The sequence below is a fragment of the Cotesia glomerata genome, linkage group LG5 (assembly GCF_020080835.1).
Source record: "Cotesia glomerata isolate CgM1 linkage group LG5, MPM_Cglom_v2.3, whole genome shotgun sequence".
NCBI classification, from domain to species: Eukaryota; Metazoa; Arthropoda; class Insecta; order Hymenoptera; family Braconidae; genus Cotesia; species Cotesia glomerata.
In genome coordinates this window covers 8,729,121-9,017,478 of record NC_058162.1, presented here as the reverse complement: position 1 = coordinate 9,017,478, position 288,358 = coordinate 8,729,121, and the positions used below count along the sequence as shown (strand labels likewise).

Sequence of the window (288,358 nt, the reverse complement as noted above, 5' to 3'; positions counted from 1 at the left end):
GTCAGATGTCTGCTAATTTAATTTTCATAACAAATTTCTTGATTTTTTTTCGAAATTCACTTGATAAAAAAAATGTTAATAGATATAATTTAAAATGTTTATATAAGAATAAAAATAATTGATAAAAAAATAACTAAAAAATTTGTTTACAGTACTTCCAAAGAACAAACAGATTAGCAGACGTTAACCGGCGACTAAAATCACAAATATGGAGTTCTGTTGTGACAATTGTTCTCGTCGAAGCCAAAAGTTTATTACCTATGGATATCGACGGCCTTTCGGATCCTTACGTTAAATTTAGGTATTTATCATATAAAATAAACAATTAAAATTATAAATAAGTGCTTATCAATATTTCTACTCCTTCCACCACTTCAAGACAATAAATTTAAAATATTTGATAAACAATTTATCTTGAATAAGAATAAAGAAAAAAAAATTTTCTTCAGATTGGGAACTGAAAAATACAAATCAAAGGTCGTGAACAAGACGGTAAACCCCGTGTGGCTGGAGCAATTTGACCTCCATCTGTACGAGGACCCTTATCTGGGTCAGGAACTGGAGGTTACGGTATGGGACCGAGACAAGGGTCACCAAGACGACTTGATGGGCAGAACGACCATTGACTTAGCGGGATTGGAGCGCGAAACGACCCATAGGATTTGGAAAGAACTGGAAGATGGGGCTGGAAGTATTTTTCTATTACTTACTATCAGCGGTACGACTGCCAGCGAAACTATTAGTGATCTTGCTGCCCATGAAGAAACTCCTCAGGAACGCGGTCGGGTCGAAGATAGATATTCCCTCTGGAATTCGTTGCAAAGACCCCGAGATGTTGGGCATCTTACTGTTAAAGTTAGTACTTTTGCTATTTATTATTTATCTGTCTCCAATTTCTGTAATTTAAAATTGAAAAATTAACTTTCAATTTTATTTTTATAGGTCTCAATGATTGAAAAATATACTTACTCTTTTTAAAAATTTATTTCAAATAAATATCCACGTTCTTAATGAAGAATTTTCTCTTTTAGGTCTATAGAGCACAAGGGCTTGCTGCCGCTGACTTAGGAGGAAAAAGTGATCCTTTTTGTGTCCTGGAATTAGTCAATTCACGGTTACAAACCCAGACTGAGTACAAAACTCTGGCACCTAATTGGCAGAAAATTTTTACTTTGTAAGTTCATTAGTAATTTTTAGGAGTTTACGCACTTAGAAGGTAGCAATTTTTTTTTAATTTTTTCTGAAAAAAATTTTCAATTGATTAGTATGAAAATTTATATACTAATAGTAGTGACTTTGAACTTTAATTATTAGTTCTTTTTTTTTATAAACAATAATTTTTCTACCTATGTAGACGATCTCTGGTCCTCTAAAAGGACCTCTGGGAGGTCCTCTAAAAAAAGATGTCTTGCGGTGAGCATAATATGTTCAGTTTGAATAATCGAAATTTGAAAATTTGCAAAAATTCCGTCAATATAAGATATTATCTAATGATTAATCGAAGGATTTATGAAATATCTATTTTTAACGAAATGGCTTTACAGAAAAAATTATCGATTTTCGATGAAAATTTTAGCCTTAAATTGTTTATAAAAATGTAAAATATTTATCGGAATTATTAGTCCTTGGATCAATTATCGAAAAATATAGTTGAGAAAATTTGAGATTGATCTTATCATTCGTTTTCGATAAATCTTACTCATCGACTTTAAACACAGTTTTGAGAAAAAGGCGCTTAAAGTTTTTATCCTTAAATATATGTACATTGCGAAAATGAATTAAAAAAAATTGAATTTTGAAATTCTAAGTGCGTATAATTCTTATTATTATCAAATAAAAAATCAAACTTTTGTTTATTGGATTAAAATTTAAAAGCATGAAAATTTTAGATCAAAAGATTGACGATTAAAACTTGATTTAAAATGTTAATTCCTGACTGTTCAAAATTGTATATTTTAATAAATTAATTAATAATTTATTACTAAAATGTTTCAGTAACGTCAAAGACATAAATTCAGTATTAGAGGTGACAGTGTACGACGAAGACCGTGATCATAAAGTTGAATTTTTGGGCAAAATAGCAATTCCATTACTGAAAATCTGGAATGGTGAAAAGAGATGGTACGCATTGAAGGATAAAAAATTACGCGGACGTGCTAAGGGGAATTTTCCACAAATTTTACTGGAGCTACGCGTGGTCTGGAATGTCGTGAGAGCATGCATTCGCACTCTGAACCCAAAGGAAAAGAAGTACATGGAGCCTGAGATTAAGTTCAAGCGACAAGTTTTTTTGCGCAATGTACTGAGACTCAAGGCTATTATTATGTATTTCATTGACTTAGGAAAATACATCCAGTAAGTTTATTTGATTACAAAAGGCAAATACGAATATAGAGTTGGTATTCAAATAATAATTGTGCCACTTAACTCTGGTTACGTTGTCAGTTGACTATAATTACTCACCAAGCTGCTATTTACTGTTTTAACTTCACTATTATTATTATTACATTATTTATTCGCTATTTGTTTCACAGGAGCTGCTGGGAATGGGAGAGTAAAACGCGGAGTATTGTTGCACTTGTACTGTTTGTCCTCGGGTGCTATTACTTTGAGCCTTATATGATTCCTGTCGCAGCGCTGCTGATTATGCTTAAATATTGCTGCGTTTCATTGTTAACCAGCACTTCCAGTTCTTCATCTTCATTTCAAGTTCATTCTATCACTCATGATTCGGATTTCAATTCTGATGATGGTCCGCCTACTCCAGGCGATGACGATGATGATGAAGATGATAAAGATAAGGTATTACCTGTAACTTAATGTATATTTTCAATTTTAAAGTAATCAGACAAGTATTTTCAAAAGCATACGCGTAATTGTAAAGCCATCTTGAAGCGTTTTTCTTAAGTGTCTGTTCAAAGCAGAGTTAGACAAAAAAAAAAATTTATTATTATTATTATTATTTAATTTTTCAAAAGAATTAGTAATTAGAAAAAAAAAATGATATTATTATTTTTAAAAAGTTAGCAATAAAAAAAAAAATATAATTTTTCGGAGAAAGTTATTAAAAAGAAATTACTACTAAATTTTCTGAAAAATAAGCAATTAAAGCTAATTATCGAAAATACTATTATTGTCCAACACTATTTCAAAGTCGGTGAGCAAGAATTATCGAAAACGAATTATCATTATCATTAAAGAAAACGAAATATCTTATCAGATCAATCTCAAATTTTCAAACAATTTTCTCAACTATATTTTTCGATAATTTATCCAAGGATTAATAATTCCGATAAATATTTTAGATTTTTTAAACAATTTTAGATTGGAATTTTCATCAAAAACCGATATTTTTTTTGTCCAGCCGCTATTTTGTTAAAAATATATATTTTTATAATTCTTTCGATTGACCACTAGATAATATTTTTTATTTATTTAATGCAATCTGAAAATTACAATAGTTTATATTAATAATAATTAATAATATTAATATCTAGTGCATTAATTTGCTCGATTAAATTTTTATCCAGTATATTTAATATGTTAACATAAAAATTCATCTCTTAAAGTCACTCAACATTTTTATTACTTCTTTTTTAAATGTATTACAGCTACTATTGAAAAAATTTCAATCATTAGCATATTCATTCACTGTAGCGAATATCCTATATCTAGAATCACATATTATAAGTCTGCTTGTGTTCTGTGGTAAATCCAGCAATCTTTTTTCTCTAAAAATCCTCGTAGGCACCAATAGTTTTATTTCGTTCACTATCTCCGGACTATCTATTTTATTGTTAATGAAGTTATGGAAGAAACACAAGTCCGTCACTTGAGATTGACGGAATTTTTGCAAATTTTCAAATTTTGATGGTTCAAACTGAAAATATCGTTCTCATCGCAAGACATCTTTTTTGAAAGGATTATTTGTAAAAAAAAAAAAAAAGAAAATTTTCTTCAGAAAAAATGATCAAAAAATTGCTTTTTTGGCCTTTTAAGTACGTGTAAAAGTATAAATGTAGCAGATATGATTCATGCAATTTCGTTCTTATAATTGAATTTATGTATTGTTTTAATATCTATACGTATGTTCCAAAATATATTATAATTTTGATTTCATCATTGTACTAATAGGAATATTATCACTTCATAATCGTAAGAATGTAGCATTAAAATTAATGTTTTTATTTTTGTTATTATTTCAACGTTTTAAGAATAGTAAATAATAGCAAACAATTCGACAGAATAAATTCAGAATTTAAAATAGTTTCTTACAGAAAGTTTTACGGATTTGCATTAATGTCAAATCTTTATCGCATTTTTACGGCATTGTCAAAATTGTGAGAAAGCGAAAAATGTTTGATGTAATAGCTTATTACATAAAATTGCAGACAGACGTTTAACTTTTATTTTTATTTCGTAATAACACTATCTTTACAAGCTTGTTAAATCGGTGATTTAATGTTATTATACCTTGAAGTACGGTATTAATCTTCTGCTGGCTGATTTACTGAGCAATAATTCATATTTTATGTTAACTAATAACGTTAATTATAATTTTGAGATTGATGAGTGTCATAAGTTTAGATATAAATATTTATAGTTACAGTTAATAATATATAATTGTTTATTAATTTTTGTATTAATCTTACAGGAAGAGAAGAAAAGTCTAAAAGAGCGATTGCAAGCAATTCAAGAAGTTACGCAGACAGTTCAAAACTCAATTGGCTACATCGCGAGTCTTTGTGAACGAGTTAAAAATCTCTTCAACTTCACCGTACCTTACCTGAGTTACCTGGCGATGATCCTAACTGTTCTTGGTAGCATCGTGTTATACTTGGTGCCCATACGTTACTTAATTTTGGCCTGGGGAGTCAATAAGTTCTTCAGGAAACTTTTGAGGCCCCACTCAATTCCGAACAATGAGGTCCTGGATCTTATTTCTCGATTGCCTGATGATGAAGATCTTCTTAGTTACAGGTAAATTTTTAATCACCAGATCTGAAATCAATACAAAAAATACAAAAATTAATATCATTCAATTATATTACGGCTTACGGAAATGAGATTTTTATTGTCCATATTCTTATGATTTCAACACAAATTTTCTTATTTTGAGAAATATTGCTCAGTTAACTGCAGAATTTTAAATTGAACTAGACAAGAAATTTTAAAAACTCCAAGTTTTTATAAAGTTCAGTTTTGAATTCTATTCTGAAAGAAATTTTTTGTTAGGACAATATAAAACAAGTTATGGTTATAAATTATTATGGTAGCATGGTGATAAAAAATCATTAGTTATGATAACAAAACATAAGTTGTGATAACTAATTTAATCTATATGTTATATTAAAAAAACAGTTTTGTTATTGCGGCAGAACCCTTTAGTTAGTTCAACAAAACAATTTAGCTAGATTGACAAATTAGTTTGTTGAATCAACTAAATTCTTTCAAAGGAATAACAAATATTTTTTTTTGATTAACAAAAAATATTTTGTTGCAGTAACATTAATTAGTTAGTTGGTCTTACAAATTTTGTTGTTGAACTAGATAAATTCTTTGTTAAAATAACTAATAGCTACAAAAACAAATTTATTTTTTTAAGACAATGAATAAATTCTGTTATTTTAAGAAAATCAGCTAATTAGTGATAACGAAATAATTCAGTTGTAACAACGAACAGATATTGTTGTTCCAATAAAATGACTGTTGTTAAGACAAAAAATGGATTTAGCGGTATTAAAAACTGATTTTTTTGTTGCAACTTGGCTCACTTTGTTAAAATAACTAATCAATTTATTACCATAAGGAAACTCATTTTTTACTACAACATTTTTTTCTTCAATCTCTATTTTTCTTAGTTTAACAAAATCCTTTTTTTGAATTATGTTAAATTAAGCTATTTTTGAGTTAATTTTAAAAATAAATTTCAGAGAGTTAAAACCAATGCCAACAGCAGATTGTGAAAAAGCGTCAACATCAAGTCCCAGCAGTAATGCAACGTCAAGAAGAGAACAAAGAAAGAGACATAACAAAGCTGCGTAACGAAATGCCCCGCGGCCATCGGATGTCGCGGGAACGCGGACTACAAACATCCTTAGATCAGTTCTAACACGTGGTAATAAATTGTTGTCTTATCAGTATCGTCGTAAAAACTCAACAGATTCAAATGATAAAGACTGATAATTATTGTCGTGAATATTTATGAATTATGGACACGTGATTTATTGATTGGTGTTGACGGAAATTTTTTTTTCTAGTCAATGTTTCAAATAATTATTAGTAAGTAAGAGTGAGATAAAATGCAGAAAGTCTTTAAATCTGTGATGGGACAAGAGGGAGGTGTTGATTGTGCTGTTAGTTAGTTAGTCAGTCAGTTAGTTAGTTATTAGTTATAATATTTTAGAGATACTTATTAAATAGCTAATTTAATTCTCGATCGACGAAAACGGTCGCTTTTATACGGCTAGTTTAATTATTTATTTATTGAGAATTTTTTTTTCTATAGGGTTTATAGGATTGATATATTTAGTAATTGATAAATTGTTGATGTGGATTATTAATATTATTATTGTTCATATGATTATGATTATAATTATTATTATAATGACAGTCGGTTGAGTAACAAATTATTGTACGATATGAAAAGGGTTATAAGTAAATGAATAGTTAATAATTAAGACTGTCAATAATTGCGTCCATCGATGTCATTTAGGATATGCAATTTTTAAACACGCGATGTTTATACCTATGTGATTTTTAATCAATTAATATTGTTAATAATTCTTAAGTCGTACAGAATATGTATTTTGTTTTTCATTTTATTTGTTTGATGAATTTTTGAAAATTAATATTTTTACATTGATTCATTTATAACTGTGACAATTTTTTAAATTTTATAAAAAAAATTAATTTTAATTTGAGAAAGCAGAAAGATTGTTATGAGAAAAGGAATGTTTATTTTTTAGTTTAAGAATTGATTGTAGTTTTGGAAGATACGATTTTAGAATTATTGATAATTATATAATAAATAAATAAATAAATTAAAATAATTGAATAAAAAATATATCGATACCCAGCACTGGGACTGGCTAAGACGCAAAACAAACCGAAATAAATAAATAAAAGTAAAAAATTTTATATGGAAAAATAAAAATATTTATCTCGACGAAATTAGTCGAGCTTCTTCAAACTTCTCTTTATCAAACAGTCTAATTAATAATAAATATTTAAATCAATAAATAAAATAACGAACTATCATAATTTTTTTTATCAACGAACCTATTTAAGTGCTTCATTCATAATTCAGTGTTTTTCAATAAAAACTCATACACTTGACACTTACACGCATTTATTTTCATTTGAGAGTAGTTCATTGAGTATTTAGACTTTTTTTTTGTGAATCAGTTAAAACAGAAATTATATTAATGAGTATTATACATTGATATTATAGTCAGATAATAATAGTCTTTTTTCTATGTATTTTTCTACTCTCTGTTTTGTATTTGTCTACCAATTAGTATTAATTAATTACTTAATTAATTTTAAAAACTACCTAATAAAGTAAATTAAATATTTTAGTGTATACAATTTTTTCTATCTCTTTTAAACTCTCTTCTGACAAATTTTAAAGTCTTCAATAAGTTCTTCCTTAATTGGATCATTACAATTACATTACATAATTTATACATATAAATATATTTAAAATATATCGATTAATAATCACTATATTGACAAAATTAAAGTACACATTAACACATAATCATGCGCGCAAAAAATGATAAAAGAAATGAATCAACTAAGAAAAGTAATTAAATATATTTTTTATTGTGAAATATTAAAGAGTTTTTTTAAATTTAAATTTTGTGGAGACAGAAGAAGAAATTAGACAGAAATAAATAAAATAATAAAATAAATGGTGAATGATAAATTATAACATAAGCGATTAAGTCGGTCCGATTAAAAATCTCGCACTAAAAGCTTTCAAAACTCTTTTATTAAATTAATGAATAATTAAAAAAAATAGCTAAAAATTTTGAAGCAATCTGTGGTTCAAATAGTGACTCTATTTCATTTGTAATCTGTAAATAATAAATTAAAATAAAACGAAGCGCACTTGTTGAAAATAAAAACGTGCACGAATCTTCGTTTGAATATTTCGACTGATAGGAAAAAAATAATTTATAATTATATGTGTTATTGTATAAGTTGGTTACAAGAGAATCGAATTATTGAATTTTAAAATATTGTGGATATTTATAATACTAACGATGTTCTGTTAAAGGTTGCGCTTTATTGTTGGATAAATTTGCGTACTTATTGAAAATAAAAATAAAAATAATAAATTTAATAAATTCAAGAGTCATTGTTATATTCGTGATAAATAAAGATTGATTAAAATCTCATCCTATTGTTTTACTAAATACTTATTTAATACTTCCAACTATCAATGCTTTGAATTCCAAACATTCTTCCCAAATATTTTCCAATGACACCAATTTTCTCATACTTTAATTCATCCATATTGCGGTCACATAGTTTCCTCCTTCTTTTACCTACTAAAACTTTTCACAGCTAAAACTTAAAAAGTTAAAAAACAATGTTTCTTCCCGAAGAAACATGCAGAATAAATTTACAGGTTTTTTACAAAAATAAATAAAAAAATACTTTATAAATAAACATTTACAGTTAACTCATTTTACCACTGTCTCATAACTCAAAAGCATAATTAATTTCCTCGGAAGTCTAAATAAAAAAAAAATAATATACAATTACTAAAATCATTAGCATAAACATATAAATGCCACCGAATCACATTTCCTTAAATTTTTATAGCGGCAAACGGAGAAAGTGAAGAGATACTTTTTTATTATTTTTCGCATGAGATAATTGTTGTAAATGTATAAATTTCTCATACATTTTTTTTTATTATTTTGTCATGTTACGTACGTCAACGTGAGAACTTGTTTTTATTCTCATTCTTATTCTTAATTCAACTTTATTATTATTATTATTATTATTATTATTATTATTATTATTATTATTAACAAAATTAAAAATTATCATCTAAGTAAGAAAACGAGAAAAATTTTCTCGATGATTTATTTTATGGTGAAAATGTTTTTCAAAATTTATTTAAGAAAAAATTCAAATTATTTGTTCTATTAATTAAAAATATAAGAAAATCAATCAAAAAATTTTTTCTAATCATAATTTTTAATTTTCAATAGTCATATAATGACTCCAAATATTAAATTCATTATTATTACTCTTCTTATCGATACTAAATTTTCTACATAGAAAAAAAAACTTCTTGCACCAAGAAAATTTTAAGGAAGACAAAAGTTATTTTGGAGCAAGAAGAAATTTTCTTGGCTTAAGAAACTTTGACTTAATTCAAGAAATTTTCAATCTTCCTTAATATTTTCTTGAGCCAAGAAAATTTACCACTCAAGAATTTTTTTTTTCAGTGTACAATTAAATTTTTGCACCTCATTACTGTCATCTATAATTCTAAAAAAACTAAAAAGCTATAAACAATAAAAATCTATAATAGACGGGCCTTCAATAAAAAAAAAAAAAATACAAAAAAGGTATAAACGGCCTAGACCTTGTTCGACGGTGAAAGTAAAGGCCGTGTCAATCTTTAACTTGTTACTTATATTATCATCATTACATTATATATTTTTTATTTACTTTTAAAGTAAAGACTCTTCTGTTATGTCTAGTCGGACATGAACGTCGCATCGTATCCGACATTGACAGTATTGCCCGATTAGATTGGCCATGACTTAGAACGTCATTTAATAAATATGTCCCCATATACCGAGTAATAATAATCGTTGGATGGGATTACTCGGCGGTAATTGACGGATTTATTTGTTGGTGTTTTTTATTCATAAATAATAAATGAAAAATGTTTCATGTTTATCGTCGAAAGTTTTGTTAAAAGATCCGGTTGATCCAGTTTTCATTTTATTTTCCTTGATAGGCGCTCAATGTCAAGGTACTTTGCATCTTTAATGCAGAGTAGAGATGGAAGATGAAAGCATGCTCATGTTTGTATAATATGAACAAAATTAATATATACATATATATAAATATTGAGGTAAAGTATTTAAGTATTATATGAGAGTTGGATAAAAATGGTGATGTATTAAAATTTCTAAAGCGATTGTAAAAACGTAAGTTGCGTGTGACCTGTTCCGCATTCGTGCTGAGAATTTATTCGGTGGGTGGTAATCAGATTCGGTTGATATAAGTTGCCTAGATTCGGCTACAACGATAACTATAAGTGACTAAAACGCACAATCTAATGGATAAAACACTTATGGTCAGCGACAAGATCTGTAAGCGAAGTTATAAGTTGGTTCGCTGAACGTAAGAACTAATATGAGAATGAGAAGTAAGAAGTAAGGTGTAGTTACAACTTACAATATAAATACATATAATAATGATAATAAAAATAAATAGTAGGTCAACCACACCGTCCGAAGAATGTGGGTCAAGTTTGCGGCTTCGGACATCCGTTGTCAGACCGGTCTTCTTTCTCTTCCTCTTAGTTTTTGAGTTATAGCAATAAGTATCGAGAAATTAATTTCCGCGCTTTATTTTTTGTTACGTGAGTTGTATTGATGAAAAAAAAAAAATTAAATTCATTTAACAGCTTCTTTTGGTTAGGAGGTTTAATTTATTTGTTTATGAAATTAAGAATATGAGTTGTAGAGAAAAGTCGAAATTTTTTAAAAATTTTTGTGACCTTGGTAGATTTTTTACTTTAAATAAATATTCAATGAATTAAGATTGATTTTTTTTTAACTAAAAAAATTTTTTTTTGTATTTAATTGAGAATTTTGAAATTTTAAGTTTGTAATTGAAATTTACGTTTTTAATCATTTTGAATAAATCAAAATTATTATAGTGTAAAATTATTCATAAATTTTTATTGTTGTAAAAATTTTTTATCAACAAAAATAATTTTTTTTCGATTTTATGAAACAATACTCTTACCAAATGTGTTAAAATTGTTAAATGCTATTGTAACTTATAGCTCTTTAGAATTATATGAATTTCTTCAAAGAATTTTTCGAAAAATTTTTTATAGTTGATTTTGTAAAAAATGTCAATAAAAGAAATTTTATTTTTTGCAAAAAAACTTGAGAAGTTTTATTGATAGCTATTTCAGCTCATTTGCGCTCAATTCACCATCGTTCAAAAATACAATCGAAAAATTTTTAGAAAAAAAACATCCTATTGTATATTAAAAGTAATAAAAATAAAAAAAATGGAGCAAAAATCAATCTGTCAATCACGTTTCGATAAATTATAGTAAATTATTCATACTCGAACCACTTGAAAATCTAACCAATCATTTTATTTTGAACTTAAATTCTAAATCCTGTAAATTCTAACATTCATCGAATAAATTCGATTAAAAATTACAAAATGAGTATAGAGAGATTTTGAAATTAAAACAACCTTTTTCCTTAGTTTTATATGACAGATAAATTTTAAATGAAAGAAAAATTGTACCAACATTTTTTTTATTTTCTATAAGCAGAATTTTTTGATTAATTCTCTTTATAGTAATTTATTTGTTAGGAAATCCTAAAAATTGTCATGTAAAAGTTAATTTCAGTAACATGAAAGTAATTAATTTTATTGAATTAAACGTAGTAATGTTTAAAGTGATTTATTATTTTTCACTTTTTACGTTAGGATTTATCAACAAGATTTAAAAATAAAATAATATTTATCACAATTTGGTTCAATTTTCCGAAGTCAAGTTTTTTAAAAATATAATAAAAATTAACAAATCTAAACTTCAGATATTTTTTAAGTATTTGATAATAATTTGGCATATGAAACTTGTTTTAGCCAATAAAAATTTATTTTAGTCTAAAAACTCCATACTCGTATATTTTTCGGATTAAAATTCAAATTAGCTTTGCTCCACAATAAATAAATTTGAAAAATTAATCAAAATTTCTAACAGTTTTCTAAATAATAATCTCAATAAAATAATTTATCTTTTACCAGAAAAAATGAATATTTAATTTAACATCGACATAAATATGAATATCTCGAGATCTATATACATACATACATCTGACATGAATATAAATTTTTTTTTTGTCTGGGTCCACATACCCAAGAAGTGAAAGTAAGATCATACTCTTACCTCTCACCAATAACAACTTAAACTCACTGCGCCTATAAATAAAATTAAACATTATTATATATTACAATATATAGAGACGTTTAAAATTCTCCGAGAACACTTTTCAATTACGATCTCAATCTATCATCCATTAAAAACTAAATAAAGCACTCAGCCCGGTTAAGTATCGCTATAAGTTAAAAGTTAAAAGTTATAATGTTTAATTTAAATTTAAATACCGCCCGATTATTATTATCATTTTCGATGATTTTTCATTGGTGAGATTCAGACCAAGACACATTATCTTTAATGTCGATCACAAAAGTCAACACAATAAACTATTTATAGGGTAATAAGGCAATGAAATGATAAATAATGAATAATAAGTTAAGTAGCGATGAATTAAATTCTAATGAAAACTGGAATCCATAAAGATATTATGGTATAGTTAATACAATAATTTATAATAAAAAATAATAACAGAGAAAATAGTTTCGCATGGTAAGCCACATTCGCGATATAATATATAATATATAATAATAATAATAATAATTGCGGAATTTAAAATATAAATAGCAATAGTGAAGAGTCGTGACCTACTTCCGGTCAAGTTCATTGCTCATCTGTTCGGTGCAGGTTTAACAAGCTTCAAGCTCGTCTTCATATTATTATATTATATTATATTAATAACTAGTCATTTAACCTTTGGTTACTTTGGTGGTATAGGTGGATAAGTAACGCGACTTACTGAGTTAAATCCGTGAAACCTCTAGCTGATTTCCATTCTGCGGTGTAAAGTCACGTTTAAATATTTCTCTTATCTTAAGGTTGTTGAATGCTATACTTAACTTTTATTTTATTTATATTTAATATGACTACTTGTACTTTTGTTTAACTACAGACTGCACCACTAATGGAAGAGTTAAATATTAAGTATCAAGTAGACGCTCAAAAAGCAGTTGGTAATTTAGCATCTTTTTATTTGTTGAGCGCTACATAGATCTGGAGAAATTTGGTGAATAGTCCGTGGAACATTTTTGTAATTATAGTTGGACTATTGTCATTGTTATGGGTGTTGATACTTTCTGATTTACGAATTTCTATTAGAAACTATTAGGTGATTTTTTTATTTTATTTGTTTAAAGAATTTATTAAGAATAAAATTTTTACAATGATTCATTTATAACTGTAACGATTTTTTCAATTTTATAAAAAAAGTTTGATGAAATTAATTGAATATTTTAGTGGATACAATTTTTTCTATCTCTTTTAAACTCTCTTCTGACAAATTTTAAAGTCTTTAATAAGTTTTTCCTTCATTGGATCATTACAATAAATAAAATAACGAGCTATCATACATTTTTTTATCAACGAATCTATTTAAGTGCTTCATTCATAATTCAGTATTTTTCAATAAAAACTCACATACTTGACACTTACACGCATTTAATTTCATTTGAGAGTATTTGATTGAGTTATTACTTTTTTTTTATGAATTAAAACAGAAATTGTATCAGTATCATACATTGATGTTAAAGTCAGAATGATGACTAATAAGGTCCAACTTAAACATAAGATGTAAAGATTTCAGAGGGAATATGGATCAATGAATAGAATATGCTACTGCATCTTAGGCCGCAACGTTACGATATACAAAAAACTTTAAATAAAACGACTCACACCAAATTAAACGTTGCGACCTAAGATGCAGTAGCATATTCTATTCATTGATCCATATTCCCTCGGAAATCTTTACATGATATAGTCAGATGATAGCCTTTTTTCTATGTATTTTTCTACTCTCTGTTTTGTATTTGTCTACCACTTAGTATTAAATAATTACTTAATTAATTTAAAAAACTACCAAATAAAGTAAATTGAATATTTTAGTGTATACAATTTTTTCTATCTCTTTTAAACTCTCTTCCGACAAATTTTAAAGCCTTCAATAAGTTCTTTCTTCATTGGATCATTACAACTACATTACATAATTTATACATATAATTGTATTTAAAATATATCGATGAATAATCACTGCATTGAAAAAATTAAAGTACACATAATCATGCGCGCAAAAATGATAAAAGAAATGAATCAATTAAGAAAAGTAATTAAATATATTTTTTATTGTGAAATATTAAAAAGTTTTTTTAAATTTGAATTTTGTGGAGACAGAAGAAGAAATTAGACAGAAATAAATAAAATAATAAAATAAATGATGAATGATAAATTATAACATAAGCGATTAAGTCGGTCCGATTTAAAATCTCGTACTAAAAGCTTTCAAAACTCTTTTATTAAATTAATGAATAATAAAAAAAAAAAAAAATCTGAAAATTTTGAAGCAATCTGTAGTTCAAATAGTGACTCTATTTCATTTGTATTTAATCTGTAAATAATAAATTAAAATAAAACGAAGCGCAACTCTTGCAAATAAAAACGTCCGATTAAAAATCTCGCACTAAAAGCATGCAACACTCTTTTATTAGATTAAAAAATAATTAAAAAAAAAAAATATGTACATTAGTGATTGAAATATTATAAGCCGTAATTTAGACCTTCTCTTCTGATCGATAATTTTCTCATAGAATACTAATTATTCAGAGTAATAAAATCATTAGATAATCGTTACAGAATGACAAAAATATGAGTCATAGGTCGCCGTGAGAAACATACTCTCTATTCAATGGCGATCATACAAGCGAATTAAAATTGCCATTCACTTTTACTCCTTCGGACAATTTGATTCTATGTAACTAATAAATATTTTCTCAGCATTCAATAGAATTTGAAAAAATAAAAAAAATCTACAAAACAAAACAAGTCGAAAGAGAACAAAACAACAAATTTAATAAACTGTAAAGGCCAAAAAAACAGGATTACATGATAAACCCACATTAAATCCTGTATCAAACTGTACTCTATTGTGTATCAGTGTACAGTCTAGGGAAAAGATATTTATCGTTCGACTTAGAAAAATTCGAAAACCGTGTCACGATTTCTTGCGTCGTGCCGGTTGACTCGCGCCAGTCGATTCACTTTGTAATCAATTCCGTCTTTAGTTTATATATTAAAGAATAACAGCAACAATAGTAACAACAGTAACCGAGTAAGCTTGAAAAAACGCTTAATCATAATATGATAAATTTCCGTATGATTAGAAAATTAATAATAAAAATAAATTACACTAAATTAATAATAAAACTCAAACAAGCTTAACATAATGAAGTCATTGTACTTTTTTTCATGCCAGGCTTCTATTATATTTTTTTACTTAGAGAAAGCGACCCGCCTTCAAAGTAAAATGCATTCCATCATACTAGAAGAAGAATGCACACTTCTTTTTATTGTTCTATTTATTTTTTAATTTGAGTCAATCTGAGATTAAATAATTTGCCGAAAATTTCCGAATTGATTACTTGGAAAATCTGAAAGACGATACATAATGTTCATTGAATTTTTAATGAAAATTAAAATTATATCGCTAATTGATAGAGTATAGTGTAAAAAGATGAAAATTTATAGATAAATATTGATATAATTTAAATTTCAAATATTTCGTGGTATTTTTCTTATTCAACTTAGCTCTAACTGTTAATATAATTCGTAAGCGCAAAAAGAACAAAATTTTTCGTGTATATTTTATGAACAATAAATAATTATGATAAATCAAAATCGAGTTGGATAGTCATATTAGATACCGAAACTTGAAGGGAACAAAACGAGTATATTTAAAAAAAAACTACTTAAATAATGAATTTTTTATTGTTACCGTGTTTCTAAGCTTGCAAATTTTTCTATTGCTTGTCGGGAACAAGTTTTTAGTTTATTATAATGATTTTTTCAATTCTATTATACTAAATAAATTTTAAAAAATTGCAATATTAATTTTCATTGAATTATCTGCTTGATAGTATACAAATTATATTGCTTCCGCGAACTAACAATAATAATAGTAGCAGTAAGGAAAAGCAAAAAATTTTTTGCATTATGAGTCGTGCAAAAATGCATAAGAAAAAATGTTTTTAATTGTATGTAATGTATCACTTGCTTCAAAATTTAATTGATTTCACAGATTACAGTAAAATGGCGTCAGATTATTCTACAAAATGGAGACATGCACGTGTGCAGGCAAATCAAAATTCATGCAAAAATAAATATAAATAACTTTTGAATTTCAGAAATTACCGCAAACATTTTATTGAAAACAAATAAAATTTTATATTTTTTTGTACACGTTAAACTGACTAAGCAAAAATGTGATCTCTAAAAATAGAAAATTTACATATTGATAGGGCAAAAATAGTCTCTAAAAGATATATCGAGTTGAAGAAAGGTCACTGAAACATTCAAGAAGTAATCTGAGTATAAATTGACACGTAAAAGTAAAAACTGTTACCATAAAAGGATGTATAAAACAATGCCGGTTTGTATGAAAGAAAATTATAAGGATAAAGAAACAAAAGTTCTACTTGGTGTTGAAGGAGATGAAAATCTTTTATTTAATCATTATCATGGAATTCTCGAGTTTCTCTTCATCTCTAACGCCCTCTTCATTCATCATTCCAGGCATTTATTCTTTACCTAACCTCTCGTCAAGTTGTAGTTATCTCGCGGTACATAATACAATATAATGCACGTGTTATGTATGCATCCTAGTCATTATTGTACGAGGAACAATGTGCTAAAATGTTATGTATAAGACTGAGATCGATTCGCGAATAGAATGACCGGATATACGGGCCTTGAGGATTGCAAGTATCTCCCTTGCTTGGTTTACTTTTATTCATTTTCAAATCAGAAAATCGTTAAATAAAAATCTACTTGTATCCTCCATATACTTGCATGGTGCTTACATAACATACTGCTGTTATTACTGAATTATTTTGTGAAAGGCGAGTGGGGGTCCGTGTAGGATATCATGTTTATTTTGTTATTAAATATATGTATAATGTGTCATTAATGCATGACGTTTTGCAATGTATATTTAATATCAGTTCAAATGGTCAATGTACCTATTTGCTTGTTCTTTTTTATTATTTATTTTGTAAAGAACTGTCATTTTTTGCGCACTTTCGCTTCTGATTTCGTGTTAGTTGCGGAACATGCACAAATATTTTTTAAAGTTTTTCTATTTTATAATAGAAATAATAATAATTTTATATACAGAAAAAAAAAAACTTCTTGCACCAAGAAAATTTTAAGGAAAACAAAAGATATTTTAGAGCAAGAAGAAATTTTCTTGGCTCAAAAAACTTTGATTTCATTCAAGAAATTTTCAATCTTCCTTAATATTTTTTTGAGCACAACAAAACAAATTCCCGTGTAAAAAAAAAAAAGTTGGGAAAATCCAAAAGTGCACACCTCATAACGCTCATTCATATTTTAAGAAAAAATGAATTGTGTAACTGATAAAAAAAAAAAAAATATAATTAAGTAATTTCTTACCGAGTATTTTTTTTTTTAAATATCAGCGCCTTTTTTTCTTGTTATATGCGCACGCAGTCTAAAAAAATCTAGCTTTATCAAGTGGCGCCATAGTTTTCACGTGACAAATAAGAAAAATTCGTTTGTCTTTGTACGGTTATATCGTAATAAATTTTAATAAAAATTCAATTTAAAAAAAAAATACGTAAACTAGGCTACTGATATGAAATACGTACCCAGTTCATCGCATTCGTAAACTAATAAAAAAGGCCCGGTCTTGAAATATCAATTTGTTCGGGAGTAATCATTGGTATATCCAAAATGGGGTGACATCCGGACGTCCACGTAAAATTTTTTTCAAAACGTTTTTTTTTTCAAAATAGCTACATGAAATGATTTTAGAAAGTAAAAGATGGTTTAATTTAAGTGTTTTCTCCGTGTACATCTACTTATATTATTGTATAAGTGTAATATGGTTGTAATAGAGACATTTAAAGATCACAAAATTGCTTGACCTTGACGAGTCGAGTATAAAGCACAACGTCATGCGCTTCGCGCTATGAGGCGTGCAATTGTCACAAGCATGGGACATCCAAACGTGACACAATGAGGGACATTTTTGGGACATCTTAGAAATAATCATAGCTTTTAAAATAGTGCATTTAAGTAATTTTTCGTCGATCTTAAGTATTTTTTTTAAGATTTTCAGAATACTTCTACAATTTCATGACAATTTTAAACGTTTTTTAAATGATTTTACAAAACATAATTTATTTTTGCACAGATGTAGATTTGTCTAGAAATTGATGGATGAAACATTGATTAAACATTTTTGGGAGAATTTAAGGACACTCCTGGGACAGTTTTAGGACATTTTAGGTTATTTTCGGAGCATTTTTTGGACATTTTCAAAACATTTTTTAAATATTTTTAGGACAATTTTTAACGTTTTACACATGATTTTAAGAAAGAAAATTTTTTTTTGCACGGTTGTAGATTCTTCTTAAAATTAATGGATGAAAAATTTTAGGACATTTTTGGGACAATTTTAGGACATTTTGGGACAACTTTAGGACATTTTTAGAACTATTTCACGATAATTTTGAACAATTTTTGAATGATTTCAATGAAGATAATTTATTTTGCACAGTTGTAGATTTGTCCTAAGATGCATGAATGAAAAATTTTAGGACATTATTGGGACAATTTTAGGACATTTTTGGAACACTTTTGTAATGTTTCTACAACAAACTTTGAACATTTTTAGAACTAAATCACGACAGAATCGAACGATTTTTGAATGATTTTAGAAAAGAGAATTTATTTTTGCACAGCTGTAGATTTTTCTAGAAACTAATAGATGAAACATTTATTGAACTTTTTTGGGACAATTTTAGGACATTTTTGGGACAATTTTGGAACATTTTTTGGATCAATTTTAGGACGAATCTACAGCCGTGCGGAAATGAATTATCGTTCTGAAATCATTTAAAAAATGTTCAAAATTGTAAAATAGTTCTAAAAATGTCTCAAGTTTTTTGTAGAAAAATGACAGAATTGTCCCAAAAAAATCCTAAAACTGTCCCAAAAATGTCCTAAAATTGTTCTAAAATTTTCATCCATTAATCTTACGATGAATCTACAATCGTGCAAAATACAATTGTCTTTCTTGAAATTATTTGAAAAACTTTCAAATTTTTCCTAAGAATATTTAAAAAATGTCTTAAAAATATTTAAAAAATTTGCAAAAAGTGTTCCAAAAATGTCCTGAAAATGTTCCAAAATTATCTCAAAGTTGTCCCAAAATTGTTCTAAAATTTTTCATCCATTAATTTTAGGAAGAATCTACAACCGTGCAAAAAACAATTGTCTTTCTTAAAATCATGTGTAAAACGTTAAAAATTGTCCTAAAAATATTTAAAAAATGTCCTACAAAAATTTACAGATGTCCTAAAAATTTTCCAAAATTGGCCTAAAATTGTCCCAAAAATGTTCCGCAAATGTTTCATTCATTAATTTCTAGACAAATTTACAGCTGTGCAAAAATAAATTGTCGTTCTTAATTAAAAAAATTTCCTGAAAATATTCAAAAAGTGGCCTAAAAATGTTCCAAAATTGTCCTAAAATTGTCCCAAAATTGTCCTAAAAATTTTTATCCATTAATTTTAGGATGGATCTACAACCGTGCAAAAAACAATTGTCTTAAAATCATTTGAAAAACGTTAAAAATTGTCCTAAAAATATATAAAAAATGTCCTGAAAATAGTAATAAATATCCTAAAAATGTCCTGAAATTGTCCTAAAAATTCTCATCCATTAATCTTACGATAAATCTATAACCGTGCAAAAATAAATTGTCTTTCTTAAAATCATTTGAAAAACGTTTAGAATTGTCCTAAAAATATTTAAAAAACGTCCAAAAAATGTTTCGAAAATGTCCCAAAGTTGTCCCAAAAATGTCTGAAAACTGTCCCAGGAATGTCCTTAAATTCTCCCAAAAACGTTTAATCAATGTTTCATCCATCAATTTCTAGACAAATCTACATCTGTGCAAAAATAAATTATGTTTTGTAAAATCATTAAAAAAACGTTTAAAATTGTAGTAAAATTGTCATAAAATTGTAGAAGTATTCTGAAAATCTTAAAAAAAATACTTAAAATAGACGAAAAATTACTTAAGTGCACTATTTTAAAATCTCCGACTATTTCTAAGATGTCCCAAAAATGTCCCTCATTGTGTCACGTTTGGATGTCCTATGCTTGGGACATTTTTGGGACAATTTTTTTTTACACGGGTTTGTTCTGTTACTTTTAGTTATTTTAAAAAAGTTGTTTATAGCTAGTTCAATAAAAAAATTTGTTAGACCAACTAACTAGTTAATGTTACTGTAACAAAACATTTTTTTTTAAACAAAAAAAAATATTTGTTATCCGTTTGAAATAATTTAGTTGGTCCAACAAACCGATTTATCAATTAAGCTAAATTGTTTTGTTCAACTAACTAAAGGGTTCTGCTACAATAACAAAACTGTTTTTATAATATAACATATGATCATTTGCTATCATATCACGTTTTGTTATCATAACTTATGATTTTTTATCACTATGCTACCATAATAATTTCTAACCATAACTTGTCTTATATCGTCAACAAAAAATTTCCTTCAAAATGGAAATCAAAATTGAACTTTATAAAAAATTGGAATTTTTTTGATTTCTTGTCTAGTTCAATTTAAAATTCTGCAGTTAACTGAGCAACATTTCTTAAAATAAGAAAATTTCTATTAAAATCATGAGAGCAGACATTAAAAATCTTATATCCGTAATATAATTTTAAAATGCAGGGTAAGAATAAAAATATAAATAACAAAAATCATTAGAGTTAATGGTAAACTAAACTTATCCAACATCTGTAATCTAAAATTCCGACCCACAAAGATACTTAGCAATAATGTAAGCAATTAAAAAATTAATTATCCAAATTAAAAAAATGATCGGTTACCCATGCCGGGAAACTGCAAGTCATATCAAGAAAGGTAGCGTAGACAAGCCTAATGTAAGTTTATTTATCCATTAGAATTCAGAATTTAGAATTGAGAATCCACCTCACCATTTACTGTAAGTGTTGCTAATTTTTCTGCGGCTCGGAACTAAGTATAAGTGAAAGGGAAGTACAAAAGTTCTCCACCTAGTGTCCAGCTCCAAGAGACCTAGATATCCACACTCTCCTTCAAGATCTATTATTATTATTTTTATTTTTATCTCATATATTTATTTATACACTTATAGTCTTCGTGAGCGGATGAAATTACCAAGTCTTGCGGACAGCGTTAGTGTTTCTCATGGCATTAGATTGTCTATGTATTCAGTTACTTGTTTTTTGCTACTTGTCATTGGCATTATCTATCATCAATTACTCATTACTTATTGTTTTCAACAAACCGATTCCTTATTTGCAGAATTTTGTTCCTACTTTTATTTCTCATTACTTTATCCCATTTCTTCTCGTTTTTAAAAGAGTCATACATAATTTTTATGTAATTTTGTCAACCCTTCAGCAATTTAAAAAAGATTTATCCCATGTGCCAAGTGTATATCTACATTGTAAACTCAAATCATTTTGAATTGTTTCAAATTGTTTTTAATTTTCTTTTCTTAATTAGGAGTGTAGTTTTTTACAAAGATAAAAATTTTTTTTACTGAAGAAAAAATAAATTTTATTTTAGTTTTAATCATTTAATTGAAAAAATATGAGGATTGGACCAAGCCGAAATCTAATCCGGATCTCCCGAATGCATGTCAGGTGTTCTTATTTTTTCTTAAATCAAATTAATTTTGTTATCAGTATGATCATCAATCATGAAATTTAAATTAATGAAAAATTAACTTAATTGAAGAAAATAAAAATTAAACTAAGAGAATATTTTATAAAAAATTTATTTTTCTTGAATCAAGTAGAAAAGTTTTCGAAAACAAATTTCTTTGTTTCAGGTAAATTTCACTGTTCAAGAGTTTTTCTTCTTGATACAAGACGATCAAATTTTTTGTATTGATTCTCTGGGTTCAAAATTTTTTTTCTTCAAGTTAATTTTTTTTTATCAAAATAACAGTAAAATTTGATTTCAATATTTTGAATTTTAAATACAGACTCTCATAATTTACAACATTTAACAATTTGTAGAGTGCGAAAATAGTAATGTAAATTTTATCAAATTTTCTGTAATTTTTTAATAATATTTGCCGTAAAAAATAAAACAGAAATTATAATTTTGTGAAGTATTACGATACTTTTAAGAATAATTTTCAAATAGTTAATTTAAAATAATAATTAAAGTATTTTACCAATTTACTTAACTACATTCATACTTAAAACTGTAAATTTAATCAGAACGTGTTCTTAGTGCAAAAGTTTAGTACTGACGTCAATGCTAAAAGGTGGTGTACACTTATACCATAAATCATAATATACCAGAAAAAGGCATTCCTTAACTTAGATAAAATATTAAATATTCATCCAACAAGACTGAATTTCAAATTTTCAAGATTAATGTGATGGATTGTTAGATAAAAAAAAAATTTTATTAAATTTTCAAAATTTTTCCTACAAAACCCAATGATATTGTCTGCTTTCTCTTAGAAGTTAGTATCCATGAACGGGCCCATACATCGGATCAAAGAGACCAATACACCAAGACACCATACCGATATGCCTTTACTTCTATTAAAGAATAATCTTATTGGAGGGGATCGTTATATAGGTCTTACGCTTACTGAGAACTTGTTTCAGACAATTCACGACTCAGTACTCGAGTACATTTAGGATTTTATTTTTCACGTGCGTTTAAAGTGTTAGTCAATTAATTGTTATCCTTTGTTAATAATTTATTAAACTAATAGCTCCGGAGAGGATGAGTGGTGTTGTGCTGTGTAGTTAATATTTTAAATTAAGGAAAAGTAGTGTAAATTTTAAAAATGGTAAGTACACTCGCTGATTTTATTAGTTTTTACTAGTCAAGTGGATCAAATTTATCTATTTATTTATTTATTATATATTTTATTGTATCGAGAGTTTTTGAATTGGGGTCACAGTGATTTTTCTATTCCTCTTTCTCAGAAATTTCAATATAAATCCATTTTATAGACGACTGACCTGCGGTCATAATTCACCATCAGAGATTGCGGCAAATTAAACGTTTAAGTGATTGATTTAGAATTTAGAGATTTAACTTGTCGGTAAAATTTCTTCCGCGGTCGAATCGTTTTTTTAACGGGCAATGAACTTGTGGGTTTAGAAAATTTTCAGCCATTTATAGAGCTAATTAGCGGAATGCGGAAGTTTTGGTGATGAGAAGCGGCCGGTTTTTCAGCTCTTTTTTTCAAGATTATCCGCGCAAGCTTTTCATACGGAACTAATTCAACTTGCTGTTCAGGAAGTCCGGATTTGTAGAGGAAGATATTTGAGATGGATATAAAGTTTCGATTAAAATTTAATTTAATTTAAATTCAAATTTTTTGTTGTTTGAGTAATCTATTAAAGTGTGTTAATTAATAATTTTCTTGTCAATTAAAATTTTTTATAGAAATATAGACTTGAATTGATTATTGTTATTTTTTTTTATTTATTAAATCAGAAAATATTACAGATAATCAATATATAATATAATATAATAAATGACATATCTGTCCTATAGAGATGCATAACATCTGTTCATAGGACTGGTATAAATTAAAATACAAATCAAGAAAGCTAGTTTACATGTATAATTAATTTATAATAGTAGTTTAGAGAAAAATCATAAGTCACATTGCTTTATCCATCAAATTAGACTTATTTTCAGTAATTTGGTTGTTCCGGCAAAATATTTCAATTCATTCGGTAATAAATTAAAATATTTAAAGGCCGTGTATTTTGCACTTTGACTTGTGATGTTTTTATTAATTTTAGGAAGTGAGATTGACTTATTTCTAGTATTGAAAAAAGTATTTGAAAGTTTGTGCCTGCAATCATTGAAATAGAAGATGAGTGAGTTCACAATGAAAATTTTTTGTATATTTAGAACATTACAATTTTCATCTATAATAATTTTTTGAATCAGTCAATTTTGAGTTGATACTATAGAATTTCTAGTGGTACTATAAGCACCACCCCAGGCAATTAATCCGTAGTTAATAATACTTTCAATCATTGCATAGTAAATTATTTTTAAAGTCCTTCTATTCATAAATAAACTAAGTTTATAGAAAACATATGTAAAAAATTTTAACTTAGTTAATAAATCTTTGGTATGATAGTCCCATTTTAGTCTACTATCAATGATCAATCCCAGATGTTTGTAGGATTTAACTCTTTTTAGCTCCTTATTGACTAGATATAATTTAAATTCAGTTGGGACACTATCAACATAACATCCGAAAGTAATAAACAAGCTTTTATCTATAATTAGAGATAATTGATTGGCACACATCCACAAGTAAATATCATTCAGCCAAGTAGTAATTAAAGACTGAACATCCGAACAACTTTTAGCAGAGCATAAGGCAGCAGTATATTATTAATTATTATTTTTTTTTAAGAATTTGATCATTTTTAAGCGGAAATAAATTCCATTTTTTTTTAATTATTTTAATTGGAAGAAATTGGAAATTTTAGTAATTACCTTTTAATTAAAAGAAATTTATAAAATTTATTTTTAATGATATCAAAATTAAAAATACTTAAGAAGTTATTTTTCAATTAATGAGATTTTTAAAGTGAAACTGAAAAAAAATTTTTTAATTATGAAATTGAGTTCTTTTTGTCATAAAAATTAATTTTAAATAGAAAATTTGAAATTCATTTTTTTAAAATGTTGTAAGCTTTAGTACTCATTTTTTCCAACAAAAAAATTTGATAGATGTCAATAATAAATTAATGTTTGTTATTTTTTTTCACAAAAAAAATAATTTACAAACTTGAAAAATTCTTTAGCTTAATACCGTTTTAATATAAAAAATTCAAAACTCTCATATTGATTTTTTTTTAATTAGAAAATTAATATACTTCGGTATGAACTTCTTAATTAAATAAAGTTTTAAAACTGCTTAATATTTTTTCGGTGAATATCGAGGGTCGTTATTTTTTAATAATTAATAATTAAGTCAATAATACATTTTTGTGAGTCTCAAAAATTTTCAAATTATTAGCCCATAGAAAATAATAACAATAATAAATTGTTTGTATTTATTATAAATATTTTCTTGTAATAAAAATTATAATAATTTAATCCAAGTTTCTATTAACAAAAAAGTCTCCATTCATAAAATAGAAAAATTTTAATCATCTGCCAATTAAAAATAATAACTGACTTTAAGCTGTCATTATTAAGTATATTAGTTAAGTTTAAAAAGTCGGACAATCGAAAGCAACAGAAAATGTTTTGGTGTCGAGCGGCGCTAGCGGGCCTACGAAAATGAGAGCTCGAGAGAGCGAAGGTGACTAAAGAAAGTTCTCCGTATGTACTATAACTACACTATCAACACACTTATTTATTCTCCTTTAATTCAATTCATTTCCGTCCGGTGAGTTTAAATAATATAAAGGGAGATTCTAAGTCATGATTTTATACTGATAATTATCTGAGTAGATGAAGTGCCAACAGTATAGTTTGACAGTTTGTAAGAAAATTATTTGACCCGATTTCAAACTTAGAATTCAATGATTGAATTGAAACGAATAAGTTATGTGAGGAATACAAGTAAAATTTTATACGCTTTTTTAACCCTAAAACCTTTGAGAAAGTAAACTTTTATGTTATTTTCAAGGTTGGAACGTACTTTTTTTTTATCTAAACAGTAAATCAATGTTGGTATATAGAAAAAAATTTTTCTGTTGTATTCAATTGACTTTTGGCTTGTAGGGAAAATTTGAATTTATAAAAGTTAATAAAATTTTTTCATGAACAATAATAATAATAATAATTTATTCAATTTTTGTCTAAAAAAGTTTTTTTTTTGTCAGATTATATCAATCAATAATCTTAAATTTAAATCCATCCACTTGCTCCACTGCCCACATCTTGAATTCCTTTTACAAAAATGAAAACGAAACTGGAACCCTACTTAATCCCTGATTAAAAAAGAAACCCAGAAAAGTATCAAATGAGCCCTCGAGATAAAAAAGCCCACTTTCGGCGATAAGAAAGAGATTACGATTAAAAAAAAAAAGAAATGGAAAAAGAAAAAGATAATTAATTGACCTGGTTTGCATGCATGCTTCGTTATGTTTATTTGATCGATAATTATATTCACTTAGCGATACAAATAATCGTGGATCTATCACAATGAAGAGAAAGTTATTTAACTTAAGTTAGATATGTATGAATGTAAAAATGTCGATTGGGTGGGTACTCTTGTTTCGTTTCATTAAGTCGGTACAAGTACTAATATAAATACTCAGTAAAGCCTTTCGGGTCCGACACAAAGTAAAAGGGGCAGAAGTATACAGAATAAGAATGGAATGCGATCAACACACGTGTCGTGCATAACTATACAACAATTATTGCTGTTAATATTAATGTTATTAAAATTATCGTTGTAATTTAACGTGTGTATATTTAAGATGATGGTGATGATGATTATTATTGTCATTATTATAATATGGCGAGGATGAAAGCTAAAAAAAAAATTAAAGCAAACACGCGAGGCTTCCGCGATTCAAATCCCGCACGTATGCTGTTTAGTTGTAATCATGTCAGTAGTACAGCTGACTATTGCAATGTAAAACATAACGTAAACGTGCTAAATGCAATCCTCAAGTGGATGTTTATGCACGAAAGTATTGTTCAATTGAATAATGAAACGCCTTATTACTGCATTAAATTGTTATTAAATTTCTTTTGTGGCTTTTTTTTAAAATTCCTTTTTCTTTCTCTCAATTACTGAGTAACCAAAGCTAAATTATTCTTCTTTTATTTTATTAATTCTTACATTTTTGATGTCAAAAGGATTTTTTTAGTTTAAAATAAAGTATCCGTTGGAATTTCAATTATTTTTGTTAGGAATTATGTAATTATAAAAGAGCGCGTATTTATGATAATTTAAAATTTTACATTTATCATATACGTAATTTAATAGAAGTGTAATTTTTTTTACCGGAAGGAAATTTGAAATAAATTATTTTTTTTAAGGAGATTTATTTTTCTATTATATAAATTATTTAGAGTTCTAATTAAAATTTAACTTGGAGTTTAAATATGCTAAAATATTTTTAAAAGATCATGTAAAATGTATCAACAAAAATAAATACATACTAGCATTATTACGATAATTCTATGAAAAAAAGCATAACTAGCTCTTGAAAATATAAAAAAAATCCTTTACTAAGATATCAATAAATTTTGATTTTATTTATCTGAGTAAATTTTCATGTAAAGATTAATAAAAATAGTCATTTTTATACAGAAAAAAAATTCACTAAAAACAAAAAAAATTGTAAGGAAAATTAAAGTTATAGTGAAGGAAGAAGAAATTTTCTTGAGATAAAAGAATTTTATCAGCTCAAGAAAATTTTACTTTATTCAAGATAAATCCATTTTTTTCAAATACTTTCTGTAGTCATGTAAACTCTAGAGCCAAGAATTTTTTTTATGTAATAAAAAAAAATATACTAAAAATTTTAGGTATAGTAGATAAATAAGGCCGATGAATTTAGCATACTTACTTAAGTAATTAAATTAAACTTCATAAATTTTTTGTATTTAAGATGAATCATCATGTTAATTATCGAAATGATTCTTTTACTACTGATCTTAAATACTAAAGATGTCTAGACGATTTAATTATACTAAAATAAGTCAAAATTATCCGACTACAGTAAAATAAGAGCTAATTGTAGCAATTTTTTAAAATATTTAATTTGGTAGAAATTACTATTTTTTATTTGTTTTTTATAAATAATGTACTTGGATAATGATTAATACCATGAAAACTTGTTGGTTAACTTGTATAGTTTTTATTTTATCAGAAATGTTCCTCGTAACTACATTAAAAAAAAAAAAAAAAAAAAAACTTGATTCAAAAGATAAATTTTTCAATCAAGAAATTGTCTTTCAAAAAATTGATCGCTTCGAATGAGGAAACAAATTTTTTAAATAAAGAACAATTTCTTTATTCGAATGAATATCTAAAAAATATTTATCGTAATTCAAAACTTTTTTTTAAGCAGAACAGTACTCTAAATTTGAAAAATTATTAATTTAGAAAATAATAAATGTAAATAATCTCATAATAAATGTAAGATGACTTAATTAGAATCTCATCTAGAAATTTCGATGTGTAAAATGAACTGATTATCAATAATTTTTCAAAAATCTAATAACAATAATTAAAAGTTTCTCTCAGTTAATTAAAATGAAGAAATTTCTTGACTTACAAATGATTCATCTTTAAAATAAATGAACAAATACCGAAGATTAAACAATAAAATAATTGGCGGTTAAATTATAAAGTGAATCCATAGATCATAGACAATAATTATTTGCGATTCCGACTCTTTCTTCTCATTCTCAGCTAATAATTTTCTTATTTAGAAATCCTCCGTAGATTTACGATTATTTACAGTTCGTTAGCTCTGTTTCACTCCAAATCCTGCAGTATATTACTATGGTGATATAAATGTATGCCTACATGTGTGTTGTTACGACACGCGAGTTAAACATGTACCTCGGTGACGTTGATAATAACAAAATAGTAGTAATAATAATTTCAATACCTTAACTAACGATAGTGTCGATGCTGGCTCCGATAAATTATCCAACATCCACTTAGCTCACATTTTTAAAGCAAAGCAAGCTAAAAACATTTTTTTACCCAATTAAAAACAATAATTATAATTAATTCCACTTTGCTGTATAACGAAACATTTGTATTCTATTTAAAAATAATTTACACTCGAGGTCGACAACATTCACTTTAAAAATACACTTTTTTCTTCTATAAATATCATTTCGATAAATTTGCTCTAGAAAAGTAGTTGAATTATTTACAGTTAAAATTTTTAATAAAAAATTAATATCGAAAAAGTTTTTAATTGTTTAGTTTCACGGTCATCTTAACAAGAAAAATTAACATCTTTAAAAATTTTCTATAAAATTATTTTTGTTGAATTATATTTTTAATGTCTTAAAGCTTTTAATGTTAACAAAAATTTTATGTCAATCGAACATTGTTAATAAACCTTGAGAAAAAAAAATTAGGAAAACGGTTGACCCTGAAGGCCATCCCTGCAACTTCCCGCCAATTCTATACCTAAACGCTTGAAATTGCACTTATGACGTTTTTGAGCTCTTCGAGCTCATAAATGCAATTTGTGTGTTATTTTGAGCTCTCCGAGCTTAAAGAAATAGCTTTTGTATGCTTTTGAGCTCTTCGAGCTCAAAAGTTTGATAGGAGTTTGATAGAACATTATGTTTTGAATTTTCAAAACCCAATAACTTTTGAATGAATGAACCGATTTTCACGCGGTTGGTGGAATTCGACGCAGTTTTTAAGCTTCATGAAGAATCTTCAATTTTAAATTGATAGAACGAAAAATTTCGGAGAAATTCCGAAAAAACACTTTTTTCGGTTTTCTTTCGTCAACGATAACTCACGAACGAATCAACCGATTTTGACCAGACTGGCGGCATTCGACGTGGTTTTTTGATGTTAAGAGCTGATTATTATTCTGATTATTATTTTTGAAATTGATCGGTAAAGCCGTTTAAAAGTTATTCCAAAACACCTCATTTGAAAAAATTTTTTTTTGTACTTTTCTTACGATTTCTCAAAATCTACCGGTCCGAATCGTTCCAAAGTATATTAAAAATCTAAGTTTAGTCAAGCCCTTTCGAATGGCACCAACCGCGATCAAATCGGTCAAGCCGTTCAAAAGTTATGAGAGGTTTACATAGATCCACACACACACACACACACCATCGCGGGAATAGTCAGGGAAGCTTCCTAGGACCTTGAAACGTCGAGATTCGATGAAAACTCGATTTTCGTAAAACGGGGTGAGAACAATAACTTCCCGATTTTTGAAAATCTTCGATTTTCTTAGCGGGAAGTTAAAAATTTGTGAGTGCTCAAAAAAAATTCGAAATATAAATTTTATGGGTTGCAATATCGTGGATCGTGAAACTAATAAATTAAATTAATATTTGCAATAAAAATCGATTTAATTTATAATCAATTTGTCAATAAAGAATTTTATAACTTTAAAGTTTGAAAAAACAATTTCAATTTTTATTCGTGAGTAGAGAGTTAAGAAATCAATTCAGAGTTTTCAAAATAATTTTCTATTGATAAATTGACATTTTTGAAAAATTTTTTTTCGCTGAACCTTTAAAAAAAAATTTTCAATTTTCTTAGCGGGAAGTTAAAAATGTCACTTATTAAAAAAAATTTTAAACATCATTTTTATTAATTAAAGTATTTGGGAGCGTGAAACTAAACACCCATCAAAATTTCTTATTAATAAATCATTAACCTTCATAATTTATTATAATCTATTACAAATTTCTAATTTAAAAATTCAATTTAATGCACGACTGGCTCAAGTGTATAAAGTGTATCGCTAAAGTAAAATCAAATAAAATAAAGAACCGAAAAAAAAAATGACAAACTACTTTCGTTCCAGCTGTCTATTATGCTTTTTTTCTTTTTATATCGTTACTTATAATATCGCGTAATTGAGTTGGCATTATAATTATTGTTGCGATTGTAATTACCACTGGCAAGAGCAATTATAAAATAGGAAAAGGATTGCCCAACAGTACAGCAGTGTAGAGCGAGATCCTGAATAGAGATTTGACCGGTTAAAAAATTTGTTTTGTTAATCGCAGATCGTCAGGAAGACAATGATGATTCTCTTAATAACCTGGCTGAGTCTGTCAACTCTCGTCTCCGTGGAGAGCAGCGACAGATGGTCACGTCAGACGTCAAACAGCGAGTGGATTCCTTTGGCACGTCCAAGATCGGCACTTCCGCATCAGACACCAGTGGTCAGTAGTCACAGTCAGTCACCCTCTGGCTCCGCTTTATTACATAACCCCAATAATAATATTCAATCGCTGAACCTACCTCCGGCATTGCAGCAAGAGTACCAGCAGCAGTTAATGCAACTTCAAAAAACTCAAGAGAGCATCCAGAAACTTTTGTTATTGCAGCAACAGCTCAGGTCGCAACAGCAATTGCTTCAGGTATTTTTTTTTTTTTTTTTTTTTTTTTTAATTGGTAAAGTATTACCTCCACCCCCATGAAAAAAATTATTAAAAATATGTATAAATAAATTTTTTTTTTAATAGCTGATTTTTGAACGATTTTCTTATATATTTTAATTGTAACTTAAATACATAAAAATATAACTCAGAATATATTAATGAAAATATGAAGGAAAAAAATAAGTTAAAAAATTATATTTCAAACAATAAAAGTAAAATGAAGTCATAAAAATATCTTGAAAATATTATATAGTTTAGAATAAAATTTTACAAGTTTTTTTTTTTATATATTTACATGCGTATTTCTTATATATTTTAATAATAGTTGAAATGTATTAAACATACACGAAATAAATGTATGAAAATATGAAAAAGATAAAAAATACATATATTAATCATCAATAAAAAGATATGGTCATGAAAATATATTAAAAGTATCATATTTAAATAGAGTTATATATAAGTTTTTATATTTTTGTAATACAGATATTTCTCATATATTTTAATTATTGATAAAATATTTAAAATATAGATGAAATTCGGTCAAAAGTAAGCGATAAAAAAAACCTTTTTATTAAGTTTTATCTACTATTCATTTATTCCTGACATATTTTTTATGTAAATTTTTTTCATTAACATACTACTTTTTTGTTATTACAATTTTAATTATCAGTGTAATGATTTAATGAAAATTTTATCGTAGAATCAAGCGTATCTGCCAAATGCTGTCGAAGAAAACAAACAGCCATTCAGACAAAACGCGATTCCGAATCGGCAAGTTGATTATAACTCTGATATGGCACCTCCGCAACTGTCTTCGGATGCTTTGCCGCCTGTTTATTCTTCACAGCAATTCAAGCAATCTCAGGAGGCGGCAATTGAAGGTGGAGTTCCACCTTCTGGACCGGCCAGTGATGGAAAAGGAGAAAATACTGATGAAGAGGTCGGTTTTATAGTTTAATTGTTTTATAGATAAGTCGACGAGTTGTATTTAGACTTTATTAATTCACAAGTAAATTATGCATTGACATAAAAATTAAATTGGAAAAAAACAATTTCGAAACCGAGAAAATCATTTTGAAGAGTTTTTTTTGTCTTGAATCAACACGAAACTATTTTTAATTAGTATAATTTACTTAAACATTTCTTTAGTTCAAGAATTTTCCTGCTTGATTCAAGAAAAGAAAATTCTTTAAAATAATTTTCTTTGTACAATATATTTTCTCTTAAATGAGCTTTTTTATCAGGTTTAATTTATCATACTCACTTAAAAAACTTTATTGTTTCTATTATTTTATATAAATTCATTGACAACGAATTAAAAAATTCAGTTTTTTTTTTTTTTTTTTCATTAATCATAACACCGTTTTTAAAATTAAAATTCAATTCTATAAATACATCTTATTTATTTATTAAAGTATAAAAATTTTCAATATAACTTTCATAGTTAAAAATAATTAGATTAATATTAATTCCGATTAAAAATCAAAACCCAGTTTAAATAATGAATTCTCTATCGAAAGTTCCGCGCTCCGAATAATCACAACCAAACAATTTCTTGCGTGACCAAGTGAGTGAGATAACAAATAAACATTGACGTAGTAAAAAGAAAGCGGGAAGCAATAAAGTCAGTTGATAATTTCATTACAGATTCAGGTGGTATACGTCCCAGCGGAAACACTTGCGCAACGAGGCCAATCCAAGGAGGAAAGAAACCGCGACCACAACCAATTTTCCTTCCCGCGACACGATAATCGTTATCCCCATCCTCAACAAATCGACTCCTCGCCTTCCGTTACCACAGAGGAGCCCTACATCCAAGAATACGTCGAGTTTCCCCGCGGACAGCTAGCGATCGAGCAGTTCTATAAAGAGGCCCGCCAAAAAGAACTTGACCGGCTCAACGAAGAGCGAAAAGAAATAGCTCGTCAAGCTAAAATTGCTGCTACCGCTCGCCAGCGGGAGCAAGAACGCGCCCACCAGCGTGACATGGACAAGAAGCTTAAAGAACTCGCTAAAATTGAAGAACTCGCGAAACAACGCGAACTAGAACGCATTCGTGAAGACCGACTTCGCGAGCGCCAAAGACTCGAAGAACAGGAAAAAGTTAGAATGAAAGAAGAAAAAGCCCGTCAGGCAGAAATTGAACGATTGGCAGCTCTCGAGAGGCAGAAAAATGCCGAAATCGAGCGGTCCATCCTCAGGCAAAAGGAGCTCGAGAAAGCTGCCCTCCAGCAAGAAGAAGTAAGAGCCGAAGAATTGAAGAGTTCTGAAGAACTTCACCATCAACACCACACCGAAAATATCAAGCACAAAGGACCCAGGCATCGCAGCAAGCCGAGAAGACCTCACAAGGATGAGGTCCAAGAAGCCTCCACAATCCCTCCTCCCAACCAGCCGCCCCTCGCCGTGTTTATAGGCCCAGACATCGAAGCTCAAGAAACCCAGCCCCAGTTCCAAGTAATCGACGCCCTGCGATTTTTGCGTGATGCAAAAACGATCCCGGTTCTCGATCATGTTTCATCAACCAACCCCCGAGCCTTCGTAGGACCCGCGAATTTGAATCCTCCTCAAGGGTACTCTAAGTTCGAATTGCCCTATCTTTCTTCTCTGGACATCAATCGCGTTGAAAGACGTGTAGATAAACTTCCTTTCTTCGTTGCGCCTTTAAGCTTCAGTCCACCTGTCGGGTACTACAAGATTCCTTTCCCTCATCCGCACATTGGGTCGGTGATCGTCAACAGCCTAGATGACAATATCGGTCCCTCTGCCAGTCAGGAAAGTTCTAAGACAGTGCCAAATGTCATTGATCACAACTTGCCGGTTTCTGGCCCTGGTCCATGGCAGGCGAGCTATGAACTAGCGAGTCGAGCTCCTTATCCTACCGGGTATCCATCAGCCACTCCGCAGTATCCTTATCCGTCGAGCTCCGGGAACGAGGGGTATTTACGGGGATATGAGCAACAATCTGTGACTCCTTATCCTCAATCTGAAGAGTACGCGACTACTACTGATTACAGAAAGCCGAATATTGTATCTTCGTATTCGTATGACACTGCTCCTACAACCCCTGCGTATCAGGATGGATATGCGCACACTAGGGTCCAGCCGAACAAGGACCAGGAGATAACTTCTCAATTGGCTCAAGTCAACCAGCATGATTACTCTCAGCACAGACACGCTGAGAGTCCTTATCAGCATCCTAGTCAGCAGGCTTCTCATTCCTTGAATCCCCACCATGGGATTTATCACCTGAATCCTAATATCCAGAACTCGTATGAGGAGATTGATGCAAGGCCGGTTGGGCCCAATGGAAATGGGAATAGTAATGCAAATGTGGTTCCTATGACGGGGTACAGTTTGCCGCCGGAACTCCCGCCGATTCACCCCCAACTTCCTGGATTAGTTAATTCGCTGCTCGATCCCAAGGAAAGTGAAGCTGATAAGTTTATTACGACAACTATTTCTACTACTACTGAGCCTACTACTGTTCCGACTACCACCGAGGCAATTACTACCACGCACAGACCACGGGTTAGACAGAGGTAAGTTTGGGGGGATTGGCTCGTCCAGCCAGTATCTAGGTTCTTATTCAAACAACAAAATTTATCTGTGGCGTTAAATTTGTTGCTAATTAGTTACTCTAATTAGAATTTTGTTACTTGGTTAGACTCCGAACATTCATTAATAATGTTGGTCAATGCTAACTTTACATATGTGATAAATTGAGGAGGATTGAAGTTGTTTTTGAAAGAGGGTTCTCTTTAGACGGCTAAAAATCAGATTTTTGATAAGTGGGCTTATAGATGATAAGATAAGCATGCATAGAAAAAAAAATGGATCAAGAAAAATATTCTTGTTTACAGAAAATTTTCAGAAAGGAGGCGAATATTTTGATTTTAGTAAAATATTTTCTTGACATTGAACAATTTGGTTCAAAAGTCTTAAATAATTGAGTAAAGTTAAATTATTTTTCAATCAATATTTTTTCATTTTTCTATTTGAGTATAAAATATTCCGGTCTAGGAAATTACATTTTTCTATGCAAATAGTATATTACACCCCTTGGGAAGGAAAATAAGAAAAGCCTCAGATCACATGTGATCTGAGGTTTTCTTATTTACTTGCTAAGGGCTGTATACTATTTTTTTGTCCGACGACGGCGGAAAGCGGCAAATTTGTTTAGCGCAGCGGCACGAAAGTTGCCCCTTTCTGCCTTCGTCGAGCAAAAAAATAGTATACACTCCACGGGAAGTAAATAAGAAAGCCTTAGATCACATGTTTGTTGACCTCGGCTTCGCCTCGGCCAACAATTACATGGGGTGGACATCAATGACCCATAATCCGATTGCCTAGACCTAGTATTGGACACAATTCTTTTACCCAGAATTCGTTTGCCCAGATTTCTATGATACAGTGCATCTTTTACCCAGAGTTCCAATTATACAGAATTTCTATTACACAGGCATCCGATAACACATGATATCTTTTACTCAGTAATTCATTTACACAGGTTTCTTTTGCCCAAACTCTTCAATTTGATCTCAGTAGTTCTTGCAATAAATAGCGCCAGCATAACTAATTATAATTTGAAAACATTTTTATTATTTCAACAATTGACGAATCAGAGCCGCCTTATTATTTAATATTTCCACGTCGTACATTTAATTTTTTAATGCTCAAAATTATAATACTATGTATCTGCATAACTTTACCTTATTTATAAGTTGCAAAAAACAAAAAAAAAATTTTTTTTGAAATTCAAAATTTCTTATTTTTGAAAAAACAAAAAACAGTGTTCTCAAATTTTCAGAATCTTTTAAGATCAGTACAAGGTATTATACGAAAAAAATGGAACCAAAATTTTAATCTCAATCGTCATTTTTGACGATTTTCAAAAATTCAAAATTTGTTTGGCATTTTTCAAAATTTTTTTCCAAAATATTTTTTTTTTCAATAACACCAAGTGTCCCTTTTTAAACAAACGAAAGGCCATTCCTGTATCTATAATAGCGTTCGAGATATTACAAAAATAAAATTCAAAAGCTGTAAAAATCGCGAAATTTTGAATTTGCATATCTTTTGAAAAATTTTTTTATTTTTTCTTTTGGCAGAACTTTGTTACATGATAAAAGAAAACTTCAGACCAAAATTTGTTCTAATCGAAAGGGGTCGATTCCAACTATTGGTCGATTTGACATGGAATGACCCAGGAGTTTAACAAATGTTACAGAAAAATAAGGCGACTCTGATTTGTTAATTGTTGAAATAAAAAAAATGTTTTCAAATTATAATTAGTTATGCTGGCGCTATTTATTGCAAGAACTACTGAGATCAAATTGAAGAGTCTGGGCAAAAGAAACCTGTGTAAATGGATTACTGAGTAAAAGATATCATGTGTTATCGGATGCCTGTGTAATAGAAATTCTGTATAATTGGAACTCTGGGTAAAAGATGCATTGTATCGTAAAAATCTGGACAAACGAATTCTGGGTAAAAGAATTGTGTCCAATACTAGGTCTGGGCAATCGGATTATGGGTCATTGATGTCCACCCATTACATGTGATCTGAGACATTTCTTACTTTACTTCCCTAGGTGTGTAATATACTATATTTACTCCAAAACGAAAAAATTAAATTCAAAAACGTAATGTTCTAAAAAAATAGCTTTCTACAAGAATTTTTGAAATTTTTAAAATGATTTCCTCCCTTAATAATTGTTTCTTGATGAACATATTTTGAATGTAAGTAAATTTTTGGATTGTGGTTTTCAGAGGAAGAGTTACAGCGCGAACAACAACCCCCTCGCCGACGAGTATCATCCCCACGGGGTCCACGCAGAGAAATTATGAACGGACACGAAGACCATTTAATAGATCTAGATCACGATTTACGACTACTACCACCACCACCGAAGAGTATAAGGACACTTACGAGCCAAGTAGGTCTAAAGTTCCCGAGACTACCATTAGGTACACTACTCAGGAATATCGTCGGCCGGCGAACAAGATACAAAAGTTCAAGAACCGCAATCATGAAGTAGGTTTATTTTATTTATTTATATGAAAATTACTAGCAATTTGACAATAATTTGAGTAGCTTGGCTTCTATAAATGTTTATGTTAAAGCATTTTTAGGTACAAATTTGTCTTGACCTTTGGAATTATATCAAATTTAACCAAAAAAAATTAGTTTATTTATTCAGACATGCTATGAAAATAATTTTCTTTATTCTCTTAATTTCATCCGTGAAACAGTTATTTTTAAAAGCTCAAAGTCCAAATTTTGGATAAAATATCAAAGATACAATAAAATTGAAAGAATACTTTTTTGTGAGGAATTAAATTTTTTAAAGAAAAGGTTTCTTTTAACTTTATTGTATCTTCTATTTTTAAGCCAGAAATTTGAGAATAAGTCAAAAACGAAATCATAAAAATTTTCTTATTTTCTTAATTTTATAAATTATTTCCAAAAACTTAAAATCCAAATTCTGGATAAAATATCGTAGATACGATAAATTGACACCAATACTTTTTTGTAGGAAATAAAACTCTTTATAAATAATTTGCTCTTCAATTTTATCATATCTCCCATTTTTAAGCCAGAAATTTGAATCAAAGTTAAAAATCAAATCATATGAATATTAAAATTTTTTTCTTAATCTTTTAAGTAAAAGTCTTAATTTTTTCAATGATACTAAATTTAACTACAAAAATCAATTTAAATGTAAATAAAAACATTTTAGGCGCTAAATCAAATCCCAAACATTCAAGCCCACGAGACGTTATCTGATGACGGAAGCATCCCTGAAGACCCAACCAACCCACGTCAGTATCAAAACTACAATGTGCCACTCACCACCGTCAGCTCTTTGACGTATAGCGACGAAAGTTTGACAACAGAACGCGATTACTCTAAGAACCCTAATTACCCTCATCTATCTCACGACAGATTCCGCGGGTCCGATAGTGGTTACCAGGCGAACTTACAGGCCCAGGGGTATGATTATGATGCACCAGAAGGAGCTAACATTAATAGTAATAACAATAATGCTCCGTCGACACCGATATCGGTGACACCCGAGTATTATTATGCCGATAAAACTGAAAGTGCTGAAGGCGTAACTGATATACCTTATTCTCAAGTGGAATATCGTCCTAGTATTAATTACAACAATAATAATAATAATAATAATAACAATAATAATAATAATAATAATTATGATAATAATAATAATAATGATGACAGAAGTAGTACAAGTGGTGAAAATAGTCCGGTGTTAAATAATAATCAATACTCTGCGGAAATACAGCCGCGACCTTATGAATCTTTTTCTGAACCCGAAGTAAGTCAACAGTTATTTTTATTTTATTAGTTTGTTTAATTCATTTGTGTTACTAATTTTTAAAAAATTTTTTAAATCAAAATTAAAAGTCGCAATAGCCATTTTATAACTGGTGTAACTAATTTTGATGGTTCTAAATTGATTTTTGAATTTTCTACTGATGAAAAATAATTAAAAATTTGTTTTTTAAAAATCAATTTTGAAAATCAAAATTCAAAGATCAAAAATCAATTTTATATTTGAAATATTAATTTTATTTTAAATTATTATTATAAATATCATAAATTACGCGTCACTAATATTCTTCTAAATTTTTTTCAAAGTAAAAATTTTATTTTAATCTTAAAATTTGATTTTTTTTTGAGAGTAGATTTTTTTGAAACCATGAATTTTAAGTTGTACAATCGAATTGATAAAAATTTATTGGAATAAATAAATTCCTTTTTAAAAATTTTAAACAAAAAGATATTTTTAAATTTTTATTAATCGATTTTTAAATTATATTAATAAAAAATAAAAGAAAAATTTTTTTTATCATCAATTATTCAAATTGAAATAGAAAGATGTAAAATTAGTTATTGATACATTGATTATTTTATTAAAATATCACTTTGATCCAAATCAATAACAATTCTTAAAAAATTTTTATATTATTCAAAATTTTATATAATTAAATTTTTCTTAAAAAAAAATTTTTTTCTTAAGTATAGCCTTAACTTAAAAATTATACAATCAAATTGATGAAGATAATTTGTAGAAAATAGATTTCTTAAAAATTCAAATCAAGAAACTACTTTCATTAAACAACTAATTTTTCAAATAATTCATGTAATTAGCAACACAAATCAAGATCAAACCGGATTATAATCCAATTGATAAATTTTTCATGATTTACTTTGTTAAAACTAGACAACGACAGAAGCACCAACGACAACGGAACCGGCGCCAGTAATAATTCGCCAGCGAGTAAGGGCGCGATTAGGGGGTCGCCCTAGACAGGACTCCCCGATCCAGACGGCGCCGAGGGGCTCGCAGGACGAGTTCGTACACTTTAGCGCAGTGAATCAACCGCGACAACAATCAACAACCGCGAGGACACGCCCAAGAGCGAAAAAGCCCAACTATCTCACCGCGGCTCAGGTCCAGAGCGAAGGAAACGATTACGTGAGAATACAGTCTGCTAATCGTCCGCATCCTAAAACAATTGTGCAAGCAGCTGCTCCGAAAACCACTACAACCACCCTCGCTCCTGCTAGTGAGGAGTCTAGCGAGGAAGAGTATGGATTCTTTCGGAAGCCCAACTTTAATCAGCCCCACAATCTTATCAGCAGCAAATTCCGCGCTCCGGAATCACCAGTTAGTTTTTTTACTTTGTTAATTAATCACCGATAAAAATTATTTTTTTAAACTCATAAAATACGGGGTTACAGAGAAATATGTAGTAGCAACTATTGAGTTCATTATGATAATAAATTGATTAGTTATTTTAACAAAGTGAGCCAAGTTGCAATAACAAATCAGTTTGTAATACCACAACAATCAATTTGTTGTCTTAAGAACGATTATTTTGTTGGAATAACAATATCTGTTTGTTGTTACAACTAAATTATTTCATTACCATTAATTAAGTTATTTTTTTAAAATAACAGAATTAATTTATTGCCTTAAAAACAAAATTTGTTGGCATAATAAATTAAATTTGTTTTTGTTAGTATTAGTTATTTTAACAAAAAATATTGTTAGATCAACTAACTAGTTAATGGTATTGCAACAAAATATTTTTTGTTGAACCAAACAAAATATTTGGCATCGCTTTTAAAGAATTAAGTTGGTTTAACAAACCGATTTGTTAATTCAGCTAAACTGTTTGGTTGAACTAATTAAAGGGTACTGCTACAATAACAAAATTCTTTTAATGGTATATCATATTAACTAAATTAATTATTATAACCTTTGTTTTGTTATCATAATATATGACTTGTTATCTTTATGTTGACATATTAATTTTTTACCACAACTTGTCTTAAGGTAGTTGCCACGGTACAATATTGTCAAAAAATTAGAACTTATACGCGCCGCAAAAGTATATGAGTTTGTAGCTAAGTAACCCATAATTTTTACGCAAGACTGTACCCGTGGAGACGCAACCCATACAATTGTTTCTGTTCGACTCTGTAGATATACTTTTTCATAAACTGTTGAACTTTAATCCGTTATTTATAAATAATTAGACGGTTAAAATTTTTTTTTATTTTTTTTTAAACTCATAACAAATACATTAAAAGACTGCCAGTTTTTTTAAAGTTTCTGACAGTTAGTTTTTTTTTTATAACTAAGAAACTGGTACAGAACTGCAGAGAGCGTATGAAATCAATGTTAAATATCCAATTTTTAATTGAATTCATCTCTAGTTATAGATGGTCAATCGACTTCGAATTTTTAGGGTAATTGTATCATCATGTCTTTAATAAGTGTACAAAAAACTAGAATTTTCTGACGGTATGCCTCAACCACGACAACTACTTTAAGTTTCTTAACAAAAAATTTCTTTCATTGAAGAAGTATATGTTCTTAGGCGAAGAAAGCAATTTTTTAATCATTTTTCATACTAATACAAATTTTTTTTATCAATAGATCCAACTCCAAAATATAGGACCGACTGACGGAACAGCAGCAGATTCAAGTCCTACCCACACACAAGTATCGACTAAAAATCGACAAAAGTATCAATCGCCAAACCGACCACGTCCTGTCATAAAATCATCAACTGCGCCTGTAACAACGACACCTAGTGCTTTGGACACTCAGTCCTTCACGACAAAGCCTCGCGTGAGAGCTGAGGAGCCCAAAAATCGAATACGGACCCGGGTTAGGAGACCTGGTCGTAGGCGTACAACCACTACAAGCACCACCACCGAGGATCCACTCGATGAAATAAATAATTTGCCTCTGGAAGAAAATTACCCAAGACTACCGATCCATCCAAAGGAGCCGAGAGACAGCGCCGAAAGACAGTCGATCTACGACGGTAATTATGAAACTTTGCCAGCTAATTCCGGAGCTAATGGGCCCAGTCGCTCGGATTATGTTTATGAAAATGTAAGATTTATTTTTATTGCTAACTTTTGATTATTTAATTAATTGATCGATCTGAATTAATCAAGTGATTTTTTATTTCAGTATCCCAACCAAGACCGCGAGTTTATGCTGAATTTCGGAGCCTCGGACATCGTGGAAGAGCAACAAGATCAAAGTAGCCTCAAGCTAAGCAAGAACCATCGTGATGAGTCAAGGCTGACGAGACCTTATTCTAGACAGCAGCCCTCGGATATTTACGGATCCGAGAGCCAGTGGTCGACCAAGTTGACCCAATCCTCTTTCCAGCCGGTGAACCAGCTTCCGGAGGAGGATAAAATTCTGAGAGAGCAGAAAGAAATTAGCACCGAAAAAGAGGAAGCCCCGGAAATAATAACCGCGAGGCCTGATGACGGATTTATGACTGTTCTAGTTTCTTCTGACAATCAAACCAGCACCCCCGGGCTGGACATGACGGGAGAAACTACTATGCCGACTGATTTCGGAATGAAAATGTCTGCAGAAGAATCTACTGAAAATTTGCCGCGAAGAAGGGTAAGATTTTGGAATTATTAATAAATTGATTTGTATTGAATATAAAGTGGTTAAGCCTACATTGATGAAAAAATTAACTTGATTAACCCTTCGTTACTCGCGCTATGAGCAAATCGCCGTCTAACAAATACTCAACCTATAGAGACTCACTATAGTGCGAGCGAGAAACTAAAAAAGACGCGAGTAGCGAAGGGTTAATGTGATAAAATCTTGAACCAAGAATATTATTTTTAAGAATTCCATTGTTTTTAATTAAAATGAAAAATTTTTGAATTACAGAATTTTTAGATAAACCGAAAAAAATTTTTTAGGTCAAGCGTTTTTTTTAATTCAAGATTTTTAACTTCCCACTAAGAAAATTGAAAATTTTCAAAAATCGGGAAGTTATTGCTTTTACCCCGTTTTGCGAAAATCGAGTTTTCATCAGATCTCGACGTTTTAAGGTCACAGGAAGCTTCCCTGACTATTCCCGCGATGGTGTCTGTGCGGCCATATGTATGTATGTATGTATGTATGTATGTATGTATGTATGTATGTTTTTTTTTTTTTTTTTTCTCTTTAGGGGGGGGAATCCTTTTTACGGATTCCAGGCGTAGCTGTTTGGCCTGGATATGTGGCGACTCGACGCAGCGTCACACTAAAACTCGACGCTGACGCCCCTACCCACTAAACCCTAAAACCCCTTTCTCTTCTATCCTCTGATCCCCCATGGTACCGCCGTAAGGCATTACTTCGTGAAGGGAGGATCTAGCTGCCGCTCTTCCTTCTGGTGGCTAAGATGTTATTTCTTCCTTCTAGATTCTGCTATTTGCTCTTTTTCTTTCGGTGGAACGCAAGTCTTTAAGGACTTCTGTTGCAAACGTGTTGGTAGCGTTCCAGGCAGCTTCTGATGACAACATTGCTTCTACTAGTGAATCTGGTTGCATTCTCTGGTTCAGGATCCTCTCCAGTTCTTCACGCTGTGGATCGAAACGAGGACATACAAAGAAGACGTGCTCCGCGTCTTCAGCAGCTCCTGGGCAGGACGGGCACTCCGAAGAGTCATCGTGCTTAAAGCGGTGTAGATACTCTCGAAAAGTAATTGACCTCACCGTCGGTTAAGCCAAATGTCGATCCGAGGTATCAGACGGTGCGTCCACCTACCCTTCTCTGCAGCATCCCATTGTAGTTGCCATCGGCCTATGCTCTTCTGCCGTTCTTCAATTCTAAGTTCTTCAAGGATCAGTGCAGTTGACCTTTTTCGTTGGTAAAGAGCTTGTCTTTCCTCTGCTAGAACTCTAAGAGGTAGGGTTCCAGCAATGACGCACACTGCTTCTTCTGATATAGTGCGGAAGGCACTAGCTACTCGTAGGGCACTCAGTCGATATACTGGTCCAGCCCTTCTCTGCAGCATCCCATTGTAGTTGCCATCGGCCTATGCTCTTCTGCCGTTCTTCAATTCTAAGTTCTTCAAGGATCAGTGCAGTTGACCTTTTTCGTTGGTAAAGAGCTCGTCTTTCCTCTGCTAGAACTCTAAGAGGTAGGGTTCCAGCAATGGCGCACACTGCTTCTTCTGATATAGTGCGGAAGGCACTAGCTACTCGTAGGGCACTCAGTCGATATACTGGTCCAGCCTTTCTCCATGATTCTTGCGTCTTTAATGCGTCGGCCCAAATGGATATTCCGTAAGTGAGCACCGATATAACTACTGATGACAATAATAGCCTCCTGCTCTGTTTTGGGCCTCCGACGTTCGGCATCAGTCGTGCGAGACTAGCCCTCACTACTGACGCTTTGGCACTGACATGTTCCACTTGCTGCTTGAAGTTGAGTCGGGCATCAAGCATCACTCCCAAATATCGGATATAAGGTTGTGATGTGATTTCTTGTTCGCCGACTTTCAGCTTAATGGTCTCTACCACTTTTCTGCTGGTAATAAGTACTGCCTCAGTCTTGTGTTGCGCCAGTTGCAGGTTCACTGCGTCCATCCACCGGTTAACGTGCTCAAAAGTGAGATCGAACATATGTTTTATCTCGTCAAGGTGTTTGGCAACGATCACTACGGCTACGTCATCTGCATATGCTACGAGTTTGACGTTTCTCGGCAGAATTAGTCTTAATAGACCGTCATACATAATGTTCCACAGGAGCGGGCCTAGAACTGAACCTTGTGGTACCCCTCCAGTAATATTATACTCCCTCGGACCGTTCTTCGTGTCATACTTCAGGACCCTGTTTTCAAAGTAGCTTGCAAGATCTTAAGCAGGTATTCTGGTACATTCTTCTCTTGGAGGGCCTGCATGATGCATTTCCAATTGGCGGAGTTGAAGGCGTTTCTGATGTCTAGTGTCGCCACCAGGCAATACTTCTTCGTTCCACCTTTCCATCTGGTTCCTGCGATTGCTTCGGTGGTTTCTTCCCTTTAGGTAACAGTACCAATCGTTGCTGTTTCCACTTACGAGGAAAAGTCCCCTCCTTGAGGCATGCATTATAAGCGTCGAGGAATAATGTTGGAGCTGCCTTTATGATGGTTTTCAAGGCTATATTAGGGATTCCGTACAATCCCGGCGCTTTATTATTCCCTACACGGTTACAGGCCTCCAGTAGTTCTTCTTCAGTGACAGGTGGAATGTCGTCCAGTTCGCCTGGCGCCAACTGGTAATCGAAGTTGCGTTGCTGTGGAAACAGTGCAGTGACGATTTTCTGAAGAAGTTGAGGACACGTAGGTGATGGCATTTGTTGTTTTTTCAGGTGGGTCATAACCACCTTATAAGGCCTACCCCACACGTCTTTATCCACCTCGTATATAAGCTCTTTCCAGCATCTTCTTTTGCTCTCTTTGATAACTTTATTCAGTTCACGACGCGCCTTTTTGTACTCTGCGATCAGCTCCACTGAGTTGAGCCGTTGATAGCCGCGCTGGGAGATTCTTCTCTTTCTATGACACTCTTTACAGAGGACGCTGATGTGGTCGTTCCACCAATGCACCGAAGGTCTCGAATTTATGCCACGTTTACGAGGCATACTGGCATCACAAGCATGTGTTACTCTTCTCATCAGGTCCTTAGTATGTTGTTCTGCACATCCAGTGTTGATCGGATCACCATCGAGGGCTATTAGCAATGCTTCTGGGTCAAAAGATTTCACCTTCCAACCAACGATGTTAGACTGCTTGATTGGTCTCTTGAGGTTCTGGTCGTTTGATATTTCCCAGAATATCGCATGATGGTCGCTGGAAGTGTAGATGTCCAACACTTTCCAGTTGTAGTCACCTCTAGCAAGGCTATTACTGACAAAAGTGAGGTCTACAATTGAGCTTGCGTCACCTTTGGTGTAGGTCGGCGTATCACCACTGTTGAGCGAAACTACATCTAGTGTAGTAAAGGCCTCTAGTAGTGCTTTCCCTCGTGCGTTGGTATGTTTGCTGCCCCAGTCAACTGCCCAGGAGTTGAAGTCCCCGGCTATCGCTACTGGATGGTATTGCTTCGCATCTTCAGTTAGTCGATCCAAGAAATCAGTGAAGTCAATACTGGAGAGGATAGGTGGTGCGTAGCAGCTATAGAAGCGGATGCCCTCTACTGATACTGCTACAAAGCCGGCATTGCTGTTGTCAACTGCATTTTGGAAAGGGAGCTTGCCACATGACCAGATGACAGCTTTGGATGTGCTATCAGATTCCCAGGGTTGGGTACTCAGGTGTTTATATGGCTCTGCTATTAGTACCAAGTCAAGCTCTAATTCTCGCACGGATTGCATGAGCAGGTCATGCGCTGCCTCACAATGGTTGAGATTGAGCTGTAGTATCCTCATGGTTGTTTGTTCGTCAACTTCTGGAGCGCCTCCTGAAATACCGGGCACCTGTGGGTGCCGGCATGGTGAGCCACGTCCTTTGCTCCTTGCTGCTCAGCACATATTGCACACTTGGCAGGATTTTTACAGTCAGAGATACGGTGTCCTTCTTGTCCACATCTGATGCAGAGTTTAGACTGGTCTACTTGGCTGTATGTGTGTGTGTGTGTGTGTGTGTGTGTGTGTGTATGTAAACCTCTTATAACTTTTGAACGGCTCGGCCGATCGGATCGAAATAGGTGGCGATCCAAATAGTATCCTTGCCAATAAATTTCGTGAAAATTTAAATCGATTCGGTTGGCTAGATTTTGAGAAATCTCAAAAATAAAATTTTCAAAAAATCGTTTTTTTGGAGTAACTTCTAAACGGCTTCACCGATCAATTCCAAAAACTAATCAGCTCTTAAGCTTGAAAAACCACGTCGATTGCCACCAGTCCCATCAAAATCGGTTGATTCGTTGGAGAGTTATCGAAAACGGAAAATTTCGAAAAAAGTGTTTTTTTCACATAACCGAGATTTCTTTTCGGATCGTTTTTGACGAAATAAAATTATTATTAGAGCTAAAAAAATCACGTAGATCGCCACCAAGAACGTGGAAATTGGTTGATTGGTTCGTGAGATCGTTGTCGAAAAAATTCGGAAAAAGTGAATTTTTCAAATTTCTCTAAGATTTTCAGTTCGATCAGTTTGTGTTCAAAAGTATATCATAGATTCTAAAAAACTGCGTGGAATTATGCCAACCACATGAAAATCGATTCATTCATTTAGAAATTATTGTAGTTTGAAAATTCAAAAAATCCTGTTTTATTAAACTTCTACTCGGAGAAAAATTAATAATAGTATTTACTATACGAAAATATTAACTCCTACTATCTGAAATGGTAATAAAATTAATTAGTCACAAAATAATAGGTGTTATCATTGACAATTGTACTAGTTACTATTAATAATGGTAACGATTACTATCGAAAATGATAATTGTAATTATTAAAAATTATAACTGCTATAATCGAAAATGGTAACTGTAACCATCTCAGATTGTAAAAATTCTGAAAGAAAAAATAATATAAATTTATTTAATTTAATTCTTTATTTGCATCCATATTTTAGTTATGAACATTTTTTCCTTTAAAATATTAAAACAAATAATAACACAATCGTTTAAATCCATATATGATAAAAATTTCCAAATATTAGAGCTGTTATTGATTATTTTGAATGATTGACTATGATTATCAAAATAGCAATCATCCAAGATTTGGGTTACTAAAGAAGTTTTATTATTATCAATTATTAATATTTTTCAACAAGATAAAATAATGAAACATCATTTGATGGTTCCATTATAATTGAATTAATTGTAATCCTATCATCTATATTATTAAGAGAATATCATTAAGAGAAAATACTCTATCTCTAGATTCATAATTAATAAATGACCTTATATCTTGTGAATTATTGACATTTTTACAGATATAAGCTCACTCTGACATTATACTTTTCGAGACCTTTCATTTGAGTACCCACATCAATTTTTCATATATTTATATATTATATATATATGTATATATGAAAAATATATAAAAAGGCATGTCGGTACTCAAATGAAAGCTCGTTATGATTGTAATATCGGGATGAGCTTATATCTTTATAAATGTCAATAGTTAAGAAAGTAAAGTACACTTTAACGAAAATCATTATACAATTAAGCAAAATTTTATTTACTATAGTTCGCAATTCTTGGCAGTCACATAGGGACTGCAGGTTGCTTGTTTTGATAATTTGTGCATTGAATTTCTTCAACAGAATGCATAACTTGAACAGGTCAATGAGTTTATTTCATCTGCTAGCTTTAAGAATATCATTTAATTCAATGCAGAAGAAAAATTACACGTAGTCAAGCTGATTCGGTGCATTTCAAAATACGATACCATCAACTGGAGCAAAGAGTATGCTCTCTTTAATTGCAATTGTTGAAGGGAAAATTTTAATTTAAATAATTAGATAATTATGATTAATAATTAGTTTAAAGCTTCATTGTATTCAAAATTTTTTTTTGAAAATCTTAGATTTTTTGAAAATTATGTTTTTTAAAAATTTTTTGTAAGATTAAAATTTTTTTTTTGAAATTTTAATTTTTTTGAAATTTGAATATTATTGAAAATTTTGATTTCTTTGGAAATTTAATTTTTTTTTTCGAAAAATTTGGCGTTGAAACTTGTTTTAGACAAATAAAAATTTAAATATACATTCAATCCCGATTTTTTGTGTACTACACTGCGCTACAATTGCTTTTAGTTCATTCAGAAATGCATCCACGCTAACGAAAATTTTTAATTTTTTAAATATTTTTTACTAGCTTAGATAGTAGCTATTATTATTACTGATGGTAACTGAAACCATCAGGTTATATTAGGAATTACGATTTTAATAATAGTAGTAACTAGTTAAAATAATAATAGCTATTATTACTGATTACCATCATAATAGTAGTAGTAACCATCAGGATGGTAATTACTACAATTCAGATGGTTTACATAATTATTTAAATAATATTTACTGCTATCGAATTCAGTTAATAAATTTTAGCATAACTAGATAGTAAACTCTACTATAAAATTTTCTCCGTGTATCAGACTTTTGAGCTTGAAGAGCTCAAAAGCATACAAAAGCTATTTCTTTGAGCTCGGAGAGCTCAAAATAACACACAAATAGTATATTTGAGCTCGAAGAGCTCAGAAGCGTCATAAGTGAAATTTCAAGCGTTTAGGTATGGAATTGGCGGGAAGTTGCAGGGATGGCCTTTAGGGTCAACCGTTTTCCAGATTTTTTTCTCTTGAAGCAGTTAATTTTTAACTTCCCGCTAAGAAAATCAAAGATTTTCGAAAAATCGGGAAGTTATTGGTTTCACCCCGTTTTTCCAAAATCGAGTTTTCAACGGATGTTAACGTTTTGAGGTCCTAGGAAGCCTCCCCGAATGTTTCCGCGATGATGTCCGCACGTCTGTGTGTGTGTGTGTGTGTGTGTGTGTGTGTGTGTGTGTGTGTGTGTGTGTGTGTGTGTGTGTGTGTGTGCGGCCGTATGTGAACCTCTCATAACTTTTGAACAGCTTGACCGATTTTATCGCGGTTGGCGCCATTCGAAAGGGCTTGACTAAACTTAGATTTTGACCATAATTTGGACCGATTCGAAAAAGTAGATTTTAAGAAATCTTGAAAAAACTGCAAAAAAAAATTTTTTCAAATGCGGTTTTTTTGGAATAACTTTTAAATGGCTTAACCGATCGATTCCAAAAACTAATCAGCTCTTAACATAAAAAAAAAAACACGTCGATTGCCGCCAGCCCAGTCAAAACCGGTTAATTCGTTCATGAGTTATCGTTAACGAAAAAAATCGAAAAAATCGTTTTTTAAGAATTACTTTGAAATTCCTTGTTCGATCACTTCAAACTTGAAGGTTTTTCATGAGGCTTTAGAAACTGCGTTGAATGCTACCAACCACGTAAAAATCGGTTCATTTATTCAAAAGTTATTAAAAACTGATTAAAAAGTATTGAGACAAAGAAAAAAGTATTGGTTTTCTAGGCAATCCAATACTTTTCAATACTTTTTTCTTTGTCTCAATACTTTTTTTTATTCAGGGATATTTTTGAATTCGAAGAGCTTAAAAACGTAATAAATGCAGTTTTGTGCGCTTAAGTATGAAATGAGCGGGAAGTTGCAGGGATGGCCTTTAGGGTCAACCGTTTTCCTAATTTTTTTTTTTTTTTGTTTGACTAAGGGATATTAATGATAAAATGAAAAATTTCCAATTTAATCAACAAGTTTTTATGTTAATCATTATTAAAGTAGACTTCTTTTAAACATAAATAAAAAAAACTAGTATGTATCATAAACTTTTTCGATATTCTTACAAAATCTTCCTTATTCTAAAATTGAGAGCTCTCAATTGTCTACATAATTTCGAAATTAATAAAATTATTCATCTCAAATATAAAGAATGTATTAAGTACTGTTTCATTAAATTCCTAGGTCTTATTACCCTACCACACTTAAAATGTTTAATTTTATTTTCGTTCATCGTAAAAATGATCATTTTTTTTTATGTTTTCGATAAAATCTTAAATAATGATTAACATCAAAATTTATCAATAATTTTCTTTTTATTACAAATTACTAAATAACTCTTTTTAACTCAACTCATTAAACTCCACAGATACCCGGCAAAAGAAGAAGAGTAAGAATCCGCGTACGTCCATCACCACCGGATGACTTTGTAACCGCTGAGTCCCAGCACTTTAACTCAGCAGTAAACAACCTCGTGCAAGAGCAAGCTAAACCCAACGAAATGTCCTCACAATACAACAGTAATCCAAACTACGAACCACCGAGTTCAGAAGTTTCAACCGAATCAATAACTACCACCCCAACAACCACCAGCGTAACTCCAGATTCAACAACTATTATCACCGAAACTAAAGAGCAGAAACATGAAACACCAGAATCTGCGTCAATTCTACCTATTAATGAAACAACTGAACTAGTAAAAAGCGACAGTGATGATTACAATCCAGGAGTCACCGAAACTACCGAAAGTGCGCAAACAACCAGCTACGAGACCACCACTTTTGTTGAATCTTCCACGGAATCGACTACAGTTCCAATTCCTCCCGAAATCCCTCGCAAATCCTGGGACTCGACAAAAGCCTACACTGACTGGCTCATGCGAAAAATGGAGAAAACCCTCAAGTCTGAGCAGTTCCTCAAGAAGACTTCAGCCAAAGAAGATAAGGAAGCTTATGAAGGAGAAGAAGAATATCCGAAAAATCATCGAAGCGAGTGGAGTGAAGTTCGGTACCCCGACCGCAGTATTTTTGGGTTCGGACGATCTGAAAAACAGGAAGACACCACCACCACCACCACCACCAGCAGCACCACTCAGGTACCGGGGGTTGTTTCCAAGGCTGAAGGTGAATCAAGTGTCGGAGCGATTTCAGATTATGTGCAAGCTATTTTTGATAGCATGAAAACCGCGGATGAGGAACACGCGATCCTTGACAACGCTCCGGATTTGTGGGATGATGAAAGTAAGCCTACCACTCAAAGTCACTCTACTTCTGTTTCTATTTCTGGTTCTGGTTCGACTACTTCAGAGTCTACAACGCCCACAACAACGGCAGCTCCAGAAACTACTGCTGCTACCGATGAGTCGATGATCGATAATCAACATGAAGAGGACAAGGATAAGCTTGACAAGGAGACAAAGACAATGCTCGATGAGCGTAAAGAGTCCACGAGCACTATTAATCCCAGTAATGAGGGTACTGGGAGGGTACCTAGTATTCTAGACATGTTGGTTACTACAACAACCGAGCCCCCGACTTCCAAGAATTCCTCCGCATTGTTGGGCGCGATCCTCAGGACCTCGACCTCCACCAAAGTCTCCCACATGACGGAAATTTGCTATCGAGGTCGCTGTGTTATGACCAAGCCTAACAAGGACTCCCGAAGATGATTCTGATTAAATTTTGTACTTTGTTTTTATTTTTTAGTTATTTATTATTGAATTTTTGGTACATTTTTTGTCTATGGCTTATTTATGATTATTTATTTAACTAACAGAAATTTTTTTATTTTTTAGGGATAGAGAGTTTTAATTTGAAATTGCACGCCTCAAAATGAAAATATAAGTAATTTGTTTTAATGATTAATTTTAATTGTTTCTAAAAATTTATTATTTTTTTACAATAGAAATTTATTTGTGGATTATAAATTGAATTTTTAGGCGTGCAAAAATGAAACTCTGACAAAAATTAATTAACTTTTAATGGAAAATTTTAACCAAAGTTTATTTACCACTAAAAAATGTACCGAAAGTTTATGAATCAATAAATTTAACTCCTAGCGTTAATGGATAAATAAAAAATTTGAATCTAAAAAGCTCTGCTTGGCAAATACTATTCACCAGCCATCAGAATAATTTATTTACGCTCGTTATAATGTCAGCAACGTTCCAAACGCGACATATGTGACACATGACGGACATCATCGTAACACTATATTTTCTTATCACACCAAATTGCTCGCTTAATCGATCCACTTTGTGCAAACACCCCGAGTAGAGTGTTTAACATAAATTATTCATGTCTTCTTATTTTTATCACTAGCATTTTAAAAAATCATAATCATAATCATTAATGTTATTATAATTTATCTTTACTTACAATTTATCTGTAATATATGATAATAATATTAATTGATAATATTAAATAAATAAATTTATGTAAATCGTACAATGTACATTTTTATTATTAAAAGTAATATATAATTTATAATAGTTACTGGCTTGAAATTCAGTATTAAATGTACAAGCCGATGTACTTTAATAAAATAAACAAAATTATACTTATCTGTTTATTTTACTACTTTCATTAACATTATTAATATTTCAGAACACCCATTTTTAATATTTTTTTGTTCATAAGGTTATGGGCCCAGTTGTTAATAATTTGGTAATTTCTTTCAAGTAATTATAAAATAAAAAATTACAAAATTTGAAGAAATGCAACTCAATATCATTAATTATTATTTTCCAAGTAGAGATAATGACATGAAAGTAATTGAATAAAAAATTGAAAAATTAATTTTTAAAGAAACTAATTCACAATTTTTTTTAACATGTTCTATTATTTGGCAAATTAAAAATAAAAACTGGTTTGATTTTTAAAAAATTGAATTTAATGAAAATTTTAGATTCAGAAAATTTTTCAATAAAAATTTAAAAAGTTTTATGAAATTCAATCTTTTCTAAATTGAACTAGTTTTTAACAGTTAAAAAAAATAAAAATATTAATTCTAGGATTCTTTTTGTTGAAGAAATTATTATAAAAAAATTATAACAAAAATTCCATATGCAGAAGGTTTGAAAAACTCATATTAAAAAAAAAATATATTCAACACTCATTTAATTGCTAAAAAAAGTAAAAAAATTGTCAAAAGTTTGCTGATTTTATTAATATTTGAATTTATAAAACTAGTTTTATAATAAAAACCAAAAATTTCATCAAACTAAAAAATAAATCTTAAAAAAGATAAATAATTGTACTGTGTTTGAAAACTGGGTCTCCTGCCTTAAATTCTTTAAAAAGTGATTCATCGAGGCTAAGTAGAAGGATAAGGGTAGTTTTTTACTGTCTTTAGATAAAGATTAAGATAAACTCGGAATGAAAATATAAATAACATAAAGTATGAGTATATAGATCCAACAAACATCTATCTAAATAAAAATGTATATACGGAAACGAATAGAGATAAGTATTTTTAATGAAGGGTTGTTCATCGATTGAGGGCGCATGCTCAGTATATTCCGTCGTATATGGCGCGTACAACCACAAAAATAGTATAATTCTGCGCACCTAGTCGTAGACGAGGGGTGAAAAGCAGACAGAGAGGAAAGTTAAGTTTTAAGGGTGAGGGTTGTAGGGTTGGTTTTGCGACAACGACGCCATGCGGGAATCAGTATAAGCGGTCGGGTTGTAGGTGAAAGGACCTCAATAACGAGTTCCAGCCCAATCCGGGTTGCTAATTATGCCAGGCGGCGAGGGGTCCGACACCCCCTTTAATTTACACCCTTGTGTTAATGCTAATGCTAATGTTAATGTTAATCAAAATGACAACGCTACCGATCACAATGAAGGACGTTTACATACGGACAGTGACTCTGTCAGGAATGATAGCTTGTGCGCGGATGATAATTATGGTGATAACTCGATGACAATTGGTGATGGGGTAAGGAGAAGAAAGGTCATACGGGTTGCCAAAGAAACGCTTGATAAGGGTAAGACTTTGTTTATTTTCAATTTAAACTCCGGTTTTTCTGCTGTTCGATTTTTTTTTTCTAAGACAAATATGGTTGGTTGACATTTACGGGGAGGAATTTTATGGGTCAAGTTGTAAATCGACACGTGGATTGAGATGGTGCAATTTTTACGTTTTTTTGAAGGATAAAGTGATAATGATAACTATACTGTACGGCATTTTATTAGGTAATATTGATGTATGTTTGGGGAGTTTTTTGGCAGAAGCTAAAGTCCTCTCGAATTGGTCGGCCTACTTACGGTGACCGAGTTCGTTCGATAAAAGAGAATGAGGAAAGAAAAAGACACTAGGTCTTAGTTCTTAGTTTGTTTTTTTTTTCTTGTGCTTAGATTAAAAAAGAATGAAAAACTGCTGATACAGTTGTGATATAAAATTTTTGATGTTGAATATTTAGCTGTAATGGTTCATGAAAATTTTACCAAGTTGATAAATTTTTATGGATATAAGATTGGGATCTTTTTTTTATATAATACGGAAATTAATCAGAATCTAATGTATGACAATTTTCAGCATTTTTTTACGGAAATTTTCGGGAAGAAAATTTGGAAAATTTTCTATGTTTTTTGATAGAAAAAATAACTTGATCCAAGGGAAAAAATTTTTGAACATACGAAGATTATTTAAAGACTTTTTGGGTCTTGAATGAAAAAGATTTGAATTAAATGATATTTATTTAAGCAAAGAAAATAAATTTATTCAATAATTTTTTTGCCCGATTCAAGGTAAAAAATTAATTAAAATTATTTTCTTGGTTTAAGATTTTTCCGTTTGGATAACATTTATTTTCTTATTAAAGTAAAAAACTAAAAAAAGAAAAAAAGCTATGATTAACTTTTTTAAAAGATAGTTTCTTGGAATTGATAAATTTTCAAAATAAAATTGAAAAATTGTTTTGATGATTTCAATGTTATTTTTTTATTTAGAAATTTGTAAATAACAAAAATTGGTTACTCATATTTTAAGGGAGATTCATTAAAATTGGTAGCTTTAATTTTTATAATAAAAATTTCATATAAAAAAAGTTTTCTCTTGTTTCTTTAAATTCGTTCACCCGGAATTATGTTCACATTGTAAAAAATCGCGAGTGAATTCAGATTAAAAGATAAAACACCCACGGCGTAAATTTTGAGTTTTTCTTTACACCAAAATGAATTTTTATTGAACTAAAACAAGGTTTATATGCCAAAATGCAAACAAATACCTCAAACAAATTATCTCGAATTTAAATTAATAAAATTGTTTACTTTAATGTTACTAAAAATAACTTTTATATGACAATTATTAAGATTTCTTAGCAAATAAATTATTATTGACAGAATTTTCCAAGAAATGCTGCTTGTAGAAATTAAAAAAAATATTGATGCAATTTTGTTAATATTAAAATTTATTTATTATATCAAACTAAAGAAAAAGGCAATATCAATTTTAGAAATTTCTAATTACGCATTTTATACGTATTTTATTTTGTAATTTTCAAACAAATAATTATTTTTTTATTTTAATCAATAAAAATAAATAAAGAATTCACTTCGCGAAGTTTTTTTTATTAATCCTATAAACAAAATCATTTTCGGAGTAAGTTTCACTCTGGAGAGATTTAATTAGTTAAAATTGTTAAAACTTATTTTACTTACAGCTTCGCGGCTGCTGAGGCGAAAGATACCCTGCACTGGTCATCTGATGACTCCCCGCCGCCTATGGATCCAAAAGGTTCCAACTCAAGTGAGTAACTAGAAAAAATAAAATTATAAAATTATTTTTACAAGTTATTATTGAAATATGACATCATATTATTATTTTCTCGGGTTAGAGCTTTAGCTTTCAAACGCTGAGTCAATAATGCAGCGTTATGAGCGTTTGTTTTAATACTAAAGCTTGTGGTGGTAGTTAGCAAACTTTACTTAGGTTTCTATTATTTATAGAAAAACGGTGTCAGAAAAACGTTAATTTTTTTTTTATTCATCGCTATAACTAGAAAATATTTCGTTCGGAAAAATTCAACTTCAATTTTTTTCGCTCGAATTGACCCGAAGCAAGAAAAGATATATTTTTTTTTTTTTTTTTTTTTTTTTCAACTCTTCACAAGGAATGGTGCAAGAAATTCATTTCCTACAATAGTCAAAAAAAGTAAATTCAAAAAAGAATAAAACCTCCGAGGGTTGAGTTTTTATTTTTTACTTGTAGTCATTTTATCAGTAATGGTTTTTCTAGCAATTGACATCTAGCTTTTTTCTCTTGTCTGTTCTCATTTTTTATTTTTATTGTTACAATAGTTTTTTTTATCCATATAATGTAAAAAATTTTTATTCATATCTATAAGGTTGTATCAAAAAAATTATAATCAATTTTTTTTTAAATGTTTTATAAGTTTTATCGGAAAATGCAAAAATCAAGATCCTGTCAAAATTTAATTTAAACCTTTCCGTAATTAATATTTTAAAATTAAAAATCAAAAATTTCCCTTTTTCTGTTTAAACAATACAGGAAATATTTTGTATACTTTGGAATTTTATCTCGTCACAAAAGAAGGATTCTTATGATTTTTTTCTAAATTGATTTTTCTTAAAGTTTTTCAAGTTTAAGGTTAGACAAATCCTAAATTTTAAAATTCTGTTTCATTTTCAACGATATTATTATAATGCAAAATAAAATTTCTCAGCTATTTTGAAAAATATTATGATCAAAAATTGAAAACAAATAAGGTCGAAAAATAAATATTTATATTTATTTATTTTAATAAATATCAAATAACAATATTGTGAACTGAAAACGTGAATATAATGGGCAGCTATTATTGAGACAGAAATGTTACGGGCATGTAGAATCGATTAAACATCGTATCGGCAATCATATAATGCATATAATGGATGGCTATAACGCTCATGTCAATTATCTGGGATATTACATTAAAATTCTTGTTTAGTATGTGTATCTGGTGCATAAGTGAGTGTCTCTGCTCATAAATTTTTACATAGATGTACTTTTAGTCTAAATTTTATATGTATGTGCATGCACATGAATATGAAGAGCCATTAATGCAAGGATTTTAGGACACGAATATGTACTCAACGTAAGTTCTTATCTAACTGGTCACATGCAAAAGCTGTCGCCCGAAATGAATCGTTTTCGCAGGTCTTTTTATTTCATATATTTTCTGCTTACCCAGCAAAACCACACTGTTCAACTATTTTCATTCGCGACTTCATCCGAGTGAATTCAACCATTTTTACACCCGACTGTTGAATTCGTCATTAATCAAGTAACACATTGCAGTTTTTTTGACACATCAGTCAAAAATAGCAGAAATTTTTTCTTGCATTTATCAAGTTGCTATCTCAAGCTTAATTTCACAATAATTATCTTCTATCATAATGTAGTTAAGAATTATTACATAAACTTTTTTTTCATATAACCTGCATTGAAAATGTGAGTTTCAATGCCTGTTGAGCCAACCGAAACTAGACAATTTCAGACCAATGCGACTGTGCCGGGCAGGTATCAATTATTTCTTCCCGGCGGACAGAAAATGACGATTTTCTGTCTGCAAGGTGAAGTTGCAGCTTTATTTTCAATCCTATCAATTGTTTGTTTATTTTATACCTTTATAATTGTCATTATAACCGTTAAACTGTACTGACATATTATAATTCTGTTATTAAGCATAAATAAGAATGATAAAAGAAAACTTGTCAATTTACGAATAATGTTTGGTAAAAAATAAACTATTACTTTCTATTTTATTATAAGTTTCATAATAAAATGGTATTTTCGCTGTTCGTCTGAAACTATCTAGTTCTGGTTGGCTCCAGACATTGAAACTAGCATTTTTAATGCAACTTATATGAAAAATATAATGTGTGACGCGGAATGAAACACGATTTCAGACCGAGTGATGCCAGCCCTCGCTTCGCTCGGGCAGGCAACTTCACTCTGGTCTGAAATCGTTTTGTTTCATCCCTAGTCACACAACATACTATTTTTCAAGTTGAAAATTTTATTTTGAATTAATTTAAATTCAATTGTCCTTAACGTGCAATTGTTTGAATAAATAATTCTTATAAAAAAAATAAAAATTGAATTAGAAAATTGAGCTCATATTTTGAGGAATAAGAAAGGAGGAAAACATTTTCCAACTATTCTTGATTACGCTTTCCATCTGTTGAGTCAACTAGAATAATTTAACATGAATATGCAGTATTTAATTAGAAACGCGGTTTATGTTATGTTTTCAAGTAGAATAAATAAATAAAATGAATAAAGAAAATTTTTTTTTCAAACTTAAGTTTTTACTTTTCATAAATAAAATAAAAGGAGATATTTATGTATTATAACATTATGATTGACAAAAACTGTAATTCATTTTTAATCAAGTCCAGAATTTTAAATTTTTTGTATTGTACGGAAGGGGTCATTTGATAATAACTTTTTATGTGAATCATTTAACACATGCGAGTGCATAAATCAATATTTACTGGTTGTGCCGTATTTATTCAAGAATTCGTCGAAAGTATTTATTTTTATCCAACACAATAACAGTGAATCTCTTTGATATATCTCTCTTTGGTTCAACTGTAAATTTGTTAAATATATTATTAATGTAATGACCTAATGACACTAATGACATTTATTCAGAATAATTAACGCTAAAATATGTGAGTTTAATGGCGAGAAAAAATTACAATTTAAATTATTGTTTCATTTAAATTCAACCCTGGATGTTGAAAATCCATAAAAAGTTCAAATTTCTGCATAAAATATAACAATTTTTTATGAAACTCCAGTCTCTGCAGTGAAAAAAAATATAAAAAAAAAAAAAAATTAGGAAAACGGTTGACCCTAAAGGCCATCCCTGCAACTTCCCGCTAATTCCGTTAATACCTGGCCGCTTTTTTGAGCTCTTCGAGCTCAAAAGTACAATCTGTGTGTTGTTTTAAGCTCTCCGAGCTCAAAAAGATACCTTTTCTATGCTTTTGAGCTCTTTGAGCTCAAAAGTCTGATAGAAGTTTCATGGAACACTATTTTTTGAATGTTCATACCGCAATAACTTTTGAATGAATGAACCGATTTTTACGCGGTTGGCGGCATTCTACGTAGTTTTTTAAGCCTTATGAATAATTTCTAAGTTTCAATTGGTCAAACTAGAAATTTCGGAGTAACTCTGAAAAAACACTTTTTTCGGTTTTCTTTCGTTCACGATATCTCTCGAACGAATCAACCGATTTTGACCAGCTTGGTGGCAATCGACGTGGTTTTATGATGTTAAGAGCTGATTAGTTTTTGGAATCGATCGGTAGAGCTGTTTGAAAGTTATTCCAAAAAATGTCGAAGTTATGTTGAAAAAATCCTTATTTCCAAATATTTCGTCGAGGATATCTCTCGAACTAATCAACCTATTTCCACGTTTTCGGCGGCAATCGACGCGGTTTTTTAACTTCTGAAATTATTCTCTATCATCATATCGATCCGAGAAGAAATGACGAAGTTATGTGAAAAAAACAGTTTTTTCGGTTTTATTTCGTTCACGCTATCTCTCGAACGAATCAACCGATTTTGACCGGATTAGCGCCGATCGGCGTGGTTTTTTGACGTTAAGAGCTGATTAGTTTTTGAAATTGATCGATCGAGCCGTTTAAAAGATATTCCAAAAAAACCACTTTCAAAAATGATTTTTTTCTAATTTTTTTTGAGATTTTTCAAAATTTCTCAAAATCTATCGGTCCGAATCGGTTTAAATTCTCAATAAATCTAAGTTTGGCGAAGCCCTTTCGAATGGAACCAACCGCGATGAAATCGGTTCAACCGTTCAAAAGTTATAAGTGATTCACATACTTACACACACACACACACACACACACATACATACATACATACAGACATAGTGACAACCTCGCAGGGATAGTCAGGGAAGCTTCCTGTGATCTTCAAACGTCGAGATCTGATGAAAACTCGATTTTTGCAAAACGGGGTGAAAACAATAACTTCCCGATTTTTGAAAATCTGAGATTTTTAGCGGGAAGTTAAAAATAAATTATTGAATTTTTAATTAATACATAGATTTAAATTTTGGTGGAAGAATATTTATCAAAAAGGTAGTGTTGAAAAAAGATCCAACTATTGAGAGTATATTTGCTCTATATGTATGTGTAATATTTTGATTTTATGTTCTTATAATTAATCAATACTTAATTACATAGATTTTTTAATTTGTAAATTTTATTTAGCTCTTTTTATTTTCATTTTTTCTAAATTAATTTTTGATCGGATAATATACATATATTGCTATTTTCTATTGAAATTCTTTTAACGACTACACACACACACACACACACACACACAATCAACCAGTGGATGGATACAGTGAACCTACAACTGGCCAAGCAGAAGACCGAAGCAGTGCTTATTACCAGCCGAAAAGAAGTTGAAACAATTAAGATTAATGTCGGTGACCGAGAAATCACATCACAACCATTTATCCGTTATCTGGGAGTGATGCTGGATGCACGACTCAACTTCAAACAGCAGGTGGAACATGTCAGTGCCAAAGCGTCAGTAGTGAGGGCTAGTCTCGCACGGCTGATGCCTAACATCGGAGGCCCAATGCAGAGCAGGAGGCTACTATTGTCATCAGTAGTCACATCAGTGCTCACTTACGGAATATCCATTTGGGCTGATGCACTGGAAACCCAAGAATCATGGAGAAAAGCTGGACCAATATACCGACAGAGTGCCCTACGAGTAGCTAGTGCCTTCCGCACTCTATCAGAAGAAGCAGTGTGCGTCATTGCTGGAACCCTACCTCTTAGAGTTCTAGCAGAGGAAAGACGGGCCCTTTACCAACGAAAAAGGTCAACTGCACTGAGCCCGGAAGAACTTAGAATTGAAGAACGGCAAAAGAGCATAGGCCGATGGCAACTACAATGGGATGCTGCAGAGAAGGGTAGGTGGACGCACCGTCTCATACCTCGGGTCGACATTTGGCTTAACCGGAATCACGGTGAGGTCAATTACTATCTTACGCAGATGTTGTCGGGACATGGGTGTTTTCGAGAGGATCTACACCGCTTTAAGCACGATGACTCTTCGAAGTGCCCGTCCTGCCCAGGAGCTGCTGAAGACGCGGAGCACGTCTTCTTTGTATGTCCTCGTTTCGATCCACAGCGTGAAGAACTGGAGAGGATCCTGAACCAGAGAATGCAACCAGATTCACTAGTAGAAGCAATGTTGTCATCAGAAGCTGCCTGGAACGCTACCAACACGTTTGCAACAGAAGTCCTTAAAGACTTGCGTTCCACCGAAAGAAAAAGAGCAAATAGCAGAAGATAGAAGGAAGATAGTTAACACCTTAGCCACCAGAAGGAAGAGCAGTAGCTAGATCCTCCCTTCACGAAGTAATGCCTGACGGCGGTTTCCATGAGGGATTAGAGGAAAGAAGGAAAAGGGGTTTAGGGTTTAGTGGGTAGGGGCGTTAGTGTCGAATTAGTATGACGCTGCGTCGAGTCGCCACATATCCAGGCCAAACAGCTATGCCTAGAATCCGTAAAAAGGATTCCCCCCCCTACAAAAAAAAAAAACACACACACACACACACACACACACACACACACACACACACACACACACACATATATATATATATATATATATATATATATATATATATATATATACATATAGACACAGTGACAACATCGCGAGGGTAGTCAGGGAAGCTTCCTATGACCTTAAAACGTCGAGATCTGATGAAAACTCGATTTTTCAAAACAGGGTGAAAACAATAACTTCCTAATTTTTGAAAATCTTCGATTTTGTTAGTGGGAAGTTAAAAATGTCGCAGTGATTTTAAAAAAACACTTGTTTTCAAATCTTTTATTGACGATATCTTTTGAACTAATTAACCGATTTCTACGTTTTTGGCGGCAATCGACGCGGTTTTTTAAGCTCTATAAATTATGCTATGTCATCAAAAGTGATCCGAGAAGAAATGACGAAGTTATGTGAAAAAAACACTTTTTTCGGTTTTTTTCGGTTTTCTTTCGTTCACGCTATCTCTCGAACGAATCAACCGATTTTGATCGGGTTGACGCCGATCGGCGTGGTTTTTCAAGCTTAAGGGCGGATTAGTTTTTGAAGTTGATCGATAGAGCCGTTTAAAAGATATTCCAAAAAAACTACTTTCAAAAATGATTTTTTTCTTATTTTTTTTAAGATTTTTCAAGATTTCTTAAAATCTATCGGTCCGAATCGGTTCAAATTCTCAGGAAATTTAAGTTCAGCGTAGCCCTTTCGAATGGCACCAACCGCGATGAAATCGGTTCAACCGTTCAAAAGTTATAAGCGAGTCACATAGTCACACACACACACACACACACACACACACACACACACACACACACACACACACACACACACACACACACACATACATACATACAGACATAGTGACAACATCGCGGGGGTAGTCAGGGAAGCTTCCTGTGACCTTCAAACGTCGAGATCTGATGAAAACTCGATTTTTGCCAAACGGGGTAAAAACAATAACTTCCCGATTTTTGAAAATCTGAGATTTTTAGCGGGAAGTTAAAAAGTTAAGGTAATTCAAAAGATAAATTCTTTAACCAAGAAATTCAATTTGAAGAATTTCATTGTCTTGATTTAAGTAAAAAATTTTTGAACTGTAAATTTTTCTTGGCTCAAGTAGCATTATTGTCAATTCAGTACCAAAAACTGAATGAATCAATTGGGAATGTGAGTTTTCTTAATAACCAACAAAATTAACTCACAATCTGAACAGTCCAATAAAAATCTCAAACTAAAACCAAATTTTAATAACATGCCCCATTGAGGATAATTTAAATGACTAGTCTCAGTGGATACGCGAGCATTTAGTCACACACGACTTTACCTTAATTGTTATTATATAGAGCTAAACACTAACTTTGTCGTTAGTGTAGCGACAAACATGCATACGTTTACCTACAAAGGACGATGTATTCATTATACAGAAGCATGCTATAAAATCGATTTGTGTCACTGAACCCGCATGTTATATTTAAAACACTAATCCGAAATTTGCATAATTCCGTGACGTAAAAACTATCAATCACACGCTTTCATCTCTATCTTTATCAGAACTTCCATCTGCTTTTCGCCTTTATTATTATTATTATTATTATTATTATTATGTTATTAAATGCTCAGGGGGGTTGTCCCCGGAGTCCGATTCTCCGAGGGCCCAGCCTGAGCTCCATCCATTACTGCTGGACCACTCCGCACAACAAGGCGGTTAGTGATCACAGCAGGCCAAAGTCATTTTCCTAAGTAGACGGAGGGAACCTAGTATGACAGCCTTCTGCATCCTGACCGCCAAGAATTCAGCTTTTGATGAGCAAGCTGGAACTCTGGCAAGTGAGGATACAAAAGACTGTTTCATCCCTCCGAGGACGCCAACAATCAGGACGACGAGCTTGACACGGTAACCTGGGTAAAGTTTGCCAATTTCAAACAGGAGATCCTGATATATTTGTCTTTTGTGCTCTTCTTTGGCTGAGATGTTGTATTCAGCCGGGGCCGAGAACTCAATGACATAAATGTCACGAGTAGCCTTGTCGAAGAGCACAATATCAGGTTTGTTGTGATCTATCCGCCGAGTTGTTGCAAACGGCATGTTCCAATAAATTTTGCAACTGTCATTCTCAACAACCTGGGGAATATCTCCTGGCAGATAAGGCAGCACCGGTGTCACGTCAATACCGTAGCGGTGACGAAGATAGTAGTACAGTACTCTCAGGGCAGCATCGTGACGCTGGATGTATGTACCTCTCGCCAGCACAGGACATGCTGACAAAATGTGCATAAGCGTCTCCGGATGTTGTTTACACGCCCTGCAGGTCGTGTCCGGGAGCTGCACCTGGAGCACCTTGCTACGGTACTCTAGAGTGTTAATGACACCATCTTGGCAAGCAAATATGAACCCTTCAGTCTCGGACATCAGGCCAGCTGACTTTAAGAAGGAAAACGTCAGCTGGGTGGACAAGCCATGATCACGCACGTGTTTGAAGAACACGCTGTGCATAGACTTGTCCATCAGTTTGCCTAGGAGTAGTTTTTCCTCGGCGTTCCTGATGACGCTCTTGAATTCCTCCTTTCGGAGTTCCATAAGAGCGTTTATTTCTCCAAGACCAAGGGTTCTTGCCGCATATATTGCTGCCTTATACAAGAACGACCCCTCATGCGCATTCTCATGTTTATGAACAATTTGCATAAGAAAGTCATCCTCATCTGCAGTGAAATTGACAACTTCGTGTGTTAAACCCAGGACTAAACGATCGTGAAGCCGCTCCAAGCTCTGCAAACCTCTTCCACCGATTGACCGGGAGAGGTATAATCTGGCGACTGATGAATTGGGGTGCATGCTCCGGTTCATGTTGATAGTCTTACGGGTTCTGATGTCGAGATCTCGCAGATCCTTTCGGGCCCATTTTAAGATACCGAAAGAGTATAGTAAGACTGGGACAGCGAGCGTGTTAGTAGCGGAGACTTTATTTTTGCCGGAAAGTTCGGAGGACCAGATTTTCCGGAGTCTCCTAACATACTCGCTACGGAGAGTTGCTTGGACTTCGGAGACCGCATGCATGCGGTGCTCTTCCATTCCTAGATATCTATACAACTCTCCGGCGTCTAATTGTCTTAAAATGCTCCCATCTACCAACTCGACATCATCACCCGTAACAGAGCACTTACCCCTCGCCAGATGTACGACCGCACACTTGTCCAACCCATAAGACATTCCGACATCCCGCGTGTACTCTGCTACGATGTTAAGGGCCGCCTGTAGATGATCTTCATCAGCACTATACAGCTTCAGGTCATCCATATAAAGCAGATGGGTAATCGAGTATTTTCGATCACCCGGAGGCCCCACAGAGTACCCACGAGTTTTACGGAGAGCAACAGATATAGGCAGCAGTGAGATGCAAAACAGCAGAGGGCTCAAGGAATCACCTTGGAAGACCCCTCGTTTGTACTCTACAACTCCGGTTATGTGCAATGCGTTTCCACTTCCAATGTGAAAACGCGTTCGCCAGAGCTGCATTGTACGCCGAATGCATTCCACTATTTCAGGATTGATCCCCAGGCATTTGAGGAGATATAAAATCAACTCATGAGAAGTTGAGTCAAATGCCTTGCGATAGTCGATCCAGGCCATTGACAGGTTGCGTTGATAGTAGATCGCATCTTGTGTGACACATCGATCAACTATCAAGTTCTCTTTGCAACCTGACAGGCCTCTTTTGCTGCCACGCTGTTCATATATCTGTTGCCATACAGGTTCTATCTCCTGCAAAATACGGTTGTTTAAAATTTTTGTAAAAATTTTATAAACCGCATTCAAGCAGGTGATAGGCCTGTAATTCTTTGGGTCAGATAAGTCACCTTTTTTTGGTATCAGTACGGTTCGCCCTTCCACGAGCCAGTCTGGAATCGGTTCGTCAGCTCTAATGTACGATGTAAATATACGGGCCAGATGGAGGTGGGTAGAAGTAAACTTCTTCCACCAAAAGACATTTATGCCATCTGGTCCCGGGGCAGCCCAATTTTTGCTGTCATTTAGAGCTGAACGAACTTCATTCACACTGACTACAGGGCTCTCTTCATCAGCATTCTGTCAACGGTGTTCCCGACAGAATGCTTTAACCCTTTCACGGTTCTGGGCGTTTCTCCCACTCTTTTCCTACTCGCGGGGCAAGGGGACTGCACGCAATCCAGTGAGCGGAACGCAGGGGCGTATAGTAAAGGTTCTTAAAAAATAACTCTCTGACAAGAAAATGTTAAACAAATGTTTTTTTTTTTTATTTATCAACTTTGTTGGTACAGAAATTATAATTTATTTGTTATGAATATTCTTTAATTTTTTTATGTAATAAAACTTTGTACAGTGATAAAAAATTTAACTTGACTCAAGAGCAAGAATCTTAAACCAAGAACACTATTTTGAAGAAAAAGAATTTCTTGAGTCAAGATATAATTCTTGGTTCAAGAAAAATTTCTCGATTTAAGAATTTTTCTTCTTGCTTCGAGAGTTTTATTTTCTTTAAAATGGTGTTCTTGGTTCAAGATTCTTGATCTTGAGTCAAGTTAAATTTTTTATTAGTGTATACGTTAATATTTATACTCACTTTTTATCCTGTGAATGATATTTTGAGAAGCAATTAAATTTGCAAAGAGCTAGATTGCACTGTAAACATTCATATGACGATTGAATGAAATACCCACCTTTAGTTTTCCTTTTTTCATTCAAACATAAAGCACATGAGCGGTGTGGCCCATTAATTTTAGTTAAAATGCGAGAGTTCGAATTTTCACCTTCATAGACTGAACCTACTTTAACAGCAAGTTGCTTCTTTCGACTAGAAAAATTACCAATAAGTTCTTGACTTATTTTTTTATTAAACTCTAACTGTGATACTGGCTTCTCTTTTCCTTCGTTATAAATAATTTGACTATTCACAAGGCAGACGTCGATAAGAAAAAAAAAGTAATATTTCCACCATTTATTTGAAGATCGACTCGTAGAATAATACTTTCTTTTTTGATCAGCTAAATCAACTCCACCCATGTACTCATTATAATTAGCAACAGATTTAGGGCAAGGAAAATCGATGTATTTTTTATCTTTCTTGGAGTACTTTTTTACCACAACGGTATCAGTCGGATCACAATTGGTAGACAAAATCGAAACTGCCCGATTATCTTGCCAGATTGTAGCAGTAATTCTGTTACATTGCATTTGCCGAATGTCACCTCTTTCTAATTTTAAATCTTTGGGATTTTTTAATTCTTTCGGCCATTCTTTACGATTTGTTCTGATCGTGCCACAGGCGTAAATATTATTTTCACTAAGTGCATTAAATAATTTTATTGACGTAAAAAAATTATCACAATATAAATGATGATTTTTTAATCCAAAAAAATCAGATAAATTCAAAACAACTTGTTCACCAAGCAACCATTCTTTATTTTTCTCTTCTTTTTTTCCCAAGTAAGGTTTAGCGTCAAGTACATAGCCGGTTTTAGATTCAGCAATTACCCACATTTTTAAACCCCATGATGTTGGCTTATCCTTCATGTATTGCTTAGCCGAAAAATTACCTTTATATGCTATCATAGCTTCATCAACAGAAAGGTCACGATCAGGACGATAAAAATATTTAAATTTGTCTAAAATATTTAACAAAGGGCGGATTTTGTAAAGCCTATCGTAATCAGGTGATTTTAATGGAGGCATTTTTTTATTATCATTGAAATGAAGATAACGATTTATTGCTTTGAATCTTTTATAACTCATTGCTTTTTTTATCATTGGACATTCAACAAAGTCTGTTCCAAAATACATTTCGATCTGAGGTAATTTCACTATACCCATGTATATAATTACTCCGAGAAATGCTTCCATTTCTTCAATTGTCACAGGTGACCAATCTTTGTCTGAATGACCGTCATCGTTCATTTGTTGGGCATACAAATTAGTTTGTTCTGTTGCTATTTCAAAAAATTCTCTGTCTAAAAATAAGTTTAAATAATTTTTTTCATTGCTTTCTTCAGGCAACATGTGTAGAGATCCAACTAGACTAGTAAATGGTGCAACTTTTGTTTTTTTTATTTCATTAGACCATACACATCCTGTGAAAGCTTGATCTTGATTATTACTTTTATAATCTTCATCTTCGTCACTAAAAGAATAGCCAGAGCTATCACTATCATAATCTACGTTTTGATTTTCCATTGCACTAAATTATTATTAAATTTAAATGAAAACAATAACCTCATTAATAATTTACACGGTAAAGCTATAAAAACAATAAATACGGTCCTGAGTGAGCACGCGGCGGGCACGAAAATCTGGTGGCGGGAGTTAGTCCGCTCACGCGACTGGCTATCCCCACTCCGGGAGAAAAAGTACGACTCAGTCCGAATCGACCGTGAAAGGGTTAAAGTCGTGCAGAGCTGGAATATTGGCGTTCACGTTTGGTTGATCTCCATACAACTCAGTCCAAAAAGCTTCCACCCGCTCAGGTGTTGGATAATTCCCGGTAACATCGGTCTTTGGTGTCAGAAAGCGTGAAGGGCTGGATCGAAACAACGAGTTGTCGACCAACCGCTTCAGCCTTTTCTCTAGTGACTTTTTGGCAGTCACTAGAGCCCGCAATTTATTGAGAGACTCTTCCTTGATGACAAGAAGAGTACTCTTATTCAGTGTGTGATGACGCCACCGAAGTTCAGCAGCAATGCGCCGAATTCGAGGCGTGTATGCTCTTTGAGTTGTTTCAAACTCAATCACACACTGAATGCGGGAGACCTGTTTCCGGGATCTGTCAATTTTGAGTCCAAGTTGTGAGATGCGCTGTCTCAACCTTGCCTCGATCGAGAGACAATGTCTCTCTCTCGGAAAAGCCGAAACTGTTGCACCATACACAACCTGGCTCACAGTGAGCAGGGTGGAATCCTCCAGGATGTTTGCACGGAGATCTTCATTTACCGCTTCTAGCTGTTGTTGGGAGTAAGTTATCTTTTTAGATATACTTACTTGCCGTCCTATAGAGGGATTGTTGTCATCCAAGGAGGAACGGCGTCGCTCTTGGTGTAATTGCGCCGGAAAGGAAAGTCTATTAGACTGCCTTCTATCCGGCACAAGCGATCTTCTATTACGCCGAAGATAAGCGGCATAATTACGCAGGTGTTTAGGCGTAAAATGCTCTAGCTCCGGATGCATATCACTCCAAAGAGTGTGCATCCGGGCCATATAACCGCTCACCCCCGGCTCGCTACGTTGGTAGCACACCAAGAGGTCGACTCGTAGTTCCTCCGTCCACTTAAAGTAAGTCCTTAAAGCGCCAGGGTCGTCATCGTTCATCGGGTCCGGCGTGCTCCTCCCACCTGATGAATGGTCCTCATCCGAAAAGGACCGGTTGTGGGGAGCACTTCTGAGATTACGCCTTGTTGTAACTCAGTATTTCAATGCAGTGGGTAGTTGGCCCACTGCATCGGCTACGTCGTTCGCCTACAGACCTGGTGTTATGGTCTGCGTTTCCCGCGATGCGCCGCTTGGAGGCCACGTAGCAAGCACCGCTTATTATTATTATTATTATTATTATTATTATTATTATTAAAAGATAGATAGTTATTATTCTAAGCCGAATACTCCCGATCCAAATTCTTGAAGAATGACTAATTTTTTATTATTACTTCTTCACCATAATATTTTATCGGTATGAGGTCTCATACCATCAGAGAAAATTTAGGTGAAATTCACAATTAAAATTCGTTTATCGACAATTATTTTTAGAGAAAGATGTAATTTTTTCTACTCAGTGTAACTTTTTCAATAACTGAAAAAGTGTATCTACTTATTTTTACAATTATTAATAATAGAATAACAGCTATTAAAGAAAGACTAGATAGGTTCAGGTTTAATGAATGTTTAATAATTATTGATAAAATATTGGATAGAAATTTTACACCATCTCAAAAAATACATAAAAAATTACATAATTTCATAGAAAATAAAAACAATAACAGTAATATTAGTATAAATAGAAAATGGTTAATAAATAATAGTAATATTAATATACCTATAGAGATTGAAAATATTTTACAATATGGTCCAAAATTCAATTTAAGTACTAATAACCTCAATTTTAAAAACTTTGATATTATTGCTGATTTTGAAAAAAATATATACTTAGTAGATAAAAAAGACCAAGAGGAAGTTAGAGATAAATTTGTAGAGTCACTTACAAGAGTAAAAAGAAATTGTACTAAAGTTTCAGATAAAATAGAAATTCAATTAACGAAATTTATCAAAAACCATCCCAATATACAAATCACTTCTGCAGATAAAGGTAATATTACAGTCATACTCGATAAAATTGAATATAAAAACAAAGTAGATGTTATGTTAAAAGATGAATCGACTTATAAAAAAATAGATAATCCTAAAGATTTTAATAAACAATTACAGGTTAAGGATAATGATTTAGTAAATGAGATATTCAAAAAAAATTATATAGATAAAGATTCCAAAAAATTCTTAACAACATATAATAGTATCCTACCTAGAGCTTATGCCTTACCGAAAATACATAAACCAGGAACTCCATACAGAATTATAATTTCATCAGTAAAAAGTGCATTATATAATCTTAGTAAATATATTGCAAACATTTTAAAACTAAGCCGTAAAAAAAGAAATTGGGATGTTAAAGATACACGGTGAGAAATTTCTGTAGAAATTTACTATGCATACATAATAAGACTGAACCTTAATGACTCAATTCAAAATATTACCATAAAAATTTAAGAATATCATATTGTACCAATCAATATTTACTAGGGACCATAGTAAATTTGACCATGCAACTGTTACATAAACATATATAAAAAATTTTCGTAAACTGACAGAACAAAAACTTTTAGTGTGCTTAAAACTTTTCATTATAGTTCCATAGTAAAATTTCTGTTGCTCAGTCGACAATAAAAATTTATAAAAAAGTTTCACATTTAGTCACGTGTACTCGGTTTAAATTTAAAATTGTGACTATGAAATTTTCAAATGTCCCATAGTAAACGTATGCGCGTCAGTCGCGACGCGCGCTCTTTCATTTTTTCGTGCTGTTTTGTTTTGTCAACATAAGTCTACAGACGCTATCAGTAGTGGTTAACGGTGTTATGAAAATTGCAATAAACATTAAGTTTTAAATAAATATTAGTTTATAAATCCATCAACACATGAATAGTTAATGAAAATTTGTAAGATTCATAAATAATAAAATATTTAATAATTTACCGTGAAAAATTAAAATGAAAACAAACATTTGATGGTTAACCTGCAACCGACACTTCTAATAATAATAAAAAATAATTTAAAAGTTATATATTGTGTTTATAATTATTCATAATAAAATTAACTGCCAAAATAAATCCTACGTTCATTGTTAAAAATGAAAAAAAAAATAAAAAAAACTATATTTTAAAAAAATATTTTTAAAAATTATTGCAAACAAAAAAAATCTTGTTTGGTTTGATATTTTTTTTGATTGCTAAAAACATTTTTTACTCTAAAATTTTTTATTTTTTACAAACGTTTTCTTATTTTTTTTGCTATAGTACATTCGGAAATTTAAATTATTGCATATTTCATTTTACTATGGTACATTTCAATTTCTACCATTTACTATGTCTGATTTCATTTGTTTCGGAAATTACTATGGGCCATTGTAAAATTTTATTCTGAGTCAATAAGGTTCACTAGTAATATGCACCATTGTAATATCTAAAATCCATGCAGAATAAAAAATAATGGAAATTTCTCACCGTGTAGTTTCGATTTAAAAATATTTCTAATTAACCAAAACATCACTCCAGATAATCATGTTTTAATATCAGCAGATGTAATAGCATTATTTACAAATATTCCAACAGAATTAGTAAAAGCCCTAATAAAAAGAAATTGGACAGATATCCAAAATCATACAAAAATTTCAAAAAGTTACTTTTTGATAGCAATAGATTTACTCTTAAATAACAACTACTTTACATTTAACAATAATACATATTTAAAAATTTTCGGTTGTCCAATGGGATCACCATTATCTCCAATAATAGCAGAAATAGTTTTAGACAGATTAATAGAAATTACCTACTCCAAAATTAATTTTGATATACTTTTTATAAAAAAATATGTTGATGACTTTTTGATATGTTTACCAGAAAACAAAATAACTGAAATACAGATCTGAAATACGGATCGAACCGGGGACCTGACGCTTTAAAGACTATCACGCTACCTGTTTACCTACGAGACTTACTGGAAGAGTAAAGTTTGAAATACCTACAACTAATGCAAATCGAATACATAATCGATTTTTATAAGTTAAATTAATTAATACAGTTCCATTATTTCATCCACAAGAAACTATAGTCTAAAAGATTATTAATCATTGGAGTAGCAGACTCTGAGATGAAAACAGAGAATGTTTTATAGTAATCACAAAATGCATATATTATTATATATCGGAGAGTAAAGTACAGTAGAGTATTTCTCTGGCAATCTGATGGGAATATTCTTTAGAATAGTAATATTTTTGTAATCCTCAATAATTAAAGAATGTACCCTTATTTCGAGTATGGTTGTAAAAATAAGTTTAACTAAATTGTTTTATTGCGGTAGGCTTAGACCTAGGTCGACACATGGTTGTCAACGTAGTCGTGGTCACAGGACGATAGGGGTATCATAAATTACCAAGGGAAAAGGAAATATGCAGTTGTCATATTTTTTGAGAATCTTTGAGAAGACAGTCTTATTCTGGAATCGAGATCGTACAGACGTCCTGGTGATCACGAATTCGTTATCCTCCTAAGTCTGAGTGTATTGCAAAGCAATTTAACATCGTATCGTATTTTGTGTATTGTTGTGTTAGTGATAAGTGATAATTAATGATTGTGTTTATTCCTGCTATACGAATCTATTTTACTCATTTTTATTAATTGACATATTGTAACTCCGCATATTAATTTGATTGTAATAACAAAAATGAACGTACACGATAATTCTGATACTCCAACAATTATTCCTGACTTACCGACATATATATGATTCATATATAATTAGATATGATTCATATATAATTAGATATGATTAATATATAATTATATATGATTCATATATAATTATATATGATTTCTGTATAGTTACACTGATATTAATAGAATGATTTGTTTATATTCAATGAGCTTTATTAACTGTTAATAAGTGATTTTTTGACATCATGGGATTTAATATATATTTATTACCAGTTAATAAATTATTTATTAAATACGATTCATTAAATGTTAATAAATATTTGTTAACAGTTAACAAATATTTATTTTAAATCAAAAGCAAAAATAGCAATTTTCTTTTGACATTTTTTATAACCCGACAGCTGGAATACATAACTGTAACACATGATAATAATTCAAATCACTAAATAAATTAACGTTTTTAATATTTAAAAATTTAAAAGATAATTATGAGCTGTAATAGAATCCGGTATGTTACAATAAACGTTATTATAATGTAATATAATTAATGAAAATAATTTATAAAGATGATTTTTGTTTATAAGCAATCTTAATATCATATGACATTGCAAGTGAAACAAATTCACTTAACAAAATATTTATTATATATCATCATTAAAAAATGCTGCATCTAATTATATATTATTATATATTAATAAATGTAAATTTATAATCTACATTTGATTAGATATAGTTATGTACATAGCTTTACGTTTAATTCTATACATGGTCCTATATCAATTAGATCTGATCAGATATAATCATACATATATAGATTTATATATAATCATATATAGCCCTAGATAACTCAGGTCTAATCAGATCTAATTATATATAGATTATATATAATCATATATAGACCTAAATAACTCAGATCTGATCATATATAGACTTATATAAAATATACATACAATATATTAGTCTATATGATTATATATATTTTATATAAAAATTTAGATACAATCATATATAATTCTATATATTCAATATATAATCATATATAAATATATATGATTAGGCAAATTCGTAAACAAATTCACTTAACAAAATATTTATTATATATCATCATTAAAAAATGCTGCATCTAATTAAATATTATTATATATTAATAAATGTAAATTTATAATCTACTTTTGATTAGATATAGTTATGTACATAGCTTTACGTTTAATTCTATACATGGTCCTATATCAATTAGATCTGATCAGATATAATCATACATATATAGATTTATATATAATCATATATAGTCCTAGATAACTCAGGTCTAATCAGATCTAATTATATATAGATTATATATAATCATCTATAGACCTAAATAACTCAGATCTGATCATATATATTAGACTTATATAAAATATACATACAATATATTAGTCTATATATGATTATATATATTTTATATAAAAATTTAGATACAATCATATATAATTCGATATATTCAATATATAATCATATATAAATATATATGATTAGGCAAATTCATTTTTTCCCGGGATTGTAAAAAATATTCATAACAGTGCTTACAATCGTCAATTATTAAATTAATGATAATTCTTTTTTTTTTTGCCAAAAATATCAATATTAAGAATCTTGATCGACAAAATAAAAATTTTAAAAAATAGAAAACGAATTTTTATATCAAGAAAATTTTCTGTAAGAATATCTAATAGTTAATTAATAATCATTTGGGAAATCGCAATCATTAAAAACAAAATCAGTTCTTCTCTATCAACAGTTGCAAAATGACTTGGTTTTTTTTTCTCCCAGCCGCCAGATGTCTCTATCTGGATATTTCACTTGCGCACTGCGTATATTTTTCTTCAAATCTCTTATATTTACCTGCACCACATACATCTCACATGCACACTTATCCCTTATATGTACGTACATTTATTATAACAGTAGTGTCTCGTGTCATTTTCAATTGTCACTTCGAACTGCCAAGTTCAATTTGCCGGATTATTAAAAATAAAACAATCTACACATCGTTGATTAAAAATCACAAGTATTAATTATTTTAAAGTACAAAAATTATTCAGAAATCTAAAAATGAGCTCTGAAATAAATTCAATACCCTACTCCAAAAGTGGAGACAAAGACCAAGATGAGGTTAGTAATTAATAAGATTTTTTTAAACCAATTTAATAAATATTCATTTTATCTTATTCATCTATCTTTCATTATAGAATTTTATCTCCTATGTACGTCATAAATATATCATTATATTGTTTCACATTTCACCTGAAGTCATTTCATTTGTTATTGATTTCTTGGAGTTTTTATTTATTATTAATTTTCAGCTTTTAAAATAAGATAATTCTTCTTTATTTTTGTATTTTTTGTTTTTTTATCGTTTGAAAATATTTTTTTATCAAAAAAAATGTATGTTATCAACAATAAACAATTTACATATTTTTCATGTTTATTAAAAATTAAATATTAAATAAACTTTGGAGAATTTTTTTTAATTTAGAAAACATTTAGCAATTTTATAAATTAGAAAAAAATTTTTTGGTTTTTTTTTTTCAAATTCTTAAAATTATGTTTTCTTCAAATTGTTTAAATCATTAAATTTTCCATTCATGTTTAATTATTTTTTTTATTATTAAATTTTTTGTTTTTTTTTTTTTTACTCAAACTTTCAATAAAAATTTCGTAAATTCTTTAATACTTAATAAAAAAATTTTAATAAAATACAGAAACTATTACAACCATTCACTTATATTCTCCAAGTTCCTGGGAAACAAATCCGAGCAAAATTAGCACATGCCATGAATTGCTGGTTAAAAATTCCAGCGGAAAAATTGCAAGCCGTGGGAGATATTGTGCAAATTCTCCACAACTCAAGTCTTCTGTAAGTAAAACTCAATGAACTTCCTGAATCAAAATTAACATTACTCATTAATACAATTAAAAAAAAAATTTCACTGGCACTAATTAACCCTACATCTATTTTTTAAATTCTCTGGGTCCGTAAGTAATAGACTAAGCACAATAATTTAACTAATTAAGACAATAATAATAGCTTTAACTTGCAGCTTAGATGACATACAAGACAACTCGATTTTACGCCGCGGAATCCCGGTAGCCCATTCAATTTTCGGTGTCCCAAGTACAATTAACGCCGCTAATTATGCAATCTTCATAGCCCTTGAGCGAGTGCTTGCTCTGGATCATCCGGAGGTACGTGATGAATACATGACTGATGATTAATATCTTCGTGGGTAACGGATATATATCTCCGTAAATTACGAAAAATATAAAAAAAAAAAAAGATGTTACCAACGTTTAGTGTAGTTGTGTGTATACAATAATAATTACCCTCAGGCAACAAAAGTTTACACGGAACAACTATTAGAGCTTCATCGAGGACAAGGAATTGAAATTTACTGGCGGGATAATTATATTTGTCCAACAGAGGCTGAGTATCGCCACATGACTATGAGAAGTAAGTTTTTAAAAAATTTTTACGTTTTTCATTTTCACTAGAAAAAAACAAAAAAAAAAATTAGGAAAACGGTTGACCCTAAAGGCCATCTCTGCAACTTCCTGCTACCTCCATACCTAAGTGCTCAACAATTCACTTATTTTTTAAGTTCTTCGAGCTCAAAAATATAATTTGTGTGTAATTTTGAGCTCTCCAAGCTAAAATAAATCGCTGTTCTGTGCTTTTGAGCTCTTTTGAGCTCAAAAGGCTAATGGAAGTTTTATAGAATACTATTTTTTGAATTTTCAAACCGCAATAACTTTTGAATGAATTAACCGATTTTCTCGCGGTTTACGGCATTCAACGCAGTTTTTTGAGTCCTTTAAAAAATCTTTAAACGTAAACTGGTCAGACTGAAACTTTCATAGAAATTCTGAAAAAAACATTTTTTCCAATTTTTTTCGACAACGATATCTCACGAATAAATCAACCGATTTTGACCGGGCTGGTGGCAATCGACGTGGTTTTTTGAGTTTAAGAGCTGATTAGTTTTTGGAATTGATCGGTTTAGCCGTTTAAAAGATATTTCAAAAAAACGAATTTCTGGAAATTTTATTTTTGAGATTTCTCAAAATGAATCGACTTAAATTCTGTAAATTAGTATCAAAATTATAGGGGCAAAAGAATTCTTCAGAACGCCGCTTATTTCGATCGAATCGGATGATCCGTTCAAAAGTTATAAGAGGTTTACATACTTATGTTAACACACACACACACACACACACACACACACACACACACACACACACACACACACACACACACACACACACACACACACACACACACACACACACACACACATATACAGACACAGTGACAACCTCGCGAGAGTAGTCAGGGAAGCTTCCTATGACCTTCAAACGTCGAGATCTGATGAAAACTCGATTTTTGCAAAACGAGGTGAAAACAATAACTTCCCAATTTTCTTAGCGGGAAGTTAAAAAAATACTTTAATTATGAAAATTTTCTTGACATAAACATATATTCTTGATCTATCTAAAATATATTTTTTCATGTGAAGAATTGATTCAGATTACAGTAATTTTTATTAAATAATGAAAGCCGATATTAATATTATTTTGTTGAGAAAGAAATAAATTAAACTCTGAAGCCAAACAATCCTTGTCTAGATAATATTTTTTATCAATCTAATGTCCAGCTTGATTGCTATTATAAGTTTCAAATGTATCTAATATCATGTCACAAGTTATCAGTTGGCTTAAACTTATTTTCTTAATTAATTTTTAATAATAATTTTGTAACTTTTTTTTAATCGACAGAAACTGGAGGATTATTTAACCTAGCTATACGCCTAATGCAATTATTTTCCGAATGCAAGGAAGATTTTTCAATGCTGACGGGAATCCTAGGTCTCTATTTTCAAATAAGAGATGATTACTGCAACCTATCAATGCGAGAAGTAACTTTATTACAATATTGATTAAAGATAGTTTGATTTAATAAATTAATGAACTAATCAATGAAATTTATTTTAGTACTCGGATAACAAAAGTTTTTGTGAAGATTTATCAGAAGGCAAATTTAGTTTTCCAATTATCCATGCTATCCAAACATACCCAGAAGACCGACAAGTACTAAGTATCCTTTTTGAACCAACATGATTGATGATTTAGTGGTTTGTTGGTGAAAAAAAATTATGTATTCCTTAATGACAAATCAAAGATATACTAAGAAAAAGAACAACGGACATTGAAGTAAAGAAGTACTGCGTGACTTTGCTGGAAAAGTTCGGCTCGTTCGCCTACACGAGAACAGTTCTCGAGGACCTGGACAAAAAAGCGAGGGATGAGGTTGAGAGATTGGGTGGTAATCCGTTGTTCATTGAGTTTCTAGATAAATTGAGCAGCTGGCCCAAAAATCCGATGTCTCTTGATGTCGAAATGAATGATCTCAGTGCTTCCGATTAAGTTTTTGCAATTACCAATTCATTAATCAATCTATGTTCTGATGATGAAAAATTATAGATAATTATAATATAATAATATCACTAAAAGTGAAATGTGAGACAATATTAAACGATGGCTTTAATACGCTTTTAACTCTTAACTGAAGTCGAATTTTTTTAGTTAGGGTTTAAACGTTCAAGGGAGATGCTGCGTTATTTACTTGCCTAGATAGTTGTTTTTGGAATCGTGAATTGTTGAACAAGTTCAGTTGTTATTAAATATTAAAGAACATTTTTTGTTAGAATATCACAAGACAAGTTGTGTTAACAAATTATTATGTTAGCATAGGGATAAAAAATCATATGTTATGATAATAGAACATAGGTTGTAATAACTAATTTAATTTATATGTTATATCAACAAAACAGTTTTGTTATTGTAGCAGAACTTTTAAGTTAAATCAACAACACAGTTGAGCTGAATTCACAAATCGGTTTGTTGAACTAACTAAATTATTGCAAGGAGATAACAAATATTTTTCTTGGTTTAACAAAAATTATTTTCTTTCAGTAACATTATTTAGTTAGTTGGCCTAACGAATTTTGTTGTTAAATAAGCTAAATAATTTTCTTAAAATAACTAATTGTAACGAAAACAAATTTATTTTTTTAAGGCAATAAATAAACTTTGTTATTTTAACGAAATCAGCTAACTAATGATAACGAAATAATTTAGTTGTAACACTAAACAGGATAATTTGTTGTTACAACTTGGCTCACTTTGTCAAAATAACTAATCTATTTATTATCATATGTAAATTTATTTGTTACTAAAACATATTTTTCTGTAATTCGGTCTTTTAGTATTTTAATAAAATTATTTTTATGAGTGATTCTTAAAATTTAGAAAATTCAGTTCTTTAACAACAAATATCAATTTTTTTGAATTGTGCCAAAAACAAGTTAATGTCGATTTTTTCTTTAACAATTTTAAATTTTAAAAATTTTTTTAATTTTAAAAATATTTTACAACAAATTCCTAAAATCAAAATTTATAAATTTTTTGAATAAAAAAAAATAAAATCTGCAGCTCTCCTGTTTTCCGAATTATCGTAATTAAAACTCTTTACTCTTATAACTATGATAAAAACTAAAAACGAACTACTTGAAAATGCTCAATTAATAATTATTATATATATCTAGACTTCAGTACCATAGAAACTAAATAACAAATAATTAAACAAACTGGCAATAGCGACTTTAAGTACATACATGAATAAAACACTCCGACGTATATAGTTAAATATATGTTTATTGTTACTCGCTAATACTTGATAATTACTTAATTAAGTTATTTTAGTCTTATAGGCTAACCATCAATATAAAATAGGTCCAATTAAACATTAAAACCTTAAGTAGTTGTAATCTAATTACCAAATCTGTTCTTAAACTCGAGTCATATCTTAAGATACTTTCTTTATTAACTACTTTTACATTTATTAATTACAATTAAATTCATTTTAAATAATTTAATATATAAAATATATAATACTAATAATATTAATAATAAATACAATTATTATAATAGTAATTAAAATTTGATAGCGACTTTACATGAATATTTAAGTATGCGTACAAAAATTGTTACAATAAACAATTTTATAGCTTCACTAAGAAGAAATCTCATTACTTACTCCTCTTTTATTTATTATAAAAATTTATATCATATACATATATATTTTTTTTTGTTTTCAAATGAACTTAGTTCATTAAAATTGCAATTGACAATTTTACACCACTTCACTCTCATTCGTATTCTTTTTCGACAATTATGTGTCGGTATTTAATATAAACATGAGAGTTGATTGAAAAATCAAAAATTGTATTTTTACCATTTCCAAAATATTATCCAATTTAATTTATGTATTATAATTTAAAATTTAACTATTAAAGAAAATTATGAAAATATTCAACACTTTAGAAAATTGAAAGTGTCCTTAATCAACAAATAGTAAAAATTTTTTTTCTTTTATAAGAAGGTTGTACCTCGAGTTCATAAAAAAATCTTCCAATCCACTCTAATGAACATATCTCATTTATATATACATTTAAATTTTTAATTAATGTGATAAATGTAACTAGGACAATGTGGCAATTTGACAAGTCTTTTGTTCAGGCTCGCTGTCCTCGTCAGTTTCACTGGCCCAAGAGGGCTGTCTTTCATGTCATATTTCTCCATCGCTGTCACCTAATCTTCCAGTTGGTCCTCCCACTCCATCGTCCAATACTTCTGTTACCTATTATTACATAAAAATCAATAATTATTGTCATTTGATATTTTTATCTGACCAATAACAATTGGACGTTAAAAGCATGATACTGAAAATAGTCGACATATTGTCCGATTTTTCTGTTTGAATTTTTGAGCAAATAAACTAGAGAAAATTTTAAAAATTCAACCATTGTTTGTAATAATATCCTTAGAAAAAAAAAACGCCAGCTGGCTACTTTCAGAATCATGTCTGGTATTATCCACAAATATTTAAGACAATTATGTATAAATATACAAAATGAGTTGGTTAATATTTAACAGCAACATCGCGGTTGAGTATCTTGAAATTTAATGGATAATTTTCATTGAATTATTAAACTCGTTAGTTTCTTGTACATCGTTCTGATTACCTAAAAAAATTAAAATGACCGCTAAAGCTTGAAATCTTCAAAAGCTTTTTTAATCTTCATAAACGTGTATTACTAACTTGTGATAGTTGACATTATTTTTAGCGATCCTTGAATAGTTTTAATGAATAAAAAATTTTTTTTTATTTGCCAATTTTTTTCCAGCGATTGTCGTAATTTATTCTTTAGATAAAGGACTTTAAATTAATTAAGTAATCTAATTTGAGAAGATTACTTTTTTTGAGTGTTTGAAAGGAGAAATAAATGGAAAATTTTCCAATATTTTGCTCACCTCATAGCGTGAAGGGCGTAAGGTAGTTACTCCCAACTCGTCAAAGTCAAGCAATTTTGTGATCTTTAAATGCCATTATTACAACCATATTGCATTTATTCAATAATATAAGTAGATTAACATAAAGAAAACGCTTAAAGTAAACTATTTCATACTTGTTAAAAATCCTTTTATGTTGCTACTTTGAAAAAAAGTGAGAAAACGGTTGATTCTAAAGGCCATCCCTGAAACTTCCCGCTAATTCCATACCTAAGCGCTCAAAATCGCGCTTACTAAGTTTTTGAAATCTTCGTGTGTGTGTGTGTGTGTGTGTGTGAGTGTGCGTGCGTAAATTTCTTATAACTTTTTAACGGCTTGACCGATTTGATCGTGGTTGGCGCCAATCGAAAGGGCTTCGTCAAACTTAGATTTTTAATACAATTTGGACCGATTCGGACCGGTAGATTATGAATAAAATAGCTAAAAATTGACAAAAAGTCAATGTTATATACGTCAAATTAAAGGCAATTTGATGAGCTATCACATAAATTTTTCAAATATTAGCTATCTCTTTTCAATCAAAAGTTATACATTGATGAAGCGACCGAAAACGTAATTATCACTATTTTGAAAATCTTAAATAGCCGCCATTTCTAAACTAATTGACCGATTTTGCTCATCTGCGAACTCGTTCAAGGTAATTACCCAAAGAATTTGTGTACCAAGTTTCATCAAGATCCTGATGACAAGGTCGGTTATATTACATATATATATATATATATATATATATATATATATATATGGGTAATCCAAGAAAAAACAAAATTTATTTTTTTTTCAAACAAGCTCAAAAGTTTCTTTTGGGTGTAAAAAAATTTCTGTGAAAAGATGAGCCCTTAATATTAATATTAAGATTGTCCTCATCGCATTTTTTTAATTCCCATAAGAATAACATGGAAAAAATTTTTTTGGCTTCTTCTGATTTTTGTACCGTTTAAACGACTGATTGACTTATAATTCGCTGTACTTATCTTTGTAGAGAATTGAACGCTCTACAAAAAAGGTTTGATAAAATTTTTTGATTTGTCCACGCGTTCAAAAGTTATTCAAGATCTAAGTTCAATTTTTCAAAAATTTGATTTAATTATATAAATTACACCGAAAATGTTGGTTTCAGTGTCAAAATAAGGATCAAATTCTTTGTCAAACATAAATTGGACTTCTGATAAATGTTGACCAATGATTTTTTTGTATTCAATCAAATGAATGTGATGCTTTTAAGGAATTTTTTCGCAATAAACCAAAAAATTAACAATTTTCTCATATTATTATGTTCACTTTCAGTTTATTAATGAGTTTTGCTCAAAAAATTGCTTATTTATTTTTATTAAATATTTATCATTGAAGTGATTTTTTATTACAATTCGGAAAACGTTGTCGATGGCCACAAACAACCTGGAATAAATACTGCAACTGTTCATCATTGTTAGTTAGGCAGCAGTTCTATTTTTTAATTAGTGCAATACCCCGTTCAGCAACGTTGTTCGTTAACCTTTAAAGTTTTGAAAAATTCAAGACAAATTTTGAAGCTTCCTTTTTGTGTCCAAATTGGTGTGCCTTCCTTATCGCCATGTATTGGAAATTATTTTACGAGGAGTTCTTGAAGTTTTTTGAAACACTGCATCTGGTCTTAACGTGCCGATTTTTTTTCGTTTCAAAAAAGGATGGGATAACATTGATGAAACTAAATATAAAAGTGGAATAGAGAATGAAACTGTGGTAAGCGCTTTAACTAAAGATAAGATGAAAATTATTAATTTCATTAATGATTGCTTACAGGTAAAAATTGTTCATTATATTTCCTCAATAAAATCAAAACTAATCCTTCCAACTTATGTTTATTAATTTGGTTTTTTAGATGTCTCATCCTCGAGATGATTACCGAGAGCTTTTGTTATTAACTTTAGTTTTTCGTAATAGTTGTTCAACCGATATGTACACTTTCAAGCGTCCTGGAGCTAAATTTAAAATCGTTATTAGATAACGATTTGAGCGACGTTGTTTCAAAAAACTCATTGGAGCTATTTAAAAAATTTGATTTACCCTCTGATTTCATAGAAGAAGATATTTCTACATGGTTCAATGATGACAGCTTCAAAATTTGTCTGGAATTTTTCAAAACGTTAAAAGTAACGAACGACGTTGCTGAACGGGGTATTGCACTAATTAAAAAATATAACTGCTGCCTAATTAAAGATGAAGAACAGTTGCAGTATTTATTACAGGTTTTTCGTGGCCATCGACAACGTTTTCCGAATTGTAATAAAAAATCACTTCAATGATAAATATTTAATATAAATAAATAAGCAATTTTCTGAGCAAAACTTATTAATAAAATGAAAGTGAACATAATAATAGAATAAAATTGTTTATTATTTGTTTTATTGCGAAAAAATTTCTGAAAAGCATCATATTTATTTGATTAAATGAAAAAAAATCATTGGTCAACATTTATCAGAAGTCCAATTACACTGAAACTAACAATTTCGGTGTAATTTATAAAATTCGATCAAATTTTTGAAAAATTGAACTTAGATCTTGAATAACTTTTGAACGCGTGGACATATCAAAAAATTTTATCAGACCCTTTTTGTAGAGCGTTCAATTCTCTACAAAGATAAGAACAGCGAATTATGAGTCAATCAGTCGTTTAAACGGTACAAAAATCAGAAGAAGCCAAAAAAATTTTTCCCATGTTATTCTTATGGGAATTAAAAAAATGCGATGAGGATAATCTTAATATTAATATCAAGGGCTCATCTTTTCACAAAAATTTTTTTACACCCAAAAGAAACTTTTGAGCTTATTTGGAAAAAAAAAATTTTTTTTTAAATATATATATATTAGGGTGGCGCAAAAAAACCGACTATTTTTTTTTTTTGAGTCTCGAGTGAAAAAATGTTAGTTTTTGATGTTTTAAGAGCCCTCACCAAAGGACAGCTTAAAAAAAAATTTTTAAGAGGTCACTCCAAATTTTTTAAAATTTCAAAAACCGTCGAAAATCGAATTTTTTTTTTTTTTATTTTTTTTCTCGTTACGTTATAATTTTATAGACAAAAAAATAAGTTTCTGAAAGTTTCAGTTCAAAATTAAAATTTTGAAAGGTCGCTCATAATTTTTTTTTTTTCTTCAATTAGTCATATCGCCGACTTTAAGTGTTGGGAGTGGTACGTTGGGGTCTTTTTGGTTTGAAAAAATCTTAACCTACGCGGCAAGGTCAAATCTCAACTAAGCTGGTTTCTAAGACCAGCTTTGGATTCGAACCCACGTCTGGCGGTTGATTAAATAAAATTATTAAATTAAAAAAAAATTATATTTTCAATGTTGTGCTTGCTTTTTAGTTCATCTCGTGATGTATTTTTATCGATTATTGTACTAAATAAAAAAAAAAAAAAAATGCATGGAATTTTAATTTGAAAAGTAAAAGGTCGCTCGAAAAAATCTAAACTAATGCACTAATAAATTGAAAAAAATTATGAGCGACCTTTCAAAATTCAAATTTTGAACTGAAATTTTCAGAAACATTTTTTTTTAGTCTATAAAATTATACGGTAACGAGAAAAAATATTAAAAAAAAAAAAATTCGATTTTTGACGATTTTTTAAATTTAAATAAATTTGGAGCGACATCTTAAAATTTTTTTTAAGCTGTCCTTTAAATAGAGCTCTTAAAACATCAAAAACTATCATTTATTCACTCGAGACTTAAAAAAAAAGTCGGTTTTTTTGCACCACCCCAATATATATATCTATATGAATAAAAATAAAATGTCGCATGTATGTCCACGCATCACTTGCGAACGGCTGGACCGATTGAGCTAAATTTTTTTTCGTTATCTTCAGAATTGTAAGGAGAAGGTTTGTATGTAAAAAAATTTTTAAAAAATCTACCCTCAAAGGGGATTGCGGGGGCGTTAACAATGAATTATTCCCGTTTTGAACTATAGCTCCTATAGTTCCCAAATTTGGTAGGAATCTTTTGTAAGAGATATAGAAATAATCTATGAACTAATTTTACGATAGCTCGCTCCACAGGGGGTTGCGGGGGTGCATTTAAATCAAATTGTAGATCCTACAGATGGAAAATTTAGGTGGAGTCTTCCATATGTGATGCGGAAATGATCTACGAGCGGATTTTACAACCCACCCCCAATAAGGATTACGGGGGTGGGTGTTAGAATGTTAAGTTTTTGTTTTCAAACTGTAACTTCTACAGACTCCAAATTTAATAGGAATCTTCGTGTATGATGTTAAGTTCAGCTAAGAGTAGATTTTATCAAATTCTAATCTCAAAAGGGATTGCGGGGGCGTTAGCTATGAAAATTTCTCATTTCCAATCGATAGTTTTTATGGACTCAAAGTTTTGTTGGAATCTTTTATTTACAATGTAGAAATCATCTCGAATAGGATCTTACGAAATTCTTTCCCCGCAAAGGAGTGCGGAAGTGATAATTGTCAAAAAATTCATATTCTTCAAATACAGTTCCTACAGATATAAAATTTAAAGAATCTCAAGAGATACAGGAAATTACAGGGATGGCCTTCAAGGTCAACCGATTTAAATATTTTTCTTAGTCAATGATTAGATTTCAACCAAAAACGAATTTCGTGATAATTCAATTGATATGTAGGTTGTGTCAGAGTGGTGAGTAGAATGTAAAAAATATTTTTGTACATAAACTAGGACTTTTTGAGACATGAAATTAAGGACATATCTATTAAACTTCAATAACATTTAATAAAAACTTCCTTACAACAATCATCTCTTTGACAGGGGGGAAAAAGTCATTGTAAGGTTTTCAAAACTTAACATGACATGTAGTTATTCAGTCATCGGACTAAGAACTTTATACATGTTATTTTTGCTAATCACATAACTAATTAATTGATTTTATCATTGCGGAAATGTAACGGTTGAAAATGAATGCATTTTTCAAACACTTGATTATTAATTTCAAGCCGATTAATAAAATCTATTATCAGTTTGTCAGCGCGTAAGAACTTTTTTATTGTTGTTTCAAAATACCAAGGAGAAGACGACCTGACTAAGGTCATGCCAGTTAATGAGATGTGGGACGAGCTATCTCACGTTCAAACCGCACTGACGATCATAAATAAATCGCCAGGCCAGTCGTTGAAAATTTGCGGAATCAAATCGGAGTTTCCCTGTTTCGTGCATGGGAAATTATACGTCCTGTGTTCGTGAATCGGAAAACCATGATATTTATATATTTACGCACCGCAGAAAAAGATAAAAAATGTAGTCCATCAAAAAGCTTTAAATTGATTAAGTGTATAACTATGTTGCATTGAATGTAAATAAGAATTTTGTATTAAATTTTGACTATACTTTTCACAAATATATGTAGGTGATACGAAGTTCACCGGGTCGTCTAGTATATATATATATATATATTGTAACGTCCACGTTTTCCAAAAACTATAAAAATAAATAATTTATTTTTCCCCGGCTCGAAATTTGCTCGCCGGAGTCCAGGGTCATAAACGGGGATTACATTATCAATAACAAAATAATTAACAAAACACTTCATTTTAAATAAATCAAAGAAAAAAAAGAAAAACCTCTTTATTGGCCTGATCATGTTAATAAACGATATAAACAATATAAACAAATTAAACAATATAAACAATATATTAGAACACTCTTTTCACACATACTCGCGGTTCAAAATCGCGAGCTAACTGTCAAGAGCTGTTTCCCCGCTTCCCCAGGAGACTAGCCGTCACCCCTGGGCCTAAACCTCTACCCCGAGAGCGAATGGAGAGTGTCCTCTTCGCCCCCACCTACACGGCTTATGATCACCTACCGTACCTCTGCTGAAGGCTTCGGCACGGGGAGAAGCACTTTCATCCGGTCGGTTCATGATACTTACCTGGGCCTTGGTCAGACTCCAGGTAGAGTATCATCCTCTGGAATTACTTGGTGAAGAGTATTCGCCCGAGTAATTCTCCCGAGAAAGAACTGCTTGCTTTATCGAGCCAAATTTTGGCGTTTATCATTTTTTGCCTAACTCTCTTGTAACGAAAAGGAAGAATCGTTTTAGACACCTGTCCGGTGTTCTCGAACTAGCATTCAAAAATAATTATTTATTATTTTAATCGCAATTTCCTTCATTTTCTATCCATTCGTCTCGTCAAATTCACAATTCTTTATTATTTTAATCGCAATTTCCTTCATTATATATCCATTCGTTGATTTTTCCATACTAAATTGTCCTCGGGACTTATAAAATTTTCGCTTACCTAAATTATTTCTTACAAAATAATAATCGTCATTTCTTTCATTTTATATCCATTCATCGCTTTCCCATACTAAATCTTGTTCGGAACTTAGAATAATTTTCCCAGTCTTTTAATTTCTTTTACAATTAATTCGTTCGGCTTCGTAATAATTTCTCACACGCTTAATTTCTTAATTTAATCATACCTTCGGTAACAATAATATAAAATTATTAACTAAATAAATACAATAATTAAATAATAATCGCCGCACTAATAACAATAATTGTTTCTATTAATTTTTAAGTAATTAACTAAATTAAACTAAAATACTCAAATACAAAAAATAAAATTTGGGTCATAATATATATATATATATATATATATATATTTTTTAACCAATGGTATTTTTAGAACTTGCTTGACTAATTATGATTTATGATAGCAAAATCAGGTGAAAATTCCACCATGAGGACTAATGCAATAGTTAGATTTCTAATAAAATCTACCTAAAAAATGAAAATAGTCTATTTCTGACAACTCTACTTTCCATCGCGGTTCAGGCTGAATGACGTTTTTTAAATTTTACTGTGAATGAAGGTTTTTCTATACAGTTATAGAAATTATAAGTATTGATTATAGTAAACGACGATCGGGCATTCTACAGAAACAAAGCTGTTCTCCGATTTCAACAGCACTGGTGGTTCAATGGTAGAATGCTCGCCTGCCACGCGGGCGATCCGGGTTCGATTCCCGGCTAGTGCAAACTTTTCATTTTGCGAAATTTGAAAATTTTATATTTTTTTGACTAACTAAAAACAACATACTTTTTAAATTACTTTTTTCCAACATTAAATTATCACAACGAAACTGAGAGGAAGTTTGATGCAAAATTGTGATGCTTCACACTAATTTTTGAAGAGAATTTTAAGTCTATTTTCAGTATTACATCAACATTTTGTGCATTGAAAATCAAAAATCATTTAATTTAATGAAGTTACCTTCTTCAAACATTGAGGGGTTAGGAGTAGTCAGAATTTTCAAAAAATCGATTTATTTTTTGCATTTTTTTTAAGTATAATATCTTAAAAATATTCTCTAAAAATTTGAAATGAATCCGATAAATACTTTTCGAGTTATTCGACAATTAACAAAGGGCTCTCAGGCACTCCAGAACGCTTGAGAGCAAATAGCTAGCAGCAGCTACAAGCAACTGGTTTCTTATGTTCTATTGTCATGAATGAATTACAACTTTGATGTAATACCTGAATCTATAAATACTCTTTTATATATATTTACAATTTTTAGGTAGTAGAAGTGCTGAAAATTATTTGTTTGGCGTCAGTATGTCTGCGGTAATTGCACTGAGCAATCGATAGTTGTGTGTTGAAATAAATTATTTTTTAAGTAATTTTTCATGGGACGTGATTCTAGACAAGTTTCAATTGAACTTCGGAGTTCTCAAAATATTCGTAAGTCGCGTTCAGTGAAAAGAAAAAATGTATTCAATCCGAAAACAGCGGAACGTGATGAAAGTGTTCAGAGTACATCTTCTAAAAAATTGAAAAAATGTACCCGAAAATAGCAGTACTGAATTTCGAATAATAAATTTCATTACGGTATTCACTGCAATTTATACTCTTGTTAAGTGTAAAAAATGTGATGGAAATGTTAAATTCCAAACAGCAACTACATGTGGGCTGAGATTTGAAATTGTAGTTGCATGTGATAATTGTGGAAATGAATGTGTTTCTTCCTGTTATATCGTGAATGAAGGTACGTTCAATGAAGGTACAAATTCATTATTGATCATAACGAATACACTGGGACTTAATTGTGGACCTAATTCTCATCGGTATGCCGAAAAAACGGATGCTGCCCATGTGAAAGTGGCAGATAAGAGTGCTAACGATAACACTTGAGAAGGTAGAATGCTACGTAGGCAACAGCAAATCGATATTTTAGAAGCTTCTACAATTGCTGAACTATTATATGGCCCAGAAATAAATGACTTGTGTAAGTAATTAAATAATTCGTATAATTTTACATTAATCGAGTGTAAAACTTTAAATGCGTTTTTCTCAAAAATATGTTTTTAAAACTGGTGACCACTGTAACTCGAAAACCACTCAGTAAAATTTAATGAAATTTATACAGCTTTTGGAAAACATAAAAAACTAGTGCCTGATCGAAAGATTTTTTTTTATTTTGATTTTTTATAAACAATTCTGTTGGTTTTTTCCCGAAAATCTGGAGAAAAATTTCCTGAGGCTGCCATTTTGTTAATTTAAAAAAAAAGCTTTGATCAGGCACTAGATTATCTATTAATAAAACTAATGTTTTTTGTCCGATTGATTTTAGATGAATCTCCAAGGATTTGTGATGGCCACCACTAGAAACTTCTGTTAGAACTGGATCAACACTAACGGCCATAACTTTTAAAATTATTAGTTTTTTTTTTTTTTTTTTTTTTCAAATTTTCGTGAGGTCAAGTCGAAACATTTTGTAATAATGCCATAATATTACTTTTATAAAATAAAATGATTTACTGGCAAAAAAAAAATTATTGAAAATTCTCATTAGTTGATGTCTCTGACTACCCCTAACCCCTTAATTTATAATAGAAATTGAATCTTGAATTAATAAACTATAACTTTCGGATGAAGAGAATAATTCTATCGAATTTTACTCCAATAAAGCGCAACCAATTCGATTGTATCGACAGAAAACAACACAAATTTTAGATTTAGTCGCATTTGTTATCGATCGGAGGTACAAAGGTCTTAATCTATGAATTTGGGAACCAAGAGAATAAATTATTGAAACAAAACTGTTTTTTTTTTTTTTTTTTCGATTTTAATAAAGTTGATTTATTTATCAGTGTTCAAAAAATTTTGAAGGTAAAAATGACAATAAACAATAAACTTACCAAGACTTCTTCAAATCGATCGTAAATTTCAGGCCGTGCGTTCAAAAGTCTCTCTCCCATTGAATCATTATTTGGCCGATTAAGGATTCGCTGGCTCAGTAAGCTCGAGATGATGTGCAGTAACGATAGAGCAGCTAAGAGCCCAGCTGAAAATGAATAATTTTAAAAACAAGACGATAAAAATAAATAAAATTTTTAATATAACCTCCAGTAAGTTATTTTAGGTATGCTTAAACATAAAAGCCGGAAATTAAAAATATTAACAATATTTATATTTTCTTAAGTTGGTGAGGTTAATGTAGTTAATTTTGATTTAAATAGGAGTTCTATTTTATTATTAAACGTCTATCTCAGCACTAAATCTCATAAAGTGGGAAATGAATGTGTGGGTGAAGATTAAGAACTACCGGGTGTAGAGCTAAAAGTCGGGGTATAGTAGTAGAGGAAACCCTCTAGAAGTATGTATGTGAAGTAGCTACCTGTAGTGGTAGCTAAAGGATGAAGGAGAAGATGAAATAAAACAGGATACGAATAAACAACGACTGAGCTTTTCATTTTCAGTCTTTGGTTACTCTTACCGGCTACAAAAGAGAGCCACAAGTTGTGCGGTTTCCATGCCAAAATACTCGACAGCGGAAGGTAAAACAATGCTCGTCTCCAGCCTTTTGTCATTTTCAAAACGTACGACCAGCAACGTGAGCAGTAAGCTTCATCATTTCTGAAAATTTAATTATCATAATTATTATTTGTTTTGTTATCATTACATTTTCTTATTTTCATCACTACCTACGCATAAGATTTTTCAGATTCTTACTGCGCGACTCATGATGCGAAGCATTAAAGAACGCTTTGCAATCGAAAAATTGTTTCCGTCCTCTTCAAAGATCAAATAAAATGATCTTTACTCTATTAATTAGTGGCATAATATATTTTTTATTAAAAATTAAATGAGCATTATGAGTCGTGCACTTTTAAACTTTCCAAATTTTTTTAACAATACTAATGAAATTCTCGAATTATAAATTTTTGAAGATATAAATATTCATGGAAAGAATTATACTTCATCTTCTTAAGGGTCATAAAATTTTTGAGCATTCCAAGATAATGTGACATGCAATGCACGTACCTAAAACATATCTGTACGAAGAGCGTGATAGCCCAGGTAATCTCGAGGAAGAAAATCATAGCAGACGCCACTCTGAAAATAAATAACCCACGATATGTAAGACAAATCTAGTAAGGCGATTACAGTGCACGATAAAAAATCTGGTAATCTTATTACGTTCTTATGTAAGCATGATATATATCTACAAGTTTAAACTTTGTATAATACAATAATAATAACGGTAATAGATAATAGATTTTAATAATTTAAAATATAATGGTTGTTGGAAATTCGATCCAGTTATATTTATCACCGTTAATAATTAAATTATTGATTAAATGTTTTCAAGAAAAATTTTGAGTGATTGTTAAGTTTCACTTTTTCACAATACTTCAATCTGTAAAAATGATATTTAAAATTTTTTTTGAATTACATATTTTATTTCTTTATATTCATGAAAAAATAAAATTCCTAATAAAATTCGAACTTTTTAAAAAAGATAATCTTTAAAAAATTTAACTGGCAAAAAGAAAAACTCAAAATTCACATTTTTTTTCATTTTCTATTTTATGGATTGTTTAATTTTACACAAAAAAATACGAAAAAAATTATAGAATTAGCAAGACTTATATGGGCAAATTTAATTAACGATTTTTGATCGACATAAAATTTTTACTAACATTAAGAGCTTTGAACTGATTGATAAATTTATTTTTACAAATTTTCATGATTATTATTTAAAATCTGTCTTAAAATAGAACAACTTAAAGAAAATGTTTCACAATATTAGTTTTTCGATTTTTTAAATGAAAAAAAAATCGGATAACCTTAGAATTAAACAATTATCAATTCAAAAACAAAATACTACTTTTATTCAATGAGAATTATCATAAATTTATTAAAAAAAAAATAATTCGTTTCTTTTTAAAAACATCATTTTTACTGAAAAGTCATGTATTATTTTATTTATTTTCCGGTTAATATATTTGACAAACTGGACGTGGATAGTGCTTGAATCGATTTACAAGTGCATGTTGAATTATCCTCACGTAACGTAATAACCCATGATGTGTCGATGATAAGCCACATCTGCGCCAACTCCGCATACAACTGCAAAACAAACAAGTATACAATCAAATGGTATTATTTGCTCATCATATTTAAATTCATTATTATTAATATACATACATATATATAACATTACACATTCAATCAGTATGATAATTTATCGCTTAGTAATAAGTAATCAAATATTCATACAATAATTATGACAATAATTCAACCTCGGCTAAAAATATCTTTGTTTCCGCAAAAAATAATTAAACTTTTTTCAGTCCACGAGAATTTGTTGTTAGTTCAAAAAATTTTATTTTATCAACTGAAGATAACATATTCTTAGATTATGAGTCGCAGTAGTTATAGACCGTAGATACAAAGAATTTACTCCAAGAATTCAAAAATCAAGAGAGTAAGTTATTGAAGTAAAGCCAACGCTTTATTTTTCTAAATGATTTAATGGTTCAAGATTATCTTTCTTAAATAAAATTTTTTTTTCTTCGCTAGTAAACAATAAATAATAAATAAAACAAAAAAAATTGTAAACAAATGAAACAAGTATCAAACCAACAAACGTAAAACATGCTTATCATTGAGATTATTGAAAAATTCTTGGAAAGAATTCTGTGAATAATGTATTAGATATTTTTATTTCTGTTAACATATATATCCATCTTAGCATTAAATCCGAATTGGGTTACTATTCCCCGAGGAAAGATACGTACGTAACAACCTATTTCAAATAAAACAAACCTCGAGATTCTGAGATAAAGTTTATTTTCAATTTATAAGTAAAAACCCGTTTTATTTTTCTTATGAATTTTTATTGAAAAATTACAATTTTTATTAACATCTAAATTAGCTGATCGACTTTTCGATGACATCCAACTTGACAAATCAGTAGTGTTGAAAAAGGTTGACGTATTTCCGTCACCCAATTAAAAGTCCTTTTAGGTAGTGACCGTTCTTTCGGCTACACAGCAATGGACTGGGCAGACTGCCCTGTAATTAATTTTATAAATTATTCAGTGGAAATTAATTGAATTTTTAAATATTTTAAAATTGCTTGTTACTCCGTAAGCGAACTGAATGTCTCTTGCAGCGCAAAACATATTTTTCCCGGATAAATTTAAATGTGAGTCACGACAAAATTTATCTGAAACTATTCCGGTCCGAAATTGGTTGAAGCTTAGGCCACCTAAAAGTTTTTTTGTTAATGTCAATTTTCGAAAAAATTCATTCATAGATATTTAATAAATTTTGAGCATGATAAATTTGCACTTTTTGAAATCCCCTTTAAAGTAAAAAATAACATAATCATCTTGATAAATATCGTTCGAATTCGGCAACTCGATCGGATCTAAATCAAGTGGAGTTTTAAGAATGACAGTCGCGAAATTAAGTCTTCTTTTGTTCTCAGTAAGCGGATGATTTATTACTTTAAAAACATCTCGTCTTTTCAGAGAAGTAAACTCCGTAATATCTGAATATTTATTCCAATCATAAGCCTGTACTTTGATTAAGCTCGCAGGGCTTATCTTGAAATTCGAAATTCAATTGACGAATTTACAAAAAAAAAAAATCCGGAAAACGGTTGACCCTAAAGGCCATCCCTGCAACTTCCCGCCAATTCCATACTTAAACGCTTGAAATTGCACTTATGACGTTTCTGAGCTCTTCGAGATTAAAAATACAATTTGTGTGTTATTTTGAGCTCTTCGAGCTCAAAAAAATAGCTTTCGTATGCTTTTGAGCTCTTCGAGCTCAAAAGTTTGATAGTAGTTTGATAAAACACTATTTTTTGAATTTTCAAATCGCAATGTTTTGAATGAATAAACCGATTTTCACGAGGTTAGTGGTATTCGACGCAGTTTTTTAAGCTTCATAAAGAATCTCAAAGAAATAGCTTTTGTATGCTTTTGAGCTCTTCGAGCTCAAAAGGCTGATAGATGTTTAATAAAACAGTATTTTTTGAATTTTCAAAGTGCAATAATTTCTAAATGAATGAATCGATTTTCACGCGGTTGGCAGTATTCCACGCACTTCAGAAATTATGATATACTTTTCAACACAAACTGATCGAACCGAAAATTTTAGAGAAATTTGAAAAATTCACTTTTTCCGAATTTTTTCGACAACGATAACTCACGAACCAATCAACCAATTTTCACGTTCTTAGTGGCGATCGACGTGATTTTTTGAGCTCTAATAATTATTCCATTGTGTCAAAAATGATCCAAAAAGAAATCTTGAAGTTATGTGAAAAAAACACTTTTTTCGAAATTTTTCGTTTTCGATAACTCTCGAACGAATCAACCGATTTTGATGGGACTGGTGGCAATCGATGTGGTTTTTTAAGATTAAGAGCTGATTAGTTTTTGGAATTGATCGGTAAAGCCGTTTAGAAGTTATTCCAAGAAAACGATTTTTTGAAAATTTTATTTTTGAGATTTCTCAAAATCTAGCGAACCAAATCGATTCAAATTTTTACCAAATTTAATGGCAGTGATACTCTTTGGATCGCCACCTATTTCGATCCGATCGGCCGAGCCGTTCAAAAGTTATAAGAGGTTTACACACACACACACACACACACACATACAGCCGCACGGACACCATCGCGAGAATAGTCAGGGAAGCTTCCTCGGACCTCAAAACGTCGAGATCTGATGAAAACTCGATTTTCGAAAAACGGGGTAAAAACCATAACTTCCCGATTTTTTTTAATTTTCAATTTTCTTAGCGGGAAGTTAAAAATAACAATGCATTGATAAAAAAATTAACTTGATTCAAGAGAGAAATTCTAAAACTAAAATTATTTTCAAAGAGCTTGATCATCTTGAATCAAGTGAAAAAATTCTTGAATTGAATTAAATTTATTTAAACTAAGAAAAATTTTTAGGTCACAGAACTTCTCTATTTCAATCAAGACAATGAAGATCTTCAAAATGATTTTCTTCAGTTAAAGAATTTTTCTCTTGTGTCAATTCGATTTTTAACTTCCCGCTAAGAAATTAAAAATTTTTTTTAATTCGGAGTTATTGGTTTTTTAGCCCGTTTTGCGAAAATCGAGTTTTCATCAGGTCTCGATATTTTGAGGTTCTAGAGATCTTCCCTGACTATTTTTACGGTGGCGTATGTATATGTGTGTGTGTGTGTGTATGTAAACCTGTCATAACTTTTGAACTGCTTATCCGATTCGATCGAAATGAGCGGCGTTCTAAAGAGTTCCATTGCCATTAAATATTCTGAAAATTTGAATCAATTTGGTTCGCTAAATTTTGAGAAATTTCAAAAACAAAATTTTTAAAAAATCGTTTTTTTGGAATAACTTCTTAATGGCTTTATCGATTAATCCCAAAAACTCATCAGTTCTTAACTTTAAAAAATCACGTCGATCGCCGCCAGGCTGGTCAAAATCGGTTGATTAGTTCGAGAGATATCGTTGACGAAAAATTTGGGAACATGTCTTTTTTTAACATAACTCCGACATTTCTTTTCGTATCGTTTTTTAAGTGATTATATAACTATACGAGCTCAAAAAATCAAGTCGATCTTCTCCAAGAACGTTAAAATCGGTTGAGTGGTTTGTGATTTATAGTTCTCCAAAAAATTCGGAAAAAGTGAATTTTTTAAATTTATCCAAAATTTTCAGTCTGATCAATTTGTAAATCAAATTAAATCATAGGATTTGAAAAACTGCGTCGAATGCCAACCACATGAAAATCGGTTTATTCATTCAAAAGTAATTGCAGTTTGAAAATTTTAAGAATAGTGTTTTACTAAACTGTTATCAGGTTTTTGAGTTCCAAGAGCTCAAAAACATAATAAGTGCAATTTTGAGCGCTTAAGTATGAAATTAGCGGGAAGTTGCAGAGATGATCTTTAGGGTCAACCGTTTTCCGAAGTTTTTCTTTAATGTGTTGATATAATAAATGAGCATACAAAGAATATATCAATCAAAATAATCGAGTTCTGCTTATTCACAACTATCAGGCAATTGCGTGGCTCATGCATGTAATCAAATAACGTCACCCTGGTAGAAAATATTTTGAACTTGTCTGTTTATTTCCTAGCTACAATTTACTGGAGCGAGGATATTTGAATTAAATTGTTGATTTTAAACACACAAAAGTAATTTTTACTGTTAACGATTTATTGATAAATACTTCTTAATAATGTAAAATTACATACTTTTTGATATGTTTAAATTAATTACTGATTAATAGAAAATTGATAAGTTGTCGATAGATATATAGATTGTCGATAGATAGTCGATGGATAGATAGATTGTCAATATATAGTCGATGGATAGATAGATGCAATTGTCTTGTGAGTAGATGACTGACTGAAGAATTTTGTTTGAAGTGATACAGTCAGAGGTTACAGTTTGAGGGAATGAGGAAAGGGTCGATAGGTGTGGTGACGTTATTTGTGCAAAATTATTGGTAGTTGAAAATTGTAGGCGTAAAGAAATAATTTGAAGGTAGAGAGAGTAAGTTAGAGAACAGCTGTTATGCACATGGTTGACAGAAAAATTTTCTCACAGATTAGAAAAAATATTCGTCGTCAGATGCAATAAAAAAATAATAAAAAATAAACTCAAGGATACTCAATCCCTAAATTTACGATAGTATTTAAAATTTTAGACTGAAAAGTTTAGCTTTAAATGAGGTACAGCAAATTCTAAAGAGAAAACTATTTAAAAGAATATTCAATAGCTTAAAGAAAAGAAAATAGGCTTATGACCATAAACGGCCTAAAATTATTTTCTAATGCTAAAGTTTTTCTAATAATAAAAGTTTTAGTTAACAAATGTTCTTATAAATAAAATATGTTTAAAAATTAACAAATTATTTTCACTGCTAGACGAAACATTGTCCGGATACTTAAGACGCGTGGTAGTCACTTTAAACGTACATATATTATACTGTATAGCATAAATATACTGCTCATAAGACAGCTATTATACTTTGAGCGATAGTACTGTCTGTTAAGTCCGTCATTATGCTGAAATTTCGGTGTATCTAAACTATTATCTATGATAAGTTAATAATTATTTACCAATGGACACATTGCTATGTTGTCATTATAGTTTTTGACATAATATTTTCCAGAATGTTCTATATCTGACGAAACTTAAGTAAGGTTATATTATCATTAATATTAGCTTATAACACGATGCCATAGTGTGATTTTGATCGCATTTTTATTGTTGAAATACCTTGCGGAGGATGACTGTTGAAATAACAAATAATTGTTAATAAAAAATTCGCTGCTTTTAATAGTTGTTGGTGAGAGAATCCTCTACCAAGGTTAACCCATCAAAACCACTGGCAATCACTATCACTGAGCACAGAATTAGGAAGGTGAAGAACAGGATCTCAAGAGCCATGGAAATCAGGCAGTTTGTGGGAACGAGTCTACCAAGAAGACTTCAAGCCGAGGCGAGAACCATAAAGAACTCGAAAGTAACGATAGCTGAGTACATAACCTCGTGCAGGGATAGGCTGGAGTTACTGGAGAGAAGGTTAAGATCACAGAAGGAGAATGGTGTCGCAATGAAGATCAGAACCAAATTTAGCCACCATCAAAACGCGAGGGTGATTCAGGAACACCAGGAGACTCCAGCGCCGGAAGTAAGAACAACAGAGGAGTTCTTCAGAACTCTCTATAGTGCTCGCGAAACTTCGGGACTACTCCAGGGATGTCGATTATGAGTACCAGATGGAGGACGAAGCAATCGAAGGAGCGGTACTTGAAGCCCTGAAGAGGGCGGCACCGTGGAAAGCTCCAGGAGAAGACGCAATACCAGCAGCACTGTATAAAACCTTGCCAAGTGCAAAGAAGTGGCTCGTTGAGTCGGTAAGGCAGGTACTGAAAGGCACGAGACTCATATCCGAGAAGGATGTGAGAGCGCGGCTGGTCCTGATCCACAAAGGCGGAGAGAGAGAAGATCCAGCAAACTATAGACCGATTTCTGTCCTGAATACCGACTATAAAATTCTCACCGCGGTTTTAACGAACACTATCGCCCAAAATTTGCCGGAGTGGGCGATACCTAGGGAACAGCTGGCAAGAAAAGGGGTATGGGGAACGCTCCATGGACTCCTCATGGACAAATCAGCTACACAGGATGCTGGAGTGTGTAGGAGAGACCATTACACAGCTTGGTACTACTTTACGAAGGCGTACGACTCTCCACACCATTACCAGTTGATTAGACTTGTGGACACGTTGCCAATCCACCAAAACATGAAGAACACACTGAAGAGCGCGATAAGAAAGTGGTCCATGGTCATCCGAGTTGGTAAGACTAAAACTAGACCTGTGTATGTTAGAAGAGGAGTCCTGCAGGGTGACTCCATAAGCCCATTGTTGTTCATAGTCATGACGGCGTTTATCATCTACGCAGTAACGGAGGACAGAGCAGTCAACCAAGTATGCAGAGGAAAGCAGGAGATTGTGGCGTTCATGGACGACTTCAAAGGGCATGCCCCAAACGAACAGGGGATCAGAGAAATCACGAGAGTGATTACTGACACAGCCAATGAAGTTGGCCTAAAAATTAACATCCGTAAGTGTGGAATATATTCCAAGCACGATCGTGATCTCCTAGGTGAAGGTGTTGAAGAGGACCCTGAGAACGAAGAGGCACCGCCAGTTGGTGATGGCGCAGTGTACTTGCCGCGGGTGAGGGAAGCGTACAAGTACCTGGGGCTATGGGAACTCGAAAGAGATCTTCAACTTAATCACCAGACCATCAAGGTGAAAGTCATTGACAAGGCCAACATGATATTTGGATCAATGCTATCAGTTAGCCAAATGGTAACGCTCTACAACACATCGGTAATACCTGCCGCAGTTTATGTCTTGGGGAACTTGTATCCCCAGGAAAGAAGAACAACCACACTGAAGAAATGCCGTGATCTTGACGGGGATGTGAGGAAACTGCTTATCTCTTACAACATGAAAGGAAGAACATCTGCCAGGGTATCCACATATATTCCATCGTCTCGAGGGGGCCTCGGACTGAAGTCGATCGAACATGAGGTGGAAGTCATGTATGTAAGAAAGGCAGCGTACTTGCAATCTCACCAGGACCTCGAGAAGACGCGGGAGAGGTATGACCGGCTGATTGCTGCTGGGTGGAGAAACCCAATGGGGGATGCCAACCATGTCCTCGGCAAATACCAAGTTAACATGCGGGGAAGAAGAGTGGATGAACCAGTGAGAGACTATTGCAGGAGCTTGGCCAGAGAAATCGAACACCAACAGCTAACCTGGCTTATGAATGAATGGAAAGGGTGCAAATATGCAAGAGTTGTCGATGAGAACGCCAACATTATGGCCTGCCCCGCGTTTACATCACCATATATGGAGAGGTGGATGTTCTCATTGATACTCAATGCAGCAGAAGAGCAAGTCGCAGGACTCGGCACATATACCGGTAAAAAATGTCGTATGGGATGTGAAGTGGTGGAAACAGCGTACCACGTTGTATCAGCGTGCCTAGTGCCAGAATATACAACAAGACATGATAATGCGGTTTGCTGGTTCATAAAACATATACTCTACGCAATGAAGGCTCCCAAGTTCCTATCTGACCATATCCATCTGTCAAGGTCATCGCTGGTAGCAGAATTCATGTGGGGAGAGAGGGTAGTTAAAATCAGGGCTGGGGTTCGCATCATGACTGACGTGAAACTCCATCACAACAAGCCGGACATCATGTTCATCCTCTCAAACCCAGACGAAGTCATCGTGCTGGAACTTGCAGTGTCGCACCTGCAAAATATAAGGCTGCAGGAGACAATCAAGAGAACAAGATACGCTAAGAACTCTGTGGTACCAGTCACTGGGGCTAACGTAGATGATGTTGGTCGCGACTACAACGTTGCTAACATCCTAAGAGAGATCCACAGATGCCCTGTTTACCTGGGTGTATATGTCTTCGGAGCACTGGGAGAAATCCTAAATACTGAGGCGCATCAAGGGGCAGGCAATCTTGGGAAAGTTGGGCCTCTCAAGGAGAAGTATTGACCTGTTGATGAGGAGATGCTGCTTCGCCGTAGCCAAGGAGTCAACCAAGATCTTGATGCGGAGGCTGAACTATCGACAATAGCTATTATCCATAGATGTCCATTATTTCAATTAATTGCTTACTTAAATGCTATCCATAGATTCCTAGTATTTCAATTAATTATCATTTGCTTTGCTTTCTCAATAACTACCATAAAATGTTTGCTCTCTTTCTATAATTTCATAGTTTGACATTATTTAATCTATCTTTTACTTGCTTTGTTTACAGATTAACTTCACCTATTTTAAAATGTATTAAAATGTATTTACTTGGCCATATAGAGGTCACTATTGATTATGTATGATTCAAGTTATAAATAAATAAATAATATACTACCGAAGAATACACTACTCGTGACAGCTGAGTTACTAAATGAAGTAGACAAAACATCCCGGAATCGATATGACACATACTATTTAGTTAAAGTCAAGAAATTGGCTTTTTTCCTATTTTTTTAATTAAATTGTTTAATTAATCTAACTTTTTATTAATTACTCCAATTTTTAATTAGTTACTTTTAATTGTACAACTGAACCAATTTTAATTAATTAATGTAATTTTTAATTGATTAGTATAATTTCAATTAGTTAATCCAATTTTTATTATAACATACGGAAAGAAAGGCTGAGGATTAAAAAACCTGTTGGGAAAATCAATCTGAGCCTTGTAGTGTCGATTGATGCCGATCTCCAAAAGACTCTCTCGCAGATTGGGGCAGAAGAATCCACGGAAGCGAGAAGGGAGCGAAGAAAGAGGCCCATCTACTCAGCGGGAGTATTGCTGATGAGAGAATCCTCTACGAAGGTTAGATAAACCATCAAAGCCACTAACAATCGTTATTATTGAAAGAAGAATCAAGAAGATGACCAGGGAAAAGTATGAAAAGCTGGCAGGTAAAGGCTGGAGAAATCCGTTAATCCACGCAGTGGGTGATGGGGAACTTCAGCGTGGAAGGAGTAGAGGTGGAAAGGATGCCAAAGGAGGAATTTAGCGATTTCTGTCGACGACTGGCGAAGTAAGTGGCATCGCAACCGGTGGACTTGCTTCTCCACCTATGGAGATTTTTGCACTACGGGAGACTAGCAGTGCAAGAGGAAGCAGTGATCGAATTCCCGGCATACAACTCATTAAAAATGGAAGATTGGATTGCCAGAAGAATCCTGGATGCTGCAGAGGAGCAGGTCCACAGACTTGGGGCTCTTACGGGTGCTCCATTTCAGTTGGGATGCCAAAACACGAAGACTACATATCACGTCATATCGACATGAAAGGCAGACACACCGAGCCAGGCATGACACGGCGGTAAGCTGGATCATTAAGACCATCTTAGAGGCACCTAAAGCTCCAGAGGATATGAAACGCAGAGTCTGTAAATCTCGAGCCTCGTTCGTCGCCGAATATCAGTGGGAGGAACGTAACATAGAGATCCGCGCGGGTCCAAAAGTCGCCGTCGAAGTTAATCTTCACAATCGTCCGGATATGGTGATCCTGCTCTCTAACCCATCTGAAATCTTCGTGCTAGAGGTAGCAGTATCTCACTGACAAAACATTTGACTCGAGGGTGACGCTATGTCCCGTCAATAGCTGGGTGAGGAAGAAGTCCGTGTCTCCGCTTCGTAAAACAATACTGAGTGGACTGCTTCCAAACAGACTCTTCTCTTTTTGGTTCGTGGTCCCATCGTGATTGCCATGATTCTCGACAGGTCTAATACTGTATTGTTTGCTTTCGTCCATACGTTTTCGAGGTGTTCTCGGAAAGACAGCTTTTCGTCTACCACTACTCCCAAATAACGCAGTGCCCTTTTTGACGTCAATGTTGTCCCGCCCGTATCGACGGCAAAAGTTTTTAGAAGCCATTTTTGTCGAGTCCGGATGACCATCTCTGTTTTATACTTGGCGAGTTTCAGGTGGTGTTTATCAAGCCAAGTTTCGACAGCGTCAATGGTTTCCCGAACCAGTAGTTCGGCTTCTTCTACACTGTCTACTATTATCGTGGCCGCAACGTCGTCCGCAAAACTCGTTAGCTCTACTTGTTTTGGCAACGGGATTTCCAGGAGCTCGTTCTAGTCCGCGTTCCATAGGTCGGGCCCCATTACTGAGCCTTGCGGCACGTCAGCGGTTATGGCATATTCTTGTGGGCCTTCCGTAGTTTCCACTATTAGCTTTCTTTCGTCAAGTTAGTTTTCGACTATTGCCAGATTTTCTGGCTCCGCGTCGAATTTGTCCTCCAGAGCATCTAAAATATCTTCCCAATTTGCGCTGTTAAAGACTTTTTTGACGTCTAGTGTGAGGAGGAGAAGACATACTTTACGAGCTTTGAGGCTACCAGACCATGCTTGTGTTGCTGTCTTTTTGACTTTCTCGATCGCGTCGACTGTCGATCGACCTTTCCGGAAGTCATGTTGGTTGGTGGCAAAGCCTCCAGCACGGTCGATGTGTTGTGAAGTCTTCCTTGTATGAGCTTCTCAAGCAGTTTTCCGGCAATGTCCAACATGCAGAGTGGTCTAAACGACGAAGGTGTTACAGGGGTTCCCTTACTTTTGTCTAAAAGAACCAATCTCTGCCGCTTCTAGACCGCGGGAAACGTGCCAGTTGTCAGGCATGCATTGTAAGCGTTCAGGAGTATGTTCGGGTATTCCAGCGCTACAGTCCTGATCACCGATGCCGGGATACCATCAGGGACAGGTGCCTTTCCTGTTTTGAGAGATTTAGCCGCGTCTTGCAACTCCTTAGTTGTAGAAGGTGTTGATTTACCGTCCTTTCCACAATCTCTTTTCTCCTGCGGCGGGTGGTTAGAAAATAGCTCCGCTACGTTGCTGTTCATTAAGGCAAGAGATTTCGGTGCTTTCAGTGAGGCCTTTCTGAGTCATTTAACGACAATTTGATAAGCTTTACCCCATATGTCCTTGTTTGCGAACCATGTTCTATCTTGGAGGTTTAGATGTTGCTCGCAGACAAAGCAAACGTCGATCTTTTCTTCTAAGACTCGCTGGCGCAGTAAATTTTGTGCCAACGTACATCTATTCAGGTTTACTTGTAGTATGCGCGTCATTTATGTCCTCTCGTAGCTTCGGCAAGTGCAATGCGGAATGCCTTACAAGCCTTGGAGCCAGAAATATGACATAAGCCATCCCGGACATCTTTGTCTAGTGTACAAAGAAAACATTTTGGCTTCTCCACGCAGTCTGCGGACTTGTAGTTTTCTCCGCCACATTTGTAGCAGCACTTGCTTTTGTCTAGTCCCGCACAGTGACGTGTTTGGTGCCCAAAACCAAGGCATCTAAAGCAGCAGGTTACTTTTGCAACTGGGCATATGCAGCAGTGCACGCGCGCGCGCGTGCGTGTGTGTGTGTGTGGATGTATGCGAACCTCTCATAACTTTTAAACCACTTGACTGATTTGATCGCGGTTGGCGCTATTCGAAGGGGGTTGACCAAACAAATTTTGAATCCAATTTGGACCGATTTGAACCGGCAGATTTTGAGAAATCTCTAAAAACCTACGAAAAAAATTTTTTTTTGATATGGTTTTTTGGAATAACTTTGAAATTGCTTTACCAATCAATTCCTCCAACTAATCAGCTCTTAACATAAAAAAAAAACCACGTTGATCGCCACCGGGCCGGTCACAACCAGTTGATTTGTTCGTGAGTAGTCGTTGTCGAAAAATTTGGAAAAAGTGATTTTGAAGTTGCAGGGATAACCTTTAGGGTCAACCGTTTTCCTAATTTTTTTAGCAAGAAAGTTACTGTGAGGAAAATTTTGATTTCTTCAGGTAAGAAATAAAATTGTTTAAAATTTTCAACAAATTAATTTCTTCTCTCAATAATGCCCATTTTTTTCAAAAGTAATTTTTTCTCTCAGAGTAGAATAAAATGACTGTCGAATTTTACTTTGATAAACGAGAGATAATCTTAGAATTATTTTCGGGTGAACGAGAAAACCAAGGCAGCTATAATTGTACGTGCAAGATTTTTAATCGCAGTGTGTAAATATTGTTAATAATCCCGATAAATTAACATTTTCATAAGAGGGCATAATTAATAACTACCTAAAAGTTGTATAAAAATTTAGGTTACTTAATAAATCTCAAACTACATTTTGTGGATTCTCACGTCGACCATTTTCCTGAAAATCTTGGAGACTATAACGAAGAACAAGGAAAACGATTTCATCAAGACATACGTGAAATGAAGTGTAGGGATCGAGTAAATTAGAATGTCGACATGATGTCAGATTTATGTTGGATGCTAACAAGAGAAATACCAGAAGAAAACAAAAAACGTAAAAAGAACCCACTGCGTAGATCATTTGAAAAAAAAAGATTCGATACTAACGAACGACAGTTTGAAATTCAAAAAAATAGTTTCGTACCTTCTCCTTACACGCTACTTTTTTACAGATTTTTAAATTTTGTCAATTTTTCAATTTTAAGATCATATTCTATCCATGAAAATGCACCCAAGTTATTAACAATCGTGTTGAATAGATTTTTTCTCATATTTATAACTGCAATTTTCCCGATTTTTTTGGTTTTTTGAGATTTTTTTTAATTTCAAAACGTGAATGGGACAAGATTTCGAATTCAAATTCAGTGGAACAAAATACATAAAAATCATACTCAATCTTAATGCAAAAAATTTTTTTCATCTCGATAATTTCGATTTTTCATGATTTATTGCAATTTTTTGGGGTTTTTCGCTATTTTTCCGAATTTTGACGGCTCAACGGGCTAATTAACGTTCAGATTCAGATTCAGTAACTTGAAATACATAAAAATTAGGAAAACGGTTGACCCTGAAGGCCACCCCTGCAACTTTCGCTAATTCCATACCTAGACACTTTAAATTGTACTTATGATGTTTTTGAGCTTTTCGTGCTCAAAAAAATAATGTCCATGTCATTTTGAACTTTTCGAACTCAAAAGTATGATAGGAGTTTCATAGAACACTATTTTTTGAATTTTCAAAGCGCAATAACTTTTGAATGAATCAACCGATTTTGACCGGCTTGGCGGCGATCGACGTAGTTTTTTGAGGTTAAAAGCTGATTTTTTTTTAAGTTGATCGGTATAACTGTTTGAAAGTTATTCCAAAAAACCACATTTGAAACAATTTTTTTTCGTGATTTTTTTGAGATTTTTCACAACTACTAGTCCGAATCAGTCCAAATTAATTCAAAATCTAAGTTTGGCCAAACTCTTTCGAATGGCGTCAACCGCGATGAGATCGGTCAAACCGTTCAAAAGTTATAAGCGGTTCACATGCGTTCACACACACACACACACACACACACACACACACACACACACACACACACACACACACACACACACACACACACACACGCACGCACACACAGTGACAACATCGTGGGAATAGTCAGGGAAGTTTCCTGTGACCTTAAAACGTCGAGATCTGATGAAAACTTGACTTTTGCAAAACGGAGTAAAACCAATCACTTCCCGATTTTTGAAAATCTTCGATTTTCTTAGCAGGAAGTTAAAAATCATACTTGATCCGGGTTCACAAAAATTTTTTCATCTCTGTGACTGCAGTTTTTCGCAATTTTTTTCCGTTTTTTTTTTATTTTTTGCAGTTCACTCAAAACTTGAGGGTAAGCGGGCCTAACGGATTTCAAATTCGGATTCAGCGGGTCGAAATACATGTTCGTAGGTGGGTCCGGTTCAAAATACAGACAACTTTTTTTTTTTTATACCGGTGTGATAATTGGAAATTTTAATTTCCGTTGATTATTTTACAAAAATGCCGTGAAAAAAGTTTTTCGTGGATTATTATTATCATTGTTAAAAACAAATATAGATATCAACTGACAGTAAAAAGTTATTAAATTCTTCATATATCAAAAAAATAAAAAAGAACATATGAAGCTTTTGATTTCTCTTAAAAAGAACGACACATGTTCTTGGCAATTTCGTCTACATATACAGTTGTACATGATAAAAAAAATTCAATTTCATGTCTATTGAAAAGCGCTCGACATTTTTTTACTATATACGACAAGTTTATAAATAAAATTCCAATAAAAATTAATTTTAAATTTAGATACATTTTTACAATGAATGATATTTATCACTCAGACGTTTCAAATAGCGGCCATAAAATTTTAATAAATTTATTCGAAAATAATAAAACTTAATAGTTATCGATATCAATTATAGACAAAATGGTCATTTATAATATAATAATAATAATAATGCCATTAAAAGGAAATTTATTACGAAAGGTTGGCAATATTTTGGTATCGCCTAAAGAGCTTCGATGCGATGAATTAAAATTTTAATGATCCACAAAGTTGATTGAAGTTAACCGCGTCAAAATATGCAAAAGCACTTGTTATTTTCGGCTTATAGATTAACTTGTTGGGTTAATTTGCAGAATAAAGTTATGCATGATTAGAACTCGTTTATATACATGTATATATTTACACGTTACCTATCACTAGAAGTTCGGTTCTTCTCCTCAAGTTGTTCTTTATAGTTGAACAAATAAAATCCAGGAAGTTACTCTTTAACAAACTTTTCGTACACGTAATTTTATCTAAACAATGTTATGGCACTCTTTTTTTTTTCAACTCGTGTTCATGTTGCGTCAGAAGTAATATCGTAGAAAATTCAATCTTAGGTTTTTACTTCATATCTGAAAACTTTGAAAATTCAATTTTTTCAGACTGCTCAAATATTTTATGTGACACCTTTCATATGAGAGAATAATTTATCTATATCATGATTTTAAAAAAATTTTTCTTCAATTCGAAACACAGGAAAAGTTCATCACCATTCGATGTTATATCTAAAAATAATAAAACATGTGAAAAATTTTTTTATCGCGGGGTTTGTTTTTATAAAAATTAACGTTTGATACCGTGGGGAAATCATCTAAAAAATTAACGGGACATTCATATTCGCTTGTCTTCTGTTATCTATATCGAAACTGTTAGTCTGTAAAATTTTCAGTTTCATTTATCATATTCGCGGTAAATTCGATAACAGACAAACTCTAAACTGGTGTGCCTTTAAATTCGTCCCTTTATCTTCAATCGAAATATCTTCAGTTAATCCAAGTAACTTTCAATTAAAAAATAAATTTCTATATGAGCTTCCCAAGCTTTTATGTCAGAGTAAAATTTTCCAATGCGATTTAATCTTTGAAGATAATACCTGTTTCATTGAAGCCCTTGCTAAAAAAAAAAAAAAGAGCACGAGCACTCGCTGAGTCAATAAAGCCTTTTTTTATTTACAAGTATCCTTATACATCGCAATATATTTCTTTCACATGAAAAAAAAATTATCTTCGTCGCTATTTCTTCCTTCGGAAATAAAGTTTATTTTTTTTATTAATAAATAATATCAAATTTCCGCTGTTAAATTTACTCAAGAGACATTAATAATTTATAACCTTAATATTTATTCGTCGTAAATATTTCTAACCTATAAAAATTTTTATCCAAGCACAAAGATAAAATAGACAACTGTAATTTGAGTTTACGAACAAAAACAAATATTTAATGGTAGAAATGTAAGAATAAAAGACTAAATTAAACAGTTATATTTCTGCAGTAAGGCGATTTATTGTTTTAAATATAAACTTTTAAATTAAATTAACTCCAGGGGAATAAACTTAACGAGCCGAGAAATATCTCTGGAGACGGGAATGTTTTATGTCGGTCTCTGATCGACTATCAATAAAACGACTATCTTATTTTTAAAATGAAGAAAGAAGAAAAGGAAATATTATTTGCTTCTTTTTAGGTAAATTTTGATTATTATCAATAGTGTAAATAATCTAATGAACCTTAATGGTTAATTAACTTTTATTTTGAAAGACAACAATGCGTGAAAAATTTTCCAGCTTAGTGTACAAATATTGCATTTTCCTAATCAGGTCACGCTAGAAAATAATGTAAGCAAAGATGTACCATAATAAATCCCGGTTTTTTTTCCAAAGTTTGTACAACACTGAGATCATGGTAATAAATAATAATTAGCCGTTGTAGTGGGTCAATAAAGAGAAAGATAAATCAAAGTTTATGAGTATGAAGCTTTGTGTTTTTTTCCCGTTTCTTGGTTAAATAAATATTAGTTAGACTATTATTATCATTGTTCTTGTAATTTGATTCAACAGTGAGAAATATTTTAAGCTTTGGTTAAGCTCCGGAAACAGCGGATAATAAGCTTGGGATTACTTATTTAAGAGGCATTATCTATACTTGTGTATTCATTCTACGTGCTAGTTTAATTGTTTGAGTTGGTCAATTTGACAATTATTTTTAATTGTAATCAAAGTATTTTTAACTTCCCGCTAAGAAAATCGAAGATTTTCAAAAATCGGGAAGTTATTGTTTTCACCCCGTTTTCAAAAATCGAGTTTTCACCAGATCTCGACGTTTTAAGGTCATAGGAAGCTTTCCTGACTACTCTCGCGAGGTTGTCTGTGTGTGTGTGTGTGTGTGTGTGTGTGTGTGTGTGTGTGTGTGTGTGTGTGTGTGTGTGTGTGTGTGCATGCGTGTGTGTGTGCGTGCGTGTGTGTGTGTGCGCGCGCGCGCGTGTGTGTGTGTATGTGTGTGTGTAACTCGCTTATAACTTTTGAACGACTAAACTGATCGGAATCTACTAAACGGCGTTCTAAAGAGTTCCCTCAAACTTAGATTTTCTGTGAATTTGAACCGATTCGGACTGATAGATTTTGAGAAATTTTGAAAAACTTAAAAAAAAATAAGAAAAAAATTTTTTTTGAAAGTGGTTTTTTTGGAATAACTTTTAAACGGTTTTATCGATCAACTTCAAAAACTAATCCGCCCTTGAGCTTGAAAAACTACGCCGATCGTCGCTAATCGGGTCAAAATCGGTTGATTTGTTCGAAAGACATCGTGAACGAAGAAAACCGAAAAAAGTGTTTTTTTTTGACATAACTTTGTCATTTCTTCTCGGATCGTTTTTGATGAAATGGAATAATTTTTAGAGCTTAAAATACCGCGTCGATCGCCGCTAAGAATGTAGAAATCAGTTGATTGGTTCGAGAGATATCTTCGATAAAATATTTGGAAGCAAGTGTTTTTTTAACATAACTCCGACCTTTTTTGGAATAACTTTCAAACGGCTGCACTGATCAATTCCAAAAACTAATCAGCTATTAGCATGAAAAAAGTACGTCGATCGCCGTCAAGCCGGTCAAAATTGGTCAATTCGTTCAAGAGATATCATGAACGAAAGAAAACCGAAAAAAGTATTTTTTTTGGGATTACTCCAAATTTCCTAGTTTTATTAATTCAAACTTGAAGATTCTTCATGAAACTGAAAAAATTGCGTCAAATGCTGCCAACCGCGTGAAAATCGGTTGAATCATTCAAAAGTTAGTGCGGTTTGAAAATTAAAAAAATATTGTTCTATGAAACTTCTATCAGACTTTTGAGCTCGAAGTGCTCAAAAGCGTAAAAAAGCTATCTTTTTAAGCTCGAAGAGCTTAAAATAACACATAAGTTGTATTTTTGAGCTCGGAGAGCTCAAAAACATCATTAGTGCAGTTTTAAGCATCTAGGTATGGAATTAGCGGGAAGTTGCACGGATGGCTTTCAGGGTCTACCGTTTTTCTAATTTTTTTTTTCGCTCTACACGGAAAAAACGAGATTGAACTGGTTTCCATGTTGGACGGAACCTAGTTCCATCTATAGTAAAAAAAATTTACAAATGGTTACTACTTCTATGTAGACTGTAGTAGGTACAGTTTCCATTTATTTCAGTTCAATCCGAGATGGGGCTCAGAGCCATCTGAGATTTATTTGTCTCAGATGGTTGTCAGTACCACGCGCATGCTCGTCAGTCCCATCTTACATAGAAGTGGCGTCCATTTGGAATTTAACTAGAATCTATCTGCAGATAGTACCTATTTTTACATTATCATTTTCAAGTGCATTTTGCAATCAAATATATATGAATAATATGAATGAATAATAAGTATATTATAATGAATAATACACATTATAATTTTATTCCAAATCAAAAAACTAATCCTTAATAAGTTTAAAAAAAAATAAATTTAAAAAAAAAATTTAAATTAAAAATTAAAAAATAAAAAAAAAATTAAAAAATAAAAAAAAAAATTTTTTAATTTAAAATTAAAAAATTAAAAAAAAAAAAAATTTTTAAAATAAGATGTTAATGAATATCAATCTTCATCTTGCTTTAAAAAATAGTACCACACTGAAATTAAAATTTTTTTTTTTTAATTTTTTAATTTTAATTTTAATTTTTTGATTTTAAATTAAAAATTTTTCTTAAATTTATTTTTTTTTTAAACTTATTAAGGATTCGTTTTTTGATTTGGGATAAAATTATAATCTGTATTATTCATTATAATATACTTATTATTCATTCATATTATTCATATATATTTGATTGCAAAATGGACTTGAAAATGATAATGTAAAAATAGGTACTATCTGCAGATAGATTCTAGTTAAATTCCAAATGTACGCCACTTCTATGTAAGATGGGACTGACGAGCATGCGCGCGGTACTGACAACCATCTGAGACAAATAAATCTCAGATGGCTCTAAGCCCCATCTCGGATTGAACTGAAATAAATGGAAACTGTACCTACTACAGTCTACATAGAAGTAGTAACCATTTGTAAATTTTTTTTACTATAGATGGAACTAGGTTCCGTCAAACATGGAAACCAGTTAAATCTCGTTTTTTCCGTGTACGAGCTCGAAAAAATTTTTTTTCTGGCCGCTGCGCTAAACGAAGTTGCCACATTCCGGCTACGTCGAGCAGAAAAATAGTATACACACCTTGACCATCAAAAAGTAAAGCCTCAGACCACATGTTTGTCAACCTCGGCTTCGCCTCAGCCAACAATTACATGTGATCTGAGACTTTTTTTATTTTACTGGCCTAGGTATGTAATATACTATTATCATACCTGGATCGAAAGTTCGTATTTCAATTCTATTTTGAGCGAGGAAAGTGCTACATTGCCTCCCGACTAAATTAATAAATAAATTAGTGCGCATGCTTCAAATTTTCGGCAAATACCTAGATTCACGTTTCTTTTAAATGTCAAAATATACATTATAATGCAGATTAACCTCAAAATGATTTATTTTGCAATAAAATTAATAGTGTAAAGGAGAATTTAATACATTAATTTTCAGCTTCTCGATTGATATGTATATATGAAAAATATATGAAAATGCATGTGGGTATTCAAATGAAAGCTCTTGATGTAACATCGGGATGAGTTTATATCCTGAAAAATGTCAATAGTTAAGAAAATACAGTGCAATTTAACAAAAGTTATCATTTAATAAAGCAAATCTTTATTTATTTATAGTTCATAAGTCACGACAGTCACATAGTGACTGCAAGGTTGCTAGTTTATATAAAATCAGTAATTTAATGCAGTAATTTAAATAATTCAATTAATAGTGAACAATATTAATTATTAATTACTAATGATAAATAAATTTGAATAATTAAATAAATTAGAAACTATATTTAGAATTTAAAAATATTTTTCGATTTGATTTCTCTTCTTGAATTAATTTTTGGAACTGTTTAATTGGTAAAAGTGAAAATAGTTCTTGTGTAGATTGAACGTTGATTTTCTAATAATTCTAGCTGCAAAAACTCAGCAACTATCTTCGGCACTTCAGCGATTTTTCTTTTTCCAATAACTTGGGACTTACATTGGCCCATATTATAAGTCACAAAAAAATGTTGGTCATCAAAGCCTTTTGGCCGCAAAGAAATATACTTGTGAATGATACCGTACTATTCTCGATCGATAGTTGTTCAGTGAACAGGCCCAGCCGCGATGAAGTCGCCCCTGGGGGACTCCCAATTTCACGAGCCGCACTTGTCTACCGCTAATTCCCGCAAAAACTAACCGCATATGAAAGCTTAGCTTGACTGATCACGCCATGTCTCAGTGGCGTGATTGGCTAATCGCTCCGCTGACATGCGCAATCGGCCTTCTTCCCCAAGTCGACGAGGAAGAAGACGCATTATTATTATTTTCTTTCGCTTCCACGCTTTCGTTGCAACAAGTCGCCGCACTAGTGTTACTTTACTTTCGCTTTTTGTTAACAAACCGCATTCCGCTTATTTAATAAGTTAATTTGCTTAAATTAATTGTTATTAACCCGCTTTAGTTTGTTACAGATAAATTGTGTTATTTGTCAAAATAATTCTCCGCTTTTCCAGTGTCGGCAGTGTGCTCAACCACGTGTCAACCGGCTTCGCTTTATTAATCACGCAGTGCTTTATTTATCCGCTTTTATTTAAACAATCCGCTAACATATTGAATAAATATTAAGTGTAATTTGTGTAAATAAATTTATAGTGTTCATTTTAATAAATATTTCCGCGTTTTAATTGAGATATCCAGACCAAAACCTGATCCTCCGCTTTCCCACAATTACATCATTTTACATTGGTCCCTCGAGCCGGATCAGGTTGGTAGTCATTTGTACACTGGTACGCTGAATTTTCCGCTTTATTAAGACTGAAAACTTGACTTCGGGCCTAAAATAACTTCTATATGGAGAACTACGCAAGATAGTTGAAAAATGCAACTTGTGCTTCAACTGTCGTGTTCCGCATCGCGCCGCAGACTGCAAGACCGCTCAAGATTGCCGAAAATGTGGTCAACGTCACCACGCGTTCATCCAGTTTGGATGCACCAACGAAATCAGCTTCGCCACAGCCTACATCTTCCGCACAGGCAACTAATCGTTCCTTTAGACCGTTTACAGCTTGACATTAACCGTTGATTATTTCAGGTTCACTTTCCGCTCAAGTCTTGCTAGCTACCGCTTTAGTCCAGGTCCGTCCGCATCATGGTAATCCCAGTGTGGCCAGATCGTGCGATTTTTTTACCCCCACTTTGTACCGCTTTTCAATGTAGTCAGATGAGAGTGGCCTACAAAGTGGGGGTAAGAAAAGAGCACGTTCTGGCCACACTGGGTAATCCCATCACCGCAAGAGTTTTGATCAATCAAGGCTCAGAGCTCTCATTTATGAGACAGACGCTTTTCATGAAGCTTGGACAACCGCTACAACGCGACATGGTCATGCTCAAGGGCATTGGCAATGTCTCCGCAGAAAGTTCACTAGGTGTGAGCACAATTGAACTTCCGAGAGTCAACTTGGTGACTCTATCAACGCAGCCATGGGGTCACTCCGCAGATTAATAACCTGCTTGTCGCGAGAAAAAGAATATTCTGACATGTACCGTGCGTTCATGGCAGAATACATACAACTAGGGCACATGGTACGAGTTCCAATCAACGACTTGCCCGCAAACGCTTACTTCTTGACTCACCGTGGGGTATTGAAGCTTGATAGCACCACTACGAAGCTCCGCTTAGTGTTCAACGGTTCCTGTGCAACATCTACAGGAATTTCATTGAACGACATTCTACACGCAGGACCCAAAACGCAAATTGACATCTTCGACGTGATGTTGAGAATCCGCTGCAACAGGATTCTATTCGCTACTGACATCACCAAGATGTTCAGACAGATTGAGGTTGATTCGCTTGATTGGCCGCTTCAGTGCATTCTCTGGATAGATGAGAATGACCTAGTCGACGCTTACTGTCTCAAGACAGTCACCTACGGGACCGCTAGTGCACCTTTTGACGCTGTACGTGTGCTCATCCAACTAGTCAAGGATGAAGGACACCGCTTTCCGCTAGCTGTTGCTCCAATGTTGGAAACACGCTACGTAGATGACATCTACGGTGGAGCAGACAACGAACAAGACGCTATAAAGGTTGTAGTGCAAACAAAAGCTCTGTGCGCCGCAGGCTGCTTTCCGCTCACCAAATGGGCTAGTAATAGTCCAAGGCTGCTCGCTGAAGTCGCTCCAGAAAAGCAGCTAGAAACACCGCTTAAAGAAATCAGTGATGCACCAGTAAAGGTTCTGGGCATGTACTGGAATTCACACACTGACGCTCTCCAGTTCAAGTTCACGCTACCGCCAGAGACACCTAAGACAAAAAGAGCTATTTTGTCTGAAATCGCTAAGTTGTATGACCCGCTAGGACTTCTCGCACCAATTGTCGTCAAGGCCAAGATCTTCATGCAAGATCTGTGGCTAGATAGAGTGTCATGGAACGAACAATTGTCACCATCGCTCATTCATAAATGGACTGGATACCGCGAGGACCTTCGAAATATCGAATCCATCCGCATTCCACGCTGGAATAATATTGCACTTGGAGCAACAATAGAATTGCACGGGTTCTTAGATGCTTCGCAAAACGCTATGGCTGCCGCTGTTTATTTGAGAGTCACTGACGCTGATGGGAACACAAAGGTCTCACTTTTGTGTTCAAAAACGCAAGTAGCACCGCTGAAGACCATGACAATTCCACGCTTGGAATTATCTGCTGCATGGTTGCTTACACAACTGATGCTTCATGTCAAGGAAGTTCAGTCGCTAGAAAAAGTCAGGATCAATCTCTGGACTGACTCCGCCGTGACTCTCACATGGATTAAAAGTCCAGCAACCCGCTGGAAGACATTCGTCCGCAATAGAGTGGGAAAAATCCAAGAAACGCTTCGAGATGTCTCCTGGAAATTTATTCCAGGAAAATAAAACCCCGCTGACTGCGCTTCAAGAGGTATACCAACGCTAAAGCTAAAACAACACGCTCTCTGGTGGCATGGACCGAATTTCGAGCTTTAACTTAAACCTTGTTAAGATCAGAATTTATTTTTGTTTATCTTTATTTTTTTTTTTTTTTTAACATATAAACTCATTTTAATTGTTCAAATTAATCAGCAAATTAATATTTAAGACAGCATTTAATTAAAATTAATTAATAAATAACATTAATGACAAATCCTTGAATAAAAAAAAATATTTTGACAAAGAAAAAAGTATTGGATTTATTAAAAAACCAATACTTTTCAATATTTTTTTTTTGTCTCAATACTGTTTCTTAATCAAGGATAGTAATGATAAACAAACTTATCACAGTCAAAAATATTGTGTAAAATCAACACAATTTCTGTGTTAAATACGGTCAACACAAAATTAGTGTTAAAATTCAACGCACTTTGTGTTGTTTTAACACACAAGGGTGTTAAATTTTAACACTTATTTTGTGTTGACCGTATTTAACACAATATTTTTTATACAATATCTATAGATAGTTATAAAAATTAAGGATTATTTATCTTGTCGCAGTTGCATTGATTCTTATAAATCGTCAAGTGTCCAATAGTACAATTTTCGATTTTTACGAATGAAGAATTTACTGTCATGGAGTCTACTTCATCATTTTTTAATTTTTCTGTCACAGATGGTTTTGAGTCAGCCTGAAATTTTTTAAGTTTTTTGAAGCGTTCAGCACAACCTGTTTTGCGAATTTCATTCAACTTTCTTTTCTGAGTTGAATTCACTTTTGGAACTGATTTATGCTCAGATGTATTAATAATTTCTGTAGATTTTGGAACAGGATCATCAGTTTCAGTAATCGCAGATGGATTTAAATTTTTATTACTATCAAAATTATCATCCAAATGAGCTTCAAAAAAAAGATCATCATCGGAATCAGGCTGTAAGAAATTTTATACGGGCATACCATCATCATTCAAGTTTGTTTTTGGATTGTTTTGATTGGCAGTGGAGGTAGATGGAGCTTCGTTGGTACTATTTGAGAATAGTACCAGATGGAACTTGACAATGGAAGTAGAACTAGGTGAAATTTCTTGGTGAGAAGAAATTATTTGTTGGTAGATTTGTCTTCAGTTTGCTAAAGAATGTTCAATATAACCTTCTGCTACGTTCTAACTAATTAACTAACTAGATTAACTAATTAATTAAAAATTAGTTGATTAAAAAAAATATTTCCATGAGCATAGAAAAATAAAATTCTTCGATAAAAAATAACTTCAAATATTTGAATTTACTATTAACTCACAACTTCATTATAATTCGATCTGAACATTCTTTTTACCAATGAGTTCAAAATTGCATACCCTACTACAAAAATTTTATTTTTTATTCCGTAAAATTTTCTACAAATTTTGAAACTCACTAAGTAGTAATTAAGACAAAAATAGAAGTCAAAGTAAAATTTTCAATTAACCGTTCCAAAGTGGCAAACTTACGAAAACTTGAATAAAGATCTTGTTTCGTGTAAACATCTTGGGTTCTTGGGCTTATATTGGAATCACTAAGACAATACAATAAACTAGTACTAGAATGAGGTCTAACTTTACTAACAATCTCTTAGAAGTCTTAAGGTTAAGGAGGATATTATCAAGTTTCAGAAGATTCAAAATCTTGAAACTTGCTTTTATAAGAAACGAGTTTGCCTTTTTTTTATTAGAGATCATTAAAAATTTGTATACTGACCAACTTTTTTGAAATATTTTTTTCAAGTATTTTTAAAATGATAAGGTTATTATTTCCGAAAAAATGAAAAAATTTTCTAAAAACAAATATTTAAAATATGATATAACTCTTTAAATTGGATCTCCCCTCAGCAATATAAATTTTTCTTTCGCCGCGAATTGAACCCCTGCATATGATGTCACTCAAGGGACTCCGACGTAATATAAAATTACAGTAAAAATGGTTACTAATATCATTATTGATTTTATCAGTGAAATATCCGATGAAAAAAATGTAATCGATTTACAGTGTAATGTAAAAAAATTACAAAATCCATTATTTAGTAAATTATAAAAGAATAAGTTTAGAGATAAAATAAAAAAAATGGTAATTCAATGGTCTTATTCCAGACATAAAGGCATTGAAACTGAAGAGTTTAAAATGCATTAAAAGTAGATTGTCAGGTGTAGCGGAGGAGTTGTTTGTAATTTAACGTGAGGATGAGAGTTTGGGAAATGAAATCTTAATTATTCTGGAGGTTAAAATAAAAGAGACGGAGTAGAGGACAATACGGATGGAAGAGAATAGATAAAATAAAAGTTTCATGAATTACTTTCAGGGCAGGGTGTACTTGTGTGCAAATCCTGTTAAAAAGTCGCGTTTGGAGATTCTCCAATTGGAACATTTGAAAGTATCTTTTTCGAAATAGAATAGAACCGAAATAGACTAGACAGCCAGACACCGGATTGAGAACTCAGATAAAAACAAACAAATAATTGTTAAGAAAAATTACGCTGGAAATATCCTAGACAAATTGTCTTTGGTAATAAATATAAGTCTGCACAATTGCTACTGAATTGTGGATTGTATATTTTGGACGGAAATTCTCTGGAGTTTATAAATAGATCAGAAATCGCGCAATACATTTATTTTGAAATTGCAATGCTAAAAAAATGGTTTGATTTAAGAAAAATAAACTTTTAAAAATTTGTATTTTCCAATAAATGGCATAAAGAAAATACAATTCAAAGATGAAGAGAACAAAATTTTTTATTGAAAAATTTTACCTGTTTAATAAAGTACCTACTATTTTCAAATAAAATAATCTATATTTCACGCAGCAATTTTTGTTGTTTTCTATATTATCAAAAATAAGTCTCAAATTTGTGTAAACTTCATTAAAAAATTTTTTGGTATTTTAAATGAAGAAACTTGTTCTTCAACCAAAAATATAAAATCCCTAGAGTAAAACAAAATTATTAATAACTTTGAAAAATTGCGTAACTTTGTAGCTCAAAAATTTGTATTTACGAAAATTAATAATGTAAACATCATAAAAAATAACTAAATGAGTGATTATCAGATATTTGTATTTTCAAGAGTGTGATTATTCTTCCACATAATTAAATAATTAAAAATTTTTAGATGCACTTCAAGTTTTTTTTTTTTTTAATAAATAAAAAAGTACCAAAAATAATCGAAGAGTTAAGTTATTAACTTTTATAATAATTCAAAATAATTTTTTTCTTCAATCAGGAATTTTTTTCTTTAATTGTATAAGTATTTTTTTTTATTAACACTAAATAGTTTAAAAATCTCAAGTATTTAAAATCAATAATTACAATATTTTTTCAAAATTAACATGGTTATTTATCTCAAATACCTTAATTACGTAATTATTAAAGTATATAATTTTTATCAAAATTTACGTAAATCACGACTCTGATAGTTTTGGATTTTCCTTCACAGAGATGAATTCTAACAATATACATAAAAAACTTATGTTTATAAATCATTGATTTTTTTAAGCTTTCTACTCTCTGTCATTTCCGCCTAGTGAAATCAACTTTAATATCCAGTAAAAGAAGTAAGTTTTACTCTTGTTTTATTCGTTATCGACAGTATTACCAGAAAAAAGAAAAAAATAGTTTTAAATTCGCGAAGATGAAATAAAAGAATAGAGAGCAAAAGGAAGAAAAAATGAGTTACTTTTTTTAACCGGAAGGAGGAAAGGAAGTGGATTTACGTGCTGATGAAGCCGAGTAAATTCAGTTTTCATTTGAACCAGTGATTTGTTAAGTCCATCTGCGGCCGCGGAAAAATAAAACTGCGAAAGCAAAGAAAAAAGGGTCAAATTAATGGATAGCTGGCACTTCCTTTGCATTCAGGGGTCTCATATATCTAGCTTTCGTCTAACATTTTAAGAAGCCCATTTTTTAAGTGACAGATGCTCTATGTTAGAACATAAAGTATATTTTCCGCGTACCGGTACAAACTCGCAGAGGAAGTGCCTCCATACTCTCCGCTTTCTTCTCACACAAGCACAAGAGGATCGAAAAATGAGCGAAGAAAAGATGCACTTGGGTTCATTCGAATAGAAGACATAAAAGGCAAAAACTCTGTCAGCATTCACGAAAGCAAGAAAATTTATTCAACTTTTTTTCAGCTTGTCCTTTTTCAGGAACAACAAACAGCATGATACTCTGAGGCATTCACACTATTGAACACGTTTTCTGATAAACAGAGACCAAACATGAAAAAAAGAATAAGAAGAATGTATTCAGTTTTATTTTTACTGGAAAAAAATGGAAATTACTATTTAAATTAAATACATTTTATTACTTTCTTTTTTTTCGTTTCAATATTTTTGTAACTTGTGTAGGTATTAATACAACATTGAAGTTGTTTGCTGAACAAAATAATGAGATTTACAACTGAGAAAGACGTTCAATAATAAAACAAAACTCCTATTCAAATTAAAATTAATTACATATTAATTCAACTAACTTAAGAAAATTTAAATATTATTAATATTTTTAATTTCCGACTTTTATATTTAAGCATACCTTAAAATAACTCACTAGAGGTTATATTAAAAATTTTATTTATTGTTATCGTCGTTGTTTTTAAAATTATTTATTTTCAACAGGGCTCTTAGCTGCTCTGTCGTTACTACACATCATCTTGAGCTTACTGAGCCAGCGAACCCTTAATTGGCCTAATAATAATTCAATGGGAGGTAGACTTTTGAATACATGACCTGAAATTTACGATCGATTTAAAGAAGTCTTGGTAAGTTTTTTGTTTATCACTTTATCACCAGTTTTACCTTTAAAATTTTTTATACACTGATAAAAAAGCCAACTTTATTAAAATTATTAAAAAAAAAAAAAAAAAACAGTTGTCTTGCTTCAATAATTTATTCTTTTGGTTTCTAAATTATTGGATAAAGACCTTTACTTTTTTATGTACCTTTGTTCAATAACTACTGCAACTCAATCCCAAATTGTGTTGTTTTCAGTCGATTCAATCGAATTGGTTGCGTTTTATTGGAGTAAGATTCCATAGAATTATTCTGTTCATCCAAGAGTTAGAGTTTATTGATTCAAGAACTGATTTGTGTGATAAATTAAAGCTTATATAAAGTAATTACATAATTATGTTGTCCTTAACCAGTTAAAAGAATTAAAAATTTTCAAATTTTGTAAAATGACAATTTGCACTAGCTGGGAATCGAAACGGTATCACCAAGCAAAAATGAGCTCAGCAAAATGAAGGGTCAATTATAAAGAAATAGCCATACTAATGGTATATTCTGAGCCTTAATTGAATTAAACGAGAATAACTGACTCGGATAAAAAAGTGTATTAAGATCGAAAAGATAATTTAAATTGAAAGAGGAGTAAACCGAGGTAAGTCTTAAAAATATTGAATGAACCCTATCTAGAATAAGAAGAAGCGACAACTTTAAATTTATACGACACAAAAACTAAACAAAACAAAAGTTATTTATTTATTTGTTCATTGAATCGGCAGATACCGTTCAGCGGCTGAGTTATAATTCCCTGACGAGGTAAAAGCACAGCTTTATTTTTGTTTATGTGAACCTCAGTACAGGATGAGTTTAACAGAAAAGACAAAATAAGTAAGAAAAAACGGAACTGGATGAAATCGTTACAACTACCTCAACCGAAACTGCGAAGGGGTAAGTTGATAGTACCACAAGGGCAGAAGCTTTTACTTACTACCAATAGCAGCTATGGATAGTAGAATCAGGTATAACCCGAATATATACCCACTTTAGACTATAAACCGCAACTGCGACACGATATGGGGATGGTTGGATGCCTCGTTGGACCGACATTAATGTGTATTCATGAGCATTGGTCAGGTTCCAGTTCCGTGACCACAAAATCCATGAGCGCGAGCTGGCTAAACAAGTAGCCCTGATTGTTCCACTAAGTGCCGGCCAACGCGACCCGCACTGCCAACTTACGAGTGCCCATAAACAATAAACTTAAGGCATGATCCCACATTATGGTCTTCACTTTTTCTTTCTGCGTTATGTTGCCAGTTTGCGAACGCTTACGTCGCTCCTTCCTCATTTACTGGTACGGCTCCAGTGAGCTTCTAGCTTCTGTACTAGAAGCAAGCTCTTCTCTGTTCCCTGTTCCTTGCTTCCTGCGAGTTACAAACTACCCACATGAATAATGGCTGCTTTCTACATGCCATTTATCACGCTCCGATTACACTTTATCATCATAATTTCATATGATAATTACTGGCATTACCAAGGCAAAAATCGAAGTTCGAGGTAATGCAGACTGAAAGAAAAAAATACTTGGTTTAAGAAAAATATTTTCTTTGAAATATTGTACTATTGCTTTAAGGGGTTATACAGAGTGTCCCAGAAGTAACGGACACCATTGTAGCATCTGATAAACAAAATAATTCTGAGACGAAAAGTCCTTAGCCATTTTTTAATCAGACGCATAGATAATTAATTATTAATTAAAATAACGTCCTTTTATGCGTTAGAGAGAGAGCACTAGTGTCAAATCAAGTGCGTTCCAACGAAGACGCTTGCACGTGTGAATGTGTAAGTAAATACTTACTTACTTGTGTGACTACGTAGCTATAGAAACTAGTTAGTCATACAGTTAGTTGTGTCTTTGTTTGGCACATACTTTACTGGACACTGGCGCTCTCTCTCTAACAAATAAAGAGACGTTATTTTTAATTAATTGTTAATTATCTATGCGGTTAATTGAAAAATGGCTAAGGACTTTTCGTCTCAGAATTATTTTTTTCATCAGATGCTACAATGGCGTCCGTGACTTTTGGGACACCCTGTATACAGTTAGAAGGCCGAAAAAAAGCGAATTTTCCAGAATTTTTTCTGAGAAAACTTTAAAATTTATTGATCTAAAAATTTGTACACATATTATGGTATCTTTTAACTGTATTTTAAGACTTAGTATTAGTAAAAATATTTATTTGGAAAGGAGCTACAGCTGATCTCTGGGAGCACCTCTCAAAAAAGACGTTTTGCGGTGACTACTATATCTCTGAACTGAATCCTCTGAAATTAAAAAACCGAACAGATTTCGTTAAAGTAATATTAAATCCAGTAATTAATCGAAGGAATAAGCAAAATAAATTTTTTTGACAAAATGGCGGTTTCTAAAAAAAAAAAAAAATTGATTTTTGATCAAAATTTCGGCCTTAAATTGTTTATAAAAAAAAAATATTTATCGGTGAGAAAAAATCTTCGATTAATTACTAAAAAATATATTTAAGAAGCTCGTGTTAAAATTTGAGACTAATCGGTTTAGCCGTTTTCGAGTAATGTTAGTCACCGACTTTGTAAACACCATTTTGAGAAAAACGCGTTTAAAGTTTGAAAAGCACTTTACATAGGATTCAAATTTTTTTTTTATTTGCGTGTAACTTCGAAAATATTCACCGGAACGATATACAATTTTCTGTGTGTATTCTTAAATATATGTACATTAAGAAGATAAAATAAAAAAAAAATCGATTTTTTGAAAACTCTAACTGTATATAACTCCTTAATGTATTAAATTTAGATTTTTTCAAAAAATTTATTCTCTAATAAAGGAATAAAAGTTGAAGATAAGGCAAAAAAATGTTCACAGTTCAACAAATTTTTTTAGCTTCCCGCTACGAAAATTGAAAATTTATTGGAAGTTATTGGAAGTTATTGGTTTTACCCCGTTTTTAAAAAATCGAGTTTTCATCAGATCTTGACGTTTTGAGGTCCTAGGAAATTTCCCTGACTATTCCCGCGGTGGTGTGTGTGTGTGTGTGTGTGTGTGTGGATGTAAACCTCTCATAACTTTTGAACGGCTTGACCGATTTTATCGCGGTTGGTGCCATTCAAAAGGGCTTGACCAAACTTAGATTTTGAATACAAGTTGGACCGATTCGGACCAATACATTTTGGAAATCTCAAAAAAACTAGGAAAAAAAATTTTTTCCAATGTGGTTTTTTTGGAATAATTTTTAAACGGCTTGACCAATCGATTTCAAAAACTAATCAGCTCTTAACATAAAAAAACCATGTCGATCGCCGCCAAGCTGGTAAAAATCGATTGATTTGTTCCTTGAGTTATCATTGACGAACAAAAGTAATTTTTTCGAATTAAACCGGAATTTCCGGTCTAATAAATTTATAAGATAATATACTCTTAATTAAAGATTTTAAATTTCTTATGCTAAAAAGGTGACTTCGAAGATTGAAATTTTTGTCTTCAAAATTTTATTGTTATTTTGAGTTAATTAAAAAAATTCAGTGAAAATAATTGGGATAGCCAAAAAAGTAAATCATAAATCACGAACCGGAGATCGGACCCGGATCTTTTGATTACCTACGCGCCAAAAGCTATGTAACACATTGTCCGAAATTACTATTTAGTCGCAGATGCTCTTCTAAATAATATTTTTTGGATTAAGAATATTTCTTTTGAATCGAGTAGTTCTTTTTCAGCGTAATTGAATTGAATGAAGTGGGATAAATATTGTAATTATTATTTTGTTTCGTCTAGCAGTAAATTATTTGTTAATCTTTAGATATATTTTCAACTTCCCGCTATGAAAATCTCATAGCGGCTCGACTGATTTGAATGAACTTGACGGCATTCATAAGGGCTTCACCAAACTTAGATTTTCTGTTATTTAGACCGAGTTGGACCAGTAGATTCTGAGAAATCTCAAAAATAGATTTTTTCAAAAAAAAATTTCTTTGGAATAACTTTTTAACAGGCGTAACGATCAATTCCATTATTGAATCAGCTCTTAAACTAGAAAAACGACATCACTTGGACCAAGCCGCATTGAAATCGGTTGACGCGTTGAAAAGAAACCGTCAACAAAAAATTTTGAAAAATGTGTTTTTTTCAAACAACTAAGAAATTTCTTCTCAAATTGTTTTTGTTGTAATGAAATATTTTTAAGTGCTTAAGAAACTGCATCGAAAGCCGCCAATCTCGTTAAAATCGGTGAATTCGTTCACAAGATGTCCAGCTTTTAAAAATTCCAAAAAAGTTTTTTTTAACGTAACTTCAAAATTTTACGTCGAATCGTTTGGTAGGTAATAAATAATCTTTTTGCTCTTAAAAATCTGCGTCGATTACTGTAAGTCTTGTCAAAAACGATTAATTCAATCGAAAGATATCGCCATTAAAAATTTTCAAAAAGTATGCTGCCAGCAACTACTAGATTTTCGAGCTCAAAACTCCGGAATAGATAATTTCTCGAGCATTTTGAACTCTTACGTAGCGGGAAGTTCCACGGATGGCCTGCAGGCTCAACCCTTTTTCCAGATATTTTTTATATGTATCTAAGTATATTTGTTAACTAAAACTTTTGTTGTTAAAAAAAACTTTACCATTAGAAAATAATTTTATACTATTTATGTTCATAAGCCTATTTTCTTTTCTTTAAGCTATTGAATATTCTTTCAAATAGTTTTCTCTTCAGAATTTGCTGTCGCTCACTTGAAACTAAACCTTTCAGTCTAAATTTGAAGTTTCTTATTTTATCATCTTATTATTGCATCCTACGACAAATGTTGTTCCCAATCTTTAGTAAAATATTTTCTGTCAAACATGTGCATAACATCCGCTTTCGACTTATTCTCTCTACCTTCAAGTTACTTCTTTACGCCTACAATTTTCGACTACCAATAATTTTGCACAAATAACGTAACCACACCTATTGATCCTTTCCTCATTTCCTCAAAATGTAACTTCTGACTGTATTACCTCAAACAAAAATCATCAGTCACATACCTACTCACAAGACATCTATATCGTCTATCTATCAACTATCTATATATCGACAATCTATCAACTATCTATCAATCAACAATTAGTTTAAAACATTCTTAAAATTATGTAATTTTACAATATTAGTTAGTATTTGTCAAAAAATCATTAAGAGTAAAAATTACTCCTGTGTCTTCAAATTCAACAATTAAATTGAAATATCCTCACTTCAGTAAATTGTAGTTAGCAAAATGTTTTGTATTATCAAAGTATGTTTATTTCCTAACTAAAATTCACTGAAGTAAATTCCTGTCATTTTTTTAATGAAAAAACTCGATACTCCCCAGTCTCTCATTCGTCGAAATGAGTGTTCACATACATGTTCGCGTGGGTGGATAGATACTCGATCGCGTTAATTGAACCGACACCCTCTTATTAAAAGTATATTAAGAAAAAAAAAGGAATATTTCCTGATTCGATCGAGTTCATAGTTCATTCTGCTGATTATTTCCGTTTTTGATAACAAAAGAAAACAAGGACTTTCTCTCTGTAATCGATCGAGCTGAATTGAAATAAACGTGCTATTGACAGCTTTTACTTCGCTCGTTGTTATTTAAAGAACAAGTTGAGCTTTGCCTTCCATCAACGGCCATTATTCTCATCGATTTTGAATCGTTTTAATGATAATAGATTATTAAGATGATCAATTTTCAATATTTCTAACCTTATATTTTAAAAAATTAAAAATTTAAAAAAATTGGGAAGTTATTGATTAGAGTCCAATTGAGAAAATTGAGTTTTAATTACATTTCGACGTTTTGAAGCTCCAGAAAATCATTGTGACTATTTTTGGAAAAACTTTCGTATGTCTGTAACTTTTTTTTTGTCTCGTGATATATCTTAAGAATTGATTAACCGATTAAGAGATGCGACTTTGCGTTCAAATATATCTTTCGAATCTGAAACTTAGATCTGATCGTATTTTTTAGTCAATCAGTTAAGCTATTTCAAAGTTCTATACTAATAAGTAGAGAGCCGGTTTTTTCGTCTGGTTACACTGCGAAAACTACTGAACCGATTGGAATAATATTTATACTATAAGATGCAGCGTGTTTCGGAGAAGGTTTTAGTATATGACATGGTTGTGATAACTTATCCGGAACCTATATTTTTTTTACTTAGAAATGATGAATTTTTATTGTAACTAAATTTATTTTATTTGATTGTCATTTGAATCGTTTATTTGAGAAACCCCATAAGTCATATGAGGTTTCCATATAACTTGTGGGGTTTCTCAAATAAACGGTTCATTTGTTTAAAATAAATTTGTTTTTTTCATATGTATCAATTATTCTTCATTTTTGTAATAAAGACACGGGAATGTTATAATGATTGCACATTGAAAGTTATAATGAATTAGCTAGAATAATTACATGGATAAAAGGTGCATGCCAATTCGATAGAATTGGGAATCTGTGCAAGTCAAAACAATACTCTAATTAAATTTCAAGTCTACATCTAAAAATGCAATTCTATAAAGCGCCTAGCGGAGCAGGCGAGTAATAGCTAGTATAAAAAAAAATCATAGAGTTAACTTTCTAATTTTTCAATCAATCGCATTAAAACCATATATATATATATATATATATATATATATATATATATATATATGGAATCGATTTTTTTAAAGTTGACACAAACAATATAAAAAATCGTTGGAATTTGCATTTCATGTAAACATTTATTTGCACGATTCTATTGCACATTGGAGCGAAGACCAAACGATATTCAGTTGACAGCTGAATAATATCTAAAAGTAACAAAAAGTTCTCGCCCATGAAAGAATATATTTATTAAAACCATGTTGAAAAATGAAAATAACGATATGTGTTTATAACTTTTTTCCTCTGGCGCTACGAAACAATTGCTTTATAATACAAACAATGGAGACGGGTAATGTGTAAAACCCAAAAAACAAAAGGAGAATAAATAAAATTTAGCGCTGCGAATAAAACTTGGACGAACAAATATATAAATATAGACGGAACGCATAGCTGAAGTGCAGCTAGCTTCAATTAAATACATTGTTGCACACCGAATGCACCCTTTGAATTCGAACTATTCTTCTCTATTTCCGTGCTGGCCTTCAACTTTTACAGTTCACTTTTGTATTAAACCAAACTAACCGTTAAATCCGTATGGCGATTCCGATTCGATCCACTTAATGCCTATCGATCTATCGAAGAGCCGCATTGGATTAATATAAATTTAGCACTTTGCAGGGTCTCATTACTTATCAATTAAGAGCTGGGGAGGTTTATAGAGAAGTGCAGCGCGTACTTGCTGTAAATATTTATTACCGCACTCTCGCTGAACTCTATCGAGAAGTTTTAATTTATATTCTAAAGTGTTCGATTGATTTTGCGAGAAAAAAATTTTAAACTAAAATTTTCAATATTCAATGAAATTTATTGAAATTTTGATCTATTTTTGAGATAAAATAAATAGCTTCAATATTTTTTAAGTTCTTTATCATTCACAAAATCTAAACTTTAGAACAGTTGAAAATTTGAACCTTTCAGTTAGATGAATTTGAATAATTAATAGTTTTTTTTTGTTTTCAGTTGAAAAAACATCCGACTAAATTGCAAACAAACGGATCCTCTAAAAAAGCATAAAACGGTTTCAAGCTCATTGGTTTGTCAATAACTCTGTTGCAAGCGCTCAAATCGAAAACGTAAATTGTAGAGAGTTCAATTTTCTGAAGTTATAATTTATAAAAGTTTTATTTTCCACGCTTCCATTTATAAAAATTTCATTTTTTTAATATCATAAAAGTTTATTTTTTAGGGCTTCTATTATTAGCTCGAAAAAGTTCAGTGTGTCAAATGTTAAAGTTTACTTTTCAAACTCATTATTCATAGTAATTGACGTAAAATATAGGACTAATTGCATTACAAAAATCAATGTTCTCAAGTCGTCAGTTACATTTTTAAATTTAATTAGGTCATTGATAGTAAAAAAAAAGTCAAAAGTTATTTAAAAATAAAATTTCAGTCAATTTTCTCAAAAATTTGAATGTTTAACGGAAGATACTTAGAAGTCATTGGAAATATTTTTTGAATTTTGTAAATTATTTTTCGTTCAAAAATTTATTAGATCAAATTCAATGAATTTCCAATCAACTGAAAAATTTTCAAGATTTTTTTTTAATTTTTAAGTTGCGATATCTTTTGAATATGTTTAATTTTAATTTTTTTTTAACCAAAAATAGTTTTTAGATGGTCTTGAATCGATTGGTCGAAGAATTATGAAGTTATATAAAAAAAAACTTGAAAAGACCATATAATCCACAAAAATCAAAACAATGATAAGAAATTGAACGAGTAAAAGAAGTATAAAAATAAAACCCTCAGCATGAGAGTTAAGTAGTAAAGTATAATAAGAATAAGTATAAATTGAAAGACTCGAATATTGCTGAATGAGCTTTCAATAGTCTTAAGATTCATTCTACGATAAATATTTCCTTGTTCCATGCAATAGGTACATATCATAAATTATAACTATAACCCCGACGCTGGAGTCATGTGACGCAGTCCCCGAGGCAAAAAAAGCTATATATTAATAAAGCATCATTGAAAAGCGTCAAAGGGCTTTTTGCTTTATCCGAGTGCACTTTAATGCACCACATGCTACTTACTCCCGTGCACAAATACTCACCTCCTCTTCCATATAGATACATCAAGAAAATGGATGCTAAAACCCAGTCATCAGATCGATGTTGAAAATCAAGGTGCATGTAGAGAGCACAAAAGTTTAAGCTAACTGAGAGTTTTAGCGTCAAGTGCACGTTGTGTCGAGTGTCATCAATTGGTGAACCTGGACAAGTTCTGTCGCTCATTAGCATTTAAATGAGCCGAGTTTCACGGTTACTGCCGTCGATTGGACTCCTATTTTCGTTTATGTACATATATTTATATTTATAAGTATGTTATAACTTTTAGATTATTTCGTACGGATAGTTTTATTATTGGTATTAGAATTATTACAAACTTTTGACGCATTAATATTGCTTTATTAATGCTGAATTTAAATTACATTAATTTACATTAATTTTCTCACTTTTTCATTGAAAACAAAAGACCCATGTCAATATTTTGCACAATATTGTGATTAAACAATGAAAGGTCATATTATAATGTGGAAATGAGACGAATGTTTAATTATGCTATAAAAAATGAATAATTTTTCATTGTTTTATTTTCCCATTCTGTAACTAATTGTTTTCTTTTTATCATAATATTGTGTTACGTTAATTAATTATATGACTTAATATATGAACCCAGTGGATGCGGTTTTCACGCTCGTGTGTTGACGCACACGCTTCGCTCGTTATGCCAACCTTTTCATAGCCTAAAGCTTAAATAATGTACTATTAAATTGGATTGTAAATAATAATTGACATTACATTTATAAAAAAAAGAGTAATTTTTTTTTTATTAATTTCCGAGTTTACACTTTCAGATAATAAATTCAGATTACTTTCCTAGTATCAAATTTATATATAGATAGTATCAAATTAAACTGTAGAAACCCATTTTATAAAATGACCGTCACTTAATTTTCCTTATCCTCTGAATTATATGAATTAATATTTGACATGTACAAAATAAAGTAAATAAATTTTATCTAGCACGAAATTCGAATCTATTTACAACTACTCTAAAAATTTGTAATAACAAATTATCAATCTTTAAAAAACATATGAAACTTTTAAAAACCAAAAATTCAGGTCAAGATCTTTCCAATTATACTAAAATTTTGTAGTCAAGAATCGATTAATTAAAAAGCTATATATAGTTATTTCTGATGTGGAACTGATTAAATTAATTTAATTTAACTTAAATGTATATTTATTAGGGTGTGCCAAAATGTAACTTCCTTGATGGACCTTTTAAAATTGGAATTTTGAGTTCCGCTTTTAACTGGAGTTGTGTTTGGGTATTTCCTGACATATTTTGAGCGTTAAGGATTTATTTGATTTTTATAGAATTTTTTAGCAGGAGTTTTGTTCGGCCAAATTTTGAAATTTTGAAATTCCAGCAAAAATGCCTAAACAAAACTCCTGGTAAAAAATTCTATGAAAATCAAATAAATCCTTAACGCTCAAAATATGTCAGGAAATGCCCAAACACAACTCCTGTTAAAAGCGGAACTCAAAATTTCAATTTTAAGAGGTCCATCAAGGAAGTTACATTTTGGCACACCCTAATATTTATATTAATATTAATATTATGTATTAAACCAATGTAAAAATGTATTTGTTCTTATGCATGGCCACAAGGGATTACGATCTCACGGCCAAATAAATAATATATATATATATATATATATATATTAGGGTGCTTTTTTTTTTTTGTGACTATTTTTTTTTCGCTTCCATCCCGAAATTTTGTTGGAAATACACCCAAAAAAATTCCCTGAAAGTTTGAGCCCTTAATATTAATATTAAGTACTCCTACACAGCGTGTGAAGATTTCCCATTTGAATTATACGAGAACTTTCATTTTTTTTTTTTTAAATTTCTATAGCTCAGTGGCATTTCATAGCATCGCTTTGACCATGGACGGGTTTTTTTCAGAATTAAATGCTCTACAAAAGTGTCCATTGTCGCGAAGTCGTAACACATACTGGCGGGGTAGTACGGACCGCCAAACCGAATTTTTTATAGAATTCTTGTTTTTTCACTCATTATCTCATAAACAACAAGACATACAGAAAAAATGTAAATGATAATTTTGTAGGAAATTAAATTCTCTACAAAAAAGGTCCTCAGCACCAAATCACTAAGATCGATATTTTCTGAGATATTAATCATTGAAGTTTACCTAGCATTGAATTTCCACAAAATGTTGAATCAAATCTTAAAAAATATTGATTTTTTTCTTTTTAGGAGGTACAGGGAGTTCATCCTCAAAATCAGAATATGTTCGTTTCAACCCACTGGAATTTGATGATAGACTACAAAAACTTGCTGGCATCGGTGTTGCGATAATTTCATGCCTAAAACAATTTTTTCAGAATTAAATAAATAAACCCAATCGATTCAAATATTTTTCAAATTTTATATTCAGCTTCTGTTATCCAGAAGCAAAGATATTCTTTGAATTGAGTTTCCGTCAATTTTCCCCAATAAAAATAAGACAAAATGATATATATGTGTTTTAAATTTATTGGTTACAGAGACTTTAATTTTTTAATAGCGTGGGAATTTTCGACTGCAAAAAATCGAAAACAAATTTTTTTATTCAAGTCAAAATTTTTGTCAAAATTCGAATAAATTTTGATTTATCTCACTTATTCAGATTTACTTGATAGAAATTTTACCAAAAATGATAAACTAATAATTAGAAAAAAGTTATGAATCTAGAAACAAATTTTAAAATATTGAAAAATTATATAGAATTCAATTTTCAGAAAATGAGGTTAAGAAAATTAGAATTTTAATGCGAATTAAATTTTACAAGTAAGTAGAAAAAATATGAGTCTAAATTATAAGAAATTGTTTTCGATTATTAAAAAATGATTGATTGTTGAGCTTGATAATTTATAGTTGTATGTGAGAAGAAACTAACCAATTTCGTCTGTATTATTCTCATTATCTTCATTTGTTATCTCCTGTTCAGTGTCAGATTTATTCTGAAAAGTTTCCACCGGCAAGAAATTAGTAACGGGCGAGTGAAGATTGGTTTTCCCCTTTTGACACTCATTCAGAAATTGTTGCTGCTCTTTTGGCAAATTCTTAACCATTGTGGAATTCGAAATATCGAACAATTTATCTAGTTTTTGGTTAAACTTTTCAACATTCTGTTTTTGTGCTTTCGATTTTTTTTCCCTCTTGTGATGTGTCTTCACTTTTATATATTCGGCATAAAATTTTTCCAACTTCGTAAGACTGTGCTGAGGACGTATAGTTGGAATCTTGAAACTAGCCCGAATAGTATTAGTATCGTTAATAACACTAGTAGCACTATTTCGAATAGTTAATTTTAAAGACTGATGTTTATACATAAAAAAATTTATTAAGCCACGATACGAAGGCAGCTTATTATTATTTATTTGGCTTCTTTCAAATCCAATTAAATAATTCCAAGTTTTATTACCAATTTTTTCACTCATTTTAATGATGGTTAAAGTCGACCTAACCTCAAATTTAACAAAGTATACATACAACGGCGTCACACTGATCAATGCCCACTAAGCTTTGTTCTTACTCTCGCGGGATTAGTACGCGAAAACAAAGAAAGCGCTGCAATTAAAGGGGAAATTTGTTGAACGCATTCAAGGTCAAGTGAAAGCTCAGTAGTACTACCAGAGCAAGAAAAATAAACCGCAATTAATCAGTATCACAATACACAGCAACAAAGAAACATCCTATATTATTCGTAATGATCATACACAATATATTTTTATCTAGAATTTCATTGAAATTGAATTATTAAATGATAAATTCAAATATTATGGGGTGATTTAAATGAGAAATTTATTTAAAAATAAAAAACTTCAGAAAAATACAATTAAAAATTTTTACGTTAAATTTGTAACTTAATCAATAAGTAATTACTAATTATAATTATGATACGAATAAAAAAATCATTATTTTTTAAGATTTGATTCAACATTTTGTGGAAATTCAATGCTACGTAAACTTCAATGATTAATATCTCAGAAAATATCGATCTTAGTGATTTGGTGCTGAGGACCTTTTTTGTAGAGAATTGAATTTCCTACAAAATTATCATTTACATTTTTTCTGTATGTCTTGTTGTTTATGAGATAATGAGTGAAAAAACAAGAATTCTATAAAAAATTCGGTTTGGTGGTCCGTACTACCCCGCCAGTATGAGTTACGACTTCGCGACAATGGACACTTTTGTAGAGCATTCAATTCTGAAAAAAACCCGTCCATGGTCAAAGTGATGCTATGAAATGCCACTGAGCTATAGAAATTTAAAAAAAAAAAATGAAAGTTCTCGTATATTTCAAATGGGAAATCTTCACACGCTGTGTAGGAGTACTTAATATTAATATTAAGGGCTCAAACTTTCAGGGAATTTTTTTGGGTGTATTTCCAACAAAATTTCGGGATGGAAGCGAAAAAAAAAAAATAGTCGCAAAAAAGCACCCTAATATATATATATATATATATATATATATATATATATATATATCGAAATTAAACTAAAAAAAAACCCATTTTATCATATAAATACGCCGGATATAAATTTTTTTTTATTCTCTTAATTTTATAGATGATAATTTCACTTAAAAATGGAACATTAACAGCGATTCTCAATTAGAAAAAAACAAAACCACATTATCAACACTATGTACTTAAGTTTTATAAGTAAAAAGTTTGAGTTCATAATAATAATAATAAAAATATTTAGGCGGCGACATTATCAATATAAGTTTCATTGGTTAGCATTTAAAGTGACGTCGACAGTGAAGCCGAGACTGAAAAGGGAAGTAAGTCGGTGGGAATTGGAAGTAACATTTATAGTAGCATAGAAAATAAAAAGTATTTCCTCGTCTTTTCTTCAGCGCTTTTTTTGTCTCCTGCTCCTGCTCCTCCTTCTCATCTTCAGTCTCATTCGTCTAAAGCATAAGCTTTCTCTGACCAGAGCTATAGAGTTTTCTCCCCCGAGTCCAATGCATTTAGGGGGTGCGATTTCGTTTAAAGCCACGCGAACAATGAGTTCGTTATTTCTCGGGCTCTCAGACCAAGACGGAAAACGGGCCAACCCGAATAGAACTCCTTGAAGCTCGGAGCTTCTTTGCTTCATACCTATAATACACTGCCCTCATCTCGGCTGCACCCACTCGATCTCCGACTTGCAGCTTGTTTTTATCTTTCATTTTGCTCTTTACTACCAGCAGCTTACACTTTTTAACCTCACTCCTAACTTTCCTCTTATTTTTCCTAGTTTCTTATTTCCTTAAGAGTTTTTACCAACTATTTTACTCGGAAAATTATCCGGTTATATCATTACAGACAGTTAATTACCTAATTACACCAGATCAAGTAACTTACAGGAAATAGGTGCTTACAAAATCGATATTCCATTTCAATCATATTCAATTCGGCTTTTATTATAATCAATCTATTATTACTACTGTTGATTATATTCTCACTCGTGTTACAATCTTATCAATCACCTGTACTCCTTTAATTTGATAACTATTTTATCTTGAATTTCCAATGACACTTTAAGCTCTGGCATAATTTCATTTTTAGTTACCTAATTTTACTATTATTGTTTTGTTTTTTCTGTTTTAAACATTACACGGAAAAAAAATGACTTAGTTAAAAAAAAAATATTTTTGATTCAAAAACAAAATTATTTTGAAAAGAATTTTGTGTCTCGATTCTAGATTTTCGCGACTTGAAACTCGTTTTTTTCAGTGAAGATAAATTCGAAATTTAAAGATCAAAATGATCTTATCTTCGTAAGATACAATCGAATTCGGTGTCACGACAAAAGATAATTAGTTGTTGAAATATTGATGACCTCAAATTCAACATCGCACTGAAAAAAAAGTTCATTTGAACCGAAAGAAAAAATCTTAAGCCAAGAAATTAATTTTGAAACATGTTGTTATTTTTAACTAAGCATATAAATGTTTGAACTTAGTGAAATTCTCGAACCAAACAAAATTTCTTAATTTAAGAACTTATCTCCTTCTGAATCAAATCAACTCTTCATCAGTACGAAAAAAACTATTTTCGAAAACTAATAACAACTTTCGGTTATGTTTGAAAAATTTATGTAGTTGGTTCAATAGCAAGTTATGAAAACGTTGACATCTGATATAAATTCAATTTCCGATGTTAAAAAAGTATTTTAAATCAAGTGTCGATCTATACTAAAAATTCATTAAAATTTGAACAGTCAATACAAAAAAAAAAATCTAAAAAACGGTTGACCCTAAAGGCCATCCCTGCAACTTTCCGCTAATTCTATATCTAAGCGCTTAAAATTGCACTTATGACGTTTAGTCGTGAACGACACGACTATAGTCAGGAAAGCTTCCTAGGACCTCAAAACGTCGATATCTGATGAGAATTCGATTTTTGCAAAACGGGGTAAAACAAATAACCTCGATTTTTGAAAATTTTCATATTTCTTAGCGGGAAGTTAAAAAATTCAAAATTTACTATCAAATTAATTTGAATTTTATTTATTGACCGTGCATAAAAATGTTAGTCAAGTGACTACAAATGGCACGCCCGGATGAACATCATTTTTACGGCAAACCAATATAGTCTAGTCAACGACTGCCTTTTTGGTCAAATTTTTTCAGCAGTCTCCGAAAATTATGATTGAGGTGTCATTCGATTCGGAATAGCATCTAGATAGTTTTCGAAAAACAATGAAGTACCGCAAGCAAAAATTACAAAAGTTATTAACAATTAACTAAAAAAAAAAAGGGGGGGGGTTTAGTTTTTTGCAAATATCTCATAAACTAATAAAGATGTTTTAAATTTGAAAAAAGATTCAAAAAGAGGAGAAAATTTCCTAAAAAAAGTTCTGACTCCTACAGGACAGATCAAAGTTCTGAGTCCAACAGGGCAGATCAATGAACAATAATCCGTGGTCAAAAAATTTTTATCGCGATTTTTCAATAAGTTATCCATTAATTAATTAAAAATTTTTTGTAGCACGAACATTAACATTGTAAGTGCGATAATTGTTAAACTATTAATCTAAGAATTTTTTCCTTTCGTGGAGCTATTTTTCAAAGATCTTAGAATAGATTCCCGTTGGAAAAATTCAAAAATTGTTAATTTTCATTTTGTTATTAACAATTTACTAAGGTGAAAAATTATAAAGCTTTATTAAACATTGAAAAAATTTTTTTTTTCATAATATTATTATTGATCCGTTTTCTTATGATCAGAAGCTACTTAAAAATGATTTTTAATAATTTTTATCTCCTATTGTTTAAAAAATTGTTATAAACAAATGCGTTGTTTATGAGATAATTTAAAATTTTTTTTTGATAACATAATCTTTGATGATAATTATAATTTTAAAAAAAAAACCGTTTCTCAAAAAAATTTTTTTATTGCTGAAAAACGCATTTGTTGATTAACAATTATTTTCTCCCACTTCTAATTAACATTAAGGAACCATTTTTTTTTTAAATCATTATTTATTTTTCTTTTTAATATAAAAAAAAAAAAATTGTTTTATTTAATTTTTCATTGTTTATGTAATAAAAAATTTGTTATAAACAAATAAATTTTTACCTTTTATTTTTTTTCTTATTTTACTTATTGTCACAAAAACAGACATGATTTTGTTTTTTTTTTAATTTTTAAATATTCGTTGTCCGTAATTTCGTCATTCTTGCCTGGTTTTTCATCCTTAAAATTATTATAATTTATAAACGAATGGAGATATGATGAAAACACTCAAGACTTATTTATTTTTTATTAGTTAAAGAATAAATTCAGCTGAAAAGTTTGTTGTTACTAATTTATTTATTAAATTTATAGCAATTGTTAATGAAAAATACTCTGGAAAAAATTTTTTTTCTTGCTTTAATGCTTAAAAATCTTATCAATTATTAAAAATATGACTACCTCATTCGAGCATCTTGTCATTTATTGTTCATTAGTAAACAATTTTATCTTCTACATTTTAATCTTACTTAATTATACTTCAAATTTTGAATATTACTATGTAAAATAAACATTTTTGCACATTTCATTAGCCTAAGCGTATTAAAGAGGAAGAATGATCTTTACATTGTGTTTTATTTAACAACATTTATTTACAAGTATTTATTAACATATTATAATATTTTTTTTTTCATTCAATTTTACATTATATTTATTTTTTTGAACGTTTCTTTGATGGTGGCTCGTAGTCTTCAGTTCCCATACAAAGTTTGGACATAGGCCCTAGACTGGGCCATTGCTGGGCCAAGAATGTCGATTAATGGCACAGTAATGGCAATTTTCAATGACCAATAAACGGCTTACAGTTGGCATGATAACCACGGCCCATTAATGGCATTAAACTATTGGGTCATTGATGACAACCAGCAATGGGCCAGACATCATTTGAACTATCGGCCCATTAACGGCAAACAGTAATGCGCCAAATATTTTTTCTACTATCGGTCTACTAATTTCAAGCTGTTCTGCGCCAATTATGATTTTAATCGTTTGTCCTTCAATCGCTGATTGCTGTAATAATAGTTATTATTATAATTAATCACTTACACTTTATATTTCACTTTGAAATTATTATTATTATTGCTTCATTATTTTTATAAGGATTATTATGTATTAATAATTTTAATGTTAATTTTAATATTAATTTTATATTAATTATAATTAATAATTATAATTATATTAATATAATTATATTAATATTAATTATTTTAATAATAATGTTATTGTAATGTTATTATATTAAATAGATTATAAAGATAAGGATCTTTGTTTTCGACCCTGCTCTCGATCTCCTTGCCCTGACAACCACCGGCCAACTTCCGGCAAAATTTTTGCAATCTTCACAGTCACCAAGTTTCTCTTTTCCTACATCTGCAATAAAAAAATAAATAAATAATTCGATGCATTAAAAAACACAATTATATAAAAATCATTTTCATACCTTCCATACACTTAAATGTTTCTGTTGCGCTAAAATTAAGTTTTCCCACGCCTTTTATTCTTTTCCCAGTACCAGAATAATTTTTTTGCACGCCTCATAGCGCGAAGCGCGTGAGGTTGTGCTTTATACTTGACTCGTCAAGATCAAGCAATTTTGTGATCTTTAAATGCCTCTGTCACAACCATATTACACTTATTCAATAATATAAGTAGATGTACACCGAAAAACACTTAAATTAAACCATCTTTTACTTTCCAAAATCATTTCATGTTGCTATTTTGAAAAAAAAAAACGTTTTGAAAAAAATTTTACGTGGACGTCCGGATGTCACCCCATTTTGGATGTACCAACGATTACTCCCGAACAAATTGATATTTCAAGACCGGACCTTTTTTAGTAGTTTCAGAATTCGATGAACTGGGTCCGTATTTCATATCAGTGGCCTAGCTTATGGATTTTTTTTTTTAAATTGAATTTTTATTAAAATTCACGCATACAACCGTACAAAGCCAAACGAACTTTTCTTATTTGTCACGTGAAAACTTTGGCGCCACTTGATCAAGCTAGATTTTTTTAGACTGCGTGCGCATATGACAAAAAAAAAGGGCGCCGATATTTAAAAAAAAAAAAAAATAAAAAATACTCTGTAAGAAATTACTTAATTATAATTTTTTTTTTTAATTAATTATACAATTAATTTTTTTCTTAAAAAATGATTGAGCGTTATGAGGCGTGCACTTTTGGATTTTCCAAACTTTTTAACATTTTTGGTCATCAGTGCAGATGCCATTTTACAAATGCATCCTTTCGCTGTTTTTTCGCCAAAAATTTTGATCCGGAAAAATGCAAGCTGGAAATAATTATAATAGTTTATAATAATTTTCTCCCAATATTTAAATCATTTTCACTAGAACAAAAGCTTGAATCAATTTTATAAACTTTTTGTCTTTGTACATTTTTTAAATGATTTTATGTTTTATTTTGTAAAATATTTGCAATTGTTAGGTACCTGTTATTTTTAATATAACTATCAGTATTAAAATTATTTTTTTTAATTTACTTACTTTTTTTACTTTATTAGTTCATTCAATAAACCAAGTTTTACTTTCACACTTAATAATAATGGATATAATAAAGATAATAATTATTATAATAAAAATTATTTATTACATTTATTATAATAGTCAATATTTAAACAAACGAATTTAAATACGTACGAACCGGTCAGTCACGATGTCACAAATAAACTGAAATAAGAAATACACACACACACACACACACACACACACACACACACACACACACACACACACACACACACACACACACACACACACACACACACACACACACACTTACAATACATGATACGCGTGGCGCTGCTTTATTGTTTTCTGTAGCTAGGCATAGTATCCGACTATCGGTCTAATACAGCGACTCACACACATACGTTGACTAAGAAAAACTTGGTGCACGCGGATTTGGTCTTTAACAAAGCTTGTGTCGTTTTTGGTAACTCAGGATGTCCTTCTTCTCTTAGTAGTAATAAAAGTTCAGCAATTACATTTAATTGAAGACTGTTTAAATTTTTTAAGGCCCACTGTCGAAGTTTTTCTTGAAAACTTTTATTTTAACCAGTTTTATCTTCAATGTCATCACTTTCATTATTTTTGTCTTAATTTATTACTTGTATCATTCTCATCATTATCAATATCATTGTCACAACTAATATCAGAATGAATGCAAATGTCATCACTATTCACACTGTTATCATTTACACTATTATTGACACTTAGGTTACTTGAGTTATGTACAGAAATATTTGCATCGCATTGTTCACCGTTATTTACATTTTTTTAATTCTCTAAATTTTTTTTAATCGCTGATATGCTTGTGACATTGTGAAAATAAAATTAATTGGTCAATATAACCTATAACATAAGACATGTAAATGAAATAAATGTGCTCTGAGAACTGAGAAACATATTTTTGGTGCATGCGCAAGGACGTATGGATTTGATTATCGGCCGATGAACGGATGTTGATCCCATGCTATTTTTATTTACGATTGAATGGCTAATGACAGTTTGCCAGATATGGGCCATTAAAAATTGCCAACGCTTGGCCGACCGTTCGTCGCCTAACATCGGCTGATGTATGGCTTTGTCGCCATCAACGGCAACTTTGTATGGGATTTCTTCTTGTATTATGCTTTCACCGTTCTCTTCGTCCCCTAGCAAAGTTTCCACAAGTTGTCCAATAGAGACGTCATAATCAGCACAGGCACTATCGTCTTCATTCTCATTTCGTAAACTGTTTTCTTCATCAACATCATCGAATTCTTCATTATCATCTTCCGTCGCAATCTTTTTGCAATTATCGCAACTCTCTCCTTTGCAATGCTTGCAAAGAGACGAACATGGAAGACCAGCCTTCTTGCATCCGCATTTTTTTGAACAGTTTTTGAGGCAACTACAGTGAACTAATTTTAAGAGTTCATCAGAAGCTAATTTGTCGATTGTTCGAACTGGCAGAAACATTGTTTCTGTCTTTATTCAGCCCCAATTTTTCGGATTGAGATCGTTACCAAGCCAATATTGAACTTGGTAATACACTCGGTATGAATGATAACTCAATGCCGTTGACGTAGGTGGTAGAGTCGCTAAATTGATGGCTTTTTTAGATTTTTTCAAAAGTTCCATAAACTTGGAAACACGGCATTGACTCGCAGTTACGTTGGTTTTAAATTCTCCAAACAAAGACAGCATCAATCTTTCTCCAGCTTCCTTAATTTCTTCAGTGGATGCACGGGGATCATAAAATTTTTCCACGTACTGCTTCATTCCATCGTTTTTTATAATCAAATCTAACAATTTCTTTTTCCCTCTGCCAAAAGTTGAACTCACTGTGTCACAACCCGTAAAAGCATGAACGAATAGTATAATGTCTTTTAGATGTTGATTCTTCGTGCTTTCATAGATTGTATCTAGTTGTTTGGAAGAAGCACGTGGCTTCCACATAACAATATTTGAGTGACTAGGAGTCAATGCAATCATTAATGCGGCTAGATCAATGTCGGTTCCAACCACAACAATTTTCTTATCGGGGTGTTTTTCAGCAAGATCTATTGCCGTTTTAATGATGAGAGTATCGGCATCTTCTCTCGCCTGTTTAATTGATAAGTTAGTTTCCGCTACAAGAGTACTTTTCAATTTGGTTATAAAACGAGACTTGTTTATATTATCATTAAGTGACCATTCATAATTACTCGTAGACATGAGGGTCTATTATAATAAAATGAGATTTTAATGATAATGAATATGAACTCGTATAAAATTTTCTGCTCATTGAAAGATAACTTAAATTTATTAGAGAATACATTGTTTCCATGGTATTAAGAAAAAAAAAACGATTGTCATTAATGAATTATTATAACATTAAAGAAACAGAATCTGAAAATAAAAATGTAGATATTAAAATAGTAAGATTAAAATGTAGAAGATAAAATTGTTTACTAATGAACAATAAATGACAAGATGCTCGAATGAGGTAGTCATATTTTTAATAATTGATAAGATTTTTAAGCATTAAAGCAAGAAAAAAAATTTTTTCCAGAGTATTTTTCATTAACAATTGCTATAAATTTAATAAATAAATTAGTAACAACTAAACTTTTCAGCTGAATTTATTCTTTAACTAATAAAAAATAAATAAGTCTTGAGTGTTTTCATCATATCTCCATTAGTTTATAAATTATAATAATTTTAAGGATGAAAAACCAGGCAAGAATGACGAAATTACGGACAACGAATATTTAAAAATTAAAAAAAAAAACAAAATCATGTCTGTTTTTGTGACAATAAGTAAAATAAGAAAAAAAATAAAAGGTAAAAATTTATTTGTTTATAACAAATTTTTTATTACATAAACAATGAAAAATTAAATAAAACAATTTTTTTTTTTTTATATTAAAAAGAAAAATAAATAATGATTTAAAAAAAAAATGGTTCCTTAATGTTCATTAGAAGTGGGAGAAAATAATTGTTAATCAACAAATGCGTTTTTCAGCAATAAAAAAATTTTTTTAAGAAACGGTTTTTTTTTTTTTAAATCATAATTATCATCAAAGATTATGTTATCAAAAAAAAATTTTAAATTATCTCATAAACAACGCATTTGTTTATAACAATTTTTTAAACAATAGGAGATAAAAATTATTAAAAATCATTTTTAAGTAGCTTCTGATCATAAGAAAACGGATCAATAATAATATTATGAAAAAAAATTTTTTTTCAATATTTAATAAAGCTTTATAATTTTTCACCTTAGTAAATTGTTAATAACAAAATGAAAATTAACAATTTTTGAATTTTTCCAACGGGAATCTATTTTAAGATCTTTGAAAAATAGCTCCACGAAAGGAAAAAATTCTTAGATTAATAGTTTAACAATTATCGCACTTGCAATGTTAATGTTTGTGCTACAAAAAATTGTTAATTAATTAATGGATAACTTATTGAAAAATCGCGATAAAAATTTTTTGACCACAGATTATTGTTCATTGACCTGTCCTGTAGGCACCTAAATTTTTTCAATTTTTAATTTTCATATTTAATAAGTTTAAATAATATTCATTCATTAAAGGTCCGAAGGGGGCGTGGCTTGCGTAAGCTGGAGTACCGGTTTTCGGGTGTATTTTCAACCCTCTGGGAAAATTATAAATATTAGTCCTGCAATTCCGGGAGTCGGAACTTTTTTTTAGCAAATTTCCTCCTCTTTTTGAAACTTTTTTCAAATTTAAAAAATCTTTATTAGTTTATGAGATATTTACAAAAAACTAAACCCCCCCTTTTTTTTTTTTTTTTTTAGTTAATTGTTAATAACTTTTGTAATTTTTGCTTGCGGAACTTCATTGTTTTTTGAAAACTATCTAGATGCCATTCCGAATCGAATGACACCTCAATCATAATTTTCGGAGACTGCTGAAAAAAGTTGACCAAAAAGGCACTTGTTGACTAGACTAAATAAGATCGATCGTGACGAGAAAATAAATCCAGTTATTATTGGGAATAAAAATGATAAAAAAAATACGCACGGCAACATAACATAACATAACAAGATTTTGGAATAACGCGACATAAAAATAAGAAACTATTCTATCAGCGTCAGTCTTGTAAAGTAAATATCGACAATCGTAGATAAATAAATCATCACATCAGTGATTTATATGTTTGCTACTATACGTCTGTATCATATATCTTATCTCGTATCTTATATCTTAAATCCAACATCCAACTTACAAAGTGATGTTTGTAAGAGAATTTATCATTAACGGCCCAAAATTATTGTTGTCAAACTAAGTCAACCGTAGACTGCGCGCTAACGGTTAGTACAGATGTACTACGAGATAAGATATTTGTCGACACTTCTCTGCATAGCAGGAGGTCGTCCAACTTGTACCTAAACCTATATTGTAGATATAATACTGCACCACTGAATTTCTGTGACAGCGTCACAGCCACTATTAATGTATGAGTACTTACTCCGGATATCTACACCTGTGTTTCATGTCTCATATAACCTACGAGTTAGGGAAGAGATAATTGACTTCAGGTGCAGTCTACTTCCATGTTCAACTTAATATCTAATATATAAATAAATATATCTATATCTACTTAACGTCGTGAGTTTCTCATAAAAAATTCTCTTTCGATGGCTTTAGAAAAAGTTTTATAAATTTTTAACTTCTCGCTATAGGAAAATTGAAAATTTTTAAAAATCGGAAAGTTATTGGTTTTTCCCCGTTTTGCGAAAATTGATTTTCATTAGATCTCGACGTTTTAAGGTCACAGGAAGCTTCCCTGACTATTCCCGCGATGGTGTCCGTGCGGCTGTATGTGTATGTGTGTGCGCGCGTGTATGTGTGTGTGTGTGTAAACCTCCTATAGCTTTTAAACGGCTTGGCCGATCGGATCGAAATAGGTGGCGATCCAAAGAGTATCATTGCCATTAAATTCCGTGAAAATTTGAATCGATTCGGTTCGCTAGATTTTGAGAAATCTCAAAAATAAAATTTTCAAAAAATCGTTTTTTTGGAATAACTTGTAAACGGCTTCACCGATCAATTCTAAAAACTAATCAGCTCTTAAGCTTAAAAAACCACGCTGATTACCACTAGTCCCATCAAAATTGGTTGATTCGTTCGAGAGTTATCAAAAACGAAAAAATTTCGAAAAAAGTGTTTTTTTTCACATAACTCAAGATTTCTTTATAGATCGTTTTTGACGAAATAAAATAATTATTAGATCCCAAAAAATCACGTCGATCGCCACCAAGAACGTGGAAATTGGTTGATTGGTTCGTGAGTTATCATAGATTCTGAGAGTATATCATAGATTCTGAAAAACTGCGTGAAACTCTGCCAACCGCGTCAAAATCGATTCATTCATTTAGAAATTATTGCAGTTTGAAAATTCAAAAAATACTGTATTATTAAACTTCTATCAGACTTTTGAGTTCGAAGAGCTCAAAAGCATACAAAAGCTATTTCTTTGAGCTCGGAGAGCTTAAAATAACACACAAATTGTATTTTTGAGCTCGAAAAGCTCAGAAACGTCATAAGTGCAATTTCAAGTGTTTAGGTATGGAATTGGCGGGAAGTTGCAGGGATGGCCTTTAGGGTCAACCGTTTTCCAGATTTTTTAATTAAAATTTTGATCATTGTATAAAAGTGAGACTTTGTTTCAACAGCAAAAAATAAAGAATTTACTTATCTATTAATGATAGAAATAAATTTTATTTCCAAAAAATTCAATCTTCATGAAATTTGAGGTTTTTGAAAATCTAATCAGTTTTGGAGATCAATTCTCATAAAATTAAAAAATAAAAAATTAAGATTTTGATAATTTATTTTTTTTTAATTTTATTTTTATGTGAAATATAAAAATAAATATAACATTATTTAATCACTTTTAAATTCTTGATCAAACGTCAAAATTTCAAAATTTTTCAAAAATATTTAAATTATGAAACTTTTTTTAGTTTGTTCAATTTTTTATATTTTTATAGAAAAAAACTATGAAGTATGATGCTCTATTAAATTTTTTTTTTAAATAATGAAAAACGAGACACTTTTCTTTTTAAAATTTTCACAAAAACAAAAGTATCAAATTCTGTAAATTTTTAAAAAATGATTCTCAAATCCGCTATGAAAAGTAAAATTAAAAAAAAATTCGTGATAACCCACTCTGTATAATAATCGTTTCACCGTCACTTTTTATCAGAAAAATTACTCTAATTTTTTATTCAAATTTTAATAAATACTATTATATAAGCCAACAACAATAAATAATGAACTTAATTCATTAATATGATAATCGAGCGCTGTGATGGATATGTAATAGTCAAGTTGATCAGTTACAAGTTTTAACATGTACTTGAGCAATCCCAAGTTCGATTCCCAAGTGGAATCCTTTAACATTAGTCTTTAGCATTATGAATTAAAGTTAAACTATAATAATAATCATTTCTAATAACTTAAGTTAAAGTTTTGATCAAATAAATAAAAATGAATAACTATTATACTTTTGATACATTTATTAATATTTTTTAAACTGTGCAGTAAAGGATTTGTTGGCGCAAGTAATAAATAAATTGGCTGGATCGAAGTAACTACATCACTCAACTCAGCTCTCGGTATATAAATCAACCCATTATACAGCAGAGTAATATCAAAGTTACAACGCAAAATATCAAAGTTTCTTGATATCTTTATCCCATCTAAAAAGATCCGAGCTTTAAGTCACTTTTAACCAGAAAGCAGTTATTTCGCCAAACCCTCTGAGCCGGAGGATTCGCTCCTACTTATTCTCGCCATCACTTTAAAGAGTTAATTTCTTCCGGGAATTCCTGCCATGTTGAATAATTACCGATTGAGCTCATTTTTAGTGTCCTAGTTAACGTTCTCTTTCCCTCTAGAATTTCGAATTTTGTTTTACGATTTATAGGCTCCCATTTCTGATTCTAATGCTAATGATTAACGATAATAAGTTGTTTCAGTTCAAATGACTCGAGGATTTCCAGTTGAGTGGGTTCTTCCTTATTCGTTGTTATTGTGTGTATGCCGATTCGGGGTGTATTCTAGGGATGTATTGCCAGGAGTAGAAAGAAACGGAGATGTATTTGGAAGACTAACGGGCTTTGTAAAAGCTTTTAATGACTCGTAAAGAGATAAAAAAAAAATCTTTTAAGAAGTGACATCTTTGGTCAAAGTTGAAAGAATTCGTTGTTTATTTTTCAGAGAAATTTTTTTGAAAATATATTTCTGTTGTGAGAAATTTTTACTAAGAAATTATGGCATAAGAAATGATTACAGATAAATAAAAACATAGAACCATTTTTAAGATATTTTTTGACGACCATAGATTTTTAATGTTGATTAGTTAGTTTCATGCTAAGCAGCCTGTCTTACCTTTATAGTTACCATGAGTCATATCACTGTCAGATAATTAGGATAAAAGTTATAAACAATTGAAGTTATTTTTTTAACATCCTGCAAAATGAACAAAAAAAAAATTTTTTTGCCAAAAAATGTTTAATTACATTATACAACAGATGCTTCATATATTTTTTTAGAACTATTTTTCCATAAAAATAATTTTTTAATGTATTTTATATTTAAAAAACTACCCCGCACCTTTCAGCGTTAAAAGCAATTTTCTTAAGCAACTTTAACGGACTTTATCATTCAAACAAATCGACAGATGAAAAAATATTTAAAACAAATTTTGTATACAATAAAAAATTTTTCGTCATTCTGTAGAGTAAAAATTTGTGTGTAGAACATTACACTCTAGTGTGTAGAATTTCACATTCTAGTGTATTAAATCAACACATGAGAATGTTAAATTCTACACACTACACTGATAGAAGGATTTGTTTATAGTTAAAAATATTTGTTAATATTTAACAAATCATTTATTAGAAGCCATTTTTTAATCCTTAATAAATATTTCTTAATATTTAAAAAGATTTAATAAATTAATATCAGATTTATTAAATACAAACAAATCATTTTAAATACTAAGAAATATTTGTTTAATCCTAAAAAGTGGTCTCTAATAAATGATTTGTTAACTATTAACAAGTATTTTTTGGTACAAATAAAACCTTCTATCAGTGTAGAGTGTAATATTCTACACATTAGAGTGTAATATTCTACACACAAATTTTTACACTCTACACAATGACGAAAAATTTTTTACAGTGTAGGAAATTCGATGCTCTAAAATTTTGAATCAATAAAATTTTCTATGATTCTAATAAATTTTGAGTTATTTCGAAAAAACTGAGAAAGCATCGAAATTTAGTGACAGACTCCTTTGACATAAAATTTAAATATTTGTTGTTAATATTTAATTGCAAGAAATGAAAAGAAAAAGAAAAAGGATCAAATGATTGCTTTCCGATTATACAAATCCGTTGTCAGAAGCAAATCCTTGAATTCAGATAGACTAAACGTAGTTTGATTTATTTGAACTCCTAAATCCCGAGCCATGGAGATCGAGTCCGACTGAATTTCCATAGGATTGCTGAATTTCCCTTTGCCGGGCCAGGTAGAAAGGGGAGGAGGCAGAGCGATGAGTAAGCAAGAGCGAAACGAAAGAGAACCGTGGAATTCGGTGGTACAGTTTGTAATAAACCACGCGCAAGCATGCTATGTTCGCAGGCAATTTATCACCACTTACACAAGACTCAGGCAAGCTATTTATACCTTAACCCTGTGTTCTTTTGGCTTCTGAGGTTCAAACCCGGTGGGTTTCAGGCCACCCGATAGAACTACTCTGCAACTACTGTACCGTTGCTACTACTCCAACTCAACTTACTTTTTGTAAACTTGTATTGCATTCAACAACCAACAACTAGACCACCGGTGAGTTTCCAAGCCTTTGATGCAAATTGAATATATTTATTTATTTTTGTAGTGGATGTATTAAGAAGAAATTCAAGAATTCAAAATTAAGAAGAATTTCAAAGTGCTTTAATAGAAAAATTTTATCCGTCTCATCTCATTAAATATTTTTGTTGTTCGAATTAATTCAGAAAGTTCAGGGATTAAATCAAGAAAATAGAACAAAGCGGATGAAGACAAAAAGTTCTTCATTAAAGTATTTTAATTATTCAGCGAAACACTTTACTTTTTTCATACAAGATACGACATATTTCACACTGGAAAAAATCTTTTGTTTTAGAATAATGTAAAAAAAGTTGTAGTAACAAATTATAATGTTAGCCGAAGGATAACAAATCATATGTTATGATAACAAAGCATAGGTTATAAAAACTAATTTAAATTATATGTTATATCAACAAAAGAGTCTTGTTATTGTAGTACCTAGAACCCTTCAGTTAGTTCAATCAAACAGTTTAGCTGAATTAACAAATCGGTTTGTTGACCCAACTAAATTCTTTCAAAGGAATAACAATTATTTTTTTTGGTTTAACAAAAAATAATTCGTTTCAGTATCAATAACTAGTTAGTTGGTCTAACAAATTTTGTTGTTGAACTAGTTAAGCAATTTTTTTGAAATAACTAAAAGTAACAAAATAAAATTTATTTTGTTACGCCAACAAATTTATTTTTTTAAGGGAACAAATAAATTCTGTTATGTTAACTAAATCAGTTATGTAATAGTAACGAAATAATTAAATTGTAAGAACAAATAGATATTGTTATTCCAACAAAATGATTGTTGTCAATAGAACAGTTTGATTTAGCGGCATTATAAACTGATTTGTTATTGCAACTTGGTTCAATTTGTTAAAATAACTAGTCAATTTATAACCATAAGTGTAACGTTCTCATTTAATTTATAATATAAATTTAATTTTTATTTCAAAATTATAAATGCCTCGTTGGTGATGAATAAAATTCATCATTAGCGAAGTAACGAAAATCGTTTTTGATAAAAGAGTCACCGGGCCCCAGTCTAACCATCGTGAGAGCTGGACTCCGACGACTTCTCTATGGTAACTTGGAATGCAACGTTGTCGATTTTATTAATTTTATCATTATTTGTACTCTGGATGCAAATCCAAAGCAGTCAGCCAAAGGTAGTCAGCCGACAAACATCTTCAGCTCCGGACCTATTTTCGAAGATAGACTGACTCCACCCAACTTGTTGAAGTTTTACAAAATATTGTAGATAACGAAATTTTTGTGATTCATTATAACTTAAAAAACCAGTTAAAATCCTTTAAAATTAAGAAGGGGCTGCTCAACGGGCCCACATTGGATCTATCTACATCCTCAGGCTAGCCTGAAGAATAAATAATCAGAAATGATCGACTGGAGAAAAACCGATTTTTCAGAACGTTACATAAGTAAATTCATTTGTAACTACAACATATTTTTCTGTGATTCCGTCTTTTGTTATTTTAATGAAATTATTTTTGTAAATATATAAATACTTATATTATATGAAAATATCAGAAAATTATTTCAAAGATCGTTAATTTTAATAAGTTTTAGAAATCAACAACATAATATATTTTTTGTTAAAAAAAAAATTCTCACTATGAATTCTAGAAGAACTGAATTATTAAAAGAGATTATCTTCTCTCTTTAGATAAATTGTCTAGTGCCAAAATAAAATTACCAATCATGATAATCTCCAAACCCCAAAATCTAAAAACAAAGCAAGTACTTTGGTTAAGTGGGTTGGTAATTATAGTGATGGTCGCGCGATAATATATTCGCATGGTAGTACGGTAGCAAGGGCCACATTTGCCATTCGTATCAGAGAATTCACCCACGGCTAATTTGGCCATGCATCTAACGCGATTACGTCGCAATACACTGCACACAACACACGGTCTAACAGTCCCGCGAATGTGAATGTCATTATATTGTTCATATACATACAACATACAACATACAGCATACAACGAATCAACCCCAATCGAAATAGCACGTGGCCGTCCGAATAATCGAAGTTGTATTCTCTTCTGTTGGGCAATAATGCCGCAACAACGTTGGTACGCTCGACATTTCTCTAAATCTCTGCTCTATCTCTTACTCCACTCGCCACTATCTATTGTGTATTATGTTATAGAATGTTGACTAACGAATAATCATTTACAGCATTACTCGATCCATCAAATTCTACCACTGAGGTAAAACCTCAATCATTTTCATTCGTATCAAATTACTGTCAGAGCTTTCATTGATTCAATTGATCAATTATTGATTATATTTCAACAATTCCTTCAATTATTTATTCAGTTCACCATCTCATTGATTAACTGTTCACATAACAAAATAAATTTATTTAAGCATTGTACAGAAGTAAGAACTACTTTTTACAATTTTTTCATCACAATAATTAATGTTATACTGCATTTTGGTTAGATAAAGGCTTAGGTTGCTAGAACCAAGTGACACTTACTCACTTCAATTAAGACTAGTTATACTATTACACAAAAAAAATTTACTTGAATCAAATAAATAATTTTGAAGGATTTCATCTTTTTGATTTGAGTAGAAAAATTCTTGAATTAAGAAATTTTTAATGATTTTCTTGGTTCAAGAATTTTTCTCATGATTTAAGTTAATTTTTTATTTAGTGTAAGTTTTAAGATTTTAATTTTTAAAGCTTATAGCATTAAATAACAAACATAGAGAATGACTGATCACCTAATTAATTTTCCGTCGATATAATGCATAAGAATTTTATGATGTATAAGAGTTGAAACGTTGCTGAATTGATAACGAGTTTGTTAAATTAATATCTCATATTCACTTTCCCGATAAAGATCATTTCATTATCAATTAGTACGGATTTAAACAACTTCGAAGTAAGAATTATCCATCCAAAATTTAATATGACATTCCAGAAACTGATAAATTATTAAAAACTTTAGCTTAAAGTTGGTTACTTTTATACAGAATTAGCTGTTACCCGCCCGCTCCGCTGGGCGCTTTATAGAATTGTATTTTTAGATCTAGACTTGAAATTTAATTAGAGTATTGTTTTGACTTTCACAGATTTAAAATTCCATCAAATTGGCCTGTACCTTTTATCCATGTCATTATTCTAGCTAAAATTAATTGTAACTTTCAATGTGCAATTACTATAACATTCCTGTGGCTTTTTTCCAAAAATGAATATTAATTGACACGAAGAAAAAAAATCTGGAAAACCCTGGAAGACCCTAAAGGCCATCCCTGCAACTTCCCGCCAATTCCATACCTAAACGTTTGAAATTGCACTTATGACGTTTCTGAGCTCTTCGAGCTCAAAAATACAATTTGTGTGTTATTTTGAGCTCTCCGAGCTCAAAGAAATAGCTTTTGTATGCTTTTGAGCTCTTCGAGCTCAAAAGGCTGATAGAAGTTTAATAAAACAGTATTTTTTGAATTTTCAAACTGCATTAATTTCTAAATGAATGAATCAACTTTCACTTGGTTGGCAGTATTCCACGCACTTTTTCAGAATCGATGATATACTTTTGAACACAAATTGATCGAACCGAAAATCTTGGAGAAATTTAAAAAATTCACTTTTTCCGAATTTTTTCGACCACGATAACTCACGAACCAATCAACCAATTTTCACGTTCTTGGTGGCGATCGTCGTGATTTTTTATGCTCTGATAATTATTTTATTTCGTCAAAAATGATTTAAAAAGAAATTTCGAAGTTATGTGAAAAAAACACTTTTTTCGAAATTTTTCGTTTTCGATAACTCTCGAACGAATCAACCGATTTTGTTGGGACTAGTGGCAATCGATGTGGTTTTTTAAGTTTAAGAGCTGATTAATTTTTGGATTCGATCAGTGGAGCCGTTTAGAAGTTATTCCAAAAAAACGATTTTTTGAAAATTTTATTTTTGAGATTTCTCAAAATCTAGCAAACCGAATCGATTCAAATTTTTACGGAATTTAATGGCAATGATACTCTTTGAATCGCCACCTATTTCGATCCGATCGGCCAAGCCATTCAAAAGTTATAATAGGTTTACACACACACACACACACACACACACACACACACACACACACACACACACACACACACGCACACACACATACATACATACAGCCGCACGGACACCATCGCGGGAATAGTCAAGGAAGCTTCCTGTGACCTTAAAACGTCGAGATCTGATGAAAACTCGATTTTCGCAAAACGGGGTAAAACCAATAACTTCCCGATTTTTGAAAATTTTCAATTTTCTTAGCGGGAAGTTAAAAATTTGAAATGAACATTGATAGTTTTAGTTAAAGTAATTGCAGGTCTCATAAGTGAAGTTGTAATCTGCCTAGCTTAAATTGCGACGAATTTCGCCGTTAGTTAAAATTTTCTCCGCAACATCAATTAAACATAGAAGATTATTTGTACTTGTTTTTTACAAATTTTCTTAAAATAAGTAGCCAAATTTCTTTTCTATATCTCGTGTTTAGAAAATGCAATGCTTTTAATCTGTTACATTTTCGCGATCCCGTAATTAGAACAATTCATCGGTTATGGGATCAGCAAAAATAAAATGTCTGTAAAATTCTTAGTCCGTTAACTGAATAGCTACATGTAATGTTAAATTTTGGAAACGTTACAATGACTTTTTTGCCGCTGCCAAAGAGACGATTGTTGTAAGAAAATATCACTATTAAGAAAGAAAAATATTTAAATCCGTTGACCTTGGAGGCCATTCTGGTATTTGCCTGTTTCTCTTGAGATTCTATCAAATTTTATATGTGTAGGAACTGTATTTAAAGAACATGAACTTTTTGACAATTATCACTCCCGCACTCCTATGTGGGGGAGGAATTTCGTAAGATCCTATTCGAGATGATTTCTACATTATAAATCAAAGATTCCACCAAAACTTTGAGTCCATAAAAACTATCGATTGGAAATGAAAATTTTCATTGTTAACGGCCCCACAATCCCTTTTGGGGTTAGAATTCGAGAAAATCCATTCTCAGCTGAACTTGACATCGTACACGAAGATTCCTACCAAATTTAGAATCTGCAGAAGTTACAGTTTGGAAATCAAAATTTTAGATTTTAATACCCACACGGAAAAAAGAAAACTCGAAAAATTACAGTATATAATACAACGTGGCGCTTCGTGATGAAAAATGGAAAAATTACAGTTTCAAATGTAATTATTACAGATTTTATAAAAATTACATTGTATAATGTAATATTTACATTGAAAGCTCTGAATATTAAATTAAAAAATTGAATTTAGATAAATGTTATTTCAAACTGTAATGTTTCTAGTTTTGATCACGAAGGGACCGATTTTACATTTTATACTGTAATTATTCGAGTTTTCTTTTTTCCGTGCACCCCCGCAATCCCTATCAGAAGTAGAATTTTTTGGAATCTTCTCATGACAAATGAAATATTCCTACCTAATTTCGAGTTTGTAGAAGTTACAGTTTGGAAATGGAAACTTGAAATTCTAACACACACCCCCGTAATCCCTGTCGGAAGTAGAATTCATGAAAATACGTTTTGAAATGATCTCTACATGACAAATAAAAGATTCTTACCAAATTTACAGCTTTCAGAAGCTATATTTTGGAAATTAAGATTTTTTATTGTCAACACCTACCCCCGCAATCCTTATTGGGAATGATTTGTCGTAAAATCCGCTCTTAGATTATTTCTACATCACATATAAAAGATTCTTACCAAATTTGGAGTATATAAGAGCTATATTTTACAAACGGGGAATTTTCATTATTAACGCCCCGCAATCTCTTTTAGGGTTGGAATTTAATAAAATTCATTCTTAGCTGAACTGGACACCATACCCGAAGATTCTCACCGAATTTGGAGTCTGTAGAAGTTACAGTTTGAAAATGAAAATTTTAGATTTTAACACCCTCCTCCGGAATTCCTGTCGAAAGTAGACTTTATTTAAATCCATTTTAAGGTGATCTCTATATGGGAAATAAAAGATTCCTTCCGAATTTAGAGTTTTTAGAAGCTATATTTTAGAAATCAGGATTTTTTATTGTTAACACCCACCCCCACGATCATTATTGGAGTTGATTCGTTGTAAAATCCATTCTTAGATCATTTCTATATCATTAAAAATTTTAATTGTTAACACCCACCCTTGCAAACTTCTGTGAGGTATCTTAAAATTCGTTTGTATATTATTTCTACATCTCTTAGAGAAAATTCCTACCCAATTGGAGTCTGAAGTAGCTAAGTTTATAGGAGCTATAGCTTGAAAATTAAAAATTTTCATTGTTAATACCCACTCCCGCAATTCCTTGTAGGGTGAGATATCGTAAAATTCGTTTATAAATTATTTTTACATCATTTACAGAAAATTCCTTCAAAATTTGGAGTCTGTAGGAGCTATAGCTTGAAACTTAAAAATTTTCATTGTTAGTACCCACCCCCGCAACCCTCTCTGGGGTGAGATATCGTAATACTTGTTTATAGATTATTTCTACATTTCTTACAGAAGATTCCTAACAAATTTGGAGTCGATAGGAGCTATAGTTTAAAAACGGGAATTTTTCATTGTTAACGCCCCCGCAACCCCCCTTGTTGGTGGAATTTCGTAAAATCCATTCTTAGCTGACCTCTACGCAGCAAAAGGAATATTCCTACCAAATTTCAAGTCTCTAGGTCTTATAGTTCCAGAGATATCGTGATGAGTGACTATGTCTATAGAAAGTCTCCTATATATATATATATAGATTAGTTATTATTTAATATTCACATTCATATTCTTTGCTAAAATCAACACAGTAAAAAATGTTGATTTAACAGAACAAATGTTAAATTTACACATAAAATTGTTGAATATTTAGCACAAAAATTTTTAACACCAAGTTTTTTGACGCAATGACAAAATTTTTTACTGTGAAGACAACATTCTCTTGAGAATAATTTCCTTGGATCAAAAATATTTATTTTTATCTACTAGTTTTTCTATTGCAAAGTTAATCAAAAACAAAATTTTGAAAAATCAAAAACTGAGAAAAAAAGCAATTTTTTTTTTTCAATTAAAAAAAATCATACAATCCAAAACTAGTTGAATATTTTATTACCGCCGCAAACATGGTCCGTACACTGTAAAAAAATTTGCGGAGTGAACGCGGAGTGAATGAAGAGTGAATGATTTTTAATTGATTCACTCCCAACGGGAGTGATATTTACTCCGAGAAGGAGTTAATTTTTATTAATAATAAAATTCACTCCGCATTCACTCCCAAAATAAATGAATTTAGAAATAAATAAATTTTTGCAAAGAAAATATTTTTATAAACCCTTTTTATATTTAATTATTAAAAATTTAATTTATTATTTTTAATAATATTTTATTTTAATTATTATTGTAATGTTTTTATTTATTTTTTTTTATAAATGAACTATAATTAAAATTTGTTAAATGTCTCAACAATAAAATTTGAAATTTTTTTTATATTCAATATCTCAAATAGTTAATAAAAATAAATATGTAGATATATATATATATATATATATATATATATATATATATATATATATATATATATATATATACACGGAAAGAAAATTGAAGGAGTTTTTACTATTTTACTATTGTAATTTTTACTAAATAAAATAGTAACGGTGGACTGTACTTCTCATTTAGTAATTTTTACGATCTACGATTGTAAATTTTATCCAACAAATAAGACTAGCAAGAGTCTTAAAAAGTCGAATACTATAGAGCAAATTATACAATATGTGTTTGTGAACTTTACAATTCAACTATTGTAAAAATTCACAGTTGGTTTTTTTAAAAGAAATATTAGGGAGAGAGAGAGATAGAAGGTTGGACTAATTGGTACCTGTTCAGTAATCGAAAAAAGAAACCGACCTTTTCGTGCTATCTGGGAATCGAACCCAGAACTCTGTGTTGGCAGCCAGAGACTCTCCCTCTACGCTATCCGAGGTAAACTAAGGCCCATATCCTTTAACATTTACATAAACTCAGAGTCTAGCGCTGTGCACGGCCATCACTCACACTAATTGAGAAACATTCCAATTCAACTATTGTAAAATTTGCTATAGTTCTATTGGAAAGATACAGAGGCAGCACTGGAAATTTTCATCTCTTACTTTTTACAATAGTAATATCGTATTTTTTCATGAATAAATAGTATTTTTTCTTCTAAAATATTTGACAATTAATAGTAATAAAAGTATAGTCCAGCTTTACAATAGTTGTATCGTAAATTTTCCCAGAAATTTATTCCCGTGTATATATATATATATATATATATATATATATATATACTAGCGGACCCGACAGACGTTGTCATGTACACACGTCTTAAATTTCAAAATTTTAGGAATGAGCTTGTATAGTTAAAAACATCATTAGTTAACAATATGCAATGGGCATTCTTCAACAATTAACATTTTCGTAAATATAAGCCCATTCTGATTTTATACTCATCAAGAGCTTTCATTTGAGTACCCACATGCATTTTTGATATATTTTATATATTTATATATTTCACAAATACCATATATATAAAATATATAAAAAATGTTATGTGGGTACTCAAATGAAAGAACTCGATGAGTGTAACATCGGGATGAGCTTATATCTTTAAAAACTTCAATAATTAAGAAATGACATTGTATCTTGTCAACTAATGATATTTTTAAAGATATAAGCTCATCCCGATTTTCCATATATTTTATATATTTATATATATTATATATATGTATATATGAAAAATATATCAAAAATGCATGTGGGTACTCAAATGAAAGCTCTTGATGAGTGTAACATCGGAATGAGCTAATATCGTTAAAAACATCATTAGTTAACAAAATACATTATCATTCGTTAATTATTAACATTTTTATAAATATAAGTCCATTATGATACTCATCGAGACCTTTCATTTGAATACCCACATGAATTTTTTCATATATCTTATATATATGATATTTATAAAATATATGAAAAGTGCGTGTGGGTAGTCAAGGTCAACAACAATTTATAAATAAAAAATCTATTAAATAAACATTTTCCCGTGGACTGAATTTTGAATCTAAACCATTCTGGAATCCACCGGAAGACACACAAAAAATTTCATTAAAATCGGTCCAGCCGTTTAGGAGGAGTTCAGTGACAAATACACGCACAGAAGAAATATATATATATATAAAGATTAATTTTGAGATTTTTTTTGTAGAACGAAAATTCATCCTTATTTTATTTATTTTAAAAACTCCGAACGCGGATGTTTTTCGGAGTGAAATTCGAAATCACTCCGAAATCACTCCGCAAATAAAAACTCCGGATTCACTCCCTACGCGGAGTGATTAATTACTTCACTCCGGAACTTCGAGTGATGGGAGTGAAATTCACTCCCGATTCACTCCGGATTTCTTACAGTGTACTATCTAACAACTCTTTTAAAGCCCGAGCTTAATCTACTAAATTAATATAATCCTCAAAATTCATCAAAAAATTCCAAAGTCCTTTCAGCCGTCGCTTTGACATAGGAATTAAAGTCTCAAACTTGACCATTAGCACAGTAACGACCGGTCAAAGTAAAATTTTTCCATGCCCTCACGCCCTAAAAATTTTTTAATTTTCACGATCCATAAATCGCTAAAAATTCCATCCAGCGAGAGAATCGAAAAGCGCGGAATTAAAGAAAGTACAAAACAAACAAAATATAAACTAGGAAAGAAAATAGAAACAATATAGAAAAATAAATAACCTAGCAGATAAGAGCAGACGTTGAAAATAGGGGAACAAAATATAAACAAAAATATTTGGCTCGGTATTTCATAAGAGATAAAAGCTTAGCCAGCGATTGCCAGAAATACAATGAAACAAAACTTACCGAGTATTTCCCGTTGTTCTTGTCCTTGTTTTTACTTTTATTTAATATTTGTCTGCAGAATATTCCAATAAATAATAGGAACGTCTGGTGTCGCTCAAGATTCAACTCCTGAGAAAAAATTATACTCTGCAGAATCGCTTTGTTTAATTAAAGTACGAACATAGCAGAATCCTTTTTTTTTTTTCTTTCTTCACTATCAGAGTAACGGGATAATAAAAGCGAAAGGGTGGGACGAGATATGCGAACGGATACATGTCCACTGGCGCAATTTATGCCAAATAAAAGAGCTCTGGCAATTAAATCCGGAGTCTAATTAGAATTAGTTCTCGAGCCAATTCACGTTCGCGAAAAATATTATTATTTAAAATTACGGTTTTAGCAACCTATGCGCCTCATCACAGGCTACCGGAGCTTTTGATTTAAAGGAAAACTGATCAGAGGATTCACCGTCTTTTTCCGTTCATTCATACTCACAGTATGCTATCTGAGTAGAGCGACGTTGCGAATTTGTAAAATCAACTGAGACGAGACTCGAGTTTGCAAGCACAAGAGAATGTATCGTATGTACAAAAACAGTTTTTTTTTAATTTTTACTTTGTTTTGTTTACTTTTTCGGTTGATTAAATTCTAGTAATCATTCGTTCGTGCTCGATAAAATGGGAATTTAAGGTTCATTTATTTCATTAATAATTCTGGTGTTAATTATTAATTATAAATGTTATTTGTGGCGGCGTTTCCCCTGCAGAAGTAAACTAACGAATTATTTAATTGCTGTTGAAGTCAATTATTTTGTTACGCTTGATGTAAATTTAGTTTTTCAGCGAAGTTCACTCAGCGCCAAATACACGAGATGATCTTTTCATACTCTGCATGTTCTTACACGGCGAAATTGAATATTGACTACAGCGAGGTGTATAAATTTTATACTTTATTTAGTTAAAACAAGATTCATATGCAAATTACCAACAAATACTTCAAACAATTTATCTAAAGTTTGTTGGTAAAAATTAACTATGTTTATACAAAAAATTTGATTTTGGAAGATTGAACCAAATTTTTATAAATATTATTTTGTTTTTAAGTTTTGTTGATAAATTGTAACGCAAAAAGAATAATGTAATGAATTAATATTGCTTTATTTAATTAAATAAATTTAATTACTTTAATGTTATTGACATCAACTTTTATAGGGAAATTATTAGAATTTTTTAACAAATAAATTATTATAGAGAATTTATTGAAAAAGCTACTTGTAAAAGTGAAAAAAAATTTCAACGCAATTTTGTTAATCTACTAAAATTTATTTGTTAACAAGCAACTATTATTTCTTTATGTTTGTTGAAAAAAAAAAATGATTTTGCGGAGTTTTTTTCATTAACAATATAAATGAAATTACTTACATGGTACTATTATAATATATGAGTATAAAGTGCAGAAGATGTTTAAATTCTTAAAATCCAAATCTATGTGTATTACATTTCCAGCATTTACCTTCTATGGAATTAGCGTTGATTAATTCTATATAAATTCCATGAATAGTTTCTCGTAATATACATTCAATTGATAATACTTTGATAAATGGATTATTATTATTAACATTATTTTATTTAATATTCTTTTCTATTGATATTACATCGATAAAACTTTATCAATAATTTTTTATTGAACTTATATTCCATAATAGAAAAAAAAAAATTCTGTATTCATGACATTTATCCCAGGAAGGATCAGAAGTATTATCCAACAATTCGATTTTTCATCATCTTGTCTTAGTATTTGAGTTTCATCTTTTTGTGGTGTTGACGGGTGTGTTAAAGCATATAAAAATCTTATATAACAGATAAGTATGTATAACATATATCATAGAATATAGAATAAAGAATATAATATTATTATATCCTGAATTCTATGTAATAAGGATATTCCCGTATTCGATATCACGTATCCCAGTTCTTAAAAATAGCCCACCATTCTACATTCTCGAAAACATTATTTATTCGCCCCTAACTGCCACCAACTGCCAGAAGAATAATTTACTCCCGTTTATTTCTACTTTATTATTAATAACAATAATAAAAGTATTTGTCGCTTGAATGTCACAAGAAAAAATTGAATTCATTTAAAAAATCCGGTCAGTAAGTACATTCATTGAAACGAAGCCAATTCTCGATAATTATGAGCATCTACAAGTTTTTCGCCGCTTGCTAGCCACTTGACGCCTTTTTCCCGGTTTTAAATCCATGAATTACTGAATTTTACGAGCTTTTATTCGATAATGATTATTATCGTAATAATAAAACTTACTTCGGAACAAAATTAATGTCTAGGTGCAAAGCCGAAGAGAGAAAAAATTTATTGGTAATAAATTCATGAAATATCGCTAAATTTACCATTTTATTACAGAATTTATTTTTCAAATTTTTTCTATCTATAGCAAATATTAAAAAAATAAAAACAATATTGATTTTAGTAATTTTTCAGTTTTATGTATGTTTTTTTTCTTAAAATTCATCACAGTTGAATTATTAAAAAAAAAAAAAATGTTTATATAAAATTTGTTTTTTTTTTTTTTTTAATAAAAAATTCAATTAAGTAATTAAATCTTTTATAAAAATACAAAGTTCAAACTTTTGTGAGTCATATATTATATATTAAAAAAATTTAATCAAAATATGCGAATCTCTAAAAGTTCAATGTGAAAATTTTAAGCTGACTTTTAACAGTTCTTAAAAAAAAATAGAGTTAATAACAACTTTTATTAATTTATACTCCAAATTATGCTATTTATTTGCATATTTATCCATTGTGAATGCATATGTATGTTATGTGTTATGTATATTGATGTTTTTATCGTACTTAACCATTAAACTTTTTTTGTATTCAGTTTTTACGCAACCTCTGTTACGTTAGCGACTACTCTGACCTATACTACTAGTAACACTAAAAGTTTCAGGTTGCAATATTGCATAACAAAATTGCCTCGACAAATGCCAGTTTGATAACTCGGTTTTCATTTTTAACCGAAGTTCAAGTGATAAAACTATAAGTAGTCGGTGAAACTGGATCTGTAAATTAAAATTTTATAAACTATACCTGCGAATGAAAACTTTTTTAAGTCCAGTGTTGAAAATAATAATTGTTGAAAATTTTTAAGAACATTTTAAAAACAAAAAAAAAATTCTTAAGACAGTAATAAATTCATAAGTTTTTTAGCAGTCGATACTTTTATGTCATAGCTATAGGATAAAAAATTCAAGATCCGCAGCAACTATACCTGCAAGTAAATTCGACGTCTGTCAAATAAAAAAATTTAAAACCAACTCATTAAGATAGTTTCCATTCATCTAATTACCTTATGTAAAAAAACTTGGACATCTTACAAGTTCTTAGACTTCATCAGACTCGAGTGTTTTTACTTTGAAAAATTTAGAGATCCAGTTTAATATTCTAAGTACTTTAGACTTATTAACCTAGAACAAATTTTCTTATAAAAAATCTACTTATAAGTAGAAAAGTTTCAATTTTTTTATTATTCGATTATTATTATTATTATTTTTATAAAATTTTTATAAATATTGTAATAACTCAATATTTTTTTTACTTATGGAAATTGAAATTTAAAAAACGGATGTTTTTTCGTGACATAAAACCGATACAATTTTCCCGGTCCAAATATCTGATACTATATCTACTAGCCTATAAATAGATACACATCAAATACATATATTCGTACATAGTTTTCCTTCCGGCAAATAAATATCACCCTCGATACCGTAAAACGCTGTCGATATTATTTTTTCCGCTATATTATTTACACTTTTACTTATACTTATACATGGAAGTGAGAAAAAAGGAAGGAATTCAAAAAAAAATATATTATTTTATAGACATTTTAAAAAATTTTATTGCGCCGAATTTCAGATAAATTTTTATTAGCTTTATAAATTCTATCGGATTTTTAACGGAATAACAAAGGTCTCCATAAGCGCGAAGATAAATGTATACATATATATAAAAGAAGAAATGATTCAATTTAAAAAGAAAAATCGGGACGTAACATGGTTTCGAGCTAGGAATTTATTTTTATAATATTCGCTTTTCTGCTTGTTCTCGAGTGAGACCAAAACGATGAAATAGAATAAGAGTAAAATGAGAAAAAATCCTTTCTCCAGATTTATATTTATATTCTGTTAAGGATTCTTGTAATAATTTAATATGACAGTTGAGTAAATCTAAATCATGACTTTTTCTTGATGAATAACTATATTTTTTAAGAAATAAATCTGCTGTTGGCAGCGTTCCGCTTTTTCTTGAAACTTTTTATCAAAACATTTAACTATTCAATTTTGAAAAAAGATAAAAAAAACTTATCCATTAGAATAAAGAGTGAAGACGTACTCATGTACGTAGATTTTATTTTGATGCAATTCATAAAACTGAGATGACAAAATTTATGTCATATAATTATGAGAAGAGATATTTTTTCAAACTGATCTCAAGAAACCAGGAGAAATTGAGCTTTGAGATTAACTTAATGAAAAAATTAAAAAAATTGAGAGACTTCCATTTGATAATAATAACTAGAAAGTAGATATAATCTAAATTAAAATAGTGACTTTATGTTTTCTTTTACTGTCTAGATAAAATTTAAAAGCTCATGATGGAGAAACTTTTTTACGAATTCTCGGGGCAATCAGGGGGTATGATACCATTTGATTGGATTACTTTGCTTGTATTGGTTGGAAAATAGATGAAATACTTGTTTGTCTTTCATTAAATTCTAATACCTTTCTGAGAATTTATTTTTCTTAGTTCAAGAATTTTTCTCTGGAAGTTAATTTTTTTTTTTCAGTGCATAGATGTTTCAATATAATACTTTTTATTATCGACCGTAAATACTAAAAATTTTTAAACTATTTAACTAAGTTAAATCGAAATTAATCGACTGTAATAAAATAAGCCTTAATTGTTACAATTGTTTAAAACGTTTAATATGATTGTTGTTGATAGTAACAATTAAAGTTTTTTAGTAATATTATAAAGAATCTGTACTTCAATAAAGATTGAAAAAAAAAATTTGTCAATTAATTGAACATCTTTCCTTTGATTCTAAATATTTTTTAGTGAAATTTTTTCTCGAGTTTTTCGTGCCAAAACTTTGCTTCTTCTTGTTTTTTGCGTTTCAATAATTAATAACTTAGCAGCAAATGGTCGGAAAGACTTAAAAAAATCTCATTTTCTTCGTTATTAAGGTAGTTGTTGTGGTTAAGGTATACCGTCAGAAAATTCTAAATTTTTGTATACTTATTAAGGACATGATGATACAATTACCCTTAAAATTTGAAGTCGATTGACCACCTATAACTCGAGATGAATTCAATAAAAATTGGATATTTAATATTGATTGCATACGCTCTCAGTTAACTCAAACTCAAAATTATTCAATAAATAATTACTCTATAAATTTTTATACCAAACACTTAACTTAAGTTAGATTAAATAAATTACTGTATCAATTAAACTTGTAATTTAACTTTGTCATTTGGCAATTTGCCTTGGCATAAACCAATAAATCTAAATCTAAATCTAAATCTCTGCAGTTCTTTACCATTTTCTTAGTTATAAAAAAAAAAACTATCTGTCAGAAACTTTAAAAAAACTGACAGTCTTTTAATGTATTTGTCGTAAGTTTAAAAAAAAATAAATTTTTGACCGTCTAACTATTTATAAATTACGGATGTAAGTTCAACAATTTATGAAAAAGTATATATCTACCGAGAGGGACAGAAAGAATTGTATGGGTTGCATCTCCACAGGTAGTCTTGCGTAAAAATTATGGATTACTTAGCTACAAACTCATATACTTTTGCGGCGTGTATAATCTCTCATTTTTTGACATTATTGTACCATGACAACTACCTTAAATTTCAAACACAATCTAATCAATTTGTCTCGATAACTTTTTAATAATTTTCGAGATATTCCATTAAACAACTAATTTTTTTTAAACAATTAAAAAGCTCAAACCGGATTATATGTTTTTTTTCTTAATTTAATTCGTGGCTTTTTCAATTCTGTACAAATTTTTTAAAAATTTGAACAGCTAGAACTTAGTTGTGAACAAATTGCCTTTTTTTCCTCACCTATTTGACTATAGACCTTATTACTCGCCAAAAATAAAAAATTTCAATCAAAATTTGATTTATTGATTAGACACTTAATTTTTTTTAATTGCCAAGAGTACCTTATTTAAAAATATTAGTAAAATATGAACAATATAAATCTTGAAGTATGAATTTGAATTGAAACAAAACTTTGGTAGTTTCTTAGCAATAAATAATTTCGCGTACAGTTCGCAGTATGATATACAATATTATAATATATAATTCACAGATAATATTTATGAGAACAATAAATAATGAGACTCTAAACTAAACTCGGGCGGTGTGTAATTAAAGCCCCGATAAAAGTTATAATGAAACAAAATGGCAACCAGCAAATAGCGTACAAAAAAAAAATAGCGAATCTACAGTTAACTCTTTGAAGACAAAAATAATGCAAAAAAAATAAGAGCCCTTCTATTTAATTGATTACTTTTTCAAACCATCAAAAGGTTAGTGTGAAGCAGTTGATGCGGTTTATGGTTGCGTTCAAACTGTGACTAAGGGATGAATGGTTCGGTGATAGTTTAGTGGGATTGAGTTATGGACAGAAATAGAATAGTAAAACAAGTAAACTCGTGAATTTGTCTCTCAACTCGTATATTTAATAAAAGCTTTATCGTAAAATACGATAACAAGTCTCTGGGTATGTATGCTGAAGTATCCTCTGTGTATACACCGTGTTGTTGTTATCATTGTTTTTATTGCGGTACCGGGGTAATAAAACAGAGCTCTAGTATTCGTACCAGTACATCTGGGATCCTGGCTCGTTTCTCTTATATTTGCTTTAATTATAATTGACGGAAAACGTAATTGTCGCAGCCAATCAACCCCCTGTGAATAAGATCCGCAATTACATTCACGCTGAGTGCTCTACCTATGATGTATAATTTTCATTCGAATTCAAGTGTCCTATTTTTTTATTTTATCATCCACTTGATTCCTACTCGATACTTTTGTATTTATTTAAGGTTAAAACTTCCTTTTCATTTTATTTTTTTAATTGAAAAAAATACTGATGGAAATTTAATACGTTTTGTACGTTTTTTTAATAATAATTGTAATTTTTAAAGTTTAGAAAAATAAGTTGAAAAAATAATAATAAATTTACTATTAAGGATGATGAGATTTGATCTTTGATGAAAATTTTCTTGAGATAAACTTTCAATTTTTATATATAAGCAAAATAGGGTTCCTTTGACGCCACTTCACGTCAAAACTACTGAATTACTGAAACTACTAGGGCTTCTTGAAACATGAAATTTAGGACATGTCTATTAAACTTCAATAACATTTACTGAAAATTTCCTTACAACAATCGCCTCTTTGACAGCGGGATTCCAAAATTTAACTTTAGATATAGTTATTCAGTCGAAATACTAAGAATTTTACATACATGTTATTTTTGCTGATCACATAAGCAATTAATTATTTTTATTGTGAGATCGCGGGAATGTAACAGATTAAAATGAATGCATTTTCCAAACATTTGATATGTGGAAGATAAACTCGGCCCACCTTTAAATCGAATTCGTAAAAAACATGTAAAATTAATTTTCTATAAAAAATTGATGTCACTGAAAAAATTTTAATAAACGGAAAAATTCGTCGCACTTGAAGCAAGGCAAATTTCTTCACTTATGAGACCTGCAATTTCTTTAACTTTCAATGCTCATGTCAAATATTCTTTTTTGGATACAAGGTGGATGCCAATTCGATGGAATTTGGAATCTGTGCAAGTCAAAACAATACTGTAATTAAATTTCAAGTCTAGATTTAAAAATGCAGTTCTATAAAGCGCCCAGCAGAGCGGGCGAATAACAGCTAATATTAATAATACTTTGATAAATAAAAAAAAAGTAAATTTATAAAAAAAAATTGTGAAAAATTGGATTTATAAATTGAAAATATTCATTTTTGAAAAAAAATTTTGGTTTCTAGAATAATACACAATTGTTTCAAAAAAATAAAAAAAATCGTTCTTTGGAAAAAAAGACGTCCGATGGTTGTGCGACGTAAGTGTTAGCTTACGGCAGCGGGGCTTTTGAGATCGTTCTTTAGAAAAAATAAAAATTTCAATTTAAAAGTTAAAAAAGAAAGGAAGAGATTTTGTTTGGATTTTTTTTATAAAATTTTATTTTCAAGTGAAAAAAAATGACTTTTATACTGATAATAAAATTAAATTTATTCAAGAAAAATAAAAACTTGCATCAAAAAAATAATTTTGAAGTATTTGATTGTTTTGAATTAAAAAGAAAAACTTTTTGAACTGAGTAAAACTTTTTTATAAATAACAATTACCTGCTTGATTTAAGAACATGAAACTTCAAAATGATCTTATTGCCTCCAAATTTTTTCTTTCGAATCAAATTTTTGTTTTTATCAGTGAATTATTTATAGTAAATGAGAAGTTGTAAATTATTAAAACTTAACGTAGCGTATTTTAAAATTTTCAAAAATTTCTAACTGACAAACTTGAGAAATTTAAAAACTGAAAATTTACAGGTAAGCTTCTTTTACCAAGAAGTATATGTCATATTTAAATGTAGTATCAATTTTACTTTAAAAACCTTAGAAACTGGGCCCATAACCTTAGATATTTATAAACAATTAAAATAATTTTTATTATTTAATTGATTTAGAAAAATTACACAATCTATTATTGTAATTTTTATCACTAGTTTTAGCTAATGTTAAAAAAAAAATTTATCAATTTTTAATACTATCTAAATAAAACTTACCGATCGCTGTAGAAACTCCTAAAATCCGTATGAAAATTTCGAGATTAGAGTCAAACGTTTTGGGAAAGTCATTATTCACATTTTGGTCAGAATTTAGTTCGAAATCTTTACCGTAACTGAGCATTATAAGCTGAGTACGTGTCAATTTGAGCATTTAGCCCAGAAAAAGTTTTTATATAAATTTACTATACCCGGTAAAATTTAAACAAAGTAATTTGCAAGCTGCGCAGAATTTAGCGACACTAAAAAGTTCGGGAGTTGTTAACTCGTGATTGCGGTTCTGATTATATTATTATGGAAGAAGCACGTGTCCGCGTTGCAAGATCGCGCACTACTGAGCCACTCACTAAGGGTGCTACAAGATTCGCAGCATCCCCGCGGCTAAATCTCGATTCTGCGCTCGTAACTCTCCCAATTTTTTTGAAATTTCTCGATTCTATTTATCTAAAATTCAATCATGTTTGTTTAAAAATTTTCTTTAATTTTATTGAAAACTAATTTTTAAAAAATACGAAATAATTTTTATTAAAATCATTCACTGTTCATATTTTAAAAACTTTCAATCAGTTGACATCACATAAATTTTAATAATAAAAACAATATTTAGTTTTAAAAAAAAAATTAATAATAACTAATAAAAAGTAACTTTATAGAGTTAAAATAATCAAGTAAATGATGTTGAATGAAATAGTGAAAAATTTATTTATTAATGACTCGAAAAATACACAATTACATTTATTTATTCCTTCATTAAATTAATTAATTAACTAATTAATTAATTAATTAATTAATATCAATTGTTTAAAAAAATTTGAGGTAGACTCTCCGTATCGAACGTTTTTTATTTCTACTTAATTATTATAATTATAAACTTGAATAATTTAACACGTGTAATTATTATTTCAAAGTTATTTAATAACACTGATTAAATATTTAAATTTTAATTAACAAGTACATGCAAATTTCCAACAAATGAGTCCTTATTATTCACCATCTGCAATCTCATTATGTTATTTGATATTTATATACTATCTTCACTCAATTTATTAATTTCGGCATCATAATTTTCACCATACCATCATGTCACGCATACGAATTAAGAAATAAACACGCTAGCTACCTTTCTATTCTACAAATATTTTTAGCTGATTTCTTGTAACTTCTCAGGCTCGGGCTATCTCTATTTAGTCTTGTCAACTTGGCAGATTGAGTTATTTGTTTACCAGTAACTTCTAAAAAATCATCTCCAGTCAAGTGACACGAACTCGGCTTCACTGGACGTAGAATGGGACTCAAAGAGCGACGGCCTCGCTGTTTTATTGTTGGTGACTCAATCGATCTGTTTCAAATATATATATTTTTTTTATTGAACAGGTTTCAAAGTAAAACGTATTCAACCCCATTTTTAATAAATAAAAATATATTTATAAGTTAACATAAGTGTTTCTAATGAAAATATCAACAATTATGAATCTATTTATGCACAAAAAAAGTGAAGATAATTAAATATTTATATTTTTACAAGATTTTAAAGATATACTATAAAAGCAGTAGCAGTTGAACAATCAATTCTGATGTGCTGCAGTAGTTGAACACCCCGGGGGCAATAGTTGAACAAGCATTTCAGATTAGATAGCATAGAATTAATAAATTTTCCTTTCATCGATTTATCAAAATACTGTTTTAAAGAATTTATAAATAATATCTAGAAAAATTTTTAAATATATTATACGTTCATTTAAAAACCAAAAATATTGTTATTCAATTTTTTAATTTTATTGCTTTGTTGTTCTTAACATTATAACTTTTTTATATCACAAACCACTGATATTAAAATTTAAACAATTTCTGTTGACATTTAAATTTTATTCAGTGGTTCATAATTTTTCAGACTTTTTATACTTATTTGGGTAATTATTTACAAGTGAGGTAAACCTATGCTGGCCCATGTTAAATTTTTTTTTTGTTTGATCAAATTGATCAATTTTTTTTTTTAATTTTGTTTTTTTATGTAATTTTCAAAAAAAATATATATCAAAAACATTAAAAAAGATGAAATAGAAATTTTATCCAAAAACATGAAAGCCAATTTTTTTTCCAATTTTTAAACGCAAAAAATCAATCGAAATCTTTTTTTTCCTTGCACGGCATTTTTTATCATAAATGCGCCGTAAAAACAAGCAGAATGAAAAAATGTTAATTTTTCACCTAGTTAAGGCCCAAAATGGGGTTGACCCCACTTGTAAATAATAACCCTTATTTGTTTTTTTTTTTAATCATATTAAATTAGATTTTTTTGCACAAGTACTTTTTTGAGATTTAGGAATTTGCCTGTTATATCAACCAAAAAAATTCAGAAAAATAAAAAAAATCACAATATACAACCTTTATTTATCACAATGCTGATTACTAGTGCCATTAGCTATTTAAGATTAAAGTGTTCTCAAAATTTTATTTTTACAAAATAAATAACTTTTTATTTCGAATTATTTGTAATTGTTGCACTAATCAACAACCAAATTGCAACCTTATTGTATTTACATTGCTTATATCTTATATCTATGAAACTTAATTAAACCACATTGTTTACTATTGTACCATTACTCTGTAGACTATTCAACTACTGCTGTGATTAGAAAATACATAAGGACCAAAACTTAAACATGCGACGCCAACTTGTTTAAGTTCTGGGTATAACTTTGAAAATTGAGAGGTATAGTTAGACGATTAAATTTAATATATATGTAATATATTTTAAAAAGATTATTTCATTTATTGGTAATAAATAACATAATCTTTATTAGCACCGAAAATTTTTTACAGTGTACTATCATTAGAAACGAATTATACTATTATGAATTACTCATCTAATCAATATAAATAATGATAATTACCTATTTTTACTACTAGGTAAACGTGAGGGATCAATAGGAGCAAGTCGTAAATTTTTGGGCCACGCCGGACTTACTGACGACTGCCAAGCCGAATGTCTTTGAGGCAATCTATTCGATGATTTACGATACGAATGATTTAATTTTGACGCTGAGTTCATGTTTCTATTAAAACCTAAAAAAAAATAAATGATAATTCATATAAAGCCTACAAATGAACACATATTCAAATTTAACTAAATTTCGCAACCTAATTTTAAACTTAAATTATTTACAATACCATTACTTTAAACAATCATAATATTTACAATATCAAAACGACTATTTTAAATAAAATTATTTACAATAATTAACAAAAAAAAAAAAAAACCAATCACCTTGTGGTGTCGAAAGCTGTAAAAGATGTCCAGCATACTTAATAGGAGTAGTTTTTAACGTGCAAAAACTTTCGCGCGTAGTAACAGCGAAAGGCACTGGACTAACGACTATTTTGTTGTTAAAAACCGTACCAAGTTTATTTCTACCATGCTTGGCATCCGTTCTGTTGGGATCCTCATCGTCATCATCCTCTTCCTCATCCTCATCGTCGACATCATAATCATAATCAACAATACCGTAATCAACGTCTTTGGCATTTCTAAGTGCTCTTAAAGCCGTGTCAGTACGTTCAGTCAATTCGAACGACTCAAATAAATTGGCACTACTTTTTCTACTATTACTTTTACTACTTTTAGATACATTTAACCGTCTACCACTATACGTTGGCGCTGGTGTTATTCTCAATACTTGGTCTAAATTCTCCAGTGGCTTTTTGTCAACCGATTTACTGTCGTCGTTATTATTTTCGTTGGCGATATTATCCTCATCCATCTCTTTTTCTAGTTCTATCATAATATACTCTAGTAGTCTATCTAATACTTGTTCGCTTTTTATTTGGATCAAATGTTCTTCCTCTGGACTCAATTCCTGAAAATATGATATTTTATTAACATGATTGTAAATTTTGAACAGTATGATAAATTAATAAAATTTAACTGGTCTAAAATTTAGCGCTAAAAATTTTATTTTTATAAGTTAATCAAAAACTCTAAATTATAATCAATTCAATTAACTATTACACGCCTCATAAGCGAAGCGTTGAGGTATTGCTCTACTCTCGACATTTCAATAAAGGCAAATTTCTCGAAACTGAAATTGATTTTTTTTTATTTATATCGCACTTACAGGTTAATCTAAATGTACTAATATCAAGTCAAATAATTTGTCAAGCATATAAAATAAATTTCAATAACAATTATTTTGTTTAACATAGTAAATAATAACATTAAAAATAATTAAAGTTTTTTTCATGCCTACTGGTCAAGTGACTAGTGAACCTTATTCAAGCCAAGCGATGGACATTCCATCTGCGCTATTGGTCGAGAGACATTCTCTCTTTGCATTAGTTCTTTGGGGTCCATCGAACTTGAATACTAGTAAAGCTGGAAGTTTTGTGGTATCTGTTCGAGTTGTAAAGATGTTAAACAAATGAAAGAAAATGAAAGAAACTACATGAGAGCAAAGATAAACTTTGAAAACCCCATAGCTACCCCATTTATTTTTTCAAAGTTTATTTTTGCTCTCATGTAGTTTCTTTCATTTTCTTTCATTTGTTTAACATCTTTACAACTCGAACAGATACCACAAAACTTCCAGCTTTACTAGTATTCAAGTTCGATGGACCCCATAGAACTAATGCAAAGAGAGAATGTCTCTCGACCAATAGTGCAGATGGAATGTCCATCGCTTGGCTTGAATAAGGTTCACTAGTCACTTGACCAGTAGGCATGAAAAAAACTTTAATTTATATATACATAATGGGTCATGAAGAAAAAAATAATTAAAAATAATCTTTTCTGGACGTCCGTGTGTCTGTATTTATGGATTTGTGTATGTGGCAGGGAAATTGGTCGAAAAAATGATCGTACCGGAATAATTTATTTTTACACAGGACTCAGTCATGTGCTGCACTAGACTCATTCGGGTGCGCACACGACTCAGTCTGGTGTAAACTAATTTTTCTTCCATTTTTTCTTGCACACGACTGAGTCTGGTGCCGAAAACGAATCAGTCGGGTTTCATTTTTTCCGTATACATTTCATTATAGTATTTTTTTCCTCACCTTAGAATTATGGTGCTACTAAATCATAGTAGAATTTTCTGTTTTTTATTATTTTGCTTTTTATATTTTATTTTAATCAATTTTATTGTTAAAAATGAAATTATGAGGCGTGCACTTTTGGATTTTCCGAACTTTTTTATATTTTTGTGTCTTTTTTAAAACTTAACGATAAAAAATGATTTGTCTATTTTTTAATTAGGTGTTTCATTACTTCAAAAAATTTTTTTTCGTTACGATTCAAAGTTTGAAATTATATTATTACAGAATAAAATAGAATGTAAATTAATTTAGCAGATATTTGATGATTTTAAAAATTTTTGTAACAAATAAATTATGAAAAAAAAAATTATTTTAAAAAATTGACATGTGGAAATGAAAAACAATTAAAAATGCAATTTTTTTAAAATAATTTTTTGGGACAAATTTTTTTGTTAAATACAATTAAAAAATTGTCAAGTGACGGCGAACTTTAATGTCATTATTAAAGATTTTGAACTTTCTAGTATTTTTTTAATTTTTTGGAATTAAATAAATTTTTCTTAAAAAAAATGTATACTCTAAAATGGTAACAAATTTCCATTTATATTTTAGAAAATGTATGTATAAAAAATTTTTAAGAAAAAAACGTCAGATTGTTTATTCAAATTTAAGAAAAAAAAAATATGTTTTTTTATCTTAACATTTTTCAAAATAAATATCCAACTATAAATTTCTAATTATGAATATTACCATTTAATTTAAAGTTTATAATTTTAATTATTCCAATTTTCAAATAAAAAAAGTTCAAATTACAAAACTTTAAATAATAAAAACTAGAACAAAGATTCCCAATAAAAAACAACTACCTCGACTTTTTCAGTAACCTCCGAACTCTCAACTTCTTCTTCCTCCTCATCTTCATCCTTAGGCTCAATATTCTTCCCCACGACCCTGTAATGCGGAATCTGCGACCGCCACTGCACACACTCGTCCATAACAGCTCCCAGCTTCACCTCATCGTCTTCTTTGTACAGAGTCCTCTCTACAGCAGCCCAAAGCTTCAAAACTTTCTTCGTAGCAGCTTCTTCAATATCTTCCGGCCAAGAAGACGAAGTCGCTCTGCTGTTTACGTCCCAAGGGGACCCTGATTCTGGCCATTTTTTGCTTTTGGCGCTCTCCAGGTAGCTTATAACTTCGTTTCTGCAACTCACTGTCATCTTCGAAGGTTTCTCCTTCAATCTAAAATACCAAACCTCCGTCATTGTTTATCACTTCATAAAACTAACTTTTATTGATGTATTTAAATAAAACAAAAATACAATACTTACATTGATTTTTTCCTTGACATTTCATTCTGCAGTTCCCATGAGTTTCAACAATAAATGCATAAATAAATTCATTAATTTATTGAGGTTAAACTATTTACGTTTATATTGACGTTTGTTTAGAGTCTAGAGACTGTTTTATTGATTAACTCAACTTGTTTATGTCCATGCTCTCAAAAACTATTTACCTGAAATTTTTTAACATAAAAACACCGTTAATTTAATAAGTACGTAAGTCAGTCAGTATGTAAGTAAGTAAATAAACAATGAAAATAATTGAGGGAAAAAAAATGAATAAAAAAAAATTGTTAGAGATTGAAGCTGATGCTTTTGTTCCGATTGTTTCGAGCCGACTGAAATCTGAACTGACATGAACACCCGGTGGAATAAATGTGCTTTTATCCATTCTATTGAGCCTGCGCTTTTTCGACACTTTATATCCATATATCAATGTATATATATTTACTTTTACTCTGCGATTCCACCTGTAATAAATAAGGTTAAAAAGAGAATAAATAAAGAAAGAGTGAAGAGTTAACTTTTATGTGGGTGTATCTGTGAATTAACCAAGGGCATCTTATTTAAAACTTTTAACTTTAGTTTGTTTATCTGATAATTGCACTTACGTATAATACAAGTATTAGTTATTTAAATTATAGAGATCAGTTAACGGTGTTGCATGTGTGATACCTGATAAAAATTCAACATTGCTTGACCTTGATATTTGTTTGTTGTTTTTTAGTGTTTTTATAAGATTTTGCGATCCGAGCTTTTAATTACCCTCCACAGCCCTACAATTCTTATTTAAACATGTAGTATGTTATATATGTGTTTAAATTTATTTACTGTATCTAAGCTCCATCTTGAAGAGTGTTTCGAACTTACAATTTACAATCAGATGGTGTGCTTGTTGATGTTTTGATAGTATCGCGTTATATATTACATTTAATTGTTTTGTCAATAAAATTTTTTAGTTTTATATTTATTAATATTCTTTTTTGAAGTTAAATTTTAATTGAGTAGATAATAATAATAATTATTATTGTTATTATGGCCAATGAAGAAGGATATGAACAGGTACATTTATTGCTAACCTTAAATTTTCATGATTTGATATCAAGCGTCTGTTTTTATTTAAAAGAATAAATTATTATTATTTTAAAACAGTTTGTGCTTGCAGTTTTTTGTTAATTATTCATTTAATTTTTTTATATTTTATCAAAAGTGACGTGAGTTTTTATTTTTAACATTTTTCTGTTTTCAAGTGAAACACAAAAAAATTCAAAATTTTTTGAAAAACCAGCTGAAATTTTTATTTATCAGTGTTAAAATATTTGTTTTGAGAATTTCAATAATTGTTCATATTTTATTACTAGGGTAAAAGACCCTATTAGTGGCGGGGACCCTATTACTGACATTTTCTTTGATTTTGGTACTTATTCAATTCATGAAATCATTAATTTCAATAATGAAAATATTATTTCTAATCTTTAAGACCTTGAGATCAAAAAAATTTTTAATTTTTATTCCAACTAGAATATTTTTTCATTGAAAGAAAAAGTGCCACTAATTGGGGTTAAAGGCTCCACTAATGGGGTCTTTTACCTTATGATACTGAAATTAAGAGACATCTGATAATTTTTAGAATTTTTTTAACAAATAAATTATAGCAAGAAAAATTTATTTAAAAAATTCCATCTTTAGAAGGTTTAAAAAATTATAAATGTAATTTTTTAAAAATAACTTTTTAAAGCTCGTTTATTTTTCGATAAAAATCAAAAAATTTTCAAAAGTGTCTGCTAATTTTAGTGTCATTTATTAAATTAAACTGAATCTTTAAATGTTACTGAGACTAAAGACATTTTAGATTTTTTAACAAGTATGTTATTATAAAAAGAATTTCACTAGTGGAAATTGAAAAAAAAAATGTGAAATCAATTTTGTTAAAAATATTTTCTTATCACTAATTTATTTTTTAAATAAAATTAAAAAATTTTAAGGTGTCTGCTGATTTTACTATTATTATCCTGCTGATTGAAATCTTAACTTTATATTCAATGATTAATAATTAAATTGCTTACAGTTCGAAGATGAAGAGACAGACGTCCCAATTGGGACTTTACCAAGCGGTCGCAAGCGCTTGTTCTCAAAAGAATTGCGCTGTATGATGTACGGATTCGGTGATGATCAAAATCCTTACACTGAGAGTGTAGACTTGTTGGAGGACCTGGTTATTGAATACGTAACCGAAACAACACAGCGAGCTATGGAAATTGGACGTACCGGACGTGTCCAAGTTGAGGACATTGTCTTTTTAGGTAACAACAATTATTTATCTATTTTTAGTAATAGTAATTTACAATTTCAAATAACGAAATTCAGTCGATCAATTAAAACTAAAATATTCAATTTAAATTGACTAGAAGACTCGTTCAGTCAAATTTGTAATTTTAAAACTAGAAAGAAAAATTTTTAGTTTTTAGAATTTTAAAAATTTCAAACATCAATAATTAATTTCATTTACTTATAATTTAATAAATTGAATTTTGAATTTTTTATTGGTCATATAATTAGGCTTGAATTATTTGAATTCTGAGATTTAATTTTTTTATACTGGATAAATACTGAAAATGAATAAAATTAATAATAAATTAAAAACTTATCAATAAAATTTCAGTTAGAAAAGATCAAAGGAAGTACGCCCGTGTGAAAGATCTGCTGACAATGAACGAAGAATTGAAGAAAGCTCGAAAAGCGTTTGATGAAGTTAAATACGCAGGTACTGTTAACCAATAAATAATAAGTTATTGTCCACTTATTATTATTTAACGCTCCCAAGTACATTTCATGGCATGTACACGACTTATTACACCTTTTATTTCATTTTATGTATTTAATTATAATGTAATGATTTATTTCTAAGCAAAATTGTTCTTAGCTTTAATTGTATTTTTATTGGAATGTGTAATATAAAAACTATTCAATGCATTTCCATTGCAGCAACGCAGAAAAAATGTTTTTTTTTTCGCCACTTTTAAAATTATTTTTATTTAATTATTAAAAAAAATATTTACATATCGCATGTTTATTCTCAACAACTACAATCTATACATGAATGCATGATTGGCATGTTACTTCATGCATTTATATCACGTCTGAAAAGTAATTATATTATTATTTTTATTTTATAACTATTAAATATTACTTTGATTCTCATAAATATAAATATTATATTTAGTTACTTACAATAATATATCATCAATCGCGTTTTTCGATGACAGAATAACGTCGTTAACTCCAATACCCTGATAAGAAGAACCACAAATCGCTAAAGACATTCCATGGGCAGTTATGTAATCACGAATGCGTTTCATACGTGCGTCGTGTCCGACTATTTGCTGGGGGATACAATCTTTCAAAATTGATACGTCAACATGCACTGGATCTTGATTTATTTTTAAAATATTACGCAATTGTTCTATTGCTATGGATAGTAAGTATTCTTCTGTTGGATTCTTTCCGAAATATTGGTCAAACCACGCACCGCCCATCATTGCTGTTAATACCTGTAATTATATTATAATATAATTTAATTATAAATAATACTAGCATAAAAGTAATTAAATTTATAAGCAATTTTTGTTTTCTGTAAAATATCAAATTTACTCTGAAACTTAATTTAATTCATAATTTAATTTTCATAAATTTCTGCCATTAATTTAACTAGAAATTTTTTGTATAGTGCAAAACAATTTAATAAAAAATAATCGTTTAATAAATACCGTTGATTTCTCAGAACGAACACAAGAGTCAAAAATAACACCTAGCAGCGGTAAGTTCTGGTTAGGTGGGATTAAGAATCCAAAAGCTTCAAGCGGCACAACTTTATCTTTAAACTCAAAATTAATAACAGCAACCGTAACAGAAGGTATCGCTTCCAACTCCTGGGCCAGCTCTGGATGCTGTTTCTTCACGAGCTCAGCAAGACTTTGAGCTGGAAGACTAGAAATAATTTTGTTGAATTTATGAAGCTTACCATCAACCTCCACATCAACTTCTTTATCCCCGAAGGTCAAATTAGTGCACTTCTTCAACTGGATATCAACCTTGTCAGCTAAATGATCAACCAGTGCACCAGGTAAAGTTTCCATCCCGTCAGCGAGGGTCCACACTGCCCACTTTTCCTTCTGTGCTAGCAACGCTAATCTGGAAGAGCCCTTGTGGGTCCTACCTAGCAACATATCATTTTGTTCTTCCTGCTTTCGCTTATCAATGGCCTCCTGGAGCCTGTTGCTCTTCAACATCCCCTTCAAGACTCCACCATGCTTTTGCTCAGCCTCAAACAGTGAACGCATCAGGAATTTCACACTTATTTTTTTAGCGTCTCCTGCGGCTATTCCGCAGACCATTGGACTGATCATGTAGTCTGCTATATCCTGGCCCAACCTCCTTTTGACGAAACTGTACATATCCTCGTCCTCTTTTTCGACTTTTGGAGCTCTGAACTCCTGCCACAATGACATGATCAGCGGGCGTTTCATTGGTGACTTGGTGGAAAATAAATCCAGGAACGAACTTGGAAGCACGTGAAGCTTTTTGTCGGCATAAATGAGCCGGTTCTTGGATGTAGGGTGTGTTTGCGATATTTTTATCAGCTGATCTCCTAAATTTAGCTCTTCGACCATACGAAGAGTATTCTTACCGCCCTCTCCAAAGGGTCGCACTGTGCGAGGACCTTTTTCGAAGGTCGCTCCTGAAGGCGATCGTTTGGTTCGTATCCATCCGCCGAGGCGCTCACTTGCTTCGAAGAGGGTCAACGCACCTAATCTCGGGTTTTCTAAGGCGTAAAACGCTGCTGATAAGCCACTTATCCCACCGCCCAGGATTGCTGTCATTTTTTTGCTAAAAAAAAAATAATTTTTAAGAAAATTGAAAAATAATACTTTATCGTTATTTAAACAAAATTTTTAATTATTGTTATTATTATTTTATTGATTAACAAAATGGTTTCTTTAATTGAATCTGATTATTTTTTAATGAATTAACATTCAAAAAAATATTTTATAATTAATTAAAAAATGAATGATTTGTTAAAAATATTGAAAAATAATATTTATAACTGATTCTAAAAATAGAAATGTGTCTAAAATGACGGTAATTTAAATTCATAAATTGATTGTTACATTTGACCAAAAATTTTAATTATTAAAAAATATTTTTAAAGATCATATGTTATATATATCATATAAATATATATTTTTTTATAATTTTAGATCACTTACTTGATTAAAAATTTCCTGATTATCTTGTATTGTTCAGAAGAATTGATTATTTATTTAGAATGAAATCTCTAGAGGTATTGAAAACAGGATCTGGAAACAAAAGTATTAAGATATAAGACCCAGTTATTGACACTGGCCTAGTTATTGACACTTGCAATTTTATTTTAATTAAAAAAAAGCTAACTCCAATAAATTAATAAATACAATTTGTGAATTATAAATTTTTAGATAATTGGTTTTTTGAGAACATTTTATTTTTTTAATTAGAATTAAATTGCAAGTGTCAAACAACTAGGCCAGTGTCAGTAACTGGGTATTTTATTGTAAATAACAAATTTATTTAAAAAATTTTAAATAATAGAGTAATGTACAGAAAACAATATCCATTAACTAATAAAAATTGTTTTTTCATATTATTCATTGATATTACTTTGAAATGAACATTTTTAATAAAATATATAATAATTAATGTAATTGGTTTTTTCAATTAATTAATGAAGTTTTTTCTATATAATTAGTAGAAAAAATTCAGATCTAGAATGTGAATACATAATTAAAGAGTAAACGCATTAAATACCTGTCAAAAAAGTGTCAAAATATATGTACAATAAAAAATATCAATCAGAGTAATTATTTATAAACTATTATTGTTTAAATAATAATGAATACACATGCTCACTTTATGTTGTGATTCGGCAAATATTTTGATTATTTTATTTTGTTAAAAATGCTTTTAGTTGCAGATGGTAACAATTTCAATGAACGCTAGGTGGAGTTAAATTGACGTTCTAAATTACATATAAATGTCTAAGTTTAAAAATTCTTATTTGAAATTACATAAATTGGCCAAAAACTAACAAAAGGTGGCAAAAATCGATAAGATAAAAATAAAGCATGCATAGTACTTAAACAGTGCAAAAAATGGGATCAGTAATGGAACAAATTGTTTAAATATGATCCTAAAGTTAGCCGAAATCCGTCACTTTGAAAATAAATATTCTGTAAATTTAGAAAAAAAATTTTTTCAATTACTTAAGTTAAGAAAAAAATACTCATGTAGATTTTTTAATTTTCTAGGCGACTTTTTGTTTTAAACTTAAAAAAATAAATACTTGAGTTATTACTTATTTTAAATAAAAGAAATTTATAATTTTATAAATAATTGAAGGCCAATTTGTTTTTAAATTGATTATTAAGAAGTAAAATATCCTGATAAGAGAAATAGTTTATAAATTTTTCTTATCATCAAAATAGGAAAATTGAAAAAAAAAAAAATTTTTTTTATTTTTATTGATTTGAGAAACTTCTCATTATGTTTGAAATATATTTATAAAATTAATTAATAATTTTTTTTTCACTATGGAATCAGATCATTATTAGAAAGTACCATGATAATTATTTATAAAAAAAAATGATGCATGTATTGTAATTACTTTTATTGTAAAAAATAAAAATTATACAACCATTATGTAAAATTCACATTGAAAAACATTAAAAAGAAAACATGTTCATCTAGTGAATAATTAAGTTTTCTTTGTTAAGAATTACTTATATAAATACATTTAAATTTAATAGCTCTAAAAGTTTGTTCCGTAGAAGCCCATTGATCCCAGTGATCCCAGGAGCTTTCAACAGAGACGAGCCCAATGGCGTCATCTTTGAAGAGGATATTTTGTGGCTACCCCAAGCACCAAAAAGTTGAAGAAGATCTGGTTATTTTGGATACAACAAACTGGTAGCAGTAAGAACACCATGAGTCAGTTTTTCCAAAACATAGTCAGACTTGCCCGCGTGACTGACAATAACTCGCGGTGGTTCGTATCCTAAATTACAGTCTTGGTATTTGTCAATTGAAGATACTCCTCCGTTTGAACAAAGTAGCATCAAGTCGGAGATTTTGATATCTGAAGTGTTATCATGCTCTAAAAGTAATTCGATCAAATTAAAAAATTTAATATAATAACAATTACGAGTATTTACAATTAGTTATTAATAATCATATTTAATATAATTTTAAAATAAATCCTCTTATTTTTTCTAATACTGTATGAGGAACGAAGGCAACGTCTCCATGGCCGCTTGTCAAGCTTCTAGAAGTTTAAATATTGACATTTAATTACTTGTTAATTAGAGTGTGTGACTGATACGGTACAAGCAAATTACAATAAATTTCTATAAAATTAATAACGTACGAGAGAGCTCCTTTACTGCCACTAAAATCTTCCGCTTGGGTAGGCTGACATCTAGTCGCTTCTTTGGTCTGATCGTCTTGGGACTCCATGTCTCCGACGCACTGCTGACAAAGAGGTGACGTCTTAGAAGCACTTGGTGCACAAGATTCTCCAAAGAACTCCCCGAGTCCTTCCTCTGAGGTTATTAGACCGGCTTTTTTTAATACTTGGAATGGTGCCAACCACCCAGTGAAATTGCTCTTATAAAATGTGTGACATGATTTTTTGTCTTTCAGATCAGCTGTAGTTGAAGAAAATTATTATTAAATTGGGTATAAATATAATTAACTAAAGTTATTTAAAAAATAGATAAATTTTAAATAACTAATTTATTAATTAGCAACAGCTGGACGTTCACTGAATTTAGTTGAACCTTTTCCATAATTTTGCAAGCTCTCTTGATACTGAAATTGAGACACATCTGATAATTTTTAAAACTTTTTTAACAAATAAATTATAGCAAGAAAAATTTATTTAAAAAATTCCAAAGTTAGAAGCTAAAAAAATTTATAAATGCAATTTAAAAAAGAAAAATAAAAAAAATTTTCAAGTGTTTGCTAATTTTAGTGTCAGTAATTATTTTAGCTCTTGTAAAATTAATACAATTCATCAAACTATTAAATTTTATTTTATTTCTAAAATGATTCTTATAAAAAAAATTCTCCATTTACCCGTAAAATCTTTTCAGTAAATCATTCAATTCGTTTGAAGGTACAATAATTCTGAGAATTACTTAATCCTCTATGTACACAGTACTCATAAGTATTCCTTCATGTCACTGTTCAAAAATTCCAAAGTGATTACACTACATACAATACGTTCAATAAGACTATTGTAGTTAGTTGTAGTTAGTACTTGCTAGTCAGTTGTAACAAGTCCTTTCTTCAAGACAGTCCTCAAATTAATAATTGCTGTTGTACTTAAAAATAAAATTATAAAATAATTTTTAGTTTATAAAATCAGATAATTTAATAAATTACCAATTATTAAAGATGTTTCGCGATATAAAATCAGTAAACGCGCCTCAAAATAGGACTTTATCAGTACCAAAATCGAGTGACAAAGAAAATTCTGAACCAGTTGCCTTTCAGCAAAGAAAATCACTTGGAGCAATACCCAAGCAGTTTAATCAAAATTCTGTTAAAAAAGCGCGTCCACGATTAGTCAGCATCGAAAATATCACTGAAAAATTTCGTATAAAAAATTTTGTAGCAACTCAGGATTTCGAAAATTTTTCTCCTACGCTAGAAGCAGCCGGAACATTTCAAGATTCGCGTTTTGCCATATACAATATAGAAAAAGGAACTACGGTAATAAGAAGCAAGCTAGAGAAAAAATGCAAACCAGCTGCCGAGAAAAATGATTTAAAAGTTGATTCTGGTGACAAAAAACTTGAAGACAAAACTGGTAATTTGGTTGGAGCTCAAAGCGAGGAGAAGAGTCCCAAGGTTTCATTGCCAAAGAAAGTTCGGATCAAAGAACCAGATACTATTTTCCCGGAGGTTTTCGATGAAGGAGATTTGGCTGCGGGTTACAGCTTTCAGAAAACTCCGGCGAAATTCCCACCGAAAGTCGATGATTTGTCGCAAAAAAGTAAGTTCAAGGTTGTTAAACACTTTTTCTCGGATGTCCAGCAGAACGGAAGTTCTGAAAAAGTCAAGAAAGTTTTGAAACGGCGCATGTCTGGAAAAATGTTGGAAAATCTGGCGCATTTTGAAGTTGATGGTGAAAAGGGAGTGAAGAATACGGTGAAAAGTACTGTTGTTATTTTGCCCGTCAAGCGAATCCAGGAATTGAAGGATCAGGATAAAAAACTAAAAGAAACTCCAGAGGATACTAGGGAATTTTTGCCACCTCTACAGAATGTAAGATTTTATTTTTAATTTACTACAAATTTGTTGAAATCGGCAGATCTCTGACTATTTTTTGGATATTTTTAACTTTACAAGTGGAAATTTTAAAAAATTATGAATGCAATTTTGAGTTTTAAATTTTAAAAGTTATAATTTGTTTAATCTAAAAATAATTATTCTCAAAAAAAAATTTTTTTATCCAAAACTAATTATTTTATATTTATTAAAATTTTCTTAATTTAAAATCAGAAGTAAATTTTTTATTTTAATACTAAAAACAATAAAAAAAATTTTTAAGTTTAAAATTTCAAGTATAAAACGATGATATTGAATTAGCAGAAGTTTGGCAATTTTGAATTTTTTCATAAATTAAATAACAATTAAAAAATTGCACTTGTAGTTTTTTTATGATACTGAAATTGAGAGACATTTGATAATTTTAAGAATTTTTCAAGCAAATAAATTATAACAAGAAAAATTAATTTAAAAAATTCCATCTTTAGAAGCTTTAAAAAATTATAAATGCAATTTTTTTGAAGAATTTTCTGGACCTAGTTTATTTTTCAAGAAAAACCAAACAAGTGTCAAGTGTCTGTTAATTCCAATGTCGTATTTATTTTATTTTTTACATATGAAAAAAACTTTTTTTTAATTTTTATATAATAATTTTTTTAATACAAAAATTCTAAAAATTTTTAGATGTCAGCTAACTTAATTTCCTTTGGAAACTTTAACTTCAATTGTAGATTTTATGTTGATTTTTCAATTAAATATTGATATTAATTATATTCTTACTGTATTGTTATTGTTACAGGTAAAAAAAGTGAGATGTGAGGCTTCAAAAAATATAACAATTAAAAAAAAGGTATGCAATCCTTCTTTCTATGGTAAGGATTCCATAGAATACGTCAAAGACCATCTTAAATTTTTCGAGGAAAAAGAATGTAATCGTCAATCATTTTCGTCCACTACCCGGCGATTAAACATCTCATCGACTCAACGCCAGATCCTTGTAAGAAATTTGATAAATATCAACGTAAGTATACATATATTTACCTGAATCATTTTGTTTATATTTAAGAACATGGTTTTAATATTTATATTTTTTTTAGAAACAGTTTAATTATCCAGGATTCCTTACCTACAATGCAGTTCGCCTATTGGATGATGTATTGTCACTTTCGCCAAATGTTCCAGTGGAAATGTTACAGTTAATTCAACTCACTTCGCTGTGGATCGTATTGAAAAAAGATCACGTTTTTCATCGTGTTCCTCTGGTATTTCTTATTTTAAATATTTTATAAAATTAATTTAGCAAAAAATTTATAATTTTAAGAATTTTTATTACAAATAAATTACAGCAAAAAAAAAAATTTGAAAAAAAATTGACATTTAGAAATTTAAAAAAATAAAAAATGCAATTTTTTAAAAATAATTTTTCAAATAAAATTTGTTTAAAAAAAAATTTTTAAAATGGTCAAGGCAGCTAACTTTAATGTCATAATATAAATATTTTTCATGTTTTCATCAATTTTTCAGCATCAATTATACGACTTGAAATAAATTTCTTCAAAGAAGAAATATATTATTTTTTCCTTACTAGATAAGTGATTTTTAATAATTAAATTCATTGTTTAATAAGTTAAAAAACATATTTACATATTACAGAGTGAAAAAATAGCTCAGTTGTCAAGTGGAGCATATAGTAAAAATGAGATCGTTCAATGTGAGCGTGAAATTTTAAAACTCCTAAATTTTGAAATATCGTATACGGATGTAGCATCAACAGTGAATCTTTGCATTGTGTCGGATCCCAAGCTCGGCAACATCAATTTCGATGATATTTATTTAATGTACTATTTCTCGGGCTATATGGTAATCTATTTTCATTATTTATTACAATTAAATCATTATGTAAAAGTATGTACGAATTTAAAAAAAAATTTATTTTTATCTCAATGAATTTTTAAAAAATTTGTGAGGTATCTGCTGATTCCAGTATCATTAAATTATCAAGCAAATTTTGATAAGACATTGATTGATACCAAGATACTTTATTTTCCAGATTGATGTCTCATTGTTTGATGAGGAGCTAATGAAGGAGTCTGCAATGTTACTAGCATCGACAATCGCCGACTTATCAGTAGTGATGAATATGTCTAAGATTACATCAATCGCAGATATTTCAGCTGATGATTGGACACCTAGTTATGGAAAATGGTTAGTATTCATCTTTGTTTTATATTATTTAATGAACTAAGCACCAAATAATGTTATCTTATCACTTGGTTAAAATTTTCAAGCAACAATTGTGCTAAATTAAAAAAAAAATAGGATAATAGATTTACACCTTCCCCTGAATAAAAAAAAGTATTGAAACAAAGAAAAAAGTATTGAAAAGTATTGAATTGACTAGAAAACCAATACTTTTCAATACTTTTTTCTTTGTCTCAATAATTTTTTTTTTTATCAGGGTCGTTGTAAATTTTTTATGAGTTTTGTTTTATAGTCATAACTGAAATAATTTAATATTTTATCTGTTGAATAGCTTCCCGGAAAAGGATAGAGTACGTGTCCGCTCCATGATCATACGCCAAATATTGAAGTCCTTCGAGCCGGGCACCATGGAATATATTGTTTACTTGAAGTACAAGAGGTCTCGTTACGGGGGAGTATCAAAATTTATAATCTTGAAATTAGAGAACTTAGTATGATTGAAATTTTTGAATCAATTTTATTAGTACAAATATTATTTGCTAAAAGTCATCAATTTTCTAAATTTCATCATCAAGTATTAAATTAACAAATTAGTTCAATTTTTTAATATGAGTTGATGATAACTAATGGCTGATAACATTTGTTATATTTGATGATATTTATTAATTTTCTATACCAAGAATAATTTTAATATTTATAACCAAAATTATTACTAAGTTTTATAAGTGATAAAATATTTTTATTTTTACAAAAAATAAAAAATTTATGATTAGTAAGTAAGGTATGCTGATAAGAGAAATAGTTTATAAATTTTTTTTATCATCATAAAGAGAAGGTAGAAAAAATTTTTATTTATTTATTTGAAATTTTTATGCATGCTTTTGAATTAGTGCGGAAGTAAAAAAATGTATTTATTAATTTGAGAAAATACTCATTATGTTGAAAATATTTTTATAAAATTATTTAATAATTTTTGTACTGAGTAATCAGTTTATTATTAGAAAGTACCATGATAATTATCTATGGGAAAAAAGTGATTCGAGTATTATATAATTAATTTTATTGTAAAAACTAAAAATTATACAACAATTTTGTAAAATTCGTATTGAAAAACATTAAAAATAAAACATGTTTATCTAGTGAATAATTAAGTTTTCTTTATTAAAAATTACTTATAGAAATACACTTAAATTAAATGGCTCCAAAAGTTTGTTCCGTAGAAGCCCATTGGTCCCAGTGATCCCAGGTGCTGTCAACAGAGACGAGCCCAATGGCGTCATCTTTGAATAGAATATTTTTGTGGCCACCCCAAGCACCAAAAAGTTGAAGAAGATCTGGTCGCTTTGAGTACAAACTGGTAGCAGTAAGAACACCATGAGTCAATTCCTCCAAGACGTTGTCAGATTTGCCCGCGTGACTGACAATAACTCGCGGTGGTTCGTATCCTAAATTACAGTCTTGGTATTGGTCGATTGAAGATACTCCTCCGTTTGGACAAAGTAGCATCAAGTCGGAGATTTTGATATCTGAAGTGTTATCATGCTCTAAAAAAAATTCAATCGAATTAAAAAATTTAATATAATAACAATTACGATTATTTACAATTAGTTATTAATAATCATATTTAATATAATTTTAAAATAAATGCTCACTTATTTTTTCTAATACTGTATAAGGAACAAAGGCAACGTCTCCATGGCCGCTTGTCAAGCATCTAGAAGTTTAAATATTGACATTCAATTACTTGTTAATTAGAGTGTGACTGATAAGGTACGAGAAAATGACAATAAATTGCTATTAAATTAAATTAATAACGTACGAGAGAGCTCCTTTACTGCCACTAAAATCTTCGGCTTGGGTAGGCTGACATCTAGTCGCTTCTTTAGTCTGATCGTCTTGGGACTCCATGTCTCCGACGCACTGCTGACAAAGAGGTGATGTCTTAGAAGCACCTGGTGCACAAGATCCGCCAAAGAACTCCCCGAGTCCTTCCTCTGAGGTTATTAGACCGGCTTTTTTTAATACTTGGACTGGTGCCAACCACCCGGCGAAATCGCTCTTATAAAATGTGTGACATGATTTTTTGTCTTTCAGATCAGCTGTAGTTGAAGAAAATTATTATTAAATTAGAAATAAATATAATTAACTAAAGTTATTTTAAAAATAGATAAATTAGAAATACCTAATTTATTAATTGAACTATCTTTCTTAACAACAGCAACTGCTGGACGTTCACTGAATTTAGTTGAACCATTTCCATAGTTTTCTGCAATTATTGGCTTGACATTAAATTCTTCAATGGCTTTTTTTACAGCGCCACCAGTCAAGATCACTAAATCAGCCCCTTCATTCCTCAGAGTTGTCAAACATGCTTCTTGATCTTTTTCAAGTACACAATCTAATCTCGGTCTTGCATCTCTGTAAAATTAAACAATTTAAAATTTTCCATATTATTATTATCATAAATTTAAAATCATACTAACCTAGAATGAGCAGCCTTAGCAAGTGCGTGACATTTAGCCAAACTCTCATCGCTCCATGCACACCAACGCGCGTCTCTTTCAGGGGCTCCAGAATTTCTCTCAATAACATCCAAGTATTTAGAGTTTTCTAAATGTTGTTCCGGGCTTATTTTATCTGAAATAATGGGAATTGTTTTTTCGTCGAGCAGCAACAAGTCTTTCCACCAATCAGCTTTTTCTTCTTCACCCAAAGTTCCTAGTTTTTCAATTTCCTAGAAAGTGTAAAGTAGAAAAATGAACAATCGTCCAATATAATTAAAAAAAAAGTGTTAATTCTTTTTTAAATAAAACTACTTCTACAATAAAATTAATTTTAAACTTTAAAATAGAAAAAATTAAACAAAAAAATGATGAAACTGGAATCAATAGACATCAAACAATTTTTTAGATTATTATAACAATGTTATTATTATGAAAAAATTCTTCATTTAAAAAATTAAAGAAATTACAAGTGCAAATTTTTAAAATTATTTTTTTTTATCATAAGGTAAAAGACCCAGTTATTAACAGTTGCAATTTTATTTCAATTAAAAAAAAAAAAAAAAACAAATCAACTCTAATAAATTAATAAATTTAATTTATGAATTATAAATTTCAAGATAATTGTTTTTTGAGAACATTTTATTTTTTTAATTATGATAAAATTGCAAGTGTCAAACAACTAGGCCAGTATCAATAACTGGGTCTTTTACCTTAATATGATATAAAAATTCAATAAATTGTCAGATGTCAACTAATTTCAGGATTATAAAAAATGTAATAAAATAATAAAAATACCTTTTGCACTGAAGTAATGTCACTGACTTGTCCATTAGTCATGTATCCTTGCCAAGGTCTGGCAGCCCAAGTGCACGGCTTGGTGTGGGCATCAATAGGCACCTTGGTGCCGTCAGGACAGAAGTATGCGAAGTCGCTTGGATTTTCATTTGTTGGAACTGCTGGAGACTTACCAACTGGCAGACCGAAGAATCGCTTTACATAAATAACCTTGGTGAACGCCACCTGACCGCCATTGTGGGCCAAACAACGTAACGCGCCCTCGTATCCAGAATATTTATCCGGATAGTCGCATTTTACTGGATCTTCACACAGCTCGCACATATTGCTGTATTTTTCCTCTAATTAAATGTGAATAAATTAATTTAATGGATTACAATTAAAAAACTCAGAAACTTACTCAATTTTTTGTTAATTGCAGGGTCCGGTGACCATTTTCCGACGAGACAGCCTCTGCTGAACAGAGTTGAGAGAGCACGAATCTCATTTTCTCGCGCCGAGTACTCTGGGTCATTAATGTTAGCCAGTACGCCCATTGCTGTTAATTTAGTTATCGGAATTTTGTAACCCACATTGCGGCCGACCCCAGTGTGACAGGAGTTTAATCCTCGGAAGCTTTGAGGGTCAAATATTTCGAGGTCCTTATGGATAACTGCTACTGCTTCGTATCTGTATGGTTCATCTGATTCTTCTTTTGTACGGATCTAAAACCATTTAGATGAAATTAAAAAAAAATAAATTATTTCCTTGGAAAATTATTTAAAGACTTCTGTGGTAAGTTTTTTTTTTATTTAATTATTATTATTGTTTAGAATTTGAATAAATTTGAATAAAAATTACCTGTTCAATAACATTATATCCAGGATCAGATGCAAAGTTATTTTTAGCTGCAAGATACATGTCTTCAGGATCGACCGCAACCACGTCAGCTTCTTTTTTACCAACTTTTTCCACACATTCGTATCTATCACGTCCAGTAATACAAGAAACAGGGATTCCCTTGGCTGCTGAGTCCTTCATCATGTTTACACAGTCTTTCCAATAAATTTCTGGTACGCACATTGTAACTATTTTTTTTTCAAAAATAAAAATAAATTATTATAAAAAATTGATAGAAAATATACAACAATATTTTAGTTTATAAATAAAATCACAAATTATTATGTAAAAAAAAAAAAAAAAACGTAAGTTTTGTGAAATTGTCTTTACTTGAAGAAATATCAAATTATCGTCATTAAATTATTTATAAAAAATTTTACAGATATAGTTATTAACTATTGAGTGATATTGAATCAAAAAATTATAATATAGTTTAAACAAAAATTAATTTTTTACAACTTACAGACAGGAGCTGTGGTATCACCGTGTACGCTTGTGAAAAATCCCAAAAGGGCAACAAAAGTGATGCCCATTCTCCCCATTTTTAGTACGAAGTAAAAATTATTTTGAAGCTTAATGCGACTCCTTTGCAGGATCTTCTCAGATGTGCATCCGCGGTCCTTTTATATCTGCTGCAGCCGCGAAACTGAATAGTGGGAGACAAAACAAAGATTAACATTTCTGTTGCCAGCATCCCCACGCTTATTTTCATATTTATAATCTGTAATCGTGTATTTTATTACATGTCAACTGATCGAAGTCGGGAATTCCCGGTATTATTTTTACTTTAATTATCAGAGTATATTTTTAGCTTAATTAAGTTCAATTACAGTATTTTTTAATTGCCAAAATTAAATTTAGTTTTTTTTATTTTCATTCAAATTATCTAATAAATTGTGTCAAAGTTTCAATACTTACAAGCTTGGAAAAAATAAAATTAATTAAAAAATGTATTTTCAAAAAAATTTTACATGCAAACTAATACCTTTTTCTTTTAATATAAGTTTAAAAATTTTAAGTTTGCTACAAATTTTATTTGAAAATAAAATTTTTTAAATTAAAATCTAAATTTTTTTTTAGTTGTATCTTTTCTTGTAAGTTATATAATAATGCTACTAGAAAAAAATATATTCAAAAACGTGAGTTAGTAATTTATAAATCAAAATAAATCCAATAAAAAGCTTATAAATTATTCTCGATATAATATGATAATTGTATCTATTAAAATCCTCAGTCAGTAAAAAAAAAATCAGATATTAATTCTTTTAATTTTCATGTCCTTATTAATTTTTAACAGAAGCTGTGCTTAAAATACTTACTAATAGAGTAATAGAACAAAAAAAATAAAACAATAATACGGCAAAAAGGAAAAATGAAAAAAATTTAAATAAAAATGTGATACATCAGCAAAACGATAACCTAGAGATCGACATTACTACTTAAAAGAATTAAATTTCTTTACGATAAAATTATACTCAAAGTTACATAATAGTGTTACATTTACATTTTCCTTATAGATTATAAAAATTAACATTACAATAAATAATGGTAATCATTTTTTCCTCAATCGCAGAGTGGGATAGGTTTTCAATCTAAGAGTCTCGAGCTGTGATCTTAGCGTCAATAAATCGTCATAATTATTCTGCACTCTAGTAATCAGCCGATTTTTCTTCATGATAGCCTTCAATTTAACCCTCTGATGCTTAAAATCCTTAACTCTAGCGTCTTCGTTGCAGCGGATCGTTAATTTGCAGGTAGCTAGCTTTATCTCCTGGATCTTATTGTTTACGGAGGTGTTGAGCTTCTGCCAGTTATCGAGCTGGCTCTTAATATCGATCAGCTTTGTTTTTTTCCCTTCTAGTATTCTGGTGAAATTCTGAAACGAGTTTCGCAGATATAACAACCCAAATTGTCCTTGAGACATTGAGACTCGCGCTTGACTTGCTTTTAAATAAAATACAAATAAAAATAAAAAAATTTTATAATACGAGAATAAAATACATTGTCAATGTATCTCTCCTCTATAAAAGAAAAGGAAATAAAAGAATCAACAAGAGATGAAGGTATAAATAAAAATATAAATATAAATATAAATATACATGTATATGTATATTGCCGATGAATTTTTTTTGTTTCTAGTTTACCTTCTTGGTAGACATGACGCTTCTCTCCCAGATATCGACGTCCTTCTCTGACCCAGGAGTATGCAAATGACGCATCAGATACTTTTGTATTTCTTTCGTGACCTGAAAATTTTATTTATTTATTCATTGTTACTTTTATTATTATTATTTTTTGGAGTTTTGAAAATTACTAATTTAGATTTTGAAAAAAAAAAAAAAAAAAATGGGTGAAAATATATAACTACTATCCAAAACAAAATAATTTAAAAAATCTGTGTAAACAATCACCTTACTACGCCTCTAAAATTTAGGGAAACTTTTATTGTATATGCTTTAACTAAATATTATGAACATTGTAAATCTCTGTATGCTGAAAGATCACTAAACACTCGTGCAAAACTTATACTTTTACCTAAAATTAATAAGTCTCTCAGCACAAAAAATGCTCTGTATGTAGCAATTAAATATTACAATTTACTTCCTAATGAAATGAAATGAAAATGTTAAATTGCTCTATGTCAACTCTACGTAAAAAACTTGGGGCATGGTTAAAATCTAATAATGTTTAGGCATATAAATAATTGAAAAACCTAAATTATTGAAATTGTTAAGATTTGATATAATAATGTACTTATTACTTTGTACTTAAATAATTTATTATTATTATATATTAATATATTGTAATTATGTTTAAATATGTATTCCTTCTGGTTCTATATACAGGTGTGTACCACTTCTATAGAAACAGAAGTAAAAAAATGATAAAAAATAAAATAAAAAAAAAAAAGTTATCGTTATTGAGTAAAGATTGAAATTAAAAAGAAGAAAATTAATGACTTAAAAAAATTTTATGATAAATAAAAGTATTAACTTTCTCTGGTGTACCCAATAATTTCCACCCGCAATAAAATAAAATAAGACTCTTATTTTTAACCACTTTGAGTTAAAAAAATATAAACCTTAACATCTTGAAGAACTCTTAACTCTTCCTTCATATTTTGTAGTGTCATCTTGAGGCAGCTATGACACCACTCCTTCCAATTAATAGTTTTGCGAAAAACAATGGTCTGGTTCATGGCTCCAAGTTTGTTACGCCCAGCCTCAACAATTGCCGTATTAACTTTAAGCACCTCGTCAAAAGAAACGAGCACCGAGTTTTTAAATTCTCTCGGATGGCTACACAAATTGGTTTCTATCTGGCCCATTTGCAGGACCAATTGCACCTCCATGTTCCTCATAACATCCTCGTTTTTTTTTTTTCTACTCTCCATCATGTCTCTCAATTGCGCCACCCGATTTTGCGAGCCCGTTGTTGTTTTCTGGTGAGCATTCAACGTTTGTTCTGCTTCTGCCAGTTCTACTGCGCAACTTTTTAGCTTATAGATTAAAAATAAAAATTAGCTATTAATATTTAAAAAGATAAAAATGACAAACCGGTTTATCGACAACAGCAACAAAAACTCACCCTAATTTCGATCTCAATTTTATTCTTCCTTAATTTGCATAGCAGAAACCAATGATTGCTGTCTATTTGACTGGGCAAACTGGTCGGCATGATGTCAAGATTGTTGACGCCTTTCAAGAAATCCAAGCAGTCACGCGGCAAAATATCCGATTTGTCTCCAGTCAAAATGCACCGGGACAATTCCGACAAATACGTAATCGAAGTACAGAGAAATTGTCCATTTCTTGGCCGCTTTTTGTAGTGCCTCAACAAATGCTCAACCATAGGCTGTTTCAAATCCGGAAACTCACCTCGAAATTTCGACTCCAGCAATTTTTCACGCTTGCTCAAATTTTCGTAGCGCAGCTTTGTTTCATTTAAGACCAACTCCAGCTGCAAAAACTCCTCGGTTTGACTTTTCAATTCTTTGGACGCTGCTAGAAACTCGTTTTCTAGGTCATTTAACTCCTTTATGCCCTGTAAACGCAATTGGTGCCTCCTTAACTCCCGCTGTTTCATCAGATTTTCTTGAAGCACCGCTGATTCGATTTTTATGCGCTCGAGGAACAAATTTTCTAGCTTTTCGTCAAAAGATTTCACTCCTTTTTTCAGTAAAACTATGCAAAAATTTAAAAACAATTTTTTTTAATATTTAATATTAGTTTAATTCTTTTGAAAATTATAACTTTAACTAGAAATTTGAATAGCGCGCTACGCGCGCGCCTAAATTTTAACCAATAATGAATCGTGGCCCGTTTTTTGCGAGTTTCGACCTTTGACTCAAGACTAATTTCAAGACTTTCATCTATTTTATAATATAGGATTATGTAATTAAATGTTTTACCTTGAAGAGAAACAATTTCGTCTTGTAGAATTTTTTTGTACTTCAATCTTTCGTTGTTTAAAATTTTGACATCTTCTTCGTATTTTTTTATTATTCGTAAATCTTCCTCTGAATAATCACTTGGATTTTTTGATAAACATTTTGGCTTGACAATGTCTTTTTTTATTTCATCTTCCCATCTGAAATCGAATTTATTATTGTTTTAATTAAAACTGAAAATTATTAAAGAAAAAACAAAAAAAATTATTGCTTAGAAAAAATCAACCGGAAAGTTTTTTTTTTATTGACTTAAAAAATTTATAGTGTAATATAAGAACTTTCTGACATATGGTGTCCAGATTTTCCGTCAATTATCTCTCACTCTACTTTGACCCTCTCAAGCCCAGAATTTTACTACTTTATCCTGATCCTTATTTTTTAGTGAGAAAAAAAATTCTCTTGAGAAAATAACTTTTTTTTACTCAGTCTGTTTTGATCCTTTCAAGTGACTCATTTGGTTTTTCTTCCTTAAATATTTTCAAGTAAGTATTGAGAAAATTATCAATTAAAAAAAAATTTTTTTCAATTACTGATTCATTTTTCTTAAATGTTATTTCTATCCGAGTGTTTGAAAATCTAATTTATTTTTTTTACAGATAAAAATAAAATGTCATATCAATTGTATAGAAATACAACGATAGGAAACGCTTTACAAGACACTCTCGACATATTGGTATTATCCGAACAACTTACGAATGAACAAGCGTCAAAAATTATGCTTCAGTTCGACAAAAGTATCAATCGCGTATTATCGACCAGAAACAGGTCCTACGTCTCATTTAAAGCTGGAAAATTGGTTTATTACAGATTCTGTGACAATGTCTGGACATTTAAGCTCAAAGATGTTGAGTTTAAAGGAACTGATGAAGAAGCAACTTTTTATTGCGTTAAAATAGTCGCTTGCGATGGTAAAAAGCCGGAAAATATTTATACAGATAATGAAAATTTCTAAAACATTTTTATGTAATTTTATGATACTTAATAATGTATATTAATGATTATTACATAACTTTCAGTTGTAATTTATGGAACAAATATTGAAAATAAAATACTACGTTCTACAAATTCTTATTATTTTTTTTAGTAATGAATTTATGATAATATTTTACTCATGTTTAAATTGTAAAAGCCAAGTTATCGATAAAGATATTTCATAGAAATTTTTAATCCGTATAATCTTTATAATAGAAGTAATGAGTAATTTTCATTATTTATCAAAAACTTTTATTTGTATGAAATTAATTTCTTTATATTATAAATAATCATAATTATAAGTATTCTTATGAATTGATATAAATCATATTTTTATGTATTGATATGAATCATATTTTTTTTTCTTTACAAATAATTATTAATTAAAATGTCAATAGGCTATTTCTTCATAAAAATACTCAAAAAAAAAGTAAGTTAATCTTGTTTACAATATACATTTTTAGGATCCGCCATTTTGTGAAAAAATTTAATCTATAATCCACCATTTTCCTAAAACAACGTACAAATGCTCTTTAAAAAAATTTACATTTAAACGTATATCAAATAAGTGCTGAATAATATTTAAATTATCTTACAAAAATTTAATCTAACCATAATATGAAGTATAACATTTTTCGCGTTTTAATATTATTACTTAAGTTTGATAATATCTTCTCTATTGGAAATTCGCCTTCAAGAATGGAATAGAAAAATTTTGTGCGCACACTGTGATGATATAGAACATCACCTTACTCTGACTCACCAAATTCCATCAGACATTAAACTTATGACCGCCATTTCGTGAATCTTTCCTTTTTCACTCGATCGCCTGCTTGTACGACTTGAGACGTGTGAGCTTCTAGTGACAATTAGTTTTGGATTATAACTACAATTATATCAAATGAGTTTTGGAAAAACATTAAAAGACATTAGTCATTAATAAGCTGAAGCAAAATTGGACTGCTGACTGTATCTATTAACCAATAACTTGTTAACATCATTAATTAACATTCAGATTCTTTAGATTCTTCACGTTATATTGAAAACCATTTTACAAGATGAGTTTTCCGGTTTATCAGCTGTACAGAAATTCGACTCTCGGAAGTACCCTCGAGGAGTCAATGAGCGACCTGATGCAAGTCGGGCGAATCAATCAACAAGTCACTAAAATACTATATTTTTTTGACAAGGCTGTTAATAAGGCATTGCCAACTTGAATTTCTACAGTAGTGACATTCAAGGCAGAAAAACTCTTATCGTACAGATATTGTGATAATGTATGGACTTTAGGACTGAACAACGTCGATATAAGAAACTCTGAAGGTCTCAACGTCAATGTTTCTGGACTAAAAATTGTTGCATGCGATGGATATCAGCGTTCTAATAAAACTGAGTGCCAGTAATTTAGAAATAAAAGCTATGTTTATCGGAACTTATTAATCAGGACTGATATTTTTGTTTTTCATTTTTAGTTGTGTAGAAATTTTCCTTCTGTAATTTAAAAATGAAATTTTAAGATGTTTGTATAATTAATAAGTAAAATTCCGTGTTTTACATGAATTATTGTCTTCTTTTTATGAGAACAAGTTTTTAAGGTTAATATTGATAATTCTAAGTTTATGTACCGAACAATTTGGCGAAGAAATCATTTTAAAATTATAAATTATCTATTTTTAAGGGTAATGATTAATTAAATTAAAAACCAAGTATTTAACAAACAATCTATGTAAATGAAATCTTTTGAGTAGTCTTTATCTTCATTATTAAGAAACTCGACTTTTGGAATTAAAATATTTATTATTGATTGAAAATATATGAAGATTATTTTTGAAATTTTTTGCTTTTAACTAAATTAAGCATGAAACAATTTAATCAAAAAAATTATTTGTATAATGAAGCGGAAACTGAAACAATTTTTAATGACAAATAATCATGAATCATAACTTCAAATTATTTTTAATGAATTTTTATCAAATCGGTAACTTTTAACGATAACATTCATATGTTTGTGATCTTTCTAAAAAAATACTGTAAGATTAACTAGTGTTTTATTATTGTTTATTTATTACTTATTCTTTATATATTATAAGAAAAAATAATTTTGTAAGATATTGAAAAACTAGTAATGATATTTTCTGTATTATATTATTATTGTTTTAAAAAACTACTGAATAATTAATAAACAAACATACCTAACTTCAAGAACTCCACCCATCATTTTCATCAAAGCTTTTTCCCGAAACAAAGAGACTTGATCTTCAGCCGACCGTAAATTATCCTCATTTTCATGAGGTACGTTTATTGAATAAGTTATTAACTTATAAACTTCCTTATCGTCAACCTCGACAATTGTATAAGGTTTCTCGGAGTCGCTTAATTCAAGGTGTAACCACGTGTAATCAATTGAGAACTCTACGTTGAACATCGTTTTCAACTCAGATGAGCAATGCTCCATTCTAGCAATGCGATCCTTTGTTGTTTTTATTTCTTGGGACTTAAGCTGCTGCATGTTAGTAAATAAATCGTTGAAGAAGAGCTGCGAAGAAATGTTTAATAATTAAATTAACTATAAAAAAATTGTAAAGAAAAATTTTTATTAATAAAAAAGTTTTATAAAACCTTCAATTTCTCTTCGCGAATCTTGATAAAAATTCTCAGTCTAGTTCCCTCAGTATAACTTCCGTTGCGATAAATTTGATTAACTCCAGGAAACGAATTTATCCATCGATGAAACGTGGTTCCACTCATGGAAAATAATTCTTCTTTGTTGTCAGCAGTTCTTTCTTCATTCTTGACAGCAGTTGATTGATTTAATTCTGCGTCAATACTGAAAATTTGTCATAAATTTAATTTCAAACATAAAAACATTTGATCATTTAATATTACAATATTATAATAATAATAAGTAACTAAAGAAAAAAAAAAACCTTGTCATACGAGTTGCCAAGCCGATGGAAAATTTATCCCAACTTCTCGGCTGCAACTCGTTGGAAGAAACCGAGGGAAGCGCGTAATTATCCACTCGAATTTTTCCATCTAAAGAAATTAAAGAGCAAGCTGGAACAAGCATTGAATCCCAGCACATTTTACGTAAATATTCCGTCATTTTAACTTGCGCAGAAATTTTCTCTCCAATAGTTTTCTCTAATTCCTCTTGATCTAAGTTATTCCGTGTAATTTGTTCGAAACGCGCTTGAGTATTTAAATCGAAAGTTTCGGTGGCTAATTTTTTATCTTCAGTTTCTTCTTCATTTTCATCCAGGAGATTTTTCAACTAAAATATTTTTATAATTATCCAAAGGAAGCAATAACATTAATTATTCTACAAATTTTTTAAAATTATTCTAAATTAAAAAAAAATTTTTAATTAATAATTTGTCAGAACAATTAATATCATTTTTTTCATTAATTTATAAGTTTTGAAAAAATTAAACAAAAGTAGAAAACATTTTTTTATACTATATAATATACATTACTTTTATTTTAAGTTTATTGACATCGGATAATAATTCAGTGCGTTTGGCAATCGAGGAATCTTTCTCAGCATTTAATTTCTGTATTTGTATCCATTCGAGCCAAGGTAACTCCGATTCAATGTCAAGATCGCTTGAAGTTGTTTCAGAGAGAATTTTAAAGGTGTTCACAAAGTTTATGTCACGTTCATTCAAGTCCAGTTGATTCACTGCTGATAATTGGCTGAAAGATTAAATCGATATCAATTAAAAAAAATTTAAGAATCAAAAATTTCCACGGCTCGTAACTTTAATTTAATAATAAATTTTAATAAAAAAAAAATTTAATAAAATAAAATTAACAGAAGAAAATTCATTATTGTTCAACAAAAAAATGAGAACGTGAAAGTTTTTATAGTTAAAGTAGTTGATTCGCAAAATTCATAATTATGGAAAATTATGAAAATTTTTTTATTAAAAAATAAATACATCAATAGCTCACCAGAAAAATTTAATATCGATTCACCCCACCGTTTGAGAGTAATTAATTTTTGAAATTGTTTCTTTTACACATAAAGATATGGAGATCCGATAAAGTTAGTATGAAATTTTTCGTACCGTACGAGTGATGCAACTAGATTTCCATAATTTTCCATAATTATGAATTTTGCGAACCAATTATATCGTAAAAGCGTAGATAATAAATTACCTTATTTTAGTAGCAATAATATTCCCATTTTTCCCCACACAAATAACAATATTACTAGCCATACACACGATTGCAAATTTTACGCCTCCATCATGTCGATGGTGCGAAGCAAACATACCCGTCAATTGATAAATATTCGCTCTATTACGCATTACTAAAATCCCATCAGCTCCGTACGTCAAAGTAATTGATGAATCCGAGTTGATATTAACGTCTCTCAACTGATGTGACGAGTTAACACACTCCGTCAGCCGTATTGATTTCAAATTATTCTATATTAAAAGAAAATCAATCAAACCTTAACCCTCAAACTTTAAATGTAATAATCTACTAAATTATGTATACCTCTAGCTTCATATTAACCAAGTGCTTGCTCAAATATGGACTCGCGATAATTTCATTAATATTCGATCCGTAATTTAGATTTTTGAATGCAAAAGGCAGTTCTATTATTCTCTCAACGATTCCCAAAGTTTCAAACATTGATTTCTTCTCTATCACGTAGATAACGACACTTTTGCCGATATTAATTTCAGGATGGCTTTTTGTTAATATCAGCAGTTTCAGGCGATTGTCATCATTTTCGTGGATCAAAAAATCGACCATCTAAAAGAGAAGATATTTATTCGTAATTTTTCAATGAAATTTCTCAGTGAATGAAATTTGCATTTCTAGTACTTGGTATTGAATTTTCAGCGACGTCCAAACATTTATTTTAAATGTGTCGAAATCATTAATAAAAAATAACTGCCCATTATTTTTATTAGCGACGGCAAGTACTCGGGCGTCGAATGATAATTTGATTTTATCTAAAAGTGGTGCTCTTGTTAAAAACAACGATTTTATGGTAATTGGCGCCAGTACATCGATAATGCTGGTGATATTACATAACCCATTGATTGTTGTTGTGATGATTAGTGGTACAAAAGGATGAGCGATCGCGTTGAGAACTAAAAAAGATTAAAAAATGACAAAAATAATAATTGATTTTTAGATTTTCGAAGAAAGATCTAAAAGAACACTTAAAAGTGTTGATACCTTTTCCATAAGAATTTAAAGAAATTGAGGACGTTAAATTTCCAGAATCACTTTCAATAATAACGAGACGATTAAAATCGTCGAGAGCAGCACAATGCCTTCCATTAGGATTGATGGGCATTAAAAATGAATAGGTGGAGCCTTGATGGCAGACCATTTGCATTCGTGGGACATCATCATCCCCGACACTTACTTCCACTATTTCCCCCGCTTCAGTGTGGAATAAAAGACTGTCTCGATGTGGATTGCGAGTCATGAATAGTGGTTGTGATTGCGTTTCTAGCTCCCATATTGGCTTCCATAGTGTGAAATGCTTGCTGTGTTCTGATGATTTTCTGTAAAACTGATGTTTTGTTAATCATTTGCTTATACAACTAAAATATGTATTATAAATCTATATCTATACTTCTATACTAATATTATAAAGAGGACAGATTTGATTGTTTGTTTGTTTGCATTGAATAAGCTTCGAAACTACTGAACTGATCTAAAAAATTCTTTTACTGTTGGGAAGCTACACTATCCCCGGGTGACATAGGCTATATTAAATTTTTAAAAAAATAAGGGATCCTTATTAAAACTTCAATTTTTATTAAATGCCTGTTCGAAGTCGGGGTGGGCTGCTAGTTATCTATATTTGTAATTCAAAAAATTTTTTGATAAAATTTTTCTATTTTAATTTCTTTTACAATATTATATTGATGAAAGTATGATAATAGACAAATTTAAAAAGATAATAAAGATGATGATAATGACTATTGTGTATGATAATATGATAATGATCTATGAAACAGAATCTTTCAACATAATTTTCGATGAGTTCAATATATCAGATTAATTACAAAATTGACACACACATCAAGAACTAATGACAATACAACAATTTCCTAACTTCAACTGAATATCTTTTAAATAAAATTCGTTTTAGTTTAAGTACACCAGACTGAGTCGCACACGACTCAGTCTGGTCTAAACTAATTTTTCTTCTATTTTTCTTGCACACGACTGAGTCTGGTGCAGAAAACGAACCAGTCGGGTTTTAATCTTTCCGTGTTGATTTGGAACACCAGAATAATAAAAAAATTTTTATTTCACAGATTATGTATGAATACTATTTCATTAAAAAAATGACGGTGAATGTTTTTTTTCTATATTGACAGAAAAAAATTTTTACCAGAGTGTACGATATTATAAATTTTTTCAAGTCAGTTTCTTACGTACTTTATTGTGGAAATTGCTTCGACTAATTAAAATATGAATAGCTAATTTTTTAGACAGCAAGATCATTATTTTAGTGGTTATCTATATAATTAATAGAACAAGGAAAATTTTTTCTCTGGTATATTTATATAATAAAAAGAGTTTATTTAAGGGGACCCGGTGGTCTAGCGGCCTAAAATTTAAGCTATATTTTAAAAATTTTATTTCTATATGAAGGTAATGACTAATCCTTTCAAATTTTTATTACACTTATTCTATTACTTATTAACTACACGAAAATGAAAATCGAAACAAAAAAAAAATTTTTTTTCAATTAGAAAAATGACGCTGAAGTCTTAAGACTCTTAAAAAAAAATGGACTTTACTGGCGCAGGTCGATTGACCTCTCCGTCTGATCTGAAATAAAAAAAAATGACAGATTTTTAATTAGTATAAGTATAGTTATCGTCGGAATTAGAATAAAAAAAATGACAGATTTTTAATTAGTATAAGTATAGTTATCGTCGGAACTAGAATAAAAAAAAAAAAAAAAAATATTTGACAAAATGGCGCCTAGTTAAAAGAATTTTTTGAAAACGAATTTCAGATTCGTACTTTTAACTACGCGCCATTTCGTCAAATATTTTTTTTAACTTCCCACTAAGAAAATTGAAAATTTTCAAAAATCGGGAAGTTATTGGTTTCACCTCGTTTTTCGAAAATCGAGTTTTCAACGGATGGTGACGTTTTGAGGTCCTAGGAAGCCTCCCCGAATGTTTCCGCGATGATGTCCGTACGTCTGTATGTGTGTGTGTGTGTGTGTGTGTGTGTGTGTGTACGGCCGTATGTAAACCTCTCATAACTTTTGAACGGCTTGACCGATTTCATCGCGGTTGGCGCCATTCAAAAGGGCTTGATTAAACTTAGATTTTGAGCATAATTTGGATCGATTCAAACCAGTATATTTTGAGAAATCTCAAAAAAACTGCAAAAAAAAATTTTTTTAAATGTGGTTTTTTTGGAATAACTTTTATACGACTTGACCGATCAATTCTAAAAACTATTCAGCTCTTAACATGAGATTTTAAAAACTGCGTTAAATGCCACCAACCACGAAAAAATCGGTTCATTCATTCAAAAGTTATTGCGGTTTAAAAATTCGAAAAATAGTATTTTATTCAACTTCTAGCAGAATTTTATTAGCTCGAAGAGCTCAAAAACGTAATAAGTGTAGGTTTGTGCGCTTAAGTATGAAATGAGCGGGAAGTTGCAGGGATGGCCTTTAGGGTCAACCGTTTTCCTAATTTTTTTTTTTTTTCTAGTTCCGACGATAACTATACTTATACTAATTAAAAATCTGTCATTTTTTTTTTTTATTTCAGATCAAAGGGAGAGGTCAATTGACCTCCGCCAGTAAAGTCCATTTTTTTTGGAGAGGGGCACTTCAGCGCCATTTTTCTAATTAAAAAAAATTTTTTTTTTGTTTTGATTTCCATTTTCGTATAGTTGATAAGTAATAGAATAAGTGTAATAAAAATTTGAAAGCATTAGTCATTACCTTCATATAGAAATAAAATTTTTCAAAATAGCTCAAATTTTAGGCCGCTAGACCACCGGGTCCCCTTAATGAAATTTAGTATCATTAGAAAGATCTTGACTTGAATTTGTGCCATTACAATGTTTCATATGCTTTTTAGTAATAGTTAATTTATTATGATAATTTTTTGAAGTAGTTGTAAATAGATTCAAATTTCGTGATAAATGTCATTTGTTTATTTATTTATTTATTTTATTTTGTACATTTGAATGTGGTTATATGTCAAAAATTGATTTATATAAAAAAGACCAAGAAAAATTTTGTAATGGGTAGGATATTTTTATCGTAAACTCAGTTTGATATTTTTTCTGCCAGAGTTAAATAGTTAAAAAAGTAAGGAAAATCTTGTGACGAGTATATTATTACTTTGAAAGGAATTTTTATAATTAAATTTGGTATCATCAAAAAGGTCGGAATAAGAATTTATGCCTTTTTACGGTTTTATATATTTTTCATTGATAGTCAATTTTTTTGTTAAGTTTTTAGAGAAGTTTTGAATAGTTTGTTGGATCTGTAAATTTGTTCTATCATAGTTTCCATTAAATTATTTGTAATTGATTTTGTTATAGCATTACTATTTTTTAAATTTATTTCAAAAGGACCCAAACTATGTATTATGTAATTAGAAATATCAAAAAATTATTAAACAAAAATTTTCTTCTTCATAATCCGTAAATCTCAGCAGTCGCATAGTGACTGCAAGTTGCTAGCATATAATAATGACAATATATTGTATGCTGAGACTACTATAATAAATAAACAATGTTACCTTTATTTTTAACCATGAATTAACAACCGCAACTCCACACCGAAAATCAACAATTAATGGTTTAGAAAGCATCGGTATCTCCAATACTGACTCAACAATTTTATATCGTCGTTTTCCGTCGCTTAAAATCAAATACACGTTGCCTAAATCATCAGCAATCAGCAAATTTCCATCAAAAGTCCAAGAAGACGCAGCAATTTTCTCAGAAACATTAAAATTTGTATTAATCACTGATGATGTGAGTAATATTATCTTCGAGCATACATTGACTTCATACACTTTTATTCTTCCGCTGTCTCCTCGTTGAGTAAAAAATAACGGCAACGTCATCGAACATCTATATGTATTCGTTACAGATATAAGACATAATATATTGATCTATAATTTGTATTTTATAACAAAGCTATAAACTCAATAATTAATTAATGAACTAACGAAATTTGTTGATTAATATCGCTAATATCTGTGTCGATGATTCTTAAATTCTCTCCAGTCCTCCAAAGCCAAATTATTAATTGAAATGAAGGATAAGAATTCAAAGTCACTAAGTAATCACTGCCTACAAATATACAAGAAAGACAGAAGTTCCTCTGGCCATGTTTTTTATGAACACACGTTGATATTTTTTCAATTTCTGGATAAGTAAAGATAGCTATCTTTGGATTTGAGCATCTTTCAGCGATTGCGAATATTGGTACCATCTATTTAACAGAAAATGAATAATTTTATTTTTAAAAGAATTAATAGGAACAATTAAATACTCGCTTAAAAAATTTTTCAGTCAAGCTGTATTACATTTAAGAATGTTTAAATTAAAAACTTAAAATTGCGATGTCAATTTTTTACACAAATAAAGTCCGAATTAGATTATTGTTCATTATTGTTATTGTTTAAGTAGTGTAAATATTGGAGTTACATAATAAAGAGTTTAGAATATTATGCGCAAAAGGTATTAATTGATGAAAATTAAATTAGCCGACATTTGAAAATTTATACAATTTTTTATGAAAATTAAGTTAGTCGACATCTAAAAGTTTTTAGAATTTTTTTTTACTAAAAAAATGATTACAAAAAAATAAAAAAATTTTTTATTTGTAAAAAACTTGAAAAACAAAACGTGAAATTTTTAAAAAATATTTTTTAGTTCTAATTTAATAATTTAAAAAAAAATTAAAAAATTAAAAACCTCGGCTAATTTTAGTATTATGACTTTTTTTATTGAAAAAAATTGTTATGTAAAGCGCAATTTTTTAAAAATATTTTTTTACTCATAATTTTTATTGATTTAAAAAATCAAAAATTGTCAAATGTCTGCTAATTTTAGTACCTAACATTAATCATTAATTGGTTGAAACTAAATGCGCGACTTTAGCGACGCACTAGGTCCCTTTATAGCAGATGGAGCTACTGAACAAAATAGTATATTACACACCTAGGGAAGTAAAGTAAGAAATGTCTCAGATCACATGTAATTGTCGGCCGAGGCGAAGCCGAGGTTGACAAACATGTGATCTGAGGCTTTCTTATTTACTTCCCGTGGAGTGTATACTATTTTTTTGCTCGACGAAGGCAGAAAGCGGCACTTTCGTTTAGCGCAGCAGGCTGAAAGTTGACGCTTTCTGCCCGTCGAGCAAAAAAAATTTTTTTTGCTCTTTTGCAAAATAACCTAGAAAGAAGTTTGAATGTAATTGTTGTGAAAACAAGTAATATAATAAAGAAGACAAATCATAAACTTGTAAATTAAATTCTCTTCAAAATTTTATAAATTGGTAAAATAGATCATAGTAAGAATATTTCCAACGTCGTCTAAATTTGATAATTCATTTAGTATCTGTGTCAAAAAGGTAATGTTATATCTAAGTATGAGCAGAGCAATTCCATGCAGTTTCAACTAAGTTTAATTAAAGTTGACAATTTATTGTTTGATTTATACAATCAATCAATAATTTAAAAAAGATTAAATGTTTACAGTTTTTATTATGATAATTAATTTAGCAGATATTTGATCATTTTAAGAATTTTCGTAACAAGTAAATTATGGCAAAAAAATGAGAAAAAAAATTGACATGTAGAAATTTTAAAAATTAAAAAATGCAATTTTTTAAAAATAATTTTTTGGAACAAATTAGTTTGTTGAAAAAAATTAAGAAATGGTAAAGTGATTGCTAATTTTAATGTTATGTTTTTATCATTAAAATTAAATTGATTAATGTGGAGTACAAGATCCGTCACTTATAATTCTTTATTCCTAAATAATAAACAATGTTAAAAAAAAGAACGGTCATTTTTTTGGAAGCGTAATAAGTATTTGATTAAGATTAAGAAAAAAATTTTAGATAATTACGCACTTTGTGATAATTCAGTAATTATTTATAAAATTACTCACTGAATATTGAATATTAGTCAATAAAACCAAATGATTGGTGTCCATGTGATTATTTGAAGTTAGCAACGCTTAATAACTTGTGGATTTTTTTGTTTTTTTTTTTTTTAAGTCAAATTCAATTATCTATAAAAGTCTTAAAAATATGCGCCTGTATAAATTCATCAAATTTGAGGTAGCATTTTTTTGGAATGTCTTTTTTATCATTTTTCATTTTGAAACAAAAAAATAAAAAGAATAATTTATGTTAGCTCACTTCCGTTTTGTACATTAGTTACCGAACAGTACAGTAGAAGAGTGGTTAACTTAACAGCCGAGACCAGTGATTGCAGTTTCAATCGGCTTAGCGAAACAAATGGAAATTTTGAAAAAACGTTTTTAGAGATAATATATAATTTAATAAACTATTTCACCACAAAGCGTTTTTTTCAAAAATTTCATTCGTTTCGTGAAACCAATCGAAACTGCAATTGCTCTGCTGTTGGGAATGCGACAGAGATAGTTCCGTTGAACTCCGTGAGAGCAAAGCGAGAAAAAGATGGTCTCGCCTGTTAAGTGTAAATAATAATCGGAATAGAACGTCTTTGTATTAGTTTGTGTGTAAATAAATTTCTCATTGTGAAAATCACATAAAAATAATCTCCATTTATTTGTATTATGTTCAGTTAGTAACTTGTTTTGAATTTATTTTTGATAATTTAACGTTATCCCAAAATAAAACATATTTATTTAGAAATTATTTATCATTTGTAGATTTTGACTTATATGAAAACAGTCTTTACGTGCAGAAAATAATTGAAATTAGAACTAAGTGATTGGAACGTGCCACATGTGCATTTTTCGGAAAAAAGGTACATAAAATCTATTTTTAACTATAATCTTTTATTATTAATTACGAACAATCATAATTTCAGAGACTGACAGTCATCATCAGCGATTCAAAAATTAAATTTGCAGTAAGATGTCATTGAATTTTTTTAGTAAGTACTTGATCTCTTTATCTTCTAAGATATTGGATTTAACATAAAACTTATGTGATGTGGTTACGTGCGTTAATATCCCCGACAAATCCCCGCGACAAAATATCCCCGAACAAAATATCCTGGCGACAAAATATCTCTGGACGAAATATCCCTGCAATCAAATATTAATAAATGAAATATCACAAAAATTATTTATGAAACGATCAAATCAAACAAATTCAATATTTTATAAGATAACAATTATTGTCTGCTATAAATATTATTTTATAGTCCGCTATAACACACAAAATAGACAATGTTATGAAGTATATATACAGAATAAATATTTTTTTTAACATCTTTTCATTTATTCCAGTACATCAAAATTCATAATTATAAAAAAAATCTAATATTCAAAAAAATTATTAATCAGTATTCGAACATTTTATAAAGTAAAAAAAGAATCTATCAATTTCTATAATCATTAACGTCAAAAATTTAATTTGTCAACAGACAATATAATAATTATCACAAAATAAACTACTTATAGCTATGTCAATAAGATTAATATTTGGTTATGAAGCACATATTATAGAATTAACACATTAACAGAATATAAATATATGAAGATCAATCACTACAATTTTCTTTTTAGACATTAATTTAACATCGAAGTTTGCAAATTCTTAAAAATAATAAAATTCACCAATAATAATTTGAAAATTAATCGCAACATTATTTTTTTAGTCATTAATACAACATATAGTGTCCAAATTAAAAAAAAAAAAATAATCAATAATAATTTGAAAATTAATTAACATCTACAATTAATATCTTTGCAATGTCACTTAGATATTGAATTTTATTATTTTTATCATAATTGTTAACGATTACTTTTAAGCGATCATCATAATTACGGTACGCCTTGCGACGTGTAGGTGCAACATTAAGTCCGGTATTTATCTGAGTCATTGCAACATCAGTTAAAGTCTGTTCTTCTTTTAAAAAATTTATAAATGCAGCAATACTTGCTTGAGCCTGAGTAGTCCGCTTATTTACTCCGGAATGCCAACCTTCGACCAAATTGTTAGATCGCGGTAAATCATTCTTAACAGAGGAATACTGATTCCAGATTTTGATTGCAAAAAGAGGTGCTTCACGACGTTTATGATTATGTTTAGGTTTTCCGATCCATGTTGCTTCAAAATAATCCAAAAGTTCTTGAAAGACATCACTATTTCTGTCATAGTATCCTGTTGAGATTAATTCTTCGAATGCAGCAATAACATCAGCTGGTGGAACAAAAGCCAAAGCTATCAACATAGAACATTTTTTGCAAAAACAATATTAGTGTCGTACTTTTTCTGCAAGCCACATGCTTGGACATGACGCCAAATAGCCTGACACAGATGAAAATAACATCCAACAATTTGAGTATCAGGGAAGCATATCTTGAAAGCATTTATAAAAGCTTTTTCAAAATCTACCATCAATCTATTTGGCGAAAAGTTTGGTATACTTTTTCGTAAAACCTTTAAAAAGTTAACATAAATACTGTTACTTTTATTTGGAGCTGACAAATATATCAAAGGCAACGATTTATTATTTTTGTAGCCATGGATCGTATAAAGTTGATGAAATATTGATGGTACACATTTGAATGTGCCATCACTAAACCATTGGTCACAAGAAGTTAAGTAATTCAAATTTTTTGTTGTAGTGAAAACTAAAATTCGATTTTTATTGCCACCGCTGTCATGCAATAAAAATAATTGTCCCGTACTGAAAAAAAATATATGCCGCATATACGGGGGCAAAAAAAAAGTATGTGGCGTATATATTTTATATATGCGACGTATATGTATTTTTGTCAGCATATATGCGCATATATATTTTTTCAGTGTGTCGTTCAGACTGTCGTTCATTTTCACAACTCATCATTTATTCATACTCAAACACACAAGCTGGGTAAGGGAAACTCTAATGGCCCTAATGAAGAAACTATTTTCAAGGATATTCAAGCTGATTTGAAGATAATTAAATGGATGACGAGGAGTATTCTTCACGTTACTCTAATACATCACATTACATTGATGTTAGAAACAATTACTGAAATTAAAAATGCCGAAGATCTTAGAAATTATATAAATTCTCTTGATTTAGATTTCGATACGGAGTGGTTTGCACAACATGAAGTTGAGCAAAGCTGTAATTATAAGAAATTAATTTTAGAATTTAATGATCTTATAGGTGTGCAAACCAGCTATGAATCATTTATATTCAAGCCATTAGTTGATAAAATTGAATTGAAAGGTATAAATGCAAAAGATAGATTTTTGCATGTTTTAAACTTGAAAAATTTTCAAATATTGTGCAGATTTATTAATCAGGAGAATTATAGTGATTATATATTCCAACAAATAAAAAACAATGCAAAACATGCTTTAAATAATAAGTTTGATGAAGAAGAGTTCAAATTTGTTGCATCGTCTTTGGTTTCTTCCTACTTTCTTATCACTATAAAATATTTTAGTCCTCGTTTTATTTGGAGTAAGTATGAGCGTATGATGTCACTAGTGAATCGAATTTTTGTAGTGATTGGACATGTTCTCCAGAGCTATGAATGGCTTGAAGTTTTGAATACACAGTTATGGACAAAACGATGTTTAAACGTCTCAAATCTAGACGATAACATAGTTTTCGTGCAAGAAAAAAAAGAACTATCGACACTGGTACTCAATGATTATAACTCAAAAGTTTTTTATAATTATTTGCTCTACTCCCGATTAATTTTCCAAACTTTTGATGTAAGTGTGGCTGTATTTTTAAATGCTAAAAAACTGTGTTTAAGAAGTGATGAAAGTAACGAGAAAAAAAATTGACAAAATTTTTCTAAGTAATATAAAAGAATTGAAATTAAAACACAGTCGACATTTGTCATGCATTATTAATCAAAATGAAATGTTTCAAGCTATTGAACAAGGTGACATAAAAAAGTTAGAAGATGCAACTATTAAAGGCGCAGATATCAGCGGGATAGATTATCATGGATGGAGTTCTCTACACTACGCGGCTAAAGGAGGTAATTTCGCTATTTTTAAGTATTTAATTTATCGAAAAGTAAAATATAATTTTAGGAATATAAATGGAGAAACTCTGCTACATATTGCAGTAAGGTATGGACAAATTGAAATTGTTGAATGGCTTATTAGAGGTCTAAAAAACCCTGAAATCGAGGATTATTCAAAGACAACTCCGTTATGCCTTGCAATTCGTTGTGGCTACAACGATAGTATCAAATTATTATTGCCATATAACTATCGGTATTCTTATACAGTTTTACTGCACTGTGCAGTGTTGAGTAATCGTAAAGATATTGTTGAGTTTTTAGTGAAAAATAGAAATGAACATGTAGATTATTACCAAAATGAAGAGAAGCAAACCTTACTGTATGTAGCGGCGAGAAGTGGGTACGCAGAACTGACACAGTATCTAATTAGTCTTCAATCTAATGTAAATAGACGTTCGAATTTAGAAACAACACCTTTGTTTGAAGCTGCCTGCTACGGTTATGTGGAAACGGTAAAACTTTTACTTCTAAATAAAGCAGATGTTAATGCTTATAGTATAAGTGGAACTACAGTGCTGCATATAGCTGCTGAAAACGGACATGAAGAAGTCGTTAAAGTTTTGCTTGAAAATGGTGCAGATGTCCATAAGACCGATACAGCTCTTCATCTTGCAGAAAAAAAAGGATCTCTCAATATTGTTAAGCTTTTGGTAAAATACAAGGCTGATGTTAACGCTACAACTATATATTATGACACTCCACTTCATTTTGCAGCCAGCGGTGGCCATTTTAAAATAGAAAAATTCTTGCTAGCAAATAAAGCTGTAGACACCGCTCCAAACGAAACGATGAATGCTCCTGTACACTATGCTGCTAAGAGCGGTAATACTGAATTAATGAGATTGTTACTTCGACACAAAGGACAAATTTTACAAAGAAATCTTAATGATAAGAATCTACTGTATTTGGCAGCATATCATGGTTATCTCGAAGTTGTGAAACTTTTAGTTGAGCGCGGTGCGAATTGTATCGATTCAACAAAATCTAATGGGTATAATCCACTGTATGTGAGTGTAGAGAGGAATCATTTGGAAATTGTAAAATTTTTTATCAGCATAAAAGTAGATATTAATGTAAGAACTGTTGAGTCCTCAACTCCTTTAAGTATTGCTGTTTTTTATGGCTTGTATGAAATTATAAAATTATTGGTTGAAGCTGGTTGTTTTTTAAACGTTAAAAATACATATGGTGTAACACCTCTAAATCTAGCTCTATTAACAAATCATCAAAAGATAGTAGAGTATCTACTAACTAAACATGTCGATGTTATGGTACCACTAACAAACATGCAACTTCCAATTCATTTAGCAGTAGAAAATAATCAATTCAACGTAGTAGCCACACTAATAAACAAAAAAAAAATCTTTGATTCACCATCAGAATGATTGTAACAGAACGCCTCTGTATCTCGCGTGTCAATGGAACTATTCTGAATTGGTACAACTTTTAATAAACAATGGTGGAGAAATAATTTACTATAATATGCATTGTGTGGATCCAGCTCTCATATCTGGAAGCAAAGATGTTGTAGAGATATTGTTAAAGGCCGGGGTCGATGTTCACGGTTTCCTACCTCATAGAATACCATTTATTCATCGAGCTGTCCAATTCGAACAAATAGATGTTGTTAAACTGTTAATTGCTAAAAAAAGTAGATGTCAATGCTGTTTCGGGTGCTAAAGAAACAACACTTATGGTCGCTGCATATTACAACTTTACGGAAATAGCAGATTTTTTATTGAAAAATAAAGCTAATCCAGGCTTGAAAAATGAAAATAATTACACGGATCTAGACATTGCAATTATGGTGAACAATTACGAAGCATTCTACTTACTAGTTGAATCATTCAAAGTAGAAGTTACTAATCAAACAAGTTATAAATTTAGACCCTTACATGTTGCAGCTTTTCATGGTAGAGATAAAATGGTCAGATTCTTAACTGAAAAGGGATTTGATATTAACGGTCGTTATTTAAGGGGTTATTTACCCCCTTAAATGAATTTACTTTACATACGGCCGCCAGTAGTAACAATAGATTAACAGTTAAAACTTCATTGAAGCATGGTGCATATTATGATTCCAAATGCTTAGTTGATAAAAAACCAATATATATGGCAGAAGATGAATTAACATTGTTTTCACTTGAAGTAGTAGATAGTTTGTTTACTTGTGTTAAAGAAGGTGATTACATTGGGTGTTTGGATTGTTTGAGACGAAATGCTGTTGTAAATGCTAAAAGTTCTTCTTCTTTAACACCATTGCATTACACATGCCAGAATGGTTTTTCTGATATTGTTAAACTTTTACTAGACTTCAATGCTGACATAAACATAGCAGCCGACTTTGGTACACCTCTTGTATATGCTGTTATATATAAGCATTACGACGTTGTTAAAATTTTACTTAAGTATGGTGCAGTTTATAATGTGACAACTAAATTTGGCGGCAACTCTTTAGCACGTTTATCAACGAATTCGGATATTATTCATCTTTTAGAACTTATTGACAAAATATTCGATGCAATTAAAAAATGTGACCCAAGCATAGTTGATGAGATAAAAAAAATTAAATATCTTGATATTTTGCAGTGTATACTGAGTACTCGCAATAACAACAATAAAGAATTATATCTTGAAGCACAAAACAGTAAATTTCCAAAGGATAAATTTGCCGAAATTTATGCACATGAAGCTTATTTATCTGCCGAAAAATACACATGGAATAAAATATTATAATGCGCAGAATTTTAATGAAAATTACAATAATCGTACGAATTTTTAAAATTGTATAAAATGAATGATGGATTTTTTTTTGGATTTCACAATGACTTGTGAATTTTTTACGGTTATTTACATGACAATGTATTATTAGTTGACAAACAATTCCATAATAACGATAAGAGAAGATTAAAGCTAAGTAATGGAAATTTAAGCAATTTTGTAAATAATGTTGTAAGTTCATAAAAAATTAAATCTGTAAATAAATTTGAAAGTTATAAAATTTCAAACAAATACTCAATGTTATTTTTCGACCATGTAATTTAAGTGAGTAAATAAATTTTATAATTAAAGAAATAATTTTCATATGTAATTTTAGAGTCATAAACAGATTTTATTATTACACCCAATATTATGGAATACGGTGAAAGTTTTCAATCAAAAAGTAATTTTTGAACAAAATAATATTCTTACATGATAAATTCTATTCTGTAATTATATATCTCATTTAATTATAGATAAATCATGATATCAATAAATATTTAAACTAAATATAAATATACTTTTAATATTTGTGACATTATTTTTATTTTTATCATTCATTCCGTAAAGCTACGTTTGATTTATTAGCCAAGTGTTTGACAACTTATCATACTAATATATCTTCCATTAATGATCAAATGCAGTTAAATTTTTAATTGATTGGCACACTAAGCAAACAACCAAGGATTGAACCAACACATATACTGCGTGAGTTTATTAATAGACTATTATTTTCATTTTTATAATAATAATTCAATAAAAAGATATCAATTATCATTAAAATGTAATTGCCTAATTTTTACTTCAAACTCCGTCAGTCATATTATTGTTTGTTTCTAAAAAGTAAACAACATATGAAAAAAAAAAATGACATTTGTTGGAAAACGTAATCAGTATTTGATGAAGAGTATTCAAAATAAAAAAAAAATCCAATAATTTTGCATTTAGTGAATAACTTAGTAATTTTTGAAGTATGACTCACTGATTCTTGAATGTCAGTCAACACAAGCATATGGTTTGTGTCCATGTGATCTGAAGTTAGTAGCGATTGAAAACTTGTGGTTTTTATTTTTGTTACAAAATTCAACTATAAAAATACACTTCAAACACGCGCATGTATAAATTCCTCAAATTTAATATAAAATTTTTCGGAATGTCTATTTTTTTATTTTTCATGTTGAAAATTTTTTTTTTGAATAATTAGATATCAGCTTACTTCAGTTTCGTTCACTAGTTATCGAACAGTATCGTAGGAGAATAGTGCATGTAAGTAATAAATGAAATAGAAGGTCTTTGTCTTAGCTTGTGTGTAGATAAATTTCGTACTGTGGAAATCAGATAAAAATAATTTTTATTTATTAATTTTTCAGTTAGCAATTTATTTAAAATTTATTTTTAATAATTTAACGTTGTATCAAACTATAACAATTTCATTAAATTATTATTTATTGATTGCAAATTTTGACTGTAATGAAACCAGTCTTTATTTGCAAAAAATAATTGAAATTGGAGTTGAGTGATTGGAACGTGCTACGTGTGTATTTTTCGGAAATTTAGTGTTGTTAATTAATAGGTACATAAAATATATTTTTAATTATTATATTTTGTTATTAATTACTAATAAGCGTAATTTATAGGAATTAACGGTTATTGTGCTTTTTTCCATCATCATCCATTCAATAATAAAGTATGGAATAAGACGTCCTTGAACATTTTTAGTAAGTACTTGATCTTTTAACTTAAGCTGCTTAGGTAATAGAATAAAAATCAAACCAATGTGATTTAAGCTTAAAATATTTAAGAAATTATTCAACCTCATATTATTAAGCATTACATAAAATTCCGGAACTTATATTGGATTTATTTAATTATATATTTTTTTCCAGCATGAGAACGTGATCTAAAAATTGAATTTCATAAAACGATTAGTGACAATATCAACATGTCGCACTTCCGAAACCAAGATAACTTTACGGACAAATCAGGATCGCTTAATGTTGATAGTACAGAAGAATCGGTTCTTGATGAATATCGAGAAAATGGCAAAAATTATAAAGCTGCTATGTTGTCTGAAATTATATCTGTCGCTACTAAGAATATTATTAGTAGCAGTAAGATAGATGATTTCAAAAAATATCTTCAGTATATTATTGGTATTCTTAATTATGAAAAAGAAGAAAACCCAAAAAAATTCAGCGAAATCGTCCAGGACGTAATAAAAAATAGTAACTTTATTATTTTGGCCTGTAAGTACAATAGAAGTGATATTTTAACATATATTATGGATGAGAAGAACCTAACTTACTCTAGCTGTTGTCAACCTGGTGATGAAGATAACGAAAATCATAATGCTTTTTACTATGCTATTCGTGATGATAAGAAAGATTTTATTGAGGTGCTACTTGATGAATGGCCAGGGTATATTAATTCTGAAGAGATGTATCGAGCTTTTGCAGACGCGTATGCTGAAGCGAACCTAAAAAGGTTAGCTTTATCATACGAATTACTTACATTTATCACAGAACGGTTGATAGATCATCACTTTTATTCGAATGATGATGATGAGGAAGATAAAAAGATTATAATTTCTCTTCCAGACATAAAAGAACGTGGTAAATTGCTTATTGAAAATATTCGTAGGTTCATAGATGAATATTCAAATTCTGATGACCTTAATAGTATATTATTGCTGCGCTCAAAATTTATCGCTTTTAATATCAATATTTTAAAACAACAAATGAAGGCAACGTACTCGAAAATTTTTTGGGAAGAAATTGAATTCTATTTGCTTGTATTTATTAGTTCAAGACAACATAATAAAGTTTACAATATGAATCTTTACAAGTTTTTGATGCCGAAAAGTAAATTACTTCATTATCTTGATCTTTTTGCAAACATTCTTGAGAATGAAATGAAGAACATTTACGACCAAAACCTTGATATTTTGAAGAACTATCCTCGTGAAAGTCGAGTCAAAATGATGCCTAAAATTCTTAAATCTAATTCTAAAATTAGAGAATTCTATGAGGATTATCAACGTGTAAAAGACGTTAATGCTTTATACCTAATAAGCCATTCAGTGGATATATTATTAGAGTATTTTTCGGATTTGAACGTTTCTTCAGATTCAAAACATGGACAGATAGCAATAAAGAGGACCTTGCAAGTAATCACCGAAATGATGAAGAATAATTGGGAATCACCGAACATGACGAGATCTCTGAGTTTACTACTTCTGACGTCATTGTCTTTACGTACACGACAGATTGTCGTTAATTTTCACAACTCATCATTTATTCATACTCAAACACGCAAGCTGGGTAAAGGAAACTCTAATGGCCCTAATGAAGAAACTATTTTCGAGGACATTCAAGCTGATTTGAAGATAATTAAATGGATGACGAAGAGTATTCTTCATGTTACTCTAATACATTACATTACAGTTATGTTAGAAACAATTGTTAAAATGAAAACTGCCGAAGATCTTAGAAATTATATAAATTTTCTTGATTTAGATTTCGTTACAAAGTGGTTTGCAGAATACGAAGTCGATCAAACGTGGAATTATGATATACTATCTTCAGAGTTTAATAATCTTATAACTCCCACATCATCTTATTTAGAATCATTTGTATCAGAGGTTTTGTTTGATAAAATTGAAACTGTTGGAATAAATGCAAAAGATCGATTTAAACATGTTGATAACTTGAAAAATTTTAAAACCATGTGCAGTTCTGTAAATAAAGCGAATTTTAATTCTTACGTGTTTCAAAAAATAAAAACAGAAGCAAATTTTGCATTGGAAAAGAAATTGAATGAAAAAGAATTGAAAATTAGTTCGAATTCAATTTCTTACTATTTACTTAGCAACGTGTTTGGTGTTATTCCTCGTCTTATTTGGAGTGTGAAGGAGCGTATAATGTCACTATCGAATCGAATTTTTGTAGTGATTGGGCATGGACTCCAGAGCTATGAATGGCTTGAAATTTTGAGTACACAGCTATGGACAAAAAAATATTTAAACATCTCAAATCTAGACGATAACATGAATTTTGTGCAAGAAAAAAAAGAACTATCGACACAGGTACTTAATGATTATAACTCAAAAATCGAAATTTTAAAAAATATCTTGACGAATCATAAATATGGTGAAAATTTGGAAACATACGAAAATTTATCGATACTAGTAGTGGTAGAGATGTTAACATTGGAATTAATGTCTATTATGGATGCTTCAAAGAACTTAGTCGATAACTACACAATACTCGATAACTCGGAACCCATATTAGTCGGAAAATATTTATATAATTATTTGGTCCATTCTCAATCAATTTTTCAAACTGTTGATGTAAGTATGGTTATATTTTTGAATGCTAAAAAACTGTGTTCAAGAAGTGATGAAAGTAACGTGAAAAAAATTGGCAGAATTTTTCAAAATAATATAAAAGAATTGAAATTAAGACACAGTCGACATTTATCATGCATTATTAATCAAAATGAAATGTTTCAAGCTATTGAACAAGGTGACATAAGAAAGTTAGAAGATGCAATTAATAAAGGTGCAGATATCAACGGGACAGATCATCATGGGTGGAGTTCTCTACACTACGCAGCTAAAGGAGGTAATTTAGCTATTTTTCAGCATTTAATACATCTAAGGATAAAAAATAAATTTAGAAATATAAATGGAGAATCTCCGCTACATATTGCAGCTAGACATGGACAAATTGAAATTGTCAAATGGCTTATAAATGATGTAAGAAACCCTGAAGTTGAAGATTTTTCAAAGATCACTCCTTTATTCCTTGCAGTTGGTTATAACAACAAAGAAATCGTCAAATTACTATTGCCATATAATAATAAATCTTCATTTAAAGATTTGATCCAATTTGCGGTGTTGAATAATAGTAAAGATGTTATTGAGTTTTTAGTGGAAAATAGTAACGAAGACGTACATTGTTGTCAAACTTTTGATAAGCAAACCCCACTACATGTAGCGGCAAAAAATGGGTACGCAGAACTGACAGAATATCTAATTAGTCTTCAACCTGATGTAAATTGTCGTTCGGATGGAGAAGTAACACCTTTGTTTGAAGCAGCCCTCTATGGTCATGTGAAAACGGTAAAAATATTACTTTCAAATAAAGCGGATGTCAATATTGGTAATAACAGTGGAACCACAGCGCTGCACGTAGCTGCTCAACATGGACATGAAGAAGTCGTTCAAGTTTTGCTTGAAAATGGTGCAGATGTTCATAAGACCGATACAGATCGACATACAGCTCTTCATTTTGCAGCAAAAAATGGATCTCTTAATATCGTTAAGTTATTGGTAAAATACAAGATTGATGTTAACGTTGAATCTAAGAGCTTTGAAACTCCCCTTCTTCTTGCAGCTTTCAATGGTCATTCTGAGGTAGTTCAACTTTTGCTGGCAAATAAAGCTTTAGACACGCCGCAAAGAAATTCTGAGAATTCAGTCGTGCACTTTGCTGCTAGAAGCGGTAATATTGAACTAATAAGATTTTTACTTCGACAAAAAAAACAACTACATAAAAAAAATGCAAATAATCATAATCCACTATATTTAGCGGCATCACATGGTCATCTCGAAGTTGTTAAATTTCTGGTTGAGCGCGGTGCTAGTTGTCTCAATTCAACTACTGATAACGGCTATAATCCACTGCACGCGTGTATACGTAACAATCATCCGGAAGTCGTTAAATTTTTCATCAGTCAAAAAGTAGAACTTGATTTAAGGGTGGGAGAATCCTCAACTCCCATAAGTATTGCTGCTCATTATGGCTTTTATGAAATTGTAAAATTATTGGTTGAAGCTGGTTGTAATTTTAACGTTAAAAATGCAGCTGGTGTGACACCTCTGCATCAAGCCCTAATGAAAAATCATCTGAAGATAGCAGAATATCTATTAACTCAACATGTTGATGTTATGGCAGCAACATCTGAGAAGAAGCTACCAATTCATGTAGCACTAGAAGGTAATCTATTTAGCGTAGTCGTCACTCTATTAAACAAAAACAAACATTCGGTTAATTATCAGGACCATTTTAATGAAACCCCTTTGTATATGGCGTGTAAATGGAACCATCCTGAATTGGTACAACTTTTAATAAACAACGGAGGAAAAATAATTTATGGTAATAAGCATTGTATGGATCCAGCTGTTAGTTCTGGAAGCAAAGACGTTATAGATGTATTATTTAAGATCGGGGTCTATGTTCACGGTGTACTACCTGGTGGAGTACCATTTCTTCATCGAGCTGTCGAATTTGAACAAATTGATATTGTTAAAATGCTAGTTGCTAAAAAAGTAGATGTTAATGCTTTTTCAGCTGTTAAAGAAACAGCACTTATGATCGCTGCATATTATAACTTTACCGACATAGTTGATTTTTTGTGGAAAAACAAAGCTAATCCACGCTTAAAGAATGAAAGTAATCTCTCCGCTTTAGACGTTTCAATTATGAGAAATAGTCTTAATACATTCTACTTATTATTTGAATTATTTAAAGTGGAAGTTACCGATCAAACAAATTCTGAATTCAAACCCTTACATGTTGCAGCTTTTTACGGTAGAGCTGAAATTGTCAGATTTTTAATTAAAAATAAATTTGATGTTAATGATCTTAATTTAAATGGATTGACACCTTTACATACGGCTGCTAGAAGTAACAATGCATTTATAGTTGAAATTTTGTTGGAGCATGGTGCACATTATGATTCTGAAAACTCCGAGAATAAAAAACCAATAAATTTAACACAAGATGAATTAACATTCTTTACACTTGAAATAATAGATAGTTTGTTTACTTGTGTTAAAGAAGGTGATTACATTGGGTGTTTGGATTGTTTGAGACGAAATGCTGTTGTAAATGCCAAAAGTTCTACTTCTATAACACCATTGCATTACGCATGCCAGAATGGTTTTTCTGATATTGTTAGACTTTTACTAGAGTTCAATGCTGACATAGACATAACAGCTAACTATGGTACACCTCTTGTATATGCTGTTCTATTCGATCATTATGAGGTTGTTAAAACTTTACTAAAGTACGGTGCGGTTTATAATGTGACAACTGAATTTGGCGGCAACTCTTTAGCGCGTTTGTCAGAAAATTTGGATATTATTTATCTTTTAGAACTTATTGACAAAGTATTTGATGCCGTTAAAGAATGTGACACAAGCATAGTTGATGAGATAAAAAAAATTAAAGATCTTGATATTTTGCAGTGTATACTGAGTACTCGTAATAAAAACAATAAACAATTATATCTTGAAGCACAAACTAGTAAATTTCCAGAGTACAAATTGGCTGAAATTTATGGATGGGAAGCTTATTTATTAATTGAAAAATACAATTAAAAAAAAATATCATTGTGCCAAGAATATTAATAAAAATTACAATAATTTTGCGAAGTTTTAGAATTGTATAAAATAAATGATGGAATTTTTTCTCGATTTTACGATGACTTGTTAATTTTATACTATTATTTACACAAAAATGTATTGACAAAAAATTTCACAATAACGATAAGAAGATAATTAAAGCTTAATAATGGAAATTTAAGCGATTTTGTAATCATATTATAGGTTTATAGAAAACTAATTCTATAAATAAATTTGAAAGGTACAAAATTTCAAACAAAAATACTCAGTGTTATTTTTTCGATCATGTAATTTAAGTGAATAAATAAATTTTATAATTGAAGAAAAACAATTTTTTATGTAATTTTAGATTCACAAAAAGATTTTAATTTTACGCCCAATTAATAGTATAGAAAACACTGAAATATTTTAATTAAAAAATAATTTTTGAATAAAATAATATTCTTACATGATAAATTCTTTTCTTCAAATATACTTAAATTTCGTTTAATTATTTATTTCATCAATCATAACATCAAGTATTTAACCTAAGAATGAACATATTACCAATAAGTATGGATTATAAATTATAAATAATTTATTTTTACTTAAAATTTTTCTTTGATATATAAACAAAAATTTAACTATTATGTCAATAAAAATTTGGATTAGTATTTTTATAATCTGAGATAAGAAGAAGAAACAATGTATTACCTGTTAAATGGTAAAAATACATTTTTATATATTTTAGAATTATTTAGATGAAGAAAATTATCGTGAATCAACAGAACAGGTAGATAACCACATGCTGTTTTAAACAATCTTACCTGTATAAACTGAAAACTGATTTCAGCATTTTTTGTCAGATAAACTTAGCAATATTTTAATAGTTTTTAATGAGTCTTTATTGATACTTTCCATGATCTTAATTTTCATTTAAGAGTTAAACGTTGGAAAAATATTTGCGAGCATCAATGGTGAGTCAAATATCTATCGATAAAATTAAAAATGACAAAATATAATTTGTGATTAGTTTTTAATATTATTTTTATTTTTATCATTTATTTCCTAAAGCTACGTTTGATTTATTTGTCAAGTGTTGTTATATCATATCATATCAACATCAGTTGAATATACTTCTGTTAATGATCAAACGCAGTTGAATTATCAATTGATTGGCACACTTAACAAATAAACAACCAGGAAACTACTAACAAATATAATGCATGAGTTATTAAAGACTATTATTATTATTATTATTGTTATTATAATTCAATAGATAGAAACTAATTTTTGTGTTCAACAAAGGCACGCGCACTCAGCCTTTTATAGTACAGAACTCCGACAATTTGATTAATGATGTTTACAATAAATAGTCATCACTATCATCATAAAAATATGTTTGAAAAATATCGAATTGTGCATACAAGTGTTCAAACAGTCAATTCTAAGCTTCATGATAGGGTTTATAATCGACAAAAGTCCAATAAAAACCATCAGATTATCAGAGCGTTTTGAACTGTACTCTAAAAAAATTAATTGGAGAAACTAGAGCATCAATATGGCTGGTAAGCATAATTTTACTTCTTCAAACTTCAAAAATAATTAAGACTAAATTATAAAAAAAAAATTCTTTTTTAGGATTGTCAATCCAAATAATTGCCGGGTTTCTTCTTTTTGGCACAGCTTTTGGAGTGCGGTTCCAAGAGGTAATTTTTTGATGATACTGAAATTAGCAGACATATAATAATTCTTGAAATTTTTACAACGAATCAGTTATTATAAAAAAATATTTTTCAAAATTTATACTTATAATTTTTTTTTTAATTTTTACATGTGAAATTTTTTCATTATGATTTAATTATAAAAAATTTTTTAATTGCTATAATACTGACTTGAACATACATTTAACATATTTTAGATTTTTATAACAATTTAATTATAAAGAAAAAAATTTTAACATCTAAAAATTTTAAGTGCGAATTTTTAAAACTATTTTTTTTATAACAATTAATTTATTACAAAAATTCAAAGAATTATCAGATGTTTTCTCATTTCAATATCATAATTTTAATATATTTTATATGGTACTGAAATTAGCAGACATTTAAAAATTTTTGGGACAAATCAATGATTTAAAAAAAAAAATATTTTAAGGGGGATGGCCACTGTGAAATTTCAAAAAAAAAAAAATTTTTTTTTATTTTATTAAATCCAAGTTTATAGATTCAAAATTATGTATCTAGAGTTTGGTATCAAAATTCCGAATACTTTCCGAGTTATAGTCATTTTTGTGACAATTCGTCAAATGACTTTACACGCGCGGCACTCCGATGAAAACGCGTTTTTCTCGAAACTACTTTTTTTGAACTGATGAGAACTGTAATTTGCATAAATATGAACCGATTTGCAACTTTTTTTTTCCCTGTATTCGTCTATTCAGTAGCTATAGTTGCACGTAGGGGATTTTGGAAATTTTGATTTTTAAGATTTTTTAGGGCTGTTTGAATCCAAAAAAATGAGGAAAAAAAACGAAAAAATTTGTAATATGTCGCCATTTTCTTTTCAATCAAAATTTTCAAAATCCCCTACGTGCAACGATAATCATATGCATGCAGATTACAACGCTCTTTCGTTTTTTTGTTTTAGATAATCCGTTTTTTAGTTAGAGGAGGGGGAAATTTTTTTGGTGCTTCACAAAAATGCTAATAGCTTTGTAACAACATGATATTTTTTGATAAAAATTTAGGGGAATAATCTTTAATGTATACTTTATAAAACAAAAAAAACCCGATCCCCAAATTCCTTTATTATCCCAGTCAAAAAAATTCCCGAAAATCACCTATTTCTTCGATCGTCACAGTGGCCATCCCCCTTAAAAAATTTCTACATGTTGAATATTTTTGCCAAATTTTTTTCATGATGATTTAATTGTTATAAAAATCTAATAAATTTTTGAAGTCTGCTAAATTCAGTATCATAATTTTTTTAACTACAATTTCGTAATGTAGGTTGATTTTATTAAAGTGATAATTAATCAGTATAATTATTTATATTATGTAACAGATCCATCATGAGATGTCACCTGAAGAAAGACTTGGAGTATTTGGTACAGCAGGAACGGAAGGTGAGTAAATAAACAAATTTTGAGCAAACGTCTAAAAATAAGTACACTGATGAAAAAATTAACTTGATTCAAGAGAAAAATTTTTGAACCAATAAAATCATTTTGAATCAAGATGAAAAATTTTTTAACTAAGTAAAATTTACTTAAACTAAAAATTATTTCTCAGCTCAAAAATTTTTCTACTTAAAAACGATGAAGCTCTTTGAATTGATTTTCTTGGTTCAAAATTTTTTCTTTTGAGTCAAGTTAATTTTTCTTCCAGTATATAAAATCCAAAATTTTTAATTTGACTGATATTCATTGATTTAATTAATTGCTATTAATTACAACAATGAAATTGTAGTGCCACTTTATGAAGTAGTGGAGATCCAGTCGCCAAAACTTCAAAAGAGATCTGTTGAAGCGGGTCATCACATCAAAATTCGAGCTTTTGGTGATGAAATTGAATACTACTTGACTCCTTTGAATGACGTGTTCGCGACAGAAAACACTCCGAATCGCGGATATAATGTCGCGGATATAATGACTTCGGATATAGTGACGCAGAACCCTTAATTAAGATTAAAAATAAATTTTGTGAAGCATCAACAAATTTTGAGAATATTTATACTTCATTTCTAATTCAGAGCGGAATCATTGGATACAAGAATTGGCATGTAAGTCCGATGCCTGAACGACTCATAAGGTCACTCAACCAAAATCGGTCCAACGGATCTGTTGATGATGAAATCGACTCTGACGATATAGACAAATCATACCATATTATTTCTCAACTATCAAACACTGATGGTCAAAACTTAATGACTCGTAAGTGATAAACCGTTTTTCATCATTGATGAGATATTTATTGAGTTTTTTTTTTGTTTTCAGCCTTGTTCAACGTACAAAGATCAGAACGTTCTGCAGAACAACATAAAGTTGCGTATATTGAAGTTCTTGTCATTGTAGATTTCTCTTCCTTCAAATTAATGAATTTTAATATGAACAAAATTATTACATACGTTCTTGCGCATTGGAATAGTGTAGACACTTTGTATAGAGATTTTGAACATCCTAAGATCAAGATAAGTATCGCTGGAATAATTGTAGCTCAGGTATTGTTTTTATTTTTATTTTTTTTTTTTAAATCAAAAGTATATAACAGTAGAGTAATTCTACTTTTGAACGAATATTTTTTTACTTCCACAGCTAAATATTGTTCTATGTTTAGAAAAAAATTCCCTAAAAATTTGAGCCCTTGACTTTAATTTTTAGTTTTTTCATTTAAATAAGGTAAAAGCCCCAATAGATGATCACGTACCAGTATATGATCACTCCATGTATTTGTATATCTATATTCACAAATATAGGTATACAAATACATAGAGTGATCATATACTGGTGTATGATCATCTATTAGGGCTTTTATAGAAAATTTAAGAGCTACAAAAGAAGTAGTCATTTAAAATGAATTATCCTAATATAAAAAACATGAAATTGTCTATATATTTCTTCATGTAAATTTAATTTCAGAATGAGAAAGCTCTTAGTTACATTTAACCAGATAGCCAAGACAGAATTGATGTATCAGCAACTTTGGATGGAATGTCAGCATGGTTATATGAAAATAGAAATATACTGCAGATTTCAAGCTATGACGCAGCTTTGAGCATATAGCGTAAGCTAGTCTAGTATTACTATTTATAGTGATCTTAATTAAAAAACAAAGTCAATAAATGTATATGATTTCATTTTTCTTATTACAGACACTACCATCTTAACTTTGTAAGCGATGATGGAGTATGGGAACCCGGGACCGCTGGTTTTTCGCATGGTTCAGCCATATGAAAATTTCGGGAAGATATAAAAAGTAAATGGAAAACTTCGATTGTCGAAGAAAAAGGACACTTTGAGTCTATTCGCACAACAACTCATGAATTGGCACACTTATAAGTGATAACAACACATTTTATGAAATAAATTAATTATTCGACTTGACTAAATGTTTATAATTGATCTTCTATCATTTTTTTTAGACTTGGTTCTTTTCATGATGGTGAATACAATGATTGTTCTTTTGAAGACGGTGCGATCATGACTAATTATAGTGCTTATAATTATTTTTTGATCATGCAGGTTACCAAGCTCTCAGGGGAGAGCGTTATGCCTATTGTTTCTTCGGTGCTGATTCTGTCGTCCTTCCACCGATCACATTCGAAAAAGATGCACGTATAGAAGGTGGAGGAATTGTACCCCAATAAACTGCCCGTATTTTGATAATAGTTTTTTCTAGTATTTTTTAACTTCGAATTATTATAATAATTTCTTGCCCGTTATAGCTGCAATAAAAGATATATTTTTGTTTAATTGTATACTTTAAGCGCGAGCGTAGGCATCTACTCGCCTAAAAATTCAAACCACCGATTCCGTTGCGTAAAATTGGTGTTAAAATTCATAATATGTATATATAGAATGAAAAAGACCTTAACGGGAAGTTAAAAATTATACGCCCTTTTGGTTTTAGATCATTAAATTTTCAGTGTTCTAAACTCAAAAGGGCGTATAACTTGAGACATACGCCCTTTTGGCTTTGAAAATTTTTTTTTCATTTTTAGGCTTAGAACATGTTTACAAAACTATTGTCACTAAAAAAAAAATTATACGCCCTTTTGGTTTTGCAAAGCCAAAAGGGCGTATAACTTTTTATACGCCCTTTTGGCATTAGGCACGCGATATATAAAGATGTGAGAAAATTCAGATAGCTCGGACTGGGATTTAAACCCAGAACCTCCCGATTACATGTTGGTTGCACTTTAATTTTCAATTTTTCTATTTTTTAATATTTACGATTTTTTTTCAAATGTTTTTTTTTATAAAATATCTTTTAACTATAACGTACAAAGGAAAATTATCAAAATCGGTCCAGCAATTCATTTTTATAAATATAGATATAGATTTTATACGGTGATTGAGTATTCTTAAATTTTATAATTTCCCGCACAATTTTCTTAATTTTTTTTTCATAAGAACCTTCTCCTGACAATAACAAACTTATTAAAAAAAGAATTAGTGAAATCGGTCCAGCCGTTAACGCGTGATGGCATGACCAAGGGAAATAGGGATTAATTTTTATATATATAGATAGACAAGAATAATAGTATATTGTGTGACTAGGGATGAAACAAAACGATTTAAGACCAGAGTAAAGTTGCCTGCCCGAGCGAAGCGAGGGCTGGCATCACTCGGTCTGAAATCGTGTTTCATCCCGCGTCACACATTATATTCTTCATATAAATTACATTAAAAATGCTAGTTTCAATGTCTGGAGCCAACCAGAACTAGATAGTTTCAGACGAATAGCGAAAATACCATTTTATTACAAAACTTATAATAAAATAGAAAGTAATAGTTTATTTTTTATCAAACATTATTCGTAAATTGAATAGTTTTCTTTTGTCATTCTTATTTATGCTTAATAACAGAATTATAATATGTCAGTACAGTTAACGGTTAGAATGACAATTATAAAGATATAAAATAAACAAACAATTGATAGGATTTAAAATAAAGCTGCAACTTCATCTCGCGGGCAGAAAATCGTCATTTTCTGTCCGCTGGGAAGAAATGATTGATTCCTGCCCGGCACAGTCGCATTGGTCTGAAATTGTCTAGTTTCGGTTGGCTCAACAGGCATTGAAACTCGCATTTTCAATGCAGGTTATATGAAAAAAATCTAAAATTTTTAATCTTTTATTTACGAGCATTAAAAATGAGCTACTTATTTTTTTTGGTTTTTTTTCCATTGGAATTATTTCATAAATTGATAGCGCTTAATGATAGTTGGTAGGAAGTAGCCGAAATATTTCTTGCAGTAGTTACCACTTCCTAAACTCTATCATTCCTGCTTTGACCGTTGTCTTAATAAGACGTTATATTCGCAATTTAAAAATGTTTAAGTACAATTCAATAATTTTAATGCTCGTTGCACTATATTGTGTTGCACAAATATCAGTAGTTAAGAAGGTTTTGAGAAATTCCAAAATTCCAACAATCTCACCCATAAGTTTGATGTTGTGTACGTCCTCTACGCAGCTTACGAGTGGATATCATCGTTGGAGCTCAGTTTCGCAGTTTTGGCAAGATTTGAAGAAACCAATTGTTTACGCGATTCAGATGTTAACGAGCAGTGTGTTCCTAAAGGCGACAATGCAAAATTTTGTTGGACTTACAAAAATGAATTCCAAAATGGTACTACTCATTTGACTATTCGTTGTTAATAATTATATTTAATAATCATTGATATATGTTACACAATTGATGAATTATTTATACCTTTAATTATGACAATTACTTGCAAATTTACGATTCAATATTAATCTTTGATTATTATTAAAAGAAAATGTATGTTAATATATTTCTGTTTTAATAAATATATATTCTTACAAGGAATTTGAAAAAAGTACTTTTATTTTCCTTCAAAACTGTCATTTATGTTTATTTAGAAGATTAAAAATTTTTGTTGTCTATTTCAGAAAATTTTGTCAAGTATACCATATATTATCGCTGACTTACTTTAAAAAAAAACTATTTTAAGCTTACATTATCGTAGTGCACTCAAAATAATTGGTTTTTATTTTTGTCGATTGGAAAAATAAGAATTTTTTTGAGGATATTTTTAACAAAATATTTTAAATTGAATGCCATGTCAAAAAAAAAGTTGATAGGATAAAATAAGACCTGTGGTAGCAAATGAATATGGTAGGATTGGGATAACAAATTATTTATAATAACAAAGTCTAGGTTATAAGTTATTAATATGTTATAACAGAACAGTTTTGTTACGGGAGAGTTTTTTAGTTCAAGAAAAAATTTTTTTTGCTCGACGGGCAGAAAGCGTCAACTTTCGGCCCGATACGCTAAACGAAGTTGCCCCTTTCTGCCTTCGTCGAGCAAAAAAATAGTATACACTCCACGGGAAGTAAATAAGAAAGTCTCAGATCACATGTTTGTTGACCTCGGCTTCGCCTCGGCCAACAATTACATGTGATCTGAAACATTTCTTATTTTACTTTCCTAGGTGTGTAATATACTATAGTTTAATGAACAAATCAATTTGTTGAAATAACAAGATTGTTATGTCAGGATAACAATAAATTTTTTAGTGGTTCAACATAAACCAGTCAGTTGGTATAACAAATGTTGTTGAAATAGCTAAATTATTTTCGGCAAATAACTAATTATTTTATTAGCTAAATTATCTTAAAAACATTTTTCCAAGACAGTAACTAGCTTTTCGAGCTCGAAGATGTATTTTAAGCTTCAAAAGCTACTAACTTTGCAATAGAAAAGTTTTTCAGCGTTTTGAACTTTAATATAACAGAAAGTTCCAGGGATAGCCTGCAGAGTTAACCATATCCAGGATTTTTTAATTGTTTCAATAATAAACAAAATTGTAAATTATAACTTTAATGACAATTTCGGAGAAAAGCTTCTCAGAATTTTATAACTATTTTTTGCAACAAATTCATTTTGCTATGCCAACAAAATAACTTTGTTCTAACAAATTCATCTTCATGTTTTTTTCCACTTATCAATTAACAGGTAGTAAACTAAAAAATTTAATCACTTTGTTTTTTTCATTTCAAATTGATTTGGTTTCCAGTAATGATAATAATCACCAAATATTATTATGATAATTATAATCAATACGCGGTGTCTATTGATAAATACACGGAAAAAAGAAAACTCGAAAAATTACAGTATATAATGCAACGTGGCGTTTCGTGATGAAAACTCGAAAAATTACAGTTTCTAATGTAATTATTACAAATTTTATAAAAATTACATTGTAGAATGTAATATTTACATTGAAATCATCATATCACATACGTCAGGTTATCCAACATTCTGGTCATGGGTTGTATACTATTTTTCTTGCTCTCCAGCCGAAAGTACGTAACCCCGTGGAAGGGGTTTTGCAAAACCGAGGCGAAGCCGAGGCTTTGTTGGTCGGGGCGGGTATAAAAAAAAAAAATAAAAGTTAATAAATTGAAAAAAAATGTTATTTTAAACTTTACTAACAAATGCTCTGATTAAGAGTGATATCATGCTCAGAATTTGTCACAAATATTTAAACTTATTCTAATTACAGAATTTATTTTTTTAAGTTGATTAAAAATTGGTTTTTAATTAGTAATCGACGGCTAAGAAAGATTGAAATTAAATTATTACAAGTTTGTAGAGTACATGGATCGTTTTATAAATATTGCTTTACTAACTATCAAAATATAAAAAAAAGCAAATAAAATTCACAAAACTATTATGTTTTATTTTTTTAAACTTTTTATATAAATTATTTGTGCAGTGTTATTATTAAACAGTTTATTAACAATGATCTAGTTAAAAATTATTTTTATTTTTTGACTTTTGGTTAGTTTATGCGCTGACATATTACATATATACAGACGATGTTATGACTGTTATATATACAGTTGAAACTCGCTGTATAGGCCGGTCGCGCCACGAAAATACGAAAGAAAGCGAGGTTCTGTGCTGCCGAGCCAGAAAATATGCGTAGCGCGCATGCGTTAGAGCAGGCCATAAAAGTTGCTCTTCCTGGAGTAAATTGCTGCCAGGAAGAGCGTACTTTCGGCTAGGAGAGTAAGAATAGTATATTACACCCCTTGGGAAGGAAAACAAGAAAAGCCTCAGATCACATGTAATTGTTGGCCGAGGCGAAGCCGAGGTCAACAAATATGTGATCTGAGGTTTTCTTTTTTACTTCCCAAGGGCTGTATAATATTTTTTTGTCCGAGGAAGGAGGAAAGCGGCAACTTTGTTTAGCGCAGTGAGACCAAAGTTGCCACTTTCCGCCCAGAGGGCAAAAAAAAAAATTTTCTGCCCTCCAGGCGGAAAGTGGCAACTTTCGGCCCGCTGCGCTAAACGAAATTGCCGCTTTCCGCCTCTGTCGGACAGAAAAATAGTATACAAACCTATGGCAGGAAAATAATAAATATCTCAGATCACATATATGTCGACCTCGGCTTCGCCTCGGGCAACATATATGTGTTCTGAGACATTTCTCATTTCCTTGCCACAGGTGTGTAATATACTATTTCTGCCCTCCGGCCGGAAAGTGGCAACTTTCTGGCCGCTGCGCTAAACAAAGTTGCCACATTCCGGCTACGTCGAGCAGAAAAATAGTATACACACCTTGGCCAGTAAATAAGAAAGCCTCAGATCACATGTTTGTCAACCTCGGCTTCGCCTCGGCCAACAATTACATGTGATCTGAGACTTTCCTTATTTTACTGGCCTAGGTATGTAATATATTATTGTTAAACCAACTAAATTATTTTGTCGAATTTACTTAAAAATTTTGCTATAGTAACCAAATTGTTTTGTTGTTATAACATATCAATAACTTGCTATAACCTAAATTTTGTTATTTTAACATATAATTTGTTATCCCTATGTTAACAAATGCATTTGTTACTAGAACATGTCTTAGGTTATTTTAACAAAATTTTTTTCTGCGTGCATAATTATAGGAACGACACCTATAATTATAACTGTAATATCGGCATGATTCCCATAATATATAAGAATGGTTCCCATAATATACAGGAATAATTTCCATAATATTATAGGAACCATTCCTATAATATTATAGGAATGATTCCTAATAATATTGGAGTAATTTTTTTTCACACAACTGTGGTATTTAATTAATTATTTTTAACTGAATTTATTTTTAACTTCCCGCTAAGAAAATCGAAGATTTTCAAAAATCGGGAAGTTATTGTTTTCACCCCGTTTTGCAAAAATCGAGTTTTCATCAGATCTCGACGTTTTAAGGTCATAGGAAGCTTCCCTGACTACCCCCGCGATGTTGTCACTATGTCTGTATGTACACAAAAAACAAGGTTCACTTGAGTCAAGAAAATATTTTTCTTCCTAATTATTTTCTTGAGCGAAAAAAAAATTTTTTTTGACACAAGAAATTTCACTTATTCCAACAAAATTAATTCTCTTGCTTTAAGAAATACATATCTTGATCCAAGAAAATGTATTTAAGTCAAGAAAATATTTTTGTTTTGTGAAAATTCAGCCTTTTGCTCCAAAAAATTTAGTTCTTGATAGAAGTAAATTTTCTTGTCTTGAGGAAATTTCTCTCTTGCTCCAAAAAATTAAATATAAAGATAGAACTAAATTTTCATTAATATTTTTATTGATTAACATGTCAAATGGGAAGATCAAATAATATTGAATCATTTTTTTTCATCCAATATGTATAATTGCACGCTAAAATAATATAAAATGGGGATCGAATATTCAAGAAAAAAATTTTTTCAAGGTGAGAAAATTTTTTTCTCAGCTGAAGTAGGTGGCGCTGCTTCCCTAAAGTATCTAAAAATCTTGTAAACCTCTTATAACTTTTGAACGGCTTGACTGATTTCATCGCGGTTGACGCTATTCGAAAGGGCTTGACCTAACTTAGATTTTGAATACAATTTGGGTCGATTCGGACGAGTAGATTTTGAGAAATCTCAAAAAAACTACGAAAAAAAAGATCTTGACGAAAGAAAACCGAAAAAAGTGTTTTTGTGGAATTACTTCGGAATTCTCAGTTCGATCAAATCAAACTTAAAAATTCTTTATGAGGCTTAAAAAACTGCATCGAATGCTGCCAACTATGTGAAAATCGGTTTATTCATTCAAAAGTTATTGCGGTTTGAAAATTAAAAGAATATTGTTTCATTAAACTTCTATCAGATTTTTGAACTCGGAGAGCTCAAAATGACATAAAAATTATATTTTTGAGCTCGAAGAGCTCAAAAACGCAGTAAGTGCAATTTTGAGCGCTTAAATATGGAGTTAGCGAGAAGTTGCAGGGATGACCTTTAGGGTCAACCGTTTTTCTAATTTTTTTTTATAGTGATGAAATTTATTTAAAATAAAATTTAATTGCATTTTATATAAGCTTAATTTTAATATATTATAGTGATATTCACTCTTCAGTTAATTACACCGCAACACAGTAACTAAACCAGCAACAGATTAATAAATCCGCTTTTAAATAATATAATTTACAATATAATAAAAAATTAGGTTTATGTTTGTTAATATTAAAAATATATTAATTAAAAAAACCAAAATCATAAATAGTGTTTGCAAATTACCGGATGTCCAGAGAAAAAAGAAATTCCATCGCTTCGATCCTTGTTATCAAACTTTTCAATTTTTTCATACTTGGTATTCAGATTAACAAACAATATATGGTAACCGGAAGACAAAGCTATTATATCTTTGCCCAAAAACACAATATTATTTATGCCACCGAACTTGACCCACCTAAGAAAAAACAATAAGTAAATGAAAAATTAATTTTGATTGTTGTTTGTTATCAGATATACAGTTATTTATTAATTATTTATTTATTTATTTACTTGGTGTCGTTAGCCGGCATTTTAGCAGAGAAACTCCATTTAAAAATAAACTCAATTGAATTGTAAACTTGGGTGAATAGTCATGTTGGTTCTTGTCGCCGGGAAACGCAAACAGTTCTTTATTGATTAAGAGAGGAGCTCAGGTACCGAGTAAAGGAAGTTACTACTGTTTTCATATGATAATTGCTTTTATATATATAAACAAACTAGAAACAATGTTTATTGTAATTTTTGTTGAGTTTACGAGTAAAAATAAATAGAATACGTGCTTTTGCTTGAAGAAATTTTTTTTTAGTGTAATAAATTATTAACAGCTAAATTTCTTGAATTTAACACGCTGCATTTTTTAATGAAAAATTTTATTTATTTTTTTTCTACATTTGAATAAATTTTTTAAGTTAAGACTGAAATTTTAATCTTAATCATTTTTTAATTTGATTAATGTCTTAGAGAGTTTTTGTAATTGAATATAATTAGACATTAGTCTAAAAATTTTTTTGTCATTAATTAATTACACGAAGAAATTTTTTAATACTGAATAAATTTTTTAGATTCACACGAAAATATTCATGTAAACAATAAAAACTCGTAAACATTTTTCTGGTGAGGCCATGCATGTCTTGATATGTCTACATTTTTTCTTATATATGGCCATATGTGTCCATACATGATTTTTCGACAAAAGGTAATGTTGAAAATCTCCAACACCGGGCGTATGAAAGCTAAATCGTTTCCTTACAAGAGAGTTAAGTTTCAGAAATTAAGTTATAAAATAAAAATCATAACTTTTGTTTTCTTTAAATAAAAAATTAGAAAATTACCCTAAATAATTTTTTTATTTCCATATACAGCCTATATAAAAATTTGCTATATCAGAAAATTTTTCACAGAAATTATTTTGGATCAGTTAAAATTTTCTAGAGCAAACAAAAGTTTCTTGTTCCAAGAAAAATTACTACTCAAGCCAAGACTATCTCAATCTTATTTTTTATTTTTATTGGTTCAAAAAAACTTTTTTTTTTCTGTTTCAAACTATACGTGAAAATAGCGTTTTTGTTTCTGTTAAAAAGCGGTTTTTCTTTTAGATAATATTCTCAAGTATAAAAAAACATTCCAACTACTCGTTGTTTCAAATTTTTTGAATTTATCCCGTTTATAAAATTAAATATAGATTAAAAATCTTAATTTGAAGCTAAAAATTTTTGACGATAGTATCAACACAAAATTTCCTCTAATTAAAAAAAAAAAAATGAGTTAATTTAGTCCAAAAAAAAATTAATGTTTCTATATCCATATGACCCAAAAAATCAGCCAAAATTACGTCAAGCTCAATTATAAATTAAAGACTATACATTTACTTGCACACTTTATCGCTCTCTAACAAATAACAAACCAGAGCAAATGATGTACTTTCATTTAATGATCGGTATTAGTCTTAATAATAAATAATTGTTTAATATTCCTGCATTTAGAATTCATTTTTCCGTTCTCAGGCAACAGAGACTGGGGATATTGTTCTCACTAGTAATAACCACCGAGTACTAAATACTAAGTACCTTGCTAAAATCTATTCAATTCTCCGTTTGCACTTAGTGCGCTATACGTTTCCCTGGCTATTCATTATTATAAATAAAATAGCTTCCTCCGTCTTAATATTCACTATCTCGATTAATTAGACATTTATAATAATAATAATAATAATAATAATAATAATAATTGTTAAGTATATTTATATTTGTATAAGTATGTCACTGGATCAAATAAATGAATTATCGGGTAGTATTGTCTTTAACCGTTATCACAGACACTGGTAATACATAATAATGTGACTGCGCCTTTAAAAGAGTTCGATGTACGTCTTGTATTGGACACTTTCGCATTCTGAATACCTTATTCACTTACTACGTACTTACTTACTTAAATGCTCCTTACAATTGTATTTATGCATGATTGTAAATTGATACTAAATTAAGAGTTTTTTTTTTTTTTTTTTTTTTTTTTTAAAGGAAATCATCGTATCAATAAATAAAAAAATATTTTTAAAAACTGTACTTATACTTCATTAAATCTTCTACACTTGCGTTTTTTTTTTTTTAATAATTAATTAAGAAAAAACTTTTCAGATGCAGAGAATTAGTAACAATAATTTTTGCTAAAATAAAAAATAATTTTTTCCAAGTAGGCTAAAATTATTCAAGTTTCTAATAAAACTAAATAATGTTTATTTACAATAATAATCTGAATTTTTATTTTATTATCCGTAATTAATTTTTCAATAAAATTTTTACGACGATGACTTACAACAATAGTAAATAAAATTTACTGCCGAGAAATTTAATTATTTTTTCTTAAAATAAGGATAAAGAAGTTAAATAAGTAAGTGTTATGGTTGTAATTAGGAATGTATGCTCAAATTGTTGCCTGGTGGAGTAAAAAAATAACCCATACCCCACTATATACCGGAGGCGTATATATACCTGCCGTTGCTTTAGAAATTTTTTTATTTGCTTCGTGTTAATCAGAGAGTGTTGTGTTTATAAATAGTTTTATAGTTGTTAGTTATACAGTATTGTAATTGTTGGCTTTTGGATGAGAAATTTGTGAATTTTTTTGACTTAGATGTGATTGTTGGTGAATTTCTTTAACTATTGGATTTTTTTTTTATTAATTGAAAAGGTATTTTGATAATTAATTTTTATTTATTATTTTAAGAAAAAATTATTTATTGATTTCAGGAACACTAAAAATTTTTTTTGTAAAAAATTAATAAATTTTTTTACATTTGTATTAATTTTACAAAAAATTTTTATGTAAATACATAAATACTGTACGAAATTTCAATTTTATAGACGATTTTTTTTTTTTTTCAATTTTTTTGTAAAACAAATTAATTATATTAATTAAAACTACACGGATGAAAAAATTAACTCGATTCAAGAGAAAAAATCTTAAGCTAAAGAATTCGTTTGAAAACAGCAAAAAAATTATTTAACATGATAAAATTTTTCAAAATGATTTTTTGGTCCGAATTTGTTTGTTTTGAACTAAGTTCATTTTTTATCATTTAAATTGTCAAAATAGTAAAAAATTTTTTTTTCTATCATTTTTTGTACTATTAATTAAATCAAATTTCAAGTTAATTCGTCGTAAATTTTTCTTATTTAATTAAAAAAATTTATTTGTTGAAAATTCACTCAAAAACAGTTAACTAGTCATTAAATTGAATTACAAAAAAAAAATCCTACGTAAATATAAAATCCGTTAAGTAAATTAAAATGCACTTACAAACTGTAATTATGTATTCAGCACCTTAATCCATAGAAAAATCTGTTAGTAGACACTTATTCTAAAATATTTCCATTTCTATGGAAGAAATTTACAAACAAATTACACATTACAGCATTAAAAAAAAGAAATTCAAATAATTTTTAAATTAAATTTTAAGAAATACGAAAAATTTTCAGTAGAAAATTTCCTATTTTCAAATTTTTTTAAATTTCTAGCAAGCAATAATTTGAAAATATTTTTTCTACATTTAATTAAATTTTATAGCTTCAAAATAGTTTTCATAAAAATTGATCTAAATTAAGACAGAAAAAAAATGAACTGTTGTGAAAAATAATCAACAGATAATAAATATTATTTAAAACAGTTATAACAGCTGTGTAAATGTAAAAAAAAGTTAGAATGTCCGAATTATTATTTTAAACATTAAAAATTTGAACAAATTTTTTAATTCATTTTTTTTTGTGTATAAATTCATAAAAATTTGGATTCTACTTTTGTTTCAAATCTAAGCGAATCTTTTTGAACTTATTCAATATTTTTTTGAAGAAATAAATTTTCATATTTATAAACTCAGATTAAAAACAATAATCATCAATAACATAAAAGCGCTTATGATTCTAGGGCACGCGATACCACGATATCAGAACAAAACGACAATGAGGGGACAAATGAGAAAATTGACAGTGTCAAGCGTTCTGTTAATTTTGTCAATTCTAACGGGGATTGTTAACTCGATCGACGTCGCTCCAGTTAAACCTACGACTAAAGATCCTGTTCCAACAAGTTCATCAGCCCTAAAACTCGAAGCAAGATCTGACCCGCTCGATAATGAGTACGACAGTGCAACAGCGACAGCGATACTGAATTCAACCTCTACTTCTTCCAATATTTTTCCGGTTTATCCGAGATCCAACGATAAGTCGAGCCTATCTGATCAAACTGTGAGTCTAAATACCAAAGATACTTATCTGCAGGCGCTGGAGCACTCCCACTCAAGTAAAGATCCACGTGAAGGCATTGTCAAAGTTGACTCAAGGCCCAAGAGCACTAAATTTGTCCGTAGGACTTACGAAGGCCCTGTTTACCGGCCCGAGTATGGTCCACCGTCAGATAATACCAATCCGCGAATCGTTCATGGAACCAGCCAAGAATATCCGTCCCAGTCGTCAAATGAGTTGTATTCATTGCCGGCTCAGCAGACTCAATATGGCGCACCAGCAGCTCCACAGACTAATTATGGTGCTCCTAGTAGCAGTTATGGGACTCCTAGTAGCAGCTATGGTGTTCCTAGTAGCAATTATGGAACCCCTAGTAACAGTTATGATGTTCCTAGTAGTAGTTATGGTGCTCCTAGTAGCAGTTATGGCACTCCTAGTAGTAGTTATGGTACTCCTAGTAGTAGTTATGGTCCTCCTAGTACTAGTTATGGATCTGTTCAACCTCAAAATTCTTATGCACCGTCAAATAGTTATTTACCAGCTAATGGACCTACGCAAGGTGAGGCTCGAGGTAGTGTATGGATTAACAAATTTTTTTGAATCAAGATTACACTTATTGAAAGAAATTATCAGGAAAAATAGTCTATATCTTATCATAAATGACCATATCGACGTTCTAATTAGCAAATTGTCTAACTCTATTTTAGAGAATCTTCCATTTGTACGGAAATACAATTAGTTCGAAATTTATTATCACTTTAAAAAAACCATGTAATATTTAATAGAGGTATAATATTTTGGTTAGGATCATTCAAATAATTTATAATTGGACTATTACTACATCAAAATGTTAAAAAATCACCCTCTAAAAAATAAGGAGTTAGACCAATTGCTAATTAGACCGTCGATATGTGATCAGTGATCAGATATATTTAGTCACATGTGGTTGTAAATATCTGATCATATATAAACATTTATGATCACATATATCTGATCATATATGAGAATATATCTGATCATGTAATCATATATTTAATCTTAAATTTGAATAAAAAAAAACGCGATCTTTCAAGCTCTACTGATCATATATGCTCATATATATTTGATCATATGTGATTCTATGAATTTGATATGCTTAATCAATAATCACATTTATCTAATCATACATCTGTAATCACAAATATCTGATCATATATGATCTTATATGAGTAAATGCATTTAATCACATATGTCCATAAACTATAATTAACCATGTATGACTTTTATAATATATACGATCGTGTATGGTTCACATATGAACTTATATCGCGTGACAAATGCCAAAAGGGCGTATCCCAATTTATAAAAAATTTTTTTTTTCCGATCACTTTGCAAACATATTTTGATCTGAAAAATAAAAAAACATTTATGTCTCAAATTATATATTTGAATGGCTCTAAGAGTGAAAATAAAAATTCCTAAAAATATTAATAATATTTTTATTATTAAAGTACAAAAATGAATATCAAATATTCAATATGGTTATCAGTCTACTAAAGCGCGAAATTTCAAAAGTTTTAAATATATTTAATCATTATAATCATTTTTTAAAAGAGTGAATTTCTTTTTAATCTGAATCACAAAAAAGAGTTTCAGAAACAGTAAAGAAAAAAAGATTGGGTAATTTTCGAGAATTCCATGAGAAAAGTTTTCCTAAAGATACGCCCTTTTGGCGATAGTAAATCAAATTTTTTTTTTTTTTTACTGATCTTGACGTTTTGGACGATTTTGAGCTGTTTGGCAAAAAAAAATTTTTTTTACTCACTTTTGGCATTTGTCTCGCGATATGAAAGCAAGCTTCATATTTTTTAATACACTTTCGTGTATGGTATTAAATAAATCTACATATATATAAGCAACTTTTTTTTTTTTGTTACCGATAAACTTGAAAACTACTGGACCGATCGGCATGAGACCATGACCATTCGACGCGAAATTAATTGTAGAAGGTTTTAGACTATTAATTTTTTAAATTCCATCAACCCTTTACTATTTTTTTTCAAATTTATGTGGATAGTCATTTGTTTCTGTTAATAAAACAAATGAACATCACTTCTTCTTCATATTCGAGCGCATAAAGACCGGCAAAATGTCTAACGTTACATTAACGCTTTTAAACACGTTTCCATACACCTTCTCACGCATCCACCCACGCACTCCCACGCATTCACAACATTGTGACATGAAATATTGTCTATAGCAACGGTTTTGTAAATCCATTTCTATAAATCTAACTAAATATTAACCTTATTAAAATTGCAAAAAATTCAAAATCTATATACATGCAAGAGCTGTTCTATGTATATAGTGACGCATCAGTCATCACGATATCTCGGGAACTAAACCACTGGATCTAGAAACTTGAAATTTGGTAGGAATATTACCTTTGCCATGTAGAGGTCAGCTAAGAACGGATTTTAAGAAATTCCTCCCCCAAAGAGGTTTGCGGGGGCGTTAAAAATGAAAAATTCCTGTTTTTAAACTATAGCTCCTATCGAGTCCAAACTTGATAGGACTCTTCTGTAAGAGATGTAGAAATAATCTATACACGAATTTTATGATACTTTCTTAATAATTTATATCTCACCCTTACAGGAGGTTGCGGGGGTGGGTATTAACAATGAAAATTTTCTAATTTTCAAGCTGTAGCTCCTATAGACTCCAAATTTGGTAGAAATCTTCTGTAAGAGATGTAGAAATAGTCTATGAATGAATTTTACGATAGCTTACTCCGAAGGGGGTTGCGGGGGTGGGTATTAACAATGAAAATTTTTAATTTTTAAGTCATGGCTCCTTTACACTCCAAATTTAGCTATAAACCCACTGCCAATAAGGATTGCGGGGGCGGGTGTAAGAATGTTGAATTTCCATTTCCAAGCTGTAACCTCTACAGATTCGAAATTTTCTAGGAATCTTTTATTCATAATGTAGAAATCATCTCGAATAGGATCTTACGAAATTCCTCCCTCACATAGGAGTGCGGGGGTGTTAATTATCAAAAAATTCATATCCTTCAAATACAGTTCCTACAGATATAAAATTTGAAAGAATTTCAAGAGAAATAGGAAATTACATGGATGGCCTCCAAGGCCAACCGTTTTAAATATTTTTCTTTCTTAATAATTAGATATCAGCTAAAAACAAATTTCGTGATAATTGACTTTATACGTTGGTTATGTCAGAGTGGTGAGTAGAATGTAAAAAAATGTTTTTTTTTTTGTAAACTAGGATTTATTGAGACTTAAACTTCAATAAATTCAGTAAAAATTTCCTTAGAACAATCGTCTCTTTGGCAGTGGAGATAAAGTCATTGTAAGGCTTCCAAAACTTAACTTTACATGTAGCTATCCAGTCAACGGACTAAGAATTTTACATTCATTTTACTTTTGAAGATCACATAACCGACAAATTTTTTTATTGCGGGATCGCGGGAATGTAACAGATTAAAATGAATGCATTTTCCAAGCACTTGAAATGTGGAAAAGAAATTTGGCTACTTATTTCAATAGAATTCATAAAAAACATATACAATTAATTTTCTATAAAAAATTGATGTCACGGAAAAAATTTTAGTTAACAGAAAATTCGTCGCACTTTAAGCTCGGCAGATTTCAACTTCACTTATGAGACCTGCATAGACTTTAGCTGAAACTTTCAATGCTCTTTTTAAATTATTTTCTTCGTGTCAATTATTATTAATTTTTGTAAGAAAGCCACGGAAATGTTATAATCATTGCATATTGAAAGTTACAATGAATATTAAAATTTAATTTATTTCCTGTTACAATTCGCCCAGCGAAGCGGGCGGGAAACGTCTTTATACATAAATACAATAGCATTTTTTTTTTTCATATACGTTCATATGTAATTCATAATATATGATCATATATAACAATTTTAGATCAATTATATATAAAAAGAGCTGTATATAATCATAGTCATATATTATTCATAAAGTTTTAGGGCGATTTATGAATTTTTGATAGACAAATTGTTACTTTTATACACACATGTTGATTCATGATTTCTTCATCGATAAAATGGGGTTGAATTTTATTCTTTTAAGGGGCCATGAAAGAAGATTTGATAACATTTTTATGAGATGATTTTTGGTGCATTGTTTTGAGCTAAATTTTAGATAGTTTTTAATCAAATTTAAACCACATATAAAAAATATAATAATAAAAGCAGGGAACTAATTTATATATGAAATTTTTACAAAAAAAAAATTAATTCATAAGAAAAATCGCAACTTTATACAGCCTACAGAAATCTACGTCAAAATAATGAATTTTTGTTTATTTTATGGAAACAATGATTATAAAAAAGAGTTCCCTGCATTCTTTGTCACTACTAAGTTATAAAAAATTTATAAACCCGATTATTTATAATCACAATTATTAATAATAATGCACCGAATGTAATTATCAATAAACAAGTGGATATTATTCTTATGAATTAATTTTTTTTTTTTTTAAATTTCATACATAAATTAGTTCCCTGCTTTTATTATTATATTTTTTATATGTGGTTTAAATTTGATTAAAAACTGTCCAAAATTTAGCTCAAAACAATGCACCAAAAATCATCTCATAAAAATGTTATCAAATCCTCTTTCATGGCCCCTTAAACCTCCTAAAATTTAAAAACTCATTTTAAATTAATAAAAAATAAAATTGAATGAAATTTATCATAAATTAGATTAAACCAACTAAAACTATGGACCGGAATGGTAAACATCCCTTCAAATATATACATAGTTTGTATAATAATAATTAACATATTGTTCAGGATATGGAAGTGGATGGAATGGGTATGCACTACCCCAACTGATGCCAGCGATCGATTTCTCCTGGCCATTTGCATTGAAATTAAACGCCTTCACTATTGCTAAAATACTTTTGAAATTAGTAATATTCAAAATGATCGTCAAATTTATAGCCGTTATATGCCTATTATTATTTATCCCCAAGCTGGAGATGAAAAATAACGACGATGACAGCGATGATGATGAAAGTCGTGTGTTTAAATGTAAGTTCCATTTTATATTCTACCTCTCTTTGTAATAATATTTTTCTCGTATATGCGCACTTAAATTCAATAATAAAATAATTACGGTACGTGACAATTTTTGCACTTAAATTTAATGTTAAACACATTGATATATAGCTTCCGCCGCCAACGTTAATGTAGTTTAGCTATAATAATAAAATAATATAATGTAATAAAAAAACATATCTATACATCCATACTTTGACATTGTATGCATAATTATTTAATGACTCGATGAATCACCTAATCATATTGTTGATCTACGTATCGAGTTTTGTTTGCTTTTAACTGATTTTATTTAACTTTTTACATCAAGGCTATTGCGGTATTTCAAGCATGTTTTACTTTTCATAAAAAATTAAAAAATTAAATTTGTCTTTTTTTAATTGCACTTAAATTGAAGTATAAAAATTAATTACTTATTTTTCGGTAAAAATTTTTTTCGTTAATTTTATCTGCTATTTTATTTATTTTAAGTGCATTTCAAAATTAATGAAATTGCATTTTCGATTTTGATGAAAAAATTTTATGTTGATTCATTAATTATTTTTCGGTAAAAAAAATTTTATCCCATAATGTAATTAATTAATATAAAACTTTTTCATATGAAATTTTCATTTTTTTGATCATTTTTATGTCTAATTTTTGAAACTCATAAAATTATAAGATAAATTTCAACAAATAGTATTAAGCTAAAAATTTTCTTTTTTAAAAACATAAAAAAAAAAAAACGAACAAATTTTTTATGAAAAATTTCTATAATAAATATTTTCTTTCTTCACCTGAAAATTTTGACCATTTAAAAATTTTTTTTTGCAGCTACTTCTGCTCTTGAGCGCCTTAATTCACTTACGGCAACTGTCTTAGATTCAATTGACGAATACAAGGTCAATAATAATAACAACAATAACAACAACGAAAAAAGCATCAAAAGTAAAAACTGCAATGATTTAAGCTGCCGTTTGAAGAAAATTTTATTAGCAAATGAATCATGGAGTAGTTACATAAATTTATTCAAAAATTACGTTGCTGAAGAAAAATACATGAGTACTGATAGTAAAACATAATTAAGTTATTGTTATTAGCTTTTATTTATTATTTATTATTATTTATAATTATGATTACTAAAACTGCCATGTACTTAATTTATTTAATTTATGTAAAATAAAAAAATTTTTATTAAAAGTATTTCGGTTTTATTTCGTGAGTTATTTGAATAGTTTTGTAAAATTATTTAAATTGAAGGTGAAAGAGTGAAGTCGTCCTAATTTGATTCACGTACTTTATGAATGAGTTCAATTAAATTTTTGTACTGTAGATTAATTCATTCAGTGTGTGTATTATGTAGTTCAACAGTTTGCAGTTCGTAATTTCGCAGAATGAAAGCGCTTTCGATTTGAAAGAGCTGGAACAGTGACCTGGAGGACGATAAGAAGATCAAGGGTATTTAGCAATTCAAATGAACGTTTGTGAGGGATAAGAGACGTGAAAGCACTCGGGTAAAGCTGCAGTATTATGATAAAATTAAGTCTAATGATTCTATAGATATTTTATTATACAAAATCATTATTATGCTCTAAAACTACCAAATTAAAACTTGGAAAAGTCCGGACTAATAATTATTTAAAAAATCAATTGATCTTTAATTTTCAATGAGTTTCAAAAGTATTTATCGATTTAACAAGTGTAATACATTTTTTTTCGCGTATTAAGTGTTTATTAAAAAAAAAAAAATTTTTTTATATCTCATAAAAAAATCAACATTCTTTCAAAAATAATCTTTAAATTTTGTCAAACCATGAAAAAAAATTTTTCATAACTTTGAAATTTTATGTCTCGTATCACAATCAACGTAGCAGAAAATATGATTTATATTTATTATAGAAAATTGAACGATCTAAAGAAGGAATCCTGTCATTTTTTGATAAATTCATCCTTTTAAAAGTTATTCAAGGTTAAAGTTGGAAATATTCTAAATTTTTGGTTTCTTTTATATTGTAAAAAAAAATTTCTCATATATTCAAAAAAATATCTAATTTCTATTTATTATAACTAAAAATTGGAAATTAATTTCATTAACATAGTTATGATTCTATTTTAATGGTACATTTATTTTGTTATTATGTACAGTAATTTCAATTATGGATTCATATTTTTTTTTTTGGCATTAATTATACACACAAAATAGTATATTACACACCTGTGGCAAGAAAATGAGAAATGTCTCAGAACACATATATGTTGCCCGAGGCGAAGCCGAGGTCGACATATATGTGATCTGAGATATTTATTATTTTCCTGCCATAGGTTTGTATACTATTTTTCTGTCCGACAGAGGCGGAAAGCGGCAATTTCGTTTAGCGCAGCGGGCCGAAAGTTGCCACTTTCCGCCTGGAGGGCAGAAAAACAAATTTCTTGCGCCAAGAAAATTTTAAGGAAAACGAAAGTTATTTTGGAGCAAGAAAAAATTTTCTTGGCTCAAGAAACTTTGACTTCATTCAAGAAATTTTCAACCTTTCTTAATATTTTCTTAAGCCAAGAAAATTTACACTCCAGTCAAGAATCTTTTTTTCAGTGTAATATTTCTATCAAAACGCAACTCGCAGTAACTTTACAAACTATATCAACTCCGTCTTATGTACAAAAATTAATCCTCAAAAACCTGATTTTATAATTAACCTTAAAATAAAAAAAAAAAAAAAAAATATGCAGAAACTGGTAGCTGGAAGTAATTATACAATAAAATGATCCACAAATAGACCTTTAAAGTACTGCGCGTGAAATAGTTTTGATTTATTCAAACATTATCGTCCAATGAACGGGAAGTTTCCACCCCACTTCCGCTAGCGAAAAAAATTTGGGTCATCATTCATCCAGTGGGTGAGCATGAACTTTGATATAAATCGCAATCGCTGATTCTTTGTTCAATTTTTCCTTTTTGCTCAGGTCATTTGTCGTTTGTTCGCTAATTCGCCTAAAAAGATCATCTGCACAGATGATTGAATAATTTTAAAAACTAAGAAAAAAAAATAAAGTTTGATGACTTATAAATATTCTAGCCTCGAAAAATTATGTCACCTAAGACGATAATTGTGGTCTGTAGCGCGGAATTAATTACTACTAGCATAACCATCGCTGGCAATAAATAATTCAAGGATATTACATATATGTATTTACATTTAATAAATTTTTATTGACGAGTGATTGTGGAATAAAAAAAGCCGTAAACCTCCATTACATTAACTTTACAATTTGTACGTGAAACAATCTAACTCGTCGCCATTTAAACAGTTGGGAGTGGGGGAACCGAGAAGCTATGGGTAAATTGGCAAACTGATATACCAGGTCATCGTAATCGGTGTAAGCTAGTAATGTCGCGGTAAATAGTATCATTTAATTATTAAAATGAGAAAGAAGAGGAAGAGGAGGAAATAAAAGGACGTAGAAAGCAAAAGTGACCAGTATTCACCGGACACTTGAATAACTTAATGTAGAACCAACCGGTCCATCATTTATTTGATGATGATGATAATAATGCTGCTCAGGTTACCAGGTGGGGGAGTTTACGACAATTGGTTATAAACGCGGATGCTGGACGTATCTTGTATCCAGTCACTATTGTATTATCCTACTGAGCGCTCATTAATTGTACCGGTAATCTTCTTTATCTGTTTTATTAATTATTGCTTTGTGGTTGGTAGCTTTTTTGTTCCAAGATGAGAACCTTTATTGTTATTGGTAAGAACTTTTTATTTTGTTATTTTATGGATTGATTTTTATTGATAAAAATTTTATGTAAATAGTGAATTATATTATTTTGGATTGAATTAATTTGTTAAAAAATTTCAGGACTTTTTTATTGATATGAAAAGTGAATGATTTGTTGATTATTGATTAAACGATTTAAGAAAATTTTTTAAAGCGAATATTTTTATTTTAATATTAATAATTCTGTTTTGTAGAAGCGAATTTTAAATTTATTTTAAAAGCTACTAAATTTTTTATATAGTGATTAAAAGTATTGAAAAATCATAAAGCCATTTTTTTAAATTGTAATTTGTATTTATTGGCAGTTAGATATTATTGTGATTGGAAATTGGTAATGTTTTATTATGGAATTTGATTTTTTGAAGATATTTTCAATTCTAGTTAAGATGTTGAAAAAAAATTTTGAGTCAATTAATTGGCTGTAAAAAAATATTGGGGATAAATTAATAAATATTTAGGAACATTGACTTGGAAAAAAAAGATTAGGAAGAAATACTCAAATATTGGAAAAAAATGACTTTTAGACAAAAAAGTATTGAGAAGAAATCAAGAAAAATAGGAAAAATTCGGATGTGTATAACAAAAATATTGGGATAAAAAGAAGAAATGTTAAAAATAATTAAACATTGGTAAGAAATGCAGAAATATTATTAAAAAATTAACTTTTATTAAAAAAAATTTTTTGGAAAGAAACAAAGAAAAATTTGAGAAAATATTTTTAGAAAAAAAAAACATTAGGAAAAAATAAAAAAATATTGGAAAAATTAACTTGTGAAAGAAAAAAAATTGGTAAGAAATTATAAATAAAGATTAAAGGTAGTTAAACAGAAAATAACGATCATGTTTTTTTTTATTTCACAACTGTTTGACTGTTTAGTCTTTATCAGGTTCTGAAAAATACAATTTAGCTTATATAAAATAATTTATTAAATTGGGAAGAAATAAAGAATTTTCTTACAAAAATTACTTTAACAATTATATAATAAGAATAGAGTTTATATTATTTTTCAATCGTTTTATTAATGAGTATTTATGTTTTTATTGAGATGAATAAATTTTTTATTGACTTTAAGAAAATCAATTATGATTCAAAGAATATAAACTATTGCGAAGTAATTATTATTTATTCATCCAAGTAAATTTTTCTTAATAAAAATAATGTTATTGACATCAATTAATAATGTTATACATAAATAAATAAAATAAATCTTCATCGAAGCTTAAGATTTATCTTTTCAATAATTCAAATTTTCAGTTTCTGTCAATAAATAAATTTCAACTTTTGCTATTAAACTTTCAAATTTTCAACTTATTTAAATTTACTTTACAGCATTATTTGCAGTGTACATTGTAGCGCTCTGCAATGAATCCTCCGCTTCCCCAGCAGACGACAAAACCAAAGAAATGAAGCCAGGATCGACGACGCCGAAGAGCGTAAAAGACGCCCAAAAGAAAGACGAAAAACCGAAAACATTCAAGAAAGAGTGTGTGAAAAACTGCCCGACGACTTTTGAGCCGGTGTGCGCCCACGACCCCGCTAACCCCAACTTCAAGCCTCGTACTTTCGCCAATCAATGTACTATGGATACCGTTGCCTGCGAAATGGGACTTAGTAAGTTATCGTTTCTACATGTAAAAAAATTGTGCGGAAAAATATAATCAAAATTTGTTTAAAAAAATTAATAAACAATTTTTTTTTTTTTGTAGAACTCGCGGTCAAAAACAAGGGTGAATGTCCTGGATCAGGTGGCGTCCGATTATCTTAAACAAAACTCCAATCAAACTTCGATGTACTCAATATAAAATACAAACTACACGCACGTATTAACGGATTAACATTTAAATTGTAGATATTGTAAGTAATTAGATTACCCAATAAAGTGAAATAAAAAAAAAAAATAAATCAAAATTTAATGTAAGGGTTCAATTTATTTAATTTAATTAAATAAATAAATGAATTGATTACTAGTTCATTCCCCTCGTAATATGAGCTCTTAATAATTGCCGAACAATAAGATCCATAATAAATATTTACTGGTCGAATTAATGAGGATGCTTACTTGGTACTTTAGCATGGGGAGTCATAGTCAGTAACTCACGAGATTTTACGAGAATATGTTTTCGCAATGTCCAGTCCCAGATGTTTCAATTTTTCTCTAGAATCCCAATTAAAGTTATTTATTATTATTTTTTGTATTGTTTTCGTGGGTGTTGTAAATAGTAACAGCTTGTGCAAGGACAAGAAAAGTTGCGATGAATACGAGAGCGAGGGTAAGGACGAAGAGAGAAAACTAAACATCGAAGATGTCGAGAGCCGAGTTTCTAGGCTGGAGCGACGCTTACGGGCAATGGAACAACCAGGTATAAGTTTAATAATGATAATAATTATAATGAATTCATGCATAATTTACTGAATTAGACGATTCGGGTCGGTGTCTTTGTTAACTAACTCCCTTTTACATTTGGGTTTAGTTTGGCAAATTCGGGGCTGGCCGGAGGACTGGGAAGTTTGTGTAGAAGGTCCTTGTAAGTGCAGACCGGAAACAAAGTCCATTTCTTGCTGGCGTTATGGTCTATTTGATATTCCGGCTGGGCAACTTGTTCCACAGGATATCATTAAATTGTAATTTGCATTTTTTCTTTTGGGAGTTTGGTTGTTAGAGAAAGAAGGGTAATTTATTCAGGGTATTATTTTCAGGGACCTTGGGAGCAATCAGTTGACGGCTTTGCATAGGGATACGTTTAGAAATTTGACTGAACTAAAGGATTTGTGAGTTTTTTTTAACATAAAAATTATATCAAAATCAATAGAAGATTAGTGTGACCATATATGATCATATGTGACCATGTATGATTATATGGGACCTTGTATGATCATATATAGTCACATACATGATCGTATAGTTTGGCGTGATCACATATGACCAGTATGATCATATATAATCACATAAATGATCATAGGTGATCGTATATGCAATCATACATTATAACACATGAACATATGTGACCATACGTGGTATTATGTGATCATATGTGGCCTCTTATACAATTGTATGTGATAGTATATGGTTATATATGATCGTATGGAACATAATGGTCATATGTATACACAGAAAGAAAAATTTCTTGACTGGAGAACAAAATTCTTGGCTTAAGAAAATTTTCGAGTGCACACCGAAGTTATGTTGGCCGAAGTAAAAATTTTTCTTGAAATTCTATTCTCGGTGGAAGTAATTTTTTCTTGTTTCAAATTATCATAAATACTTGATACAATTAATTTTTATATTTGATCAAGATTTTCAGATACTTTAGGGAAGCAGCGCCACTTACTTCAGCTGAGAAAAAAATTTTCTCACCTTGAGAAAATTTTTCTCTTGAATATTTGATACCCATTTTATATTATTTTAGCGTGCAATTATGCATATTGAATGAAAAAAAAAGATTCAATATTATTTGATCTTCCCATTTGACATGTTAATCAATAAAAATATTAATGAAAATTTACTTCTATCAAGAACTAAATTTTTTGGACCAAGAGGCTGAATTTTCTCAAAACAAGTTTTTCTTGACTTAAATAAATTGTCTTGGACTAAGATACGTATTTCTGAAAGCGAAAGAATCAATTTGGTTGGAATAAGTGAAATTTCTTGTGTCAAAAAAAAATTTTTTTTTCGGTCAAGAAAATAATTAGGAAGAAAAATATTTTCTTGGCTCAAGTAAATCTTTTTTTCTGTATAGTTACATCCGTGATCATATTCAACCAAATGTGGCTTTACGTGGCCATACTGATCCCATATATGATTTTATGTGATCATACATGGTTATATGTGATCATGTGTAACCATATATGACCATATGTAATCACTTATCACGCATATTTTTGTATAGAACACAATAATATGTAAAAAAATAAATAATTTTTTTCAGAGACTTGAGTAATAATATGATCGAACATTTGCCATTAAATTCATTCTACTCCCTCTACAGTATCACCCACTTACGATTCAGTAAAAATTTACTCCGTGATCTTCATCAGAATTTATTTTTGCGTATGCGTTATCTCGAGATTGTGTAAGTAAACTTATTGTTTCAAAAAAAAAAAAAAATAAAATAAAAGAAATTAACAATGAATTCTTAAAACTTTTAGAGATTTATCTTCAAATAAATTGCAAACATTACCGGAAGGTTTGTTCGTCGCGAACACAGCCCTCCTGCTACTAGACATCTCTTCCAACAAAATATCAGAACTACCCACGGACATTTTCTTCAATCTCAAAGAGCTCGAAGATCTCTTGCTTTCAAAGAACCAATTATCTCACCTCGATAAGAATATCTTCAAGGACTTGATAAACTTAAAGTGCCTCAAATTGGAAGAAAACCACCTTCGCGAGCTCCAAATTGGGCTCTTTGACTCGCTTGGAAATTTGATTGAACTGATCCTTAGGGACAATCAAATAAAAGTTATCCCTGCGGATTTATTCATAAATTTGGAGGCTCTAGCTACTTTGGATCTATCTAATAATTTGATAAGTCAAGTAATCATCTCTTTTTTTTTTTTTTTTTTTTTTTTTTTAATCAATTAGTATTTAGAAATTCAAATTGGATCTTGAATTCCCAGTTAAACAAAGAAGCTTTTACTGGACTGAAAGCGTTGAAAGAATTGAGGTTAGGCAAAAATCATATAAAAGTCCTTCCGAAAGGTATATTTCTTCAGACACCTGCATTGCAGCAATTGGTACTTTACGGCAATGCTTTAGAAAAATTATCCGACGGAGACTTTCAAGGACTGGGAAATTTGACGTCTTTATTTCTTCATTCAAACCGAATTCGTCGTCTGCAGTCAGATGTTTTAAAAGATACTCCTTTTTTGAAAAAACTGTAAGTATCTGTTGACATTAAAATTTTAATTAATTTTTTATCTACTTTATTTTTAACCCCAAACTTTTTTTTCATTTTACTTCATTACATTAATTGAGAGTTTTTATTTACAATTTATTTTATTAGTTTTTTCTTTTTTAATTTTATGCCTGCTGAAAAAAAATTTTTTTCTTTTATCATTTAATATTTTTCGACTAAAATTAAAGATTAAACGGACTTACCAAGTGTTCTATCATAATTATACGATGTGTTTCATCCGAAAAGATTATTAACTCTCTCCCAATCCTGACAGCTTTCCCCAGGAAGATTTCTGTTTTAGGAAATATAAGGACTAGATCATAAAACTCTGAACGTTAATAATCTTGAGGACGAAGCACGAGTATAATTAAATTATTTTCTTTTTTAATTTTATCAATACTTAAATTTTCTCAAAACATGAATTTTTTTTTTTTTTTTTTTTTAGTCAGTGACCAAAAGTCAAAATAAATTGATAATTTTAAATTCCATATAATTGTTAAGTTCAAATAATTATAAATTTAATTATTTTATAGACAGTTAGAAAGCAATCAGCTGTCTTACGTGCCTGGCCGTTTTTTAGATAGTGTACCAATGATTCAGCAGTTACGGCTCTCCCGTAATCCTTGGCATTGTGATTGCGAAGTTGCTTATCTCGCAATGTGGCTCAGAAAGATGTACTTCGCCCGGAATAATCACAACATTAATTCTAATAATCACAGTACTAGTAATAACAATAGTAACAGTAATAGTAATAATAATAATAATAACACTAATAGTATTGCTGAAAAAATGTGAATCGCAGTAACTTTTGGCAATCTGGGGCCGGCGCAATTTGCCTCGGTCCAGGAACTCTGGGCGGTAAATTGGTTATCGAATTGACGTTTCATCAGCTCTGCGACGGGCAATGGGCTTCAATGAGAGGATTAGCGCCAAGATTACCCGTCGAACTTCTCACCCCTTCGCCGCCCAAGTCTGTACAATAATTAACAATTTGTCACTCAAAATAATTCTAAAAGTTATTAATTATTCAAATTAATGTCAAATATAGATAAATTTTGTTGGAAATATTAATTATTATTGTTATTAATATTTTTATCTTACACTGATAAAAAATTTTTGATAGGATAATATAAAAGAAGTTGTGGTAAGAAATTATTGTTAGCATGTGGATAATAAATCATATAGTATGATAACAAAACATAGATTTTAATACAGTTTTGTTTTTGTAGCAAACCCTTAAGATAGTTCAATGTTGAAATTGATTAAAATAAATTTTTTTTTTTATATTTTTTTGAATTGTAATATCTTGAAAACATTTACTGAAATATTAAGTAAATTTAATTAATAATTTCTGAGATACCTTATCATAGAAAGCTCCCAAATGCTTTAGAAATTGTTTAAAAAAATTTTTTAACTTCCCGCTAAGAAAATTGAAGATTTTCAAAAATCGGGAAGTTATTGTTTTCACCCGGTTTTACAAAAATCGAGTTTTCATCGAATCTCGACGTTTCGAGGCCCTAGGAAGCTTCCCTGACAATTTCCGCGATGGTGTCTGTATGTCTTTTTTTTTTTTTTTTTTTATAGAGGAGGTAAAATACGTTTACGTATGCCAGGACTTGGTGTTGTTGCCAGGACTAGGTGTTGGTGCCTGGGTATATCGGACTCAGAAGACAATATTATTTTGCAACAATACCGACTAAACATCCTCCTCTCTCGTTTCCCTATAGATGTTACAGGGAAGACTGGATCAGGACCGCGTTAGCATTACTTCAATTCAGTCCATGTTGTGCCTCACGACACCTACTTCTTGTTATTACTGGTTTCTAATCCCTTTCTGCGATTTTTTCTTTCAAGAGACGCTGCGCGTAGGCTACTACAGCTGTCCAGTTTTCTTCTTTTTTGATCATGCAGGTTACCAAGCTCTCAGGGGAGAGCGCGGTGCCCATTGTTTCTTCGGTGCAGATTCTATCGTCCTTATTTGGACGAAAAACGTGTGCTCGGCGTTGTCAATTTTGTCTGGACAGTATTTGCACGTTAGTGTGCTGTGCAAACCCATCTTGAATAGATAGGCATTGAACTGCCCATGTCCCGTCAGTAGCTGGGTCAGAAAGAAGTCCGTGTCCCCGTGCTTCCGAGAAAGCCAGACGTTGATGTTTGGGATCAGTCGCGCTGTCCATCTGCCTGTCTCTCCCGACGTCCATCGGTCCTGCCACTCTTGCTGCGTTTCCGTTTTTATCCTCGTTCTTGCCTCCTTCATGTTTTCGCCACCGATTTTAGCGTCGTAGAGTCTTGCTCTCTCGAACGCTAATAGGTCGATGGGCGCAGCTCCCGCAATGACCAATACAGCCGCTTCGGAAACCGTGCGGTAGGCGCAGACAACTCTGAGAGCGCCTCGCCGCTGTACTGCTGCCATTTTCCGCCGATAGGTTTTCTGCTTTAATATATCTGCCCATATTTCCGCTCCATAAAGCAGTATCGAATGGACTGCTTCCAGAAGGACTCTCCTCTTTTTGGTTTTTGGTCCCATAGTATTCGTCATAATTCTTGCTAGGCTAGACACCGTCTTGCTAGCTTTCTGGCATGCACTATCGAGGTGTTTGCGGAAAGATAGTTTCTCGTCTATCATTACCCCCAGATAGCGCAGGGCCCTTGTTGACGTTAGCGTTATTCCTCCCATGTCCACAGCAAATAGTTTTGGGAACCATTTTTGGCGAGTCAGAACGACCATCTCGGTTTTGTGTTTTGCGAGTTTCAGGTGGTGTTTATCGAGCCAAGTCCCGACAGCATCAATGGTTTCCCGAACGAGTAGTTCGGCCTCCTCTACGCTGTCTACTATTATCGTGGCCGCGACGTCGTCTGCAAAGCCCGTTAGCTCCACTTGCTTTGGCAACGGGATTTCCAGAAGCTCGTCGTAGTCCGCGTTCCATAGATCGGGCCCCATTATTGAGCCTTGCGGCACGCCAGCCGTTATGGCGTATTCTTGTGGACCTTCCGTGGTTTCTGCTATCAGCTTTCTCTCGTCAAGGTAGTTGTCGACTAGTGCCAGATTCTCCGGCTCCACGTCAAATCTGTGCTCCAGGGCGTCCAAAATATCTCTCCGATTTGCGCTGTTAAAGGCATTTCTAATGTCTAGCGTGAGGACAAGACACACCTTGCGGGCTTTGAGGCTACCAGTCCATGCTTCTCTCGCTGTCGCTACGACTTTCTGGATCGCGCCGACTGTTGAACATCCTTTCCGGAAGCCGTGTTGGTTTGCGGCAAAACCTCCAGCACGGTCTATGTCGTTGCGAAGTCTCCCTTGTATGAGCTTCTCGAGCAGTTTTCCAGCAATGTCCAGCATACAGAGTGGTCTAAACGACGAAGGTGTTATGGGGGTTCCCTTACCTTTGTCTAAGAGAACCAATCTCTGCCGTTTCCAGACCACGGGAAACGTGCCAGTTGCCAAGCATGCGTTGTAGGTGTTCAGGAGTATGTCTGGATATTCCAGGGCTACAGTTTTGATCACCGATGCCGGGATGCCATCAGGTCCAGGTGCCTTTCCTGTTTTGAGTGACTTGGCCGCGTCTTGTAATTCCTTAGTTGTGAAGGGTGTTACTTCGCTGTTCTTAGTGTAGTGTTTCTTCTCCCGCGGTGGGTGTTTGGGGAAAAGCTCCGTTACAATGCTCTCCATCAAGGCAGGAGACTTCGGCGACTCTGGTGAAGCCTTTCCAAGTCGTTTGGCGACAATTTGGTAGGCTTTACCCCAGAGGTCATTGTCGAGATCGTTGCAGATCTCTTTCCACAGTTTCGCTTTACTTGCTTTAATGGCTCGGTTTAGCGTCTTTTTGGCCTGCTTGTACTCTTTTGAATACAAGTCCTGGCTTGGGGAGCGTTTCGTAGCTCTCGTTGCTCGGCGACGTAGCTGATGGCATATTTTGCGGTTCTGCTATGTCTGCTGACCACCAGTACGCCGGCCTGTGGAAGCTCTGGTTTTTCAGCCGCGGCATAGAGGCGTCACATGCGGCAGTAATTTCCTTCATCGTGTTTAGCACGGCCTTTTCCGTCGCGCTGCAGGTATCCGGTGTCGGGTTGTTCTGGAGGATAGACCAGCTTCGTGCGAGTGAAGCTTGCAATGCCTCTGGATCAAGGCTTTTGGCATTCCACTTCCGCTTAGAAACGTCGCGTTGTGAAACCGGAGGAAATGCCAATCCAACGCTGAATGTCACAAACTGGTGATCACTGCCACTGTATTCTTCGGATACTGTCCAGTCTTCAATCATGTTGGCAGTCCTTGGAGTCGCCAATGAGATGTCGAGGATAGATTCTTGGTACCCTGGTCTTCTAAAGGTCGTGGTGCTCCCGGTGTTCAGCAATATGAGGTCGAGTCTAGCCACGACGTCAGCGACCTCGTTTCCTCTGGTGTCGGAGAAAGCAGCGCCCCACTCAGCCGATTTAGCGTTGAAGTCTCCGGCTACGATAACTTCGCCGTCGAACTTAGTGATCGCATCTTCTATATTTGCGAGTTTCTGTCGGAACACACTAATCCCTTCGTTAGATGAGAGATAGACGCTCATGAAGTAGGTTGTGGGGGTTTGAATCCAGACAAAACCTGCTCCACCTCCGCTGTTGTTGACGGTAACGTTCTTTGTGTTCACAATCCAAATTGCTGCCGTGCTCGTTTCGTCTGCGAACCATGTTTTACCTTCAATGTTTAGATATTGCTCGCAGATAAAGCAGACGTCAATTTTATCTTCGAAAACACGCTGGCGCAGTAGATTTTGCGCCAAGGCGCACCTATTCAGGTTGCCTTGTAATATGCGTGTCATTTCTGACCTTTCGTGGCTTCTGCAAGTGCTTTGCGGAATGCCTTACAAGCTCCAGTGCCAGAAATATGGCATAGACCATCCTGGGCATCTTTCTCCGGAGCACGAAGGAAGCATTTTGGCTTCTCTGTGCAGTTTACGGCCTTGTGGTTCTCTCCGCCACATTTGTAGCAGCACCTGCTTCTGTCTGGTCCCGCACACTGACGTGTTTGGTGTCCATAACCAAGACATTTAAAACAACGTGTTACTTTTACTACTGGGCGTATACGACAGTTCACCAAACCGATCCGTATACGGGCCTTGTCAAGGGCCTTAATCGCACTGGGCTCGTCTAGTTCGCAGAAGGCTGCCCGATTACCTCGTGGTGTGGGTTTTGTCAAATTTACCCGTTTGACCTCCAGGTTGTCAGTGAATTCACGTTTGAGTGCTTCACGGACTTTGCTCTCGGTAGAGATTTCATCTAAGTCGAGGATCTAGATCGTTATTGTTGTTGTTAGCGTCTTGACTGTGCCGATGTTTGCAGTGGCTGCCCTTACTGCATCGGTGAATGCCCTGCTGTCTTCCGTCTTTCGAGCCATTTCAAGGAGAACGCCTCCGTGTTTCGTCTTTTTAATAGACCTTATGTCTACGCCCGTCTCGACAGGGCTTACCTTGGCCTTGATTTCCTTCAGGGGATCGGCGTATGTTCGCCCTTCAGCTGGTTGGACTAGGACAGCTTTAGTTCTTGTCTTCTTCCTCCTTGGTTTCTTGGAGCCACCGCTGTTTGGCTGGTCTTGGGCTGTAGCAGCTTGAGTCACTGGTTCCTGTTCTTTCTTTTTCTTGTTTTGCCAAGTCACTTTGGTCCAGGTATCATCCCGGGCTGTCTTTTTCTGTGCTGGCTTGTCAATATCTGAGGAAGGGCTGGGCGTGGACAGCGGCCTCTTCTGGTGTGTGTGTGTGTGTGTGTGTGTGTGTGTGTTTGTGTGTGTGTGTGTGTGTGTGTGTGTGTGTGTGTGTGTGTGTGTGTGTTTGTGTGTGTGTGTGTGTGTGTGTGTGTGTGTGTGTGGATGTATGTAAACCTCTCATAACTTTTGAACGGCTTGACCGATTTGATCGCGGTTGGTGTCATTCGAATGAACTTGACCAAACTTAGATTTTGAATGCAATTTGGACCGATTCGAACCAATAGATTTTGAGAAATCTTAAAAAAACTACAAAAAAAAATTTTTTCAAAAGTGGTTTTTTTGGAATAACTTTTAAATTACTCTACCGATAAATTCCAAAAACTAATCAGCTTTCAACATCAAAAAACCACGTCGATCGGCGCCAGTCCGGTTAAAATCGGTTGATTCGTTCGTGAGTTATCGTTGACGAAAGAAAACCAAAAAAAGTGATTTTTTGGAATTATTCCAAAATTTTTCGTTCTATCAATTTGAACTTGAAGATTCTTCATGAAACTTAAAAAATTGCGTCTAATGCCACCAACCGCGTGAAAATCGGTTCATTCATTCAAAAGTTATCGCTATTTGAAAATTCAAAAAAGAGTGGAATATCAAACTTTTGAGCTCGAAGAGCTCAAAAGTATACAAAAGCTATTTTTTTGAGCTCAGGGAGCTCAAAGTAACACGCAAATTGTATTTTTAAGCTCAAAGAGCTCAAAAACGTCATAAGTGCAATTTCAAGCGTTTAGGTATAGAATTGGCGAGAAGTTGCAGGGATGGCTTTCAGGGTTAACCATTTTTCTAATTTTTAACTTCCCGCTAAGAAAATTGAAAATTTTCGAAAATCGGTAAGTTATTGGTTTTACCCCGTTTTTACAAAAATCGAGTTTTCATCGAATCTCGACGTTTCGAGGTCCTAGGAAGCTTTCCTGACTATTTTCACGATGATGTCCGTACATCTGTATGTGTGTATGTGTGTGTGTGTGTGTGTGTGTGTGTGTGTGTGTGTGTGTGTTTTTTTAGGGGGGGGGGGAATCCTTTTTACGGATTCTAGGCATAGCTGTTTGGCCTGGATATGTGGCGACTCGACGCAGCGTCATACTAAAACTCGACACTAACGCCTCTACCCACTAAACCCTAAACCCCTTTTCCTTCTTTCCTCTAATCCCTCATGGAAACCGCCGTCAGGCATTACTTCGTGAAGGGAGGATCTAGCTACTGCTCTTCCTTCTGGTGGCCAAGGTGTTAACTACCTTCCTTCTATCTTCTGCTATTTGCTCTTTTTCTTTCGGTGGAACGCAAGTCTTTAAGGACTTCTGTTGCAAACGTGTTGGTAGCGTTCCAGGCAGCTTCTGATGACAACATTGCTTCTACTAGTGAATCTGGTTGCATTCTCTGGTTCAGGATCCTCTCTCCAGTTCTTCACGCTGTGGATCGAAACGAGGACATACAAAGAAGACGTGCTCCGCGTCTTCAGCAGCTCCTGGGCAGGACGGGCACTCCGAAGAGTCATCGTGCTTAAAGCGGTGTAGATACTCTCGAAAACACCCATGTCCCGACAACATCTGCGTAAGATAGTAATTGACCTCACCGTGATTCCGGTTAAGCCAAATGTCGATCCGAGGTATGAGACGGTGCGTCCACCTACCCTTCTCTGCAGCATCCCATTGTAGTTGCCATCGGCCTATGCTCTTCTGCCGTTCTTCAATTCTAAGTTCTTCAGGGCTCAGTGCAGTTGACCACACTGCTTCTTCTGATATAGTGCGGAAGGCACTAGCTACTCGTAGGGCACTCAGTCGATATACTGGTCCTGTGTGTGTGTGTGTGTGTGTGTGTGTGTGTGTGTGTGTGTGTATGTAAACCCCTCGTAACTTTTGAACGGCTTGACCGATTTCATCGCGGTTGGTGTCATTCGAAAGGGCTTCGCCAAACTTAGATTTCCTGTAAGTTGAAACCGATTCGGACCAGTAGATTTCGAGAAATTGCAAAAAAAGTGAAAAAAAGTGACAAAAAAAGTTGTTTTTTTTTTTTTTTTTCATTTTTTTTAAATACCTCCGAATTGGCTGAACCGATCAACTTCAAAAACTAATCAGCTCTTAACCTTGAAATTCCGCATCGATCGCTACATAGAGCGTCAGAATCGGTTGATGCGTTCGTAAGATATCGTTGTCGAAAAAAATCGAAAAAAGTTTTTTTTTGTAATAACTCCGAAATTTTTCATCAGATCAATTTTGTTGTTCAGAATCATTTACAGAGCTCAAAAAACCACATCGATCGCCGCCTACCGCGTGAAAATCGGTTGATTTATTAAAAAGTTACAGCAAATTGAAAATTAGAAAAATCGTGTTTCATCGAATGTTGATAAGACTTTTGAGCTCGAAGAGTTAAAAAGCATAGAAAAGCTATCTCTCTGAGCTCGGAGAGCTCAAAATAATACACAAATTGTATTTTTGAGCTCGAAAAGCTCGAAAACGTCATAGGTGCAATTTTAAGCGCCTAGGTATGGAATTAGCGGGAAGTTGCAGGGATGGCCTTCAGGGTCAACCGTTTTTCTCATTTTTTTTAAATGAATTAATTTAGGCAATTTTAAGAAGAAAGTTATTCCTATAAAATTTAACTGAAATTCTTAGTTGACGAGTAATAAGTTTTCTTACTACGCCGGTCGAAAGTACGGGGTTCTCGTTGCGATTTCACGGCAGAAAGCCTCACTTTTATGCCGTGGTTTAGTCGCGCATGCGCTCTACGACGAGGAGCCGAAAAATGTATTCATGCTCTGACAACGAGACACGAGGCGGCAGAAAGTTCGAAAGTCGGTAGTCGCGCTCTATTACTTATGTTTGTAAGCCTAACCTTACTTGTGATTGTTATGAATGTATCTGTCTTGTTGTGTGTCAATGATTTTAGGTTGAACGGGTACTTTTTGACGTATTTTTACCCCCGGCTCGATTTAAGCTCGCCGGAGTCCAGGATTCTACCGAGAGTAAATCTAAATTAATTAAACTCGAAAATTTAATTATAATTATCAAAAACAAAACCTCTTTATTCTAATAAACAAAACATTAAATTTATACATTTTACAATAATGGCGATTAATTAAACAAAACCCATACATACACGGCGTTTACTAATATCATTACCGACTTCGGTAATATCATACTCCCGTTGTTTACAAAAACGCGTCGCTATTTCCCTTCCGTCGGCCCTCTGGTGCCAGATTCCTGACGGGTGACTAGTGCCGCCCCGCAGGCCCTACTTCGCGTTTCCCAAGGAGAGAGTGAATAAAATCCACCTCGCCCCACCTAATCGGCTGTGGTTGCCACCTTTTGGCTGAAGGCCTCCAGGTGGAGAGTCGCCTTTTCTCGTAGGAGATCAAGTTCACTTACCTGTGGTAGTCCGCACCAGGTAGAGTGGACCCTCTTCTAATTCCTCGGCCAGAAGTCTCTAGACGAGAAATTAACCCCAGAGAAAGGTTGCTCAACGGCGGATAATTTTCGGGCTTTATCAACCCGAAAATTATTACTAACAGCGAAAATTATTGGCGAATTATCGCCACCTATCGCTCGCCGTCGAACTTCGGGAAATCCCCGACAGTTTCTAAGTTTTTATTTAAATTTCCGAAATTAAATATTAAATTTATTCAATCAATTGAACTGATTTCATAAATTCCAATCAAAATACATTTTCATACTAATTCATCCACGACACTTAGAAAATAATTTTTATACAAAATAAATAATTTTCGTAGAATTATTTTCCCATACTAAATAGTCGCTGGGACTTAGAAATGAATTATTAATTGGATATTTCGAATTTATTCGAAATATTTTAATTAATTATTAATTTCAGATAAAGTCAATTTTTGTTCTTTGAAAGAACAAAAATTATCACGACGCGGTTTCGCTTATATTAGCTCGGCGATTTTTACTGCGAGCGAATAAGCGACGCTATCTATCGCGACGATGGCGTACTAACGAATTCCTTTTTTTTTACTTTTCAACGTCGTTTCCAATGATTATTAATAATTAATTAATAACAAATAAAAAATAATAATAACCAATAATAATTAATAATTAACAAAATAATTTAACTCATAAACAAAACTAAAACTAAATACATAAATGCCGTAGCACGGGCAGTCGACGTGGTCGCGGTAGCGGTGGCTTGCTCAGTCCGTCGATGAGGCCCGCGGTGCCGTCGCTCGTGACACCCCTCCGCCTCCCAGCTTATAATACCTTCTTCACACCCCTCTTTCTTTACAAAGAAAAGTGGTGAACTTTGTTTGACACTTTTCGTCTTGCATTTTCCTTTTTGTTTCTTTATTTCTAGCTTGAGCTGCCCCGTAATTTGGCCAACATGTCGTGTGCCGTAGTTCCCGTCGATACTATAGTCGGTGATTTCTGGTTACTTGTCTGGATCACCTTATATAGTCGTAGCTCTGGATCATACGCCGTGAATCGACGTCTCTTTTGATGCGGAAGGAACGGTTGACTCCTAACTTGGTCTAGCGGCGTCAAAGTGGCTAACAGCTGCTCCAACGTCTGCTGCGGTCGTTTCCGTGGTCGTTCAAATAGATCTCGTGGTTTGTCTTCGAATTCTTCCGGGTAATCCATCAATAACGGTGCGTCGTCGTATCGAGCCCAACTGGGCAAACTGGCCACCGTCGAGGTGACCGCTGTCGTAATTGCCAAGGGCTTGCCTTAACATGGACTATGTTCGTCTCGGAGGTCCGAGTGGACGGCGCTGTGAATGGTCCGGTTCAGAGGTGATCAGGATCTCTTCTAACAGGCGTGCTTCTTCTTCCACCATTTTTGTCGGTGGCTGTTGCTTCCTCGGCCGAGTTGTTAGAATTAGTATTTAGATTTATTTTAGAGAAAAGTTGTACAGGACAACGTCACTGTATTTAGTATACCTAAATATGTATACATGTTTGTATAGTATACAGTTCACTATAAAGTCCTGTATTCAGCATACCTGGTAATGTTTCCACTACCCCTTGACCCTTAATGAAGTAGTGGGAGTATACTGAGTACTGAGAGTACTAGATGTAACTAATAATTTTTCTGTTATAGTTAGTCGAGCTAAACTCTTTCACCATCAAGTGTCAATTGTCCAGATTTAGAGTCATTTTATTGCAAATAATTTAACATTATTTTTCTGTCAGTTTAACCTCGTTTAATATTGTTTGTTTAGTTAAATTCAGTGTGAAGCTAATTTAATATTAATTAATATACTTATTTTTCTTTTGTATCAATAAACAATAATTAAACAATACCTGAGTAGTTATTTCTAACAGGTTATGGGCCCAGCACGCTTCTACTGCGCAAAGTGAGTGATAATTGTTGACTGATACAGTGAAGTTATAAGTGTAAGAGTAAGTAGTTTATTGTTTGCTAGGTGACTTTAATTTTTTTTCGGTGAAGTGTAATTGTGTTAAAATGGCTGAGAAAGAAACAGCAAATCTTACGAAGTTAGATGGAAAGAATTATCAAATGTGGAAATTTGGTATCTCAATCCTGCTCGACTCAAAAGAGCTATCAGATTATGTCGATGGAACTTATGTTGAACCAGATAAAGCTGACAAGCTGGTAGACTGGAAAATATGGAAGAAAAGTAGAGCACAAGCAATGGCATTGTTGCTAAGTTCAGTCGATCACGTTCTGCATCCGAACTTGATCAATTGTGAAAGTCCCAAAGCTATATGGGACAAGTTGAAAGCTTTGTACGGAGAAACAAACGAAGATGAGATTACGAGTGGCTGGCAACAATATTATGCCTATAATATTGTTGACAGTGAACCAATAAATACTCAAATTGAAAAGTTTGAAAACCTTTACAAGACGTTTACAGATTCTGGTGAGAAATTATCAGAAAAATCGATTATTTCAAAATTATTGAGTAGTCTTACGCCAAGATTCTCACCTTTTCGAATGGCATGGGAGTGTACAGCTAAAGATGAGCAAAGACTTACGAATCTTACCGCAAGATTAATCCGTGAAGATAAGCGTTTAAAAGATTCAGAAGAAAGTGAAATGATGACGGCTTTACAAGTCAATGTAATGAAGAAGCAGTTCCAGCAAATGAAAATGAGACAAGAAACATATCAAGAAAAACAAGAGAGACTTAACAAAGTGCGTGAATTAAAGAAGAGGACACGATGTCATAAGTGTGGCAAAGTTGGACATTGGAAAAGAGAATGTACCGAACAGGCTGAGAATGATGACCAACAAGAGATCACAGGTCGTGAAACCCAAACTTATGTTTGTGAAGTATCGGCGTTGAATACAGAAAACTATATTCAAGAAAAAGACGTCTGGATTGCAGATTCAGGGGATAGCATGCACATGACATGGAGAAGAGAAATTTTTCAAAATTTTAATCCTTCTGAAGCCATAAAACATGTAAAAATCGCAGATGACAAACTTCTTCAAATATCTGGGACTGGAGTTGTAAATATTCAAGTAAATCTGAATGGAAAGGTTTATGACCGTACATTGTCAAATGTTTTACTTGTACCGGGATTAAGAAGAAATCTATTTTCAGTGGGAGCCGTTAATGACAAAAAATTTTCCTTTCATGCCTACGAACAACATTGTGAAGTGAGAAATCAGGATGGAGAATTGTCATCTGTAGGAGTAAGGTATGGCAATTTATACCGTATGTTGTTCAAGGTAAAAGACCCAGAATGTAATATAACTACAGTACCCACTTTAAAACTCTGGCATGAGAGAATGGGCCACATAAACATAAATAGTGTTAAAGAAACGGAAAAAGTAAATGCAGTCGAGGGTTTAAAATTTAAAACTGATAAGAATGAAGATTTCTTTTGTGAACCATGTACCCTAGGTAAGCAAACAAGGAAACCCCATAAAACGGTAATAAAAAACAGAAATTTTAAGCCTGGTGAAATGATTCACACAGATGTGTGCGGCCCGGTTAATATTGAGTCCCCGAGAGGTTCGAAATATTTTCTTTTATTTAAAGATGAGTGTACAGGCTATCGCGTTGTATTGTTCCTACGCCATAAATCAGAAGTGTTTGAAGAGTTTAGAAAATTTGAAAATGTAATTACTAGGCAAACTGGAAATAAAATTAAAGTGCTACGGTCAGACAATGGCACAGAATACTTATCCACGCAGTTTATAAATTTTCTGAGTGAAAAAGGAATTATTCATGAATTATCATCACCATATATTCATGAACAAAACGGATGCGCAGAACGAGAGATAAGAACACTAGTAGACAATGCAAGATCAATGATGATAGCGAAGAACGTACCGAAACAGTTGTGGACTGAAGCAATTAATACGGCTGCGTATTTATTAAATCGGGCTGTAACTAAGAAAAGTCATGACAAAACTCCATATGAATGTTGCTTTGGATGCAAACCAGGAGTTAATCACCTTCGGACATTCGGTTCTAACGCTTACTTAAGTATACCGAAAGAGAAAAGGAAGAAATTTGATCCCAAAAGTCGTAAAATGATTTTTGTGGGATACGATAAAGAATCCAAAAATTATCGTTTGTGGGGTAAAGAAAGCCAGAAGATCTATGTAAGTAGTGATGTTATTGTTTATGAGAAAGATGTGCTCGAGAATGGAGCTGAGAAAAGTGAAAACAACGACAAGGTATTTAGTTTTGACCTGAGTTTTGGGGACTCGGGCGAGGGTCACTATGATGTAGAATGAGATAGCGAACCGGCGGTAATAGAACAGGTAGAAGAAAGAAGAGGACTAGGACTTCAACGTGAGTTAGACGAAGAAAACCAACCAGGTGAGATTGAAGAAGAAGATGGAAGACAGATACCTCAACATGAGATAGAAAAGGAAAACCGAGAACAGCCAAATCAAGAGTATAGAGAAAGACTAAGAAATAGACTTATGTTGAACCAACCAGACCTATATGGTAATCCAGTAGCATATACAGCAGATATTGTTCCAAATAACTACAAGGAAGTCCTCTTATCACCAGAGTGTGAAAAATGGAAGCAAGCTATGGAAGAAGAGATGTCAGCACTTCGTGAAATTGGAACTTGGGAATTGCAAGAACTACCACCGGGTCATCGAGCAATAGGCTGCAGATGGGTGTTTGCCCTAAAAACTGGAGGTGATGGCCAAGTGATCAGGTATAAAGCGAGACTGGTAGCAAAAGGTTTTTCCTAACAAGAGGGTATTGATTATTTTGAAACCTTTGCTCCGGTTGTTCGATATGAATCTATACGAGTTATTCTTGCACTGTGTGCTCGTGAGGATCTTGAAATAATGCAGTTCGATGTTAAAACAGCCTTTTTGAATGGTGAGCTCGAGGAAACTATATTTATGGAACAACCAGAAGGCTTCAAAATTGAACCAGCAAATCTTGTATGCAAGCTCTCTCGAAGTTTATATGGTTTAAAACAATCTCCAAGATGCTGGAATATAAAGTTTGTTAAATTTTTGAAGAATTTTGGATTTGAAGGTATTGATAGTGATAAGTGTGTATTTGTGGCAAAGATTAGTGGACATTTGATTTATCTTGTTTTGTACGTTGATGATGGACTAATTGCATCAAAATGTAAAGTAGTGATCAAACAAGTGCTAAACTATCTTGAAGGAGAATTTAAAATCACTATCGATGTTGGAGATCAATTTGTGAGCTTGGAAATTCAACGAAACCGGGAAAATAGAACATTGAAGATAAAACAATCAAACTATATCTGAAAAATATTGAATAAATTCATGATGGAGGATGCAAATCCAGTAAATATACCTGCGGAACTGGAATCAATACTGAGTAAAAGTGTAGGTAGTCAAGAAGCAATGGACCCAGGTATACCATATCGTGAAGCAGTGGGTTCTCTATTGTTTGCCGCACGAGTAACACGACTAGACATTGAGTATGCGGTAAATACGGTAAGCCAGTTCGTTGACAATTATAATAATACGCACTGGAGTGCTGTTAAGAAGATTTTTAGATACCTAGTTGGAACTATAGACTGTGGCATTATTTACGGAGCAAGTGGGAGTGATGAATCATTGGTTGGATACACGGATGCTGATTATGCTGGATGCCCGGACACAAGACGATCAAGAAGTGGCTATGTTTTTATGCTAAATAATGCACCTTTAAGCTGGTGTAGCAAGAAGCAAAATATTGTGTCTCTATCCACTACAGAGGCTGAATATATTGCACTAGGACATGGAGTTAAAGAGGCAATTTGGCTAAAAAGGATGCTGAAAGAACTTGGTATCCAGTGTGGGAGTGTTCCCATGAATGTGAACAATCAATCAGCTATCAAACTAGCGAGTAATCCTGAATTTCATAAAAGAACCAAACATATTGAAGTTCGGTATCATTTTATTAGAGAAGTTGTTGAAAAAGGAACAATTGTGCTAGCGTATGTAAAAACACAAGAACAGTTAGCAGACATTTTTACAAAACCATTACCGAAACACCAACTACAGTACATACGACAGAAACTTAGAATTATGACTGATAAAATCTAAATAAGTGGGATTGTTAGAATTAATATGGACTATGTTCGTCTCGGAGGTCCGAGTGGACGGCACTGTGAATGGTCCGGTTCAGAGGTGATCAGGATCTCTTCTAACAGGCGTGCTTCTTCTTCCACCATTTTTGTCGGTGACTGTTGCTTCCTCGGCCGAGTTGTTAGAATTAATATTTAGATTTATTTTAGAGAGAAGTTGTACAGGATAACGTCACTGTATTTAGTATACCTAAATATGTATACATGTTTGTATAGTATACAGTTCACTATAAAGTCCTGTATTCAGTATACCTGGTAATGTTTCCACTACCCCTTGACCCTTAATGAAGTAGTGGGAGTATACTGAGTACTGAGAGTACTAGATGTAACTAATAATTTTTCTGTTATAGTTAGTCGAGCTGAACTCTTTCACCATCAAGTGTCAATTGTCCAGATTTAGAGTCATTTTATTGCAAATAATTTAACATTATTTTTCTGTCAGTTTAATCTCGTTTAATATTGTTTGTTTAGTTAAATTCAGTGTGTAGTTAATTTAATATTAATTAATATACTTATTTTTCTTTTGTATCAATAAACAATAACTAAACAATACCTGAGTAGTTATTTCTAACACGAGTCCATACGAAACCAGGGTTGGTTGGATCGTACGGCTCGGGGGCTGGTACTATCCGGATCTTTCCGGGCAGCATTCGGTTTTCTACGATTGAGGTCTTCGGTCGTCGAAGTCTCTTCGTCTTGGATTCTTGTCTGGTTCTTTCGCTTGGTTTGTTGAGGCCCTTCCACTGACGTGGACCTGGATTGGCTGAGCCGAATAGCTCCAACATTTTTTCGCAGCGTTGTCGAGTGAGTCGAACTCGTCGAACGTTGTGACTTGCGATTATAGTAGCGGTGGGGACATGGGGGTCGTTCTTCAGAACTTCCTCGAGACTTCGAACTTCTTATTGAAATTCGCTGATCTTCAACGGCTCCATCGTCTACGAAATTGTCGAAAAAAATGTCTTACAGCTATAGGCATTCAACATACTTTATCATACCCGCGTTATTAAAATCCAAACAAAAACAGTTTCACTGTAAAAAAATCGCGCCAAGTCCACGTTCATAAGACTGTTAGGAAAAAAAAAATTTTTTTTTCTTTACAAAAAGATACAAAATAAAAAAATTAAAAAATCTAAGTAACCGATATGATTGTTTATGATTTTCGGAAGTTAAAAAAAATCTTATTGTAAATTTAAAAATTAAATAAAAATTTTAGAACGTATTTAGTGTGCGTGGTTGCAAAATATTTTACTTTTAATGAAATTCGTAAAATCTATTTATTAGGACTTTAAAAAAATTGAAATGCACTATGACGCACACCAAGTACGTTCTAAAATTTTTTTTTTTAATTTTTAAATTTACAATAAGATTTTTTTTAATTTCCGAAAATCATAAACAATCATATCGGTTACTTAGATTTTTTAATTTTTTAATTTTGTATCTTTTTGTAAAGAAAAAAAAATTTTTTTTTTCCTAACAGTCTTATGAACGTGGACTTGGCGCGATTTTTTTACAGTGAAACTGTTTTTGTTCGGATTTTAGTATTTTTTGTAATTATAATGAAAATTTACAATTGGTACCAACTTAAATCTCGCGTTGGCAGCATTTTTTACTGCAAACTATCCCCTTGAAGCTACAGCTTATGTAGATATAATTCCAGTGCACCCTGGCAGCCGTAAATGTAAGCTGTGAATTACTTTTTTTAACTGTAGTTGCGTATCTATAGGAGGATTACTACACATTTTTATTTTATCTAGTCTGTGGCGCTGGCCTTTCTCCATCAAGAAAAAGTCTGGATCGAAATTTCTGAGCGAGCTATAGTATGTGATGATAAAATTTAATAATTTCAAGTAAATAAATTGTTATAAGTGAATATAATTAATTAATACGGTGAAATAAATTATGAATCACTGTTATGATAAACGAATTGGGTAAAAAAAGTACCGTAGAATTAAATAAAATTTCGCAACCTAAAAAAACCGTTCTGCTTACAGTAAACATAGTCGGTAGTCTGGCGCTCCGTTTACAACGGATTTGAACGGAACTTGGCGCCAGATTCTACCGAATCTACCGATTCGAATTCTACCGATTCTACCGCGCTTTGTTCTCGACCGAGTTACCCGAGCATTCTCGTCGGGTTCTTCGGTCGTCTCGATTGGCTCAATAACCTGGGGTTCTTGGTGATCTTTGACCTGCAGACTACCCTCGTGGCAAGGTTTTAGATCCTTAATGTGCACTGTATACGTTTTTCCGTTCTTTTCTAGTTCGTACACCGACGGTCCTACTACTTTTGAAACCACGAAGCCCGTGGAAAACTTATTGGCCAGCTTGGCTGAAAAGTTGTCTCCTGCGAAAGACAGGTGGTGTTCTCTTCGATTTGCCAAGTCTCCGACTTCAGGTTGCCACGATCCTCGTTTCTTATCGTAGTATTTAGCCTGTCGCTCATATGCCTGTGCTAGGTTTACATTTACTAATTCCATCGTTTCTTTTAAGGATTTAGCTGCCTTATGCGGGTCGTGCTGCGTGTGTGTTCCTTCGTCGCTCAATGCCCTTACTGATAAAGGTGGCATAATCTCGCGTCTGATTATTCTGTTAGTTTAGATAGTTTTCTGACTTTTTTCGACGAATTGGGCAATCATTGTCCCAATTACGCGATTCGTACGTTCTACAGGGTTGCACTGGGGTGAGTATAGTGGGGTTTTCATGTGTTGGATATGGAATCCTTGTAATAGCGAAGTGAACTCTTTGCTTACGAATGGGGTTCCATTATCCGTGATGACCGTATCGACTCGTCCAAAGGGCAGTAAAACTTTATCTTTTAAGACTTTACTAATCGCGTCGGCCTTTTGACGGCGTAACGGGTGTGCCTCGACTCATTTCGTGTATTTGTCTTGAAATACCACGATATACGCCATTCCGCTGGACGACCTAGGTTTTGGGCCGATGATATCCGCTGATACCACCGCCCAGGGTTTGATAGCCGGTATAGTACCCATCGGTGCAGACGGGGTTGCTGTGACGGCTTAAATTCCTGACATTTGATACATTGACGGACGTACTCAGTAATCTCGGCGCGCATTTTTGGCCAATAATAACTACGTGAGATCCTCGCGATGGTCTTTGCAATACCTCCGTGTCCACCGGTCGGAGCGTCGTGATTCTCGTGCAGAACTTGTCGTCTGCCTGCATCCGGGATGCATAACTTCCAAACTTCTCCTCGATCCGTGTAATCGAGACTGTGATACGCGTGTCGGTACAAAAGACCATTCTTTAAACAGTATTCTGGATACTTCTGTGGGTCATTTTCAATGCCCTTTTTATGTGTCGAAAGCCGTTTGCTCTACTTTTGTCCATCTCCATTGTTTCTTTTTCTGGAGTAAAGAAGTGAGTGGCTTAGTTCGGTCTGCACAGTTCGGGATGAATCGTCGGTACCATTCCCAAAAACTGGCGTAATTCTTTCGTCGTTCGTGGTGGAGCAATCTCGCTTATTGCTTTCACCTCTTCTGGGTCCGTGTGAATCCCATGTTCGTCGATAACGTGCCCAAGATAGACAACCGACGTTTCTAGGAAACGACTTTTCTCGTGATTAATCTTCAAATTCGCGGCTCTGAGGCGTTCTAGCACCTTTCGTAATATCTCCATGTGGTGTTCGAGAGTTTCACCGAGTACAATTATATCATCTAAATACACTACGACGTACGGTTCTAGATCGATTCCTAAGACTTCGTGCATGGCTCGTTGAAATGTCGCGGGTGCTGAATGTAACCCGAAAGGCATCACGCGGAATTGGAATAAGCCACGTCCGGGAATTGTGAAGGCAGTAATTGGTTTACTCTCTTTGTCCAGTGGTATTTGCCAATACCCGCTCTTTAAGTCGATTACGCTCTTATGCTTAGATCCTAGCAATTTGTCTAGTGAAGCATTAACCTGAGGAATTGGGAATGCATCTTTCTCGGAGACGTCATTTACGTGTCGTAGGTCGACGCAAAAACGATATTTTTGGTCCTTTTTCCGTACCATCACTATCGGTGAGCTCCAAGGACTGCTAGACGGTTCTATTATGTCGTCTTGGAGCATTTTGTCTACTTCGTCGTTCATAATCTTTTGCATTTTCGTATTTTTCGGATAATATCGTGATTTAATCGGTTCTGTGCCGGGTTTCAACTTAATTCTATGAGTCGCGCAACGAGTTGGACCTTTTACTCCTTCATCAAGCTTGAGTAAGGCTTTGATTTCTTGGTGGGTGGTCTCAAGATCGTATTGTACGTCGAGGGTATGACGCTCGAACGTATCCTGCTTTCGTAGTAACTGATAACCCATTTTGCTCAGGTTATCGACCCCCAAGAGCATATCATTTCTATACGACGGAATAATATGAAACGGTAACGTGTAAACTCGACTTGACTCTGTTATCACGATCCACGCGGTACCGGTAGTTTGCACCACGTAGCTTCCTAAGGTTGATCCTTGTTTCGGCGTTGGATCATACTTTTTAAATAGCCCGTTATTTTGTACGAAAGTCCATGTGGCTGGTGAAATTATGGACGCCGTCGCGCCAGTATCCATTAACGCGTGGATATTTCTTCCGCCAAGCTCGATTTTGGCGAAAGAACGTTTATCTCCTACTCTTACTGCTAAGGGGTTGTACTGCTGCTGGGTTCCGACGCGTTCGTTGTCACGGTGTTGTCCCTTTGATTCGTCTGAGGCTTGGCTCCCGATATTTGTGAGTCTTGACAGTCTCCGGGTCGACTCTGGGAGCTGGTGTCGACCCTCGCGGCGTTTCCCCGCCACGGGCAGCAATCGTAGGTCCACGTGCCCATTTTACCGCACCGTGAACAGAATTTAACTCGTTGGCTCGTGCATTGGGGTTGTCGGTGACCTTTCTGCCGACAGCGCCAACAATGCTCTCGCCAATCGTACTCTAAAATCTCTAACGACGCGGCTGGTTTCGTCCTTTTTCCTGTAGCCGGCTTCTCGGTGTTAGTTTTCCCGACTGCAGGCTTATTACTAGTCTGCGGTTGCCCGTTTTCCTGAGCCACGAGTTGCTCAAACTCGCCTGCCAGACGCAACAGCTCTGGAACGTTGGTGAACTCGGTTCGCTTAACATACCGACGGTATTCGGGTCTCAAATTTTGATACAATCGCGCTAACTTGGCCTGCGGAGTCATTTGGCCGTGTCGGCGCATAAGTGTCTGTAGACTTTTCGCATACTCTTTTGCTATCTCGGTCTCCTTCTGCACCCGGTTCCTAATTTGTTCTTCAAGTTCGATCTCCCGGCCCGGTGGCAGGAAGAAAGATTTTAAATCTGACGTGAAGTCTTCCCACGACACCCAGTCTCTCTTGTTGTTTCGGTACCAGTGTATGGCTTTCTCACGGAGAAGCATGGGAATGCAGTGGACTAGCTTGTCCTTCTGGAAACCGTAACTCTCGGTCAGCTCGTCGATACGCTCGATGAAGTCTAAGACGTCGCGTTCACCGTTGAAAGTAACGCCCCACTTGCGCACTAAGTCTCTCGTTCGGAATTCGTCGTTCTCTCTCAGCAATGCCGCTGGTACAATCATGCCCGGGTTTTGTGCTGCCAGATTGGCTTGCCTGTCTAATTCTATTTCACGTCGTACTTGTTCCGTGATTTCTCGTCTCAAACGTTCTCGAGTTTCACGCTCCTCCTGTTCTCTTTGCTCACGTTCGCGTCGTTCCCGTTCTCATCTCGCCTGTACCTCTTGTTCTGTTTCCAGTCCCGCGATCTCCTAGTCAGTACAAGTCTCGCTTCTAATTCTCGTCTTACTTGTTCCGTAATCTCGCGTCTTAATCGTTCTCGCAGTTCTCATTCCTCCCTCTCGCGTGTTTTGCGCTCCACTCTTTCTCTTTCTTCGCGTTCCTCACGTTCGCGTTTCTCTCGCTCTTCCCGCTCTTTTTTTTCTCGATCCTGGGCCTCAGGTTTCTCTCTTTCTTTTTCTCGAACCTCTTGTTCTCGTTTTCTCTTTTCCTCGAGTTCCCGTTGTTCGCGCTTGACTCGGCGCTTTTCGCGGTTCTCTCGCTCTATCTTCTCCCTTTCCTTCTTTTCTAACTCCTCTCGAACTTCGCTCTCAAGTTCCTGATGTAACTCAGCTTCTCTAGATTCTTGTTCCCGGGTTGCCTTCGATTGAGCGTTTCCTTGAGTCGGATCGTCGTCTAGCGGCCGTATTTCTTTGTCTGAATCGCTTTCCCCCTCATTTTCCTCTACTTCTAGCTCGGACCGATCGAGATCGTCCAACAATAGGTCGTATATGCCTTCTCGACCCGCATTCGCGATCTTTGTTTTATTCAACTGGGCTTTCAGCAAGATTCGTAACTCTGTTAGAGTCGCCCTCGATTCGAATGACACGTTGTACTTTTCCAACTCCTCGATAACGTCGGCTTTTCGTAACGACCAAAGCCACGTTTGGGAACCCGCCGCCGCTCCCGAAGCCATCTCAAAAAAAATAAATTTTCCAAAACTTATAACTTGAAAAAAATTCTACTCAAACTCCGTTTGAAAATAGCCGTTCGCATCGCGGTTACTAAACTCGTACTCCGTTACCAGAAAAACAAAACCTTTCCCTGTTCGAGCGCCATAAAAATTTGTAACGGGTACTTTTTGACGTATTTTTACCCCCGGCTCGATTTAAGCTCGCCGGAGTCCAGGATTCTAACGAGGGTAAATCTAAATTAATTAAACTCGAAAATTTAATTATAATTATCAAAAACAAAACCTCTTTATTCTAATAAACAAAACATTAAATTTGTACATTTTACAATAACGGCGATTAATTAAACAAAACCCATACATACGCGGCGTTTACTAATATCATTACCGACTTCGGTAATATCATACTCCCGTTGTTTACAAAAACGCGTTGCTATTTCCCTTCCGTCGGCCCTCTGGTGTCCGATTCCTGACGGGTGACTAGTGCCGCCCCGCAGGCCCTACTTCGCGTTTCCCAAGGGGAGAGTGAATAAAATCCACCTCGCCCCACCTAATCGGCTGTGGTTGCCACCTTTTGGCTGAAGGCCTCCAGGTGGAGAGTCGCTTTTTCTCGTAGGAGATCAAGTTCACTTACCTATGGTAGTCCGCACCAGGTAGAGTGGACCCTCTTCTAATTCCTCGGCCAGAAGTCTCTAGACGAGAAATTAACCCCAGAGATATATATATATATATATATATATATATATATATATATATATATATATATATATATATATATATATATATATATGTCAGAATAGCGTTGGTTTAAGAAGGTCGCACATTATTATTATTATCTTGAGACATTTTATTATTTGTTTACAATATCCAGATGATACAAATATCGTACAACTTTATTAATACTTAATTATAGTTGCTTGTAACAATGTTTGTTTTTGCGTAACACACATACACACACACACACACACACACACACACACACACACACACACACACACACACACACACACACACACAATATTATATAGTCACTACACTCGAAGTATAATTTAATATTATTATTTAATTATAAACAATTATAATTTTAATTAACACACTGAACTAATAATATGAACAATATTAACAAAATAAGATATCGTTAATGTTAGACGTTAGAAATAATAAAACGTCGACAGACTTGGATAAGAGAACGAATCCACGATCAGAAGGACAGTAAACCGTTATCGCTCTCTGTTCGGAGAGAATTGACTATTCTCAAAACTTATTTTCAATCCGTAGCTCCTTCAGGTAATTATTCTGAAAAAATACACAAGCTACGTCTTGCAATTGTACGTCCCGATGATTCTCACTTAGGTATTGCTGTCCCTTGACTGTGGCTACGTTAGACCCGCAGATGTGATCTTTCGAACACGAGCCTACCGTCATAAAAGACTTAAGGAAAGTTTACTAAAATTTCCTTAGCGTATTAAATCATAAAAATTAAAATGCTAAGTTTTATTTTCTAGCTATAAACTAAAAGTGCTTAGGATTTTCCCAGCATCCCTTGGAAAAACCCAGCTATTCTCATCTCCAACACGGCCATCCTGACGATCACACGTCCTCGGGTGCATCTAAAATTTGGTTTTTGCTTAACGTTAAATTTAAATTAACAACTTTAAATAATGAATGATCTACTTTGAATAATCTGTCAATTCAGGGATCCAACCGAACAACGGAGAATAGTAGAGTTTATAAAATATGTTAAAGAACTTCAAATTGTATAATCGCTAATGCCAGTTGTGTTTCGCAAGCTGTAGATTCTCTGTAAATTTTATTCTTTGCAAATGACAGGATAAACACATCTAAATTGCTTTAGACTCCACTATCACACTGGACAAGTGGTGTAAAGGAAACACATCTAAATTGCTTTAGACTCCACTATCACACTGGACAAGTGGTGTAAAGGAAACTCATCTAAATTGTTTTAGACCCCACTGCCACACTGGGCAAGTGGTGTAAAGGAAATACATCTAAATTGCTTTAGACTCCACTGCCACACTGGGCAAGTGGTGTAAAGGAAACACATCTAAATTGCTTTAGACTCCACTGCCACACTGGGCAAGTGGTGTAAAGGAAACACATCTAAATTGCTTTAGACTCCACTGCCGCACTGGGCAAGTGGTATACACATCTAAATTACTTTAGACTCTACTGCCACACTGGGCAAGTGGTATACACATCTAAATTACTTTAGACTCCACTGCCGCACTGGGCAAGTGGTATAGGTTTATTTGATTCAAATTCTTGATTCAAATTCTTCAGAGCTTTCTACATTTATTGAGTCATTTTCGTCCTCAGGATCACTAAGATCCAACTTGCTAGGAACACAACTCTGCGGCATTTTTCTTAATTTATCGTGACTGTATTTATACATTCTTTTACCTTTAACTGAATTTAAAATGTATCTGTCTCTTTCTAAAACCTCCACTATTACAAATGGACCCCTAAATTTCGGATCTAACTTAGTCTGATTTCTTTCTTCATTTTTCAATAATACAAAATCACCAATACTAAACTTAACTACTTTAGCCTTTGTTTTATCAAATCTATTTTTATCATAAAGAGCATTAATTTCGATATTACTTATAGCTTGTTGTTTTACATTGGAGATATCTACTTTTCTAACTTCGGTATTTTCATGCGCTAAAAATCCGTAAGGTCTTGCCACCTTACCAATTAATAACTCTAAGGGACTGGATTTAGTGACGCGATTGGTAGAGCAATTCAGAGCCAACTGTATTTTGCCTATCGCTTCTTGCCATGACCGTCCGGTAGTTTCTACTGCAGTGAACATGTTTTTTAAAGTACCCATAACGCGCTCTACCTGACCATTTGCTCTACAAGATCCCGTAGCTATTAGATGTAATTTAATATCTTGATTTTTACAATAATTTTGGAAATCCTTACCAGTAAAGCATCTCCCTTGGTCAGCGATTACTCGACAAGGACTACCAAAGATAAATATAGTTGATTTAAGTGCTTTTATTGTACTAAGGGAATCTATATTACGGGTATGATGCAGGTATACGTATTTTGTAAATGCGTCAATGAGTACAATAACGTACTCTTTTGAGTCATTCTTACCACTTAGTTTGCCCGTAATATCCATATGAACGGTATTCCAGGGTATACTGGTTTTAGGTATCGGGTGTAATTCGGCTTGTACCTTGCCTGAATTGGATTTAGAAACTTGACAAGTATGACAATTTTCTACAAATTTCCGAACGTATTTCGCCATCCCTTCAAACCAATAATATTCGTACAGCTTTTCAAGAGTTTTATCCCAACCTAAATGCATGATCGATTGATGTACGTGATTAATAACAGACCATCAAAAACCTCGAGGAATAATGGGTAGACAAAGAGTTTTTTCATTTCTTTGAATTTTCCGATAAAGGGTACCGGACCTTAGTTCGTACGTCTTTAAAATGTCTTCTGCGATTTCATCGTTTTGCAATTTAGAAACGATTTCTGAAATTTGAGGATCACGACGTTGCTCTGCTAGTAACCAATCCTCCGATATTTCCGTAAAACTAATTACCTTCTCTTCAATTTTATCGAAAGGTTTACGAGTGATGTCAATTGGGTTCCGAGAAAAGAAGTCAACATTTGATATTCGTTTTCCTTCTCTGTAAACAATTTCAAAAGTGAAGGATTGTAGAAAAGCCCACCATCTATGAACCCGGTCATTTAAATTGATTTTATTTTGAGACGCTTTTAAAGAATTGCAGTCAGTAACAACTGTAAATTCCCGACCATGTAGATAATGCCAAAAATGCCTAATTGAGTTTACTACAGCTAAGGTTTCCAGCTCGTACGAGTGATACCTGGATTCGGCTGAGCTAGTCCTTTTACTATAGTATTCTACAACTCTATTGTTGCCCTCTACTTTTAACATTAACATAGCCCCGTAACCATCAGAGCTAGCATCGGTGTGTAGTTCAATCGGATAATTAGGGTCGAAGATTATCAACACTGGCTCATTTGTTAAGATGGTAATTACTTTTTGTCGTAGGGTTTCGTGTTTATCTTGCCAATCTATGTTTTTGTTCCCCGAGGTAAGAGAGTATAAAGGTTTCATAATTTGAGAAAACTTTGGGATGAATTTACGAAAATAAGAAGCTAAACCGATAAATTGTCTTACTTGTGTGACAGTAGTTCATGCAGGTAAAGAACTCAAAGCTTGTATCTTACGCGGGTTGGGTCTTATCTTACCATTAGTGACTTTATTACCCAGGTAAGAAATTGATGTTTTAAGGAATGAACATTTAGCAAAGTTAAATGAAAATCCAGTCTCAACCAGAATGTTTAGAAGAGTTTACAACCGCTCCAACGCCTGCTCTATCGAACTCGCAATAATAAGCACATCATCTAAGTAAACTACAACCCAAGAGTAAGCTAAATCGCCCAGAGCTTTGAGGATTTCTCTCTGAAAAACAGAGGGTGCATTTTTCAATCCAAATGGTATTTTTAGATATTCATATTGACCATCGGGAGTAACAAAAGCTGTGAATTCAGTAGAATTCGGATGGATACCGATTTGATGAAAGCCGCTAGCCATATCTAAGCTTATAAAATATTTAGCGTCCCGTAATCTCGCGATTTGATCTGAAATTAAGGGTAAAGGAAATCTATCTGCAACGGTATTTTTATTTAACTCTCGGTAATCTACACAAAGTCTATCTGAACCATCTTTCTTTTTAACGAGTAATGTAGGGCTAGAAAACGGTGAATTACTGGGTTTTATAATTTTTGCTTTAAGTAATTCTTTGATTCTCTCACGGACAATTTCCCGCTCTTCAACGCTAAGTCGATACGGTCTCCTTTGAACGGTAATATTAGGGACTATGAGACGTATTTCTAACTGACCTGTAGTGACTTCAGTACGGGGAAAACCCGTGATAAAAGAATCTTTAAAATTTTCTAAAACAGAAATTAATCTAGTTTTATCACTACCCGTGACGTCAGTGTCTACTTTGTTGAAATTAATCTCATTAGGAACTGTTTCACAAGTATTTACTACTTTAGCCTTGCAAATAGTAAAATAATTTTGCGTAATATTTACTTCGAAACCCTGACCCAGAATTTTACGACCAATCATTATATTATGTTTTAAATAATTATCGGGAATCACATGAAAGGCTATCTCCAATGTAAAGTTATTTATATAAACAGTAGATAAAATTTGTAATATACATTTGACACAATTATCTCCTATACCTTTCATTAAAACTATATCGTTAATATGTTTTCCCGAAAATTTCTTAGCAACCGATTCTTTGATTAGTGAGCACTCAGCTCCTGAATCAAAGCAAAATGGAAACGACTCACCCATATGGGTTATTGTACCCGCTGGAACATCCACGGTGCAAAAGTCCACTCGGCGTTCGGTACTTGAGTGCTGATTTCTATTGTTGTTGCCGCTGTTGGTTGTTCTTACTTGACGGACAGTTTTGGTGCAATATGACACTCTTTATGGCACTTAAAGCAGGTTACTTTTGTCGCGATGGATGATCGACTTCCTTCTGGACTATAGGAATTTTTCCTCTTCTCCAGAAATGACTTCTTGCGACATTCGGATATTTTGTGGCCAGGAATACCGCAGAAAAGATATTTAATCCGTGTCTCCGTTAGCTTGGAGCGTTTAGGATCTGAACTTAACAAGTTCTCGGACAATTGCAACGGTCGCTTCTTTGCGTATGAGTAAGCCCTCATTTCAGTAAGAAATTGGTCTTCCGTTTTTATCTCACTCGTAAGCGCTGTGCGTTCAACCCGGTGATCTTGCGACGTTAGTCGATAGAGAACAGCGCCGTTGATTATCTCCGCCATACTCAAATTTTCCCACCTCGCCTTGAGAAGAGAGCGTAAACGAATCTCAAAAGCTCCAGTTGTCTCGTCTTTTAACGGTTGTTCGGTAAAAATCTTCATAAGGGCAAAAGCTGCGGTTTCTCTTCCACCAAAACGGGAAATAAAAAGTTCCTTGAACCGAGACCAAGTAATAGTTCCTCCAAACATAATTTGAGTCATCCATTGTGCGGCGGAACCCTCTAAGGCGCTACTAAGCGCGGAAAATAGTGCACTGCCTTGCAATGGATTTTCTTCCATCATAATGCTGACAGCTGAACTCTATGCAGCCGGATCAGAGCCAGAGTTTTCTAGGTTAAAACGTGGTAGTGTAAACTTCCTGGAGGTTGTATTAAGTTTTTGGGCAATTGATTGGATCAGCTCACGTAAAATAGCCATATGCTCTTGCATTGATATACTCGGCGTCGATCCCACTTCTGATGTCGGAATAGCGTTGGTTTAAGAAGGTCGCACATTATTATTATTATCTTGAGACATTTTATTATTTGTTTACAATATCCAGATGATACAAATATCGTACAACTTTATTAATACTTAATTATAGTTGCTTGTAACAATGTTTGTTTTTGCGTAACACACACACACACACACACACACACACACACACACACACACACACACACACACACACAATATTATATAGTCACTACACTCGAAGTATAATTTAATATTATTATTTAATTATTAGCAATTATAATTTTAATTAACACACTGAACTAATAATATGAACAATATTAACAAAATAAGATATCGTTAATGTTAGACGTTAGAAATAATAAAACGTCGACAGACTTGGATAAGAGAACGAATCCACGATCAGAAGGACAGTAAACCGTTATCGCTCACTGTTCGGAGAGAACTGACTATTCTCAAAACTTATTTTCAATCCGTAGCTCCTTCAGGTAATTATTCTGAAAAAATACACAAGCTACGTCTTGCAATTGTACGTCCCGATAATTTTCACTTAGGTATTACTGTCCCTTGACTGTGGCTACGTTAGACCCGCAGATGTGATCTTTCGAACCCTACTAAGCCTACCGTCATAAAAGACTTAACGAAAGTTTACTAAAATTTCCTTAGCGTATTAAATCATAAAAATTAAAATGCTAAGTTTTTTTTTTCTAGCTATAAACTAAAAGTGCTTAGGAAGTGCATGTTTTCCCAGCATCCCTTGGAAAAACCCAGCTATTCTCATCTCCGACATATATATATATATATATATACTAGCGGTTTCCCGCCCGCTTCGCTGGGCGAATTGAAAAGGAAATAAATTAAATTTTATGTTTTATTTTTATTTATTTTTTTTCATATTTTCTGTATCTCAAATTTCTTTTCTATATCTCATGTGTTTAGAAAATGCAATGCTTTTAATCTGTTACATTTTCGCAACCCCGTAATGAGAACAATTCATCGATTATGTGATCAGAAAAAATAAAATGTATGTAAAATTCTTAGTCCGTTGACTGAATAGCTATATGTAATGTTAAATTTTGGAAACGTTACAATAACTTTTTTGTCGCTGCCAAAGAGACGATTGTTGTAAGAAAATATCACTATTAAGTAAGAAAAATATTTAAATCCGTTGACCTTGGAGGCCATCCCAGTATTTGTCTGTTTCTCTTGAGATTCTATCAAATTTTATATTTGTAGGAACTGTATTTAAAGAATATGAATTTTTTGACAATTATCATTCCCGCACTCCTATGTGGGGGAGGAACTTCGTAAGATCCTATTCGAGATGATTTTTACATTATAAATAAAAGATTCCAACAAAACTTTGAGTCTATAAAAACTATCGATTGGAAATGAGAAATTTTCATTGTTAACGCCCCCGCAATCCCTATCGGAAGTAGAATTTTTTGGAATCCGTTTTGAGATGATCTCCTCATGACAAATGAAAGATTCCTACCTAATTTCGAGTTTGTAAAAGTTACAGTTTGAAAATGGAAATTTGAAATTCTAACACCCAGCCCCGCAATCCCTGTTGGAAATAGAATTTATTGAAATCCGTTTTGAGATGATTTCTACATGACAAATAAAAGATTCTTACCAAATTTACAGCTTTTAGAAGCTATATTTTGGAAATTAAGATTTTTTTTTTGTCAACACCCACCCTCGCAATCCTTATTGGGGGTGATTCGTCGTTAAATCCGTTCTTAGATTATTTCTACACCACATGTAGAATATTTTTACCAAATTTGGAGTCTATAAGAACTATATTTTACAAACGGGAAATTTTCATTATCAATGCCCCCACAATCCCTTAACTGAAATAGACATCATACACGAAGATTCTCACCGAATTTGGAGTTTGTAGAAGTTACAGTTTGGAAATGAAAATTTTAGATTTTAACACCCACCTCCGCAATTCCTATCGGAAGTAGACTTTATTGAAATCCATTTTGAGGTGATCTCTACATAAGAGATAAAAAATTTCTACCAAATTTAGAGTTTTTAGAAGCTATATTTTGGAAATTAAGATTTTTTATGGTTAAAACTCACCCCCACGATCATTATTGGAGTTGATTCGTTGTAAAATCCATTATTAGATCATTTTTATATCACATATAGAAGACCTCTACTAAATTTGGAGTTTATAGGAGCTATAGCTTGGAAATTAAAAATTTTAATTGTTAACACCTACCCCCGCAAACTCCTGTGAGGTATCTTAAAATTCGTTCGTATATTATTTCTACATCTCTTAGCGAAAATTTCTACCCAATTGGAGTCTGTAGGAGCTATAGATTGAAAATTAAAAATTTTCATTGTTAATACCCACCCCGGCAACCCCCTGTGGGTTGAGATATCCTAAAATTCGTTTATAAATTATTTTTACATCACTTACAGAAAATTCCTACAAAATTTTGAGTCGATAGGAGCTATAGTTTAAAAATGGGAATTTTCCATTGTCAACGCCCCCGCAACCCCCCTTGTGGGTAGAATTTCGTAAAATCCGTTCTTAGCTGACCTCTACTCGGCGAAAGGAATCCCTGTTGAAAAGCTCCAATAAGATCCCATCAAAAGCGACAAAAGCCACTTAGAAACCAATAAAATTTATGGGTTTCTAAGTGGCTTTTGTCGCTTTTGATGGGATCCTATTGGAAATTTTAAACAGGGATGTTCCTACAAAATTTCAAATCTCTACGCCTTATGTTTCCAGAGTTATCGTGATGAGTTAATATATAGGTAGAAATCTTTTATATATATATATATATATATATAATCAACGTGAATATATTAATTATACTAACTTTTATAAGTTGGAGGCCCTCTTCTTCTTTCAACTAACTAATGAATACTAAACGTATCATAACCAATAAATACTAAACAAAACACAATCGATTAAATGATAGACAGATTCTTTTTTGTTTTTAAACAAAAGATAGTAACGTAAATAAATGCCATATTTACATAACCTAGAAATGAATTAACAAAACCGTTGCTATAGACAATAATTCATGTCACAACCTTGTGTATGCGTGGGAGTGCGTGAGTGGATGTGTGGGAGTGCGTGGGTGAATGCGTGGGAGGGTGTGTGGAAACGCGTTTATAAGCATTGAAGTGAAGTTAGACATTTTGCCGGTCCTTTTGTGCGCTCGAATATGAAGAAGAAGTGATGTTCATTTGTTTTCGTAGCAGAAACAAATGACTATCCACATAAATTTGAAAAAAAATGGTAAAGGGTTGATAAAATTCAAAAAATGAATAGCCTAAAACCTTCTACAATTAATTCCGCGTCGAATGGTCATAGTCTCATGCCGATCGGTCTAGTAGTTTTCAAGTTTATCGATAACAAAGAAAAAAAAAGTTGCTTATATATATATAGATAGATAGATTAGACATTTTGCCGGTCCTTGTGCGCTCGAATATGAAGAAGAAGTGATGTTTATTTGTTTTCGTAGCAGAAACAAATGACTATCCACATAAATTTGAAAAAAAATGGTAAAGCGTTGATGGAATTCAAAAAATGAATAGCCTAAAACCTTCTACAATTAATTCCGCGTCGAATGGTCATAGTCTCATGCCGATCGGTCCAGTAGTTTTCAAGTTTATCGATAACAAAGAAAAAAAAAGTTGCTTATATATATATATATATATATATATATATATATATATATATATATATATATATATATAGATATATATATTAGACTTATTCAAAAAAATCGACTATTTTTTTTTTTTTCTTAAATATATCGAAAATATTGTTGGAAATGATGAAAAAAAAATCCTGTGAAAGTTACAGCCCTTAATATTAATATTCAGATGCCCCGCATGGTAAATTTCAATTTCCCGTATGATTAACATGGGAAAGCTTGTTTTTTTGAGTTTAGAATTTTATAACTCTTTAATCGTTCATCAAAAAAGCTAGACTAAATCATTTTCTTGTGTAAAATTGAACGCTCTACAAAAAAACTATCCTAGAATTTTTCGATAAACCAACGCGTTTTGAAGTTATTCAACTTTAAAATATAATTTATAATATTTTTTAATTTTTTGACGAAACTATCAAGTTTATCAAAAAATTTTGTCAAATTTTACAAATTTTTTGTATTTTATATTTCTTTTGGTTTAACAGATCCTTTTATTTAACTGTCAAATTTCAAATTTTATTTTCAATTAAAAATTATTTTTATTTTTTTTTTCCCTAACCTTGTGACATTAGAGTAGTTTTATTACAATTCGGAAATTTTTTCCTATATTCACTGATAACAAGTAATAAGTATTGCAATTGTTCATTATTTTTTGTAAAACACTTATTTTAATGTTCGATCAACGCTACCCTACGTTCCGCTACATCGTTAACCACAGTCAATTTATCAAAAAACTTCACACATTCATTATAACTTTCATCGAGGCCAAAAATTCACATCTCTTTCCATAAAATTATACGGTAAATCAAACGCTGTAAAAATGAACATAGAATCTTTTGATACAAAATCACTCATATCTTTCTGCAAAAATCCTTCAATGTCTTCTTGTCTCATCTCAAATTTTTTAGCTTTCGTATTAAAACCATCTCGATTCTTCAAATTAACAATAATTTGTTCTTTCACTTCATTTTTTACACATCCATCAAATAAAGATATAAAGGCTAATTTTTCAGATAAATACTATAGCTGATTCTTCATTTTTTCAGTAGTTGCAGTTGATATTGCCAAATTTACTGCTTTGTATCGAATTAATTTCTGCATGAAAATTAAATCATGTTGTGCAGCCAAAGTCTCTGAAGTCGAAGTAAACCACGCTGTTATATAATTTGTGATGATAAACTTGCATATTTCTCGGAGGCTATTTATCTCATAAGTTGTGAGTTTGAATTCTTCCCGAAAAATGAATTTATTTATTTATTTATTTATTTATTTATTTTCTAGCATACAGGTCTATAGAGATGCATAGGCATCTGTACATAGAGCTAGACATTAGATAAATTATCCTAATTTTACAAAATATTTAAAAAATATATATAATAATTCAAAGTACATAAATTTTTAGAGAAATGTTAATATTACACAAAACCCTTTGTACATTTACAATGACAGATTCTTAATCCAATCTTTTATCCTACAGTTTAGTGTATTTTACTACACTTTAATATCTTGAGACTATTAGGTAAAAGGTTAAAATATTTTATTGCAACATAGTAAGCGTTCTTTACGCTAATCCTTTTATTAATTTTAGGGAGAGATATCGACTTAAATCTAGTTCTAGTATCTTTAGCATTGTATTGCTCTTTACACTCTAGATAGTACCGCATTAGGGCTTTTACAATAAAAGTTTTCTTAATATCAAGCGGTATATTTAAAACACCCTGTCCTTCGAAATATTTTAACATATTGTTTTGAATGCTTATAATAGGCTTAATGGCGTTATTATAAGCACCACCCCAAGCAATTATCCCATAATTTATGACACTTTCAAAGAGTCCATAGTACACACTTTTAAGTACATTAATGTTAACAAATTTGGAAAGTTTGTAAAAGAGAAAAACAAAGTATCTTACTTTTTTGGACAATTCATTCACATGTATATTCCATTTCATTTGAGCATCAAAAAACAATCCCAGATATTTACAGTATTCTACTCTAAGAAGCTCTCTATTGTTTATTTTTAGTGTATAATTGACGGGAACACTATCTTTATAACTACCAAATGTAATATAGGTCGACTTATCTATGTTTAGTGAGAGTTGATTATCTCGTAGCCAAGTATCAAGTATTTCTAGCCAATTATTCAAGATTGAACTAATTTCAATCCAGCTATTTCCTGTACATAGAATTGCCGTGTCGTCTGCATAAGCAACGAGAAAATTCTCCGGCAATGTATAGAAAATGTCATCTATATACAAAATAAACAATAGAGGGCCTAGAATTGTTCCTTGCGGTACACCAACTTTTACATGCGTTGTTTCACTAATGCAGTTATTGACTTTGACACACTGCTCTCTTTTTCTTAAATAATTTTTAATTAATAGGTGCGGAATACCCCTAATACCACGCCTCCAAAGCTTATCTAACAATATTGTATGATTTACTGTATCAAAAGCCTTGGCAAGATCCAAAAATACTAATACAGTTGGTCTATTATTGTCAATATTCTTATATATAAAATCTGAGGTGATAGACAAGGCATCATCAGTACCTCTATTCCTCATAAAACCAAATTGGTTGTTACAAATTAATCTATTATTATTACAAAAATCATATAATCTATTGTAAATTATTTTTTCGAAAATTTTAGCAAGGTTTGATATTAATGAGATAGGCCTATAATTGTTAGTTAAAGATTTATCACCTGTTTTATAAATAGGAATTATATCAGCTTTTTTCAGCGCAGTGGGCCATATTGCATCACTAATACAAACATTGAAAATATTTTCTAGTGGTAAACTAATATCTTTGGCAATTATCTTAAGTACCTTACTACTAATACCATCTACTCCACCTGACTTATCCTTCAATTCAAGGATAATTTTTTCTATTTCAGTACTGTCAGTTGGAGTCAAGAAGATAGTGTTAGGGTTATGTTTGACATTTTTTTCTATATCTAAGGGTTGCTTATTAATTTTTTTGGCTAACTCTTCACCAATATTAGTGAAGAAATTTACAAATTCATCAGCAATTGCCTGATGATCTGATATGATCTCTTCGTTACAGATTAAATATTCTATATCTCGCGCTATTTTATCCTTTTTACCTATTTTACTACTGACATATTGCCACATCTTTTTGCTGTCTTTAAAAATTTTATTTACATAGTTTCTTTCATGACTAATTTTTGCACACACTATAATTTTATTTAATAATTTACAGTATGTTTTATATTCTAGTTTTAGTTTAACATTATTCCTATTCAAGTTCCATAGGTTATATAAAGTTTCTTTTGTTTTACATGAAATTATAATACCTTTTGTAATCCAGTTACTCCTAGGTTTATTATTATTTTTGTTTACTGTATTAACTACCTTAAATTTAGATTCATTAATGAGCATTTGAACTTTGTCAATCAGTATTTTGAAAAATTCATCAGGGTCTTTTATTTCAGTAAGCACTGACCATTTATATTGACCACTTAATTTAGCTAGCTTATTGTAATTAATAGAGTAGGCTACTTTCGGAATTATTTTTATAGGTTTCGATACTAGCGATACAAAAATAGGATAATGATCTGTAAATACATTGGTATAAGTAAAAGATGAAATTTTTTTAATATTAGTTTTTACGAATATGTTATCTATACACGTTCCACCCGAATCATTTGGTCTTGTTACACCGTTGAAATACGGTAAAAAATCCTTTTCAAGTAGTATACTTAAAAATTCATTTGTTATATCATCACATTTCATTAAATTGATATTAAAATCCCCTACTATTAGATGATTATTCCCATGATTCTTTTCGTCCAAAAATTTTGAGATTGATCTCACAAAATTGACTTTCGAAATATCATGGCATCGATATACACCAGAAATTTTCACAGATTTGTTGTTTTTTAATTTTATAGTTGTAGAAATTATATTTAAGTTATTGATTACTTCAATAGAAACACTGTATATTAACGATTTTTTAATGTATAGTACAACACCATCAGCTTTGTTGCATTTACTTCCGTTATAAAAAATATCATAGTCATTTAATTCAAAAAAGGAGTGACAAGTAAGAGCCCAGGTTTCTGTACATACAATAATATCCGGTTCAATTACTAAATGCTCGATAAATAATTCAAGTTTGTTGATGTTTGAATTTAAACCTCTAACATTTAAATGTAGTATCAGTAAATCACTTAAAGACAATGCATTGTTCAGGTTGTATAGGTCTGTGTACACTTCTTCGGTCTGTATATTATTATTGTCAATCATTTGTGGTTCACGATATTGATTGATTACTATTTAAATTTATATTTAATTTATTTCCTATTTTACCGAGTGATTTAGGTATTACAGGTTTCACCGGGTAATCAGTCATGTTTATAATTTTATTTAGATTAAAGGTAATGTATTCACAGCAAGTGTCAACAGCACAATGATCCGTAGGGCGATTTTTATGATATTTTTCGTTATAATATACACAATTTAGACATTTGAGCGTATTACTTTTACATGTATTAGTTAAGTGATCACCGGCACACACAAGACACTTAACTTCATTTTTACAGTTAGTATGTTTATGATTTGTTCTACCACATTTAAAACATAGATTAAAGTTGAAATAATCCATGATACGACAGCATTGATATCCTATGTATATCTTGAATCCATTGTTTTTTAAATGCAAATAAGATTCTGAGGTTAATTCTAAGATCAGCGTACGAGTGCCCAATTTATTCTTGAAATCTGCAATTATATTAAAAGCACCATCCAGGTCCAGAAAATTCCTGTAGTATATATCCTCGCATAATTCATTTTTATTAAGGTCGTTTTCTACATTTAAGACTTTAACTTTCGGCATGCTAAGATGCTCTAAGTCCACACAATAGTCATTACCTAATTTATCACTCAAAACCGATTTAACTTTCTGTAAATCATTCATATTTTTACACTTAACAGATACACATCCATTGTTATTTTTTCTTACATTATTAATAGGTAAAGAAATATTACTAGTTAATTTCTTTTTCACCTTCTCCAAAGTTTCAACATTATTATTTATATTTTTAGCTTTCACTATGATTTTAGGGACTTTTTCATTTGATTTCTCAGAACCTTTAGCAATATCAGCATACGTCGAGATTTTATTATTGAAAAAATTTCCATTTTCAACAATCTTATCCAGTAAACTGTTTCGGGCTTGTAGTTCAGTATTTAGTTGTCTTAATAAGTCATTCTCCATCTTCAGAGCAGAAGTTTCATCTATCTCAAGATCAGATACATCTGATAAATTTTTAGTTGTATTCAATGTTAAATTATTACTTAATTCATTGCGTAATTCATCTTTATGATGAATTTTTATCTGTGTTATAATTTTCCTGGCGTTTTCATCCAATGTGTTTATATCATACTCTTTTTTGGAGGTTAGATCTTCATGATGATGATTAGGGCAGATAACTAACATTTCCCCAACATATTTCCCATTTGAAAATTTATTGAAATCCCCTTCGTGATACACATTTTCACATATAATACAAATCACTATTTTAGGCACACTAGTTTTTGGGTGACACTTAAAAACTTTCCCTGCATATTTAGTACCACCTATCAGGTTCGCCATCTTGGACCGGATGAATATTTTTAAACAATAAATTGCTTTGGACATCCAACGAGCATGACTCATAGCTCCTGGACTTTTGAACGAAAAATTTTCTTTTGGAACAACTCCTAAGAAAACTGATGACAGCTCCAAAAATTCTCTGTAGTCACTCCTTGGATGATATTTCTGCAAAGAAGTTAAAATTCAAAATATTGATTCATAAACTATTATTTTCCATTCGTCGAAAAGAAAAGAAATAATGAATGAATTGGAACCAAAATACAAATAATTTTTGAACCGATAAAGTTGATAAGCTTTATTTCTTCTCAACGATTTTTTAAGATATGCAACAAAACTTAATCACTTAACACAGATCTTACCTGCAAATATTCTCCAATGAATCTTAAAATTTCATCAGTGATGTCTGACAAAGCTTGATCAACAGCGTTATCTTCTATACCCGCTTTGAATTTTGATTTATCAATTTTGTTCCAAAAACCTTTGAATCGATTGAAGATTGGCACGTTCGGGCCTGTTTGTTTAGGCCAATATACTTCAAAAACGCTTTTTAAAATAATTTCAAACATGTGGTGACGACATGGTAACCAAATAAGTTCCCGACCTAAAGCTTTCTCTAATTCAACACCTGCGCTGTGATAAATACCTAAAAATAAAATTCAAGTGAGATATTGGAATAATGCAAATTGTATTTTAAACTTGTTGTTGCTCACAAAAACTTAAGAAACAAAAAAAATTTTCAGTTTTATGTTAATGATCTTAAAGTATTTTAAGCGAAATTGTGTAAATCTTACAAATTTATTTCAACGTCATGAGAAAAATTTTGTAATGTTACCTGTGTTAGTAACTGCAGTATCAAAGCACACTGCTTTAACATATGGACTATCACCCCACTGATCTAGAATCGAATGTACAGCTGTTGCTTGTTCTATTCCAGTCCCAGAATTTATTTTTGGAACTCCTAATAGTTGTTCTTCACCAGATGATGATAAAACAATAGGCAGCCTATCAACGGTATCAGACCCAACTATATCACTTAAAAGTTTCCCGTCCCAATGAACAACGCAATTATCATCCAATTTCAATTGTTCCTTTAGTTCTCTAGTTATACCCGAGTCGAAATTTAAAGCGTATCTCAAGCGTCTCAGGCGTTTAAAACGTATCTCAAGCGTCTCAGGCGTTTAAAACGTATCTCAGGCGTCTCAGGCGTTTAAAGCGTATCTCAGGCGTCTCAGGCGTTTAAAACGTATCT

At 31.2% G+C, this 288,358-nt stretch overlaps 21 protein-coding genes, 2 long non-coding RNA genes and 1 other non-coding gene across 35 annotated transcripts in view; 16 read left to right on the top strand and 8 right to left on the bottom strand.

Moving 5' to 3' along the window:
- The window catches only part of LOC123265097 (multiple C2 and transmembrane domain-containing protein), an 18,391-nt gene extending 9,986 nt beyond the window's left edge, over window positions 1–8,405 (top strand). For both annotated transcript variants that reach the window (XM_044728717.1, XM_044728718.1), the window contains 7 exons: window positions 153–301; window positions 450–855; window positions 1,032–1,174; window positions 1,996–2,355; window positions 2,535–2,802; window positions 4,655–4,980; window positions 5,934–8,405. In XM_044728717.1, the coding sequence (XP_044584652.1) occupies window positions 153–301; window positions 450–855; window positions 1,032–1,174; window positions 1,996–2,355; window positions 2,535–2,802; window positions 4,655–4,980; window positions 5,934–6,045 (1,764 nt within the window). In that variant the 3' untranslated portion in view covers window positions 6,046–8,405. The remainder of the gene's footprint in view (window positions 1–152; window positions 302–449; window positions 856–1,031; window positions 1,175–1,995; window positions 2,356–2,534; window positions 2,803–4,654; window positions 4,981–5,933) is intronic.
- Window positions 711–1,106, bottom strand: LOC123265173. 2 transcript variants are annotated; one of them, XR_006509516.1, is made up of 2 exons: window positions 970–1,106; window positions 711–883 (listed from the first exon to the last, which is right to left on the bottom strand). It is a non-coding gene; the product is annotated as an uncharacterized LOC123265173 (long non-coding RNA). The 2 variants fall into 2 exon arrangements; XR_006509515.1 differs by having other exon boundaries at window positions 711–896; window positions 970–1,061.
- A 14,461-nt stretch (window positions 8,406–22,866) lies between the features above and the next one.
- On the top strand, window positions 22,867–51,789 carry LOC123265089 (flocculation protein FLO11). 2 transcript variants are annotated; one of them, XM_044728694.1, is made up of 11 exons: window positions 22,867–23,062; window positions 30,949–31,107; window positions 31,201–31,305; window positions 32,030–32,269; window positions 32,977–34,871; window positions 37,102–37,366; window positions 38,073–38,672; window positions 39,582–40,028; window positions 41,307–41,771; window positions 41,853–42,302; window positions 50,347–51,789. In XM_044728694.1, exons 1-11 carry the CDS (start codon window positions 23,060–23,062, stop codon window positions 51,643–51,645), a joined length of 5,928 nt encoding a protein of 1,975 aa, XP_044584629.1. In that variant the 5' UTR covers window positions 22,867–23,059; the 3' UTR covers window positions 51,646–51,789. The 2 variants fall into 2 exon arrangements, with proteins under 2 accessions (XP_044584629.1, XP_044584628.1); XM_044728693.1 differs by having other exon boundaries at window positions 30,949–31,305.
- Window positions 51,790–53,633: 1,844 nt separating this feature from the next.
- On the top strand, window positions 53,634–55,742 carry LOC123265384. The gene is made up of 2 exons (XM_044729104.1): window positions 53,634–53,967; window positions 55,645–55,742. Exons 1-2 carry the CDS (start codon window positions 53,718–53,720, stop codon window positions 55,740–55,742), a joined length of 348 nt encoding a protein of 115 aa, XP_044585039.1. The 5' UTR covers window positions 53,634–53,717.
- A 7,366-nt stretch (window positions 55,743–63,108) lies between these two features.
- LOC123265383 (piggyBac transposable element-derived protein 4-like) lies at window positions 63,109–67,791 on the bottom strand. Its single transcript, XM_044729103.1, has 4 exons — window positions 67,716–67,791; window positions 67,016–67,568; window positions 66,590–66,904; window positions 63,109–63,157 (listed from the first exon to the last, which is right to left on the bottom strand). Exons 1-4 carry the CDS (start codon window positions 67,789–67,791, stop codon window positions 63,109–63,111), a joined length of 993 nt encoding a protein of 330 aa, XP_044585038.1.
- Window positions 67,792–74,470: 6,679 nt separating this feature from the next.
- Window positions 74,471–78,186, top strand: LOC123265134 (geranylgeranyl pyrophosphate synthase). Its single transcript, XM_044728783.1, has 7 exons — window positions 74,471–74,738; window positions 75,329–75,483; window positions 75,668–75,812; window positions 75,957–76,077; window positions 77,400–77,539; window positions 77,616–77,718; window positions 77,803–78,186. Exons 1-7 carry the CDS (start codon window positions 74,679–74,681, stop codon window positions 78,045–78,047), a joined length of 969 nt encoding a protein of 322 aa, XP_044584718.1. The 5' UTR covers window positions 74,471–74,678; the 3' UTR covers window positions 78,048–78,186.
- Window positions 78,187–79,778: 1,592 nt separating this feature from the next.
- LOC123265147 lies at window positions 79,779–166,710 on the bottom strand. Its single transcript, XM_044728802.1, has 6 exons — window positions 166,350–166,710; window positions 92,358–92,418; window positions 91,330–91,401; window positions 90,782–90,921; window positions 90,204–90,349; window positions 79,779–80,322 (listed from the first exon to the last, which is right to left on the bottom strand). Exons 1-6 carry the CDS (start codon window positions 166,501–166,503, stop codon window positions 80,251–80,253), a joined length of 645 nt encoding a protein of 214 aa, XP_044584737.1. The 5' UTR covers window positions 166,504–166,710; the 3' UTR covers window positions 79,779–80,250.
- On the top strand, window positions 87,969–88,039 carry Trnag-gcc. The gene has a single exon. It is a non-coding gene; the product is annotated as a tRNA-Gly (tRNA).
- A 500-nt stretch (window positions 166,711–167,210) lies between the features above and the next one.
- On the bottom strand, window positions 167,211–173,422 carry LOC123265111 (helicase swr-1-like). Of its 4 annotated transcripts, XM_044728749.1 has the most exons (7): window positions 173,332–173,422; window positions 173,172–173,190; window positions 172,709–172,893; window positions 172,244–172,619; window positions 169,618–170,206; window positions 169,244–169,415; window positions 167,213–167,688 (listed from the first exon to the last, which is right to left on the bottom strand). In XM_044728749.1, the coding sequence occupies exons 3-7, from the start codon at window positions 172,726–172,728 to the stop codon at window positions 167,466–167,468; spliced, it is 1,380 nt and encodes a 459-aa protein (XP_044584684.1). In that variant the 5' UTR covers window positions 172,729–172,893; window positions 173,172–173,190; window positions 173,332–173,422; the 3' UTR covers window positions 167,213–167,465. The 4 variants fall into 4 exon arrangements, with proteins under 4 accessions (XP_044584685.1, XP_044584684.1, XP_044584683.1 ...); XM_044728750.1 differs by lacking the exons at window positions 173,172–173,190; window positions 173,332–173,422 and having other exon boundaries at window positions 167,211–167,688; window positions 172,709–172,734; window positions 172,807–173,136; XM_044728748.1 differs by lacking the exons at window positions 173,172–173,190; window positions 173,332–173,422 and having other exon boundaries at window positions 172,709–173,134.
- Window positions 173,423–173,639: 217 nt separating this feature from the next.
- On the top strand, window positions 173,640–176,122 carry LOC123265158 (transcription initiation factor TFIID subunit 13). Of its 2 annotated transcripts, XM_044728818.1 has the most exons (4): window positions 173,641–173,782; window positions 174,789–175,023; window positions 175,383–175,484; window positions 175,987–176,122. In XM_044728818.1, exons 1-4 carry the CDS (start codon window positions 173,756–173,758, stop codon window positions 175,989–175,991), a joined length of 369 nt encoding a protein of 122 aa, XP_044584753.1. In that variant the 5' UTR covers window positions 173,641–173,755; the 3' UTR covers window positions 175,992–176,122. The 2 variants fall into 2 exon arrangements, with proteins under 2 accessions (XP_044584752.1, XP_044584753.1); XM_044728817.1 differs by lacking the exon at window positions 175,987–176,122 and having other exon boundaries at window positions 173,640–173,782; window positions 175,383–175,708.
- On the bottom strand, window positions 175,734–190,413 carry LOC123265108 (protoporphyrinogen oxidase). Of its 4 annotated transcripts, none has more exons than XM_044728739.1 (5): window positions 178,667–178,684; window positions 177,988–178,077; window positions 176,488–177,607; window positions 175,952–176,271; window positions 175,734–175,860 (listed from the first exon to the last, which is right to left on the bottom strand). In XM_044728739.1, exons 3-5 carry the CDS (start codon window positions 177,598–177,600, stop codon window positions 175,842–175,844), a joined length of 1,452 nt encoding a protein of 483 aa, XP_044584674.1. In that variant the 5' UTR covers window positions 177,601–177,607; window positions 177,988–178,077; window positions 178,667–178,684; the 3' UTR covers window positions 175,734–175,841. The 4 variants fall into 4 exon arrangements, with proteins under 4 accessions (XP_044584674.1, XP_044584672.1, XP_044584676.1 ...); XM_044728737.1 differs by lacking the exon at window positions 178,667–178,684 and adding an exon at window positions 178,565–178,582; XM_044728741.1 differs by lacking the exons at window positions 177,988–178,077; window positions 178,667–178,684 and adding an exon at window positions 190,408–190,413.
- Window positions 179,701–180,445, bottom strand: LOC123265382 (transferrin-like). The gene is made up of 3 exons (XM_044729102.1): window positions 180,180–180,445; window positions 180,016–180,077; window positions 179,701–179,909 (listed from the first exon to the last, which is right to left on the bottom strand). Exons 1-3 carry the CDS (start codon window positions 180,266–180,268, stop codon window positions 179,701–179,703), a joined length of 360 nt encoding a protein of 119 aa, XP_044585037.1. The 5' UTR covers window positions 180,269–180,445.
- LOC123265102 lies at window positions 181,066–185,087 on the top strand. The gene is made up of 6 exons (XM_044728728.1): window positions 181,066–182,083; window positions 182,886–183,107; window positions 183,184–183,348; window positions 183,740–183,946; window positions 184,137–184,291; window positions 184,620–185,087. Exons 1-6 carry the CDS (start codon window positions 181,211–181,213, stop codon window positions 184,783–184,785), a joined length of 1,788 nt encoding a protein of 595 aa, XP_044584663.1. The 5' UTR covers window positions 181,066–181,210; the 3' UTR covers window positions 184,786–185,087.
- On the bottom strand, window positions 185,420–189,119 carry LOC123265099 (transferrin). The gene is made up of 9 exons (XM_044728725.1): window positions 188,930–189,119; window positions 188,428–188,654; window positions 187,988–188,291; window positions 187,588–187,928; window positions 186,772–187,022; window positions 186,471–186,706; window positions 186,108–186,387; window positions 185,941–186,002; window positions 185,420–185,832 (listed from the first exon to the last, which is right to left on the bottom strand). The coding sequence occupies exons 1-9, from the start codon at window positions 189,006–189,008 to the stop codon at window positions 185,480–185,482; spliced, it is 2,133 nt and encodes a 710-aa protein (XP_044584660.1). The 5' UTR covers window positions 189,009–189,119; the 3' UTR covers window positions 185,420–185,479.
- LOC123265380 (cilia- and flagella-associated protein 43) lies at window positions 189,885–207,385 on the bottom strand. Its single transcript, XM_044729101.1, has 17 exons — window positions 207,358–207,385; window positions 206,893–207,311; window positions 203,089–203,354; window positions 202,654–202,990; window positions 199,088–199,430; window positions 198,728–198,999; window positions 198,395–198,655; window positions 198,050–198,321; window positions 197,365–197,584; window positions 196,816–197,162; window positions 196,508–196,715; window positions 196,081–196,424; window positions 192,878–193,056; window positions 192,055–192,650; window positions 191,549–191,965; window positions 190,611–190,712; window positions 189,885–190,342 (listed from the first exon to the last, which is right to left on the bottom strand). Exons 1-17 carry the CDS (start codon window positions 207,383–207,385, stop codon window positions 190,019–190,021), a joined length of 4,935 nt encoding a protein of 1,644 aa, XP_044585036.1. The 3' UTR covers window positions 189,885–190,018.
- Window positions 207,386–208,761: 1,376 nt separating this feature from the next.
- Window positions 208,762–210,936, top strand: LOC123265105 (putative ankyrin repeat protein RF_0381). Its single transcript, XM_044728733.1, has one exon. The coding sequence runs from the start codon at window positions 208,855–208,857 to the stop codon at window positions 210,511–210,513; it is 1,659 nt and encodes a 552-aa protein (XP_044584668.1). The 5' UTR covers window positions 208,762–208,854; the 3' UTR covers window positions 210,514–210,936.
- On the top strand, window positions 210,611–211,864 carry LOC123265379 (ankyrin repeat domain-containing protein 27-like). The gene is made up of 3 exons (XM_044729100.1): window positions 210,611–210,692; window positions 210,784–211,055; window positions 211,106–211,864. The coding sequence occupies exons 1-3, from the start codon at window positions 210,611–210,613 to the stop codon at window positions 211,862–211,864; spliced, it is 1,113 nt and encodes a 370-aa protein (XP_044585035.1).
- A 4,364-nt stretch (window positions 211,865–216,228) lies between these two features.
- On the top strand, window positions 216,229–219,523 carry LOC123265096 (ankyrin-1-like). Its single transcript, XM_044728715.1, has one exon. It carries the CDS (start codon window positions 216,243–216,245, stop codon window positions 219,270–219,272), a length of 3,030 nt encoding a protein of 1,009 aa, XP_044584650.1. The 5' UTR covers window positions 216,229–216,242; the 3' UTR covers window positions 219,273–219,523.
- A 730-nt stretch (window positions 219,524–220,253) lies between these two features.
- LOC123265378 lies at window positions 220,254–222,957 on the top strand. Its single transcript, XM_044729099.1, has 4 exons — window positions 220,254–220,843; window positions 220,917–220,984; window positions 222,342–222,402; window positions 222,746–222,957. Exons 1-4 carry the CDS (start codon window positions 220,837–220,839, stop codon window positions 222,955–222,957), a joined length of 348 nt encoding a protein of 115 aa, XP_044585034.1. The 5' UTR covers window positions 220,254–220,836.
- Window positions 222,958–223,034: 77 nt separating this feature from the next.
- Window positions 223,035–224,325, top strand: LOC123265169. Its single transcript, XR_006509512.1, has 4 exons — window positions 223,035–223,209; window positions 223,273–223,496; window positions 223,915–224,059; window positions 224,148–224,325. It is a non-coding gene; the product is annotated as an uncharacterized LOC123265169 (long non-coding RNA).
- A 9,984-nt stretch (window positions 224,326–234,309) lies between these two features.
- LOC123265113 lies at window positions 234,310–242,258 on the top strand. Of its 2 annotated transcripts, none has more exons than XM_044728755.1 (4): window positions 234,310–234,506; window positions 235,740–236,615; window positions 240,887–241,126; window positions 241,967–242,258. In XM_044728755.1, exons 2-4 carry the CDS (start codon window positions 235,775–235,777, stop codon window positions 242,212–242,214), a joined length of 1,329 nt encoding a protein of 442 aa, XP_044584690.1. In that variant the 5' UTR covers window positions 234,310–234,506; window positions 235,740–235,774; the 3' UTR covers window positions 242,215–242,258. The 2 variants fall into 2 exon arrangements, with proteins under 2 accessions (XP_044584690.1, XP_044584689.1); XM_044728754.1 differs by having other exon boundaries at window positions 235,740–236,627.
- Window positions 242,259–244,646: 2,388 nt separating this feature from the next.
- LOC123265160 lies at window positions 244,647–246,824 on the top strand. The gene is made up of 3 exons (XM_044728819.1): window positions 244,647–244,885; window positions 246,246–246,527; window positions 246,623–246,824. The coding sequence occupies exons 1-3, from the start codon at window positions 244,864–244,866 to the stop codon at window positions 246,679–246,681; spliced, it is 363 nt and encodes a 120-aa protein (XP_044584754.1). The 5' UTR covers window positions 244,647–244,863; the 3' UTR covers window positions 246,682–246,824.
- A 73-nt stretch (window positions 246,825–246,897) lies between these two features.
- LOC123265164 (platelet glycoprotein V-like) lies at window positions 246,898–250,882 on the top strand. The gene is made up of 8 exons (XM_044728824.1): window positions 246,898–247,276; window positions 247,388–247,538; window positions 247,614–247,685; window positions 248,843–248,986; window positions 249,063–249,450; window positions 249,534–249,793; window positions 250,345–250,532; window positions 250,619–250,882. The coding sequence occupies exons 1-8, from the start codon at window positions 247,042–247,044 to the stop codon at window positions 250,792–250,794; spliced, it is 1,614 nt and encodes a 537-aa protein (XP_044584759.1). The 5' UTR covers window positions 246,898–247,041; the 3' UTR covers window positions 250,795–250,882.
- Window positions 250,883–264,250: 13,368 nt separating this feature from the next.
- LOC123265376 (secreted RxLR effector protein 161-like) lies at window positions 264,251–265,015 on the top strand. Its single transcript, XM_044729098.1, has one exon. The coding sequence runs from the start codon at window positions 264,251–264,253 to the stop codon at window positions 265,013–265,015; it is 765 nt and encodes a 254-aa protein (XP_044585033.1).
- The last annotated feature ends 23,343 nt before the right edge of the window (window positions 265,016–288,358 follow it).

Bases quoted from the DNA above. Each gene is read 5' to 3' on its own strand.
- LOC123265378 (XM_044729099.1), top strand. The intron at 220,985-222,341 runs GTAATTTTTTGA...ATTATGTAACAG, and splicing joins TTGGAGTGCGGTTCCAAGAG to ATCCATCATGAGATGTCACC. The intron at 222,403-222,745 runs GTGAGTAAATAA...ATGAAATTGTAG, and splicing joins TGGTACAGCAGGAACGGAAG to TGCCACTTTATGAAGTAGTG.
- LOC123265111 (XM_044728749.1), bottom strand. From the start codon at position 172,728: ATGTCAAGGAAAAAATCAAT. The intron at 172,620-172,708 runs GTAAGTATTGTA...TTGGTATTTTAG, and splicing joins ATGTCAAGGAAAAAATCAAT to ATTGAAGGAGAAACCTTCGA. The intron at 167,689-169,243 runs GTAATTATCATT...TATTTGAAACAG, and splicing joins TTACCTAGTAGTAAAAATAG to ATCGATTGAGTCACCAACAA.
- LOC123265158 (XM_044728817.1), top strand. From the start codon at position 173,756: ATGGCCAATGAAGAAGGATATGAACAG. The intron at 173,783-174,788 runs GTACATTTATTG...AATTGCTTACAG, and splicing joins ATGAAGAAGGATATGAACAG to TTCGAAGATGAAGAGACAGA. The intron at 175,024-175,382 runs GTAACAACAATT...ATAAAATTTCAG, and splicing joins TGAGGACATTGTCTTTTTAG to TTAGAAAAGATCAAAGGAAG.
- LOC123265160 (XM_044728819.1), top strand. From the start codon at position 244,864: ATGAGAACCTTTATTGTTATTG. The intron at 244,886-246,245 runs GTAAGAACTTTT...TTTACTTTACAG, and splicing joins GAGAACCTTTATTGTTATTG to CATTATTTGCAGTGTACATT. The intron at 246,528-246,622 runs GTAAGTTATCGT...TTTTTTTTGTAG, and splicing joins TGCCTGCGAAATGGGACTTA to AACTCGCGGTCAAAAACAAG.
- LOC123265379 (XM_044729100.1), top strand. From the start codon at position 210,611: ATGCATTGTGTGGATCCAGCTCTCATATCTGGAAGCAAAGATGTTGTA. The intron at 210,693-210,783 runs GTTTCCTACCTC...TAAAAAAAGTAG, and splicing joins GGCCGGGGTCGATGTTCACG to ATGTCAATGCTGTTTCGGGT. The intron at 211,056-211,105 runs GTCAGATTCTTA...TCGTTATTTAAG, and splicing joins TTCATGGTAGAGATAAAATG to GGGTTATTTACCCCCTTAAA.
- LOC123265380 (XM_044729101.1), bottom strand. From the start codon at position 207,385: ATGTCCAAGCATGTGGCTTGCAGAAAAA. The intron at 202,991-203,088 runs GTTAGTTCATTA...GAATACATATAG, and splicing joins GATATTAATCAACAAATTTC to ATGTTCGATGACGTTGCCGT. The intron at 198,656-198,727 runs GTACTAGAAATG...CTTCTCTTTTAG, and splicing joins CGCTGAAAATTCAATACCAA to ATGGTCGATTTTTTGATCCA.
- LOC123265096 (XM_044728715.1), top strand. From the start codon at position 216,243: ATGGTTATATTTTTGAATGCTAAAAAACTGTGTTCAAGAAGTGATGAA.
- LOC123265099 (XM_044728725.1), bottom strand. From the start codon at position 189,008: ATGGGGAGAATGGGCATCACTTTTGTTGCCCTTTTGGGATTTTTCACA. The intron at 188,655-188,929 runs GTAAGTTGTAAA...AAAAAAAAATAG, and splicing joins TGATACCACAGCTCCTGTCT to TTACAATGTGCGTACCAGAA. The intron at 187,929-187,987 runs GTAAGTTTCTGA...ACATTTAATTAG, and splicing joins TGCAATTAACAAAAAATTGA to AGGAAAAATACAGCAATATG.
- LOC123265382 (XM_044729102.1), bottom strand. From the start codon at position 180,268: ATGGAGTCCCAAGACGATCAGACCAAAGAAGCGACTAGATGTCAGCCT. The intron at 180,078-180,179 runs GTACGTTATTAA...TTAAACTTCTAG, and splicing joins GGCAGTAAAGGAGCTCTCTC to AAGCTTGACAAGCGGCCATG. The intron at 179,910-180,015 runs GAGGATTTATTT...AATTACTTTTAG, and splicing joins TACAGTATTAGAAAAAATAA to AGCATGATAACACTTCAGAT.
- LOC123265134 (XM_044728783.1), top strand. From the start codon at position 74,679: ATGAGCTCTGAAATAAATTCAATACCCTACTCCAAAAGTGGAGACAAA. The intron at 77,540-77,615 runs GTAACTTTATTA...AATTTATTTTAG, and splicing joins GCAACCTATCAATGCGAGAA to TACTCGGATAACAAAAGTTT. The intron at 77,719-77,802 runs GTATCCTTTTTG...GACAAATCAAAG, and splicing joins AGAAGACCGACAAGTACTAA to ATATACTAAGAAAAAGAACA.
- LOC123265105 (XM_044728733.1), top strand. From the start codon at position 208,855: ATGAAAGTAACGAGAAAAAAAATTGACAAAATTTTTCTAAGTAATATA.
- LOC123265147 (XM_044728802.1), bottom strand. From the start codon at position 166,503: ATGCTCAAATTGACACGTACTCAGCTTATAATGCTCAGTTACGGTAAA. The intron at 90,922-91,329 runs GTACGTGCATTG...TTAAATTTTCAG, and splicing joins TTCGTACAGATATGTTTTAG to AAATGATGAAGCTTACTGCT. The intron at 80,323-90,203 runs GTAAGTTTATTG...ATGTAATAATAG, and splicing joins ATCGATTTGAAGAAGTCTTG to GTAACAGAAGTATTGGACGA.
- LOC123265102 (XM_044728728.1), top strand. From the start codon at position 181,211: ATGTTTCGCGATATAAAATCAGTAAACGCGCCTCAAAATAGGACTTTA. The intron at 183,108-183,183 runs GTAAGTATACAT...TATTTTTTTTAG, and splicing joins GAAATTTGATAAATATCAAC to AAACAGTTTAATTATCCAGG. The intron at 183,947-184,136 runs GTAATCTATTTT...TTTATTTTCCAG, and splicing joins ACTATTTCTCGGGCTATATG to ATTGATGTCTCATTGTTTGA.
- LOC123265384 (XM_044729104.1), top strand. From the start codon at position 53,718: ATGCCAGGCGGCGAGGGGTCCGACACCCCCTTTAATTTACACCCTTGT. The intron at 53,968-55,644 runs GTAAGACTTTGT...TTTTACTTACAG, and splicing joins CAAAGAAACGCTTGATAAGG to CTTCGCGGCTGCTGAGGCGA.
- LOC123265376 (XM_044729098.1), top strand. From the start codon at position 264,251: ATGGAGGATGCAAATCCAGTAAATATACCTGCGGAACTGGAATCAATA.
- LOC123265164 (XM_044728824.1), top strand. From the start codon at position 247,042: ATGTCCAGTCCCAGATGTTTCAATTTTTCTCTAGAATCCCAATTAAAG. The intron at 247,277-247,387 runs GTATAAGTTTAA...ATTTGGGTTTAG, and splicing joins ACGGGCAATGGAACAACCAG to TTTGGCAAATTCGGGGCTGG. The intron at 249,451-249,533 runs GTAATCATCTCT...TTGAATTCCCAG, and splicing joins CTAATAATTTGATAAGTCAA to TTAAACAAAGAAGCTTTTAC.
- LOC123265108 (XM_044728741.1), bottom strand. From the start codon at position 177,600: ATGACAGCAATCCTGGGCGGTGGGATAAGTGGCTTATCAGCAGCGTTT. The intron at 176,272-176,487 runs GTATTTATTAAA...ATATAATTACAG, and splicing joins TTCGTTCTGAGAAATCAACG to GTATTAACAGCAATGATGGG.
- LOC123265383 (XM_044729103.1), bottom strand. From the start codon at position 67,791: ATGGAAAATCAAAACGTAGATTATGATAGTGATAGCTCTGGCTATTCT. The intron at 66,905-67,015 runs GTTGCTTGGTGA...TAATGCACTTAG, and splicing joins GAAGAGAAAAATAAAGAATG to TGAAAATAATATTTACGCCT. The intron at 63,158-66,589 runs GTATTATTCTAC...ATAATAATAAAG, and splicing joins TTAGCTGATCAAAAAAGAAA to GCGAAAAGCAGATGGAAGTT.
- LOC123265089 (XM_044728693.1), top strand. The intron at 37,367-38,072 runs GTAGGTTTATTT...AAAACATTTTAG, and splicing joins TCAAGAACCGCAATCATGAA to GCGCTAAATCAAATCCCAAA. The intron at 40,029-41,306 runs GTTAGTTTTTTT...TTTTATCAATAG, and splicing joins TCCGCGCTCCGGAATCACCA to ATCCAACTCCAAAATATAGG.
- LOC123265113 (XM_044728754.1), top strand. From the start codon at position 235,775: ATGAGGGGACAAATGAGAAAATTGACAGTGTCAAGCGTTCTGTTAATT. The intron at 236,628-240,886 runs GTAGTGTATGGA...CATATTGTTCAG, and splicing joins TACGCAAGGTGAGGCTCGAG to GATATGGAAGTGGATGGAAT. The intron at 241,127-241,966 runs GTAAGTTCCATT...TTTTTTTTGCAG, and splicing joins TGAAAGTCGTGTGTTTAAAT to CTACTTCTGCTCTTGAGCGC.